The sequence below is a fragment of the Prionailurus viverrinus genome, chromosome D3, assembly GCF_022837055.1.
Source record: "Prionailurus viverrinus isolate Anna chromosome D3, UM_Priviv_1.0, whole genome shotgun sequence".
Taxonomy (NCBI): domain Eukaryota; kingdom Metazoa; phylum Chordata; class Mammalia; order Carnivora; family Felidae; genus Prionailurus; species Prionailurus viverrinus.
The window spans coordinates 7,346,807-7,581,526 of record NC_062572.1 but is presented as its reverse complement, the minus strand read 5'-3'; the positions used below and the strand labels follow the sequence as shown (position 1 = coordinate 7,581,526).

At 44.4% G+C, this 234,720-nt stretch overlaps 6 protein-coding genes, 1 long non-coding RNA gene and 3 other non-coding genes across 31 annotated transcripts; 5 read left to right on the top strand and 5 right to left on the bottom strand.

The window, feature by feature from the left end:
• Positions 1-11,176: 11,176 nt before the first annotated feature.
• Positions 11,177-13,211, bottom strand: IL31 (interleukin 31). Its single transcript, XM_047826819.1, has 3 exons — positions 13,196-13,211; positions 12,876-13,024; positions 11,177-11,491 (listed from the first exon to the last, which is right to left on the bottom strand). Exons 1-3 carry the CDS (start codon positions 13,209-13,211, stop codon positions 11,177-11,179), a joined length of 480 nt encoding a protein of 159 aa, XP_047682775.1.
• Positions 13,212-19,714: 6,503 nt separating this feature from the next.
• LRRC43 (leucine rich repeat containing 43) lies at positions 19,715-38,864 on the top strand. The gene is made up of 12 exons (XM_047828070.1): positions 19,715-19,816; positions 21,138-21,398; positions 22,386-22,496; positions 24,622-24,761; positions 26,882-27,120; positions 27,734-27,921; positions 28,527-28,765; positions 30,871-31,012; positions 31,143-31,298; positions 31,407-31,592; positions 31,923-31,956; positions 38,724-38,864. The coding sequence occupies exons 1-12, from the start codon at positions 19,724-19,726 to the stop codon at positions 38,849-38,851; spliced, it is 1,917 nt and encodes a 638-aa protein (XP_047684026.1). The 5' UTR covers positions 19,715-19,723; the 3' UTR covers positions 38,852-38,864.
• Positions 38,865-39,540: 676 nt separating this feature from the next.
• Positions 39,541-43,558, top strand: B3GNT4 (UDP-GlcNAc:betaGal beta-1,3-N-acetylglucosaminyltransferase 4). The gene is made up of 2 exons (XM_047827538.1): positions 39,541-40,162; positions 42,334-43,558. Exon 2 carries the CDS (start codon positions 42,342-42,344, stop codon positions 43,401-43,403), a length of 1,062 nt encoding a protein of 353 aa, XP_047683494.1. The 5' UTR covers positions 39,541-40,162; positions 42,334-42,341; the 3' UTR covers positions 43,404-43,558.
• Positions 43,559-43,796: 238 nt separating this feature from the next.
• Positions 43,797-60,504, bottom strand: DIABLO (diablo IAP-binding mitochondrial protein). Its single transcript, XM_047827539.1, has 6 exons — positions 60,160-60,504; positions 59,168-59,294; positions 55,303-55,434; positions 54,439-54,549; positions 54,167-54,263; positions 43,797-44,564 (listed from the first exon to the last, which is right to left on the bottom strand). Exons 1-6 carry the CDS (start codon positions 60,207-60,209, stop codon positions 44,368-44,370), a joined length of 714 nt encoding a protein of 237 aa, XP_047683495.1. The 5' UTR covers positions 60,210-60,504; the 3' UTR covers positions 43,797-44,367.
• A 2,753-nt stretch (positions 60,505-63,257) lies between these two features.
• Positions 63,258-88,419, bottom strand: VPS33A (VPS33A core subunit of CORVET and HOPS complexes). 4 transcript variants are annotated; one of them, XM_047827535.1, is made up of 13 exons: positions 88,307-88,419; positions 86,467-86,532; positions 85,891-86,018; positions 84,829-85,015; positions 77,710-77,826; positions 76,696-76,870; positions 75,784-75,977; positions 73,741-73,867; positions 72,548-72,615; positions 71,828-71,965; positions 69,045-69,182; positions 66,606-66,774; positions 63,258-66,232 (listed from the first exon to the last, which is right to left on the bottom strand). In XM_047827535.1, the coding sequence occupies exons 1-13, from the start codon at positions 88,406-88,408 to the stop codon at positions 66,051-66,053; spliced, it is 1,791 nt and encodes a 596-aa protein (XP_047683491.1). In that variant the 5' UTR covers positions 88,409-88,419; the 3' UTR covers positions 63,258-66,050. The 4 variants fall into 4 exon arrangements, 3 of the variants coding, with proteins under 3 accessions (XP_047683491.1, XP_047683493.1, XP_047683492.1); XR_007145780.1 differs by lacking the exon at positions 63,258-66,232 and adding an exon at positions 68,202-68,316 and having other exon boundaries at positions 66,683-66,774; XM_047827537.1 differs by lacking the exon at positions 63,258-66,232 and having other exon boundaries at positions 66,632-66,800.
• A 1,880-nt stretch (positions 88,420-90,299) lies between these two features.
• Positions 90,300-215,921, bottom strand: CLIP1 (CAP-Gly domain containing linker protein 1). 18 transcript variants are annotated; one of them, XM_047827517.1, is made up of 28 exons: positions 215,764-215,919; positions 179,565-179,759; positions 174,708-175,279; positions 157,393-157,517; positions 156,487-156,709; positions 152,084-152,281; positions 151,363-151,466; positions 148,764-148,824; positions 147,452-147,484; positions 144,285-144,389; positions 139,540-140,484; positions 137,631-137,747; positions 135,232-135,289; positions 134,385-134,468; positions 133,291-133,447; positions 131,771-131,936; positions 131,458-131,673; positions 126,048-128,315; positions 124,781-124,897; positions 122,622-122,728; positions 117,394-117,514; positions 102,564-102,616; positions 96,358-96,475; positions 96,123-96,273; positions 95,497-95,546; positions 93,587-93,592; positions 92,308-92,432; positions 90,300-91,991 (listed from the first exon to the last, which is right to left on the bottom strand). In XM_047827517.1, exons 2-28 carry the CDS (start codon positions 179,647-179,649, stop codon positions 91,766-91,768), a joined length of 6,591 nt encoding a protein of 2,196 aa, XP_047683473.1. In that variant the 5' UTR covers positions 179,650-179,759; positions 215,764-215,919; the 3' UTR covers positions 90,300-91,765. The 18 variants fall into 18 exon arrangements, 17 of the variants coding, with proteins under 17 accessions (XP_047683473.1, XP_047683482.1, XP_047683475.1 ...); XM_047827526.1 differs by having other exon boundaries at positions 139,768-140,484; XM_047827519.1 differs by lacking the exon at positions 215,764-215,919 and adding an exon at positions 200,502-200,750.
• Positions 188,209-188,294, top strand: TRNAQ-UUG (transfer RNA glutamine (anticodon UUG)). Its single transcript has one exon. It is a non-coding gene; the product is annotated as a tRNA-Gln (tRNA).
• On the top strand, positions 205,857-205,929 carry TRNAK-CUU (transfer RNA lysine (anticodon CUU)). The gene has a single exon. It is a non-coding gene; the product is annotated as a tRNA-Lys (tRNA).
• Positions 215,922-219,439: 3,518 nt separating the features above from the next.
• LOC125149020 (uncharacterized) lies at positions 219,440-222,860 on the bottom strand. 2 transcript variants are annotated; one of them, XR_007145781.1, is made up of 3 exons: positions 222,434-222,860; positions 222,039-222,115; positions 219,440-219,643 (listed from the first exon to the last, which is right to left on the bottom strand). It is a non-coding gene; the product is annotated as an uncharacterized LOC125149020 (long non-coding RNA). The 2 variants fall into 2 exon arrangements; XR_007145782.1 differs by lacking the exon at positions 219,440-219,643 and adding an exon at positions 221,783-221,937.
• Positions 222,861-232,532: 9,672 nt separating this feature from the next.
• On the top strand, positions 232,533-232,720 carry LOC125149759 (U2 spliceosomal RNA). Its single transcript, XR_007146053.1, has one exon. It is a non-coding gene; the product is annotated as a U2 spliceosomal RNA (small nuclear RNA).
• The last annotated feature ends 2,000 nt before the right edge of the window (positions 232,721-234,720 follow it).

Genomic DNA, 234,720 nt, shown 5'->3' with positions numbered 1-234,720 from the left:
TGAACGTACCATGTTCCGTTGCATGTTGTTTCACTGTTAAGGTTTTTCCAAGGCTTCTTTCCTCTGCCCAAGCCTCCCCCCATCTCCATGCCTTCTCCTGGCTCATTCCCATTCTTTCTTCCAGTCCGATTTCTGAGACCTCAGGTCTTCTGAAGCACGTGCAGGGAGTCAGGCCTCAGAGCACCCTGTGTCTGCTCAGGACACCTGTTGAGTTTGTCATTATCATTTATCTTCCCTAACAGGCCCTGAGGCCCAGTGGGGACAGGGACCCGGTGCTGATGGTCACTGCTGTGCCTAGCACTGAACTGTCGCACAGCAGGTGCACAGGTAACCTGCTGAATGAGCCCTCCAGCATTCCAGCAACCCAGCTGCCCTTTCCTCACATTTGCATCAGAGAGGTGGGGGTATGCGGGCGTGGTGAGAATTCAGGAGAGGGGGAGGGGGACCATCAGCAGGTGCAGATGTAAAGCTGATGTAGATGTTGAGGTTAAGTGGTTGACCTTAACATGTTTAACTTTTTCCTTTTTTTTAGTGTTTATTTACTTATTTTTGACAGAGAAAGAGAGAGAGCTCGCGTGAGTGGGGAAAGGCAGAGAGAGGATCCCAAGCAGGCTCTGTGCTGTCAGCACAGAGCCCGCTCAGGGCTTGAACTCACAAACCGTGAGATCATGACCTGAGCTGACGTCCAGAGTCGGATGCTTAACTGACTAAATCACCCAGGTACCCCTTACATGTTTAATGTAGAACATCAGCTTTAGTAATTTAGATTGCAAATAGAACAATCTCTAACTGACATTTGAAAGCATTTCACTAGGGCACCTACCTGGGTGGCTCAGTCGGTTAAGCATCTGGCTTCGGCTCAGGTCATGATCTCCCAGTTTGTGGGTTCAAGCCCCGCATCGGGCTCTGTGCTGACAGCTCGGAACCTGGAGCCTGCTTCGGATTCTGTGTCTCCCGCTCTCTCTGACCCTCCCCCACTCATGCTCTGTCTCTGTCTCAGAAATAAACATTAAACAAAAATTTAAAAATAGTAAATGTGCTTTTTAGTACTATTTACAGAATTGCATACCTGCAATAGTGTTGGTCATTTAAAGGCTCCTAAAGGCTTTGTCAAAAGCTACAAAGTCACAGTTAATACGAAACCTGGGGACTGGGGAGTTCTTATTGATCAGATTTTCTGTTTCACAGAATCATTAGCTAGAAAACCCTTATTGTTTAAAGAGGGAAAAGCTTTCTAAGATAAGAGCCTACTTTCCTGCCTTAATGGGTATGGTGCAGCAAACAATCTAATCTCTTGATCTAGTCTGACTGATTTTCTTTCCTGGGGGACGACCAAACAGCGCTGGCTGGTTCCATTACAAACGTCGTCGTGGGAGTGGGGCCTGTGTGAGCGGCAGGGTAGCAGCCCCTCCCACCTGCCCCTCACCCATCCGGCAGCCCAGATTCTAGCCTGTTGGTGTCTCCTGGTGTCCCCAGCCCGCCCATCAGTGTCACTGAATGACCGACCTTTCCCTGGGATACACATAAGCTGCTCCAGTTCTGTGCCTCTCGTCCAACACCGGCCAGGGGTTTGCCCCACTGTGCCCCTTTCCTTCCAGTCTTCGATCAAGAAGCATGCGCTAAAGGCCAGATCTCAGCTCAGCTCAGGGAACAGCACAGTGACTTTACTGGAGACACCGCCAACTCTGTCCTGATACTGAGTGATGGGGGTCAGCACAGGGTGCCCTTGAGGTCCCGAAGGAGCCCCGGCAGCCCATCTTGGGGGGGGCCGGGAATGTCCCCGTGGCAGGTGCCTGAGCCGAGCCAGCAGCCAGCAGGACAGGCAGAGTTAGCCGGGCAGAGGGGGCAGATCCCTCAGGGAAGAAGCGCACGTCCTCACTGACACCGATCCCCTGAGGCCGAGGCCCAGCGACACCTGCATTGACGAGCCTCCCCCTCTCCCCGCCGGGGCTTTTTCTCATCCTTATCTCTTCTGTCTGCTGTGTTCTCCTTTTCCAATTGACTCACGCCTCTCCACATACCCGTTTCTCTTTCTCAAGTCTCTCTGCCTCTAACCACCCGTTAACTTTCTGTCTCTCCTGCCCCTTCGAAGCCTGATCATCCCCAAATATTCTGCGTCTCGCTCCATAGTGTTGCCAGCCGCCCGATTGCTCAAGCCGAAACTGCAGACGGTCCCCTCCCGGTTCTTCTCCCTTCACGCCCCACCTTCAATCTGTCGGTAAATCCTGTCAAGTGATCCCTCCAGAATCATCACAAGTCCACTCTTCCCACTCCCGCTGCCACCACCTCGAGGGGCCACCGTGATATCTTCCACGCTCCGCGTCACCCATTCCCCACAGAGCTAGAGGGACCTTGTGTTTTTAAAAATGTCTATTTGTTTTGAGAGCGAGAGAGGGAGGGAGCACGAGGGGGAGGGGGGAGGGGCAGAGAGAGGGAGAGAGAATCCCAAGCAGTCTCCATGCTCAGCGCAGAGCCCGAAGCGGGGCTCGAACTCAAGAATCGCGGGACTGTGACCTGAGCCGAAGTCAAGGTCACACATTTAACCGACTGAGCCCCCCCCCCCCCGGCACCCCTGGAGTGACCTTATTAAAGACACTGCGTCGTCTCCCCCACTCAAACTTCCAGTGGTTTCCTGCTGCGTTTCGAATAAAGTCCAAACTCTTCGCCATCTGGCTTCCGACTGCCTCGGGCTAGTGACACCCTTTCTGGGCCTGAGCGTCCCTGTCTAGAAAATGCGGATAAAATCGTGCCGGCCCCACTTCGCGCTGAAGGATTGAAGCGAGCCCCGTTTACAGTCAGCTCCTCCCCACCTTCCCCGGGCCCAACATCGCACCCTCACCCGACTCTCTTGCGTGTCATTAACGCTACCGCAAAAGACCATCCCCCCTCTTTGATACCCTGGCGGCATCCCGATTCCCCCTGCCCCGCGGCCTCCTGCCTGGCTCTCTCTCAGGCACCAGATCGTGTGCTGTGAATTCTTACTGGGAAATGTCGCTGCCTGGGGCGCCGTCCCGTGCCAGGGAACAGCTGCTTCAGAGCTGAGAAGTATCAGAACTGTCAGAGTTGAGAAGGAGCCTAACTTCCCAGCTTAGGTCTAAAAAAGTCAGGAAATAGCTAGCGTTCGGCTTGCTAATATTCATCCTTGTTTAAAAAATGTGCCTTCCTCCCAGCACTTCAGAACTTCCTGTTCTTCTAGAATAAAGTCCCCCAGTCCTTAGCGTGGCGTTCAGTAGAGCACTAACTCCAAGTGTCCTCCCTGCCAGTGACACCGCCCAGGTTCCAGGCTAAGCGGACTCCCTGTGACCGTTAGCTACGCCCCGTGCTTCCCCCCTCTGTGCCCTGCCCCCCGGGAGGCCCTGCGCTCTGTCCCTCTCTGCAGGCCGCCACCCCACGCCGGGCTTCGAACTACCACCGGTGCTCCATTTCTGTCACTTACGTCATGTGGCACCTTCTGCTTGGTCATGTCACTCTCGGTACTGCCCTCGCGTCATTGCCCCCACCGAAGGACAGGGACCACGTCTCGTTTTATCAGCCATCTACCGTAGCACGTAGTTTCGGTGTCCCTGGTGCCTAGCCAGCTCGTGGGTTAGGTCGTATCTACCACTGCGTGCCACAGGTGATGCAACACCCTATGAAGCAGGTACTATTATCATCCCCACTTTAGAGATAAGGAAGTTGAGGCTTAGAGAAGCACACCACTTGCCCAGCAGCGCTATCACCAAGTGCAAATCTGAGCTCTAGACCTGGGTGTGTCTGGTAGCAATAACATGTGCCAGCAGCCAGCCTGGAGGCTTCTACCGTGGTGCCATTTGTATCCTCAAAAGACCCTGGGTGGTAAGAATTGTTATCCTTATTTTCCACAGGCGTGAACTCAGGCTTACCGTTCATGATAAGAACACTCGACAAAGCAGGAGAGGAAGGGAACGTCCTCAACCCGATAAAGGCGTCTGAGGAGACCCCACAGCTAATGTATTTACTGGTGAAGGCCGCATGCTTTCCATCTAGGACGGGCACAGATTCAACACTGTCCTGGAGGTTCTAGTCAGCACAGTTAGGCGACACATAGAAATACGAGACGTTCCAACCGGAGGAAAAAAAAAAAAAAGACACTAAAACTCTCTGTGTGCAGATGACATCATGCTATATATAGAAAACCCTGAAGGATATACACGCGCACATAAACCTAGTAGAGCCAGCAAATGAGTTCAGCAAGGTCACAGGACACAAGAGCATCACACAAAAATCAGCTGCATTTCTGGGCGTTAGCAATACACAGCCCAAAAGAGAAATTAAGAAAACAACTCCACGTACGATGGCGTCAAAAAGAAGAAAATTCTTGGGAATAAATCAAGCAAGTGCAAGACTTTTACCCTGAAAACTACCGAACAGAGTTGAGGAGTATTATTCTGCCCTCAAAGGGGATGAAGCCCTGACCCCATGCTGCCATGTGGATGGACCTCAAAGACACCGTGCCACCTTGAAGGAGCCAGACACAAAAGGCCACACAGTGTAAGATTCCGTGTATGGAACACCCAGAAGAGGTAAATCCACGGAGACAGAGAGCAGATTGGCGTTGCCAGGGCCAGCGGGGGAGGGAGAGTAGCAGTGACTGCTTAATGGGTGGGTATGCGGGGGGCGGGGCGGGGAGTACCAGGGTGGCTCAGTCTGTTGAGCGTCGACTGCAGCTCAGGTCATGATCTCGCGGTCTGTGGGTTCGAGCCCCGCGTCGGGCTCTGTGCTGACAGCTCAGAGCCTGGAGCCTGTTTCGGAGTCTGTGTCTCCCTCTCTCTCTGCCCCTTACCCACTCACGCTCTCTCTCTCCTTCGAAAACAAATAAACATTGAAAAAAACAAGGCCAGGGGCGCCTGGGTGGCTCAGTCGGTTGGGCGTCTGACTTCAGCTCAGGTCACGATCTCGCGTTCCGCGAGTTCGAGCCCCGCATCGGGCTCTGGGCTGATGGCTCCAGAGCCTGGAGCCTGCTTCCGATTCTGTGTCTCCCTCTCTCTCTGCCCCTCCCCCATTCATGCTGTGTCTCTCTCTGTCTCAAAAATAAATAAATGTTAAAAAAAAAAAAAAAGAAAAAAGAAAAAAACAAGGCCACATATTGTAGGATTCCATTTATATTAAGTGCCCAGAATAGGCAAATCCATAGACAAAAAGTAGATTAGTGGTGGGGCGCCTGGCTGGCTCAGTTGGTAGAGCGTGCGACTCTTGCCTGATGTCAAGGTTGTGAGTTTGAGCCCCACATTGGGTATAGAGATTACTAAAAATAATAAATAAACTTAGAAAGAAAAAGAAAAAAAAGAGTAGATTAGTGGTTTCCAGGAGCTGGAGGAGGAATAGGGGAATAGGGAATGACTGCTAAGGAGTATAGGGCTTCTTTTGGGGGTGCTGAGAATGTTCTGGAATCAGATTTCTGTGATGGTTGAACATATATACACACACGCACATACACATATACATATACACACACACTACCAGGTTGCATACTTTAGAGAGATGACATAATTTGTCTAAGGTTACATCACATACAGAAAGTACAGGACCAGAACCTAGAACCAGAACCTAAACCAGAACCTGGTACCCGAGAACATCTGCTCTTATTAACACCAATGCTGTTGGAGGCAGAATGTTTCCGGGGCCGTTGAATAAGTAAATTAAGAAAGTTGGGATCTGGGGGCAGCTGGGTGGCTCAGTCGGTTAAGCGTCCGACTTCGGCTCAGGTCGCGATCTCATGGTTTGAGTTCGAGCCGCGTGTTGGGCTCTGTGCTGACAGCTCAGAGCCCGGAGCCTGCCTAGGATTCTGTGTCTCCTTCTCTCTCTCTGCCCCTCCCAAGCTTGCACTCTGTCTTTCTCTCTCTTTCAGAAATAAACATTAAAAAATAAAAAGATAAAAAAAGTTGGGGTCTGAAAGAGCCTTAGAAGTGTCATACTGAGTATTCCTTCTCATTATAAACTACTATAGTTTGGGATCATTCACAAAAGGGCAGGGGGAAGTCTCACCACGTGGGTTACGCTAGAGGTCGCTTGTGCCCCTGCCCAGCTGCTTCGGTTGTGCCTGTCAGCTGGGAGTCTGAGACGCAGATTCAGGGCTGTGAAGAGCGGACCCCAGGCTGCTTTCAGCGATCGGGGAGAAGAGACAAACCCCCTGCTCCAGTGAACAGCCTTGGGCCAAAGACTGTTACCTTCCCTGGTCCTTGTAAAACCCCTCAAACGCTCCATGTTTCAACCTCTTTTTCTCACACGGCTATTTTTTTCAAAATGGGAGACTGTGTTTATCTTCCTGATTCCTAAAATAATACATTCCTAATTTTAGAATATTTGGAAACTACATAAAAATAGAAAGAAAATTATCCTGGCCTTATCCCAGTCTTGCTTTCTGTCCATATAGGCTCTCTCTCTAGAACTCAGGGGGAGCTCACACGATGGACTCAGAAATCCACTGCCCATCATGCGGGGGCACTGTGTCCCCCACAGGCCTCTCCCAGCCAGGGACCGCGTCAGGGACGCTGACATTTCTGCTCGTTTCTGAGGGACACGAGGTTCCTCTGACAAGCGACTCGGCACATATCCCCACAGCGTCGCCAATCTGTCTTAGAAAAGTGCTTCAGGGGGCACCTGGGTGGCTCAGTCGGTTGAGCCTCCAACTTTGGCTCAGGTCATGATCTTGCGGTTCCTGAGTTCAAGCCCCGTGTCTGGCTCTGTGCTGACAGCTCAGAGCCTGGAACCTGCTTTGGATTCTGTCTCCCTCTCTCCCTTCTGCCCCTCCCCCTCTCCCCCACCCTCTCAAAAATAAATAAACATTAAAAGAAAAGAAAAGCACTTCAGTCTAACATGCTGCCACCAGCCTTCTGTTCCACGGGGGCCCGGGGCCTGGCCTCGGTCCCCCCTGCGCCTCCGCCGCCCTCACAGTTTTGCTACTGCTGAGCCTTTGGTATGGAGATTCCCACCTTGGCACCTGCTCCTCAGATGACCTTCCCTGACGCAGGTTTCCTCGTGTGTTTCTGATATTGTCACGAATGCTGTTAGCCCCCGCCCCCCTTCCCCCCCTCCCCACCCCCCCCCGTGGGTGTCTGTCTGTGTCCAGTCTGTGATCAGCTCCTTAGGAAATTCCACCAGGAGAGAATAGCAGGAGAGGGTCAGCAGGATGGAATCCTCTGCGAGACAGACACCTACTTCCGGAAGCGGCTGAGTAGGCCTTTCGCACCATCAGGCCTTATCGTGTGTAAAGCCTCTGCTGATATGACCTCCTATTCATTTGCTTTTCTTGGTTACTAGTAAGGTTCAGCCTGGTTTCACATTTACTGGTTATTTGATTTCTTAGTTTACATTTAACCACTTCTTTGCCTTCTCTTCTCTCTCCTCCTCCTCATTCGTTATCTGATTACCCCTTCTATTTCCTTTTTAGTTTTCCTCTCACCTCTTAATTCTCCAGAAGAAGATGACCTTACTTAAAAATGTTTTTCTTAAAGCTTGATATTGCCTGTTCTTCCTTTATAAATCGGGCGACTTTAAGCTTCTACTCAGCTTCAGAGAGTGTCGTATCAATCATATCGTATTGGATCCTAGTAGTTTTTGCTTCCCTGTGACTCTGGAACATTTGTTTTCCTTTCCTCTGTGGGTCAGTGATATTGGGTTTTTTTTTTTTTTTTTAAGTCATTACTTTGGAGTGTCTTGAGCACAGGACATACCGTGGAAATGAGTAGGTGGAGGAGATACTAAATTTCTGACAAAATGCCAGAATCTGATGGTCTTTTTGCCTCTTTCCGGGTTTTGGCAGATTATCACCGAAAGAAATTCTAACTACGTGTGGGTCCTTGTTAGCTGAATTCCAGGTAACTTAGGTGCCAAAGTTTTATTTACCTCATCAGTGAAGGAATCAGTCAGCACAGCACAACTGGCTCAAAGGATAATACGTGAAGGTGACATCTCCTTTTCTCTGTGTCTCCATCGTCATTGAGAGAAACAAGTGCTGGAACGAAATGGGAAGGAAGGGGTTTGACTACCTCACCCTCACCGCCACTAAAACCCTCTTCACCTCTGGGGTTACTTCTCTACCAGAGAGGAATGATCTGCACCTTATCAATTGTCTATGAATTTCTACAAATTCTACACATTTTCTGCAATTTCCACAAGTTCACAGACTCTGGGACCTACTCAGGGATAAATCATGCCAAACAAATCATGCCCCATCCCCTGAGAGCAGTGCTGTCTGATAGAACTTTCCATGGCGATGGAGATGTTCTACGTTCGTGTGGTCAGTATAGGAACCACTCACCACATGTGGCTCTGGAGCACTTCAAATGTGGCTCGTGGGACTGAAGAAGTGGACTTTTACAAGTGTTTTATTTATTTATTTTTTTAATATTTATTTTTGAGAGAAAGGGAGGGTGAGAGAGAGCACCTGCTCGCATTTGCTGGCCAGAGAGAAAGAGAGAGAGAGAGAGAGAGCAGGGGAGGGGCAGAGAGAGAGGGACACACAGAATCTGAAGCAGGTTCCGGGCTCCGAGCTGTCAGCACAGAGCCCGACGCGGGGCTCGAACTCATGAGCCGTAAGATCATGTCCTGAGCCGAAGTCGGACACTTAACCGACTGAGCCATCCAGGTGTCCCTTTACAAGTGTTTTATTTTAAAATAAATGTAGTTATACAGAAAAGTTCTAGATAGTACAGAGTTGTCATATTCCCTTCTCCCAGCTTCTCCTAAATGGGAACGTCTTACATAACTGTGCTACATTGATCAAAACTAAGAAATTCACAGAAGTGCAGGCTTAATTTGAATTTTTCACCAGTTTTTCCACTAAGGTCCTTTATCAGGATCCCCTCCAAGACTGCACCCAACCCTCGTGTCTCCTTGGTCCCCAGGTGGAGGTTTCTCTGTCTCCCCTTGATTTTCCTGACGCTGACAGCTTTGAAGGGTTGTGGTCAGGGGTTTTGTAGAATGTCCCTTGACTCGGGTTTGCCTGGTGTTTTCTCACGAAGGGGTGGATGTGGATCTGGGGGAAGAGTCCCACAGAGAGGACGAGCCACCCTCCCCACCACGGTAGATCAGGGGTGCCTGACATGCACTGGCTGCTCTGTTTGCCTCACGCAGGGGTGCTGTCTATTGCTTTCTCCCTCGTGTGTGGCTGTCTTGCCCTCCTGTGCTCAGTGCTTTAGAAGCAAATCACAGATCCAGCCTACATCAGAAGGAGGGAAGTTCCCCCTCCACCTCCTGGAAGGGAAATATCAAAGAATTTGCAGACCTATGTTAAAACTGCCAAATGACTAGTAAATATTTGTGGGAAGATACTTTGTCGTGAAGCAAATTTCCTGTTTCTTCGCAGTTCACCCATTAATTTTAGCCTTCATCTGTAGATCTTGCCCACAGCAATTATGACTGAGGTGTTCTTTTTTTTTTTTTTTTTAAGATTTTACTTTTAAGTAATCTCTACACTCAATGTGAGGCTCAAACCTACAATCCCGAGATCAAGAGCTGCGTGCCCTACTGACTGAGCCAGCCCGGCGCCCCACGACTGAGGTGTTCTAATGGTGATTTTCTATTTCCCTCATTCCTTCTATGTTTATTAATTAGAATTCTGTAAGGAACATTTGTCCCTTTTCCTCCATTTATTTATATCACTGCAGACTAGTGGATATTTATTTTACTCTTTGGAAGGACACGTGGTCATCTTTTTTGCCTGATTTCCCAGCTTGGGGGTAATTTTTCTAACAATAGTAAATGTGTTCTGATATAGGACAGTCAAAAAGAATGACAGACGAGCACCACGGTGGATATTTTGGGAAAGGCTGACCAAAACACTGTCATTGGAGGCTAAGATTGTGTAGCCTCAGAGCCCCGGGGAGGTGCTGAAGTAGAAATACCCACAAGAGTAAGAAAGAGAATTCCCGGGTGAGTTGCAGCTCTCAGAGCCCCATAACATCACCACCACCAACCCCCCCCCCCCCCCCCGATATGAGAACGTGGGCAAATCAGAGGATCTCTTTGGGCCTCATCTTCCCCCAAATAAGATGAATATGAAGGTGTTGTTCAACTCAGGATCTGTGGTTCTCAGGCTCCAGCGTGTATATGAATCACGGGGAGGTTTTGTTAAAACCCGGATCACTGACTACCCCTCCAAAGCGTCTGATTCAGTAGGTGTGAGGTGGGGCCCACGCATGCGCATTTCCAACACGCCCTCAGGTGATGCCCATGCTGCTGGCCCGGAGGCCGTGCTTTGAGAGCCATTAGTCCAAATGATCTCGAAGAACCATTAACGACTTTGGACTCAACATTCATTCAAATGAAAAAATCTTTGGCCCTGGCTACGTAGAAGTCATGGAGGCAATGATGGAACAGGACTTTACAGGAGCAGAGGCACTGGAAATCCAGTTTGGAACCGTGCAGGAGACACTTGAATGATTGCTCTGTACCGGGCACGCCATTAAGTGCTCCTAAGACCCAGTCACTGCCCAGAGAGGGACAAAGGTTGGGCAGAGTGGTGAAGAGCAAGCGTGAGTCTGCCTTAACAGCTAGCGTGGCCTTGGGCAAGTCACTAAATGACTCCTTGCCTCAGTTTCCCCCACCTATAAAAAGAGGACAGTAACGGTACTTACATGGCCTGGCATAAAGAAAATCCTCAATAAATGGTTGTCGCTGCTAGAACTACTCTTATTTGCTACTGAGCCTGTCCCATGGGGAGAAATGGTATCTGTTTCCACAGCATGCCCCACGCTCCCTCAGCCACAACACCACCCAGCCTGGATTCCCAGCCACTGATTTTAACCCCCTCACAAAATCCAAAGCAGATCATGAGAAAAACTCAATATAATTTATTAAATAGTTCCTGAGGAGCACTAACACTCTCAATACAATAAAAACCAATAAATTAACACAGGTATCGCCTTCTGCCTTCGCAAAGGCATGATGAAGATAAGATTTAAGTCTGCAGAGGAAAAACATTCTATAAATGCCAAGACGGAGAACAATGTCATAACCTGACATCTCTTCAAGTTAACTCACACATTTATACCTCAGTCCTCCCGGGACTAGCCCATCTGGGGACTCACTGAAATTATTCATTGGAATAATTTACAGCAGAGCAGTCACCCTTAGCCTGCCAGTTATGTTTTCTCAAGGCTTCAGACATTTCCACCATTCCAAAAGGAATAGGTTCAGCCAGATGGCCTTGAATGGCTTACTGGGATCCAGAATTCAATGATTGAAGCACATGTTCCAGGCACGCTGAGAACTGTTGTAAAACGGCCAAGATGAAGTTTTTACGTTCAAAGTTGTCTGCAGGCATAGAAACTTCTGCTTCTGGTTCACGTTGAAATTTGAGTTTGTCCAGCTGTTCTATGATTTTATCGATAGTATTCTTATCTGACAATGGTCTGATCGCCCTGAAATAAGGCAGGATGGCAGAGCCATTGATGTGCGGCAGTTGGGAGTCAGAGCTGAGACACGGTAACGAGGAATGTTTAGATTCTGGCAACCCCATCTCCTTCTTCAGCTGTGGGACGAGGAAGAGACATGGGTGAACATTACATCCTCAGTAATGGCTAGAAGTCAAAGTGCTTACATCCGAATGCTCCCTCTGTGATGGGCTGGGTGGGCCCGTCCCCCTTGCCATCCCATGTAATCGGTGCCACCATCGTGTGAGGCTGTGGTCACCAGTATTGCCTTTCCCAGAAGAAACTAAAGGTCAGTTGGTTTGCAGAGCTGGCCCAAGATCAAGGGGCGGACCCGGGATTCTAACCCATGTCAGCAGCAATTCTGAGGCCTCTACCAATAACCACTGCTCCATACTGCCTCCCCTGCTCCATGCGACCAAGGCCTCCACACACCTCCCCAGGAATCCTCTCTTAGCTGCTCTGGGGCTCAGAGAGGGGGAATAGGAAAGCATCTGGGTTTCCGTCCTGCTTCTTGCTCTTTGTGACTCTGTATTAAAGCCAGTGTATCCCCAGCTCATCAGGGCGATGTGTGCACATCTGGAAAGGCCTCCAAGATGCCAGGGAGAGTTTTTCCAAACATACTGAGGACTCCAGACCACACCCTCTCCTGTCCCTCTTCCCAAGGACTAAGAGATTTGGGGTTCAACTGAAATGCTAACAGCATCTCACCAGCCTGAACTGCAGAGTCACCTTGGCTGTAACAACCTCTGTTTCTGTGCCCGTTAAAGCCAAGGCTAAGGCTTAAATGTCAGGGGGTGGAAGGGAAGGGCTAGGCCAATTTTGTGAGCTGTTTCCAGGTTTTGGTTTTTGTTTGTTCGTTTAATCAAAGCTTCCCAAGAGGTTCTATCTTGAAGACAACTCTGAGAAAATGGGAGAGTATTTACATTTATTCAACCTCATACTTTCCTCCCAATGGGGTCGGAGTCAGCACAGCCTCTGGCAGAAGCAGACTGGGTCCTAATTAAACGATAAAGTAGCATGCAAACAGACCCCCAATTTGTTCACTGCCCTTCTCTGCGGTAAGAGAGACTCTCTGTGCCCACAAGAGGATTTTAATATCCTGAATTCACTGAGACATCATTTACAGCTGAGGTTGACGTTTGCAGGCAACTAAATGGTCAGGCAAGATGGCCCGTCCCTAGGGTTGTGCTACAGGCAGGAAAACCCATGTAACATTACCGTGAACTAGATATGTTAAGAATGAACAGACCTACTAAAGCAGATCCTATAGTATGTGAGAAGTCATTGAACTTCAGACTGTCTGGGCTAATCTCTGCCTCCAACCCTCATGAAAATTCCACTGTATCCTGTCTAGTTGTTCCCATCTCTTCCTGGTGTATCCGCAGCCCTAGCTTGGGGTCTAAAATAGTAGGCCTCTTCTAGGGGCAAATGGAAGGCATTTTAAAGAAATGGCCTGGAGAAGAAATCTGTAAGGGCACTTACGTAGTCTTGCAAAAGTCCCTTAGACATGGGCCGTAATTCCAAGATTATTTTTCGGACGTCGCTTGGTCGTAGTCGATGGGTGGGTGCCATATGGGAGGGCAGCAAGGTTTCCATGCAGCAGAGCAGAAACAGGGCAAACCTGGCGGGTCCTGGAGAAAGAAAACGATGCTGTGGGCCACGTGGCCAGACGCCCCCTGCCCACCCCAGTTGCAGCCACTGAAGCCGTTGTTGAGCAACCACTGGCCAAGCCCCTCCAGAGTCTTCTCTATCCAACGGGACAAGACCACGCTCATGAAACAGGCATCAGGGCACAGTAGTACCTGCGTGGGAAAGCATGGCGAGAGAGCACACGGGGCCTGCTCCGGCAACAGCTTCTGGAGCTAGATGTGCTCGCCATGGACTCTGGGAGATATATAAAGGGCCAGTTGTGAGGGAAAAGAGCGATCAACGTCCCGCCCATGGCAAAATCATTGCTCAGCTTTTCTCCAGAAAACACTTTCAATATTCTGCCCCACGAGGCTGGGTGAAAGCGGGACTGGAAGGAAACGCTGAGGTTACCCTCAAGGTGGGCAGATGCCTGACTCAGTACAGACACACACAGGAAAGCACACACATCTTTGCCATTTCTTCTGGGAAAAAGCTTGTCGATTTGACTAGAAGAAATTTTGAAGCCCAGATTTGACAGGCCTAACTCCCCAGGAACAGGTGATTTACAGGAGCTGAGGGTCAGTGCCCCACAGGGAATTTCTGGGGAGGGTCACAGTGAGTATGCGTGGGCGTCAGGCTGGCATGAGGTTTCTCAAAACGTATTACCTTTGGAAATTTCTGAAGTATGCCCATGCCAGTGTGCGGGGATGGCCCCGATAACCACAGTGAATATGGTGAGTCAAAGGCCTCATCTCCGTTCTGCTTGGCCTTGAACATCATTGGATTCTCAACTGTGTCTTTGCAACGACAAGGCCTAGAACTGGAGTCTGTGCTCCAGAGTTATTTGTTGAAGGTGCTAATTCATATTTTGAATAATAGACTCTTCTAGGGTCTTAGGAATGGTGGCAAAGAAGCTAAACAAGGTCCCTGCCCTGATAGCTGGTGTTCTGATGGGCAACGGGCAGACAGTAGACACATTATCAAACAAGAGAGTGTAAGGTAATAAGAACTATAAAAGTAAAACAAGGTGATGGGAGAAGGAGAGAGTGGTAGGTGAGATACTCTAAGTGACGAGGAATAGTTTCTCTGAGGAGGTGTCCCTGTGGGAAGATCTGGGGAAAGGGTGTTCCACGTGTAGAGGACACTAGTGTAAAAATCCTCAGGCAAAAGTGAGCTTGGTGTGGCCAAGAATGGGAAATGGGTCATGGGAGCTGGAGTGAAGCAAAAGAAGGGGAGGGTAGTAGGGTAGAGAGGTGGACAGAGGCCAGGACACAGAGGGCCTTCTGAGGCCATGATAAAGAACTTGGATTTTATCCCAAGTGTGACAAGATACTGCTGGACAGCTGTCCAGGGAGGCGAGTAGGGAGGCGAGTATAGGCTCTGGTGTACTTTTAGAAGGAAGAATAGAGCACCTGGGTGGCTCAGTCAGTTAAGAAGGAAGAATGAGAGAGGCCCCTGAGTAGAGAATGGATTGTGTAAATCCAAGATGGAATAGAGGGGCCAGTTAGGAGGCTATGTGGCTGTCTAGATAGAGGTAATGGTGGCTTGGACCAGGGTAGAGAGGACAGAGATGGAGTCCACAGAACCGACTGATGGCCTTAGGTAGAGGTAAATCCGAGAGAGGAATCAGGGATGAATCCTGGGATTTTGGTAAAGCAACTGAGTAGTTGATCTGCAGTGAGGGAAAAGGAGCCTGGAGAGGAGAAATCAAGAGTCTCATCGGGAATGAGTTAAGTTCAAGATGCCCACTGGGCATTCGATGTCAAGTTAGCAACTGGATAGGAGTCAAGAGCACAGGAAGGAAGCCAGACCAGAGCCATCCACAGAATCCAACATGCACAACAGAAAAGAGTCAGAAACCCCCTTCCTCCACCCTTAATCCCTAGTTCCCCTCCAGTCCCTGTTTTCTCTTTCCTCTTATCCAAGTTTCTTAACAGAATGGTCTACATGCACATTTACCTCACTTCCCCAAACGCCACAGTATGGTTTTTACCCTAACAATTTATTCAAAATCCTCTAGCAAAGTCCATGGTAGGCAGAATTTTGCCCATGTGACTTTCACCCTCTGGTATTTACTCCCATAATTATATTACATTACAGGGACTTTGCAGATGGAATTAATTACTCATGGTTACTAATCCGCTGACCTGAAGAAAGGTTGATTACCAGGTGGGTCCAATGTAGTTCCACGAACCCTTAAAAATAAAGAAGGCAGAGAGACTCAAAGCATGAGAAAGACTCAACCACTATTGGCTGGCTTGAAGAGGGAGGGCGCTAGGTGGAAAGCATGAGGAGAAAACGAATTTGGCCAACAATCAGTGAGTTTGGAGGAGGACCCTGGGCCCCAGTTGAGAACCACAGCCCCAGCTGCTACTCTGACTTTGGCCTGGGAACACCCTGAGCAGAGAATCCAGTTTCTCCATGCTGGACCTCTGACCTACAGAAACTGTAGGAAGTAACTTCATAGATTTATATTGCTGGCTTTATGGCATTTGTTATGGCAGCAACTGAGGACCAATATAGTCTTCAGTGGCCTCATGTTGCCAACCTTACTGGCTTCCTCTCAGCCTTCATTTTACTTGACCCCTCCATGACACGCTGTAATGCCAACCACTTCCTCTTTCTTGAAAACCTCTTTTTCCTCTTTACTCTATAATAATATGATCCTGATACCTTGTGGCCCTCTGACCATGCCTTCTTAGGCCAAATCATCTTCCTTCTTGATCTCTTAATGGGCATGTCTCCAAGGGCCGCATCATCGATCCATGTTCCTCAAACCTTAATGTCTCTCTCTTTCAAACTCCAGATCTAAATGTTCGGTTGCCTAATGGGCATCTCCAGTGGAATGTCCTGCCCTCGATATGTCCAAAACCAAGCATATGAGTCAAGGTAACAGTAATTGTGGAGACGAATGGGTGTGGATAGGGTGGAGAAATTTGTAGGAGGCAAAGTTCTCAGGAGATGGTGGTTGAGTGGACATGGGGATAGTGGAGAAGGAGGAGTTGAGAACTGCATCTGGGTTGGTGGTTTGGGTAACTGGACAGATTGTGGTGCTGCAAGCAGAGGGGATCACAGGGCTCAGGTGAGTGAAGAATTCAGTTTTGACACGGTGAGTTGGAAGTGTCATGGAACTCTCAGGTAAAGATGGACAGTGAGCCTTTGGACATTCGGATTTGGAGCTTGAAGGAAGGAACTGGAGTCATGGGTGCCATGTCTGTATATTGGGCCATCTTTGGGTGCCATCTGTACATTGTAATTGAGAAAACTGTAATCCTACAAGAGATGACCAACAAGAGACATGTAAGGTAAGTGTGGAGTCCAGGGGTCCACGTCTAATAACAGAAGAGGGAGAGGGAGATGACAGTCTACAACACTGAGAAGACACTCTTGGGAGGGAGAGAAATGTACTAGGAAAACACACCATGGAACAAGATGAAAAGTGGTTTTCAAGGAGGAGGATACAATTAACACCATCATAAGCCATGGAGAGGTCAAATAAGATAAAGACTGAAGGGATTCACTAGGTGTGGCAACACAAGGTCACTGGGAACTTTGCTTGGGGAGTTTGAATAAGTTGTTAGGGCAGGAGCCATACTGTGACAGTTTGGGAAGTGAGGTAAAAGGGCCCTCTGACCAGTCTGTCCAGAAGACTGGATCAGAGGAGGAAAGAGACAGCAGGGGCTGGAGGGGGACTTGGGGTAGACGAGGGTTCCCAACTGTTTTTTCTGTTGTGCATTGGGCTCTATGGGCCACCCAGAGCTGATCTCGTCCCTGTGCTCTCGACTCCTATCCAGCTGCTGACTTGACATGGGATAGATGTCAATGGGCATCTTGAACTTAACTCATTCGAGACGGGACTCTTGATTACTCCTCTAGAGACTTCTTTTCCCTCACTGCAGATCAACCACCTAATTGCCTCATTAAAATCCCAGGAGTCGGGGCTCCTGGGTGGCTCAGTCGGTTGGGCGACGGACTTTGGCTCAGGTCATGATCTCACACTCCGTGAGTTCGAGCCCCGCATCAGGCTCTGTGCTGACAGCTTGGAGCCTGGAGCCTGTTTCAGATTCTGTGTCTCCCTCTCTCTCTGGCCCTCCCCCGTTCATGTTCTGTCTCTCTATGTCTCAAAAATAAATAAACGTCAAATTAAAAAAAAAATTTTTTTTTAAATCCCAGGAGTCATCCCCAATTCATCTTTCTGATTTGCTTATATCACTCATGGATATTTATCTTATTCTTTAAAAGGACATGTGGCTCTTATTTTGTCTTATAGCGCAGTTTTGGAGAATTTTTCTAATAAAAGTAAAGGTGTGGGCGCCTGGGTGGCTCAGTTGGTTGAGCATCTGACTCTTGATTTCAGGTCAGGTCATGATCTCATCATGGTGAGATCTAGCCCCAAGCCAGGCTCCACACTGAGTGTGGGTTAAAATTCTCTCTCTCTCTCTCTCCCCCCCTCACCCCTCCCCCGCTTGTACATGCTCTCTCTCTCTCTCTAATAATAATAATAGTAAAGGTGTCCTGATACAGTAAAGGTGTTTGACACACAGTCAAAAAGGATGAATGATGTCTACCACAGTGGGTGTTTTCAGAAGGATCCCATCAATAAATTGGACTTCGTCAAAATTAAAAATGTTTGGTCTTCTAAAGACACTGTTTAGAAAAGACAAGTCTAGACTGGGAGAAATATATCTGCAAACCACAAATCTGACAAAATATATAAAGAACACTCAAACTCAATTTTATTAGGATTAGGCAATAGTTTCTTTAAAATTACGCCAAAAGCACAAGCAACATAAGACAAAATAGATAAATGACACTTCACTGAAATTAAAGACTTTTGTGGATCAAAGGACACTATCAAGAAATTGAAAAGACAACCATGGAATGGGAGAAAATATTTGGAAATGGTATGTAAAACAAGGAGCTAATATCCAGAATATATTAAAAAAAAAACTTTTAAAAATCAACAATAAAAAGACAAAAAATCGTTTTAAATGACTAAAGAATTTGAAAGACATTTCTCCAAAGAGGATACACAAATGGCCAAAAAGCACATGAAAAGATGCTCCATATCACTAGCCAGGCATTAGGGACATGCAAATAAAAACCACAACGAGGGGCGCCTGGGTGGCGCAGTCGGTTGAGCGTCCGACTTCAGCCAGGTCACGATCTCGCGGTCCGTGAGTTCGAGCCCCGCGTCGGGCTCTGGGCTGATGGCTCAGAGCCTGGAGCCTGTTTCAGATTCTGTGTCTCCCTCTCTCTCTGCCCCTCCCCCGTTCATGCTCTGTCTCTCTCTGTCCCAAAAATAAATAAACGTTGAAAAAAAATTAAAAAAAAAAAACCACAACGAGATACATCACATCAACTAAGATGTCTATTATAAAAACAAAACAAAGCAGTAAAATAATAGGTGTTAGTGAAGATATTAAAAAACCAGAATCTTCATATATTGCTGATGGGGAGGTGACATAGAGCTTCTGTGTAAAACGGTTTCCTCAAACTGTTAAACATACAGTGACCGTATGATTCAGCAATTTCATTCCTAGGTATCGACCCGAGAGGAATGAAAACATATGTTGCCATAAAAAGATGTACAGGAACGTTTCAGAATTTTTCATAAGAGCTAAAAAGTGAAAACAAATGTCCCTCAGTGGGTGAATGGATACGCAAAATGTAGTCCATTCATACAATGCAAGATTATTCAGCCATAGAAAGGAATAAGGCACGGACACCTGCTACAACATGGGTGAACCTTGAAAACATGATGCTGAGCCAAAGAAGCCAGACACAAAATATTGTATGATTCCATTTAATATGAAATATTTAGGAGAAGCAAATCCATAGAGACAGAAGCCTATTAGTGGTTGCTAGGGGATGGACGGAAGGGGGAATGGGGATTGACTGCCTAGTGGGTATGCGGTTTCCTTTTGGGGTGAGAAAAAAGTTGAAAATTAGATAACAGTGATAGTTGCACTATGAATATCGTTGCATTGGGACTATACTAAAAATCACACAAAGTTGCACACTTTAAACAGGTGGATTTGGGGGTTCGCAAATTATAGCTCAGTAAAGATGTTGCATTTCCAAATTATAGGAACCAAATCATCCCATTTGTTTCTCAAACGTGTGCCCGGGAGCCCTTACTGTTTGGGTAGCAGGCTAGATGCTGGATACTTAGGATGGAGAGATGATGTGCGAGCTTGCTTCGGTCTATAATGGGGTCTCGGTGCTAAAACGGTTATACATGTAGACAGTGATTTAAAACCCCGGACTCAGGGGCTAAAGCGATCCACATTGGAATCCACTGGTTTATCTTGAGACTGTTTGACCTTGGGCTCATTTCTCTTTCCTAGATCTGTCAAATGGGAACGATAATCAGCACTTTTCTCAGGTGGGAAGCGCCTGCTAGGAGCTACAGCAGTTACGGCCCCTGGTGGTGGTGGGAAGTGTACTATTGTCCCATTTTGCAGCTGCGGGCGCAAAAGGGTCAGAATCAAAAACCCAGGTCGTCCCCGCCTGAGTCAGGGTCTCGGTTTCCCGGCCGGCCGGGAAAAGTCCGCAGACCCCGGCTGGTCTTGGGTTCACCTGGAGCGCCTGCGTGCCGCGCGCCCCCGCCGGGAGGATCGCGCGCCCGGCCCCGGTGAGCGCGCACGTGTGTCCCGGCGGTTGCCTAGCAACCGGCCAGGCGAGGCGGCCGCGCGGGCATGGAGACGCCCGGCGGGACCGTGAGCGCCGCGGTCCGGGAGCACCTGAGGCAGTTGTGTCTTCGCGAGTTCCCGTGCGGCACCGGCAGCTGGGTGCGGGCGCCGGCGGGGGCGGCCGGAGGAGGGACGCGGGGATCTGCGGCGCCGAGGGGCCCGGGCCGCCGGCACAGGCTTTGGCGGATCCGGAGGAGCCTGAGGGGAGGCTTGGATCTAGGAGTTTAGGAGCGTCCTGAGCTGGGGTGGGGGCTGGGACGCCGCAGGGGCCGACGGGAGAGCTCCCACCCCCCCCTCCCCACCCTCCCACACCCCCCCCCACCCTCCCACACCCCCCCGCGGGCCTGACCCGCAGAGGAGGGCGGGACCCCGCCTAGACCTGAGCCCGGCGGGCTGACCGGGGGTAGGGCTTCTCCGTTAGAAACACCAGGCTCCCTTTGAGGTGGAAAGTTTTTGCCTGGGCCGAGAGCGTCTCAACCCTCAGGTGCCCCAGAGCGCAGAAGGCGTGGTCCTGAGCAGGCCCGGTTCTGCTGCCTCCAGAGGCCGGTGGGTCTGGGGGAGAAGCGGCTCCCTCCCTCCTCTCCTGGCTCCTTGTCTCGGAGGCCGGAAACTCTTCCCTTCTAAAGTTTCTCCCTGGGGTGCAAGTCGTGGCTCTTGCGGGCTGGAGCAGGTGCGTCTGCCCGCACCCCACCCCCATCAGCTAGTGCTCCTGGTGGGGATGAGGAGCAGGCCATTGAGAACCTGCAGCCCCCAGGATGTGCCCTGGAATATCTTGAGGGTCTGGAATGTTCCCCTCCTGCTTGCTGGGAAGCTGAGGCCCCCCCCACACTGGTAGGGGCTAAGGGGAGGCCTGTGTGCCCATTTTCATAGAGGAGAAAAACCAAGGCACCAATCAAGGAACTAATGGATTTGTTTGTCTCCTCAACAAACACTGTTGAGTGTCTACTGTACAAGGTGCTGTGGGGTTTCACCGATGTCTCCAGTTCTCCTGGGGGAAGGGCTGGGAGAAAGTCAGCTCTGGGACCCAACCTTTCCCCATCCGCTGTGGCCTCTAAATTCTGAATTCACCTTTTCAGCCACGGTACTTCTTCCTCGAAAGCCATTCCTTGGTTAATACATCCCCCAGATTGCCTTTTGCGCCTCTAGCTTTTAGTACATAAATCCTTCTTAACTGTTAGGTTGCTTTCACCTGCTTCTTCAGGGTTCCCAGCTTGGGTAAATTCCTAAAGGCAGGAATGCAGTTCTTTGTAGTTCTATTCATGGCTGATGATCAGTCGGAAGTATTGATTACTCACTGCTTAAACTTCTAAACTCTTGATCCCCGATGGTCCTATCTTACCATCTACTCTTTTTGGGGAGTCTCGAATCCTTGAGAGGGCTGAGTCACGAGTAGCGAACTTCTCCACCTCCACCGCTGCAGAATAGGTCACGTTTTCTTCCTCGAACTTGGCGAACATGGAGGGAGCTGATCCCCAGAGACGAGGAGGCCGTGAGCCCCGGGGAGGAGACGGTGGAGGCCCTGTTGGGCCTGGTCCGCAGCCCCCACTCCCCCTGGGCTCTGCTGGAGGGCTCCAGTGCAGAGGACCATTTTCTGAGAGAACTGGCCATCCAGAATCCCCTGATGCTCAAGGACACCTTCTTCTACTCCTACTTCAGGTCCCTACGAGTGGTGGACAAGCAGGTGAGTGCCAGAGGTTGATGTCAAGGAGGCCATGCCCCTTAAAGAGCTTAGTGGTGAGACCTAGGTGGTGAGTAGAAAGAAGGGTGGGGAGGTGGCTCGGACCTAAATAACTTCACCAGCGCCTCCACCTGCCAGGGCCAGCTGCTCATTTGTTCCGTGTCTTCTTCCTTCACCCCCGGGGAATCCAGGTGTGTTTTCTACAGCTGACTTCTGACTTGGGCTCCTGGGTCCTCGGAGAGACCTTTGAAGTGTCTGTGTCGGTTTTACTTACACTGTGGGGGCCCGGGGTTGGGGAGGGTTGGCATGGTACTGTATTAATTTCTGTTACTGAGAAGCCTTCTTTGCCTCTACCGATAACAGAGCCCCAATCTGCAAACTCAGCCTCCCTACATTGGCTTCCCCTTTCCCAGAGAAACTGGGGATCTACACAGTACCAGGTGGGAGGGGCGGGAACAACTCCTGTCAGTTTTCCTGGGACTTTCGGGCATCAGCGCTGAAAGTGTCCCGGGAACGCCTCAATCCTGGGCACGCTGGCACAGTCGCCAGGAAGGGCCCTGATGTCTTTGAGGGCACAGAGAACTGAAGGTTCACAGATAGGCCTCTGAACTTCCGGTCTGATCCTGCTGTATGTAAACTAGTGATTCCTTAAGGCCTCAGGGGTAGACAGCACAGAACATGGGATCCCTGCCCTTGGGAGCACACAGTCCAGCTGGGGACACGGGACACTGGGCTGGTAGCTGTACAGCGCCTCCGGGGAGTGAGGCGGGGGCTGAGAGGTCACTGCGGAGGCGGAGCCCTGGGATCCTGGTGGAATGTGCAGGAGAGGCTGTAAGAGGGTCGGTAGGGGAGACGAAAGGGGTTGGTGTGTTCGAGGTGACTCCCTCAGGAGGCAAGTGGCCTCCTGTCGGTGGCCTCCCGTGGACCCTGTTTCTGCTCCAAAGCTGCCTCACCCGCAAGAGCTCTCAGCTTCCTTTCCTTCCCTTCCAGGTGAGCCTGGTGGATAAAGACCTCCTGAAATTTCTAAATCTTGAAGAGTTGGTACTGAGTGCTAATCAAATCCAGGAGATCGATGCTGTCAACCTGCCCCCAACTCTCAAGGTAAAAGAGCTCAGACTCCATTTAGGGTCTTCGAGTTGGCTCTGCCCAGAAGCCCTGCCCCTGCCCTCCCCACAGAAGGTTTGGCCAGTGTGGCTGGATGCCAAGGACCAGCCCCAGGCTTTGGAGAGGGAGGCCAGGTGCCGAAAAAGTAGAATCTCCATAAGACCCTGCAGTTCCGTGTCTGGGTATATGCCCCAGAGAAGTGAAGGCAGGGACTGAGATTCTTGCTGGCCCGTGTTCACGGCAGCACTCCTCACGACAGCTGAAAGGTGGAGACAACCCAGATGTCCACCAGCCGAGAAAGGGCAAACAAAATGTGGTCCCTCCATGTGGTGGGATATTCTTCAGTCATAAACAGGAACGTGCTGGGACATGGACGAACCTTGAACACGTGATGCTGAGTACAAGAGTCCCGACAGGAGAGGTCACATGTTAGCTGATTCCGCTTGCATGAAATATCTAGAAGAGGCAATTCCACAGAGACAGGGAGTAGATTAGAGGTTACTGGGGCAGGGGTGAGGGCGATGTGGAGTTGTTGCTTAATGGGGTACAGTCTGTCTGGGGTGATGAAAAATTTCAGAAGTAGGTAGCAGTGACAGCTGCACTACAGTGTGAGTGAACTTAATGCCACTGAATTGTACACTTAAAAGTAGGTAAAATGGGGGCGCCTGGGTGGCTCAGTCGTTTGAGCCTCCTGACTCTTGATTTCAGCTCAGGTCATGATCCCAGGGTGAGGGATCTAGCCCCGTGTTGGGCTCCATGCTGAACTTGGAGCCTGCTGAAGATTCTCTCTCTCTCTCTCTCTCTCTCTCTCTCTCTCTCTCTCCCTCCCTCCCTCCTTCCCTCCCTCTCCCCCTCTCTCCTCTCTCTCTATCCCTCCCCCCACCCCCTCCCCCGCTCATGTGCACAGTCTCTAAAATAAAAAAATAAAGAAAAAAGAAAAATAGGTAACATGACAAATTATATATATTTTGCCACCATAAAAATAATCATTTAAAAAGAAACTAGGAGCACCAGAATGGCTCAGTCAGTTAAACGTCCAACTCTTGATTTTGTCTCAGGTCATGATCTCACGGTCGTGAGATCAAGCCCCCCATCAAGCTGTGCGCTAAGCGTGGAGCCCACTCGAGATTCTCTCTCCCTGCCCCTCCCGAGGTCACACACAGGTCATGCTCTCTCTCAAAATAAATAAGTAAATAAATAAATAAAAGCTATTCCAGGCTTAAGTTTTTATTTTTATTTATTTTGAGATAGAGAATGAGCAGGGGAGGGGCAGAGAGAGAGGGAAACAGAATCCCAAGTGGGGTCTGTGCTGTCAGTGCAGAGCCCGATGCGGGGCTTGAACTCACAAACTGTGAGATCATGACCTGAGCTGAAACCGAGTTGGATGCTTAGCTGACTGAGCCACCCAGGTTCCCCCAAATGCTCTCCATTTTAAATTAAATGTGGAAATTAGTAGATGTAATGGCAAAAGGGACTCAGAAATATGGCTCAGTGCCAGGCTTCGGAAGAACCCAGATGAGACCTTGGAGCAGAAGTGCAAGAATGCTCTGTTCTCCTCAAGTCCATCCCTTACTCCAGCCAGGGGCCCTTTAGCTTTCTCAGTGACATGTTGCTGTGGGTTGAGCAATTGCCAAAATGCTATGTTACCCCCCGTCCCGTGCCAAATTTTAAAGTTTTCTTCACAAAAGGAAAAGAAAGTTTCCAACACCTGCTATAGAAATACTATTCCATATTAAAAAAAAATTAATGTTTATTTATTTTTGAGAGAGACAGCACAAGAGGGGGAGGGGCAGAGAGAGAGGGAGACACAGAATCCAAAGCAGGCTCCAGGCTCCGAGCTGTCAGCACAGAGCCCCACGCGGGGCTGGAACTCAGTAACCGTGAGATCATGACCTGAGCTGAAGTCAGACGCTCAACGGACTCAGCCACCAGGTGCCCCTTTTTTCCCCTATTTTAAAGTGAGTCCGGATGGACACCGGGTGGCCTGGCTTGAATGCTTCACAGTCCTCCCCGTTTCTCAGGGAGGAGGGAGGGAGGAGGAGGGACAGCGGGAGGGAGGGAGAAGGAAAGGCAGGATGGAGGGACTGGGGCTCACAGGCACCATTCTTTCTGCCTCTCTCAGGTGCTGGAGCTCTATGGCAACGATATCCGCAGCATGGAGTGTCTGTGCGCTGCCCCGCCCCCGCGACTCCAGCACTTGGGGTTGGGTCACAACAAGCTTCTGGGCCCCCTGGAAAGTCTCTATGTCACCTCCAACCACTGGTAACTCCAGAGTCCCAGACAGAGAGAGAGAGAGAGAGAGAGAGAGAAGGGCTTAGTGTTAGGTTTGGATGATTGCACCCTGGTGCCTTGATGGACTCTGCTTTGCTCTCTTTTCTTTTTTTTTTTTTTCTCCCCTTCCCCTTCCCCTTCCCTTCCCTTTTTAGCTTTGCTCTTTTATTTTCTTTTTTAACTTTGCTCTTTTCTATAATAACTGCTGGTTGGCTGCCAGCTCCAGTCCTAGGATTTATTTCTAACTAAATAAGCAAACATTTCCACCGAAGCCCAGGGAAGGATTACAAATAGCAGGAAGCAAAAGCAAACCTTTTGCTATGATGCTTTTAGAGCAGGGTTTCTTGACTTGGGCACTGCCGGCACTGGAGTGGGAACCTGTCGGTGGTGGGGCTGTCTTCCGCACACAGGAAGTTGAGCGGCACCCCTGGCCTCCACCCACTAGATGCCAGTAGCACCCCTGCCCCAGTTGTAACCACCAAAGTGTTTGTAGATAGTGCCCAGTGCGTGCCGTGCAAAATCGCCCCCAGCTGCCCTACAGACCACTCCTGCTGTGACTTGTCTCCTTGGGGAGTGAGCAGTGGGAGACAAAACCCTGGGTCTGAGGACTATGCGGGGACCTGAGGCGACCTGTGAAAGGCCGTCAGAGGAAGCTTTCGGGGTGTGCTGTGAGGATTCCCAGGGTTTCAGTGTCCTGGGCAGCCATGGGCTTAGGTTCACAGCCCGGAAGGGGCAGAGGACATAGGCCAGCATCACTTCCCTGCTTTTCTAGGTAACCTGGAGAAGGATCTCAGGTGGCCCAACTGTACGTGCTCTTGGAACGTGCCCGACTCTGGCCATAGTTTCCTTCTTCCTCCTCTTTCTCCCACTCTTGCCAAGCTCTCTCTACACAGTCTTGGCCGCGTGCACTTCTGCACCTCTTTCTTCCACTGACGGCGGCTGCCAGGAGGGAGGCGTACATGTTAGACTTCTGTGATGGCTGATTTCAGACCGTGGACAGGGTACTGGGTGTTCTGATTTTTTTAATTTGGAAAACATACTTATTCTAAACGTAGGTAACCTGCTTAATGCCAAGTGTGGCTTTCATAAAAACATGTATGTGAAACCTTTGATTTTCACTGCTTTGAAATTAAAAGGAGGGCCCCCTTTCCGTGGACCGATTTTGCTGATGTGTTCTCAGTCTTCTTGAAGAAGCCTGACACGGGATACGGTCCGTGTGCTGGTCCCCATGAAATGTTCTTGGGTATTTCCCGTTGACTGGCTAGCCAACATCACGGGCGGGACAGGCTGCAAAGGGACAGCAGAAGGGGAGGGGACATGGCTGAGCTCGGTCAGCTGGAGGCCCGGGCTACAACAAAGTGCTGATGAAGCGGCCCTCGCGTCTCTCTCGCGGCTGCTCTCAGAGCTGAAACCAGTTCGCTTTCTAGTGTGCGCATTGGGGAACCACCCCTGGCCCCTGTGTGGCCCTCTTCTCCAGAGTGGCATGGAGGGTGCCTCCTTTGTCCTCACTGGCATGTTCTTCACTCTTGTGCCCCACGAAAGGAATCACGTGGCTTCCTATGACCGTGAGCCAGCCGGGCTTTGGAAGGCATCCTCCAGCTTCTAAACCCCTCAAGTTTCAGGCACCCTCATCCCAGATCCCCAGATCCGCCTCCCCCTCTTACCCCAACTCACCGCCCCTCCCCGTGAGGCTTCCATCCGGCTTCCTTGCCAGTCTGTACGTCTTTGTGGAGAACCTTGTAGTGGCACAACACTGTGTCAGGATCTATGGGAGGGACCAAGAAGAAAAGACCGGTGTAAATGGAAGTCAGTGGAGGCAGGATGTGACGAGGGCCATCTCTGTGTCGCAGCGAGGATGGCAGTGTCGTGGAGGGGGGGGGGGGCAGTAGGACCAAGAAGCGCTTCCCAACAGGGCGGCTAACTTGAGTCAAGGGCGCCTGACTTGGGAGTCGAGGGTGGGCTGAAATTCCTAACCTGCCCTCAGCACAGGCCTTCTGTCTGTTCTGGACGTGGGGTGCCGGCGGGTGTTGAGCAGGGCAGGCCGGGCACGCGTCCCCATCCCTTTGCTCACCCTGCCTCTGGACCCCCGGATGGTCCTGCTTCCCTTCTAGGCCCAACCTCGTCTCTCTGGACCTGAGCTTCAACGACCTGACGGACCTGCAGGGCATGATGGCCAGCCTCAGCACCCTCCGCCGCCTGAGGCTGCTGGTGCTGCAGGGGAACCCGCTGGCCCTGCTGCCCTACTACCGAGGCTTCACCATCGACAGCCTGTCCCAGCTCTGCGTGCTGGACGACATCACCGTGTCTCCCAGCGAGAAGCATCAGTTCCGGGGGCTCGGCCGCAGTGGGGGTGAGGGAGCTGATGTGCCCAGTGGGGAGGGGCCGGCATCTGACACCTCGAGCCTCTGCTGCCTGTCCACCATCGAACTAGCGGTCTGTCCCTGCAGCTCCCCAGTTGACCCACACCCTAATCAGGCGTAGCTCACCTTCTCGGTCAGAGTTCTGTCCCAGACTTTTGATGCCTGTGATTGGGATTTGGGGACAGAAGCAGTAAGGAGGCAAACAGGAAACATTCTTTAAATCAACTTCTTTACTTTTGTGGCGGTTTGAGATCACCCCCTTGTGGCCCATGCCGCAAGCTGCATCAGAGGTTGTTCAAGGTCAAGATGGTGATAATAGCTATGCCTACTGTGAGCCAGGCTCGTGCTAAGATAACATGTACTCTTCATCTGTAACCATCCTGTAAAGCAGCTACTACCGTTCCCATTATACAGACCCAGAAAACAAGGCTTAAGAGGGGTGTCTTACCAAAAAGGGACTTACCCCCAAACAGCTGTTGGAACTTGGCAGAACTGGGATTTGAACCCAAGTCTGCAAACTCTGAGGCTCCCCACCGAGTGGAGAGAACGCAAGAATCCGGCTCCCCTCCTGTCCCCCTCACTCCTACCCATTCTCCCTTGCAGACCTCTTGGCACGTCAGGCACAGCTCGTGGTGACCATTGGAAATGTCAAGGGGGTTCAGGACACCTCAGTCTTAGACCCGGAACCAGGGCCCCAAGGCCCTTTTATCACTTACAGCTATTATGTGACCTACGATTTTGTAGAAGAGGAAGAAGGAGAAGGAAGTGAATATGGTGGTGTCCTGGTGGAGGTGTGTGATCCGGGGGCTCTTGCCCCCCCCCCCGGAACTGGGGGGGGGGGGAGGGAGGGCTGGGCTGCACTGGGGTCCACAGGGTGTCCTGCGCAGGCAGAACAGCTTCTCAGCTTCTTGGGGCCCAGGAAACCCCTTCACAGGGAGCTTTCTGATTCACACCCTCCTCTGAGAAGGGAAGAGGCTCGTTCAGCCCCTTTCTTGAACCTCCTCCTTTCTTTCACCTCCTTCCTTTGCCCTTGAATATGAGCCAACGGCCTCACAAGGAAACAGCATTTACAACCAGGTTGGTTGCTCCCCGCGGCATGTTTCTCCCCTACTCCATCACCCTTCCCTTCGGAAGCAGACCTCAGGGTGTCATTCGGCCAGGAGCAACGGAGGACACCCCAGCTTCTGCAGAAATTGTTACTGTTCTTACCCCTACGGCAGTTCTCTGAGAAGGGGCATTAGGAAAACCCTTCCTGCCCCAGTTTGTGTGTTTGCTGGCTCCGCAAGTTCACCGTGGCACGGACACCTGTTCATGCGGACACCTGTTCACGCGCGCTGCGCGCCCTGAGAACCTTGAACAACACCGCGGCCGGGCGGGTGTGTGGTCTCTCCCACAGATCGTCATGCCCTCGCCCAGCACCGAACAGCTGGCCGAGGACATTCCGGAGGACGTTCCCGAAGAGGTCTTCGAAGAGCACGAGGACTCTGCAGAGTCCGGGCTGTCCGCCCAGTCGGGAGAGCGCGAGGATTCGCTCGCGTCGGGCGGGTCGGCGCCCTTGCCCGGGGTGGCCGACTCCACGGAAGAGCTGGCCAAGCTGCGGCCGCGAAGAGACCCCCGGCTCTGCCCCTCCCCAGGGTAAGGACGGAGACCCTGCCCTGCGGGAGCCCCTTCGTCGTCCAAGAGCAGGGCACCCCCCCCTGCCCCCTGCCCCTGGGCCGCGCGGGACGGGCCGAGGCTGCGCTCCCGGCTGTGCAGGTGCGGCCGCGTCGGTGTCCGGCACTCCGAGCCCTACACCCCCCCCCCCCCCCCCCGCGCTTCCTTCCCTCCGCCCGGCAGGGCTGCATCGCCTTTCCGCCGCCAGGTGTCCCGCCGCCAGGTGTCGCGCACGCGGGCATTTCTTAGTCACCCGAGAGGACAGCACTTTCCGTTTTAGCCCTCAGAGTTGAGAGTCTTTTCAGTTTAACTTCTTGGTACGTGGAACATATCCTGGCATCCGACCCCTGGTGTGGATCTTGCAGCCTGAGCAGCAGGCTCTTCCTTACCCTCCTAAGGCCCCTCTGGCCTCACAGCCCCCACAGGTGTTGTCTTATCTGATGAAGAACCTTTTTTTTTTTTTTTCAACGTTTATTTATTTTTGGGACAGAGAGAGACAGAGCATGAACGGGGGAGGGGCAGAGAGAGGGAGACACAGAATCGGAAACAGGCTCCAGGCTCCGAGCCATCAGCCCAGAGCCTGACGCGGGGCTCGAACTCCCGGACCGCGAGATCGTGACCTGGCTGAGGTCGGACGCTTAACCGACTGCGCCACCCAGGCGCCCCTGATGAAGAACCTGTTGATGAAGAATTTTTAGGGTCACTTCTCATTAGGTATTGAAGCTCTATTAACTGATTTTTGTAACTAATTTCAAAACATTGAGCCTGGTTTGGGTTTATTTAATAATAATAATAATTACTATTGTTATTATGCCAACATGGGCTTGAACTAAGACCTGAGCTGAGATCAAGAGTGAGACGCTTAACCGAATGAGCCACCCAGACGCCCCTGGGTTTATTTTTTACAAAATTCAACTGAGGGTAAATGATAAGGTTTGTGGAGAATATGGAAAAGCTGCAGTGGCCCATCCACTTGTGCTGTGTTCCCTCAGGTGACAGAACCAGGCAAGCGGCCATCCCCGCTGCCAGAGAGAAGGTGGGGGACAACCAGCCACCCCCTGTGCCAGGCTCCCCAGTCAACCACAGCCGACGACTTTGTGGTTCTTGGTGGTGTTGAGTTTTTGAAAACATAAAGTCGCAAATAATTCTGCTTTAAAAATATGTAAATTAGAAAAATATGTACATGAGAAAATAAGTTTGTTCTTCTGCATCCATCTAACCTATCCTATAGAATGAATTACTCTTTTTTTTCTTCTTCTTTTTTAAAGTAGGCTCTATGCCCATCATGGGGCTTGAAGTCAGGAACCCAAGATCAAGAGTCACAGGCCTTACTGACTGAGCCAGCCAGGCCCCGGAGTGAATTACTCTTTATTATTATTTGAGAGAGAGAGCAGGAGAGGGACAGAGGGAGACAGAGAGAGAAAGAGACTCTTAAGCGGGCTCCACACTCAACATGGAGCCCAATGTGGGGCTCGATCCCATGACCCTGGGATCATGACCTGAGCCAAAATCAAAAGTTGGACACTCAACCCACTGAGCCACCCAGGTGCCCCCAGAATGAGTTATTCTTAATAGTTTTGTGCACGTAGTTCCCTATTTTTTTCTTATACAGTCATATATATAAACATATATAGTCATCTCTTTTTTATTTAAAAAAAATAGACTTCTGTATATCAATTTGAAATTTGCTGATTTTCCATGTGGCTGTGGACATACAGATCTGTTCTACCATTAAAAAAAAATAAAACGATTGAGGTGTAACACACACATAGAGAAATATCCACTTTACAGCCAAATGATGAGGGCACCCAGGTAGCCACTGCCCTTGACAAGTAACAACATACCAGGACCTCGGAAGACTCCTTAGGCCCCTGCCTCCTCCCCAAGGGTCACGGTCAACTCAACTAACACCATTAACTAGTTTGCCTCTCTTTGACCTTGATCTAAATGCATCGGGCAGTAATCCTTTGTGTCTGGCCTCATCTCCCGCTGTGCACGTGTGTGCACGTCTTCTCAAAGGCCTGGTCCTGGTCCCCGGCCACAGCCTCCCGGGTGATGGGACCCCTGTCTTCATCCCCCTCCCCAAGGACCGTTCTCTTCAGCACTGTCCGCAAGCCCTGGACTGATGTCATCCCCTGCAGCTATGAGATGCAGCACACACTCAAGGACCTGGTGCCACTCAAGGCTTTCCTGCTGGCGGGAACCACCGTGACCATCGTGGAGGAGAAGGTGGGTGGCCGGGATCCCCCTTTTCCTGTCTCCCAGTCTTCTGTCGTGGGGCCCCGCTCCCTTGTCGGCAAGGTCCCAGCCAGCCACACGCTGGCCTGTGTTCACTCGTGGCCGCCTCGCCGTCCCCTAGATTCTCTCTTGGCCTGCGGTGCTGCCTCCTGTTGACGTCCCATTGCCTGCCAAGAAAGGAAAAGGGGAGAAGGACAAGAAGGGGAAGAAGGAGAAAGACAAGAAGGGAAAAGCCGGGATGGACACGGCAGGGAAAAGGGAGAAAGAGGTGGCAAAGGTACTGGCCGGGCTGCCAGGTGCCCCGAGGTGGTGGTGGCGGCGGCCGTGGGCACTCTGGGCACTGTCCCTGCTGGGCCCCGTCCACTCTCCTGACCTCTCTCCACAGGAACAGAAGGGATCCAAGAAGAAAGAGCTTCCTAAGGAGCTCCGCCAGGACCCGCCCATCCTGCGGGTGCTGGGCAGTGGCTTGGTGGTCCTGGAGCCCCTGCTGGCGGGGGAGCCACTTGTGTCCGAAGTGTGCAACTTTGGGGTGATCCGCACTTTGGAAACGGACAGGCTGACATCCCTCAGGGTACAGTAGGGCCCCTGTCACACCCCTCCCCATCAAACCAGTGCTGGGCAGGGAAGGGTTATGGGGGGGGGGGGCATCTCTGAGCCTCCCAACCTCCTCCGGAAGCCCCCGTGCTGGCAGGGCCCTGGGACGCCTGGGGAGGAGGAAGGCCTCTCCTTAGGCCATGCGGCGGTGCCCAGCTCCCAGCCCTCTGGGTTACTGGCTCCTCGGGCAGCCTTCTCAGGTGTGGGGAGCCAGGTTAGAGCTGCCCTGCCTTCCTATAGGACAGCACCCCTTCCCCGGTGCCCACCAAGTCCAGTAAGCATCTCTTGTTGTGGTTCTTCCTCTCAGGATTCAAAGAACAAGAACAAGAGAGCTAAAAAAGGTAAGAATTAACGGTGGTAACTGAGAGCTGGGAGTGTTTATTGAGGACCTCAGTCTATTCAGGTTGCTATAACAGAACACCACAGCCCAGGAGACTTATAGACAGCACACATTTCTTTCCTGCAGTCGTGGAGACTGCAAACTCTAAGACCAAGGTGCCAGCATCGTTAGGTGAGGGCCCTCTTCCTGGGTCTTAGCCAGCACCTTCTTGCCATGTCTTCACGTGGTAGAAAGGGTGAGCGAGCTCCCTGGAGCTTCCTTTGTAAGGACGCTAATCCCATTCCTGAGGCTCTACCCTCATGAGCTCCCAAGGCCCCGTCTCCTAATACCATCACTTTGGGGGCTAGAATTTCAACATGTGAATTTTGCAGGGACACAAACATTCAGACTGTAGCAGGACCTGGGGAAGGATCAGCCTGATTTGGGACCAAAGAAATGGAAGAATGGAGAACTGTATCTTCTGGCCAGTGGGAAGGCCATGCCCGCTCTGAGGACCGAACCCTACATCTTTCTTGCATCTCTGAGAAGAGAGCAGCCTGCTGTGGGTTATGTGAAGGGCAGGAGAGGCAATTTGGGGTAGGAGCCAGGATGAGGTGGGATAGGGGACTGAAGTTGGGACTGGCCCAGCATCCTTCTGGCTCAGCAGTCGTCCGGCCCTCTTTGCCCAACGAGGAGCCTGGACTTGCTCTATGAGCAAGGGGCAGTCACTGAAGTGTCTGAAATAGGTAAGCTTTACATTTGAGTTTTAGAAAGAACCGGCTGGCTTGGGAGGAGCGCTAGGAGGCAGGGGACCAGCTGGGAGGCTACTGCGAGGTGCAAGGAGATGTAGGATGAGGTCAGAGCAGCACTAGTCCCAACAGCTAAAAAGTGGAAACAGCCCAGTGTCCATCCGCGGAGGAGTTCCTGAAGAGGACACGGGTATCCATGCATCGGATCACCCAGCAAAAAAGAATGAAGCGCCACGCGTGCACAACGTGGAGGAACCTTGAAAACGGGATGCAGAGTGAAAGAAGCCAGATGCCAAAGGCCACGTACTGTATAATTCCACTTGTGTGAAATGCCCAGAACAGGTGAATCCATAGAGACAGAAAATAGATCAGTGGTTGTGGGGGTTGGGGGTGGGGAGTGACTGCTAATGGGTACTGGGTTTCCGTTTGGGGGGATGAGATGTTCTGGAATTAGATAATGGTGATGATTCTACAACATTGTGAATATACTAAAAGCGACAGAAGAAGCGTACATTTAAAAATAGTTAAAATGTTGAATATTAAGAGAAGTTTATCTCAATGAAAAAAAATTCACCTAAAAACAAAACAAAACCAAACCGTGTAAAAGGCAAGAAGTGCTAAGTCATTTCCTGACTTGGAAATGGGCAGCAGAGATGGTGTGGAGAAGACAGGTGTGAGAGTTACCGTGGGGCCGGAGGTGGACAGGAGAGACTCGGGCCCAGGGCCTGTGAAGCTGAAGTGTGTGGAGCATCTAAGAAGCGTTTCCCTCACCTGCCCATTGTCACCCGGGGCACTCTCCATCCCCTTTGCCACCACGCTAGACAATCACAGTTGCCACCTTGCTGCACCTCCTTCCTCCCACTCTGTGGCCGGTCTGTCGGCACCCCCACAGCAGCCGGGACGATTTTGTTTGCAGATCTGGTTGTGTCACTCTACTGCTGGAAATTCTTCCATGACTTCCTGCTGGCTCATCACAAAATCCGAATGTCCATGTTCTATAAGCAATTCCCCCCCACCCCCAAGAGTTCTGCCTAGAATACTCCATTTGCACTTGCCACTCTTTTTACTCAGCTACTTGTTTTGCCAGATCTCAGCCTCAGTTGCCTTCTTCAGGGGAGTTGATCCCTGGATTAGTGTGGGCTTCCTTGTTTTCTTCAGGGTATCCTGTTTTCATCCTTGGTACTCAGCGCCATGCTAACTATAGAGATATGAATATGTGTCCTGGTTTCCCTTTTATCTTGTCCACTACACTGAAACTACAAGAGAGTGGGGGCTATGCCTGCATTCTTTAAAGTCAGACAGTCCCCAGCCTCCAGCATAGTAGGCCATTGACATTGAATGAATGACTGAATCAGCTTATAGGTGGTATTTAAAGTCATGAAAATATGTGTGCTTATGTTGACAGAGAAGAGGATTGAGCACAGTGCCCTGGGGAACACTACAAATTTTGAGCAGGAAGGGACAGCAAGAGTTGAACGATCAAATTTAAACATGTACTAAAGCAAAACTCAAAGATATTGAAAGGAACACAAAAATAGCACCCAAGGTAAAATTTATGTCTTCCACCCAATAGAAAAACTACCAGGCATTAAAAGAAAGAGCAAGAGGGGCGCCTGGGTGGCGCAGTCGGTTAAGCGTCCGACTTCAGCCAGGTCACGATCTCGCGGTCCGTGAGTTTGAGCCCCGCGTCGGGCTCTGGGCTGATGGCTCAGAGCCTGGAGCCTGTTTCCGATTCTGTGTCTCCCTCTCTCTCCGCCCCTCCCCCGTTCATCCTCTGTTTCTCTCTGTCCCAAAAATAAATAAACGTTGAAAAAAAAATTTAAAAAAAAAAAAGAAAGAGCAAGAAAATTTAATATATAATGAGAATTTATTGTTCATAATTGACTCAGAAGTGACATATGTTAGAATTAGTAGACAAGGACATTAAAGAAGTTATAATTATATTCCATATATCTAAGAAGCTAAAGGAAAGATTGGTGGTGGTATGTAGCAATATGGAAGATAAACTAAACTTTTAGAGATGAACACTACCATGTTACATTAAAAATACATTCAGTGGGATTAGTGGCATATTAGACAATTCAGAAAAAAAAAAGATTAGTAAACTGGAAGCAGTAGAAACTATCCACAATTAAACTCAGAAAAATGGTTGGAAAAAAATGAATAGAGCATCAGTGAATTTTCAGACAAATTCAAAGGAACTGATGTCCATGTAGTTGGAGTCCCCAAAGGAGAGTGAGGAGGGCAGAAAGACTATCTAAAGAAATAACTGCTGAAACACTTCGTCCAAATTAGATGGAAAATATCAATATACCAATCCAAAAAGTTAAGTGAACTCTAAACACAAGAAGCATGAAGAAAACAAAACCAAGCTAGATAATAATAAAACTGCTAAAAGTTGGTGATAAAGACACATTATGTACAGAAGAACAAAGATAAAGATGACATCAGATTTGTCATCAGGAAAATGTCAAATAGAAGACAGTGGAGGAAGTCTCAAAGAAAAACATCAACTTAAAATTTTTTACCCAACAAAACTATCTTCCAAAAGGCGAAGTGAACACTTCTCTAGACAAATGCTGAAAGAATGCATCACCAGCATACATGTACTACAAGAAAAGTTAAAAGTAGTTCTTTAAGGAGAAGAAAATACTAGATGGATCTGGATCTGTACAAAGAAATCGAGAGCATTGAAAATGGTAATTGTAAGTAAATATAGACTCCTTTCTTATTTAAGTATGTTTAAATTATAGTCAATTGTTTAATGAAAAATGTATATATATGTATGTGTGTGTGTATATATATATATATATATATATATATAACCAATAGAATGTACAATAATAGCAAAAAGGCTAGAAGTGGGAGTAAGGAAAGAAATGGGAGTGTATCATTGTAAGGTTCCTATTTCTATGTGAAGTGGTATAATATCACTTGAAGCCAACAAAGGAGTAAAAAGAGGGATCATAAAGATAGTTATTCTTTTTTTTTTTTTTTTTTTTAATTTTTTTTTTTAACGTTTATTTATTTTGGGGACAGAGAGAGACAGAGCATGAACGGGGGAGGGGCAGAGAGAGAGGGAGACACAGAATTGGAAGCAGGCTCCAGGCTCTGAGCCATCAGCCCAGAGCCCGACGCGGGGCTCGAACTCACGGACCGCAAGATCGTGACCTGGCTGAAGTCGGATGCTTAACCGACTGCGCCACCCAGGCGCCCCAAAGATAGTTATTCTTAAAGAATGAAACAAAAAGAAACAGAGGACTTGTGAGTTAATAGAAAACAAATAAGATGGTAGACTTAAATGTAATCATATCAATAATCGCATTAAATGTAAATGGTCTAAACACCCAATTAAAAGGCAGAGATGATCAAATTGGATAAAAAAGATGCAACCATATGCTACCTACCCGAAACCCACTTTAAATATAAAGATACAAAAATATTAAAAGGATGGAGAAAGATATTCTTGCTAACGCTAATAAAAAAACAGGAGCAACTATTAATATCAGACATAATGGACTTCAGAGAAAGACTATTACCAGGGGTAAAGAGGGTTATTTTGTAATAATAAAGGAGTCAGGAGGATGTAACAATCCTAAGTATGCAGCTAATAATTGAGCTTGAAAATATATGAAACAAAAACTGAGAGAACTACAAGGAGCAATAGACAAATCCAAAATTATATTCAGAGATTTCAATACACCTCCCTAAGTAATTGATAGAACAAATAGAAAATCATTAAGGATGTAGGAGACCTGAATCACACTGCCAATCAACTTGACGTAACTGACATCTGTAGAGTACCCCACCGAACAACGTGAGAATACACTTTCTTTAAGTGCACACAGAACTGAGATATTCCATAATCTGGGCTATTAATAAAGTCTCAATAAGTTTAAAACAATTCAAGACATACAAAGTATCCTATCCTCTATGACTACAGGGGAATTAAATTAGAAATCAGTAAAAGAAGTATGTAAGATCTCTCTATTGTTTGAAACTAAATTACACACTTTTAAAAAATCTTTTTTAAATGTTTATTTTTTTGAGAGACAGAGTGCGAGTGGGGTAGGGGCAGAGAAAGAGAGAGGGGGAAAGACAGACACAGAATTTGAAGTAGTCTCCAAGCTCTGAGCTGTCAGCACAGAAGTCGGATGCTCAACCAACTGAGCCATCCAGGCGCCCCTAAATAACGCACTTCTAAATAACCTATCAAAGAAGAAATCAAAAAGGAAATTAGAAAATATTTTGAACGGAATGAAAATGAAAAGATAAAATATCAAAATTAATAGAATATAACTAAAACAGTATTTATAGAGAAATCTATAGCACTGCATACCTATAATTAGAAAAGCTTCTAAAACTATTAAGTGAGTTTAACAGGGTTGCATGATACAGGATCAGTATTAAAAAATTAATTGTATTTCCATATACTAGCAATAAACAATTAGATACTGAAATTTAAAAATACCATTTACAATGCCATTGAAAAATATGAAATAGGGATAAATCTGACTAAGGATGTGGAAGTTCTATACACTGAAAACTACAAAATGTTGCTGAGAGAAATCAAAGACTTAAATGGATAAATATGTACATGGATAGGGAGATTCAGGATTGTTAGGATGTTGGTTTTCCTCAGATTGATCTATGATTCAACCTGATAGCAATCATAATTCTGAGGGGATTTTTTTTTTTTTGGTAGAAATCAGCAAGCTGATTCTAAAATTAATATGGAAATTCAAAGGATGTAGAATAGCCAAAACAGCTTTGAAAAAGAACAAAGAGGGACACCGGGGTGGCTCAGTTGGTTAGCGTTAGACTCCGGACTCAGGTCATGATCTCAGTCTGTAGGTTCCAGCCCTGCATAGGGCTCTGTGCTGACAGCTGGGAGCCAGGAGCCTGCTTTGGATTCTGTGTCTCCCTCACTCTGCTCTTGCCCGCTTGTGCTGTCTCTCAAAAATAAACATTGAAAAAAAAAAAGTTTTTTAAAGAAAAAGAACAAAGGATGTACACTGCCAGACTTCAGGGCCCATACAAATATGGACAATGGGCATGATTTATAATCAAGTTACGGGGTCAAGATGGTCTTAATTTTCTTTTACTCTTTTGCAAATTTCTTTATTGTCTGGCTTAATTGAGGATAGTTGCATTTGAATAGCTGCTCCTGCAGCCCCTAATCTCTTGTGATGTGTTGCTGTGATTGTAGTGTATGAAGAAAATCCAGTCTCACATGGGCATGAAACTGGAAAAGAAAGGGCTATTTTCATAGGCTTTCAAATAACTGATATCTTTCTTAGATATTATGTCAAAATTTGACAACTAGTAGGTTTTTAAAGTCTGTTACAGTGTGAATACTGAATCTATCGTTTTTGCATAGTTACCTTAAAATCCATTAGTCTACACTTTTTTTTCACATTGCATTTTGAAGGGCTATCTTGCCCCTGCACAATCTGTGACGTCAGACATCGGTTATTTGTGAAATACTGGTTCACAGAGTTATGCAGATCTTCCAACCGTTGACACGTTTCATTATACATTATCCAAAAATCATATTCTTCATCAGCACCCATATGATTAGAAAAGTCTTGGATTGTTGGGAAACTGTTAAGTTCACGGTGGCAGATGCGATGTTCCAAAATTCTAATTTCTACTCGAAAGCTCAAATGTCATAAATGTATCAAAATGCTTTCTGTTGTTTTCCCCGCAATGCCAGGCTTCCTTCGTTTGCTTTTTAGCAAACATCTACCAAATATCCGCGTCCGAATAACCATGGTTTGTCGGTGTTCTTTCAAGAGAGACCGGTGTTCCCAGACACGTGGCTAGTTCATCTCGCAGCTCCAACAGCTGAGCCTGGTTAAACGATCTGATGAGGGGTGACTGAAGTGTGTTCCTTACTACGCTGACAACGAAGCCGCGCTCCCCCTGGCTCGGAGGGCAGCTCTGCGTTTCGGGGATGCGGAACGAGCCCGTCCAGGACGGCCGAGAAGCAGCCCGCACGCCCCTCGGGACTCACAGACCCGCGTTTTTATTTCCTCAGAAAAGACCAAACCTGCGGCTGCAGTGTTCGACGGCGACTACCAGCCCCAGCCCTTGACCGTGGAGGTGCAGATCCAGCTGAACCAGTGCCGCACGGCCGAGGAGGCGCTCCGGGAGTTCGCCCTGTAGGGCGCGGGATTAAAGGCTGTTCTGACCACCGCAGCTCCGCGTCCGTGTGGCCGCCGCGCCCGGGAGCGGGGGGTGGGCCGGGGCGGCGGGGCGGCCTCCGCGTCCGCAGGTGTGCGGCGGGAGCGCGGAGCCCGGAGGGGGCGGGGCCCCGCGGCGGCCCCGAAGCCCCGCCTCTCCCGCTGCCCAAGCGGGCCCCGCCCACCGGCCGAGCGGAGCGGAGCGGGAGGTGCGAGGCTGGAGCTCGCGCCCGCGCTCGGCCGCTCGAGCTCCACGCCCGTGCCTGGTCCGGCGTCCCGGCTCAGGTAGGTCCGCGGGGGGCGGGTTGTGCGGGACCGGGGGCGCCTGGGGCCGCGCTGCGGGCTCAGGGGTGTCTCACTGTGCCGGAGAGGGCCGGGGCTGCCCGTGCCTCTGCACCCCGGCGCGTCCGCGAGGACGCCGGGTCTGGCGGCGGGGTCGTCTCCGCTGTGGACCGTCGGGGCCAGGCGGCCTCCTGCTGCCCCGGAGCCCCTCGGCTGCTGTTGGCCCGCCGGGGCTCGGACGGCCGGAACCGGGCGCTGTGGAGCGGGCCAGCCTCCGCGGGCAGCGCCACCGAGGGTCCTCAGGCCCGGGAGGGGCGTCCGCCGCGGGGCCCCCCCGCTCCTTGCTCTGGCGACCCCGCCGGCCGACGGCCCCCACAACAGCCCGTTAGAGACCGCGGCGTGGAAAGAATGAACTGGTCGCTGGCGCTTTCCCTCGTCGTAGCGTGTTGGGTCGCCGAGCCCCAAGGACCCCAGGCGGCTGTCACCCCAGAAACAACTGCAGACCCTTAGGACTCAGCACGACACTTGCGGGGGTGGGGGTTGTGCCCGCGCTGAAGCCCACGCCGGGTTAAGAACCAGGCTCTTGGGGGCTCTCAGTTTGGAAAGAGACCTACATTCGCAGGTACTGAATCAGGATTCCCAGTAGCGTGTAGGGTGGGGAGCAGAGGAGTGGCCCGAGAGGGGGACCGTGCTCCAGGCCACGGGCGGGAGTTGCCCGTGGGCCGGCGTGCGGGGGAGCCCGGGTGTGTGCGCGCGCAGTGGGAGCGCTGTGGGCCGAGGCGAGCGGGGCCGCGGCGCACCGGCCTCCGGAACCAAACCGCTGGCCCTGCGCCCTGAGTTCTCAGCCGACGGGGCCGGCGCGTCCCCGGGCTCATCGCCAACACCTGAGAGTCATTTTCCCCGCCTGAAAGCCGCGTAGCTCACCTGGCGGTGCAACAGTTTCCTTGCCGGTTTCCTGTCTCCTTACAAAACCCATCATCTAAGCCGCAGCAGGAGGAATCTTTCACACGAGGTAAATTCTGTCACCACCTCTGCTAAATCTTCCAGTGGATCTCTACCGAGGATAACAATAAACCCAAGCTTCCCCCCTTGCCTCACGATGGCCCTTTTATGTATGCCTTCCCGTGCTCTGGCTTCACCTTCTTCCACTTTCCTCCTTGCTTTTAATACTCCAGCCACAGGACACTCCCGTCCTCAGAGAAGTCTCACTGCTCCTACTCCCGGAGCTCGGTTTAACTCTGCCTGGCACACTCTCCCACCAGATCTCTGTGGTTCGCTGCATTCAGTTCTTGTTCAGATGTCCTTTGTCTTGGTGCCTGGGGGGGCTCGGTCTGTTAAGCGCCTGACTTTTGGTTTCAGTTCAGGTCCTGATCCCACCCTGGTGAGATCTAGCCGGGAGTCAGGTCCTGTCTGCGTTGGCAGCGGGGAGCCTGCTTGAGAGTCTCTCTCCCCCTTTCCGCCCCTCCCCCATCCGCCTGTGTGCATGCGCTCTCTCAAAATAAGTACCCTTGAAGTCAAACGTCCTTTATCAAGGAGAGCTTTCTCAGCTACTGCAGTTTGAAATAATCTTCCCCAGTCACTGTGTTCCGTTACGCTGGTTTAATTTCTTCTCGGCACCGTCTCAAGTTGGTATTGGTTTTGGTTTTTGGTCTGTCTCTTCTCTGTGGCCCTGCCTGTCTTGCCGGCCTCTGCGTCCCTAGCGGCTGGAAAAGATGCGTTTGTGGCAGCCGCGGCGGCAGGACGACGGGGATGAGGCCAATGCCGGCAGACTGGATAGAGGTGTAGGCCTGTAGGACCAGGATCGCGAGGCAGTGGAAGTGAAGACGAGGGGCCCCAGGCCTGGCTGTGCTACTCTTGACTTGATCTTGGTCAGGTTACTCTGCTAGTTCCCGTTTCTGGGCCTTCTCTTTGGATCGCTGGGATACTCGCTGGGAGAAGAGCAGAGCTTAAAGGGATGGGAGAGGGGCCCCACGGGGGAGGCAGAGCTCCAGCTCTCCTTTCATGCTCTGCTGTGCAAGTGGTTTTTTCTTAAAACCCCATTTTAAGTAACTCCCCCCAAAAACCTGGGGGAAAGAAGAAACTTCCAAGAAACTGGGGAAAGAAGCTTCAGACAGACCTGAAGGGTGTATTCTGGGGTCCCTGTGGCTCCCTTTCTCTGGAGGAGCAAAGGCCCTGGGGCAGCACCTCGGAGGTCATCTCTGCGACATCCTGCACAGGGCCTGCCGCCAGCAGATCACAGTGCACACTATTTCAGGGGAAATGGTTTGACTTTAGATTCAAGGGCCCTAAATGCCTAGTATGTATTTCACTGGAAACTAAACTAGCTCCGTGCCATTTTTATAAGATACTTGAGTTTCCTGGGACATGATGAAAGTGCTCATGGTTTCTCAGTTTTTAAAATTTTATTATTTTTTAAGTAATCTTGACACCTAACTCGGGGCTCAAACTCGAGTCGCATGCTGTGGGGTGTCTGGACGGATCAGTCGGTTGAGTGTCTGACTTCAGCCAGGTTATGATCTCGTGGTCCGTAGGTTCGAGCCCCGCATAGGACTCTGTGCTGACCGCTCAGAGCCTGGAGCTGCTTGGGATTCTGTTTCCCTCTCTCTCTGCCCCTCCCCCACTCATGCTCTGTCTCTGTCTCAAAAAAATGAATAAACGTTAAAAAAAAAAAAAAAAAGTCGCACGCTCTTCGGACTCAGCCCAGCCAGCCAGGCCACCCCATGGTGCCTCAGTTTTAAGGTGGCTGCAAGTCGGGGGCGCCCGGGTGGCTCAGTGGGCTCAGCGTCCAGCTCCTGATTTCGGCTCAGGTCATGATCCCAGGGTGGAGCCCCATGTCGGGCTCTGAGCTGAGCATGATGTCTGCTTAAGATTCTCTCTCCCTCTGCCCCTCCCCTGCTCTGTCTTGCTCTCAAAAAAAAAAAAAAAAAAAAAAAACACCCAAAAACAAACAAAAACAAAAACACAAGTCCTTTTGGGAAAAAGTTGACCCAAGAGCCCTCTGATGACAGCAGAAGGCAAAGGCTGGCACAGCAGGTGTGCCTACCTGTCCCCTGGGAGAGGGACTCTGGAAGGAGGCACAGGACACACTGCGAAGAGCTAATGGAAGGGAGGCCGGCAGGGACTCGGCTGCTGGGTGGCCGGCCGGGGACGTGGCCGGCGGCTCACACGGCTCTCTCTTTGCAGGACCTGCCATGTTTCGCAGGCTGGGTTGGCTGGTCCTGTACAGCCTGGCTGTGCTGCTGCTCAGCTGCCTGCTCTTCCTGAAGAAGGAGGCCAAGCCAGTGGGGGGCCCCACGGCCCGCCAGCCCTTCTGGGCTCCCCCGGGGCCCCGCCGCAGCCAGTGTCTCCCCAACCGCACAGTGGCTAACGTCTCCCTGTCTCTGCCCAGCCGCCACCGCCTCTTCTTGACCTATCGCCACTGCCGCAACTTTTCCGTCTTGCTGGAGCCTTCCGGCTGCTCGGATGACACCTTTCTGCTCCTGGCCATCAAGTCGCAGCCCGGCCACGTGGAGCGGCGAGCGGCGATCCGCAGCACGTGGGGCCGGGTGGGGGGCTGGGCGAGGGGTCGGCAGCTGAAACTGGTGTTCCTCCTGGGGGTGGCGGGGCCTGCGCCCCCAGCCCAGCTGCTGGCCTACGAGAGCCGGGAGTTCGATGACATCCTGCAGTGGGACTTTGCCGAGGACTTCTTCAACCTGACGCTCAAGGAGCTGCACCTACAGCGCTGGGTGGCAGTTGCCTGCCCCCAGGCCCACTTCATGCTAAAGGGAGATGATGACGTTTTCGTCCACATCCCCAATGTGCTGGAGTTCCTGGAGGGCCGGGACCCAGCCCGGGACCTCCTGGTGGGAGATGTTATCCGCCAGGCCCTGCCCAACAGGAACACCAAGGTCAAATATTTCATCCCCCCCTCCATGTACAGGGCCCGCCACTACCCACCCTACGCTGGGGGTGGGGGCTATGTCATGTCCCGAGCCACCGTGCGGCGCCTCCAAGCAGCCGTGGAGGAGGCTGAACTCTTCCCCATCGACGATGTCTTCGTGGGCATGTGCTTGAGGAAGCTGGGGGTGAGTCCCGTGCACCACGCTGGCTTCAAGACATTTGGAATACGGCGTCCCCTGGACCCCCTAGACCCCTGCCTGTACAGGGGGCTCCTGCTCGTGCACCGCCTCAGCCCCCTGGAGATGTGGACCATGTGGGCGCTGGTGACGGATGAGGGGCTCAGGTGTGCAGCAGCCCCTTTGCCCCAACTCTGAGGGGTGGGTTGAGTGAGTGGACCCAGTGTTGATTTTCCTATCATGATGACACGTGAGAACCTTGAATCTTGACCTGAGGGTCTATGGGAAATGCTGACTTCATTTCTTCATTTTTGTAACCCCCACCCAGACCTTGAGAACTGATTAAAAACACTGACCCCTGGCTAACCTGTACCAGCATGTGTTGAATGGGAGCAAAGTTCGGCATAGCAGAGGCTGCCAGAATTCTCGTGGCAGGGTGGGGGTGCGGTGGGTCCCAGACCCCCTAGGGGCTCTGCCAAGCTGGGAGGCAAAGGAGGCTGCACAGGGCCCCAGAATACAGACTTTTTTGAAGTGCAAAAAACAAAACTATTCTCCTTCAGATACAATAGAGGAAGAAGGAAACAAGAGGCGTGTGTTGGAATATGTCCTGTTGAGCACCAGGTAAACACTCTGCATTCAGTTCCTTAAGAAAAATGGACTTTTGGCTCCTGGGCCTCAGGTGTCCTTACAGGCAGAGGGGCCAGATCACAGAAAGGATTAGAAACACTTAAAAAAAAATCTTAACAGGCTCCCCATTCCCCCCAAAACTCCCATCCCTATGGAGGGAGCAAAGACTAAATCAGATTTGAAAATGCGAATACGACTGGAAACAGGTTAAACTGCTACTGAACTTGTGGGCAGGACGGAAGAAGGACCCTCTCTCTGGCCAGGCTGCTGAGATGCTCTGGGTGGGAGGTAAAAAGATTGTGGTGGGTGGAAAGCTGGGGGTGGGGGTGGGGTCAAATGTTAAACAGGGCGCGCAGTGCCTCAGGGCTAAGAACCAGGTCCGTGGGGAAATGGGTCAGGCACTCACAGCTATGGCCTCTGGCCCGATGGGCCAGGGCAGGACCTGCTGACTCCTCTCTGTGCGGAGAGAGCCAAGCGGATCGTGGCCCCGGGGCGGAGCCGGCAGACTCGGACGAAGGCTGGGCAGATCAGGCACTCAATCCTCCCGCAGGTAGGCTTCCTGCTCCGGTTCCGCCCTCTCGTCCCCTTCCTCCTGAGTTTTCTGACGGAGTTCCTCTGTCTGTGCTTCTGCCAACTTGGTTTCTGCTTTCTGGGAAAGCTGGCGCACCTCCTGCACCTGGGACTTCACCAGCTGAATGTGATTCCTGGCAGTTATAGAGGCCTGATCCGCTCCTGCCAAGAGATGGCACGGTTAGGCTGAATGGCGGAAGGGTAGAGGGCACGGTGGCAAAAAGGAAAGCCTGTGGCTCCCTGTCGTCTGAGCCCCTCTTGGAGACTCGCCCTGCCCTCCCTCTCTGCACCACAGAGAACTGTCTCCACGTTCAGGTCTGCATATTTCTCCAGCTATCCGCTCTCGTTATTAATAATTACTAAATGTTGATTCCCACAACCATCTCTACAGCTACACAGCTCTTAGTATAGACATCTTATGAATTTACACAAGTAATACATTTCTTTTTGACAAATTAATAGCTCATTAAATTGTCAAAGATCTCTTTCGTCGCCTACCTAATCTTCAGAGATAACCTCTGCTGGAAGTTTAATGAGCATCTTTCTCATCTTTTGTACATATGGGATGCATAGAGAAATATTTTGCTACTTTATATAATGGCACAAAAGGTATTTATTGAACATATTTTGCAATTTTGCTTTTTCTTTAAACATGTTTTCAGGCTCTATCATTCTGTTTACCTGCTACTAGTATATTTCATCATACAGATATGCACACTTATCAATTCATCTATAGATGATCTGGGTGGTTCTTTTCTACCTTACTGTATCAATAAGAACCTTCAGCACAATGTTAAAAGTTAGTGGAGAATAGCAAGCATCTTATTTTGACCTTGATGGGAATGCCTCTCATAGTTCATTAAGTAGGAGTACTTAACCTTGATTATCATGTTAATAAAACTGTATTCATAACTGTACTGGGATTGAAATCATAAATGGGTATTACATTTTACTGAAGGCTTTTGGGGCCTATATTGATATTACACCGCTGGCTTTTCTCCTTTAATCTACTGTAGATAATCTCAAGTAGTAAATTATATTGATAGTTTTTTTTTTTTCCAGTGTTGAAGTATTTTGTATTTTGCAGTAAAAGGCTATATCTTACTTTTATGTATATTCTTAAGTGATACTGACCATAGTTCTTTTTTTGTTTTGGTACTGGCCTAGTGCAGTTTGGGATCAGCCCTAGGCCAGCTTTATACAACAGTTGGGAGGCTTGCCATCATTTTCTGTGTACTGATACACTTTCTGTAATGTAGGATATGTTCCTGAAAGATTTGATAAAGCTATCCCACAAAACAGCTGGGTTTAGTGTCCACTTTTGGGACACAGAGTCTTTGAATACTGTTTCAACCTTTATGGTTATTGGCTCTATTTTGATTCTTTACTTCTTTGGCCAATGTGGGGTTTCCATAAAGACTATAATATTGATATAATTAAAAACCCTCCGTATCTGTAACAGCTCTTTCTTTTTTTTTATTTTTTATTTAAAAAAAAATTTTTTTTTTCAACATTTATTTATTTTTGGGACAGAGAGAGACAGAGCATGAACAGGGGAGGGGCAGAGAGAGAGGGAGACACAGAATCGGAAACAGGCTCCAGGCTCTGAGCCATCAGCCCAGAGCCTGACGCAGGGCTCGAACTCACGGACCGCGAGATCGTGACCTGGCTGAAGTCGGACGCTTAACCGACTGCACCACCCAGGCGCCCCTGTAACAGCCCTTTCTAATGTTACTTTTGCCTTCTAAAAAGTCCTACTTGCCAAAAAATTTTTTTTTCTTTTTAAGAACCAGATTTTGCCCTTTTTCTTTGTATTTTGAAAGCGAGAGCACATGAGCGGGGGAAGGCAGAAAGAGAGGGAGAGACAGACAGAAATCCCAAGCAAGTTCCTGACACTGTCTGCCAGGAGTCTGAGGGGCTTGAACCCATAAACGGTGAGATCATGACCTGAGTTAAGAGTTGGATGCTTAACCAGCTGAGCCACCTAGGCACCCTGATTTTGCCTTTCTGATTATTTTTATCTTCTTACACCTTTTATTTCATTTGTTCTACACTGGGTGTACAGTCCCCTATTTCTAAATGGGTTACAAGTTTAGTTTCTTCATTTTCAGTACTCAGTACACTGAATATTCCTTGTCATTCATGGCTGTTCTTTGAATTTATGACATACCTCTTTAAAGGTGCCCCAGGTCTCTTTAGCAGCTACTTTATCTGCAACTCTGTCTGCTGCATACTGCACTTGTCATCACCGTTTCAAATATTTTTCCATTTCTATTTTGATTTTTGGTCAGAGAAGGGGGTAAGAGGGAATTGGCTGAGGCTTTGTCACCTGGCATAAAATCAGTTTTTGTATGTGCTCTATTTGTTTGAGAAGATTGTATTTGGAAGGGGGGCAAAGTTTTATATCTACTATGTATACTTGATGAAGCTTTTAAAAATCATTGTTCTGACCCTTCACAGCTTTACTTTTTTTTAGTCTTGATCTGTGAGTCTCTGAGATGTGTATAAAACGTAACTTTTCCTTGTAAATCTCAATTTTGCTTTATTACATTTTCATGATATATTTTTGTTAGTGTTGAATATTTACTGATTATAAAATAATTTAAAAATCACCCATTATTCCAACATCCAAACTATATTAGCATTTTGGTTCATTTCCTTCCAATATTTGTGTCTTCAGTTTGTTCCATCAATGCCTTATAGTTTTCAGAATATGCATCTTTTGCCTCCTCAGATGAATTTATTCCTAGGTATTTTATTCTTTTGGGTGCAATTGTAAATTTTCTTAAATCTTTTTTTTTAAACAACTGAGGATGAAGTTAGCTGTGGACTTTTCAGGTATGGCCTTTAATGTATTTGGGGATATTCCCACTAAGCCCACTTTGCTGAGAGTTTTTATCATCAATGGATGTCATATTTTGTCAAATGCTTTTCTTTGCATCTATTGAGTTGATCATATGGTTTTTATCCTTCTTCTTGTTAATGTGAAGTATCACACCGATTTGCAAATATCAAACAACCCTCTCGTCCCTGGAATAAAGCTCACTTGACCTTGATGAATGATTTTTGTAATGTTGTTATTGAGGATCTATGTTCCTCTATGTTTTGCATCTATGTTCCTCAGAAGTACTGCTGGCTTCTGGTTTTCTTTTTGCAGTCTTTCGTTTTGGTATCAGGGAGGGCTGAATTTGGAAATTTTTGTCTATTTTTTGGAATAGTTTGAGAAGAACAGGTATTCTCTCTTCCTTAAAAGCTTAGTATGATTCAATTTGGTGAAGCCATCTGGCCCTCGACTTTTGTTGGGAGTTTTTTTTTTTTTTAATATTAATTTTGAGGGAGAGGGAGAATCCCAAGCAGGGTCTCCACTATTGTGGGGCTCAATCTCATGAACTGCGGGATCATGCCCTGAGTCGAAATCCAGAGTCCGACGCTTAACCCACTGAGCCACCCTGGTGCCCCAGGAGTTTTTATTACTGATTCCATTTCATTACTAGTAATTGTTCTGTTCAAATTTTCTATCTTTTATTGGTTCACTTTTGGAAGATGTAGGTTTCTAGGAATTTATTATTTCTTCCACATTGTCCAATTTGTTGGTATATGATTTTTCATAATCTTTTATAATCCTTTGTATTTCTGTGGTATCGGTATGTGGTATTTCTGTGGTATTCTCCATTTCTGATTTTTTGAATGTTTATTTTTGAGAAAGGGAGACAGAGCACGAGCAGGGGGAGGGGCAGAGAGAGGGAGACACAGAATCTGAAGCAGGTTCCAGGCTCTGAGTTGTCAGCTCAGGGCCTGGCGCAGGGCTCAACCCATAAACTGTGAGATCTCAAACCCATAAACCCATGACCTGAGCCACCCAGGTGCCCGAGTCCTTTTTTCTTTTTTTTTTAGGAGTCTGACTAAGGTTTATCAATTTTGTCTGTCTTTTGAAAGAACCAGCTCTTGGGTTCATTGACCTTTCCTTTTTTTTAAATTTCCTATTTCAGGGGCGCCTGGGTGGCTCAGTTGGTTAAGCGGCCGACTTCGGCTCAGGTCATGATCTTACGGTCCGTGAGTTCGAGCCCCGCGTTGGGCTCTGTGCTGACAGCTCAGAGCCTGGAGCCTGTTTCAGATTCTGTGTCTCCCTCTCTCTGACCCTCCCCCATTCATGCTTTGTCTCTCTCTGTCTCAAAAATAAACATTAAAAAAAAAAATTTCCTATTTCTGCTCCAATCTTTATTATTTTGTTCCCTTCTACTAGGCTTTAAGTTTTATTTGTTCTTCTTTTTCTAGCTCCTTTAGGTGTAAGGTTAGGTTTTTTTGAGTTTTTCTTTTTCTTTTTTTTTTAATTTCTTAAGTGAGGCCTATATTACTGTAAACTTAGAACTGCTTTGGCTCAGTCCCAAAGATTTTGGACCAGTGTGTTTTCTTTTCTCTCCATGTATTTTATTTCCTCTATGATTTCTTGGTTGACCCACTTGTTCAGTAGCATGTTGTTTAGCCTCCATGTGTTTGTGTATTTTTCCAGATTTTCTTCTTGAAATTGATTTCTAGTCTCAATTCATTGGGGTCAGAAAAGATATTTGATAAGATCTCAATCTTCTTAAACTTACTGAGACTAGTTTTGTGGCCTCACATGTGATCTTTCCTGGAGAATGTTCTATGTGCACTTGAAAAGACTGTATACTCTGTTTTGTGATGGAATGTTTTGTGTGTTTAGCTGTTAGGTTCATGTGGTCTAATGTGTTGTTCAAAGCCACTGTTTTCTGTCTGGATCATCTATCCTTTTTTTTTTTTTTTTAAAATATTTATTTGGGGGTGGGGGGGGGAGGAGAGCGAGAATCTCAAGGAGGCCCCGTGCTGTCAGCATAGGGCTGGACATGGGGCTTAATCTCATCAACTGTGAGATCATGATCTGAGCCAAAATCAAGAGATGCTTAACTGAGTCACCTAGGCGCCCCTGAATTATCTAAGTGGGGTGTTAAAATCCCTTACCATTATTATATTACTGTCAATTTCTCCCTTTTCTGTTAATATCTGATGTATGTATTTAGGTGCTATGTTGCGTGCATATTTGTTAACTGTTATGTCTTGTTGGATTGATTCCTTTATGTAATATCCTTCTTTGTCTCTTGCTACAGGCTTTGTTTTAAAGTCTATTTGTCTGGGGGCGCCTGGCTGGCTTGGTCAGTTAAGTGTCTGACTTCAGCTCAGGTCATGAGTTTGACCCCCACATCAGGTTCTGTGCTGACCATGTGGAGCTTGCTTGGGATTCTCTCTGCCTCTCCCCAACTCATGCTTTCTCTCTCAAAAATAAACACACTTAAAAAAAATTAACAAGGTCGATTTCTGATAGAAGTATTGCTACCCTGGCTTCCCCCCCACCCCCCCACTTCATTTGCATGGCATATGTTTTTCCATCCCTTCACCTTCAGTCTGTACGTGTGTTTAGGTCAGAAGCGAATCTCTCGTAGGCAGCATAAGTGGGTCTTCTGTGTCTTTTGGAGCACTTAGTCCCCTTACATTTAAAGTAATTATTGATAGGTGTATACTTACTGCCATCTTGTAAACTGTTTTCTGGTTGTTTTTATAGTTCTTCTCTTGCTCTTTTCCCTTGTGAATTTGATGGCTTTTTTAAAATTTTTATTTTTGAGAGACAGAGTGGAAGAGGCTGAGGGGCAGAAAGAAGTGGAGAACAGAGGATCCAAAGCGGGCTCAGCGCTGACAGCAATGAGCCTGAGGTGAGCCTTGAACCCACGAACTGCAAGATCATCACCTGAGCTGAAGTTGGACGCTCAACTGAGCCACCCAGGTGCCCCTGATGGCTTTCTTTAGTGGTGGTTTTTGTGTGTATCTATTATAGGTTTTTGATTTGTGGTCACCATTTGGTTCATATATAACATGTTATATGCATCAGAGTCTATATTAAGTTGGTTTCTTAAGTTTGTAAGCATTAAATTTTTACTTTCTCCACATTTTATGTATATGATGTCATTTCACATCTTTTTGTGTATCCCTTGACTCATTTTTGTATCAATTTTTACTACTTATGTGGTTTAACTTCTATACTGGCTTTGTAAGTGAATAATCTAATACTTTTACTATATATTGGCTTTTACGTGTGACATTTTTTCCTTTCATAATTTTCTTCTAGTTATGGCCTCCCCCCCACCCCCATTTAAAGAATTTCCTTTAACATTTCCCATAGGCTGGTTTAGTGGTGATGAACTCCTTTAACTTTTGTTTGGGAAACTCTCTCTCCTTATATTTTGAATGATAACCTTGCTGGGTATTCTTGGTCATAGATTTTCTCCTTTTAGCACTTGCAACACATGCCACTTCCTTCTGGCCTGCAAAGTTTGTGCTGAAAAAATCAACTAGTAGCCTTATGGGGTATCTCTTGCATGTAACTATTTTGCTGATTTATTATTTTTTTGATGTTTGTTTATTTTTGAGAGTGAGCAAGCAAGCACGGGGGAGGAGCAGAGAGAGGAAGACACAGAATCCGAAGCAGACTCCAGGCTCTGAGCTGTCAGCACAGAGCCCTCCACGGGGCTTGAAATCATGAACCGCAAGATCATGACCTGAGCCAAAGTCAGATACACTTAAGTGACTGAGCCACCCAGGCTCCCCGTACTTTCTGCCATTTTAATTGTATATCTTGGTGTGGATCTCTTTTGGTTCATCTTGTTAGGGGCTATTTGTGCTTCCTGGACCTGAATGTCTGTTTCCTTTTTCAGATTAGGAAGGTTTTCTGCCGTCTTCTCTCTTCTCCTTCTAGGATCCCTATCATGTGGATGTCATTATGCTTGATAAAGTCACCGAGTACCCTTAACCTATTTTTACGTTTTGCTGTTCAGCTTGTTTTCCATCACCCTGTCCTCCAGATCATTGATCTATTCCTCTCCCTCCTCTCATCTTCTGTTGATTCCCTCTAGTGTATTTTTTATTTCCATCGCTGAATTCTTCATCTCTGGTTCTTTTTAGATTTTCTCTTTGTTGAAATTCTGAGTTCATCCCCTTTTTCTCAAGTCCAGTGAGTACGTTTATGACAATCACTTTGAATTCCTTATCAGGCAATTGCTTAATGACTGATATCTTCTGGATTGTTTTAATGCCTTTAGTCTTGAATCCTTTTTCGGATTCTGACATCGCTCTGCTAGAGCTTTTTGGGATAGCTTTCTTTTTCTTAATAATGGCTCAGTTTAGCTTTTTATAACTTTCAACCTTCCTATACATTTTGTTTTAGGTATCTCTGTAAATCATTTTTGCTGTGATTATTTTTTTGAACATGTTCTTAGCTATTGCAATTATTGATGTTGGTACTTGTTCCTTTATTTACTTCGCATTTTCTTTCTTTTAAATCTTTATCAAGTTTTCATTTAACAAGGTCTAATGTTAAGCCAATGTCTATCTCTTCTTAGCATGCTTTCACTTCTTCCCTGAACTGATTTAAAAATTTAACACTCAGGGGGCACCTGCGTGGCTCAGTTGGTTAAGCGTCCAACTTCAGCTCAGGTTACGTTCTCACAGTTCATAAGTTCAACCCCGTGTCAGGCTCTGCACTGACAGCTCAGAGCCTGGAGCCTGCTTTGGATTTAGTGTCTCCCTCTCTCTTTGCCCCTCCTCTGCTTGTGTTCTCTCACTCTCAAACATTAAAAAAAAAAACCTCAAATGTTGACAAGTTTTATTAAATTTTTTTCACTATTTTTATCTCAGTTGCTCCTTTTTAAACTAATTTCTTTTTTTTTTTTTTTTTCCAACGTTTATTTATTTTTGGGACAGAGAGAGACAGAGCATGAACGGGGGAGGGGCAGAGAGAGAGGGAGACACAGAATCGGAAACAGGCTCCAGGCTCTGAGCCATCAGCCCAGAGCCTGACGTGGGGCTCGAACTCACAGACCTCGAGATCGTGACCTGGTTGAAGTCGGATGCTTAACCGACTGCGCCACCCAGGCGCCCCTAAACTAATTTCTTTATTCACAAAGCAGTTTTTCCAGAAAGCATATGTGGTTGGTAAACTTTTGAGTCTTTTTATATCTGAAATAATATTTGGCTGGATATAAAATTCTAGGTTATTGATTTGTCACCTTGCATCCAGGATTGCTGATAAGACTGATTCTTATAGTTTTTTTTTAGGATTCTTTGTATATTTCATATTGAGCTTTTTGCCATGATTTTAAGTTGTAAGCCTTTTTAATCAGTTTTACGAAAAGGTCTTTTTCCAGATAATGCTTACTTTCCCTTTTCTCCAGCTCAATCTAAGCCTGCCCGGATGATGAAGGTTGCCTGGGAATGTTTGTGCTGTAACACCTCAGCAAATCTCCCTGTTCACTGCACATCTCCCACCTCTGCCGTGGCACTGCTATGGTGCTACTTTCATATATTTGCTGTTTCACTCTTCATTCCAATTCTGCTTTTAGTTCACTAACAATTCTTTTTTGTTTTACTTTAAAAAATACATACATATGTTGTGGGGCACCTGGGTGGTTCAGTCAGTTAAGCAGGTGACTCTTGATTTCGGTGCAGGTCTTGATCTCATGATTGAGCCCCACATCGGGCTCTGTGCTGACAGTGAGGGGCCTGCTTGGGATTCTTTCTGCCCTTCCTCTGCTCATGCACTCTCTCAAATCAACATAAAAAAACCAAACATATTATATGCTTTTTTTTAAGATGTGGCACCAGAGCCCCTAGTTTGTTATCCCGAAGTCAGAAAACAAAAGAGCTGACCCTAGGCTTCTGGTTTGAAACGAATTCAGGTAAGATTAAACTAGTTTTATTTAAAATATTTTAAATTCAAAAACATTCAGCTCAAGCCCACTGGATGGATAGTGAGGTTCAAAAAACATCCTGGTGAATGACTGGGATACAAAAGTGGAGGCATTAGAATCGGGCTGAATCCCAGTCTGGCTGCTTACTTACCATACCACATCATCTCCACGGGTTTCTTAACCCTCTCTCCCCATTTTCTTCATTTGTAAAGTGGGAAAGATCATCCTCAAGTTCCTTAAATTGAAAGTGCCTATAAAATACTTACAACATATACTCAATAAATAGTAGCTATTATTTGCCTGGGATCCGCCACTGACTAGGATTCCAGGTTTCAGTAAGGTTCACACGGATTGATGATCTCAAGTCTCCTCCAACTGTGTCCCTCAATGACTAGTTATTCATAAATATCGGTGTTACGAAACGAATAAAACGCTTGGGGTGCCTGAGTGGCTCAGCTGCTTAAGCGTCCAACTCTTGATCTGCACTCAGGTCGTGATCTCGCGGTTTGTGGGATCAAGCCTTGCATCTGGTCTGCACAGACAGCATGAAGCCTACTTGGGATTCCCTGCCTCTATCTCTCTCAAATAAACTTAAAAAAAAAACCCCACAAAAAACACAAATGCTTAAAAATCTGGGGTACCTGGGTGGCTCAGTCAGTTAAGCATCCTGACTTTTGGTCTGGGCTCAGGTCATGATCTCAAGGTTTGAGCCACGCATCCGGCTCTGCACTGACAGTGCGGAGCCTGCTTGGGATTCTTCCTCCCTCTGTCCCTCCCCTGTGCTCTCTCTCAAAATAAACATTTAAAAAAAAGCCTAAAAACCATTTGGACACAATTATTTTCTAATGGGCAGCAGTTGCACCATTTTCTAGACACAGACTACCTGGCGATTGGATATGGAGACATTTTTTCAGTCAGAGCCACAGGCCTTAGACTGTCTAATCTAAATCCCTCATTTTACAGCTAGATGAAAACTCAACTGGCACACTGGTAGTGAAAACTGGAACCTACCAGTCTGGTATGCGGCTTCTGCCGCCATCTCTGAAAGACCAAGGGCAGTCATCCAAGTGGTTTCCAACTTCAAGTACTCTTGTTGCTTTGAAGTCATCTGTAAGTTAAACACAGCACTTCAGACAACAACGAGAGGTTCATAAGCACATTAAAATGGACTTAGAGTAGTAGATTCAGAGAACAGTTACTGGTCAGACACCTTAATTTACTAATTTAGATACCAGAATGAGGTAGGGGCACTAATACAGAAATGTCCAATAACTTTTTCTTACCTCAACTCTGGCTCCTATGATCACCTGCCACACTTCATCTTCCTCCTGTGAATTCATTTTCCCAAGTAAACTTGTATATTGTCGGTACAAAGAAATTAAGGTGTAAACGGCCTACAAATATAGAATAAATAAGCGTGAGTAAAATAGGCGAGACATACTAGGATTAGTGAGAATTACACCTCAAGGAAATCAAGTCCTGTTATAGCCAACCAGCTCTTCAGTCCTTCCACCTCACTGAAATCGCACTACTGTATGAGGTAAAGGCATTATTCTAGGACACGAGTGTCCCCACTAGTCCACTTTTGTGTTTTTAAAAGATTGTTAGCAGTTCACACAGAGAATACAACGTAGAAGAAAAGCCCAGAAGGCTGAGGGGGAAAGCTGCCAAAAAATAAAGGTATAATAAACCTATAAATGATACCTATTAGCTCAGATTAGTGGTTTTGAAACTATTCCCACAGAGAAGCCCCTGGTGCTGCAAGTGTTAGACTCTGCACCCCTTTACCCCTAACTGAACCCAATCAGCTTTGTTCTCTGGTCTTATACTGCGATGCTGTATTTAAAGACTTTTTTTTTTTAAAAAAAGAAGGAGTTCCTGGAAAAAGTCTAAACCCCACTGACTTAGGTCGAAGCCTCGGCCAACTTTTGTAAAGGACCAGAGTGTGAATATTTTAGGCTTTGTGGGCCCTATAGTCTCTGTTGAAACTATTCAATTCACAAAAACAGTCACAGACAACATAAAAACAAATGAGTCTGGCTACGTTTCAGTAGAACTACGAAAACAGGCATCAGGCTAGACTTGGGCTATGAGCAATAATTTGCTAACCCCTGGTTTAGACAATCAAAACTTAAGAGGACACTTACCTTAGTATATTCAGTGATTGCTTCAATCAAAGCATACGTGGTCTGAGAGAGAAAGGTGGAGGTGCTATCTGTTACCAAAGACACAGCTCTCCTCATTAATGCATCATTGCTAAGAGAATGAGGCTCCAATTTCTGAAAAACACAAACATTTTCACTCAACTTCTAACCTAAAGCTCCAACCGAGAATTTCATCATAGATAGCCAAGTGAAAAACACTTGTCACACTGCAGCTGCTTCTTTGTTTTCTCATTAGGCTCTATTTGGGCTAATAAAGACAATATACGGAAGTAACCCCAGAGTATGCTTTCCGTCCACTTTTATTCTTTATGCTCTGCTCCAAAAAGCCAAGCACTTCTTTACATGAAATAGGTCTAGTAATTATAACCAACAAATTTCAGAAAGTTGTGATTCATTCATGAACACAGTGTTAGATACCTGGGATATGAAGATATATAGGATATAGTCTCTGTCCTCAAAGATTTCAGATGGGGAAGGGGAGGAGCTGGGGCTAACAGAGAACTTGAGAAATTAACGCAGTCAAGTACCACGGAGTTGTGGCAGAAGTCCATACAGGCTACAGTGGGGGCACACACATGAAAACAATCTCTTCTATGTTGAATGAAAAGAGCTTAGAAAAGGCTTCACAGAGCTGATGACAATTAAGCAGAGTCTAAGTAGATGGGTGGATGGGGGAGAGCAATTCTGGGCAGAATGAACAGTAGTGTCTTGGGTTTGGGGACTCTTTACTCTGACCTCAGTTATTTAAAAAAAGCGAATATAACTTCTCAAGAGTTAAGGTAATGTAGCCACCTTAACTAAAAACAGGTCTCCCCTGCTTTCGCAAAGTTTGTGTTAAGCCACTTTTCTTTTAAGAAAGATTTACAGAGGCGCCTGGGTGGCTTGGTTGAGCGTCTGACTTCGGCTCAGGTCATGATCTCTCGCAGTTTGTGGGTTCGAGCCCCACACTGGACTCGCTGCCGTCAGCGCAGAGCCTACTTTGGATCCTCTGTCCCTCTTTCTCTCTGCCCCTCCCCCGCTTGAGCTCTCTCTCTCTCAAAAATAAATAAACGTTAATAAAAAAGAAAAAGAAAAAAAGACCTACATTAGTACCTGATCTCAATAACCAAAATATGTCTGGAGAAGATTTTCAAGTTTACGAAGAAAAAAAAGCTGTTACTGTACTAATGTCTTTCCTGAAAAGCCAAGTGGCATAATGTGAACTTTTGGAAAGATGCTCTTTGTTTTACGCTGAATTACCAAAGGCTTCACAGGAATGCTTTACTTTCGGGTCATCCCGGACTCTGCCTTTTCCTTCCTCAACAGAGCACTGATCGTATCAGAACAAAGAAACCAATTCCTTCAATCCTATGTTGTCTTGTTTTTGCTATTTAGAGTGTAAGCCCAGAGAACCGCTGCCCATTGAAAGTAGCCGTCAAGAATTATCTCTGACACATGAACAAATCCAGAATTTCATTTACCATATTTATCTTTCATTCAATCAAATAAGTATTCCTTATGTACCTTCCATTCAGGGGCTAGAAAGACTGGGAAGAATATATACTGTTCACTGGAAGCTAACTTTTACATATTCTAACTGACGTCTTCACGGTTTACTTTACAATGCATTTCATTTGCTCCTTACAACGGTCCACGTATTATCACTTCTTTTTTACAGATGAGGAAATGAAAACTCAGAATAGTTTTATAAACTTTCCCCAAAAGCCACATATCTAGACTTCAAACCACATCTGCACCCAAGTCTGTACCCTTTCCACTATGCTCTGCTGACTCAGGAGAGTGCCAGATAGCTTATCACCAAATATCAAAATGTACAACACAAGGGATAAGAGGGAGATCACTGTTGGCCAGAAACTCTGAAAGGCTTTAAAGTGAGGTGGTACTTGGGACCGAGACAGCTAGGATGAGAACTGTCAGGCAGCCCAGGGAAGAAGAGATAATGAGGAAAGAATACATCTGTTGCATGCGGGGGATGGTTAGGGATCTAGCCTGGTTACAACAGATGGCACAAGGAAGGGGAGACCAGCGAGGACACTCGAGTGCGGGGGCACACAATGGAGAGCCACTGCAGGTTCTGAAGAACAGAAAAGGAACTATACCATTCCTACAGGATAAGGACCAGAGGCTCCTGCCATGTGGCCTGGGACTGAGGTAACTGGGGCTTAAGAAAGGTGTATGAACTGAGAAAGGACAGACCCAAAATATTCTTGTGAAGGAAGGAAGGCTGTCTTAATTATGGCAGAAAAGGGCCAGTGTTCAAGTCAGGGTTTTAGGATTAACAATGCTTCACAAACAGAGATGAGGTTTGGCGTGAGGAACAAAAAGGTGCGGTCTCAGGAGTAAGCCTCAGAAGATGCTGAAAGGACTTGTGGGAAGTGAAGTCAATCTTCTTGTTGTGATAAACACACACGTCAGTATCAGAAATATTTTGCCAAAATGGGGTTTGCTCTTTCCCCAAAAGCACACAACCAGTGATCGTTTTAATAAGGTGCCACTTTCATATCACCTGTCTGCTTGAGAGCACCTAGATGTCTACCAGACATCTTAGACTGTCACTTCCAAAACTCTCGATTTCATCCTCCCAAAACCCACTCCCCTCCACTCCAATAAATGGCAACTCCATTCTTTCAGTGGCTTAGGCTTTTTCATTTTTTACTGTTTATTTTTGAGAGAGAGAAAGAGAACGTGAGCACAGGAGGGGTCAGGGGGAGGGCAGACGATCCAAAGATGTCTCTGCACAAACTGCAGAGAGCCTGACGGGGGGCTCGAACTCAGGAACTGTGAGATCATGACCTGAGCAGAAGTCATGCTTAACCGACTGAGCCACCCAGGTGCCCCTGCTTAGGCTTTTTAAAAAACCTTGGCATATGCTCCACATTCAATCCATCGGCAACTCATGCTGACCGCATCTGGTCCAACTTCTCCCCACCTAAACTGTTGCCAGCCTGCTCCAATCCTGGACTAGAACAACAGTCTCCCATTGGTCTTCCTAGTTCCACACAGCAGCCTTTAAAAACTTACATGAGATCGTAACAGCCTTGTGTTAAAATCCTCTGTGCCTTCCTTTTTGGAATACAATTTAAAGCCTTACCATGCCAAAAAGGACAAAAAGCTGAGTTTGATCCTCAGCTAATGTTCTGGCCCCATCTATTATGCTCTCTTTCTCACTCCACTCCAGCCACATTAACCTGTTTGCTGTTCATCAGACATATCAGACATACACCTGCTTCTACCCCTTTGTACTCAAGAATTCCTTCTGCCTGGCAAACTCTTCTCCAAGACATTACCATGGCTCATTTTCTCATTCTGATCCCTATTTAGACATCACCTTATGAGAATAGCCCTCCTGGGCTACCCTTTCCTACCTAAAAACAAAACAACTCCCTCCAAGCACTCCCTGTTCTCTTATTCTATTTGTTTCCTGCACAGCACTGATCACCTGGCATTTATATTTATTTTCTCCCCTTTTCCCTAGAGTGTAAATTTCATGAAAGCAGGAACTTTGTTTTGTTCTTACATTTCTAGCAATGGCACATTAAAGCTGCCCAATAAATTTTTGTTGAAAGACTACTCTGTTGATAGACTGTAATACCCTCGTCTTATTCCTCTCCCCTCTGTATACAATTTGACATACTGTTCCTACCAAGTGGGACCATTAAAACGGGAGTATTAATATATTTGTCCAGTTATGAAGAAATAACGCTGGTATGGTAGAAAGTAAACTGTCGCATGGGGGTAGGAGCACTGGGTGAAACTAAGAGCTTGTCTGATGGGTCAGTGCGCCCCACCCCCGAGACTTCAAGAGGGCACAGTACACTAAGAAACAGTGACACTACAGTATTTTTACCTGTGCGATGGGAACTGCACACAGGGTCACACCAAATCCAACTGCCACAGTTTTGTGCCAGGGTCTTATCACTTCTGAGAAGCAGCGCTTCTTAAAGTTAGCCACGACAGGAACACACCGTCTGTACCTAGAAGTCAAATTTAATAAGGCGTAACTACCAATCTGTAAGTCTCTTCAGTTCGTTTGCAGGGGTTGAAAACTCACACCGGGCCGAGCAGGAGCCTAAATGAGGCGCTGGGTCGGCCCGCCAGATGACAGGGCTCATGAGGAAGCGCGTCGGACTGGACAGCCCAGGACTCGATCGAAAGGGCAACCGCTACCCAACTCCCGTGAACCGCTGCCGCGCGGGGAGGCGAGCCCGGTGGTTTCGGACTTTAACCGGTAGCGGGTATGGAAGTTTAAAAGGCGGTCTCAAAGCTTTTTAAAAACCTCAGGCCAAAATAAACGCTTCTGCAGGCAGCATTCCGCTCCGGAACTCGGGTTGAGGTTTCCAGGTGTCCCCGAGAGTCCCCGCTGGGCAACACCTGGAGTCCGCAGGTGCCGCGAAGGGCTCCCCGGTGTGCAGAGGACGCACCCGGCAGTGCCCGCGCGGGGACTGACCAACTCCCCTCCTGCCCTCAGGGAACACTTCCTTGACAATCGGCCCCCCGCCAGGGCCTCTCCCCTTATCTCCCTCCAGTGGTTCCGATGGGCTAACGGGAACTCGCTGGCAGGCCGAGGCACTCCAGGAAGCCAGCCCGAGCTTGTGGGGCTTGGCACTCGGCCAGTGGAATAACGGGAAAGCCGTCAGTGAGAAACAGACCCCGGGCTTGGCCTCCAGCCCGGGACACAGTCAGGAGGTCCTCGGATCTGAGAGGGGCGGGACGCCGGGACCCGCTCTGCCGAGAAGCCAAAAGCGTGCCACCTAGGCGGCCGCTGCCATCCCGGCCATGGCGCCCCCTGCGGTGCCTCCCACCCTGCCGCACCGCCCTGGCACCCGACCACAGAAGTACCTGAAGAGGGAGGCTACGCTCCGCGACACCCAGCTCCTCAGAGCCGCCATCCTGCGGCGGCCGAACGCTAGACGCACACGCCGGAAGTGACGCCACTTCGTGAGCGGGGGACGGGGCGCGGCCTCTTCTTGAGTGGGTCTGGCCCCATGACCGCACCCCCGCCCGAGAGAACAGTTGGGACTGGACAGTCTGGAGGGAAGGGGCGGGGCTTAGGGTAACGGCGGTAACGGCCGCGACGAGCGCCCAACCGCCGCAGCTTCCGCGTGGGACTGGGCGGGCCCCGGGCCTGAGGGCGCTGAGCGGGCGGAGCGGAGTCGGCCGTCGTGAGAGGAAGTTGGATACCTACCCGGGCGAGGCCCTGCCTCGAGAGGCAGCCCTGGCCCGAGCGCGAGGCGTAGAGTTCTTCCGTCGGGCGGTGGAAGGTGTCCGGCAGGAGGCGGAGCAGCGCGCGGTGGCTCCGGCCGCTGGGGGCTGGCACGAGGCGGGCGGGGCGGGGGGCGGGGCTGCGGGCGCTGTCACTTCAGCACCAGGAAGTAGGTGGTCCAGCCGGCCAGCAGCAGCGCTCCGATGAGCACCGTGTAGCTGAGGAGCACGAAGGCCAGCAGCTCCCGCAGCAGCTGCAGCACGTGGATGGTGGACGAGGCCGGCATCGCAGGGAGCGGGAGGCCCGAGGACCTGCGGGGCGGGGGCACTCTGGAGTCCCTGGGCGCGCAAAGAAGACGGTCCCCCCTCCCCCCACCCTCCAATGGCCACTCCGCAAGCGCTGCTGAGCCAGGCGGTGTTATAGACAATGTGGATACAGGGGGGCTAGGCTAGCTCCTGGCCCTCAAAAGAGTAAACATGCTGCCCTAAGGCTGAGAAAGCCCCAAGTGCTGACTTTCTCCCTAACAACCATCTGGACGCCCTCTTTGCATTTACACTAATAGAAGTCTTTTAAACCAAAAGTTCTCCTTGTTCTAGGACTCCTAATCTGGATCTGGGTTGTGAGGAGAGAGAAGCCTGTCTGTTCCCAGTCTCCGCTGCTGCATTAGTCTTCATCCCTGGCTCTCTCTTCCCATCCACCTCCTGCATTTTTAATGCTGTGAGTGCTGCTAATGGCCTAATGAAGTAAAGCTTTCTTTTCCCATCACTCAAGCTGCGGCCCCAGCTGCCCGTGCTGCCTGGGAGGGGAAAAGGAGAGGGACCCCTTTGGGTGGGAGAAGGCAGCAGGTCCTCATTGAAGCCCCTCAGCAATTCCCTGGACCCCAAGGCTTGATAACATGCAGTCTGAGAGTCTTTTGTGTTATAGCCTGGCACGCTTGCCCTTCTGGCCAGCCAGTGTTGCAGAAGTGCCAAGAAGTGGGCATCAATTTGATTCCGGGCTTATCTCCTTCCCATTGTCCCCTTGTGCATCTGCTCCAGTCCTGTTATCTTCCACCGCTGATGGGATCAATGGCAACAATCTCTTTATCTCCACTGCTGTCCGGCCCAGCAATCTCCCCTCAGGCTCAGCCACTAGCTTCCTTCTCTCCCCGTTTTACTCACTCAGCAAAGTTTGCACAACTCCTCCGCTGCAGCAGCTCCACGGTTCCTCTCCCGGTCTGGTGTCTAAAGGCAGGCGTGTGTGTACTCCAGTGGCCTCGGCAGAGCTGTGGGATATTCAGGCAGCAGCTGCGCTCACCAACTAGGTGTGGTCTAGAGACCAATCAGAGTCTGCCCGTGGTCCCTGAGCAATCAGGGAGCTGCGCACGGCCCGTCTCAGGCCAGGCGGGGCACTGGCAACCCTGCCTGCCCTCCGCCCATTTCACTGCCACAGCCCACAGGGCTCTAACGATGCCTGCAAAGCTCCCCAATCGGATGGGCTGAGCAAGTGGTACACGAGGGGATTTTTCATGTCCCTTCTTGTCTTGCTTTTCTAAACACCGCGGGTGGGATACAGTGCAAATCCTTTTCTAACCTACATCGAGAGGAACCCCGTCCTACTCTGTGTCTCAGAGTAGAAGAACCGATATACAACTTTCACTTGCAACTTTCCACCTAAAGCAAAAGCTGTTGTCTGAAAAAACATGTAAGTGCGAGGATGCATGTATGTGAGAAACGGGAGCTTAGAGAACCAAGAGCTCCTGAGTGCTTGATTGTAATTTACAGAGTTTAGCAGTTTGGAGATGAGATAGAGTCACCTTCCCAACGAGCCTACTTCTAATTTCAACTCCAAATGTGATGCAAAAACAGCCAGTAAGGATGTCAGCAAATAACAGACCCTTTCCCAGATGGACAACGAAGGGAAAGCACAAACTTTATACTGTTTCGGATTATTTTGCTTTTTGCTGTAGTTTGTGATTAGAGACTGTTTTTTGACCTTTAAAAATAGATGAGAGTGTGGACATCAACCCTTTTATCAACATCATCATCCACAAGCAAATGGCTCCTTAATTCAATCAGGGTCTGTTATTATCAAATCACTGCCCCGGCCGCAGCCTGGCTGAAAACAGGAGCAGAACATTATCAAGCTGCCCAGGAAGCCAGTGAGTAGTAATTGCTCCCCCAGAGAATTGGTCATCTGAAGGGCTTCTGTGTCCTGCCTAGTGACAGGAAAGAAAGTATGGCTAAGATTTATGCCCTCACCCCACACCACAGCAACAGATGAAAAAGAGAGGCTAGGAGAGCAGGCTCAGCTCTGTCTCCTTACACTCTCCTGTCCTTCAAATGGACGTCTCAGAGCAGTTAAGTATTCTAGCCTCTGCAGACTCTGGTCACCACGAAGTAACGGAAGCGAAGAAACATTATGTGGCTTGAAATTCCCATCATCATTTAGAAATAAGACCAACCGAGAAAGTGGACATACCGCCTTTTTGTTTTAGATCACTGGTTGACAGAAAGGCATCCTCTATTTTCTATAGGAGGTCCTCAAACTATACGAGTATAATACATCTGGCTGTAGAGTATAATTCAGTCTCTCCGTGATTCAGTTCACGTGATGCTGCATTTCTATGCCTTGCCATCTTGACCACAGCCTCTCTTTCAGTCTGCTTTAGACACTCAGTGCGTTTGGTATTTTTTTTTAAAGTATTTCTTCTTGAATTTCTGCTGAATACAAATACTTCCTCGTGGCGATATGCCAATCTTCAAAACAATTTTATTTTTTGAGAGCGCAAGAGCGAGCAGGGAGGGTCGGAGAGAGAGACAGAGAGAGCGAGAACCCCAAGCGGTCTCTGCAGTGCTAGCGCAGAGCCTCAGGCGCGGCTCAGACTCACAGACTGTGAGATCACGACCCGAGCCGAGATCAAGAGTCAGATGCTTAACCGACTGAGCCACCCAGGTGCCCAGACACACCTCATTTCGATGTGCTTTGGAGACACGGTGGGCTTTTTTCTTTTTTTTTAAACAGCTGAAGGTTTGTGGCGGCCTTGCGTTGCGCAGGTCTGCCAGCGCCATTTTTCCAATAGCATTTGCTTCCTCTACGTCTCCGTGTCATCGCTTCTCGGCCTTTTGGCTAAGATCAAATGTGTCTCCGTGTCGCATTTTGGTAATTCTCGTGATATCGCAAACTTTTCCACCATTATTATATTTGTTATGGTGATCTGTGGTCATAACCCACTGAAAGCTCAAATGATGGCTAGCATTTTTTAGTAATATTTTTAAATTGAGAATTATGTATCTTTTTAGACACAATGCTACGGCGCACTGGAGAGACTACAGTACGGTGTAAACATAACTTTTATATGCACCAAGAAACCAAAAGATCCGTCCCCAGTCTCTCTCAGCATGCCTGGATTCTCTTGCTCTACAGTTCAACTACAAATGCTTCCCTGTTGGCTAAAATTCAAAAGTGTACAGTAAGACACAGAACAGTGCTTATGTATACTTATCTATGCAGGCTTCTTTTTTATGGAGTTGCTGGTGTAGCAGAACTGTCTGCCTAACTAGACAAAAGTCCAGACATGATGTAAACAATCCGCCCTCTCCAGGAATAAATGTACCATTCACCTACCCTTTCTCAGTAAGGGCATACTCCTTGGAGACAAAGGCTGCTTCAAGTATTAAGTGAACTTACACAAAGGCGGATAATATACAATTATCCCCCACTTTCTATTTGCATACAAATGAAGCAATTGATGTTTTTAAGTCTTCTGCTAGATGCATTTTGGGAGCTGACCTAACTATGCTCTGAGCAAGCCAAGTACAGAGTCACGAGTGAATGCAGACACAGGAGACACAACTGAGTATCTGTTCATAGGACAAAAACCCCAGCCAAGGAGACCTGACCAGACTTGAATTGAATCCCATGAGCCAAAAACATTGAGAGGCAAGGTGGATTTCATTCTCTAAGGCAGCTGAAGCTGACAACAGCTGGGGCTGGAAGGTATAAAGTAGTCTCCCTGGGATAACAAGTATTTGAAAAAGGACCTTCTAAACCAGGGATAGTTTTCTTTTTTAAGACCATTTTCCAAACACTGAAGGTCAAGGCCAAGTTGAATGCGTGAGAAGGAAATCTCTTAACTATGACCTCTTCTACACCTCACTCTGAAAGAGATTTATTATAGAATTTCTCTTTCACTCATAACATGCAATGTGCTGACAGAATTTCATTAATGAAACAAAGTGAGGAAAAAACATGTATGGTTACTAATGAACAACAGAAACCACACCCCGCCTCAGAAGGGATGCTGACCGTGGTCCCCCGGCAGAGGGGAGACTTGTGCAAGGGCCACGAAGCCATCCATTTGGTCCCCTTCTTGGATTTAACTCTTCCAGGCACTGGGACGGAGCAGGAGGGAGGCAGGGGACGCACGCCGATTTCCAGCCTCTCCACCAACACCGCACTCCTCCGCCTCCGCCCCACGGCTAACTAACCGCCTCCTGCAGGAGCGGCTGGTCTCCAAGACCATCGACGAGCCGCACCAGAAGAGGCTGAGGTACCGGACCGGGGACTGAAGCGGAGCCGTGTTTTGCCAGAGGCCGAGTGTGGAGCGGCCGCACAGAAGTACGCGGGGGCAGTTACCGTGGAGATGGCGTCGGCAAATGCTGATGCCACGACTGCTCCGGGTGGGACCAGCTGGAGGCTGGGGCCCGTGATGGCCGGGGAAGAAAACTGAAGCCCCGGGTGGAGGCATCGGCCACGGAAACGTCTTGGAGTTTATAAGACGTGTGCTAAGCAAGTGTCTCGGAAAAGTGTCTAAGAAAATTCCCAGGAAGCTGCTCCCCAATCCTCGTGCCCCTCAACGTAACAAGCCCTTGAGAAGTGCGGGAGCCACAGGAGTTCAGCTGGTCAGACAGATGATACATAAGCATTGATCTGGAGAAAGAAGTCCCTCCAGGCCTCTTGCTTTATCGAAGCGGAGGAAGTGAAAGCAGAAAGCACAAGGAATCAACACTTGCCTTCACGATCAGATATGACGGAGGGGGTGACACCAAATACAACGTGCCAGGCCCTGCAGGAGAAGGAAATCTCAACTCTGAGACGAGACGAGCTCTTGCCTCCACACTCAGCCACTGCCCTGGGCATGACGGGAAAGACGGTACTATTCAATCAGGGGTGAGCCTTTCTAGTTCTCGTTTTTACTTCCTCAGTCCCTGCCTTCTTATTTTAAGCACTGGCCCCCCGTGTGCAGCTGCAGAAGACGATCCATCCCCACTGTCCTTTGCACGCTTCCAGAAGTCTCTAAGGAGGATCCTGAGCTTAGGACGTTAACAACTGGTGTTTCTTTTACCCAGGTTGATTCTCTTCTGGTCTTCTTTCTTCCGGAAATTAGAAACACAAAAGAGAAGCAGAGAGGAGGAAACCGTGTAATTTAAGAAGCTGACCCCGAAGTAAATTCTGTGTTCTTCCGTTTTTCTTCAGTGAGGTCTCCCTTCCTTGTGGCGGCCTCCCCAAACGAGCTTCCTCCGCAGTTCACTCGACTCTGGGCACCCTAGAAAGGTTTTTCCATTAGGGACTCGATCCAGCTGGCCCCATTCATTAGTTTGGTGGTGGCGATGACATATTCTGTGCCTCCATCTTCCAACTGGGAGAGAAATCGCAGGGCAGCAATTTCAGCAAAGGTTACGCCCCCGAGGAAGAATATCAGAGTCACTCGGTTTTCTCCCGGTTGACCTAAAATGGAAACATTTCAGAATGAAGAATTATTTATTATGGGTGTTTCTCATCCCGCCTCTTAAAAAAACGGCATCGTGTGTAAGGAGCAAAAAAAATGGTAACTGTAACTGGGTCTCGGTGCAGACAATTCCTCGGACACTCAGGAACTCGATCTGGATCTCACCGTTTTCTCTAACTACAGAGATCCTCAACTCAGAGGTTAAGAGCTGTCACTCCTGCGGGGAGGGCGGGTTCCGGTGCCCACACCCTCCACCAGCAACCAACGAGAGGTGCGCCGGACTCTGACTCCCGGGTACTTTACGGGGCAACCGCATAATCCACGAAAACCACACCGGCGGTGCGCGGTCGCAGATGCTGGCCACCGACTTACGTTTCTTTTGCAGTCCCGTGGGCAACGGCTGCCGCTCTTCGAAGTGGGGCCCTGGGAGTATGCGCAGAACTTCCTCGATACTTCGCCAGCCCGGCCGGGACAGCAGCTGGGCCAGCCGCACGCTGAGAGGGGCATAGCCGCTGTACACGTAGGATATGTCCGTGGGATTCTGTTAAATAATTAAAGGAAAAAAGCCTATAGACATAGAGACACAGAGTCACTGAACAGTGGCTTTACGGGGAACCACAAAATACGCGATTTGCCTGTGAGGGCAGAAACACAAATCAAGGCCGGCCACGCCCTGCTCCAGTCCACCCCGGCTGGGCCCGATTCTTAGCTGCCAGAGGTTCGCTTCCCACTCAAATCTTGAAAACGCCACTCAAAGCATCTCTAGGTACTGGCCACGAAACGAAGTTACCTGGTCTGGCAAGAAACTCCTTGGAGGGTAAGCCGGCACTCTCTAGCTGAGTAACAACGAGCCCACCCCTTGAACCCGGCTGTCCCACTTTTAGGTATTTACCCTACAGAGGGGGCTTGTACCAGCACAGGCCAAAGCGCAAACCGGTAAACTAACACCGTGGGTGCTAGCAACAGATTGGAAACACCCTGAATTTCTAGCAGGAGAAATCTGGCAAGTCGTAAATTAAGGTTTATCTGCAAGACTGCTCTGCAACCATTAAAAAAAAAAAAAAAACTTACAAAAAAGAATGAAGTAGATCACAGGATCTTCAAGACACAGTGGTAAGTGGTGGTTGGGGTGGGGAGGGGCAGATCAGAACAGTGAGGGAGGGGCGCCCGGGTAGCTCAGTCGGTTGAGCATCGACCTCAGCTCAGGTCGTGATCTTACAGTTCGTGACTTCGAGTCCCGCGGAGCCCGCTTCAGATCCTCTGTCTCCCTGTCTCTCTGCTCCTCCCTCACTCATGTGCTCTCTCTCTCTCTCCCAAAAACAAACGTTAAAGGGGCACCTGGGTGGCGCAGTCGGTTAAGCGTCCGACTTCAGCCAGGTCACGATCTCGCGGTCCGAGAGTTTGAGCCCCGCGTCAGGCTCTGGGCTGATGGCTCAGAGCCTGGAGCCTGTTTCCGTTTCTGTGTCTCCCTCTCTCTCTGCCCCTCCCCCGTTCATGCTCTGTCTCTCTCTGTCGCAAAAATAAACAAAAAAAACAAAAAAAACCCAAACGTTAAAAAAAAAAAAAAAGAACAGTGAGAGAGTGGAACTAGCATAGTGTTTACACTGTACAACGTAGAAATCAAGAGTATCTATACTCCCGCTGGGGAAAGATAATCCAATTTTGCCACTGGAAGAGGAGGCTTTTTAATTATTAGCTTTTGTTGCAGGAGGCAGCCTGATAAAGTGCCTATGAAAGTCCAAAAACAGAAAATAAGAAAAAGAAATTTAGAAAGACTGGCATCAATAGTAAATGTAAAGCAAAGTGCACTCTGCTTTGAGGGTCAGTGGTAGAAAATACTATCTTATCTTATCTTATTTTTGAGACAGAGAACAAGCAGGGAAGGGGCAGAGACAGAGACACGGAATCTGAAGCGGGCTCCGGGCTCTAAGCTGCCAGCACAGAGCCCAATGCGGGGCTTGAACTCACAAACTGCGAGATCATGACGTGAGCCGAGTCGGACGCTTAACCGACGGAGTCACCCAGGCGCTCTGAAAATACTCATCATTTATGTTAAAATGTCAGTAGATACAGAAGACTCTTCCTGGAAGGATAGATTTAAAAAAAATGGTTACAGTGGTTCCTTCTGAGGGAAAACCTGGGTTAGGTGTGGAGGGAACCTGACTCCTCACTGTTCGTCTTACTTTTGTATTGGCCAACATTTTTACCACACGTGCTGAATGTTTTCGATCCCTCCGCCCTCCTCGGTGCTCTGTGTCCAGGAGGCGAACCCGCAGGCTCTATACCAACGTGCTCCCGTGCCCGATTCGGGTTCGGCCAATGGGAGGCACCGGATGGAAACCTGGGGAGTGGGCAGCAGCATGGCATCAGGGTTATTGCCCTGGCTTCCTCTGGCGACGCTGCTGGAGGCTGGCCGTGTCCCTCGACCACAGGCCTCTCTCATCCCTCATCTTGTCAGGCGGCCTCTCCACACAGCTCTTTTCTCCAGGTTGGGGAACGGGTTTCTGCGACAGCTCCTTCTCCTTGCCCTCGGGCCCAGGCTGGCAAGGAATCGCCACTGACTCCTTTCACCGGTTCCCACCCTGCCCACATCTCCCGAAACTCTCCTCAAACCACCCAGTGTGAGAGCACCCTCTCCGCTCCCCGCTGGGATTCTGGGAGATGGAACACGCGAATGCATTACTTTCTCAAACACACTAGAAAACTGTTTCTAGAAAATGCATGGTGGATGTGTAAATCAAGTACCACATGTGGTCACAATAAACTGTTAACAATAGGTAAACTGAGTTGAAGTGGAGGGGTGTGCCTTACCTGTTCGTTTACATCATCCATCCAGAGGCGTAACGTTTTCCGGATCGTTGGGTAATTGTTTCTGCCCCCCGTCTGTGGTTTCAGCAGGCCAGCCTTCTCTAGGTTGTATAAGGTCAGTATGTGCTCATAGCCGTATGTCTGCAAGAGAAGTCGTTTGGCATTGATGTCAGATCAGGAAAAGGGTTTCTGCCACTTTCTAAAAAGAGCACTTCCCACAAATCAATTCGGTTCGTACTCGAGGTCACGTTACCAAAGTCCGCGGGGGATGAGACCTGCCTACCCATTAAAATGAACCCAGCTCACCGTTTCGAACAGGAATTTAAAGTTTTTCCTTTATTTTTATTTTTTTTTCAATGTTTATTTTGAGGGGGGGGGGGAGAGAGAGCACGAGCGGGAGAGGAGTGGGACAGAGAGAGGGAGACACAGAATCCGAAGCAGGCTCCAGGTTCTGAGCTGTCAGCACAGAGCCCAACGCGGGGCTTGAACCCACAAACTGTGAGATCATGACCTGAGCTGAAGTCAGACGCTTAAGCGACTGAGCCACCGGGAGCCCCTAAAGATTTTACTTTAAAGTCAGAATTTATAGACGCAACTTAAGTGAGCATCAAATAAATAAATAAATAAATGTGTTATGTACTTTGCAATACACATCTTCCAATTTACAAATAAATTATGTATTTATATGAGATATAATTAGATATTAAAAAACAAGAACGAGGGACATCTACACATCCCGACAAGAAAGATCTGGATATATTAAGGACAAAAACTATCACGACAGAACACTATGTACCGTAGGATTTTACTTCTGTTTTAAAAAAGATACAGTAGGTAACAGTAACAATGGTCAGTACTTACATACTTTCTGTGAGCAGGGGCGGCAGTAATCTGTTCTCAGAGCTTTGCATACATTAAATAAGCCAGTGAGGTAGGTGGTAGTATCGTCTCCATTTGATGGAGGAGTTTAAAGAACCGGCCCAAGGTTACACGGCTAATGAGCAGCAGAGCTGAGACATGGATCCAGCCAGTCTCGCCCCAAGTCTGTGTACGTGAATATTCTTTGTACAAAAGTGCAAAGAAGAGTCTGGAAGCACGCAAACAAACTCTTGGTCCTATCTGGGGAGGCAGGTGGTGTGAGCGAGGGGCAGAAGGATCCCATTTGGCTCCAGGTACACCTTACCAGACTCTTATGTGATAAGAACGCGTGTATTATCTGTGTAATTTTTTTAAAAACAAAACAAGAGGGGCGCCTGGGTGGCTCCACTGGTTACCAGGCGTCCGACTTCGGCTCAGGTCATGATCTCATAGTTTGTGGGTTCGAGCCTCGTGTTGGGCTCTGCACGGACAGCTGGGAGCCTGGAGCCTGTTTCGGATTCCGTGTCTCCTCTCTCTGCCCCTCCCCTGCTCACGCTCTGTCTCCCTTTGTCTCAAAAATAAATAAATATTAAAAAAATAAAAACGAACAATAAAAGACAAAACGAGAGAGTAACAAAAAAAACTGAACGAGCGTTTAGTTTTAACAACAATGTATTTAACAGTGGATGGTAATAGCAAATAAACATTCCCCGAGACGTTTTCAAACAGAGGGCAGAATTTTTTAAAATAAAGGTGGCTTCTTCCTAATTATGAAGTAAAACAGGCTTACTCTAAATAAGTCTGCGAAGGAATTATTATCAGAATATTTGCAAAAAGGTCCCTTCCTGAATCAAATGCAATCTAGTTAAGAGCATGGGCACCTGACCCCAGTTCCCTGGGTTTTGGCACTGGCTCTGCCACTTACTGGCTGGGTGACCTTGGGCAAGCTATGTAACTACTCTGTGCCTGAGTGTTTTCATCCATAAAAGGGGGATGATAACAGCATCTAACACACAGGGCTGCAGTGAAGGTCAAACGAATGAATACAATAAAGCTCTTTGTTTTTTTTAATTTAAAAAATTTTTAATGTTTATTTATTCTTGAGACAGAGAGAGACAGAGTACAAGCAGGGGAGGGGCAGAGAGAGAGGGAGACACAGAATCTGAAGGAGGCTCCACCTTCCGAGCTGTCAGCGCAGAGTCCGACACGGGGCTCAAACCCACGAACTGCGAGATCATGACCTGAGCCGAAGTCGGACGCTTAACCGGCTCGACTGAGCCACCCAGGAGCCCCAGTAAAGCTCTTTCAGTAGAGCCTGGCACACAGTAAATGCTCGATAAACATCAGGTGTCATTATGCGAACACAGTAAACAGTGATCAATACCAAGGACAACCCCTCTACTTGTTAGAAAATTTAAAGGCTGTGGAAACAATGTATCAAAATAGGAGCTTTAATTAAAAAGGCTTTTGTTTTTGTTTTAGTGGGCCTCACACCCAGCATAGAGCCCCACACAGGGCCCAAACTCACCACCCTGAGAATCAAGACCCGAACTGAGATCGAGAGTTGGGACGCTTAACCGACTGAGCCACCCAGGCGCTCGGAAGTATTTTTGGTATTCAAAATACCAAGAAGTGTTTTTTAAAATTTTTTTTTTTTTTTTTCAGCGTTTATTTATTTTTGGGACAGAGAGAGACAGAGCATGAACGGGGGAGGGGCAGAGAGAGAGGGAGACACAGAATCGGAAACAGGCTCCAGGCTCTGAGCCATCAGCCCAGAGCCTGACGCGGGGCTCAAACTCACGGACCGCGAGATCGTGACCTGGCTGAAGTCGGACGCTGAACCGACTGCGCCACCCAGGCGCCCCCAGAAGTGTTTTTTAAAAAGATGTTTCCTCCCTTGGTAAATGAGTAACTTAAAGCATACTGACCTGGAGAATTTCTCTTTTGTAATAATCCAAAACTTTTTGTTTGAGTCCACTGTTGCACACAGACTGGAGGCAAACCAGTCTTAACACCTTGATCAGTGGGTGCTTTTGGGCAATACAATCTTCGATGTAACTGTTGACCTGGAAACAAATATATACGTATGCATACCACCGTCCGCTTTGGGGACCTAAAGAACTTAATATTTACTATTGTTTTTCAAAGTGGAGGATGCACTTAGTGATGCAAACGCCCATCCACACACTGCAGACCACTTCCTGAGAGGCTGCGGGGAGGCTGGGGCATGTGTGACTGCATCTACTTCAATTATAACGGCGAATTATGGACCATACGGTCCGGAACTTTTCTAGAGAAAAGAGGAATTTCTGTGAATGAAATAATTTTAAATACATGAACAGAAGTGGATATTTAAAGGAATTAAGTGACCCAATTCCCTCAGAAAGCAAATCTCTTAATTTATCTACTACAGGCCTTAAACACTGCTGATTTCAAGGGCTGGGTCTCCATCACTCCATGCGCTGCAGAAAACACCTTGCACAGAGCAAAGTTAAGGAACTGCTACTTGGTGAAACCCAGATTTTCACATTCTGCACTCGCTCTCAAAAATACCTAGGCTAGGCATGGGAATCAAAGCAGCTGCTCTTCTAGCTATAATCTTACGTCCGACAAATCATCAATTATTTGCTAGGTGATTGTTCACATACCTTATCAGTGTCTATTCCAGACATAAACTCCTGCTCCACTGTTAGTTTATCAAAGAAGTCTTCAGAGGCTAAAATGTAATTAGCAAATTTGCAACTTAGATATTAAGTAAATGTTAATTTACTGGAACACTGTGTTTTTCTACACAGAAGATGATGAAGAAACGAGACGTGCAAAAAAAGCAAGCAAGCAAAAGGTTCAAATTGTCATCGGAGGGGCGCCTGAGGGGCACAACTGCTTAAGCGTCCGACTTCAGCTCAGGTCATGATCTCATGGCTCGGGAGTTCGAGCCCCGCGGCGAGCTCTGTGCTGACAGCTCGGAGCCTGGAGCCTGCTTGGGATTCTGTGTCTCCCTCTCTCTCTGCCCCTTTGTGTCTCTCTCTTTCTCTCTCTCTCTCAAAAATGAATGAACATCAAAAAAAAATTTTTTTTAATCGAATAAATTGTCATCTGAAAACAATCTTCTAAAAACATGGAAAATCCTACACCACTATCCTCCTAAATTCCATCAAGACGTAGTTGACCGCTGTACCCCTTGGCGATCCTCAGGACTCAACACAGATCTCAAGAACTGTGCCCTAACAGGGAAAGCTAATCTCCCCAGCATTTCACTACCATCAGCAAATCCCACCAGTTTTAACTGATTTCAACGGACATGAAAACAAAAGACTGATTTTCTAATACCATGTTCTACTTCAGGTTCAAAGTACACTTCATAATACGGGGCACCCATGTTTTAGGAATAAACTCGTCTTTGGTTTAATAGATCTCTTCTGAGTTCTTTCAAAATACTCAGCGTGTGAGCTCGCTACCCATTCTGCAGGAGGTTTTCAAGGGAAAAACAAAAACAAATGTGGAAATGTCACATTGCTCTGATTAAATAACCCTCAGCAAGAGGGAAAACACTAGACTGAAAAAATAGAGCCTCATTATGGCGCCAAACTCGCAGTAGAGTTTTTTTCTCTTATCACTCTTCCAAGTATTTTGCCTTAGGATTACAGTGTTTTAGTAACAGGAAAAAATGAGTTAACTACGAACGGAACACTTTTAACTATGAACGTGCACACACTTAATTAATGCTGCAAGTAACATGTTAAAACGGAGCTGCCTTTCCCAAGGAGGCGTCACAGTGCCAATGACCCCGGTGTGCGCAGGTCGGCCCCAGATGAAAACCTTCCCTCCGCGGGATACTCACTGGTAACATCTTTGATTAACTCTGCGATCGACGTGTGGTTTGCGAGCGAGCCTCTCGCTGCCTGCATGTGGGGCAGCTGGGACACGAACTGCTTGATCTCCCCGACCGTCTTGGCGTTGTGCCTTTCCTGAAATGGGTGGAACAGCAGACCCATCGGGCAGGGAAGGTATTTTTTTTTTTAATTTTTTTTTTTTTTAACGTTTATTTATTTTTGAGACAGAGAGAGACAGAGCGAGACAGAGCATGAACGGGGAAGGGGCAGAGAGAGAGGGAGGCACAGAATCGGAAGCAGGCTCCAGGCTCCAAGCCATCAGCCCAGAGCCCGACGCGGGGCTCGAACTCGCAGACCACGAGATCGTGACCTGAGCCGAAGTCGGACGCTTAACCGACTAAGCCACCCAGGCGCCCCAGGGAAGGTATTTTTAAAGCGCTCCGTTCTGCGCGTTGCTCAGAGGATGTTTCATTTATTATCGATGTGAAAGAAAGAAAGGGATACAAATAAAGCAGGTCAAACCCAGCTCCCACGTTACGAATGAAACAAAAAAGAGGAGTTCGTGGTGCCTGATGACCGTGTCGGCAGTTCAGAGAGCAAACATGTGAGGGTTTCTCCTCCTCTGCCCGGGCTCAGATAGTGAGTGGTATCTGCAGACACTGGAGTAACACTGGAGTATTCGTGGGGGACCCTATTAGGTTACCCACAAGCGCTTCGAGTAAAACAGAAACGCTGTCAAGAGGGGAACGTAAAAAAATAAATAAATAAATAAATAAATAAATAAAAAATAAAAAAATAAAAATAAAAAAAAAAAAAAAGAGGGGAACATATGCAGCAAGAAGTGTCCTCTATAATAATAATAAAAAAACTCATTCTCACTGCTGCATCTCAACCTTGAATATCGTCCATGGAAAAGTGAACCTCGTTTAGTGATTTTTTTTTTTTTCAAAATGTAATCATTTAAACCAAAAGGAACTTCAGAAATATGAATATCAGGGGCGCTTGGGTGGCTGAGGTCATGATCTTGCAGTTTGTGAGTTCGAGCTCTGTGCTGGCAGCTCAGCCTCCTTCAGATTCTGTCTCCCTCTCTTTCTGCCCCTCCCCTGCTCGCACTCTCCCTCTCAAAATTAAAACGTAAAAAATATATATATATGACAATCAATTAATAAATATAATCCCTAAGAAAGATGAAATCTAATATATACTCGGTGGGAAATTCGTTTTCAAAAATTCTCCCAGTTTATGTTTCTAAAGTCTAAATATTCAGGGTTTAACATCTTCCTGAATTTCCATGTTTCCAAAACGAGCTCCCCCAAGAATAACTCAGTGGCCGGGCAAGAGGAGGCAGGAAGGTGATAATGAAACTGCCTCTCTCATTATCACCTCCCACATCTGCGGGGCTCTCCCGTCACCTACCCGCTGGCTTAAACTTCGAGCTTCCACCCCAAGCTGCAAGTTCTATTATAGGGGATCTTTTCAAAGTTTATTTATTTTTGGGACAGAGAGAGACAGAGCATGAACGGGGGAGGGGCAGAGAGAGAGGGAGACACAGAATCGGAAACAGGCTCCAGGCTCTGAGCCATCAGCCCAGAGCCTGACGCGGGGCTCAAACTCGCAGACCGCGAGATCGTGACCTGGCTGAAGTCGGACGCTTAACCGACTGCGCCACCCAGGCGCCCCTAGGGGATCTTTTATCTATGGCCCAGCTGGCTCCATCTTGTGTGAGGTAGGAATCACGAAAAAGAAGAGGGTAAAGCAAATATTTACGACACAAGTCTGTGAACTGCACACCCAGCTCCTGCCACCCTGCAAAAAAGGAGCGGGCTCAAAACCTTCTGTTGTGGGTCTGGGAACGAGTTCTAAAAGAAGGCCTGTGGGGCCCCCAGGACCAAACGCACAGCTCCTTAGGAGAGAAATGTGCAATGACGCTGTCGCCCTGCTTCAAGGTGGGGGGGGGGGGGTGGGTGTCTCTCTGGGGCTCTGCTCCTCTTCCTGGGAGGGGCAGTCTAGCCCGTGACCTTGGGCGCAGCAAGACAGCCAGACCGCCTCACCTCAAACGCTGCGGAGATCACCTTTGCTTTCTTGCTAAGTACTGAGCCCACCGCGTTGAAGTTTTTGTCTCGGATCTCAGCGTATAGCTCCTCTGCAGAATTCAGCTGAAGCTTCTTGGCTTCCGTGGGAAGGTCCTTCCCGCCATCGCCCTGTTTCTTAGGTACAAATTTCTCTGGAGGTAACTTCACATAACCTGAGCCACAATGGAAGGAGACAAGCGCCTGGGTGAATTTACCGGCAGAACCGATCAAGTGCCCAGGCGCAAAACAGAAGTCTCCAGCTCGGGAGAGAAGGAAGCCCTTGGCTTTAGGGAAAACGGCGTATGGCACAGAGGTTTCAGTTTTTCCCATATCAAGGTACACTTTGGTCACAAATAAATCAATCAGGATTATTACTAAACGTTTCTAAAATTTTAAATGCTGATAGAAACAAGCATCACATGGGCCAAAGTGACCTCTGACCTAATAATCTGTCGCATCCAACTGCTAGCCGGCCTCCCCAGTCTTCCATCTGGTGTCCCCAACCTCGACTACCTGCCTTTCCCTGGATATACCCCACAGCAGTCTCCCCTCTAGCGTCCCTGCATTTATGACATGGTGCGCCCCACGCTGTGCCCTCTCCGCAAACCCAGGGCAAATGCCGCCTCTCCGACAAGCTTTCCTGAATCTAACCCATGGCCACAGCGCACGGGGATAAGTACAGTCCTGCACACAAAGCACCTGGCCAGCCCTTGTGGCACCGACGACAGCAGTTTTTGCTTGGACTTTGTCTGAAAGCCGAAAGTCAGTATTTTTATTTTCTCAAATATCCTCTGATTTACATGCAAAGACAGCATCTCAAAAAAAAGGAGAAACCTTCTGGATGTCTATATCCAGTGACCTGTTAGCAAACACAGACGTCGCTTTACTTACTGTTCTGAATGCCATAAATTTCATCAATGAGTCCCTCATACGTAAGCTGCGTGGCAAGAGGTGTTAATAAATCCACGTTTCGATCAAGCAGCAAGAGATTATCAAAAACAGGGAATATTGAATTTTGGCTTCCTGTAAACTCTCTCTTCATCCTGATCATCATATTGGCCACTTGCTGGAAATCAAACATTAGATCAGATGGGACTTTCCTGGGAATTAGCTGATTTTCAAATTTAGCTCAAGACAGAGAAGAGCGTCTGCTGTTGGCCACCCACTCGAACACGTACATGTACCCCAACACCGGCCACTACTCAACGAGGCATGAGCTCAGACACAGTCTGTTCTCGTTATTCATGGTACTTTTGGAGAGTCACCGTGACCACTGACTTAGCGAACACGGAGCCACTGCTCTGAGGGGAAATACGGGGTTAAGTTCCCGTGAGCCTCTGGTGACAACATTTTTATCAACTAATCAATGTGTGTTTCTATTTAAAGACACCTTATTTTGTATCTACTGTTGATTCACCAACAATGAACTCATAGCCAACAGCACTGTAACTCATGCCCGAAGGAAGCTTAGCCAACATAGGTATTTTCTACGTACGGCACACCAGAACTTTCCCGAGCTTGGGAACACTGGACTGTGCTTTAGGACTACCTGTGGGGCCATGTCAAACAGTGAGATCACCGATAAAAAGCACAAAAGTGCAAGAAATATGGCGTTAAGTAGCACACGGCACTCTATAGTGCCCGTTTATAGTCCAAGAGATGAAACAAGAAGGCAGAGATGTCAGCTGGGAACAGGCACATTGGACAACTCAAATTTTTTGCTGCCCTGGATCTGTCCACAAAACACCGTGACTATCGGTCTGGGGGGTTACGAGTACATTTCAGCAACTAGGTGAATTCACAAACAGGACTGGCTGTACTTATTTGTAAACAGCTTGCTATCACTCCCCTTTTGGGTAGCAGGGCACCCCTTCCTTCACCCCAGAAACACATGCCACTTCTTACCCTGGCACACTCTCCTTTCCCAAAGATCTGGGGGATTGTCCCGTACAGAGCCTGCAGGGTCATCAGCCCCTTGGCTGCATGGTAGAGGCTGGTCTGGTCACTCTCCAGGTAGCATTCCTGTGGGGGGGGGGGGGGGGGAGAAGGGTGGTTACTGCCAGGCCACAGTCATAGGGTGCTTGCCAGCACCTGCCTCTGTCTGGTACTGGGGTTTTCCACTCATTTCCCGCTTTGCCTGGAAAGAGGGGGACGCAAGACCGTTTTGTCAAGCTGCTCTTTGGGAGCCTAGAGCACAAGGCCAACAGCGGTGCTATGGAGACGCAGCTGTGGAAGCAACGGGCAGAGCCTTCTGGAAGAAAAGTGTTCGTCAAGCACACCAGGTGTACTTTACGAGCTCATCAGTAAACTGATTAACAAAGACTTACAAGGGGAATGGGTTCTCCCACTCAGCGTGCGGAGTGTAGACCCTGGCAGGACATTCTGGGAAGGCCCTATGCTAATACCCATAAAGGCACATACTCTTTGACCCCTGGAGCCCCAGAGGACCACACGACAGGGTGCTTAGCCGTTCTGACAAACACGAGGTTTTCACATATGCTGCCAACAAACAAAGGTCCTAACGTCTTGAGAAGTGAAAAGGGGTGGCTGAAGAATCTTTAGATTATGATCTCGTTTTTAGAAAATACATTTTATGACATAAAATATACAAGGTCTATTTTGTAAAGGCCAATAAAATGCACACAAGACCAGCTGGGAAGTAAGAGGGGAAACACTCAGATCTGATCCTCGTCGGGGGGGGGGGGGGGGGGGGGGGGGGGGCGGCACAGTTCTAGACTCAGGCAGCCTTGATCTGGGCCCCAGCCGGGCCACTTCCCAGCTGCTCCCTGGGCCGGTGAGAAAACCTCTGCGTGCCTCAGCTTACCCATCAGTAGAAGGGAATATCGTCCACAAAGCATAAGGAGTGAGAAGAAAATGCATGTAAAACATTTAACCCCAGCACTTAAAGTCTACAGTAAGTGCTTAATAAATGTTAGTTTTTATCATTTGGAATTGTTTGGACTTTCCCCCCCCACAAATATCACCCATTCAGAAGTCAAAATGGTACACAGCACCAGACACCTGCCCTCCACCCACCCACCCAACGTGTCTCCAGCCTCCAAAGCCAGGAGGGAAAGGACACCAGAGGAATCAGGGAAGACAGAGTAGAGCACTAGTGCACTCCCCCCCGGGGAGGGAGGAGGGCTGTCCCCCAAAGACACTGATGAGTGTGTGGTCACTACTGGAAGCAGTGAAGGATGATGGCTCTTCCAGGTCTGGGGTATTTTAACACTGCAGTGAACGGGCCAGGCCAAGATCAAGAATGTCTGGAGACACTTTCTGGCAAAATTGCTTAGAACTCCTGATTGGAGCAGAAGTGAGATCAAAATTCAAGGAAGAAAAAATTAGGGAACATCTTCCAAATAGCATTTGTGTTTTTAACTTAAAAAGTTTTACCACTACAGGTATTTCTTTTATGAGTCTCTTTTCTTTTTAATATTCATTTATTTTGAGAGAGAGAGAGAGAGAGAGAGAGAGCGCGCGCACACGCGCACATGCACACGAGTGCATCAGCAGGGGGAGGCGAAGAGGGAGGGAGAAGAATCCTAAATAGGCTCCACACTGCTAGCATGGAGACTGATGCAGGGCTCAAACCCACAAACCACAAGATCAAGACCTGCGCTGAAATCAAGAGTTGGATGCTTAACCGGCTGAGTCACCCAGGTGCCCCCACAAGTCTATCTTTAAAAAAAGATTTAAACGTTAACAACGTTTAAAGTGCCTGAGTGGCTCGGCCGGTTAAGCGTCTGACTCTTGATTTCAGGTCAGGTCACGATCTCAGGGTCGTGAGACCGAGCTCCACATCGGGCTCTGAGCTGGGCATGGAGCCTCTCTCCCCACCTCTCTCTGTCTCCTGGGGTGTGCATGCGCACACTCGCTCTCTCTCAAAAATAAGTACATAAATAAATAAATAAGTAAATAAATAAATAAATAAATAAAAGAAAAGTTAACAGATATTAATCTTGAAATTTTTGCTCTAAAATAATTGGTGATGGGGTGATTATTTGTGTTAAATGTCCTAACTCTACTGTGAGTTTGTGGAATTTCAAGCCAGGAGGACATCTGGAGAGGGACACATGTTAGTATCATTAACATTTCAATACACATATTCTTTGACCTCCAAGTCCCACATACCTACAGTGTTCACAAAGGAGACAGATTTATAGACACTGATTTGTATGTGTATATACGAAGGCCACAATACGTTAAGCACTGTTCTTGAGTGCTGTGAACGGGCCAGGCCCAGTCAACGGGCTGACCTCTGATTCCCACATTTCACACAGCACAATGATGGAGAAGGTTACAATCACATCCCCAAAGCACAGAAAGATCTCCATGTGCCTTTTGATGCCAAAAACCATTAAATTATGCTCACTACTTAAAATCACATAAATACGTAAAAATTACATCAACTCCATCCGAAATCAGGGTTGAGGGGCACCTGAGTGGCTCAGTGAAGTATCAGACTTCGGCTCAGGTCATGATCTCACAGTTTGTGAGTTCGAGCCCTGCATCAGTCTCTGTACTGACGGTTCAGAGCCTGGAGCCCGCTTCGGATTCTGTGTCTCCCTCTCTCTCTCTCTCTGATCCTCCCCCGCTCATGCTCTGTCTCTCTTTCTCTCAAAAATAAATAAACATTAAAAAAAAAAAAAAAAGAAATCGGGGTTGCATTTAGCATCAGGTGGAACTTGGGGCTTTACCATCCAGGCAAAATCGTTGATTTCTAAACAGAATCTGAGGTGAACGTACAAAACCAAGAGCTTGAAATTTGCAGCAGAAAATAATTGTCCTTTTTTTTGCAAATCACCAGAAACACAGAGAGGAAATCTCTCCTCTGGGCAGGTTTCCTCATGCCAGGACGAGTCTTCCTCAGCTGCTACCAACTCCCATTAATTACACAGATGTGAATTAATTACATGTGGGCACAGCATTACAGATACATGAGGGTGCAGATACAGCCAAATGGCAGGGCTGGAATCCAAGTGATGGGTATGTGGGGGTTTCCTGTAGAACGCTTTCAACTTTTCTGTATGTCTGAGGTTCTTCACACAAAATGTTGGGGGGAGGGGGAATGTGTACGGTCCTTGGATGAGATTCAGTATATAAGCAAAACATCAGGGAATGTGGCAAAAAAGGAGCCAAGAAGGTCTCTTCGTTATTCAAATTAATCAGTGCGGCCAAATGAAATCTACTGCCCCAAGTAAACTCTTTTTAGGCGATGATCACTGTAACAACGCACTGGGGGAGAAAAGTTTCCAAATAATTTTTTGTACAACACCAGAGGTTCTCAAAAGTTCTAGTGTCCAGACCAGCAGCATCACAAGCCCATGAATCTAGGAAGGAAATATGGACCAATGTGACTCCGCTGAAAAACACACACGGCAGAAACTACCACAAGCAAAATTAAAAGACAAATGTCAAAGGAGAGTAAAGCACAGTTAAAGCCGACAGCTTCGGGGCAGACGTGTACAGGACTATTCACTATAGCACCACCTCCAACAGCACAAGGTCAGAAACACCGAAATGTCCTTCAGAAGGAGACTGGTTTGGTAAATCATGATACCTCCAAACAATGGAACACTATGCAACTTCAAATAAAAATACAGAAGCAAACGGGGCGTCTGGGTGGCTCAGTTAAGTGGCCGACTTTGGCTCAGGTCATGATCTCGCGGTTTGAGTTCGAGCCCTGCATCGGGCTCTGTGCTGACAGCTCAGAACCTGGATCCTGCTTTGGATTTGTGTCTCCCTCTCTCTCTGCCCCTCCCCTGCTCACACTTTGTCTCTCTCTCTCAAAAAAATAAATGAACATTAAAAAAAAATTAAAAATACAGAAGCATTTTTATGTATGGTATAAATTAACCTTGAGATATATTACTAAGAGAATAAAGCAAGATACCAAACTTACATAGGATATGACACCATTTGTATCAAAGTGAGGAGGGTATTTTATATATACTATGAGCTATAGTTATGTAAAGCATCTCTGAAAAAAGAAAAGAATTAGTAATAGTGATTGCTTCTGGGAGGGATTTGGCAGCTTGAGAACAGGGAGGCTTATTTTTCACTCTGTACTGTTTCTTACTCAAAGAAATGTATCGCTGTGCAAGGATAATATTTTCAAACACTTTCAAATCATTTTATTAAATGTAAAGTAATACTCCTTTTTTTTAAAGTTTGAGAGAGAGAGAGAAAAAGAGAGAGAGAGAGAACGCACACGGGAGGGACAGAGAGAGAGAATCCCAAGCAGCGCCCACACCATCAGCATGGAGCTCGATGCAGGGTTTGAACCCACAAACTGTGAGATCATGACCTGAGGCGAAACCAAGAGTCGGGCCTTACCCACTGAGCCACCCAGGCGCCCCAGATAAGGTAACATTCTTATGAGAGAAAATGTTCTTTGAAATACAGATGGTAAATAAAACAAATACATAAAATTACATTTGCAAGAAAACTCTCAGAACTGGAGAAGGCGTGCACATTCACTATAAACACATGCTGAAAATACTCAGTGGAGAAGACCACTGCTGGAACAACGGGCTGCCCGTTCGGAAAAAGTTAAACAAGACCCTACCTCACACCACACACTCCGTAAAACACACAATTCAAACTAGCTTAAAAACCTGCATATAAAAAGCAAAACTTCAAGACTTTCCAAGGAAAATATACGATTTTCTATATCTTCAGGGTGGAAAAGGATTTATTAACACTCAAGAGCACAAGCCAATGGGGCGCCTGGGTGGCTCAGTCAGTTGAGCGTCCGATTTCGGCTCAGGTCACGATCTCATCACTCTGTGAGTCAGAGCCCCGTGTCGGGCTCTGTGCTGACAGCTCAGAGCCTGGAGCCCGCTTTGGATTCTGTGTCTCCCTCTCTCTCGACCCCTCCCCCACTCACATTCTATCTCTCCTTCTCTCTCAAAAATAATAAACAAACATTAAAAAAAAAAGCACAAGCTAAAAGAAAAGTGATATATTTAACTACTTTAACTTGGAAGACTCACATCTCTCACTTCCAAAGCTTACTACAAAGCCACAGTAATCAAGACAGTATGGCACTGACATAAGGACAGACATATTGATTAAGGCAAAGAACTGAGACACCAGAAATGAACACTTACACTTATGGACAACCGATTTTCAACAAGGGTACCAAGACAATTCAATGAGGAAAATACCATCACCTTCCAGCAAACGGTGCGGGAACACATGCACAGCCACACGCAAATGAATGACGTTGGATCCCTACTTCACATCAGAAAAAAAATGAACTCAAAATAGGTCAAAGCCCTAAATGTAAGACTAAAACCATAAAATTCTCTGAAGAAAACCCGTTACCCCGGGTTAGGCAATGACTTCTTAGATGGGACATCAAAGGCATAAGCAACAAGAAGGAAAAAACAGATAAACTGAACTTCAAAATTAAAAATTGTCAGGAAGGGCGCCTGGGTGGCTCACTCGACTCTTGATCGCGGCTCAGGTCTTGATCTCAGGGTTGTGAGTTCAAGCCCCATAATGGGCTCCATGCTGGGCGTGAAGCTTACTTAGAAACATTTTTTGTGGTGGGAAAAAAAAAATAGTGTGTGTGTTTTGAAGGACCCCACTTTTACCAAGTGAAAAAAAACCTCACAGAATGGGAGAAAATGTTTGCAAATCTGGTATCTGATAAAAAAGGACTTGCATCCAGAACATACTAAGAATTCTTACAACTCTTCTAATGAAAAGATACAATATCCCAATTTTTAAAATGTGTCAGGGAGCGGAATAGACATTTCTTTAAAGGAAGACATACCGATGGCCAATCAGCACATGAAAAGGTGATCAGCATCACTGGTTGCTATGGAAATGTACATCAAAACCACAATGAGATAATGTTTCACACTCACCAGGATGGCAAGCCAAAAAGACAGACGACGGTAGGTTGGTGAGGATATAAAACTGGAACCCTCATCTACCTCTGGCTGGAGCAGAAAATGGTGCAGTCACTGTGGATCCCCCAAACGTTAAACACAGAGTTTTATCATATGACCCGGCAATTCTACTTCTAGGTATATCTAACAGAAATGAAAACACATACACATACAAAACCTTATATTAACGTTTGCAGCATCGTGATGGCCGACAAGTGAAAAATCATGATCCGTCCACTCTAGATGAATGGTAAACACAAAGGAATACTATTTGGCAATCAAAAGGAAGGGGGCTGACACCTGTTACAACGTGGATGAGCCTGGAGAACATGAGGCTAAGAAAGAGGCCAGACACAAAGGACCACATGTATATGACTTCATTAATAAGAAATCTCCAGAACAGGCAAATCCATACAGATGGCACAAGACTAGGGACTGCCAGTAGCTTGGGGGAGAGAGACTGACTGCTAATGGGCAGAGGGTTTCTTTACGGGATGATAAAAATGTTCCAAAATTAGACAGTGGTGATGGTTGCACAACTCTGTGAACATACTGAAAACTGATGAACTGCACACTTTATTTTTGAGAGAAAGAGAGTGCATGAGCAGGGAAGAGGGGTCGAGAGAGAGAGAGAGAGAGAGAGAGAGAGAGAATTCCAAGCAGGCTCCTCACTGTCAGCACAGAGCCCGATTTATGGCTCAGTCTCACCAACCATGAGATCATGACCTGAGCTGAAACCAAGAGTCAGACACTCAACCGACTGAGCCACCCCGACGCCCCTGAACTGCACCTTTAAAAGGGTAAATTTTATGGTACGTGAATTTTGTCTCAATAAAGCTGTTATAAAAAAATTAAGCACAGGGGCACCTGAGTGTCTCAACTGGTTAAGCATCTGACTCTTGACATCGGCTCAGGTCACGATCTCACGGTTCATGGGATCGAGCCCCATATCGGGCTCTGCACTGACAGCTCGGAGTCTGCTTGGGATTCTCCCCCTCCCTCTCTCTCTGCCCCTCCCCTGTACATGCAGGCATGTGCGTGCCTCTCTTTCAAAGTAAACTTAAAAAAAATAATAAAAATAAAAAAAATAATAAAGTCTGAAATTAAATGTCAAACTTACTTTGAATGCACCCTCTGATTCCATGGATAAGAGATCCCCATCAAATGGAATGAGGTCTAGGCTGTACTCCTCCCTATGAATAAAGGATCCCAAAACACCCAGGTCTTTCAACCTCTGTTCACACAGTAAACTTCGTCGTGGAACAAACAAGATGTGGAAATCCCTTGCTGGGCCACGTTTATCTTCACTGCAAGAGAAGTAACACTTGTTAGCTTGCATGCGCCTTTGAGTCGCAGACTATTTCATCTATTTTATTCCTGGAGCCTGGCCTGTTGCTTGGCACACAGCAGGCGCTAAATAAATGGGCATCGGATAAACGCACTCAAACTGCTGCATAGTTGGCTCTCTCTCTCTCTCTTTTTTTTCCCTGAGAGGAAAGAGGCGTTGATTCACAGCCAGTGTTTTGTGAAGCATTTTCTAGCTTTCTCTTAAACCATTTATGGGGCATTAAGCTCTCAGGTTTATTGAAACAGGATGTCCGTGTCTTACTGAAAACAGATGGTTCTTTAACCAAACCAACACGGTGACACAGTCTTACGGAAAAATGAAAGATCACTCTTGACTTCCACCTCTAGTCTCCTTGACAGTGGGCCTCCCAAAATAGCCCATATGCTTTTAAGATTTTAAGGGCCTTTTCAATCAACTGTACCACAGAGTGCAAACTGGGCTAAGAACTTCCTCTATAGATTGGATGCTACGTTAAATTTTAATTGGCTCATACTTATTTTGCTTATGAAATTCGAGCACACTTTATACAGTGTATCGAAAGATGACCATTAGAGATTTTGTGGTTTTAATCAGGGTCCTTCCCACCGATAATAGGTCCAAATTTTTAGCTGTTCTGAAAACGGGGTTATATGATGGCTCCCTTCTCCAACTGTCTGAACAAGTTCATGGGAGCTTCCCATTCCCCTCTTACATTCTTTCACGCCTGCCCAGTTTTCTAAAAGACCACCTTCCGATTCACTGCCAAGACAAGGAGGCTGCAAGGAAGAGTTCGGTATGTTAAAACCCTGAGAAGGATCAACCTCTTTTGGTCCAAACAGAAGCTCTGGGAGATACCTGAGCACATTTTCAGCAATTATATCCATCAACTCTAGCCTGGGTCTGACAAAAAAAATAATATTCTTGACATCAGCTGCTGGCAAACGACTTCCTTTAAGTGTGAACATTTTCTCCACTTCATGTTCCTAAGAAAACACATACACAAAAGGTTAACAAAAACCCTGTACTTTACCTATCATATCCAGATTCAGTCATCATAAACACTCCCAGCCAAAAGTGCATAATGCTTCATCAGCAAAATTTAGATTCCCCAAAGCCAGATGTATAAAGGACAAAGTTTCAGGATTAAGTCACTGCTATTGCATCTGAATTCAAATGACTCACGTGATGACCTGTCAATGACACCAGGTGGTGGTCACATAGCACAATGCTAGTAATTTCTCTAGAATTAGGATCAGTATAAAATCACTGGCCAGTGGCCACTGTATAAAAAATGTTAGACATGCATCAGCATCAGTGTCTATAAAGACCAAAGAACTCTGCAAGTCAATTACTCAGGAAAAATGTAAAATCCTATTACTACTAAAGTACAGAATTATTAATCCCCAAACAAAACCCAAAGAGCTCATTTACCTTCAGTAGTGAATACTGTGCAATCAGGCCAAATGGTCCTGTGAGGTACTCATCCCAAACTATTGCCTATAGGAGGGGAGAAACTTTCTCGTTAGGGTTAATACCAGGAATTTCAACAATATCAACAGAAAACAGCAGTCAGAAGACGTAGTAGGAATATTTGCTTCCAACTGAATTAGCAAAAATTTTAACTGGCTCTAATCATATTCGTATCTTACAGGTCTAAAGAAAAACAGGATCTGGACAAGGATGTTACTGTTGTCACGGGAAAGTTAAGACATAACCACCATCCTCAAACAGGAAGAAGGAACTGTAGTTTGTTGTGTATTTGTGTCATGGTATTAACGAGTAGATTGAACCAGATGGAAACTGCCAATGGCAATAGTTCAGTCTAGCATTTTACATGGAAGTGTCACATAATCCAATTATATAAAATTAAAACCTTGGATGTAGGTATGACGAATCTTATTTTGACAGAAGAGGAAAGTTTTAAAGGGTTTGGGAAGTTTAAGTAACATGTCCAGGGCCACGTAGGGACTTTGGACCTTACGTATAGTATAAGGGGACTAGAACCCCAGTCTAGAACTCAGCTGACAACTCACGGGTCATTGTTCTGGGCTCCCATGAACATTATTACTGCTAATCTCCAGTGTCATTTCTTCTTCTTCCCTTATTTATTTATTTTGAGGGACAGAGACAGAGCATAAGTGGGGGAGGGGCAGACAGAGAGGGAGACACAGAATCCAAAGCAGGCTCCAAGCTGTCAGCACAGACCCCTGTTAGCAGGGCTCGAACCCACAAACTGTGAGATCATGACCTGAGCTGAAGTGGGAGGCTTAACCGACTGAGCCACCCAGGCACCCCTCTTCTTCCCTTTTTTAACTGAAATTTTTACTGAGATAAGTGTAGATTAACTTTTATTTGTAAGAAATATTACAGAGAGAGCCCTTGCATGCTCTTCCCAGTTTCCCCCAATGGTAACAGTTTGCAAAACCACAGCACAATATTACACCCACAATATTGCCATTGATCCAATCCGTGATGTTATTCAGATTTCAGTATCATTTCTTGAGCCTGAACTGGGCACCTAGGGCTTAGCCTGCCTTTTTCTCTCAATGGCTGCTAGCACCCACTCCATCTCTTGAAGTTCTGTTCTTCCTAATACCGATTCCTGAGATTCCCCAGTTTTCCTTTCCTTTCCGGAGTTGTATTGCCAGTTACTTAGGGGGACAAATAAACCCTAAGGAGAGAGGAGAAAGATGACACCACTTAGACGAAATCCTATTAAGTCCTTGATCTACAATTTCTCAGTCGTGAGCTGGGTGGTAGTAAACGTCTAACAGGAGAAACAAACCCTAGAAAAGTCACGTTAAAACCGCAAATAACTACAACCTCTTTCATAATACGTGTGAGCAGCAGGTTCTAAGATGCTAGTGCTACACAGGCTTTTAAAGGTACGACATGCATGATCGCTGTAAGGCATGTTCACTGGCCCATCGACATCCTTGGGCCGGGCCCGCCCCATTCGTCCTGTTCCCAGGGGGCACCAGAACTGCCCCTCTGGATCTGAGGGCCACCTGACATAAATAAGGTTCACGATGGCCTGGGATACCACAGTGGCTTACTCTGCTGCAACAAAGCAATCGCGATACCACGCCGACTCCTGCCGTGTGCCCCAGCCCCACCGGCAGACCCCTCTCCCCCGCGCATCGGTCCTGCCCGCTCCCCTCCTCGGAAGCCCCAGGGACCTCGTGCACCAGGAGCTCAGGCTATCGGGCACCGGATTGGGCCAGGAGGGACGGGGGGCTGGAAAGCAGTGTCGCCGCCTCCCATCGCTCACCTTGCTTCCCGCGCACTTGTCCAGGAACTCTCGCAGCTCGCGACGCACCGCCTCGCGCAGCACGTTCAGGTTCACTCGTCCGTAGGACAGGTGCGCCGCCATCTTGCTTCCCCCTAGGCGTAGCCCACGAACGCAGTCACGTGACGGCGCGTTCACGTGACCAGGACGGCTGACCGCCCCCCTCCCCCCACCTCCCCAGCCAACCCGGAAGCTGAGGTGGGCCGGCGCCTACCGTCTTTGCTGAATCAGGCGCCCGCTGCTCTCCCTCTGCTGCATCGGTGCCGAAGCTCCCCAAGATCCCCGGCCCCATCGAGACCCTGCCTCAGTCCAGGAGTCGTTGGACGCTGAGAATTGAGTTGAGAGACGGGGACTGGGTCCTACTTCTTCCGCTTAAAAATCGCGACTTGCTTCGTAGCAGCAAGCGTACCCGCTATCATGGAAATCTTTTAAATTATAGCAGTCAGAAAGCCCTCCGCTTTGCTCTTCTAGTTTGTAGGCTAAATTTTACCCAAGAAAAGACAACGGCTGCGACAAACTTGTCTGTTTAGCTCTTGCCAGTAGATTCACTGCATTGTATTTCACACAGATAATATCCCATGTGGAATCCAGTTCCCACTCCGTTAGTAAAATTCGTATGTTACCTTTTGAGTTGAGAATCAAGAGGGTGGAATTTACGTCGTGTTTCATTTTAAAAACTTAGCAGGGTGCCTGGAATTTAATTGCTTAATAACTATTGTTTTAGAATGATTCATTCGTTTTAATACTTAGAGGGTGGAAATTGTCTGGGATGTGAAAGAGGCTTGAAAACATTTGCTCTTCGAGTGGATGGCTCTATTCAATCCTTTACATACACTTTGTTATGAAGAAAGGACTCACCCATGAGTCTGAGTAAACAAAGAGCAGAATTTGGGGATGATGCTGAAAAGCAACCAATCATACATACACACTGGCACTCTCAATTCCATGATTTCATCAAAACCCTTTAAATTTTAAAATAACGTGTTTCTACTCAATGCTGTTTCATGCCCTAATTCTCAACCCGGTTTTCACAGTGATTCTCAATCTATATCACAAATCCTTACCACAGGTACAGACTTTTTTGCCCAACTGAAAAGGTGTATTATTTTAGCACCGTGAAAATAAATGGTCTCAGCAGGCCTTGTCACAAACTCTTATATTAGGGCAAAACTTACGGTGAAGAGGTGAGATGCCCAAGGCTAGTGAAATCCCAAGCATGCATGCATGTAAATGAGCAAGAGCAGGATGATAAACTATCCTTCTCCCAAAGGATCGCAATGCTAGGTAATGATCAACATGGGTGTTTAACTTGTATAGGGATCCGATGTTTGGAAACGTTGCTATACTGCGGTAGTTGCCCTATAAATATTGCAGACCTTAGTGTTTTCTTCTGTAGTTTTTATTGATATCATTGACATATAACATCGTATTAGTTTCAGGTGTATACAACAGGATTTGACTGTAAGTATATACTGCGAAACGATTACCACAATAAGTTAAAACAGTTTGAGTCTTTTAATTCCCTATGGTTAGTAGTGAAGTCAAGGACTAGTGTCAAGGTATCATTTAAGGAGGTAAAAGTATTGTTCTTGTTCAACTAATAACTCTGCTTTGGAAATATCGACCTGTTGGGGAGTCTGTGCTCATAAAACAAATGTTTGGTTCAGTAATCATTTTGCTAAATATCACAGCAATTTTCAGGGTTTCTTTCCAAAACATCACGGATTATTAGGTAGTTGGTGCTACGTGGTGCCGTTCATGTTTTTGTCAGGTAATACAGTGTGATATAGCAATGGATAACAACCTTAGGTATTTATTTTAAGTGGGTCATAGGATGCTTTGAGATGAGGATATATCAATTTCTTAAAAGCTGTTTATCAACAAGACTGCAGTAGAAATTACTATTTGGATCTATAGTGCTCACTCATTTAAAGAAAAAGAAAACATTATGACAAATAAACCTGGGAAGAATATGTTTACTACCACTGGCAAAAAAGAATAACCATTTATTAAAGTAGATACAGAACACTCGTTTGCTCAAATTTTAATACTGCTTTACATTTTGTTTGTGAAACACTTCCTATGTTTATAACCAAAAATTTTAACTAATTACAGATTTTTCACTTGTCAGACACACATTTGATAATCTTGAGGGAAAAAAATACATCAAAGGCATATATACAATTATAGAAGTTCTTATTATACATGTAGCACGGAAGATACATTACTTTTTACATATTGTAGAAGACATTCAAGTGAGATAAATAGATTCAAACTGGTTGATAAACTTCTGATGGTTGAGGTCCTTCATTTTATTTTTTTGTGATAAGAAAATCCAAAATTATCAATGTTGAATTTCTCATCGTACATTCATCTAAAAACAGTTTTTAAAAAAACTTGTAAAGGTTGTAGATTGCTTAATTTAGGTGTTTTAATAGTGGCTTATTATCTAATTAACTGACTGCTGGGGATATCTGCTGAAGAAAGAAAAAGATTTAGAGAAAATTCTCCCAGGTATTTATATCTGATAAAGAAACAAAATGAAAACGGAAAAAAAAACTAGTTGCAAAGCCACGTGATATCACTTCGGGCCTAGTCCATTATGTCCTGATGTGTTTTCTTTTTCATAAAGGTAAAAATCTGAAAAGAAAGACATTGTATTTTGTCCCAAAATATAGATTTTTAAAAAATATATACATATAATATATAGAAGCTGAAATTATGCAAAAACCAATAAACAAACCACCACAGTAGAGTAAGTAGGTGCAGCATATAGATTATAAAATGTCCCCACAGCAGTTTGGGGGCTTCCCCCTCCTGTTACCTGTTTCATGATTTTATAATCACACCTAAGTATTATCAAGCCTGAAATAAAGGCACTACTGACATCAGGTAGTGCAAAGAGCTCAGATACTTCTTTAAGAATAAAATACTTTAAATGAGTAGATGAAAATGCAAAATGGCACATTTTTCCAACTCATTCCAGTGTCAAAGCTTAACCAAAACATCTAAATATACAAATGCAGCCTGGAAAAATTTTAGTGCAAATATGAAAAGTAACAGCATAATTTAAAGTTACTTAAATAAGGTATTGTAAGGGTAGGAATTGTTCTATGAGGCTTCCCTAGGGACAGTGAGTGTAATGGCATCTGGTGCAACGTCTTGTTAGAACTTTTAAAAATCAAGAAGACAAAATTAGAGGTGAAATCTCACCTACTAAGTATTTATTAACTTCTGGGAGGGGGGGGGACTAAAAGGGTGATGTACTGAAGATCAAAATATTCTCTTCGATTTGTTGACGGGGGTCAAAAATAACGTGAGTTCCGCTGAAGGCCGCCGCACAATGCTGGTGTCCAGCTGCCTCCGCGCCGCCGGTGCGGGAGGAGCCGGTGCGGTGCGGGGGAGGCGCCGGGCGCGGGGGAGGGGCCGGGCGGGGCTTCATCAGAAAGTCTCGTCGTCGTTGCAGTTGGTGGCCCAGTGCCCAAACACCTCGCAGATTTCACAGTACGGGCGTTCCTCGCTCCGACTGCCGTGGTGTGTGGAATGGGGGGGGTCCTCTGACACCTGCGCCTGCGTGGGACAATCCTCTGTGTCGTGGAGGTCAAAGCAGTCACATATGTCACAGAAGAGGCGAGGTTTCTTCTTGGACTGTTTCTCCTGGTCATCGCTACAAATGTTAACGTGCATAATCAGAAACTCCTCTCTGTAAGAAGAAACTCAGGAGACAGTATCACTCACAACAAAAAATAGGAACGAATTATGGCCACGTCTGGGAGACTTGAGTGTTAAGTTCTACAGTCCACATTTAGAATTTTCACATCAAACCATTCGCAGTGTATCATTCTCTTGCCAGATTTGTGGAACTCCATTTGTGGACAAGTAACCACAAGGCAATGATTTCTCCAATCCCCTGGAACCTACTTTTAAAAACCTTTATTTAGATGGAGCTAAGGTTCTGGTTAGTATTGCTTAATATAAAATACCTGTCATAATTGTTTAGGTCATCGCCGTTCCCATTCAGGGCTGCCTCTGACATCATCTCCACCTTCATCTTGAGGTCTTGATTCTTCCTCTGAAGGTCCACTATTACTGAATTTAGGAAATCAATCTGATTTGTCCCGGGGGGGGGGGGGGGAGAGAAACAGATGTGTAAAATGTCTAAAGTGTGTATGCTGGAGGATGGATGTGGTATGAAAGTATACTCTCACGCTGTGGCTACAGGGTGTGCTGGACTCACAGGAGGGGGAGATAGTGGCCATTCCTGAGCCCACGTTTAAACGCTTTATACATACACATGGACATCAGCAAGACCCTACAAAAAGTGGAACCAATTAGCTGTCCCATTGAACTGTAGAACAGATGCAGAACTTTGATGTTCTGTAGACTGGACAAAGTTCACGGAAATTCTCCTCAGACCACCGTTTAACATTTACTCATTGGTCATGGTGGCACAGTAAACAAACGTCATCTTCAGAGCAAAACGAAGGTGTTTTCAAGAGAGGGCTCCGGCTCCCTTCAGCTGAGGAGACACTCTGGCACACAGTGACAGGGCAGAGCCCAGGTAGCACACGTGTGGCCAGCACCTGTACCAAGATTCACTGAGCAGTGGGGTAACAAGGTGACCATCAGGAGGAGACACTCTGGTCCTAACATCTCCTTTCAAATCAAGGGCACTCTAAAAACAAAATGTTTTTTCCCTTCTTCTACTGATAATAAAAAGGTCCAATCACTCTAAATACCTAAGTCCTACTTTACAATATTAAAAATTATGTATTTCATGTTTTAAAGACATATTTGGCCTTGGGGCGCCTGGGTGGCTCAGTCGGCTAAGCGTCTGACTTCAGCTCAGGTCATGATCTCACGGTTTGTGAGTTCAACCCCGTGTCAGGCTCTGTGCTGACAGCTTGGAGCCTGGAGCCTGTTCTGGATTCTTTCTCCCTTTCTCTCTGCCCCGCCCCTGCTCACACTCTGTCTTTGTCTCTCTCAAAAATAAAAAAACATTAAAAAAAAAAAAGAAATATTTGGCCTTATTCCTCTGCCGGGGCAAGTTACGAAACAAAGCTAGCAATCACTGGCTTTGTGATTCTCTGCAGAATACCCCTTCCAATACTGACAGGAGGCTTACATTTTCTAAGACTTTATCCTGTTAGGAGCTACAATTCAGGAAGAAGAAAAAGCCACAAAATGGATATAGGTATAGTGGGGAACCACACACACACACACACACACACACGCTCACAAATTAGGAAACATAAAACAAACCATTTGCTGATTGGAAGAAAAGTGTTGGCAGCGGCAGATGAAACAAATGGAAGCAGAAAGGAGAGGGAAAAGAAAACACTGTTAATGGAGTCTATGCTTCTTGGACACACAGACTAAGCAGACAACACTATCCAGGGGGAGTCAGTGCATCTGTTGAATCCTTTCATATCTTTCAAAGGAGATAGATAGCAGATGACTGAAGCAAATCACAAACTCACTGAACTTTGCTTTTATTTAAAGATGATGGGGGCACCTGGGTGGTTCAGTCGGTTAAGTGTCCGACTTCGGCTCAGGTCATAACCTCATGATTCTTGAGTTCGAGCCCCGTGTCGGGCTCTTTACTAACAGCTCAGAGCCTGGAGCTTGCTTCAGATTCTGTGTGTGTGTGTCTCTCTCTCTCTGCCCCTCCCCTACTCATGCTCTCTCTCTCTCAAAAAAAAAAAAAAAAAAAGAATGGTAAAATAAATATGAACATGCTGGCTTTTGTACTTTTGAATTTTGAACAGGATAAATATATCCAACATATAGTGCTAAAATTGAAGGTGGAAGTTAGTTGCTATGTGCAATTATATTTCCAAATACAAAACAGTTTGCCTCCTTATAATCCCATTTTTAAGGCTAAGTCTGTTTTGGTAATTTTGGCTTTAGGGAAACAGCTTTCAAGATCTCTGTCTTTTTGGGGCACCTGGGTGGCTCAGTTGGTTAGGCACCTGACTTTGGCTCAGGTCACGATCTTGCGATTCTTGAGTCTGAGCCCCACATCGGGCTCTGTGCTGACAGCTCAGAGCCGGAAGCTTGCTTCTGATTCTGTCTCCCTCTCTCTGCCCCCTGCTCACGCTCTGTGTTCCTCTCTCTCAAAAATTAACAAACATTAAAAAAATTAACAAAAAAGAACTCTGTCTTTTTAAGGTCAAGAGGAGCAAGGAATCTTTTGACCGAGTAATTCTACTTTTACGAATCTATCCTAGAAAAATACTAGTATATCTGCAAAATGACAGATATTCAAGATAATTCATTATAGCATTGTTCATAATACACCTAACAAGATTTAAAAAAATCCCAAATGTCCTGTCAGCTGACAAGGAACTGATTATAGTACATCCACATAATGCATACTATACAGCAATAAAAAAAGACCAGATTATGTAATATGCCACCATTTGTGTTTAAAAAAAAAAAAAAAAAAGGATAGGACATGTTCTTAAATCTCTGAAAAGATTTGTTGAAGATACTAATAAGAGTGATTCCCTGTTTGGAGGTCTGGGAACTGAGAAGAGAGATGGTGTTTGGAGTGAGACTTTCTACCATATACACTTTTACTATTATTTATTGTTTACACCATATGAATGTATTATGTATGCAAAAGGCTAAGTGGTTTTTAACAACAGTGCGTAGGGACCCCTGGGTGGCTCAGTCAGTTAAGCAACTGACTTTGGCTCAGGTCATGACCTCATGGTTTCATGAGTTCAAGCCCCTCGTCAGAATCCGTGCTGACAGTGTGGAGCCTGCTTTGGCTCCTCTGTCTTCCTCTCTCTCTCTGTCCCTCCACCACTCGTGCTGTCTCTCTCTCAAAAATAAACAAACTTAAAACAAATTAAAAAACAAAACCAAACAAAACAGTAAGTAAGGGGCACCTGGATGGCTCAGTCGGTTGAGTGATTTCCGCTCGGGTCATGGTCTCATAGTTCGTGAGTTTGAGCCCCCCCCCCGCCCCATGTTGGGCTCTGGACGGACAGTGCGAAGCCTGCTTGGGATTCTCTCTCTCTCTCTCTCCCTCCCTCCGTCCCTCCCTCTCCCTCTCCCTCTCTCTCTGCTCCTCCCCAACTTGTGCTTTCTCTCTCAAAATGAACTTTAAAAAATAAAAACTAAAAAAAATGTCAAGCAAGCCACGCAAAGGAAAGAAATATTACCTGACTCTCCTGGGCTCTTTCATCCTCTTCTGCCTGAGTATCAGTATTACCTTGTATCAAAGAAAGGGGGGAGGGGGGTGTGGATTTTACAAAAATTGCAATCTTGTTTTCCTGAGTTACTGTAACAAACGGGCCAGTGATAGACACGTATTTTCAAGTGAAATTCCCAAATGTGCCTCTCTGAGAACAGTTCATGGGTTCCTGTCCCACATCTGGAGCCCTAAGGGATCTAGCCAGATGCTGGCCCTACCCCCTCGGTGTTCTCCGCCCGGCTGGCCCACGGCTGGTGAGGGCGCCCATCACACCCACCGGAAGTTAAAGTAGCAAGCAAGTAGCACGTGCTCACGAAGGGGCCACCTCTGTTCCCCTTTACCGCAGCGCATTTCAGAGCCCACGGCTGCGACCGCGAGGGCAGCCGTCACTCACGTCCTCTATTGCTGCCCGCATTTCAGAGGTGGGGATGGCGGGCACGTCCCTGGGCGGAGGACCTGTGTCATGACCCTTATCTGCGTCAATGGGAGGAGAGCCAAAGGCAGACGGGCCGAGGCAGGGGGCGGTGCAACAGCTGCCATCCCAGGGCACCTCACTAGGAACGGCTCAGCTGCAGGAGGCGGCCGGCACTTTACCTGAGGAGCTGCCGAGCTGCCTCCTGTTTTCTTTGAGTTGAAGCTCCAGGTTCTTTACCTGGAGTTCAAGCTTCGCCTTGTCGGACTCCAGAGACTGGACGACTGAGTGCAAGGACTTGGCGGAGGCGCTCTCTCCCCTGAGCACCGTGACCTGAAACACAGCAGGTGAGCTGAGGCTCGCACGGGAACAGAAAGAGGCGGCGGGAACAGAAAGAGGCCGCAGGCGGTACTCTACCTCATTTCTCAGTTTTTCCAGCTCTGCATCCTTTTCGGTGAGTAAGGCACTAGTAATGCTGATGGATTTCTGCAAGGAAGCTTTTTCTTCATCGGTTTCTTTTATTAACTTGGATTCTCTAAAAGACCAAAGAGTTAAAAATTCCACAAATCAACCGAGGGAGTGGTCAGCGTCCAACTGCCCTATGACAAACACGCAATTAACTTGAGTTAACGTAAAGAAAAAAGTATCATGGGGAAGTTTAAAAGGGGGTTAAGGCTATTATGCTTGCAAAATTTTACTTGAAATTTTACTCACTGTGAGGGAGAACAAGTTTACCTATGCATAGACATGCCAGAATCTGCATATCATTGTATCCATTTGAATTTAAAGAAACATGTTAATAACTTTGGAAGAGGTAGAATTTAAAAAACAAAACAAAACAAAAAAACCAGAACAAGACTGTTGTACCCCCAAAGAATTCTTTTAAAAATCTAACCCCCACCCCAGCTGAATTCTGTTACTTTTTGAATAAATTATCACCAAGCAATAACAACAATTAAAATACACACATGCAAAGCGATTATACACGGATGTCATGCAGAGCAGTTTTATGCTGGAGGTATCAATTGGTTCTCACTAATTTGTTACTTTTAGCAACTTCCAAGAATGTATTTTTGAGATCTCATGGGCCAAAACAGTAGCAAAGATTATTACTGCTATTCATGCTGAAGGATTATTACTTTTCATCCCCAGAATCTGAAAAGGACATTAAGTTGCTCATAGAAATGACAGGTAATTACATAAAGGCTGGAACAGAAATGTTAAAATGGATTTCCGGGTGTAGAATGAAAGCACAGGGGGAGTCTGGAGGGCGACGGGCAGAGCACTTGGTTCAAGTTCTCAGCCTGACTCCGAATTTGTCTGTCAGCAGAGGGAGGGGGACCAGGTCTTCAGGAGAGAGAAACATTTATCCTGGAGTCAAGGGGTGGGAAAAAGAAGGGGAAGATGAAGGAAAGACAGGGAAGGAGGGCAAGACACAATAGATATAACCCAGAAGGGCAGGCTACTCTGTGTTTACGTGTGTGTATCTAAATTCTTGTTGCAAACATTATATGCATTCAAAAAGTGCCACGAAAGACCAGCAAAGACTGAGGAACTGTCACAGACTGCAGGAAGCTGAGGAGGCATGACCACTGAATGCAGTGTGGTTTCCTAGACTGAATCCCAGAAGAGGAACAAGACATTCGTGGAAAAACTGGGGACATCTGAACAGAGTCTGGAGTCTAGCTAAGCATACTGAACTAACATTACTTTCTCAGTCTGGACCAATGTGCCAGGGAGTGTGCAATGTGTGTGTGTCAGGGGATGTGGGGTGATGGGTATGTGGGAACTCTCTGTACTGCCTCTGCAACTCTTCTGTAAATCTAAAATTTTTAAATAAAAAAAGTTTTAAAAAATTACATGCAGTGTGAAACAAGAGGGGAAAAAAAAGTCCTTGTTTCACAAAAATTTTTAGGAAAAACATGACTGGAAGAAATTCCCAGCTAGTCCGCAGACCCTCCAACCTACAACACTGCATTAATGTAGATGACCACCCGTGAGTCCAAAACTTCAAGAACAAGAAGTCAAATCCCTCCCGGTTCTACAAGGAGGGACTGGGTAAACACGAGCATGTCACATGGTTCAGTCTGTTTGAGAACTGACTGGAAAAGTCGGAAACTGAGGCCCAGGTTAGAAATGGCAGAATGTATGTCTGGTTAGTGAGACCCAAGATATCCGGCACACGAATTACAGAATTCTCATGATTTATGGTAAATTGAAATTCTACACAAAGATGAAAATATAAGTGTTGCATTTATCTCATTGTGTGGCTTACACTTATAGTCCAGAGTAAGTAGTAAGAAAAGAATCTGAGACTTACAGAAATTTCTTGAATTCAACACCCAAGCATGATATGAACACTGGAGAGGGGGTGGGTATTGGTGCTGTTAAATTACTAAGTGAGGAATACCTCGCTAGGAAATAGGGTCTTGCTTAGGTTAAAACAAAGCAAAGATTTCAATGGGAGGAATATATACGTGTTCTTCCACCTGGAAAGTAAATATCTGATGTTATCCACAGTTATCCACAAAATCCTGGGCTCCTTAAGTTTCAATTAAACTTATTTGGTAGTTTCTTCCATTGTAGAAACTATTTCAAGAGCTTCACTTGGTGAGAAATCCAACTCCAATTTGAAAAATGTAGTTTTACTGTTTTTACTGAAAAACACCAGGATATGGGGGTTGGTGAACAGATTTAAGTTCTTCTATAATCAGAACTCTAGGCAACCAGAATCTCACAGAGTCTTTGTGGCAGGGAGGGACAAAGACACCAGCAGATGACAGAAGGTAAAAGGTACGGGAATCTTTGCTTCTCACGTACACACGACCCCTAAGTGAGGCCGCCTTCGAAGAAGATGGCAGGCTGAACGTGTCTTGGACAAGTTGTCAAGAGACACATGGTTAGGAGAGGGATCTGCCTTGTGATTTATACATCAAATGACAGGACAAATAGCCTTTGGCAGCTTGTCTTCATGGCCGGTCTTCACTGCTGGCTTCTCGGGCTATTTCCAAGCCCTAATCCCACTGTGCAAACCAAGAGGGACGAAGTTAAACCATAAATGCCAACGTTACTGACATGTGAGTCACAAACCACACTGACAGGAGCGCCTGTGCTACACTCTGAAGCCATGCTGGCTAGAAGGACTTGGTGCTGCTGAAGGTATCGAGAAGGGCAGATAAACACGGTGTGAAAGAACGGCTCTAAGGGCCAGATACCTTTCCCTTCCAGGGAACATATTACCCAGATTCTTTCCTTACTACTTATTTAAGAAATAAATTCTAGTAATGAAGCAAATACCTTAAAGTGTAACTGGGCAAGCTTAAAAAATGCAAGATAGCAAGAACCAAACATTAGAAACATGAAAAAAAATGCAGGTAATGTAAGGAGAACTAAATTTTCACTGAAGCTCTTTGCTGTATATAGATCTAAAACCGGTGTGTGTGTGTGTGTGTGTGTGTGTGTGTGTGTGTGTGTGTGTGTGTGGTGTGTATGCTGCTAGGAATATTTTACAAAACAAAAGCAAGACACAGAGGGACAAAGGCAGCCAAAAAATATATACAACAAGTTGTTTTACTAAAAATATATGAAATTTATTTATTATAACGTGGATAGACTTTCTTTAGTCTTACCATTAAAGACACACAGATAGAGCAAAGGAAGCAGGAGTAGGGAAGGGAAAAGAGAGGGTGAAATGAGCATTGATAAGTGGCGCAAGCTCGAGACAGTCAGACAGTCAGCAACCCACACTGAGCTTCACGAGCTGGAGTAGCACAGGACCGCTCTAGACCGGGTCTCTCAGACGGGGTCGCCAACCAGTTTCCATTCCTGACATTTATCCCGCATTTACTCTAACAGAATTAATTCTGACTCCAAGAAGTCCACATCTAACATTTGAGCTCCAGAGTCCCCGCTTTGACATCAAAAAGCCTAGAGAAGGGAGGGAGGCCAAACATGTTCCCAAATCTGCTGTAGGCTTTAGTGGACAGGGGAGCACACTTGTCCACTTCGGTCAGTTAGAGCAATTCGAGGTTGGCTCTGCTGGGTCAGGTATCTTGGAGCCCGGTTTGAAAGAGGTCCACCCGACTTGGAAACCAGCTTCCGAAACAACGATTGTATTTTTAAGTGAAGAGAAAAACCTGAACTACACATTGCTTGCAATTTAATGTTTAGGTACCCAAAAACCATAGCAAATACAGGAAGACCCTACTACTGAACGAGAAGCAGCCTGTGCCTCAGGGTCAGAAGTTAAGTTCTGCACTTCAATACAATGACCATTTCAATGCCACACTTACAGACTATCTGGACTATGTATGTTCAATGATCACTTCTGAATTAAGCCCTTGACTAAGATCTCAGTTCTTGCGTCAACAACTACATTGCAAAAATCTTTATGATTTAAGTACTGTCCAGACTTAAATTAAGAGCGTTATCAAATTCTTTCCAGTACTCCATGCTAAATTTACTTAACTATTACACACATAGATCTACATAGGAATCCATTATCACACTGGCTTTTAGAGGACACTTAAGTTATCAAGAAGGGCAGATAAACACGGTGTGAAAGAAGGCTCTAAGGGCCTTTCCCTTCCAGGGAACATATTACCCAGATTCTTTCCTTACTACTTACCTAAGAAATAAATTCTAGCAATGAAGCAAAGACCTTACAGTCTTACTGGGCAAGCTTTAAAAATGCAACATAACAAGAACCCTACTACTTAATGAGAAGTAGAGGACACTTACGGGCCCAAATTATTAGCTAAAATAGATCTGCATTCAGATTTCAGAAATAGACACAACTTTCCATGAGGATTAATTTGACCAAAAAACAGCGCTAAATAGGGTAAGTTAGGTTTTCAAAATTTTCACTTTCAGAAACAATTACCATGTTTATCAGCATTTATTGATATAAAGAGTGATTTTCAGGAGACATTCTCCTAAACTTATCCAGGAATTAAAATGGGAGCAAAGATGGTGAATTAAGAAGTGGCCTTAACAAGCCCCCAAACTTGTTCTACCTTTTTAAGCCAAGAAAAAAGTCACAGGCCTGCTCACATTTTGAAAGGCATGTAAATTAAAGTCACATGGAAAAGACTAACGAAGCATAGCAGCTTTATTCTTTAAAGGAAAAAAAAAAGATTTAAAATTAACAATAAATAAATGTACAGTGAGAAAAGAGCCAGCATGAACATCTGACACCCTCTGTCTTACACTTGCATCTGGGTTCTTGGCTAAGTCGCCTAACATTCTGGGCTCTACTTTCACCCTTTATAAATGCAGGCCCCGCCATATATTTTGCGGGGTTGTCCTGAGATTAAGTTTGTGAATTGTGAACACAAAGGGATAATGTCAGTACTTGCTTCCTTACACCAGCCCATTTTTCCCATGCTCTCCTGGCAGAATGTGACAGGAACGAGCCCTATCAATTTTTTTTCACATATCCTTGATAACTGCATAAGGAGGTTCTCTTTAAAGAAATGGAGCCTTATTTATGTAAAATGGAAATATCCTGAGGCCCACCCTCGCAGAGCTGCCTGCCTACACAAGGACGGGGTGGGGGCAGTGATGCATTCTGTGTGCATTCTGGTAGGAAACTTTAAGTAAGAATGAATCTAAGTATTTCTTAATTAAACAAGAAAGGAGGAAAGGCAGTCCTGGACTTGAAGCCTGATGTCCTTTGGAATGTTTCTTGTGGATCCCAATATCTCTGTGGGCTAAAGAAAGCCCTCAATTCCTAAGCCACCGCCATGCTGGCAGGAGCAGACTGCCAGAGTAAAACACGTGTGTCAGTGGTCAGGGAGAGAAACTTCCTCTTCCCGACCAGAAAGAATAATAAAATACTTTGCAGGAGCGTGGATGAATTCTTGATTAAGCTCTTCTTAAAGAATTATGTTTAGTTCTGTTTTCAATAAGAGAAAAGTACGTCACTGTCGTGACGCACATCTACTCAGCAAACCACCATCAGGGCTGTGGTTCTCGGCAACAGTACCCACCCATCTGCCCGGCACGCAGCGTAAAGCACAGAATTTCTCTAGACACAAACTGCACATTTTACAAGAGCAGACAGAGACTGTCAAGATACGTAAGCATCCGGCTTCTAAACAGTTATTTCTGTGGCCCCATTTATCCTTACTCCAAAGGCTGGAAGGTTTCCATTTAAATATCATTTGATTATCATCAAAGAGTAACAGAGAAGAAAGCTCTTTCTTAGAAAACAGAAACATTCAAATTGATGCTAACACATTATTATTGAAAAGTTCAAATTTTTATATAATGCAACCAGTATTTATATGCAGATCAATTACTCTACATAAGATTACAGCATTTTCAGTTACTGAAAAGAAGAGGTAACAGCGGTATAATGAGACAATCTGATTTTAGAACATTTCTGAATAAATTCAACAGAAAACTTAAAAATTAACCTGTCCTTTGTCTTTGTAATTAAGACTGTAACTTTTGCAAATAAATTTTCATCATTTACCGGTTATGAGCACCAAACCATCACAATCCAATCTTCTGAACAATAAGGAGGTGACGTGTTTTCTACAGTCACCATACACGTCATGTTCTGACATTTTCCTCATTAAACACACACACACAACAATAAACACAAAAAGAAAGCCTACCTCTTTTTCATTTCTAACAACTGATTATTGAGCACAGATCTCTCTTCTTCTAGCTGGAAAAAAACACACACAAAAAAGTTCAGTTCGTCACCAAAGTCCACAGAGAGGCCTATTTCTCATTCCACATGTCACATTCCCAGGCTCCAGGGCAGCTAAAGCAATTGGCCTTCCTCACTGGCAATGAAAAAAGAACAAATGGTTACTACATCATGTACAGTCGTTAATTTACAAGTCATTTAGGACCTGAATGACTCCCCTTCTTCGGTACATGCCCTATCTTCAACATTCAATAAATGTTTCGCTCATTTGTTAAATGAACGAGTGAAAGCTTCGCTGTTAACATGCTGGCTCCTTCACTGAAATCACACAGATCAAGTGTCACTAACTCCTGGATGGCTGGGAACAGGCTGTTTATGCCGTATGGGCCTCATTTCACGTCTACCACATTCCAGGCATTAGTTTTTCACCCATAAAGTTAAGGAAGTTAGAAGAGATGTTCTAAGGGGTGTTTACTTCTATAATTCTATTATTCTATGACAGATAAATGCAAAAGGTTCAGTTAGTTAATCCTGTGAGAGATGACTCACCCCTCCCCCCCCAATCTGTACCATGCAGAGTTTATTATGTGACATATCAATTTCAGCTCACACTTGTGAAAGCTGTGTTCCACACAGGTGAACACATTCCTGCGTGCTTTCTTTTCCAAATCAAAGGATAACACCAAAGACTATGGAACGGTTTCCAACAGCCCAGAATTTAAGCTATTAGCTCACTGCATGTAGTTTATGGTCTTATTTCTGATTATGTATTAATTATATCTATGCTTTGCTATGAGATCTTCAGAATTTTAAAGTTCTTAAATAGACATAAACGTGTGTGTTGAACCTAAAATTACACTTATCACAAAATCTATTGAGGTTAACATAGTTTTTCCACTGCAAACTCTGTTTTCCTAGTCTATTAAAGATGTATGCTTTTGTTCCATGAGTAATTCACAAAAAATATTTAGAAATTTTTAAAGAGTGCAAGGAAGGAGAATAAGGGTGGGAGACAAGCTTTAAAAACTAAAATAAGAGGGAGAACATCTGGAGAGTGGGAAGCGGAGATGAAAGGGCCTTTTTTCCTTTATGCCCATTTATACAGTTTATTTTTTATTTTATTAAAAAAATTTTTTTATGTTTATTCATTTTTGAAAGACAGAGAGAGAGCACAAGCAGGGGCGAAGAGAGAGGGGGACACAGAATCTGAAGCAGGCTCCAGGCTCTGAGCTGTCAGCACAGAGCCTGACGTGGGGCTCGAACTCACGAACCAAGAGATCATGACCTGACCGAAGTCGGAGGCTCAACTGACTGAGCCACCCAGGTGCCCCTATACAATTTATTTTTTAAACAAGCTGTTTTATAATTTAAAAATTAGAAGAAAAAAAAATCAATGAGACTTCAGACTGAGAAATACCTACAGTGAGGATAAATGGATAAAAACAGGTAATTCACAAGAGAGAAAATACAAATGATTAATAAACATCTGAAAAATCATTCAACACTTTTTTTTTTTTTTTTAACGTTTATTTATTTTTGGGACAGAGAGAGACAGAGCATGAACGGGGGAGGGGCAGAGAGAGAGGGAGACACAGAATCGGAAACAGGCTCCAGGCTCTGAGCCATCAGCCCAGAGCCTGACGCGGGGCTCGAACTCCCGGACCGCGAGATCGTGACCTGGCTGAAGTCGGACGCTTCACCGACTGCGCCACCCAGGCACCCCTCATTCAACACTTTCAAGAACAAGTTATGGAGAGAGTCCCCCTCTTTCTTGGAGGGAGTAATTGTGCCTGAATTTCCACAGAAGTTTGGAATACTTATGGTACTGATTTTTTTTAAAGGAAATGTTTTTTTCTTCTTCTGGTCCAGTATCCAATCTAGGATAATAAGTTCATTTAGTAGGTCAGATTTAACCTAACTCATTCCTCATTCTTCCCTTTTGTGGCTTTGACATTTTTGAATTAAAAAAAAATTTTTTTTAAATATTTTTGAGAGAGACAGAGTGCAAACAGGGGAGGGGTAGAGAGAGAGAGAGAGAGGGAGACACAGAATCCGAAGCAGGCTCCAGGCTCTGAGCTGTCAGCACAGAGCCCGACACAGGGCTTGAACCCACAGACCGTGAGATCATGACCTGAGCCAAAGTCACATGTTTAACGGACTGAGCCACCCAGGGGCTCCTTTTGAATTTTTTTTAACGTTTATTTTTGAAAGAGAGAGAGTGTGTAAGCTGGAAAGGGGCAGAGAGAGGGATAGACACTGAATGTGAAGTAGGCTCCAGGCTCCAGAGACTGATGTAGTGCTCAAACTCACAAACCATGAGATCATGACCTGAGCAGAAGTTGGGTGCTTAACCGGCTGAGCCACCCAGGTGCCCTGGCCTTGACATTTTTGAATTGCACAAGCCAAAACCTACTTCACATGATTTCAATCCTTTTAAATTCACTGAGACTTATTTTATGGTCTCTCCTGGAGAATGTTCCATGTGTGCCTGAGAAGAATGTGTATTCTGTTCCTCTCGGGTGGAGTAGTCTATAGATGACTATTAGGTTTAGCTGATTCATAGTGTTGTTCAAGCTTTTATTTCCTTGTTGATCTTCTCTCAACAAGTTGCTATTGTTCCATCTATTACCAAAATAAGGTATTGGAGTCTCTAACTTTTATTGCTGAATTGTCTTTCCTCCTCTAATTCTATCAAGTTTTGCTTTGCATATTTTGGGGCTTTATTATTAGGTGCATATATATTTATAATTGTTACATTTTGATTTTTTTATTATAAAATATCTTTCTCTGTCTTCGGTAAAAAGTTTTGTCTCAAAAGCCTATTTTGTCTGATATTAGTATAGCCACTCCAACTTGTTTTTGGTTACTGTTGGCATGTAATATCTTGTTCCGTCCTTTTATTTTGAACCCATTTCTGTCTTTGAATCTATGCTGTGTCTCTTATAAACATTATATAGTTTATATAATCTTAAATAGTTAGATCATGTTTTTAAAAAATTTATCCTGACAATCTCTGCCAACCCTCTTTTAATCAGTGTTTAATCCATTTACATTTAATGTTATTACGGGTAGGGGCGCCTGGGTGGCACAGTCGGTTAAGCGTCCGACTTCAGCCAGGTCACGATCTCGCGGTCCGTGAGTTCGAGCCCCGCGTCAGGCTCTGGGCTGATGGCTCAGAGCCTGGAGCCTGCTTCCGATTCTGTGTCTCCCTCTCTCTCTGCCCCTCCCCCGTTCATGCTCTGTCTCTCTCTGTCCCAAAAATAAATAAACGTTGAAAAAAAAAATTTAATGTTATTACGGGTAAATTACATACTTTTCTTCAATTAATAAATTTTCTATTTTAGAGAGTTTTAGGTTCACAGCAAAATTGAACAGAAAGTATCAACATTTCCCATACATTCCCTGCCCCCACACACGCACAACCTCCCACATTATCAACATCCCACACCACAGTGGTACATTTGTTATAGGCACTGAACATACATTGACACATCATTAATACCCAAAGTTCATTGTTTTCATTAGGCTCACTCTTGGTGCTGTACATTCTCTGAGTTCTGATGAATATATGAAGACACGTATCCACCCTTGTAGTATGACCAAAGTAGTGCCACTGCCCCAACAATCTTTAGTATTCTCCCTATTCATAACTCCCTCCCCCCTCCCTTATTCCCTAACAACCACTATCTTTTTAATGTCTCCATAGTTTTGCTTTTGATAGAATGTCATATCTTTGGAACCACACAATATGTAGCCTTTTCCAATCGGCTTCTTTCACTTAGTAATATGCATTTAACATTCCTCCATGTGGTTCCATGGCTTAACAGGCCATTTCTTTTGGGTGCTGAGTAATATTCCATCATCTGGATGACCATAGTTTTTATTTATCCACTCACCTACTGAGGGACATCTTGGTTGCTTCCAAGTTTTGATAACTGTGAATAAATCTGTTATAAACACTTATGCACAGGATATTGTGTGGATTATATTTTTAGTTCATTTGGGTAAATACCAAAGAGCACCATTTCTGGATCTTATGGTAACAGTATGTCTAGTTTCGTAAGAAACTGTTGAACTGTCTTCCCAAAGCAGCTTTACCATTTTGCACTCCTACCAGCAACGAATCAGAGCTCCTGTTACTCTACAGTTTCACCAGCATTTGGTGTTGCCAAATGTTTTCGATTTGGGCCATCCTGATAGTTGTATCATATCATCTCATTGTTAATTCACAATTCCTTAATGGCGTATGATGTTCAGCAACTTATCAAATGCTATTTGCCATCTATGTATCTTCTTTGGTGGTGTGTCTATTCAGGACTTTTGTCCATTTTGTAATTGAGTTATTCATTTTCTTATTGTTGAGTTTTAAGAGTTCTTTGTATATTTTGAGTAACGGTCCTTCATCAGGAGTGTCTTTTGTAAATATTTTTCCCAAATCTGTGACTTACCTTCTCATTCTCTTTTCACATTGTCTTTAACAAAGCAAAGTTTTTAATTTCATTAAAGTCCAGCTTATCAATCCTTTTTTGTGGATCATGCTTTTGGTGGTCTTGTACCTAAAAAGTCACCAGTGTACCCAAGGTCATTTAGGTTTTCCCTGATTTTATTTTCTAGGAGTTTTATAGCTGTGCATTTTACATTTAGGTCTATGATCCATTTCAACTTAATTTTCACAAAAGAGGTAGTACCTGTGTCTAGATTCACCTTTTTGCATGTGGACATCCACTTGTTCCAGCACTATCTGTTGAACAATCTTTGTTCCATTGTATTGCCTTTCCTCCTTTGTCAAAGATCAGTTGCCTATATTTATGTGAGTCTATTTCTGAGCTCTGTATTCCATTGACCTATTTGTCTATACTAAGTCTTGAAATCAGGTAGTGTCAATCCTTCAACTTTGTTGTTCTTCAATACTGAGTTGGTTATTTGGGGTCTTTAACCTCTTCATATAAACTACAGAATCAGTTTGTCAATATCCACAAAAGAACTTGTTGGGATTTTGACTGGAATTGTGTTAAATCTATAGATCATGTTGGGAAGCGTCAATATCTTGACAGTATTGAGTATCTATCCATGAACAAAGGATATCTCCATTTATTTCATTCTTTTTTGATTTTGCTCATCACAGTTTTGTAGTTTTTCCTCAGATGCTGTCCATACATTATTAAACTTACCTAGGTATTTCATTTTGGGGAGTGCTTATGTAAATGGTATTAAGTTTTCAATTTCAAACTCCACTTGTTCATTGCTGATACATAATGACTGACTTTTGTCTATTAAACCTTGTATCCTGAAAACCTGTTGTAACCACATATATATATATGTATATATAAATATATATGTATATGAATATATTTGTATCTTCTAATACACACACACATGGATAGGATGGTTCTTCGTCAAGAATGCTGTTGATTGTGTGGCCATAGGGCAGGGGACTGTGACTGAGCGAGGCCAATACGTATGAAGTAATTCTTTTTACACAGTGCCCACACATGTCAATTAGTCTCTAATTTTTATTCGTGGTTGCTTTCTTCCATTTTCTTTCCACTCTACCACCTCAAATTTTGTTAGGCATCTTCTCTCTTTATATTTGTCTATTTTTTTTCTTTTTCTTTCCTTTTTTTCTTTTTACCTTGCAAATGTTTTAAACTTACACTCAATGATCAAAATTAACACCACCAATAAATGGGATAAAGCAACATCACATGACTCTTGGAAGGATACAACATCAATTATCTTCCTGCTAAAAAGGTATAACCATCGTGATGAAACATCACAAACCCAAAATGAAGGATTTTATACCTCATCATTGGCCTGTTCTTTAAAAGAAAAAAGAGTCAAGTCATAAAATTTTGACTGAAAAAAGGCAGAAGCAGCATTCCAGATAAAGAAAATGAGAAGAGACTGAAGTCAGTGAATGAAATATATGATCCTGGGGGCACCTGGGTGGCTCAGTCGGTTAAGTGTCTGACTCTTGATTTTGGCTCAGGTCATGCATGATCTCACAGTTCTGTTCCTGAGTTCAAGCCCCATGTCGGGCTCCACGCTGGGTGTGGAGCCTGCTTGGGATTCTTTCTGTCTCCTGCTCTCTGCCCCTACCCGACCTGTGCTCTCTCTTGCTTTAAAAATAAATATAGTTTTAAAAAAGAAAAGAAGGGGAAGGGAGGGGAAGGGAGAAAGAAATGCATGATCCTGGACTGGATACTGAACCAGAGATGGGGAAAAACTATAAAGGTCATTTACTGGGACAACTGCCTGAACAGGAAAATGGCCTGTACATTGAATACTAGTGTTAAAACTTCCTGAATTTGGTAACTGCACTTTGGTTAAGGTAAAAACAAGTCCTTAGAGAATTTGAGTGTTCTGTGTTCTATTTTTATAATTTTTTTGCAAAGTTTGAAATAATTTCCAAATAAAGTTAAAACACAATTCTATTCTATACCTGTAGCTCCCTGAGCCGTTAGCTTAGTTGTCTACTTACTTGCATTTAGTGCTCACACCAGTACTAGTCCTTTTGCCACAATTTCTCTTTAGATAAGTCCTGTACTTTGATTCGTGGCCAGATTTTATCAGCAAGCAGCTACTTTTCAGAAGGATTCATAGATGCCATAGCTTCTGAGTTCTTTCATGATATTTTTTCAGATGTTTTTTGAAAACATCTACCTGTCCTTTCATCTGTGAATAACTGCCAGGATAGGACACTCCTGATCCTATTTTCTATCCCTCAGAACTCTGGGAACACTGTGGCACAGTTTTCTCGCATTCAATGTGGCTGCACTGAATTGTGGGTTGGGTTTGTTTTTTGTTTTTTGTTTTTTTTTTTACCTTTTCATTTTATTGTTAGTATATTTTTTAAAAATACCTCCGTTTTCAGGAAAGGAGACCATTTCACTTTTTTAAATGTTTATTTATTTTTGAGAAAGAGACAGCACAAGCAGGGGAGGGAGAGAAACACACAGAATCCAAAGCAGGCTCCAGGCTCTGAGCTGTCAGCACAGAGCCAGATGAGGGGCTCAAACCCACAAACCGTGAGATCATGACCTAAGCTGAAGTCGAATGCTTAAGCAACTGAGCCACCTGGGTGCCACCGCCCTCTTTTTTTTTTTTTTTTTTTTTAAACCTTTTTATAAGGAATATGCCTTTCCTGCCTGGGCATCTCAAGAATTATCTCTATATTCTCCAACTTCATTAATAACCAGTGTTATTTTTTTATGTCAATTGCTTTGGACCAATATCCTCCTCCACCACTACCACCCCCCTCACCCAAGATTCTCTAATTGAGTTTCCCTACATCCTACTATGTCCTTTTTTTTTTTTTTTTTTTAAGTTTATAAAGAGAAAGGGAGATAGAAACCCAAGCAGCCTGTGCATTGTCAGCACAGAGCCCGACACAGGGCTCAAACCCACAAACTGTGAGCTGAAACCAAGAGTCGGTCATTTAACCAACTGCGCCACCCAGGCGCCCCCCTACTGTCCTTCCTATATGTAGACTCAGTTCTTCACGCGGGGGAAATGTCCCTATTTTACCTCATAACACTTTCTTTCTGAATTCTGTTGAATTCCCTCTTTCAGAGTTTTCAGAGTTGTTAATTATATTCATTCAGATGATCTCTGTCCTCCAAAGCTATCACCTTTCCTCTTATTCTTTAGTATCTCTGTTTCCCTCTTTGTTATAACCACCTCAAGCCTTCCCTCCAGATGTTTAGAAATGTTCATTAGGCTCTTCTCTGTTTCTGACTTCAGTCCCGACACGGTGCTGTTTTGGTCCTCACTTGTTTCCTTGACTTGTCACGTTCTCTGTTCCACTTGTGTCATCTCGTCTTTGAACACCCGCTTTATTTAAGTCACTGGCGTTTTTATAGAACACAAAGCAATATTCCACTCTGGGTAATGCTTTCTCGCGGCCTGAATTCCTCATCTCTTTGGATTCCTGTGTTCCTTTCTTTTCTTTTTTCTTCTTTCAGTACGATAGGCATTCCAGTGTTCATCTTACTGTGGGCAGCTCTACTGAGACCGTCTGTTTGCTCATATGTGATGCAAATTAATTTTCCCTGACACCCTTCCTATTTTATCTGAGACCTTTAATCTTCATCTCCAAGCTACCACGGAAAAATTTGGGCACTGCAGTCTATACATGTCTATAGCTGGAGGGCAAGGAGGGAGGGAGCACAGCGAAGGGGATATACAGCATCTGGGCTGGAGGTCTCTTTCATGGACTTTTCTTTTAGTGCCCCCTCTGAACAAAGGTAATCCTATTCCCACAGCAGTGTGTCCTCAGGCTTCAGTCTCAGGCAGACACAAAATTGTCTTTTTAACATGTAGTCTCATCTCTGTTGCCTTCCCTTCCCAAAGATGGGAAGGCAGCCTCATTTATGGCTGGAGGTGATTATGTGACACTATTACAGGGATAGGAGTTTTCCTCTCCAAGCTGAAAGACAAAATCATGTAAAGAGAAGGCCTTTCTGCCCTTCCCCACTTTGGATTTCCCCTACTTCCTCCAGCAAAGTTTCACCAATGCCCTGTGACCATCTATGTACAGTAAGGGTAGCAGAAAGAAGAGCAGAAAGGAAGAACAGGGTTCCCTGAGGACATTCCTGAGTAGAGGACTCACCTGGACTCCCCTCCTGTGGACTTATTATCATTTGAGAGGAACCCCCTCCTCCTTATCTTTTTACTTAAGCCACTCTGTTGACTAGACTCACTATGGAAAATGACGCCCAGCAATTCTTCCTGCCTCTGGTAAAATTCTGAGATGGTCAAAGAGAACTTCTAGCCTCAAAGATTGTTCTGTGACTGTTCGGACTATTCGCCTCTTCCATCTAATTTTCCCTAAACTGGACTGGGCACAAGGATGGAGAGAAGCAGAATAAAAATGCTCAGGATTTTGCTACACATTTTCTTTTCTCTTACCACTGGGAACAGTGTCAACAGAGTCAAACCACCATCTTGTTTCTTTTCTCGGTTGCCAAATTTTAATGTTTACTGAAAGCATGAAGCCGATTGGCTTTGCTGGAGAGATTTTCCTGGAGACATTTTTTAATAGAAGAGTGTGTTCACTTCATTAGGTATCGAAGGAGAAAGATTCTGTGATCAGCTTCCTTCAGCCCTACTTGCCCAGAAGTATCCGGAGCCCAGATTAAAATTACGATGGCTAATAACCACTGTTTTCCAAAATAAAACAGGACAAGCTAAAAATGGTGTTGCCTTGGGGCACCTGGCTGGCTCAGTCGGTAGAACATGTGACTCTTAGTCTTGGGTTGTGAGTTAGAGCCCCACATTGGGCAGGAGAGTTAAAAAAAAAAAGAAAGAAAGAAAGAAAGAAATTAGAAAGAAAGAAAGAAAGAAAGAAAGAAAGAAAGAAAGAAAGAAAGAAAGAAAGAAAAGAAAAGAAAAAGAATGCATTCCTTTTCTATACATTCATGTCTGCAAGTTCAGGCCTATTTAACATTTGCAGGCTATTAGTCATAAATCAATCTCAACAGTAACCTCAAATTTTGGAGACTGCATTTGTTGTAACCTTTGTCAGAAGTGTTGATAAAATACAGTTATTGAGGCATCTAATCCCTGTCCTGTATCAACAAACTGTAATCTCATTTTGCAAATAACTGGGAAGGGGAGTGGGGAGAGAAATCAGCACTGTTCCCATAGTGACAGCTCAGTGTATCTGCAGTCCTTACAAGGGGGAATACGTGTGAGGTTTGGAAATGATAAATCAGACATTCCAAAAGTTACTACTTAAGGTGACTATTTCTATACAAGAGCTCACATCACTGTAATTATTTTTAGTATTCTCTATGAAAGGAAATAATGCTCTGTATAGTTTCCATTAATCTTGAATCTCCCAGACCCTGCCTGATTTTGCGCTGTGTGCTTCCTCTATCCACACAGGGCAAATGCCCCACTCATCACATTTCCGGCAACCACAACTCTCTATAACAAAGCTATGAAACTCGAAGTAAATGAAATAATGTAAAAAAAAAAAAAAAAAAAAAAAAAAAGGCAGTCAAGGTTTCTGCATCCTGAGGCCCCGCTAAAAGCGAGGTATGCATTTAATCACTCATTTGTTCATTCAAACCTATACAGCATGCCCTGTGATTCCCACCATCTCACAGCCTGTGTGGAGACACAACATGGCATTCTCAGCATGACAGAGTCCTGGACAGCAGCCGCCCCCGAGGCTAGAGGATGGGCCTAACAATGAGGAGACGTTTACCACATGGGGACAGAAAAAATGTAAATGCAGACCTGCATATGGCAACTGACCAGGGGTGGCAGGACAAACATGAGCCAAGAGGGTGGAAGATGTCAAAGGAGGAAAGTCAAGAATGTAGGTGGAGACGCCAAATGTTCAGAAAGGATGGAAAGGAAGCCACGCACTTGTGCTGTCACTAGGTAAATGATGACTCACGTGAGAGTCACTTCAGTGGTGCACTGGCGGTGGCGAAAAGCAGACAGCAGGGGATTGCGAAGAAAATGGGGGGTGAAATTGAAGGCAGAAAATATTACTCTTTTTAAAAGTCTGGAAGTAAAGAAAAGAAGACAGGACTGTAAGTATGACCAGTGTGGCAAGATTTAGAAGAGCTTTTAAGGAAGTGAGAAGGATTTCCCCACCCACTAAAGATACCAAGTGGCAATAAGACACAGTGGCCATAGGCAGGGAGGCAGACAGACATCAGCAGGGACAGGCGACCACTTGGGATGGAGAAAGGAGACCCGAAACACCTGAAGCAGAGGCAGAAACAACATGAGGGGTACGCATTCAATAAAATTCCATTCAGCCAAGAGGCAAGCAAGCGCTCACGCCTGCTACAACACGGATGGGCCCCGACGGCACGACACTGAGTGAGAGAAGTCATGTGTTTTATCATTCCTCTTGTATGAAACATCCAGAACAAGCTAATCCATAGAGACAGAAAATAGATGAGTGGTCGCCAGGGGCTGGGAGGCAGGAAGAAATGGGAAGCGAGCGCTTAAACAAGTATGGGGTTTCCTTTCAGGGTGATGAAAATGTTCTGGAACTGGACAGAGGTAATGACCACACTGCACTGTGAATGTCCCAAATACCATTGAATTGTACACTGTAAGATGGTTCCAACAGTAGATTTTATGTTACGTGTATTTTCACTCACGCGCGCGCACACACACACACACACACACACACACACACACACACACACACACACACCCCTGAAGCAGCATGAAACTAGTCAGCCCTCAGGCGTCAAAGCGAAGGTGGAAGCAGTCACGGCAGTTATATAATTACAACAATCTTCATAATCGTCAGTTATCAAGAAGTAGGTTATGTTAACTACTAGAGCGAACACTAGGAAATTGCAAAATGAAAGCAATTGCATATGTTTCAATCTAATATACTCTCTTTTCAAAGACAAGGCACTCTGTGACAGTCTCTAAAGATTTCTGTCACTGTTGATGCCAGATAAATCACACCTCTTACAATCCCAGCTGACCCTGGTTTTTGCTCCCCTCCCCCAACAAAAGTAGTCTCCCACTTGGGAAAGGCGGCTTCCACAATTTTCCTTTGGAAAGGAGAATGTCTGGTAGGGAGAGCAGACAAAAAAGAATGCACACGTGTGGGTCTGTTTCTGGATTTGCCAGCTCTGTTCCAGAGGACTATCAACAAATAGATGAGTCCTTCCAATTACTGAAATACTTCTTCACGGGGGCACACAATACCCACTCGTCAATCAAGTCCAATGAGAATTTCTACCTAAGAGTGGAAACTGACATCACTGCCCAACTTTGACCAACCAGTGCTGCTCATGACTAACCCTCTTAATTTCACAAATTTTCTACATCTTTTTAATTGATAAAAAGAATATTCTACAATACCACTGCCACGGGAGGCAGGGATTCTTTTATTTTGATAAATCACCTCACATCCAATTGACAAACAGGAAATCAAATAGTCCCCATAGTAAAGGGGGCTTCTCAAGGAAGTAAAAATCCTTAGCAAATAATCCCAGTGAGATGCCTAAGATGGAGAACAGATTCTGGGGTATCTTGGGCTTTTAAGCAAAATAAATACTTGAGGCAGGAAACAAAAATACCAACACATCGAGAGGGCATTTCTATAGCATTGTTTGACCCCATCCACCCACACCAATCCTAGCTCACAAGTTTTTCTTTCTTTTTTTTTTAATCTTAATTATCAAGTAGAAATAAACTTTATGCTCAGTATAGAAGTACAGAAATAGGCCTCCAAATTAGTCTGACAGCAGTACAGGTCTCAGCTCCACTGCCTAGCTGTGTGTCCTTAGCAAGTTGGTCCACTTTTGAGTGTCAGCTGGTCTACAAAATAATAGCCTTCCTGTCTCAGAGGCATGTTGTGATGATTCTGTGAAACATGCAAGACCATCAGCTTGGTACATGTTTGGTGAATTACGATGCTACTTAATAAAGGACTCAGGAAGAACCCAGGTCCTAGGTCAGTGTTTACCCATCCCCTGTCAACTTCACCTCCACTGTCTTAATCCTAGAATGAAACACTCAATGTTTCTGTAGTATGACAATGAAAATTCTTTCTAAGAATTCCTTTTTTTTCCTAAAACCAAGGTTTCTGCCAAACAAGGTGGCTCTGGAGTATATTTCTAAACATAGTTGATCAATAGTTTGGCTTGACGACAGTAAGTAATAATGTGAAATGTGTGATTTTACAGAAGTAAGCAGTACTCCAGATTCGTGGAGATTATACAGTAAGAATAGAGCTGATGAATTAATCAGTCTTCTGTAGACTAAGGTTGTTTCTAAATCATTTTAAATGGGTGGTTCTCTCCAGTCTTTTGAAATAAACACACATAGACACTACATATATACTTTTATTTATTTCAAGGGAAGAATTACCCATAATCTTCCTTGATAATCATTATCATGGTCAACGAGCTCTACCATTGAAGCCTATTATTTAGTTCATACCCACTTATCTCTCTCTTCTGAGTAAAGCACAGAACTATGAAGGGCCTAACAATCTGTCCTTTAAAGGGAAGTCACTTTTCTTAGTTGTTTCTTGCACGTGCTGCTCTGTAACACCCTTCAAAGTCACTGACTTTCAAATTTCTAGTGGCAAAACCTTTTCAAAAGGAAGGCAATTCAAATGCCAACATGCAGAAGAGAAGAACACGGGTGAGGGAGCCCGGCAGAGCCCTGGCCAAGGTAGCAAGATGCCTCTTCTCACTGTTTTCCTACAGAGACACACAAGCAAGAAACGCAGTCAACAGTCCAGTCAAGGGCACAACATGAGACGCGAGGAGGATCTCTCTGTGCTCCTCCCATGTATGGAATCCACTCTCTCTACCGGAGATGTTCCATGAGGTCAAACGAGATGCACCTCTCAGAGACCCTGCTCTTGCAAGAACTTACAGACACAGTGATGACAGAGCAGCTGCCCAATGTTTTAGACGCTCTAGTTTGTGCCAGGAAAAAGAGGACCTCATCTGGTCAAAGGGCTTCTATTTTTCATGAACTCCAGTTTCTCACATACTGACTAAAGGAGAGGGCACTGACCCTATTTAAGTCAATCCACTTTGATCCTTCTCCTGACCCAAATCAGAAGATGGCAAACATTTCTTGACTATAAGCTGAATGAGGATGAGCAAATTACTATCTTCACATCCTTGTTTCCTCTTTGACAAGCGGAAATAATGGCAGTGCCATCGCCTAGAGTTATTGTAAAGACTGAGATGACAGTTATCATTCATTTGTGCTTGTCGCATAGTAAGAGCCAATAAACATGAACTAGTATCACCAAAAGCATCATCATCATCATCCTGGAGTTTGGAGAGATGTGGCATTCCTTTTGCGAAGTAAGAAAACTGTGGAAAGCTGTAACAAAGACTTTAAAGTCTGAAATCAACTCTCCAAAAAGTGCTTTGGCCACAAACTGGCACGTCAATGGGTACTCAATACAATTACCCCAGATTACTCCATCCCAAGTGAGAAGGAATCTTTGCCAAGTATTCCTGGGGGAAAAAATTCTCTTGAAGTGTAAACCATGAATTGATGACCACATGGTAAAATTCTCTTAAAAATATCATTTGAAGCTTCTGCTGAGGCCAGATAGGACTACCATTTAGCACTTTGATTCAACTACTAAAGAATAAAAAGCAGGATATGTCATTCTTTAAAATCAGTTTTGTTTCAGTGCTTAATAAACTTATCAGAAATCTCTCTGATTTAAGTACGGAAGCAAATGGGTTATGGTTGGCTTACGGCTCATTCCGGGTGTAACACAAATCACATTCAACGCACACAAGTGCACACACATACACAGTTCCATTAGGAAATGCTTTAAAAAAATTTTTTTTAAAGAAAAGCAGAGTTCTATTTAAAAACAGCTGCCAACCCCCACACCAAATCCATATTCTGAGAATTTGCTTCCTTCAAACAAATTCTGATGAAAGAAAAAAAGAACCTTAAGAGGAAAGTAATTTTGAAATCCAGGCAATAGTAGGGAGAAGATATTGTTCCTTTCCATTGAAATGCATTGCCATGAGGTTGTCTAATAAAGGTCTTATTTTCTAGTTGCTCAAGTTCCCAGTGTTGCTACTTTTTTTTTTTTTTTCCATAAGCATCTGTCAACTCCTCCCCTAAGTCCTACAGCAGCACACTTGAAAAGCAAGGAGACCTACCACACAGACAAGTTGAAATCCCATTTGGAAGGACCCGACCACATCGAGCACCTCTCTGAGGGGCCTCCAAGCGCCCTGCCAACAGCAGCAGACAGGAGCACGGAGAGTAAGGTACGCACCCCCGCACCCCCCTCCAGGCCCACTGACCTTCTGATGACCCGTGACTTCGTCCCTGCTTCTCCCCAGCTCCTCAGCAAGTTTCACGTTCTCTTCTTGCAATGCTGAAAGCTGCTGGGACTTCTGAGCTGCTGCCTGCTTGAGGGTTTCTCTGCAAGGACAGTGAGTGCAGGGTTACCATAGAAACAAGACAGGCAAGGAAACTGTGGGAGACGACCGGCTTCACAGCACTGAGGAAAATATATCTGGGTCACGTGCCTGATAGGATCTATAATAACAGGAGGCAGTGGTATCTACGTGCAGGAGAGGCTAAATGGCTTTAACCTCTCAGGAGGCGGACTGCCACCCACAATTATTACATTATTTTTTAAAACCTAATAAACACGATATCCACCCTCTCTCCACCCACACTTACCCACTTCTGAACACTCCCCATCCAAAAATCCATGCTACCATAAAATGACAAATGAAATGGTCAGTCCTCTGGTCTTTCGGGCTATTTCCATTAGAAAATTATGCTCAAACCCAGTATGTTGATAAAGTGATTTACTTTGCTGCCAAGGCACTCTGTACTGATTGCACAAATCGGTAATGTGTTTTTTTCTGGCAGAAATAAAAATCTAATGGTCCCATTTGCCGGTGTGCCAGTATCTGTCAGAGTCAAGTACTGTCGTGAATCTGAGTATATTTTTAGGACAACTCGAGGTGAAATGTCTAAAGGAAATGCGGTTTTCCAATTACATAATAGGTGGTTCACTTTGATTGTATTCTTTCCACAATGCTAATTTGTAATTAAAAGAATCAAATAAAAATATAGCCTGTTAACCTCTATCATGAATATCAGCATATGAAATGTGAACAAGGTAAGTGTATTAAACATCTTCCCAATATTAAAATTATCCAAAATACACAAATTATTATCCTTTATATGTGGGTATTAAAAATCTTTTATTTGATCACTGGATTTTAGTTTTCTGTCATAGAGGGTTTTGATGCCACTGTGAATTTTAAGTCTGTGCTGGCTAAACTCCATTTAGGGAGCTGTCATACGTGGCTGAATCCTGAACCAAGTCATCTGGGTATGAATCCATCTGCTGATAGAGGAACACATCTATTTTTAACTTCAATTGTCTAATGTGTGGCAATGCTAGCATCTCCAGTTTTTTGAGTTTTAGTTCTCCATCCACCTATAATACACATATTGGGGTAAGATTTAGGGGAATAAACCTACACAAAAATTTTCCTAGCACATTAAATTAAATGAGGTGTTTCCTGAGATGTCTATTTAGCAAGTGAGGAAAAAATGGAGAAGGCATTTTAGCCTCAGGTCATACAAAAGCTAAGAGGGTTGATTCTAATTATGGATCAACACACACACACACACACACACACACACACACACACACACACACACTACAGCTCAAGTTCATCTTCTGGCAAAAGTCCATCAATTCCTGACAAATCTGAAGTTTTTACTTAGGATGAAATCATCTGAGGTCAAATCTTTTATTCCTAGGAGGTCACTGCCTTCCTCAGGGGCTGTTTGGTCTCAGCATCTTGATGGCCTGTCAATGAGAAGTATGTAATCCTACTCTGTGTCTTAAAGATGTGCATCTTGTAATGGCTTTTGGAATCCCTGGTTGCTATTAAGAGCCCACAGTAAAGAAAATTAAAATAAGGAATCAAAGAAATTTCAAAATGTCTTAAAGCAGTGATCTGTAAAAGCAACATTCAATGTGTTAAGATCTATAAAAATGTTTTCACAAATATTTATTTTCTCATTTAATCCTCAAAAGCCAAGGAAGCTAATGTTATTATTTATATTTTAAAGATGAGAAAACTGAAGCTCAGGGAAGTGAGAGATTTTTCTCCAAATCATAAAGCCAGGAAGTTGTAGAAGCAAGAGAACCGGAGTTAAAACTGGCAGACAGACCTCCGCTCTAATTCCAACATAGAAATACCTTCCCGTTTTTCTTTAAAGCATAGTGGGTACAGAAAGGAGGCTCTAATAGCCCAACTTCCGGAAGTACTCCAGGGAATAAGTCCAAAAATACCTCCAAGTATTTCTAACAATTTTTTTAAGCTGCTTTTCTTTCTTTTTTTTTTTTTAAATTTTTTTTTTATTTTTGCGACAGAGAGAGACAGAGCATGAACGGGGGAGGGGCAGACAGAGAGGGAGACACAGAATCGGAAACAGGCTCCAGGCTCTGAGCCATCAGCCCAGAGCCCGACGCGGCGCTCGAACTCCCGGACCGCGAGATCGTGACCTGGCTGAAGTCGGACGCTTAACCAACTGCGCCACCCAGGCGCCCCAAGCTGCTTTTTTTCTACATGACAGAAGACTATCCCAGTATTAATCTGAGAGGCAAGATACATATTGTTAACACTGACTGCATTGCAAACAACAGACTTGTAAGTAGAATATCAATCAATTAACTGCCATGCTAAGTATATTCTATATTCTAGATTTATTACTGTGCCATGGGAGTAAAGACAAAAATTAAGCCGCTTATATCATTTTCCCTAACATCCAAAATTACACTCTGAGAAACCATTTTATTCTCTCTGTCCACCTGAAAATAGGAGCTGGCTAACCAAGAGTTTTCCTAAAACCAGTCTAGTAAATGGCACAGAGGAAAAGGAGTATTTAGCTACAAGCGCTGGGTTTCCAGAGCCAGGGGCAATATTCCACAGGAGGTAGTTCTAATGAGAACTGCAGTGCCTACATTGGTGTCCATTTTCCTCCAGGAATCAAAGTCCTATCTAAGGTGCGGGGAAATACCAGGAAAGTTCTAAAGAACACAAAGCATCCCAGATACATGCTGGGAAATAATCAGCTGCTCATTCTCTAGCTTTGACCGCTGAGGAACAGTAAAATAACTGCTTTTTTTTTTTTTTTTTTTTTTTGAGAAGCACCATTCCCATTACATGGTACATTTATTTTAGTGGTCCTTGAAATGTGGCCACGTCTACAGCAGGGAACAATGAGTCACTGGGGTCAGGGGCTCTTTCAACCTACTCCTCCTACTCCCTCTACCAGCTTCTGATGCCTGTCACTGCTGTGTCCTACTGGTCCTTCCTCCTGCTAAGAACCCCAGCCACCGTGTGCCAGGTTACTGACAAAAGATGCAATCCCCTCAGTCCTGGTAGGCCAGATAAAAAGGCGGAGAATCAAAAGCAGCCCAGGCTGTCTGCTGGGTGGTCCTGGTTCCTCCTCACCCCACCCCAACTACACCCTCAGGGATCAGGGATCTGGGAAAAATGGTTCTAGGGAAGAGGACAGGCCATGGTTAGAGGAGCAGCAGCAGAAGCCTCAGTCTTTTGCTCATGATCCTTCGTGTCCAGAGTTAGGAGGCTAAGATTTTATTATTCCATGGAATCATTTGAAGAAGGGCAAAAAATGATCTCTTAACGGACATAAAACCACCCCATACTAACTGGAGGTGGGTGACATGACACAGACTCAGTGAGGATGGTGAACACTTCAATACTAGACCAATGCAATGACCATCACGAGAGACTCCAAGTAGGCTGCAGGAAAGAGAAGTTTTATCTAAATCCCAAGAGCTGTTTTGGCTCGGTCCACACCGGCCCTGCCCCTCCATTACCTAGTACAGCCCAGAGAGCTCAGAGGTGGGATTATGGCAGGGGGAGGTTGGTTAGGGAATCTTCTCCTGCTGCTCAGATCCTCCCTCACCAGCTGTGACACAAATGAACTGAAGTCAACAGTGCTCCCAAAGCGCCAGGGCAGCATAATGACGTGTGTCACAGGGGAATGTCCCAAACCAGATCTGCAGCCACCCTCTTGGAACACGATGACTTTGTTTCCCATCACAGGGACCTTTATCTGTGTGATTTGGCTTGCGAAGGCCAAGAAGCTCAAGCCCATCCTGATGGCCACAATCACAACTGTTGACTGATCAATCTGTGCAGGTGAACAGAATTTTGGGGAACAGCTGAATCACTGTCTAGAGAAGTATCATTAAAACTAAGACTGAATATGGAAGTTCTGAATCACTATATTGTACACCTGAAACTAATCTTACACTGTATGTTTACTAACTGGAATATAAACAAAAACTTTAAAAAAACACACAAAAAACTAAGACTGAGGAAGGGATTAATCATGCACTGCCTAAGTTGCTCAGATGAGATTCCTTCTGGAGGATTTTACCAATTCTCAGAAGAACCCGACCATGTACCAGTTTAGTCCCAAGCTTGATCAACAAATCGTACTGAGGATGGAGACTTGGAACTGATGCTTTTGTTTCTGTTTGAAGCTAATCTCTTTGTTCGATCAGAAGGGGGGGATAAATAATACAAACCCTTAAAGGGCAGGGACCATATAAATCCATCTTCTTATCCTTCCTAGCACAGAAGACACACTCCAATATTCACTGGATTAACTGCCTCTACATTTCCAGGTTCACACAGTTGATATAGAGTGTAGCTCTCAGAACCGAAGAGCAACATGGAATCTACACCGAAACGATCATTGAAAAAGCCAGATCAACACCAACAATTAACAGACCTGAAAACAGACCCGAAAGGCAAGGATTTGGAGGTGTTGTTGACAAAGGAAACATGGCCAGCCTGTCTGGCCAGGTGGCAGACAGGTGGCAGTCTAGGTGGCAGACTGATGGATAAACCTGGATTAGAAAGATTCTTCCAGGGGCGCCTGGGTGGCTCAGTCAGTTAAGTGTCGGACTTTGACTCAGGTCAATCTCACTGTTCGTGAGTTGGGAGCCCGCATCGGGCTCTGTGCTGACAGCTCAGAACCTGGAACCTGCTTCTGCCCCTCCCCTGCTCATATTCATTCTCATTCTCTCTCTCTCTCTCTCTCAAAAATGAATACAATATGAAAAAGAAAAGATTCTTCCAGAATCCTTTCACCTGACTTCCATGCCAGAGGTTCAATTACTCTTAAAATCAAGATTAACAATCTCAAAAGTGACATGCTTTTTATTTCCCTATAGAAAGGATCTTGAGAGATTTATTTATAAAGGGTCCTAACTTCTCAGGCAGCAAGCACACTTTTCGTTTTGCTTCTTTAACTCAGCTACTATCTTGACTTCGCTTCCTCACAGCTAAGCGGTTATAGGGGCTCCCAGGTATGCTAAAGCATTCGGGGGACAGAGAGGGTGGTGATTACTTTTTACTTCAAGCAAGTGTTTGTCAAGTTATTTTTTAAATCATTAGTATCGTTTTCACTTTTGTGACATTTAAGTCCCAGTTTCTCTCAAAGGACATGAACTTACATTTCTTTCCTGAATTCTTCCATTTTTTGATTCTCTACCGTCAGAAGCTCTTTCGATTTGTTCAGCTCTTCCACATTTTTCAGGTTGTTTTCTTTAAGTGTATCCAACTTAAAGACCAAGAAAAAAAAAACTCGATGAAATTATTTCATTTTCCAGTGGCAGGACTGGACAGACATATTCATGCAAACGTGCACTGAATAGATAGGTGAAATTAGTCAGGTACAAAAAAGGTGGGGGGGGGGGGATTACCAGGTGAGGAGACGGCAAATGACCACATCTATTATAAACGGCAAACCTCCCTCTTAGATTTAGTCAGACATTTTCCGTACACCTGGCCAAAGTGTCAAACTAAATTGCTACATGAATTACAACAAAGGTTTGCTTCCACTTTGTATATAATTCTCAGTATTCATCATTGAACTTGCTATTCAAGTACGACCCCTCTTAACAAACACGAGAAATAAATTGCAAAGGCATGACATCAGCAAGAATTATTCTTTGCAATAAAAATTAAAACCCCTGTCCTTCCCCATAGATTAGTAGTTTCGGATGTATTTGTCAACATTAGAACTAAATGTACTGAGTCCCCATTACAAAAAACATTTGAATTAAAGTATTTTGTGGGTGGGAAAAGATCTGGTTATCCATCTGAACTCTGATCTGAAGAGGAGAAAGCCCGGCAGGGAGGCTGAAAAGCACTCATACATTCAGCCCCATCACCTGCCCATGGGGGATGCAGCCAGCTTAGGGCCTGGCCCTGATAGAAGAGCCAGACACATCACTAGAATGACGGAAACGTGACCAACTACGGGCTCTGGCAGGTGACTGGGGCTCTAGGTGCAGAGCCCCTAGCACAGGGGCTCCCAAGCACAGGGAGCTCGCTCGGGCTGTCCATGACCCAAGGCGTGCTCCTGGCCCCAGAGTGGCTTCCTGGGACTTGGTCATCTTGTACAGAGATACCTCTGCCACGTCACATGCCACAGTCAGGAGGCCTAGACAAGTGTCTCAATGGTTTTAACGCCACAATGTTCCTTTTAATGCCTCTACAATTAATAGAGGAATCTGGAATTCCAGATTCACAGAACAAGAAAAACCAAGTATCACAAAGGGTCCAAAAAAATGATTTAGCCAGTCTCACATTCTGGTTATAACAAGGACACCAAGGGCTATATCATGAAAGTGCACAATTCTCCCTGATTCTACCCTCAAAAATGAGATACATTCCCTAAAATCTTCTTATTCATTTTAACTTCTGTGATTACCATCTGACTTTTTAGTGCTTTTTCTTCTTCTATTAGGACCATCAGTTCTGTAAATGTACCCCCGGGTGTGTAGTTTTATTTACCCTGTAAGTATCTTAAAACGTGCATGCCTTGACAGATTTCCATCTTTGAACCTGCATAGTGAGAAGGCCTATGCTTTACAGAGCAGCTATTCAATGTGGCCAGCCCTTCCCCTGCTTAATTCCTTCACGTCTCACCTGACTATCCCTTTTAAAAACATCTGAGGCCAGGCAGAACTTCACCTAACTATTTTGGAGAATCAATCTGTTTAGGACCGAGAGGTAACTGCTTCCCAAAGAAAGAAGGGGCTGATATGAACTGGGAATGGGGAGGAAGGGAATCAAAAATAGGTCCAAGAATGAGAAATGCTACTTTCAACAGAATAAAAGTGATCTTGAAACCACAAATCTGAGATGCAGAAGTGGCTGCCTGGAGATGACACAAAAGGGAATCAGGACGGAATGACACCGAGAAAAGGCCTACGCCAAACTTGGGGCCGAGGAATGGAATTTGGTGGCTCAAGTTGGGAGAGAGTGAAAATAAAAAAAAAAATGTATGTGATTTAAGATAAAAGACACAAAACTAGAGAATATTATGAGTACCTCTCTCTTCAGTTCCGTCATTGAAGTTATCATAAAAAAGCCACACTATTCAGGTTTTCCCCTCATTATTTCAAAGGCTGATCCTACTAAATAAGTAATGAAGGATTACACTTTATTTAATATTATCATGGCTCTGGTGTACATTCGACTCCGCTAACAGATCAAACCTGTGTGAGGCCACACTTCAAAAAATAAACAATCCTGAGTTAGTGATCAAATATTCCATGAAGTCGGTAAGCTGTCCTTTGTACAAAAGCCATTTAAATCTGATTACTTCATTCTGTAGTTTTTCGTTTGTTTGCTTGGTATCCTCCAAGGAGGCCAGAGTTTCACTCTTCTCTTTGGTCATCTGTTCCATTATCTGCATGGCATCTTCTGCTGTTTGAGCAGCCTAAATACAAGAAAATACTGTGAGAAATGAGGTCACCCCCCACCCCGTCAGGGATGCTCAGGCAGCCCTCGCTGTCTCGTGTGGTTAAGGCCCAGTCACCAATCCAATGCCGAAACAAACAGACCGAGACACGAAAGGTCTTTACTCCAAAGGGGAACAAAGCCACAGACCCTTTTCATGCCATTCTTCAAACAAGCCAATTGCGATATGCAACTGGCAGATTTTCAGACCATTCCAACCTACATCTTCCAAGCTCCCAAGTTACGCTGACAGTCACACTCATCATTCTGACCAATGTCGGAGAGAAACATTCAGGGAGAGTAAAGACCAACATCCTCACGTAGCTGAATTTTCTCTTAATCATATTTACTGCTGCGTGTTTGAAACACTATTCTTGCTATTTCAGATGTGGGGCTTTTGAAATCACTTGTGATTCAGGTGGGGAATTTCTCAAGGAAAAATAAAAATTATTTGGGCAGTTATTAACATAAGGCTCAAGTGTTTAATGAGAAGGGTTAAATGGAAAGGTCTCTGAGAGAAGCTGTGGGTAATGAATAAACATGGCTGTGAATAAAAAAGATAATAGGCATACGGAGACAAATCCTTAGCTAAGATATGAAAACAATCATTAAAAACAATGTTTTTGTTCGTTTATTTTTTGTTTTTCATAAAAAATAAATTAAAAGATGTTTAAGGCACTTGCTTACAATTTCACGTGGTCTAATAAAGCTTCCAGGAATTCTGCAGTGTATCTTCCCGACCGCCAGCCATGGAGATTTCACTGGCGGGTTCCAAGTCCAGAAGGACAGACACAACAAAACAGTTAAAAGCCAAACAGAAGATACTATGTTTCAATATGTGCCCATTTTTCTACTGTTCTTAATCCTTTCAGAACCACAGTTGACTTTTTCTGGTAAATTTCTCCTTAAATTAAAAAAGATATCCTTTTTATTCACAGTTCACACCTCTTTCTAACGGAAACAACTGCAATTAGAGATTTAGTAATGAGTGGCCCCTTCAGGTGGTAACAAACAGCTTGAGACATAAGAGCAGTGGATTCAGTGGGGTGCCTATCCTCTCCAGGAGGCCGCTAGAAGTTAGTGCACAGTGTTAGTAGTCCAGGTGCTGGTCCCTGACCCTCCCACTTTACCGTAAAGGACTGAAGAGTCTCGAGCTCTCTAACTTTAAGGGTGAGCTTGCTCTTGTCTTTCCTTAAAATACGGTTTTCATTTTGAGATTCCAGGAGGTTGGCTGAGATATGGCTGTTGGTTTTGGCCAACTGGCTAATCTCTTTCTGAAGGATGAAGTAGCTTTCCGCCAGCTTTTCCTTCTCCTTTAGGAGCTCCTCCTTGGTCAGTATCATGTCTCTCTTCTCGGCCAGGAGGTTCTTGTTGTCCTGCACCACCTTGGCGCGATCGGCCAGGGTTGTCTCGTGCTTCAGCTGGAGGTCATCCAGGATCTTGGTGAGGTAGCTGTGCAGTTCCTGCAGCTCTAACTTGGATTTGGACAAGGTGGCGAAATCTTTCTTCAGAGTCTCTATGTTGGCAGCGAGTCGAGCCGTTTCTGCGCTCAAGAGTTCCTTTTCCTTAATTATCTCCACCACTCTCTGCTCTGACTTGGTCTTCTCTTGGAGGAGCACAAAATTTTCAGACTGAAGCTGCTTAGTGCGTGCTCTTAACTCTTCCAGCTCCTGCTCCAGGAGGACCAACCTGCCATGAAGTTTATTGTTTTCATACAGGGATGACTCAGTTTCCTGGGCTCTGGCTTCTTTTTCCAGGAGGAAGGACTGCTGAATTGTTTGGATCTCCTTGTTTAATCTCTGACACTCTTCTTGCAGATTCAACCCATCCCGCAGCAAGATGCTCTTTTCAGAACAGCAAGTCTGAAGTTCAGCATTCAGACTCTCCTTTGCTTGCAGGGTGCTCGTGTGCTCTTCCTCTAAACTCTGTCTGGCATCCTGAGCCTCTTTCAGCATCAGAGAGAGATCACACTTGGTGGCTGCTAGCAATTGGTTTTCCCTTTTCCTCTCCTGAAGCTCCTTCTTCAGAGTGTCGAGATTACCAAGGAGTTTCATCTTCTCGTGCACTACGATTCTTCTGTTTTCAGACTCTTGATCGTATTTCTTTTTGAGGTCTCCTATGGTTTTCATGGAGTTCTCTCTTTCTGCAAGCAAATCTCCATTTTGCATTTCCAGGACAGACTTTTCCTTCAAGAGACTGACATGCTGCTTTTTGAGCTTAGCAATTTTCTGACATACCACCTCCTTCTCAGAAGTTAGGTAAGTGATCTTCTCGTTCAGGCTCATCTCCATATGGGTGGCCTCTTCCGAGCACTTCTTCAGTTTTTCGGCAATGAGCCTGTTCTCACTTAGAAGTTCTTCTTTTTCAGCCAAGAGTTTTCTCTCAGAGGCGGCCAAGGCTCCTTTTTCTTGCAGAAGCTGGATGCACTCGGAGTCTGTGACCTTCCGACTGGTCTTGATTTCTTCCAGGAGCTTTGTGAGGCTGCTATTTGTAGCCTGCAGTTGCCTCACGTCCAGCTCAGCCTTCCTCAGAGCCCTCTTGGCATCGTCTAGCTGTGTGTGGAGCCCACTGGTTTCCGTGCTGAGCAGCTGCTTGATCTGGAGGGCGGCCTCCAGGCTGGCACTCAGCTTCTCCCGATCTTGAAGAAGCATGTCCTTCTCAAACTGCAGCTCTTTGTTGTTCTGGAGAAGATTTTCTCTTTCCATCTTTAAGGCTATGCACGCGCTATCAAGATCTGACTGCTTCTCCGAAGCTGACTTTTTCTCAGCCATGAGATCTTCAATCTCCTGCACCAAGGTTTTCTGATCTTTGACTAGCTCTTCGTAAGAGCTCTGCAGCTTTTGAATAACTTCATCTTTATCTTTAGCCAAGGCAAGGTTTTCAGTAGTGAGCTTCTTGATATGATCCTCTAGGTGACCTTTTTCTTCTTGATCCTTCTTAGACTCAGCAATCAAAGTATCTTTGCTGAGCTGGAGCTCTTCTGTGAGTGCCCGCAGGCTTGCTCTGGAAGCCTGCAAAGCGTCATTTTCCATACTGATCTTCAAAAGCTCTTCCTGCGCAATATTGATTTCTTGTAGTAATTTCTCTCTCTCAACAGCTAAAGATTCTTTATGGAGCTGCTCCTGTTGATAAAGCTTTTCAGCATCTTGTTTTTCTTCTAAGACTTTCTCCTTTTCTAAATTAAGAGTTTCGTTTACCGACCACAGTTTCTGTTGATCTTCCTGAAGTAAAGTTATTTTGGCCTCCACCTCTACCAATTTTGATAAAAGTGAACCTTTTTCTAACTTTAAAGTATTTCCCTCCTGTGCAAGAAGCTGCTTCTCTGATTTCAGACCCCTCAGCTCTTCTGACATTAGTTCAATTTCTTTTTTGGCTGATGTTAACAAATAAGTTAGCGACTACAGAAATAAAAGGTGGAAAGAATGGAAACAAAATGAAATCAAGCAGACAAATGCGAGCCCAAATAGCTTAATGCAACCTAAATTGCCCAAGCTTAAAATGTTTTACAATAAATGTCCTAGAAACTACCTGGATAACAAGAGGATGGGGGGAAGTGGGGAACTAGATGAAAAGAGCCCATTAAAGGATAACACAAGGCAGGTTTAGCTTTGCAAAGTGCTGATCTACCTACTGGTTTATTTTATCTCTGAAACACTTTTGAAATCATCCCTGAGTGGTACCTACGAGATAAAAATGGTTAGTTTGACTTTGACATCAGGGCATGAAATTCTTTCCTGCCCTTCTAACTTCCCAATTATTTCTCTTGTAGGAAGAATTCAGAGAAGAATTTTTAAAAATACAATCTAGAGAATTACAAAAAGTGAATATATTTTAACCAAAAGCGGGGGAGGGGAAGGGCGGGGAAAGTAAATTGTTGCTTTTCAAACTAACTATAAGACATCAGCTTACCAAAGGACAGTCACTGGCCTGGCTGATTTAATCCCAATATTACAACTTATTAAAAGTACAGACCAATTTGCTAGGGTTGGGTGACTGAAATAAATGATTAAAAATTTTTTTTTTCATGTTTTATGTATTTTTAAAAGAGAGAGACAGAACATGAGCAGGGCAGGGGCAGAGAGAGAGGGAGACACAGAATCCAAAGCAGGCTCCAGGCTCTGATCTGTCAGCAAAGAGCCCAACGTGGGGCTTGAACTCACAAACCGCAAGATCATGACCTGAGCCAAAGTCAGACACTTAACCGACTTAGCCACCCATGCGGCCCAATAAAATGAGTTTAAAAAAATATACTGGTTTAGGGGTGCCTGGGTGGCCCAGTCAGCTAGGCATCCGACTTCGGCTCAGGTCATGATCTCGCAGCTCGTGGGTTTGGGCCCTGTGTCGGGCTCTGTGCTGACAGCTCAGAGCCTGGAGCCTGCTTCGGATTCTGTGTCTCTGTCTCTGTCCCTCCCCTGCTCATGCTCTGTCTCTCTCAAAAATAAACAAACGTAAAAAAAATTTTTTTTAATATACTGGTTTATAAAATGACTTGACCACATTATCTATACCAGCACTGTCCAGAACTTTCTGCAATGGTCTAAATGTTATCTGCACAAATATAGTAGCATACTGGTCATGTGCATAGTTGGTGATCACGTGACGTGTGGGGAGTGCAAATAAGGAGCTAAACTTGTAATTTATTAAAACTGAACAACTATGGGGCGCCTGGGTGGCGCAGTCGGTTAAGCGTCCGACTTCAGCCAGGTCACGATCTCGCAGTCCGGGAGTTCGAGCCCCGCGTCAGGCTCTGGGCTGATGGCTCAGAGCCTGGAGCCTGTTTCCGATTCTGTGTCTCCCTCTCTCTCTGCCCCTCCCCCATTCAAGCTCTGTCTCTCTCTGTCTCAAAAATAAATAAACATTGAAAAACAAAAATTAAAAAAAATAATAAAATTGAACAACTAAAATTCAAATTAATGTGGCTGGTAGTTAGTGTATTGGACAGCATGACTACAAATCACTGAGTCTTAAACTAGGAAACAGAGAAGTTCTGTGGGCTCCATGAACCTCCTGAAATCTTATATAAAGTGTGTTGAGCATATAAATTTTCTAGGAAGGGAATACTTTAAGGGCTCATCAGATTCATAAAATAGTCTGTGAGCCACTGTTGCTGACCAATACTGAAATCCACAGAAACTGGATATCAAGACAACTTTGGAGGGGGAGCAATCTTAACCAAATGACCCTTGTAAAAAATAAAAAACAAAACACCAGTAAGCAAAATTAATGAGACTTAACAGAAACTTCTAGAATGTCATGGTTTCGTCAAACTGCAACATTTTTTTAAGGGAAACACTAAAAAAGTGGAGTCTGGGGGTGCCTGGGGGGCTCAGGCAGTTAAGCATCCAATTCTGGATTTTGGCTCAGGTCATGATCTCACGGTTCCTGAGTTCAAGCCCAGCATCAGGCTCTGCACTCACAGTGCAGAGTTTGCTTGGGGTTCTCTCTCTGCCTCTCCCCCACTGTCACCCACAGGAGCTCTCTAAATAAATAAACAAACAAACATGAAAAAAAAAAAAAAAAACCTGGAGTCTGTCCAGATAAAGGGATCCATAAAGATAAAAAATCTGGAAATTATATCCGGTGTTAAATGACCCGTAAAACTGGAGCTGTTTAACAGGGAGAACACAAATCCTTGACGGCCAGCATGAAGGAGAGAGAAAATGGAGGCATCTTATATATAACATCAATTATGTCATGGTCCAATTTAATTAACAAGTTTTAGGTGGGAATTGTTTGAAGTCCTATGTATGCTCTCTTACATTTCCTTTTCGCTAAACTCCTGTATAAACACTAAAAGTAATTGAAGACAAGTATTTACTTTTCTTTGAGCAAGTTGAATAGTAGGAGGGAAAAGTTAAACAGTAGAAGGATGGCTGAACTTCATTAAGCTACCAGAGTCCAAAAATATACTGGGTTGCAGATATGATCCTGACACCATAAAATGAAATTCAACGTATCACATTCGACTCTATTTAATAACAGAATGTTTCCTCCCAGCCCCTGCATCCAGCTTCCTTATCAGTTAAGCTCAGAGTGCCTTCCAGGGACATATAAAAGCCCTTTCTAGACTCCTCACTTCTAATCTGCCGTTTAGGAGCTCTGTTTCTCCAATGCTCACTTGTTTCACGCGGCCTCTGCTTCTCGCTTTGCTGCAAGATGTCCCTCCTAACCCCAGTGCAAGGCAGCAGCAAGATGGCCAAGATTAGAGGCCATGACACAAAGTCTATTGCCAGCAGGCAAACACAGCTCAGGCAACAGGAGACTCTCTGTGACAGCTAGGGAGCAAGCAGCATGGGGTGGGGGGCTGATGGCTACACAGGACACTCAGGGGAAAGCCCTGTACTGTGGCCACCACCCCGAGAAGGACCAGCAGCTGGCAGAAAACACGTGAAGCCAGGAAAACGTAATTCGCCATCCCGCCAAGCCCTCAGAGGTCAGCATTTGTAAAGGCCAGCGTACCCCGTCCCATCCGCTGACGCTCTCTAAGCCCCACTGCAGCCTCGACGCAACACAGCGACTGAACTGTCTCCCAGAACATACTTTGGCCTTGTCAGCTTGCTTTTTCAGTTCCACCATCTCCTGCAACAAGCCACTGTTCTCCTCCTGTGCGGCCTTCAGCCTCTCCTCTGTGTCCAGCAGCATCTTCTGTAGGCTCTTCAGGGTTTCTTCGTGCTTCGCCTTCGTCTCTGAACTGGCTGCTTCGTACCTAGCTTTCAGATCCTGGCACTGGTTGTGGCTCGTTTCCACCTTCTTCTCCTGCAGAGAGCCCGAATGAGGGAGAGAGTCATCTAGCCGCATCTGCACTGCCCCTCACCTTCCTGCCAACACACAGTCCCATTTATTGCCTCCTTACCAGGTCCGACAATTTCCTCAGCAGTTCTTGCTTTTCTTCCTCATGCTTTTTAGCTGCTTCCTGCTGGCACTGTTCCGCTTTGAGAGTTACTTCCCCAATATTCTTCTGCAGAAAGCTTGCATTTTCATTAGCCTTTGTGAGCTTTAGCTCTAATTCTTCTACGGTTCTAGAACAAGTTTCAATACAAGGGGTCAGAGCTTTCAAAAGAATGCTTTGAATTCCAAAGATATGCTTAGAAAGATAGTATTAATAATTGTATTAATGATTATAAGTTGTGAATAACCTAATGACGTCTGAAACAACAAAAAATTAACCTGACTTGCCCTGAAGAATAATTTTAACAATTGTGACAGTTATAAATACATTATTTGGAGTGACAACTACTGTAATTGTGAAGGTTTATCATTTTATGTCAATAGATCAGTAAGGGAAAAATGAGTGAAAAGTACACATATATGAGGAAGTGAGTTATTTTAGTTAAGTTTCAAAATTTTAGCAGACTAGATTATCAAAAACTCATTCTAGTGCCACTTGAGTACAGAAGATACAAAATGACACTTCAGAACTTGAAGAACTAGCTTCGAGATCCTAATGTGGTCCAACAAAGATGTACACAAAGACGTGAGACACAAACCTGGAGAACAGGCTATCAGACGACTCCGAGAACGGAGGAGGGAAACTCGGGCGGTCCCTCTGGGTTTTACACCTGTCCGACACCTGCAGAGATGGAGCTCCTCGAGGGCACCGTGCCACAACCGCCTGTGCAACTGCACCCACCTCACAGCGGGTCTGACCCGAGGCGGCCAACCAAGGCCCAGTCGCCACCTGCCCCGCCACCCCACGCCGGCCTGTGGATGCAAACCTAACTGCCAACTAGTCACGCTTTCAGACTCATTGGCCCTAAAATGTCCTCTGAAGGCTTTTTGCCTTATGAGACATTTGCTTTTTGTATGGAAGCTATTAAAAGAAAAAAAAAAATCAAAGCAACAAGAACCTCAGAATAAAGACAACAGCAGAGGTGAAGATAAAAGAAGCTAGCGCTGAGGACGAACAGCCCAGCGACGAGAGCCGCGAGCTCTCTGGGGCCAGAACACAAGCGAGTGACTTCACCTTCTTGAGCCTCAATTCCTTTCTCTTCAAAATGGGAGTAAGACACTCACCTCACAGGATTGTTACAAGAATTAGAAAATACACCCAGCACAGTGCAGGGCACATACCTACTAAGCCTGTAATAAGGGCTACCCTTCGTTGACACTGAAACAGGTTAAAAAATTGTTAAGCGCCTGTAAAAGATGTCACTGCCCTTGGTAAAATTCTTTGCAAGTCATTAAAAAGTCCACAATACTGTATTACTTAGAAGGTCCAGTAGTTGACTGAAGGGTACACCGGGGTAATGACAGGAAGGAAGAGAGACAAGAAACTTTAAAACAGAACCACCCTGAATTCTGGCTCCGCTCCCTCCGAGACCTTACTTCAGAGGCCAACCTAAATTGGGCGCCCCTATAACCATTCGTACATACCTTTCTTTCAGACGTAGCTCATCATTCATTTTTGTCAGCTGAGAAGAATTATCTCCAGACATTTTCATAATTTCTGCAATGTCGTTTTCCAACTTTTCCTTTGCCTTTATCAACTGCTCTTCTCTGTCATCTCTCTCTCTGAATTTTGCCTCCATATCTGAATATACATAGGAAAAACAAATTACAGGCAACAAAAATTTATTGACTACATCCTGTATTCCGAGGCTTGTTCTGGGAATATTTGCATACAGCAATCCCTGCCCTCATGAAAATTATATTCTAGCCAAGAAAACGGACAATAAACAAGATCAAGAAAGAAACTAAATAGTATAAAAATAGGGTTAATTGCCAAGAGGGAAAAAAATGTTAAGTAGAGAAAGAAACCACGAAGGAGTCGGGAAGGTTAAAATCTCAGGCAGGGCCTCTCTGAATGGTAACATTTAAGTAAAGAGAAGGAGCTGAGGGACACCAAGTGCAAAGGCCCTGAGGCACAAAAATGCTTGCCATGCAGAGGACAATATGGCTGAAGTAGAATCAACAAGGGGAAGGGTACTACGGGCCTTCTGATGTAATTGGAGAGACTACAGATTACGGGATGTAATCAGAGAGACTACAGATTACGGGATGTAATCAGAGAGGTAACAGGGCCTGGCATTGGTAAGGACTGCAGTTTTTACTCTGCATGTGAGGGGAGCTACCGAGTGATCTCAAGCAGAAAAGTGACACGACCTGACTTGATGGTGGAAGGACCGCTCTGGTTGGGGTGCTACAAATGGACCAAAGTGGGCAGGGCAGAAGCAGGCTGAGCAGGCAGTGAGCTGTTAGAGCAGCTAAAGTGAAAAATGACGGGTGGCTTGAGTCAAGGACAGCGGTAGGAACGGTGACACGTGGTGGATTCTGACATTTGAAAACAGGGCAGAGAGCATGTGCGGAATTTATAGACCTCAAACAAGTATTCAAGTATTTGATCTCATTATATCACACTATTGAGTGAAGAAGTTACCCCTGAGTAAATGTTATTGTAATGTACTATGGTTCCCACAAATCCTAGGAAACCTACTATATCCAGTGCTTAGTAACCAGAGCTACCTTACCTGTTAAATTTTCTCTCAACTTCTCCAATTCGGTAGACAGCGCGTTAAACTGTTCCTCTTTTTGACGTAACTGATTTACTGTTTCTATGGAGGATAAAGTTAAAAGTTTAATATATTTCATACTTAAGAAGCCATCTAGAGGCTGGCTGTCTTAAACCAAATCAAATAATATGCTTGGGATTTGAGAGGACAGAAATGCTAGAAAGTCCCACCACACATCAAACCACTGCATAATGGACCTACAGGAGTAAGCACGCGTCTCTTTCTGCCTCCCCACATCTGTGAATTAAACAGACACCAGGCGGGGCACCTGGGTGGCTCAGTCGGTTAAGTGTCTGACTTCAGCTCAGGTCACGATCTCGTGGTTCATGAGTTCAAGCCCCGTGTCTGGCTCTGTGCTGACAGCTCAGAGCCTGGAGCCTGCTTCGGATTCTGTGTCTCCCTCTCTGTCCCTACCCAACTCGTGCTCTCTCTCAAAAAATTAAATAAATAAATAAATAAATAAATAAATAAATAAATAAATAAATAAAGCAGACACCACGCATCCCTTTCTAGGCTTCTCTTTCCTACTTCCAGCTAAAACTCAATAGTTATCAATGCCTGAGGATTAAGATAATACTTTTCCCAAGTATATTTAATTTTAATATAGAATAAGCTTCAAGTCAAAAGAAGAAAGAATTAATGGGAGTTTGAGGCTTCAGGAAGCTAATGCAATCCGGCTGCAGGAGCTTCCAGAAGAGGGACATCAGACTACAGGAGCATCTATTCTGTGTATTCCAGACGCCATCTTCAGGGTGAGAGTGTGACATTCTCTAAAGCCATCTGCTCATACTTTAGTAAGACATACCTTGCATGCTTCTCTGAACAGAGACCGCCTCCTCTGAAGCATCAGCAAACTTTTCTTTCTAAAAAAAAAAAAAAAAAGAATTGGATATTCAGATGAGAAAGATTTCAAATTATAGAAATAGAAAGCTTCAGTCAGTGATAACTACAACACTATCTACTTTTTGTGGCTGATTTTGTTTCATCAAAACGAGCTTACACTCAAAACGTGTAGACACCAAGTGCTACCATATGTATACTGTGCATGTACACACACAAGTGAATGAGGTTTCTATGTGTGTGCATACCTAGGTGTGCACATACATCTGTACAGATGTGTGAATGTGCACACGTAAGTACATGTGGCACATGTGAATGCTTTTTTCATGTTGCCATCCTCAATTAGCAGAACTTCTCTTCAGATATCTGGCTAAGACAGTGATCAGAATTCTGAAATGTTTTATATCTGAGAGTAATGAGAACCTAACATCTTGAAACCATATCAACTAATTCTGGGGGCACCTGGGTGGCTCAGTCGGTTAAGCATCTGACTTCAGCTCTGGTCAAATCTTGCAGTTCGTGAGTTTGAGCCCCGCGTCGGGCTCTGTGCTGACAGCTCAGAACCTGGAGCCTGCTTTGGGTTCTGTCTCCCTCTCTCTCTGCCTCTCCCCTACTTACGATCAGCCTCTCTCTCTGTCTCAAAAATAAATAAAACATTAAACAACATTTTTTAATAAAATAAAATGTACTTAAAAAAAAAAACTATTTCTAAAACCAAAAAGGGCCATTGCTCACCCACTCTTTTCTAAACATGACAGTAGATAAAAACACTCTCCTGGTTTCCCTGAGATGAGTTTTGAGCTAGATACACCAACATTTCTAAATGAGTGTTTCTAACTATTTAGAATTATTTTAAAAACGGGTACATGAACCACACAAGTCCACCAAAGCCCACACATTGTCCACCTGTGTTATTCCCAAAGCCAGATTTAGACGGCAAGTTTTCTCTACAGGGTACCTAGAGGGATATGCTAACTTACAAAAAAAAGTAAAGCTTGGGGAAGAGGGCAGAGAAATGGTATGAAACTCAAAACACATTTTCTTAAAGGATACCATATTAGAAAATTGTCATTCCCAGGCCAACTTATTCTCAAAAAAGTAGCTAAAATACTGTACATCAAAACTGTCCAACAGAATTATCCTCCATGATGGAAATATTCTATACTGCACTGTTCAGTATGGTAGCCACTAGCCGCATGTGGGTATTAAGCACTTCCTATGTGGCTGGTACAAGCGAAGAACTTAATTTTAATTCATTTAAATAGCCGTATGTGAACAGTAGCTACCAAAATGAACAGTGCAGCTATATATTTAACATTTGAAGAAGTAGTTTGTAATATTGGCATTGGAAAAAAAAAAAAAAAAGCAAATACTCCTTCACCCCTGGTATTAGCAAAGAAGTGTAGGAAGTGGGGAAGAGGATGGTATATGGAGGATCTAAGACAACTGTCCCCTCCTGACTCATGTGTCTCTTACCCAGTTTCTCCATAACCTTCAACTCTCCATGATGTGTGCTTATGGTCGCTGGCCCTGACTAAATTCAGGGTTGTTGGGTTTTTTTTTAATGTTTATTTATTTATTTAGAGAGAGGGAGACAGAGTGAGAGCAGGGGAGGGGCAAAGAGAGAGGGAGACAGAGAATCCCAAGCAGAATCCACACTGTCAGTGCAGGGCCCGATGCAGGGCCCGAAATCACGAACTGCAAGATCATGACCCGAGCCAAAATCAAAAGTCTGACGCCCAAGCAACTGAGCCACCCAGGTGCCTTGTAAGTTCAGTTTCTGATGCAGGAAGTAAGGAGAACAGTTGAGAAAAGATAAGAAAAAGTTAAGAAAAAAAATGTCTTACAACTTGGGATTAAGGCAAGAGGATATATGTGAAAAGAAATGTAATTTCCTGGGGTGGAATGAACAGAGTTTTAAGAGACGATTCTTTGAATTCGTAGACTTAGCACCCTGCCTTGCTAACAGAGGATGCCAATGGTCCGGGACAACTCTCTGGAAAGTACGAGAAAGCAGTCAAGACCTCATTATAAATGAAAGTTAACGTGTTGGGTGTGTAACTTGGAAGGTCCCTGTGTTTAGCAAAACTAAGCAGTCAATAATATGCCAAAGCGACCCATTTATCAGAAGCAAAGGCTAGATTTTAAAAAGGAAAAAGTAATACCTACCTTTATTGCGAGTGTCGATTTGATCCCATTCCCTTCAAGGTCATCAGCCAATGACTAATACACTCAATTTCAATCAATACTTTGAAAGAGGAAGGAAACAGGTACAATACTTCCTTACAGAGATTTTTGTTTTTAAAACAGGAGCCATTCAAATGGCCAGAAACCCTGAGAGTCAGATTCCCAACAGGTACTTACCAAAATCTGAAGTTCTTTCTCCAAAGCCTCTTTCACTTGACTGACTTCACTCAAGTTTTTCTGAAGGTTATTTAGTGTTAGCTCTTTCCCCTGAAGCTCCCTGGAAATGTTACTAGCCTACCGTACACAGTGACGTGGCACAGGAGTAAACGAACAGAAGGAAACAAAAAAGAATGAATGAGAAAGAAAAAATAAAAGAAACCTAAAAAACATACGAGAAACAAACACAACCAAACAAAACCGAAAGGAATAAAGGCATGGGTAAAAAAATTACTGCTTTTCTTTTTTTGTGGTTGTTAACTCTAAGAAGCCAATGACTTTTCACACAATCCGTTTCTAGGTAGCACAATCTAATGGCTATTTAAAACAGTCAAAACAAAGTATTTTTCTATACCAAAATTTGGAGTATCAGCATGATCTAAAGCAGAAAGCGCAGACACTTACTTTCTAAGTGGGTAAGTTAAGCAATTTCATTTTCTGGACCTTAAAATCCATAAAGTAGGAATAACGGATACATGCGACCTATGTTATTTTCTATCCTTGTATATGCTTAAAGTATTTCAACACTTAAAAAAATAAAGAATTTTAAAATCCACTGGACAACAGTCATCAGAAATTGGTTTTCATTAAATTTGGATGTCAAAAAAGCTGACCAACCCTTAGTTAGCTTCATACTGCTCTACTAATTCATTTTTGTGTTTTGATTGGTATTTTGGATCCAAGTGAGGAGATTTGAGAAAAACTTCCTGTAATTAGCTTGTTATCTTCAACTAACGTTAGTTACTTAGTGACTTTTCCTTCTGTCTTCACATCTCCCCGTTTAACTTTACAACCCTTTGGTAACAAAGCAGTTTCTCCTGCAAAAAGCTCTTAACATTCCTCATCAGTACCAGTACTCCCGCTAGTGGCAAGAGGGCTGGGAAAGCATCCATCCCTCAAACGGTTCTTAAAAATGAAGGGAATATTTGAAAAGGCTAATTAGAAAGGAATGTAGCTGACAAACGTTCCATATAATTTCCTGCACCTTGACCAAAAGCATACTTGTCAGATCTTTCCTCAAAACGGTAGGGAACAGGGGCACCTGGGCGGCTGGGTTAGGCCTGCAACTATTGGTTTCGGCGGCTCAGGTCATGATCTCATGGTTCGTAGGTTTGAGCCCCACATCGGGCTTTGCACTGACAGTGGGAGCCTACTTGGAATTTTCTGTCTCCTCTCTCTGCCCCTCCCCCACTCATCCTGTCTCCCTCTCAAAATAAATAAACTTCTAAAAATTAAAAAAATAAATAAATAAAAAGGTGGGGAATAGAACATGATCTCACTGTGGCATAGGAAAAGCTCCAAGGAGAAAGAAGTAGCGATGCCAAGGGCTCCAGGCTCTTAACCTTATTTTGCTGTGAGTATTACTTATCATAGAGTGTTAATTTCCATTAGTCAAACTCAAGCCTGAAGGTCCACAGTCTGTTTTTATATATTACCTTATGGACAAGACAATTACGTAAATGGCAAGGGAGGAGGTAATCTTTTAAATTTCTTTCCTCTCCATTTATTTATCTTAACACCATCACCTTAGGGAATTCTCTGTTTTAAAAAGATGACAGACCAGAACCAAGCTTCAACAGGAAAGCGTACAGCCTGGCCCAGAGACAAAGTCTAAAGTTTCCAGATAACAGGAAACCAAAATAAACTCACATAGTTGAGCCAGTGTTTTCTCTAATCTCCTCAGAAGAAACCACACTCAAGATACTCAGAGGATGCTACACGCAGCTGGGAAATTTGCCGGCACAAAGCAATGTGCTATATAGTAGAATCGGGAATTTGGAAGGTGAACGAGCTCCACTCAAAAGTAACACACAGTGCAAAGCGGGACGGACAGATGGAAACTTAAAGGATGGAGGACGCCAATACGAACCTTGCCACTTTCAGTATTCTTTTCAATCTCTAAATTTGTAATCTGTTTCTCAGCTGCCTCAAGCTGCTGTCTAAGTTTCTCGATTTCCGATTTACCTTCGGAACTGGCTTTCCGAAGCGCATCAAGATCCGAGAGCTTTTCTTCGGCAGCCTTGAGCTGTGATGTAAAATTACCAATAACCTTGGTTTGTTCACTGCATTTGGCTTGTAGGACCTCTAGCTCCTTTACCTTTATTTCAGCTTCCTGCAATTTGTTGAAGGTGTCCTCCATTTCTACTAGATGCTGGTCTTCTGCTTCGTCCAGTTTCGCCTTGATGGCTTCTAGGCTGCTCTCCTTCTCTTTAATGACCGCCATCAGCTTAGCCCTTAGGGCTTCTATCTCTTTGGCGTGAACAGACCTTTCAGAGTCTTGTTTATTCTGCAGATTTTCTATTTCGTGCTGGTAATCTAGTCGCATCTTCTCCACCTGTGTTTTTAACTCCGCCAACTCTGCTGTCTCCGTTCCGACCCCTTTGCTGAAGGACACCTTTAGCTCCTCCATCGCCTGCTGGTGCGACGCGATGGCCGTCTCCAGCTTGGACTTCCACAGGACTATCACGTCGGAATTCTCCTTGTTGGCATGATCGAGCTTACTTTTCAGGGACTCGTTCTCCTTGGAAAGCTTCTCTGTGGCAGCCTGAAGAGCCTTCATCTCCTTCTGATGTGTCTCTTCACGGGCTCCAAAACGCTCCTTCAGGGAAGTGATTTCTCTCTGGTGGTCAGCATGGGCAGCTTCTGATTTTTCTTGCAAAGAGCTTATCTCTTGCAAAAGGGAGAGCGACATGTCAACGTCCCCAGTGGGCTTCTGGGACTCCAGTCTCCTCCGCAGCTCAGCCACCTCCTGCACTTTCAGTGCTAGCTCTTTTTCTAGCTCCATTATACGGGACTTTTCTGACACTGTAGCCACCTAGTAACCGCAGCCCAAAGAGAAACAAAGCATGTCAATAACCCATCACTGGTAACTTCCTTTAACCTTGAAGATCTTTAATAACTCCCCACCTCAGGCAGCGGTGAGCTACGGCGAGCCCTCGTGCTCACCCACCTCTAGCTGCCATCACAGAGGAAGCCCAGGTCTGAGAGCTCCAAAGTAAGTCATCATCTTGGGCAAACTTCCACCACCTTGAGATGCTCAAGCAACTGAAAACTGATATGGAATTTAACTTGCTCCAAGCGGTTTCTTTTTCCTCTAAAGGAACTTTAGAGAAGTGCCCATCATCTGACAGGTAAGTTGAGGGAAACAGTAGCTTTCCAATTTCTCGTTTTATCTGCCTGCTGGAAGAAAGAATCCTCCTCATTTTACCTGTTTTTTCCCTACTCTGCTTCACCCAGGATGTGTAAATGCTCATCTACCTGAGGCGGCTGATTTTAAAGCTCTGTGCTGTCCGGTATAGTAGCACACGGGGCTACTGAGCACTTGAAATGTGACAGGTGCCGGCAGTGTGAAATACACAGATTTTGAAGACTCGGGGGAAAAAAAAGAACAGAAGACACCTTGTTAATAATTCGTAGACTGATTACATAATGAGACGATATTACTTTGGATATACCAGTTTAAATAAAATATATTACTCATTTTCTTTTTCTTTTTATCTACTAAAAAAGTATGTTCGTGTGGGAAGCACAGAATTTTCAATTACATATATATGGTTAGTATTATACTTCTGTCGGCTATGATTGGTATAAAAATGTGTGAAATTACCTATCAGATGTTTCAATTAATACCACATCAACTTTAGAATAAAAGCTTCACCCGGATAATGAAGAAATAATTCATTAACCTGTTTTTTAGGAAGACAAAATGAGAACTACTACTTACCTGCAATTATACACAAGAATCTTTAGAGATTACACTTTTTAGATTTTATAATTCTATTGGCATTTTAATGTACATATCTTGTTCCCCTAACCCAGTGGTTCTTAGATTTTAGTATGCAAATCAATCTCCTGGGATATATGTCTAAAAGGCATATATATGTATGTCCCAGTGCTTTCCCATGTTTTGATTCTATTTGAGCTCTGGGATAGCACCCAAGAATCTGTTTTTAAACAAACTCCCCAGGACTATGAAAAACACTTTCTTAAACTGTGTCCTTTTACTCTTAGGAAATGAATTCTCTCTGATACCTGTTAGCCAGTCAGAGTAACACACAAAATATGTGGGAAATGATACCTTTGGGCATAAAAACGAATTATTGGACTAACCTGGGAAAAAGAAGGGAACATGAATGATTTAAAAACCAATTTTAAGGATTACAACTCCTCCAGGTGGAAGGCTCTTCTCCCTCACTGCCTTCTAGTGGGACAGAAAGTCACCGTTGTTTCCTTCACTTTCTCGGCACACCTACAGGCTGTGATATGGAGAGACACTAAGACGTCCACCCAAGACTAGGAAAAGCAGCCAACTGGGTCTCCAAAACAACTGCATAAGGAAGTCCGTAACTCTTCCAAAGCTGATTGTAAGTGTTATGCTTCAGGGTTATAGATGCTCCAGCTTCAAGAGGTTAATTTATTTATATACTTTTTTCTGGGGCAGAAACTCTCTGGTGCCCGAGAGTTTGTTGCCACAAAATAAGGTACAAAACATTGATAAACCCCAGTGCTTCAAGGTCAGGAACATAAATTAAATCCAATAGGATAAGAATCTGTAATTAGTCACTATAAAGCAAACTGAGGAAATATCAAGTAAAAAAATAAGTCAAAATAATAGTGATTATCTTGTAGCATTTTCACAGCACTTCTGTTTTTCATTTTATTTCCCCAAGTCTGCCCTCGGGCGAAACCACATGTCTGCCTCTTCCACCAGGGTCAGGCCATAAAAGTCAGGTATCGTTTCTTAGTCTTGCTTCTGTCTCCAGAAGCTTGCTTACAAACTGGCCTTACTGGCTTTTAGGAATTCTAAAGCACTTCCTAAAAGGAAGGTAGGTGATAAGAAATTCAAGAGGCTCACTGGTTGGCTTCACACTTGGCCAAGCAAGAGTGAGGATCAATAGAAGACATGACTTGTTACAGAAAGAAAATAGGTTAAACCTGAGATAATTGGATAAACCATGTCGTAATGGATACCTTCTTACCGACAGCAAAAACAAAAACAAAACAAAAATCCACCCAAGTTGTTTACTAACTTATCTACATGGGAAGAATTCATGGGCTAAAAAATATATATATATATATGATATATATATATATATATATATCATATATATATATATACGCACACACATATATACATATGTATATACATGTGCATATACATATATATCCTTCCTTCAACAGCCATTCTCACTAAAGGAGCCCAATGTTATCATCAGTCCCTTGTATTTCCCAGATCAAATCTTTGGCTCTCAGGTAACAAAGAAACAACACCAAACTACCAGGACTTTTTTCTTACCAAATACACAGGCAGTACCTTTACTCTTGAGGCCAACTGAGAACCTTTTCTTTCTTCTTAAGAAACAAAAACTTATGATTTAGAGAAGAAAAATCATTCAATTATCTAGATTTTTAGATCAATGATTTCTCAGCAAAGGAAATTTCCTCAAGTGCTAATAATTCAAAAGAAAAAATCATGCCAAATTTGATCAGAGACAGTGATTTTTGAAATTTTAAAGTTAACAATCTGGACAATTTAGCCATTGACAGTCAAATTCGTGATTTAAAAGGTGTGTGTGTGTGTGTGTGTGTGTGTGTGTGTGTGGACACATGTCCTCTTATATGTAAAGGTATTGGATTATTTCTTAAATATTTCAGCACAAAACTGCCTCCATAATAGACTCCATCCTATGGTGGTCAAGAGCACAGACTTTGGGGACCATTGCTCTAGATACAAATCCTGGCTCCACTATTACCGTTAGCTGTGTAACCTTGGGCAAATTATTTAACCTCTCCATCTCTCGGTATCCTCATCTGTAAAATGGTGACAATACTACCACTTCCCCTGGGATTGAGGTGAGACCAAGTAAGTGAATACTGGTGCAGCGTTCAGAATAGCGCCCAGCCCCGAGTAAGCACTATATAAGTGCTTTAATACGTAAATAAATGAAAACATGACTAACGCATTGGCTCGGAGGGCCAAAGACAGTGAGCTGGGGTTGTAGGAAGCCATGCTGGTCCCAGCACACTTTTCCCTCCTGCTTGCTGAGATTTTCACCTACTGGTGACAGAAAGGAGGGAAATACAAGACATACCAGCTATCAAGAAAAAAAGGCCAATGGGATCAAAGTCCTTAACTCTCATTCAAAAGAGCCAGCGTTTCAATTCCCCCAAAAGGTCAGGGAAGAAGGCAGGAAAAGAGAGGGAAAGTAAAACAACAATAGCAAAAAATTATTCAGAAAACCCTGTCACTGGGCATATGAGAACAAGAGGACAATTGACTGCTCGTGGCAAACTGGAGAAACGTATTTCAAGGTAGTAATACAAAAAGCCTCAAATGTGGTTGTGGACGTCCATGCAGTCTATACAGTTGTATTGTTTCTGATCTTGATTTTGGCTGAGTTAACCAAAGGTATGAGTCTTTACCTTTGACGTAGGATTCGACATGAAACACCTGTGTCTAACCATCAGCCTAAGCTCACAAACACCTGAACGGCACCAAGACCAAACTCAGGTGGAACCACTGGGTCAAGGCTTAGGCCAACTGCAAGGCACGTCCCCCGAGGCATCACCATTCACATATATGGATCTGCTTCATTAAACAGTGAAAACCATTACCCTAGTGTCTTCTAACTCCCTCTGCAGTTTGTCAGCTTTGGTCTTTTCAAAGAGCAGGCTCTGTTCAAGCTCCTTAATGCGGGCATGCTCCAGTTTGGTCTGCGTCTGTTAGTAAAAAGGAAGAGGAAGAGAACACAACAGTGCCACCATGACATGCCAGCACAAGAGGAGAGAGAGCGGCATGCAGGCTGAGCCACCAGTACCTTCCGCCGAAGGATGAACAAAAAGGGGAATGGAGAAGGGCAGAGGATGGACCGAGATGGGGAGGCTGGGGGTGAGGATGAACGCTACGGACAAAAGGATGAGGTGGGCAGGGGACACAAGCTAGTCTACTGAGAAAGAAAACAAATGAAAACATATGAGGCAAGATGAAAAGTGTCAGATGCATGCAGCCAAATATAAGTTATATTGATAAGTGAAGTTTATCAGCACAAATTAGAATAGTTAATATTCCTCTAAACTATCGTTTTCCCTCCTCCCCACAACAGCTATTTGACATCAATGTGTATGTAACTGACTCGGTGACTTTGAAAAGTGAATTGACCCTCACAATGATCACTTGTTAATCCCCTAAATATGCAAAACAGGTCATAAATCTTAGAAGAGTTCGGTAAGTCCCTAGAGCAGATCCTAGCACTCTGGCATGCACTTTGATGTGAACAAGTGTGGAGAGTTAAACCTAATGAAGGGAATCTAGAAACCAGAGCTGAGAAAATCACACCGGTGGCCTTTGTGGAGATGAGCGAAACGGGACTGACGTTTTTAGCAACATTTCCTAATTCCCTAGTTTCCTTCCAACAGTGGGTTTTCCAAAAACTATTTTGTCACCAGGGAAAAAAGGAGGAGATCATATTTATGAGGGGAAAATTCAGTAATAATTATGCTACATCCCTGAGACTCAGATCAGGAGAGAAGTTCAGAGCTGATAAAGGGCTCATTTTCTTGATCCTAGGATGAAGTAGTTACCAGCTCAGAAGTGAGAAACAGTGGTTCAGCACAAAGGTATTCATTTGAGCTCCATGCAAAAGGAGCTGGTCAGATCCTAATGTGTTTCGAAACTCCAGAGACTCCCCATCATCACTGACTTGGACATTACCTGATGGAGAACCCAGAAAGCAATCTCTTTCTAACAGCAGACAGAGACTTAATCAATTTGAAATAATCTAGGTATCAGTCTGAATGTACCTCTTTCCCCACTCACCTGTCCACTCAACAGGTTACCAGCATAATCAACTGATTGATAAAACCTACTGATAGAGCTGCTCCCAGCAGCTTCTAACTACTTATATTAATTGTAGTATTTTGTGGTTCTAACTGGTCAGATCTATGTCTGGACAATTACAGGCAATGAGAAAATGACAACACACTCTAAATAAAGTAACAGAAAGTAACGCAGAGCTTAAGTATAAGGTAGGATATTTTACATTGAAAACATCCTTACTAACTCCAGTGGTTCTCTAGGGATTTCAACACATTCCAAAGGTCACGTTGCTTGTGAACCATGTATAAACCATCATGGAATATTCAAAAGGTGAACAAAAAAAACCTTTTTTTAATTTCTCCATCTGCTTCAGCTCTTTACACTCAACAAAAATAATGGAAAAAAAAAAAAATCCAAAACCTAACTGTCTGGATAGTCCCCTTGGTCCACATGTGCCTCAGACAGAAGTTGTTCAATTTACCTGCTTTTACAAGATCTAATCCAGATCTATGTAATTGGGGTCACAGCCTCAAGAACTGAACAGTAAAACAGTAAAAAGCAAAAGGCAACAGAACCTTTCTTCACCTCTTGACTCCAAGTTCAGTGTCCTCTGGGTGAAAGGTCACTACTTCCAGATAAAAAAGCAAGCATCTACTGCAGCGTGACCTCCTTCCCACTCTGAGATCTTCCAGATGACTGCTGTACCTCCTTGCTGGCCAGTATGCACACAAACCAGCTGGACTCTCTACAGCTGTGTGTGAGCAATCAGCAGCAGGGGAACGAGAGATCCACGTCCGTGCCACGGTGTGCGGTAAAAACGTTACACTGGACAGGACAGCCCTCCTTTTAAAAGTATTCCTTTCTCCCAGGAAGACAGAGCATCCCAAGAGGAAAGTCCTGGGACGGGGACTGAGAGGGAAAGCAAAGGCTCTGCGAGAAGCACACAAGAAAGGCAGGAGGGAGGTCCCATGCAGACTGACACCGGATGCAGCGGGAGCCTGTTTTGGGAGGACAGAAGAGACCCAGATCACTGAAGTAGCTTCACAAAAAGGAAACCTTCAGAACGCAGGCTTTTTTTTACAAGCTCGGTCTTGAATTGTCTATTTCAGCTGCCAGGTGGTGGTAGGAAGAAAAAGCTTCGGTTTGATTTTATTCCCTTATGGTGGTAAAACAAAGCCAAAAGCGTTTAGGTTCTTTCAACTGGCCTCCCAGCTGGCAGATGCACAGCTCACAGGGTGCTTTCGAGGCCATTTAGGTGAGATCTGTGTCGGGTGTTTGATTTTAATCAGAGGGAGGAAGAAAAAAACACCTTCAAGCCCGGTAGCACAGCTACTAGAAAAATCTCATTTCAATAATAATAAATTTAAAGCACATAGCATCTTCACTGAAGAATGCTCCTCTCTAGTGTCACCAATTAGGGAAAACACTGCAGCAACAAGCAGACACTTGAATTTCTTGTCACCTGCACTGACAGGCATTGGCCGACAGTGGGAGCTCACAAAAAGGCAATCCGTTCTGGCGCTCAGAATGCCCTTCTGCTCTCATTGGAATAAAATCAGACCACTGGGGCAAACTTTCCGAAGAAATTTCTGTAATCCCTCCAGCTAATATGTTTTATGTTTCTGTTAGCTATCATATTTTGGAATAATTCTATTAAAATTAGAAGACGTTATGAATTAAGAGAAGGCCAAGTACCCAGATAAAATCCTTTTTTTTTTTTTGGCAAAATTTATCAACAAACACTTGCTTATGCATTAAATACGTAGATTTATAGAGCTTAGTCATTACATACAATTTCTTCTGGATACAAACGTAATTGCTGTGAAAGCCACATGCACAGAAATATTAAGATCAATGTTTCAGGTCAGATTACGCAGTTAGTATTTGAGTATATCAATAAGCATTTTAATCTGTCATCAATCTGTGTTAACAAGGGAAATCTCCACACAGTTAAGTGCCCTCTTACATTCTCAGGATCTTCAGAAATCTGGCTCTTTTGCTATCAGTAAAAAAATAAAAAAATTAAGCAACAACAAAAGCAGAGACTCCACTGAAGTTTCTATACGTGTTAGGGTTTCAATATAACTCTGATTAATTTCAAGTGAGTTTATCAGACAGACTATACTAACTCAGTGCTGATGGAAAGGTTTTAACTTGCACCTCCCCAACAAACCCTGGGCTGTGTTCCCCATGAATAAGATGATGATATGAGACTTTGGGGTGTTTTTAAATGGATGGAAACAACACGAAAGTCAACTAAAGGAATGTGACTATATATGAAATGAGTAAAGAAGGTGACTATTGAATTATTAATAATCCATTAAATTCTGGGCCTACAACTCAGAAAATGTTTTCCTTGCTCTCTGTTGTCAACTGTAAAGACAACTGCCAAAGAAATCAGTTCCTATTTGGAAGGGCCCCTGAAACGTAAGCATGGTGTGGCCATCAACAGACTCTTAACTTGTAATGTATATTCTTAACAAAATGTAATGTATACCCTTAATAAAAATGTATATTCTGAGAACTGCACAGGCAAGTGCAATTTTTACTAAAATATTAATTCAATGCCAGAAATCTGCAGAATTTGAACAATTTGATAATTTGTATCTGTCACATATCTAGCAGTGGTTTTTAAAGAGCATCAAAATCATTTAGTTCTGGCATCTAATTAAAAAAAACTGATATGAATAATTGTTAAAAGACGAGAAGCTTGATGCTAAAGGAAATCTCTGCGAATTTAAAATATGCCATGGAAGTCAAAGAGGCTGAAATACAATTTGATCTTGTTTTATCCTCTTGTAATTACTTCACAAAAACAACTAAAACATGCATTTATTCCTTTTACAGGGTTATGAAAAATTTATTCTGCCCAGTTGAAAAGCAAAGCTGAGATAAAGCAAAAAACTTTGTTTTGCTCTATTATGATGAGGTTAAACATGCTTTTTAAAATGCCATTTCTGACCGTGAGAGGAATATCTAGAATCTCACTTGGACACACTGCCAGATTTATGACTTGATAGACTCCAATTCAAGATTTTGGATTTTGAAGCACGAGGAAAGAGTAGTAAAAATCTGACTGGGCCACTGGAGTTGGGACAGCACCGTCACAGGACAAGGACGGGTGCTGGCACCTGAGCCGTAAGCTAGGCCCAGAGCCCAGCCGGCCAGAGACCTGGGCTCCTTCCCTTCCCTCTGCCGCCTGTTCTGGCAGGATCATCCCATCCGTACTTGTCAATACTGGTACCCATAAGAGCTGTAGAGAGCTGGAGGGGTTTTACCTCAAGATCGCCTTTTGTGATGGATTCTTCCTCAACACGGAACTGAAGGTCCTCAACCTTCCTGTGGAACAAAATCAAGACAAAGCACTTCAGGTAACCAAGGAATATATTTGCCTTACCAAAACAAGAATCTATAATCAATACCCTGGTACCCTGGTGAATGTAACAGATGATAGTGGAAGAAAAGAAAATACATTTTTAGGCACCTAGTTTATAAATCTAACAGCTCTTTGCTATTTAGAAAACTTCAAAGTTTTAGCCAGATACTGATTCCAGGAGACATGAGTTAAGAGTTGAGAAAAATCCACTGGTTTTCTTCTGTCGCAACCACCAGAATGAACCTAATCAAGACAAGATCAGCCTAAAGGGAAAAGGTCGGATTACCACAGGAATAGGTTTGAGATTCCAAGTCTGTAATTTCTACTTTACAGTAACAGAACACAGGGAAAAGTGGCATAGAAAACAAATCTCTCTTGGGGCTCCTGGGTCGTTAAGCACCTGACTTTGGCTTAGGTCATGATCTCACAGTCCGTGAGCCCTGCTTTGGGTGAGCATGAGCCCCAGCCCTCACTTTGGGCGAGCACCAGCCCCACTTCGGGTGAACGCGAGCCCCACTTTGGCTAAAACACGAGTCCCAAGCGAACCCCACTTCTCTCTCTCTCCCTAACCCTGTGGGATTCTATCTGCCCCTCGCTCACTTGCACCCTCTCTCTCTTTCAGAAAAAAAAAGAAAACAAATCTCTCTTTATACCACTCTACATCTGATATTTTATGGTGAGGTTAGCAGGCTACCCACACAGAAAGCCCCAGGACAATACCAGTACCTGTTCTAAGACTGGGAGAATGAGATTATCAACAATTTGAGTCACATCCCCCCCTCCCCCCCCCATTTTAAAATCTCTAATTTGGGTGTGGGTCTCAACCAATGCTATCACCAAGTCAATAGGATACCCTGAAGATTGACAAAATCCAGGTAACATCCATATTACAAATCTTCACAAAAGTGAGTGTGAGGAAGAAAAGGGGACAAAGTTCATAACCTATGTGCAAAAACCAAAACTGTCAAACTCACTAGCCTTTCTGGCAAAATTAAGAATAAAAAAATCAGGGCGCCTAGGTGGCTCAGTCAGTTAAGCATCCGACCCTTCATTTTGGCTCAGGTCACGATTTCATGGTTTGTGAGTTCAAGCCCCATGTCGGGTTCTGCGCTAACAGTACAGAGCCTGCTTAGGATGCCCCCCCCCCCCCTCTCTCTCTCTGCTCTGCCCCTGCTCACATATGCACTCTCCTTCTCAAATAAACATTAAAAAAATTTTTTTTAATAAAAATTCTATTCTTAAATCAGAAATATAATCGTAAATAATTTATACCCCTCAAGCTCACTGGAAGTGTGGGAGGACATTTGCCCTGCCCAGCAGTCAGCAGATCAAGAGCTGGTTTAAGAACCAAAGCAAATGGTACTCTTGCCTTGGTATTCAGAAGGGCCTAGAAAGGCCTATTACTATATCTCATTTATTCGTAGCCATTTTTAGGATGTGAAGAAAATTTCCTACATATAGCACTTCTCCTTCTAGTAAGAAGATAATTTCCTTGATAAGAGACTCTATTATACCTCCACTGTATCCCGTACCTCAGTGGTGCCTCTCACGGTCCTAAACATACAGACCAGATGGCTACTGAATTCAGTTGCTACCATCAGAAATGACAAGATGGCGGCATTAAATGCAAGACAGGACAAACGTCCTGTTGTCCAGAAATGTTCCAATGGTTTCCATGCAGACACCTTGTTCAGAGACTGTGTTAGTTCACAGCCTCAAGAAGCCTCTAAGAACCAAACTTGCTCTGTCTCACACCATTTAGCACCTGATTCCATCCTGACCTGGATAATCCTCTAATTGCTTCACATGAAAGTTATGTTTTCCTAACAAGGTACTGAGTTTCTCAAGGACAGGGCCCTCGTATCACTTACCAGACAGAAGAGTTTTATTTAGATACACAGGTGTTTCATAAATACTTGGTCACTTTGGGGATGCCTGGGTGGCTCAGTCGGTCATTGAGAGTCTGACTTCAGCTCAGGTTATGATCTTGTTCGTGGGTTCAACACCCGCATTGTGCTCACTGTTGTCAGTGTGGAGCCCACTTCAGATCCTCTATCCCCACCTCTCTCTATCCCTCCCCCACTCATGCTCGCTCACACGCTCTCTCTCTCTCTCTCTCTCAAAAATAAACAAACATTTAAAATACATACATACTAGGTAACATGGACCCAAAATGTCTTCTCACCAAAAACGGTTCCAGGTGGAAGCAGAGTTTGAATCGACTCCACGACACTAAGGCCAACCTGAAGAGGATGTTTGGCACACAGCAGGTGCTCAATAAGCAGCTGTTAAATTTAGCAGGCCATATCTAGATAATTCCAAACTTCTCAAAAAAGAGTCAAATCAAAGCAAACCCTCCCGGCACAAGATGAAGAGTTGAATTTCTACCGAACACACAGTCACTCCTTTGGTTCTACGGCTTGCCACCTTATAAGAATGTTTTCCTAAGGTCATTTAGAAGGAAAAGGCCACACTTGCACTAAGGAACAGTTTGAGGTCACCTTTTCTCCTCTTCAAGTTGGTTGAGAAGCTCCACCTTCTCCCTGTCAGCAGCCTCCACCATCGTTCGCAGCTGGTCCATCTTGGCCTCCAATTCCAGGACATGCTGAGAAAGACAAGGGTGTCAGTGAGTGGCCTCCCTCGGACCCAGACACAGGCCCAGGGATGCCTCCAAAGAGCTACCGCTAAGTGGTACCATTGTGGGCGGGTATGACTCTAAAACCTTTTCACAGTGAAATGCTTTCTATAATCTTAAATAGGTTACTTCTCGGCCGCATTCCTGGAAACTAGATGATGAAAAACCACACCATTAAAGCAAAAGAGGGCAATGGTACAACAACGCTCATCTTTTTTACGGCTGAAACGCATACAGAAGGTCATCTACAAAACAGGAGTTGCAATCGTTGGTAAGGTCCCAGTAAACAAGTTCCCCTGACACAGGCCAAGAGGCCTGGATGTAAAGACCGAAGGACTACGGTAGACTCAAGAAGAACAAAACTGCATCTTTATGAAGATACAAAGTGGGACCCCAGGTCACAGCTTCAAACAAGCCCAGCAAAGACATTTCTACTCATTTCCAGTGCTCCCAAGACTAGCTCCCTGGCTCCAAGCACGAGGTACGCTGCTCAGCCTCCTCCCTCAACTTAGAAAGCTCCACCATCTCCACAAGATCAGCTTAGAACCCATCACCATCTCCGAAACAAGGTCAGCACCAGACTTCACCTGGTCGTGTCCGTCCCGGGCCAGAGCTAGCTCCTGCTCTATTTCCCCCACGTGGCTCGTGGCCTTGGCCACCTCCGCCCTCTCTAGATCCCGTTCAGCCAGCAGCTGCTCAATGTGCTGCTGCTTCTCCTTCAGGGCCTCCTGGAGGGCAGTGGTGCCGGAGATCTTCCTGGCGTAACGGGAGGAGGTTTCAGTCAACTGCAAAGGAAAGTTAAAGAAGTGAAGGGCGATGATGCTATCGGGGATGCAAGGAGGGCACGAGGCATGCATGGCAGGCGTCTCCTCAGCAAAGCGAAGGTGCTGCCCCTGCTCCCAAGCTTGCCAATTATTAGGAGAAGCTTTTCATCAAGGAAGCAAGACAGCGTGCGCCTCCTGACTGTAAATTTCACAAACAACACATCAATGTGAGAAGTCATGGAACAATCAGAAAGATGTTTAGAAGGAGAATAAGTGGCTCACGTCAAAGGTACCCTGAGCTCAGCTGACAGGGCCTTGTGGGAATCTAGAACAATTCCACAAACCCATTTAACAAGCTTCTGTTACCACCTGAGCTTCATTAGTAGTTTTCTTCTTCTTGTGACGTTTTGGTCAGTCTTTTGCTCCTCAGACTTGAGGTCGAGACTTTCCAACTTTCTCTAACTACCATTAAGTAACCAAGAGGTCACCCTTGGAGCCAAAAACCGTCCTCTTATTGATTAAACAGTTGGATTTTGTCAGGATTTTCTTCATCTTTCTTTCAAAATGAAAGGCACAGATAAAAAAGAATGAAATCTTGCCATTTGCAACAATGTGGATGGATCTAGAGAGTATAATGCTAAGAGAAATAAGTCAGAGAAAGACAAATACCATATGATTTCACTCATATGTGGAATTTAAGAAACAAAACAAACGAGCAAAGGGAAGAAAACGAGAGAGACAAACCAAGAAACAGACTCTTAAGAGAACAAACTGATGGTTACCAGGGGGGAGGGGGGAATGGGGGAAATAGGTGATGTGATGGGGATTAAGGAGGGCACTTGTGATGAGCACCAGGTGTTGGATGGAAGTGTTGAATCACTAAATTGTATACTTGAAATTAATTAATTTAATTTTTAATTAAATTTCATTTATTAATTTAAATAAAAACTTTTTTAAACAAATGAAAGGCACAGTAGATCTCACCCAGGAATCCAGAACTTGAAGACCTGAATCCCAATCACCAGAGGGATTTATGAATATCAGACGAAGAGGAAAACTCTATCTGCCTTAAAAAGTGCATGTGTATGGGGTGAGTGTGCATGTGTGTGGGCAAGTCCACGCGTAAGAGAAAGGGAGACAGAGGACATGCAGAGGGAGGAAAAAGAGGGAAAGAGAATCTGTGGAGAAAGAGGAGGAGGGGATGGGAGGAGCGGTAAGGGGATTGGAGAGGGAAGGGGAGGAGACAGAAAATAAGGCAGAGCAGAAATGCGGAGGGGGGAGGGGTGGAGAAAGAAAGCCGCCCGGGGCCTCTGTTACTCTGTGCTGTTCCTCCACACTGAGGCTAATCGTTCAGATAAAAACAGAGAAAACAACCTCCCATTATGGCAAGGGATAATGTGTGCAAGTTGAACAGCATTCTTCCAAGTGAGGCTCCAGGGGCTGGGAGGGAGTTCAGGAAAGGCCTCATCCCTTGGCAAGCATTTGTCCAAGGCCGTGGACTTAGAGATCAGATCGCTGGATCTGGATCAAGTCAGCCCTGACTTCATCTCCTGCAATCAAAGCCTTGTTTGCCACTCGAATGCTCTTCATGCATCTATCTGAGCCCTCGTCCAGGAGGCAGACAGAATGAGCATCTGTCATTAATAGTTAGACAGTTTGGGGCTTGACTGGATTCCTTTACTCTTAGAGTTTCTATTTCTGCTTATTTCTATTTTGTGAAATTTCTTGAATTACATAAACATACTGGGGCAGGGGGGGAGTGTTCTTTTAACCATCTGACCTTGACTTTCCAATTTCATTATATGGTTAAAATTATACTTTCTCGGTACTAACTTTTCTTCCTGGGTAAAGTAGATCTGAGGTTCCCTGCACAGAGATAACCCAGGGTGCTGCAGCCAAGTCACTGGGCGCTGTGGAAGATTTTCAAATTTCAAGGGAAACACAGCACCACCGGTTGGACACCATGCAAACTACCAGCTTGGGGCAATGGAGTTTGAGGCAACTGGACTATATTCCTTTCGATAACATTGTGCCTTCCCAAAGCTAGGCCTTGGTTGCTGCCATGACAAAAAGCCAATACTGTGCAAATCAGTGACACAATGTGTCAGAGGAAACGAAGGTGGCAGTTTTCAGTAAGACTCCAAGGTTTGACAAGCATGTACAGTGCCCAAGAGGACCATACAACCTAACACTAAGCTTCATTATTTACGAATTAACTAAAAATCCTTTTTTCTCGGGGCGCCTGGGTGGCTTGGCCGGTTAAGCGTCGGACTTCGGCTCAGGTCATGATCTCACGGTCCGTGAGTTCAAGCCCCACATCGGGCTCTGTGCTGACAGCTCAGAGCCCGGAGCCTGTTCATGCTCTGTCTCTCTCTGTCTCAAAAATAAATAAACGTTAAAAAAAAAAAAATTTTTTTTTAAATCCTTTTTTCTCTCAGTTAATGTGTATCATTCTTTTTGAACAACTACTAACTTGCTAGAACATAAATATTAACTTGTTTGTCCTTAGCTGCTTCATAAACAGAATTGCTATTTCTTTCCGCCTGGGGACCCTATGAAAAAATAATTCTTAAGGGGCTGGGAAATCAGAGCATTTGGGCACCTCTGTGCTCAGTACTTCGGAGGATTCTACATTCAAGAATCATTAGACCTTTCCATACATATGCATGGGATTATTCTGGGGAGATATATTTCTAGGAAGTCACTTTTTCTGTATTTTTGGCATATTCTTTTATGGTGATTTTTGGTTTAGAAACTACAGCCACCCTCCATAAAGATATACAAAAACAAGCTGTTTTACAAGACAAGACGACTCCTTTCTCTCTTGTCACTTTTCTTCACTGAGTGAGGTGAACTAAGAACGATCAGGACTGGTCTGAAAAGAGGAGAGGTTGGGAGGGAGCAGGGAGAGCTCGGCTGTCTTCCAAAGAAATGGACACTTACAAATACAACGTAATAAAAGTGACTCAAGAAAGAATTCCTAATCCAGAGAAGACACTTGCATGGACTTGTTCCTGGATTAGCAAAGTAGACTACATGTCCATGTGAGTTTGCTGAACGATGCTCTGTCCAAAGAGGGGTGGCTTCACCTCTATGTCATTGTTCTTATCAAGCTTTTCTTGTAAAAGTCCATTTGTAATTTTTCTCTTGAAGATGTAGACTTTCTTTTCATATGTGAAATGAAATAGTCCAAGCAGGTATTTATTTTACCTAAATTTAAGAGAAAGTCCAGCTGGCTGGCAGAGGAGCACTCCTCCCCCACCCCACACTAGAAGGAAAGAATCCTCCCCCGTTCTCTTCCCAAGGACTGTGGACAGTGGAAGAGAAGGCAAAACGAGACCGCAGGCCAGCAGCCTTACTTCCGATCACACCATTTAACATTCTCCCTTCTGTCTGTAGTTTACGGTCATTAACACAGAGATCCAGAATTCAGTCTGCAGCGCAGTCTTATGCTGCCATTACAAATCTAAACAGTGTTTGCCTCACTTCAAGTAAATAAATTTACTGGCAGGAGACAAGACAAGAAGTCATTGTTCTGACCCTAATAAAACACTGTATTAACAAACAGAATGAGCCGCCACTGCCCATTTTAATTCTCATCATTCTATTTTTACTGACCTAATGGGAAAAAGGTGGAGAGAGGAAGCGGAAGGGAGAGGAAGAGATGGAGAGAGGAGACACAGCGTGGCACTTCCTAGCATCCTTGCAAGTTCTGCTCGTTCTGCCGTGTGTCCTCTGGCGCAAGACAGGAACATCCCACACACTAACCGCTCTCGGTGGGTTAGACTGTATTAACACGCTACCTAAATTCTAAGAACACGCCTTTTCTCAGAATACTTTAGTTCCTTCAAATTGTTTCAAGTCAGAGAGACCTAAGTTGTTGAGGAAAACAATCCCTCCCTTTTTCCTGTCATTCTTGTGCCCAAAATAATTTCAGAGAAAATCACCCCATATGTTAGACTCAACAGTAGTTACTACAGACTCACCAAGAACTAGATACATCTTAGAGCCTCAAGAACCTGGAAGCAGAGTTCAAACCCCTATTTCAAAATCTGTCTTCCTGCTAAAGCTTTGTTTTATGACATCTGGAACGGACCTCCAACAAGCTACAACTAACACTCAGTACAAGGCAAGTTAATAGCTCCTAAAGCAAAGCAGGTCCACCAGCAGCAGGCATTTATCGTGCCTGGAAGGGAGAGACATGCAGTGAGGACGGGGAGGCTTACTAATCCAGTACGGCTGGGTTTGCTGCTCACGGAGGAGGCCACTGAGCTCATGGAGCTGAGAGACGAGGCGGAAGGGCTGCGCTTCAGGCTGGCGGGCGTGGTCGCCATCACTCGCCTCACGGCGGCAGCCTTGGCTTTGGCCGGTGTCGTGGAAGGGAAACCAATCTTGGTTACTTTGTGGACAGGAGCAAACAGGCCATATTTGGGTTGGCACTGAAAATACCTTTAGGGAATAACAATAAAAGCAGTGACCAAAAAGACTTAATTGCAAGAAATAACAACTATAAGCAAAAGCATAGTTTTCTGGTCATAACTCATGACTGGTTTGCTGTGAATTCTACCAGAAAGCTGGGGTGATCAACCAGCATGTAGCATTCACATGTATGTAGGCTGATAACCTCCAGGATGTTTTAGAAAACACACTAAAAAATAACAATATGATACACAGAGACAGAATTACTGATCTGTTACTAAAGATCTACTAAAGTACAAGGGAATAAATAGATCTGCTATCTGATAAACCTGTAACAGAGGGGTTCAAACTATGATGTGTCAATCTAGGTTCATTAGTTGTAACAAACGTACCATCGGGTGGCAGGACGTTGATAGCTGGGGAGGCTGTGCACGTTGGGAGCAGGGGACATATGGGAACTCTGTACCTTCCTCTCAATTTTGCTATGAAACTAAAACTACTCTAAAAAAAATAAATAAATTGAATGCTTGTTCAGAATTTACTCAGATGCATTACATACTACTAAAAGAAACAGTTAAAAGAATGTCTCCAATTCTGGTGGGGGGAAAAAAATCAGTAAATGAGCCTTAAGAAATAAAAGTGCAGCTCTTGGTGAGATCTGCTTGAGCGTTTCTATGTGCAAGAGGGAGGCAAGATTCCAACTCCAAACAAACCTGGTTCCAGCAACAGCCCCATCGTTCTTCCCAAGAGGCTCATCCAACTCCACACCACACCATTCCCCCTTGGCAAAGTCTGTCTCCCCAAGAAACCGGACTACGCCAGCCTTGGTGCCACCAACCTGGAAAAAGAGAATGTAAAAATAAAGAGGTGAACACAATTCTACAGCTTAATCCTTTGCAGCTGCAACTGACAATTAAGTACAGAACTCTCCACCATTACCCTTGATGGCTTCTTCTCTCTGCCTTCTCTTCAGCTTTTAAAGAGCTTTCTCCAAACACTGGTAAAGTTTACCTGAATGATTTATATTACGAGAGTGATCTGATATGTCCCAGTAATGAAATAGCCTAAATAATATATAGTCATTGGGCTCTCCACCAAATTAATTTGTCCCTTCATTAAAAATACTTTATTATTCCAGAGGGATTTTCCAGCTTCAAAATAAGTATTTGGGAGGAACCTGGGTGGCCGAGTTCATTGAGCAACTGACTTCGACTCAGGTCATGATATCACGGTTCGTGGGTTTGAGCCCCACCACAGGATCTCTGCTGTCAGCACACAGCCCGTTTTGGATTTGTCCCCCTCTCTCTGCCCCTCCCCCACTCGCACGGTCTTGAAAATAAACATTAAAAAAATAAGCATTTGCTACAAAAATAAAATTGGCACATCATTAAGGGAAAACAAAATTCATCTATACTCCTACACTGTGACAGCTGCTGTGTCTGTATTCTCATCCTTCCTTTACATCTTTATCCACGGAAAACAAGACACATCCATATTAAGGACGGATACACATCTACACGCATTTGCTTTTGGCCTAAGTATATGCTGCATGAAAATGTGAATTCTTTAAAATAATTTAACTCTACAGATATTTTCTACTGTAAGGCTGTTTCCTCATGACTATTAAGATTACTATTCTTCACATTTTGTTTGACATGAACTGCTCAAAGCTGTCAGTCTTCTTTAATGTGTAACTCTGTCCCAGCCGTTTGATGTACTATGCGAACATTATTTCCAAAATTACCAACCACCATTTATGAATTATTCCTTCCTTTTCCATTACTTTTCTACTTCAAATACTCATTTTGCCACAATCTCTCAGGGGCACACAAGCACGCACTGATGCGCGTGAGTCTTTCTACAGCTTTGAAAGTTCAGGATTTGTGCTGCTGCCACAGCATCACAATTACTGCTGCTTTATAATCTGTGTCACATCTGCTAGCGCTGTTTTCCCTTGCTACTCTTCAGATTGACTTTCCTTTTTTTAATTTTCTTACTTTGTTCTAGGCTTCCTTTATCTTAATTGCTTCTTTAGAAATTGCCTCTGTTACAGAGAGGAGTCACTGCAGGAACTTAAGAACATTACAAGAAAGAAAATAAATGTTTTGCCTGTATTCTCAACACCCCGAGACAGACCCTGCTGTTCTGGTTCACTCCCCCCACCACACTGCAGCGGGCTAGGATCCCACAACACGGAGGCACCGCGATAGGCACTTTCCTCACTTTTTGTTTGAGCTGTTCACCTTTTTCCTATTGATTGGGGGAAAAAAAAAAAAAAAACCTTTATACATAACAAACTGAAATTAATTCTCGAATAAGCAATGCATTCTCATGGTTCCAAAAATTCTAAAAGAAATATGCATGGGAACGTCGGGGTGGCTCAGTGGGTTCAATGTCCGACTTCAGCTTGGGTCATGATCTCACAGCTCGTGAGCTTGAGCCCTGCATCGAACTTTTTTTTGTTTCTTTTTTAGAGCAGTTTTATAAGTGAAGAGCCTCCTTTGGAGTCTCCATCACCCTCACTCTCTACCCCTCCCCCGCTCACACTCTCTCTCTCAAAAATAAACAAACATTAAAAATACACATGGAGGGGGAGTCTCCCTTACTGAACTCTTGTCCACAGCTGCCCCACTCCTACTACATGGGAAGCATGGTTACTGACGAGCAATGCCTCCTTCCTCCTGGCATCTGTACTTGCAGATGAAAGCACATGTTGACGTATGTTCTTTTTCCTCCCTTTTATTTTTACACAAAAGCTAGCATTCTACATGCACTGCGCTGCACCATGCAGAATGCAGAGCACTTCCTTCTGTTTGCAACTGCGGTCACTCCACTGTGTGGATGTGTTCCAGTTTATTCAATCAGCCCCTACTGATAGTTAAGTAGGTTTAGTCAATTTAATACATTTAAAAATAAAGAATTTTGACTAATTCTAAAACAAGTTATATTAACTTGGGACAGTAATTTATTACCGATCTGAAAAAGGAACCAGCTTTGGGGCGCCTGGGTGGCTCAGTCAGTTAAGTGTCAGACTTCGGCTCGGGTCACGATCTCATGGTTTGTGGGTTCGAGCCCCGCTTCGGGCTCTGTGCTGACAGTTCAGAGCCTGGAGCCTGCTTCGGATTCTGTGTCTCCTTCTCTCTCTGCCCCTCCCCAACATGTGCTCTGTCTCTCTATGTCTCTCAATAAATAAATGTAAAAAAAAATAAATAAATAAAATTAAAAAAGGAACCAGCTTTTAGGGTTTTTTTTTTTCCTTTTCTTTCTTGATGTTCTCTGTTTTCTTGAATTCACATTTTATCTTTACTATTTCCTTTTTCCTACTTCCTTTTTGTTTATTGTTCTTTCCTTCCTAGTTTCTTTTTTTTAGTGTTATTTTTATTTACTTTTATTATTTTTCTAATGTATATTTTTGAAAGAGAGAGAGACAGAGTGTGAACAGGTGAGGGGCAGAGAGAGAGGGAGACACAGAATCTGAAGCAGGCTCCAGGCTCTGAGCTGTCAGTACAGAGCCTGAGAAGGAGCTCGAACCCACAAACTGTGAGATCATGACCTGAGCTAAAGTCAGATGTTTAACCGACTGAGCCACCCAGGTGCCCCTGTTATTTTTTTTAAGTAAGCTCTAGGCCCAACATGGGGCTTCAACTCACAACCCAGAGATCAAAAGTCACATGCTCTATGGACTGAGCCAGTCAGGCGCCCCGCCTTCCTAGTTTCTTAAGACCAATACTACATTTATTTTTTGTCTTGCTTTTTAATACTAAAGGCATTTGTTTCTAATTTTCTCTGCATATAGCTTTCTAGGAGTTTGGGATGGCAGATTTTTTTTCAGCTTTAACCCTTTGTTGAAGATGGAAAAAACATTAAAGCCTCAAGCCTATGTAGTTTTTAAAGTTTATTTATTGAGAGAGAGAGAGAGAGAGAGAGAGAGAGAGAGAGAGCGCGCACACGTGCAACGGGGGAAAAGGCAGAGAGAGACAGAGACTTCCAAGCAGGCTTTGTGCTGTCAGCCCAGAGCCCAATGTGGGGCTTGATCCCACAACTGTGAGACCATGACCTGAGCCAAAATCAAGAGTCAGACGCTCAACTGACTAAGCCACCCAGGTGCCCCTCGAGACTATGTACTTTTCCTCTGAAAGAAAAACTTTCAGAGACACTGAAACTGATTTAAAGAACTAAGGGAGACGGTTTAAGGCACTTCAGGCAGGAAGGGCATGTGAAGGGTGACAGAGGGCAGGCAGCGCCAGGACATTACAGAAGCATCCTGGTGTCATGACAGGTATCAACGAGGCAAGACAGAGATGGAGAAAACTCCACACAGGAGCCCTGTTGTATCTGGCCCTGCAACCCGCAATGCCCAGCACAGCACGGCGGACCCTCAGAAAAACATTTGCAGAATAAATGGAAGGTGACCGTCTCCACTGGAGCCTACACAGAAAACGCCACTTTTCCACATAAACTGACCAAAGGAACAAGATCTCCTGTGGCTGAGGTTGAATGTGACATCTCAGAAGTGAGTAAAGAAAGAAATATGCTGACACACGGCAAGGGCTCTGAAGTTGGACAGATTCAAATGCCAGCTCTATTAACTGGTCAGGTTGCTTAATTTCTAAATCTCAGTTTCCTCATAAGTAAAGTGGTGATGACTTTAGGGCTGTTGTGAGGGTCAAGTAAACCAACTCACATAAAATTGCTCAGAGCGGTGTCTGACCGTGTAAGGCTCCAAGAGATGCTAACAGCGAGTCTCTGCCCGTGCGAACCGGAATACTAGTTCTCCATCTGGCACTTTGACTTTATGATACTCTTACTGGTATTCGCGGAACCTACAAATAGTCACCTACATAAAGCTGACCTCAGTGTTCTCCACCCTCCTAGATCACATCACTCCGAGCTGCCATCTACCCAGCATCACATGAACAGGACACAGGTCATGAAAGATGATACAATCTCATCAGATAATCTGTTGAATTCTTTGGGGGTGAGTCTAAATTTACTGTCATGACAATCATTTTTCTAAGAGGCGTCAAGCAGGCTGTGGTCAGTAAATAACCCAAGCAAACCACAGGCTTCATTTGGAAGATTAAAAAAAAAAAAAAAAAAAAAAGCCACAGGGGTACCTAGGTGACTCAATCCGTTAAGTGTCTAACTTCAGCTCAGGTCATGATCGTGAGTTTGAGCCCCATGTCGGGCTCTGTGCTGACAGCTCAGAGCCTGGAGCCTGCTTCGGATTCTGGGTCTCCCTCTCTCTCTCTGCTCCTTCCCCCCACTCGTGCTCTCTCAAGAATAAATAAACATTATAAAATATATATACCACAAACAGGCAGGCGCTGCTGTGGACTCGGCACCAGGCTTTGTCTGTCTGCTGGTGTAGGCCACTGTGGTGTTTAAGGACAGCCCATGGAAGAATCACATGAACAGGTGGTGATTAAGGACACTGAGCAGGCACGGACATGTTTGCATTTCCAACAGCTACCCTGCTGGACTGTCATGGAAGATGTATCCAGAATGTAGCACTTTTTAATGTGATGATAGAAGCCCCAACCACAAATATGATCACTCTGATGCCACAGGATCCTCAAGCTACGATTTCCAGAATTTTTTAAGAGAGAAGCTAGAACAAAATGCCCAGATTCTAAGACACTACAGGAAAGATTCGCCAGGAGTAAGACAGATGGTCTATGAAGGTCAGGAATGTGGAGAATCCTTCAGGCACAAAGGAGTTAGTCTAACCTTGCACGAGAGAATCCACACTGGTCAAAGCCCCTTTGAGTGTACCCACTGTGGAAAAAGTTTCACGGCCAACAGTAATCACAGGAGAGAAGCCCTATCAGTGCAAGGAGTGTGAGAAAAGCTTTAGTCAACGAGGTAGTCTGGCCGTTCATGAAAGACTCTACACCGGACAGAAACCCTATGAGTGTGCTATTTGTCAGAGAAGCTTCAGGAATCAAAATCACCTTGCTGTTCATAGAAAAAAGTTCACAGTGGTGAAAAGCCTTCAATCAGAAAGGAAGCTTATGGGCACCTGGGTGGCTCAGTCAGTGAAGCGTCTGACTTCAGTTGAAGTCATGATCTCACGGTTCTTGAGTTCAAGTCCCGCATCGGGCTCCCTGCTGTCAGCACAGAGCCTGCTTCAAATCCTCTGTCCCTCCTCTCTCTCTGCCCCGCCCCTGCTGGCGTGCTCGCTCGTTCTCTCTCTCTCTCTTTCTCCCTCCCTCTTTCTTAAAAATAAATAAACATTTTTAAAAAATTAAAGGCTCTGTTCTTTAAAAAATAAAAAAGTAAGGAAGCTGAATTAAGCTTAACTGACCACCTCAAAGTCTGCACAAGCCTGAAACCCTATGCCTGTACACAGTGCAGAAGTTTCCACACCAGGAAGAATTGTATCCCACATGGCAAAATCCACACAGGACAGACACCCTACTGTGTGGCCAGTGTGGGAAAAGCTTCACTCAGAGAGGCACTCTGGCTGTGCACCAGCAAAGCTGCTCATGAAGACTCACCCTCTGACCACTCTCTTCAAAGAGGAAGTTCTCTTTATGAGTGAAAAGTCCAAAATCCTCAGATCAAGCAACCTATCCAATTCTATGGAATGAATGGACACTCTTTCAGAAAGATCATCATTGGATAAGGCAAACTGGCTTTTTTCCTTTCCCCCAAATGAGTATGAAAAATAAATGTCTTATTTATTATTAAAAAAAAAAGAAAATTAAATTTAAAAAAATTTAAACACCACAAATAGCACATAAGCAACTATTTCTCTAAAGGCAGGTAGTAAAATATACATTTACCCTGAAGAAAAAAATACCATACCACAAACTTTGTTTGAAATGGATGACTACTGGTTCCTACAATGAGCGGTTTTTTATTTTTTTCTCCCACCAAACCTCAAACTCTTGACTCCTATGACAGACCATATACTTTCCCTCTTCTTGTAAAAGATCATCAGTAGTTGCTCAAAATATCTTCAACAGAGACCGGAAGTCATTCATTCATTCAAATCCTTTTCTACTTAATCATTCTATAGTCAGATTTTTTTTAAGTATTTAAATATGATTTTATAGGGGTGCCTGGGTGGCTCAGTCAGTTGAACATCTGCCTCTTGATTTCAGCTCAGGTCATGATGCCAAGGTCATGGGATCAAGCCCCATGTCAGGCTCTGAGCTAACAGCACAGGGCCTACTTGGGATTCTCTCTCTCTCCTTCTGCCCCTTCCCCCTGCTCATGCCTTCTCTCTTGAAAATAAAAAAGCAAAACAAAACAAACACATGACTTTATGAAGTTAGTTTTACTTCTCAAGTGTTCCAGAGAATCCACAGTATTTTAGTATATGCGGTTACATTAGATATAAGACACAATTTTCAAATCTATGTTTTAGAGACAGATATCAGGATTTTTAGAGAAAACAAATTTTTAATATAAATACAAAAACCTAGATTTCCACGACAGACACAAATAACTACCATTCACTCCCTTTACTTTCAGACAACGAGCATATTAACTCCTAAACTGTGGTCAATCTAAGTGAAAATCAGAAGTCACTGCTAGAGGGGCACCTGGGTGGCTCAGTCAGTTAGGTGTCTCACTTCAGCTTAGTTAGTGATCTCGTGGTTCCTGAGTTCGAGCCCCATGTCGGGCTCTGTGCTGACAGCTCAGAGCCTGGAGCCTGGAGCCTGCTTCGGATTCTGTGTCTCCCCCTCTCTCTCTGCCCCTCCCCTGCTCACATGCTCTTGCTCTCTTTCTCTCTCTCTCTCTCTCTGAAAGATAAACATTGGAAAAAAAAAAAAAAAGAACTCACTACTAGAGACAAAATTAACTTAAACTAGGACCTCAAAGAAAAACAAAGCCACTGTTTTCATGCTTCAGAAAATCTCAGATTTGTAAGTTCTTATTCACTCATACAATATATATTTGAGTGCTTAGGTCCTTGGGATACAAATATAAACAGAACACAGTGTTGGTCACTGATGGAGAGAGAAAATGAGACCACCAATTCCGGTGAAAAGCAGTACGTAGTTTTAAGAGGCTTCTACAAAATGCTGTGCGAACATACAAATACTCTTCTTGCAAACTCCGGTGCTCCTGTGACAAAGAAGAACACTGACGAATTCGGCCAGCTAATGAGCAAGTCCACGAACAGGAAAGAGGAAACACTTAATGCTCTCTGAACTCTCCCATCTATTTATCACCAATCCCAAACGTGCCCCGTAATCTGTGTCCTCGTTTCCAAAGCTAGCAAACGTTCAATGAGTGGTAACGACGGACTGTTTCACAGGAATATTATGATCAACGAAACTTCACGAGGTGGCCTCTTGTTTGCCATATTCTGAGTTAAGCAGTTTATTTATAAAAAGTTTATAAGTAAATATGGCTAATTGGTATTTACCAAGTACAAATTTAGCCCTGACTTAAAACTTAATCAGCTGTGAAATGAAGGTGCCAGCACGGGTATTCTGTATTACCTCAACTAGAGAGCCAACCCCACTTGGGATGGTTTTTTGGAGCAAGCCTCCCACAGAGAAGGGTTAAACCTTCCTACCTCATTTTTACCCCGGCTCCTAACTGCACCTCTTGTGGTCATCCTTTACAATTCTACTCCCCCTCTTTGAGGGTACGTGACAGCTATACTAAAAACCCTCTGGTTCTTTAACAATATTTATGAGCACCTACTATGTGTCAGGCACTATCATAAGTGCTGGGGATATGATCGTGAACGACATACAAAGTCTCTAGACTTTCACGGAGCCTAAATTTTGGTCAGGGGAAAATGGACTATCAACAAGTAAATAAGCAAAATGAACGTTTTGAGTAGCGTAGAGGGCTAGGAAACAAAACAAAATAGGGTGATGTGATAGTGCCTGTGAAGGATCTTTAGCCGGGGCAGCAGGAAAAGGATCCTCAAGGAGGTGACCTTTGAGCCAAGGCTCAAATGACTACTAGGCACGAACAATGTGAAGATCCAGGGGCAGAAGAAAGAGCAAATGCCAAGGTGCGAATGAGTCTGGGGGTCGGAAACAGCAAGGAGGCCAGCGTGGCTGAACGGAGTGGGGAAGGGAGACATGTTGAGGGAAAGGAGGTCAGAAGGGTGGGCAGGATCCAGAGCACGTGGGCCCTGCAGGGACGGAATTCAGATTTTATTTTAATGTAATGGGAAGCCCTGTTAGACAGCAGTGTGTCGGTCAGTGCCAAATCTACAGCACCAAGAAGAAGGTGTGGCACAGAGTAGACACTCAGCATATTTACTGAATGACGGAAGGTGTTCAGTACAGCTATTACCGGTTCCCTGGGCTAAGTAAACGTCATCGTTTCTTCACTCCATGTCATCATTTCAGTCTCTCCATCTGTAATGTATGATAGTGAGTGAACCCCCTTAGAAAAATACTACGACAAGCGCAGATGATGTGGAACAGGTATCCTCTCATAAACTCTATGACTCTCCTGAAAACAAACAGGTAAAATAAAAAGACGGCATAATTATAAGGACGAGGGTTAAAAGAAGAAAAAGCTGTTTGACTTGCATGTTAACCCGTAAAGCCTATGAGAATACCAAGAAACAGAAAGAAAAAGGGAGTGGGGTGGGGAGAGGGTTAGCCTGTTACATCAGAGCATGGGCACAGAACTATTGACTTTTTCACAGAGGCTTATAAGTAAGTACCAAAATCAGGACATTTTGAAGTAGGAGCAGGAATTCCTTTAACAAAAATTTAAGAAAATATATAGGCAAATGGATAATGAAATGTGATATATCCATAAAACGGAATGTATTTAGCCATGAAAAACAAAGAGCCACAACACGATGAACCTTCAAACATTATGTTATGGAAGAGGCCAGACACACAAAAAACTGTATGTTATATAATGGCATTTACAGAAACTGACCAGGAAAGGAATAAGACAGAAAGCAGATCAGTGATTGCCTGGGGCGGGAGTTGGGAGTGGAAAATGACTTGCCAACTGGTAAAAGAGAACTTTTTAGGGTGCTAGAAATATTCTAAAACTGGACTGCAGAGATTTTATAACTCTATACATTTATTAAATACCACTGAATTATACACTCACAATGGATGCATATACTATACCTCCATAGAGTGGTTTAAAAACAATAGAGAGGGGAGCCTGGGTGATTCAGTCGGTTGACCATCAGACTTTTTGGTTTTGACTCAGGTCACGGTCTCACAGTTCGTGAGATTGAGCCCCGTGTCAGGCTCTGCCCTGAAAGCACCTGAGATTCTCTATGTCTCTCTCTGCCCCTCCCCACTCACGCTTGCACTCTCTCTCAAAATAAATTTAAAAAAAAGAAAGAACAAGATTAAAAATATATATACCAGCTATTTTTTATACCCACATAAAAGATAGGTTTAGCTTTAAAAAAAGATGATAAATGGGGTAATGGATGTATGTCATAGCAGCAAGAATAGGATTCCCTTAAGGGGCTGGCAAGGCAGAAAACTGAAATGCCACCTGGGTATCAGACAGCATCTTACTTTTAAAAATAAAAGACACATAAAAATGTATATAGATGCTAGTATGCTCACCAACCAGATTAACTTGTAACTATTTCACTCCATCATTCATAGTATTTCTAGAATACTACCACAAGAAATGAGCCAACATGTAACAGCTAACCATACCGTGTATGTATATTAAACAAGTGTTCCCTGGAAAGGATTACCTGGGAACTAGGAAGAAGTCAAACAAACCCATTACCAATCCCTGAGAAGCTGCAAGGAAGACTTCTACATTTTTCCTTCTCTAAAAACCCCTATTCAAAATATTCTTTGCCCAAAGTCTCTAGTCTCAGGTTCAAGATATTTTGATTAATTCTGCTTAACGATTTCATGAAAGCAATACTAAGAGTTAGAAGATGTGCTCTAGTAACACGCTTTCCAACATTAGACTCAGGCCTGGGCAGTAGTTGACCTTTCCTCTCTCCCAGTCCCACAGTAGGACAGAGGGATCTGTGTTCTCAACCAGAACTTCCGGAGCCCCAAGGGCCTACACAAAGTTCTCAAGGCTAAAGAGATACCAGCTTTGATCTCTGTAAAATATCTTATGTTTGCAAAAAGAACCTAATCTCATATTAATTAGCCAGGCTCAGGGACTAAGCCCTGGAGAAAACTCTCCCAACGCTGCAAAACCAAAACCAAAACCACCGGTGTAGACAGACAGGGCACCACAAAGGGTTTTATGCAGGAATAGCATGATCAGGTCTACATTTTAGATGCCCCACTCTGTAACTGTGTGGAGAACAGAACTGGGGAGAGACAGGTAGTGGCTGGACAGTGGTCTGGAAGTCCAGGTGAAAGTGACGTCAGCCCACTTCAGACAGTGCAGGACAACAGGGCTAGAGAGGGGGAGGGGGAGGATGAAACCCAAGACATGAAATCTAACATGCCATCTAGCATGATGGCTTTATGCACCCTCAAGCCCTGCAAGTAAAAGTGGGAAAAGCACACTTATTCTACCCTCTCACAAGTAAAAGCAGGGAGGAGGAGGAAGGGCACCTGCACCCACCATGAACTGCTAGGATGTGATTCCACTGGCCCTGGCTCTGACCAAGAGGAGGCAGCTGCTGGAGCCAGCTTCTCACCAATACTGTGAGGCTCTCTGCAGGTCCCCAAGTAAAATCTATTATGCTGGAAAAGATCCCCATAGTCAGCCGGGGTCTCCAAAAAGAGGTTTGTTGTTTTTTCTTAAGCATTTACTTATTAATTTTGAGGGAGAGAGTGAGCAGGAGAGGGGCAGAGAGTGAGGGAGAGGGAGAGGGGAAGAGGGGGAGAGGGAGAGGGGAAGAGGGGGAGAGGGAGAAGGAGGGAGGGAGGGAGGGAGGGAGGGAGAGAGAGAGAGACAGAGAGAATCCCAAGCAGGCTCTGCGTTATCAAAGCAGAGTCCCATGTGGGGCACGAACTCACAAACCTGAGCCGAAACCAAGAATTAGATGCTTAACCAACTGAGCTACGCAGATGCCTCTCCAAAACGTTTTTAACACAATGTGAACATCTAGAGTCTGCTCAACTTTGCGGCATACAAAATAACAGATCTTTCTGTATTTCAAAATAACAAACTATCCAGCAATCAAGGTACAGAGAGGCCACAGTAAAGAACAACTTCCACAAGAACCTGCCCAGGTAGGTGATGAACAAATGCCCAATATAAGCGCAATGTGACAACCAGACTCGAAGATTTGGGGGTTCTAAGTCACTGGTAAGAGGACTGAGGAAACCAGAAGAAATAAAATTATTAGAAAGGGCATTTAGTGGGGTCATATTTATGTAAACATAAAATGGCAATGGTGCTCTGGACCATAATTTGGCAACATATTATAATTTTAAATGTTTATATATTCCTTTACACAGAAACTTCATTTCTAGGGAAAACAATGGAAGCAATCTAATGCCTATGATTAAATTAGGTGCAATAGGGGCGCCTGGGTGGCGCAGTCGGTTAAGCGTCCGACTTCAGCCAGGTCACGATCTCGCGGTCCGTGAGTTCGAGCCCTGCATCAGGCTCTGGGCTGATGGCTCAGAGCCTGGAGCCTGTTTCCGATTCTGTGTCTCCCTCTCTCTCTGCCCCTCCCCCGTTCATGCTCTGTCTCTCTCTGTCCCAAAAATAAATAAACGTTGAAAAAAAAAAATTTTTTTTAAATTAGGTGCAATAGCTTCCAAAGAGTGTGATACCAAAGAGAACTTATTTTTTTTTTTAAGTTTATTTGTTTTGAGAGAGAGAGAGATAGCACACAAGCAAGGGAAGGGCACAGAGAGAAAATGAATCTCAAGCAGGCTCCGCAACCATCAGCATGGAGCCAGATGTGGCGCTTGAACTCATGAACCACGAGATCATGACCTGAGCCGAAATCAAGAGTCAGGTACTTAACCTACTGAGCCACCCAGGTACCCCTTCTTATTTTAAATAAGAATTGTATTTACTAGCATAGAAATGCCTCCAGTCAACAGAAGTATATTGTGAAGTGGTGTTTACACAATATGACCCTGCTATATGTGTGTTTTAAATTAATAAGTTACAGATAGATGTCACAAACATAACATTGAACTAATCAAGAGAGACACACAAAGTATATACTAGATGAACTATAGTTATTTAAGGTTCAAGCACACACAAAATAAATCTTATGAATAAAGGTATTTTTTAATTCTCAGGAAGACTTTTTTCTTCTTTCACAGTATCCAAAAGACCTACAGATCTATACCGTAGGACTGTTAGTGTAAGAGCTCTGGGAGCAGCTTATAAGAACATTAAACTTGTCATTTTAAAAAATAAAGTGCTTAGAAGTCTCCTTCTCATATATGGTCATAGGCTAAGAATTTGGCACAGAACATACAGTCCCAGATATGGAGACAACCATGTTGAAACACAACAGCTGGAAGTCAGTCATGTTTCTCAAGAATCTGACATCACCTCCTTGAAATATCAAATATACCCAAAAATGCAGCAAGGCCATCTCAAAAACATTCAGGGCAATTAGTTACCCTAGAGATTCCCAGTCTGCAATGAGGCAGGTCTCTGAGAGTCCAGTGAGCCCCAGTATGAAGCCAAAGCAGCTCATCACACCGGATGGGCTAAAGCAATCTTCAGGGAGATCCATGCAATATTCACGAGGACACATGGGAGCACAGAGACCAGAGAGAGACGGGAAGGACACACATGGGTTTGTTACAAGCAGCTCTGACAGACCCTCCTCGGGCTTCCAGATATTACCAAAATCAGCACAACTTACTCCATGGCTAACTGATCCTGCTGGCGACTATGAGCGTACGGTGCAGGGGAGAGGTGACAAGGGGAGCTTCGGCAAGCCCTAACTGCCTTCCTAAGAAACACGTGCCTGATACAGTCATAGCTCCGGAGCTCCTACTGGGATCTTACACAGGTCTTTTGGCTAAACACCACACCCAATGCAGAAATCCACTTTCTTGCTCTTCGTGCAATGGGCTGAAGAAGTGAAGTTACAGAGGGTGGGGGGATGAAGGCAAGCTCAACTGCCGGCTTCTCTGTACCAGTTCAACATGGCAGAAGTCATGAGGGCCCTGTGGGTGGGACTGGGAACATTCTAGAACAAGCCTCACATAACAGTGATCTGATGATCTTAGTTTTGTGGGATTTTGGTAACCAACTTTAATTAGGAAAATTCTGTATCAAATATTTCAGATTTTCATATCTAGTTTCCTTAATAAATTCATCTTGAAGCAAAAATGTTTCATATTTCTAAATCAAAGATTTCTATTAAACAAAGCGGCGTGTTACACAGAAACTGGGACATTGGCACACACATCTATCACAAACCTATACAACCTGAGGCAAGTCCTGCTTCTTCTCTGGGCTACAGTATTATAAGCAAAGTGAGGCATTTGGTGATTTCAAAAGATCCCATCCAGGCTCTAAAATGCTGTGGCTCTAAGGTACTCTTGTAATTTCTCCTAGAAATACTAACCAAAGGCAGTAAATAATTTTATTGGTTCCAGTAATACACTCATAAGACTTAAAATTCTCATAGATTCGAGTTAAATTTTGTTCCAAGTATGCTAGTTCTGACCATGTCATTAAAATTTTCCTAGCAGTACACCATTCAAACCTCTACACTCCAACCTGTGTCTGCAGATTCACCTTCTTCCTTCCTATAAAAATGGAGGAAGTCTCCCTCTCTTAATCACAAGCCAGTTAATTCTTCCTGTGTATGAGCTTAGGGTGACATCTCCTTCCAGGAACTTCTGTCCACCACTGATCCCCTCTCTACTGTGTCTGTAACCTGTTCCTTGGGTCCAGATCATTTTAGTCAGGATATAAATACTCCAGATGTTGACATCTTTAAAAAAAGAAAATAAAATCTTCCCGAGACCCAGCATTCCTCCAGCATCAGCCTGACCATCAGCCGGACCTCTGTACTCTCCTTCAACGTCCAACCTCTTCAAAGAAAGGTCACCTCCAACCCGTTCTTACCCACCTCGAGTCCATTCTGTACAAAGCAGTCGGAGTGATCTTCCCAAGCTACAAATCCAATACCACTCTCATTGTTCCTAACGAGAACAGAGCCTGTCCTCATAGGCTCCATGTCACCTGTCCCTGCAGACCCCACATAGTTAACTAGCCTCACCTCCTACCACACACTGCACCTGGGGAAGGACACTGGTCTCTTCCTCAAACATGCCAACGCCTTCCCATCTCAGGGAGTCTGCCCCTCTCTCAGCCAGAAGGCTCCTTCTGCCCACCACCACTGCCTTTGGGCAGCCCAATTCCTATCCTTCAGGTCCACTTTAATCACAGCATCCTCGTGAGAGCCTTTTGTTGTGAGTTAAACCATGCTGACCATGTATTTCAGCTGTTTTAGCAGTCAAGCGGTTTACCACTGGACCAGGATTTCAATCAACTCACTTTGCTTGGTGGAAAGGGAGAGTTTCTTGTTTTGAAAGTGTGCCATGTGCTTTCTCCAATGGGAAAGAAAGAAGTTGTTGACAAAAAGCACTTAGTCTGGCATTGCGTATAACCTGCAATCTAATCTACAGAGCAGTCCTGTGCTAAGGTAACAGGTTTCTGATTTAACCAAAGCTTACTATGTATGTACCATAAGCCTTAAAAATGTTTATACCCTTTAAACTAGTAATTCCACCTCTATGAATTTACCCTGTGAAAGTAAGATATATACACACAGCAAAAAATTTTAAAGGCATTCATGGCAGCAGTTATCTACAGAGTAAAAAAAAAAAAAGAAAAAGAAAAAGAAAAAAAGTATCAAAAAACCTTTATTGCCACAAAAGAGCAGTTGTACCAAACCCAAAACTGGTACAGCAAGGGAACAGCAGCTAAACAAATGAGATATAGGTTGAGTTGCATCGCATGGAAAAGCTGTCTTAACATGCTCTAAGTTCTGACACATCTGCCTTTGAAATTCATGACTAACCGAAGAGGGAACACACTGACCTTGAAACAAAGGGATCCAGAAGGAACCCCTTGAAGGTAAGAGGTATTAGAAGGCCCCCACAGGTATGTGAGGTCTCCTGGATTCATGGTGCTACAGGACTGGGGGCCAGAAGTCCTGGGTCCTAACTCTAAAATCTGCTGGGAACCCACTGTGTGACCTGTAGGTAGTCACTTCATTTCCCTGGGTGTAAGTTTCCTATCTGTAACACAACAAAACCACAAAGAACACTTTCAATTTTACAATTATACTGTTGGGCGCCTGGGTGGCTCAATCGGTTAAGTGTCCGACTCTTGATTTCAGCTTAGGTCAAGATCTCACAGTTTGTGAGTTCGAGCCCTGCATTGGGCTCTGCGTGCATGGGATTCTTGAAACATTCCCCCTCTCTCTGCCCCTTTCCTGTGTGCATGTGTGCTCTCTCTCTCAAAAATAAACATAAAAAAAAAGTATCCTGTCAATCATCACCTCTCCACAACAGGCACCTGAGTAAAAAGACCAAAATTTAAATTGCACGTCTACCCCTCTTCGGGTTGGAAGCCCTTGAACTAGTGAGCACCCTTTTCCGAGCCTCCTTCTCAGTTCCACGGGGCTCCTCCAGAGCACTGTGGAAACACCACCTGAGGCACACTGAGGGCTAACAGCTCTCCCCGTCTTCCCATTGCATCGCTGGAAGCTGCCACCTCCGGCGACTTCTACCGCTGCTCAACAGACACGAGAAAAGGAAGAGCAAAGGGTTAGAGACTGCTGACCAACTTCATGCCTTAACCGAACTAACTGAAGTGTTCACGGAGTGAAATAGGAAAGCTTTAAATTTTCATCAGTGAAAAAAAGAGTTACCATCTCGAGTGTTTGCTGTCTACCAGGCGCTGCTAAGAAATTTAAATGCGTTGGGGTGCATGGGTGGCTCAGCCGGTTAAGTGTCCAACTTCGGCTCAGGTCATGATCTCGCAGTTTGTGGGTTTGAGCCCCGCATCAGGCTCTGTGCTGACAGCTCAGAGCCTGGAGCCTGCTTCGGATTCTGTGTCTCCCTCTCTTTCTGCCCTTCCACTTTTCATGCTCCCTCGCTCTCTCTCGCTCGCTCTCTCTCAAAAATAAGTAAAAATTTTAAAAAATTTTTTAAAAAAGTTTAAATGTGTTATCTAATTTAATCCTTCCAATGATGCTAGGAGGTTAGTTAGTACTATTATTATGTTCTTACGGATGAGGAAACTGGGAAGTTAAATAACTTGCTGAGGTCACAAAGGCAAAGCTGGTGTTTTTAGCTTCTTGTTTAAAACAAAGAACACATCAATCACTGTCATAAATTCAGGGGTTCTAGAATTACATACAGCATACACCTTACATGTTGTGTTTCTTGCCTATTAGTAAACAGAAACTACTGCACATTTCCTTCCTTTTCCTAGATCTGAACCTGGTAATTTCAGAGGCACAGAAATTCTGAAATGACATCCTGTTTTGTCTGAGTTTTTCAAGACACCTAAAAAAGCAGGATCTTGGGGCGCCTGGGTGGCGCAGTCGGTTAAGCATCCGACTTCAGCCAGGTCACGATCTCGCGGTCCGTGAGTTCGAGCCCCGCGTCGGGCTCTGGGCTGATGGCTCAGAGCCTGGAGCCTGTTTCCGATTCTGTGTCTCCCTCTCTCTCTGCCCCTCCCCCGTTCATGCTCTGTCTCTCTCTGTCCCAAAAATAAATAAAAAACGTTGAAAAAAAAATTAAAAAAAAAAAAAAAAAGCAGGATCTTATATACACCTACACACCATCCTTAAAGCAAAAATTAAGAACCAGGGGGAAAAAACTTTCCAAGTCCACTTCTGAGCTTGTTTTGTCAAGTAATAGTTACAAATAATAAATTCAACATTCTTTTGGCTAAACTGGTAGATAAAACTTCAACTAACCATTGCAAACTTATGTTCATACTACATAGCCAGTTACCAATTTGCTGCATTTTCACACATAAACCCAACAATTAGAAAAGTTGACGAATTTCTCTATAAATGAGCGGTCCCTCTAGAACAGATGCCAAGCCTGTCTGCGTGCATTTCAACCATTCATCGGTAACTAGTCTCAGTTCAACACAATGACCTCGGAAAGGTCTACGGACTCACCAATACTCTGTCTCCAATTTTGAGCTCTCTTTCTCCTTTCTTGATTGAACCGGCCTCTGAGAGGTTGGAGATAGATTCACTGGCAGTTTTTGTAAGGTTGCTGATCTGAGACGTAGCTGAAGGTTCCTTTGCTGTTGGCTGGGACGATTTATGGGGGATATTTGAAGGGACTGCTGGGGACGAGGTCATCATGCCGGCCGTTGAGGTGGACAGAGGCGAAGTCGCTCTGGAAGCAGGAGTCGTCTGCAGGCCGTTAGCTTCATCTTCTGCCTGCACCTTCCTTGTCAACTTCGAAGGGCGGGTGAATATGCCCTTTAGAGGCTCACACTGGAAGTACCGAACTCCTGCCACTGAACCGTCATTTTTGCCTATGGGTTCGTCTAAAACAATCCCGGCCCACTGGCCTGGTGCGAACTGGGTTTCTCCCAGAAACTGGATGAATCCAGGTTTATTCCCATTCACCCAAACTCTCTCCCCGACTCGAAAGTCATCCACAAATTCCTCTTGTGCCTCAGAGGATGGCGCACTTGATGCTTTTTCACTGGATGTTGTTCTTTCCACTGGAGCTACAACTGCAAACAGAAGAAAGGATCAGAGAAGATTCACTTTCATATTCGAGCGGACCACTCCTTTCTACCTTAAAGGAAAATAAACTGGAGAAAGCCCAAAGCAACAGGAGTCACAGCATTTCTAAGGTGTGTGTGGTCCTTTTTTTTTTTTTTTTTTTAACAAGGAGGCAAAGAGTACTTAACCCATTAGAGCACCTGGCTGGCTGAGTGAAGCGTACGACTCTTGATCTCGGGGTTGTGAGGTCGCACTCCACATTGGGTATAGAGATTACTTAAATCAATTAAACAACAACAAAAAAAGATAAAAGTACTTGACCCACCACTACCATTTTCAATGCTGTCGAAACTCAGTGAGCTGGTGGGATTAATCCTTACCGGCAATTATGACTGGAAAAAGTCCAAGGAGGGGGGAAAAGTCCCTTTCCCATAGATCATAATACAGGTTTGATTTCATCTTTTCCTTTCCCTTCCTCCCTGCACATCAGGAGCAAACACCCATTCAGATCCCCGGAGACGGGCGCTATTCCCACGTGGGTGCAGTCAGGGAAGGCTGACAAGTCCGGGACCTCGGAAGCAGAGATTCGCAGTCATGCCTGAAGAAGGAGGGGACTCGGAGCTGCAGCCCTGCCACCTCACTCCAAGACACCAGATAAACCCCATTCCTTTGCTGGCAGAGATGTGGAAATCACAAGGGGAAAAAAAGGTAGCACTTGGCCAAACTTGCTGCTAAGGCAAGATGACTTTATGTAATCTCTACCCTGTGGCAAAAACAGAAGTTAAATTTTGCCAGAAATGTGATATTTACACTGGAAATTCCAGCATTCATCCAGCAAGTGCTCATTAAATATTTGGTATGAACTGGCCAAGTCCACAATCTTAACCACTCTATCATTTTTTTTTTTTTTTTTTTTTTTGGTTATTTTGAGAGAGACAGAGACAGCAGGCGCAGGGAAGGGGCAGAGAGAGAGGAAGACAGAGAATCCCAAGAGGGCTCCACACTGTTAGCACAGAGCCCAACATGGGGCTGGAACTCATAAAGCCATGAGCTCATGACCTGAGCAGAAACCAAGAGTCAGACGCTTAACTGAATGAGCCACCAGGTGCCCCTTAAGCACACTACCATTTACTAGGCATATTGCAGTCTTAGGATGTTACATGATCTCTGAGTTCAATTTCTTCATCTGTAAGAGGAAAGTAGTATCTAAAGAGTTTTCGGGGCGCCTGAGTGGCTCAGTCGGTTAGGCATCCGACTTCGGCTCAGGTCATGATCTCACGATTTATGAGTTCAGGCCCTGCGTCGGGCTCTGTGCTGAGGGCACAGAGCCTGGAGCCTGCTTCAGATTCTGCCTCCTTCTCTCTCTGCCCCTCCCCACTTGTGCTCCGTCTCTCTGTCTCTCAAAAATAAATAAATGTAAAGAGTTTTACGGGTGCCTGCGTGGCTCAATTAAGTGTCCAACTCTTGATTTCAGCTCAGGTCATGATCTCACGGTTCATGGGATCCAACCCCGTCTCAGGTTCTGTGACAGTGTGGAAACGGCTTGGGATTCTGTCTCTCTCTACCCCCTCTCCCGCTCACATGCACACGCTGGCTCTCTCTCAAAATAAATAAGCTTTAAAAAAGTAATAAAATAAGGGATACCTGGGTGGCTCAGTCGGTTAGGCGTCCACTTTTGGCTCAGGTCATGGTCTTGCAGTTCGTGAGTCCAAGCCCCACACTGGGCTCTGCACTGACCTTGCAGAGCCTACTTGGGATTCTTTTTCTCTGCCCTTCCCCCCACCCAAAATAAATAAACTTCAAAAAAATAAAAACAAAGATTAAATGAAATAATGTATTTATTCATGCTCCTCTTTTCTTTGAGTTTCTACCACTCCAGCACCTAGTCACAGGCACTGTTCTTCACGAGGGGACAAAGCACGACAGCACAGCCCATGCCATTACAGAGCCCAGAGTAGAGACGTGGGGTCAGTCAAAAGACACACCAGGTGATTTCAGGTGATGGAAGTGCAGTGGAGGAGACAGTGGCTTTAGGCAGAGCAGTCAGGAAAGGCCTCCTGGAGGAAGTAACATCTGGCCTGAGGCCTGATCAACAGAAAGAGTGAACCATGCACAGATCAAAGAACAGAATTGTCTGGACGGCCTAAGGAGGAGGAACATCCCTTTACCCTACACAGGAGACTGTGGAGTTTTGATTTATGAAGAGTTTGTGTTGTTGTTGTTTTTAGAAGACGGTAGACGCTCTCAGATCAAACAGATAATCATCTGCCAAAGACAGGCCAGCCCAGTTTTTTAGAATCTATTCCAGCTTTGTACATGAACAATTCTTCCTGACAGAGTGCTGAAACCATGAGTTTCTGAAAAACAATCCTCATAAAAGTGCTCAAACTGGTAATTATTTCCTTTTAAGCATATTAAATTTTAATGTTTATAGGCTGCTTGACTCTAAAAAAAAAAAAAACAACAACAAACCAACTAGTGTGTGTGGAATACTGTTGAGGAAACCAAGTGAATTTCTCCTGATCTCCTGCACCCAAGGACTTTATATGCTAAAGGGTGTGCATAAAAAATGCTAAAAGTGAAAAAAACAATTCTAAAACAGGGGTGAGAGGGCACCTGGGTGGCTCAGTCAGTTAAACATTTGACTTTAGCTCAGGCCATGATCTCATCGTTCATGAGTTTGAGCCCCAAGTCGGGCTCTGTGCTGACAGCTCAGAGCCTGGAGGCTGCTTCGGATTCTGTGTCTCCTTCTCAGTCTGCCCCTCCCCCACTCATGCTCTGTCTCGGTCTCAAAAATAAATAAACATTAAAACAATTTTTTTTTTTAATTTGTCTAAATCAAGGGTGAGTATAACTGTGGAAGGGCTCAAGGCAGCATTTGAAGGGGTCCTAAAGAGAGAAAGGATTTTGAGGGGAAGGAGAATAAGAGATGCCAAAGCAAAGCTTGCCTCTCATCTAAGATGTTTTATGGCTTCTCTGATAAAAACACAGGAAAACATGGGTTTATCCTCATTACACAAAATGTAAATAATTTGGGACCTTTATTCGGTCAACAAATATTTAATGAGCTCCTGTTATGAGCTAGGCAGTGTTCCACGTATATGGGTGGATTTGGGTAGTGGGGAAAAAAAAAACCACCACGAAGATCCCTGCCCTCATGAAAGATCAATGAGGTTTTATGGAAAAACTTAAAGAAACAAGGTTGGACTAATATTTTACGGTGGACATCTGTCTGGGATGGCTGATAACCTATCTAATAGTGTATAAATCACATTAAAAGACCATAAAAGCAAGCATCAGATACCCTCTCCTGTCTCTCTTATTAAAGACCTTAGGTGGCCATTATGGGATATAAATTGAAATGGTGGAGGAGGAGATGGAGAACAGAGGAGGAAGAGGCTGAAGATGGTCAAGGGCATGGGTTCATCTATGAAATGGGGATGATTTCCTGCATAAGCCAGATTTGGGCCACTGTACTGCCTGCTCCCTTGAAACCAATGGCCAACTTCAGATCGGTTAGTGCCATCAAATCTCTTAAACCAGACTCGTCTTTGTTTTCTCCACACATCCCTAAACCCCAAGGAGAAAGGCCCAGATGAGTTCAAAATGACACAGGGAGAAAAACAAAGTAGTGTATCTTAACACTTAACACTTCATAAATTAAGTTTATTTTCTTTTTAATTTATTCATTTTGAGCAAGAGAGAGAGCAAACAGGGGAGGGGCAGAGAGAGAGGGAGAGAGAGAATCCCAAGCAGACTCCGTGCTGCCAGCACAGAGCCTGATGTGGGGCTTGAACTCACGAACCACAAGATCATGACCTGAGCCAAAACCAACAGTCACTTAACCAACTGAGCCACCCAAGTACCCCTAAATAAACTAAGTTACAAAAAAAAAAAAAAAAAAAAAAAAGACAACCTACAAGAAAAGTAAACTCTTTATTAAGATTTTTAGATATACAGGCACTTGGGTGGTTCAGTTAAGCATCCAACTTTGGCTCAGGTCATGATCTCACGGTTTATGAGTTTGAGCCCCTCATCGGGTTCTGCCTGGAGCCTGTTTCAGATTCTGTCTCCCTCTTTCTCTGCTCCTCCCCCACTCGCATTCTGTCTCTCTCTCAAAAATAAACATTAAAAAAAAATTTTTTTTAAGATTTTTGGATATAAAATTCCAGGTCTTTTAATTAAACCTTTTTCAAATATTTTCAAGAATATGAAGTTTTATAAGGCTGTCTTTTTAAAGTTTTCAAATAGGATTCTAATTGACTTCTACTAAGGGAAAACAGAAAGCCTTACCAGCAGCAGGTGTCTTCAAAGCTGTGCTTCCAGGTTTAAGGATCTTGGTAGGGGCCTTAAGCCCACTTGGTTTTAGCATACTCATTGTCCTTAGGATGTCAAAGCTATTTTTCCTTTGCCTGTTGCCACTATCTTGCCCCAACCATTGATATAACTATGGGTGTTTCTATGGTGAAGTCAGTCTCTGGGTTAAACCTGCAAAAAGAAAAATATAAACAGAATTTAGAATCTATAGGAGGAAGAAAGTAGAAATAACATCTACCATTTTTTTTTTAATGTTTATTTATTTTTGAGAGAGAGAGAGAGAGACAGAATGCAAGCGGGTTAGGGGCAGAGAGAGGGAGACACAGAATCCGAAGCAGGCTCCAGGCTCCGAGCTGTCAGCACAGAACCAGATGCGGGGCTCAAACTAACTGTGAGATCATGACCTGAGCCGAAGTCAGACGCTCAACCGACTGAGCCACCCAGGCGCCCCGAAATAACATCTATTATTAAAGCAGTTTCACAAGCTAAACTTTTCTTTATACATGATGATACACTATCTCCACACATAACCTAGAAAACTCTAGATAAAGACATGAAGATGCGGCTGAAATGGATTTAGAAGCAGTTTACCACCCTACAAACAAGTAGTCGAGCCTAGCAATACATTCATTTTTCTTTACCTAATATTACCAGCTCAGTACAGTGCCTAAAATCCACACATCCACATAACAGGATTTAGAAAAATGTGAAAAAGGAAAAGAAGGGGGCTTTCAAATTTTTATTGCATTCATTTGTATATTGCTCAAGTTTTATGACCACAAGCTGGTATTAATGTACCTTTTTAAGTTCACAGAATTATGCAAAGCTCAATACAAAAGCATATACATGTCAAACTAGAGAGAGGTTCCAACTCTGTAAGAAAAAGCCGTATCTGGGAAGTGAAAGAAAATTGTTTCTGTCCTATCTACAGAGAAACACAATACACTTTTGATTTACTCAAGACCAGGTATGAAACTGCAATTTTTGGGCCCAGGCAAAATAGGATCTTGTCTTATTCTAAGAGAGGAGAAAAACGTAGGAATTTAGGAATATGAGAAAGATTTCTAGACATAACACCTAAAAACAGAATATGAGAAAAATGTTACTGACTCTCTTGTCAAATGATTGTTTTGCACTTTTCTCTGCTAGTAGAGCTGGGATGAGGAAGCACAGATGGATGTCACTCTGCCATTCTTTTTGTTTTGTTTTAATGTTTATTTATTTGAGAGACAGAGAGCAAGTGGGGGAGGGGCGGAGAGAGAGGGAGACACAGAATCTGAAGCAGGCTCCGGGCTCTGAGCTGTCAGCACAGTGCCTGATATGGGGCCCAAACTCGTGAACTCTGAGATCATAACCTGAGAAGAAGTAGGCCGCTCAACTGACTAAGCTACCCAGGCGCCCCTGCCAGTCTGTCTCTCTTACAAGCAATGACGAGCAGCAGCAAAAAATCTGGCCGGGGATGTCAGAAGAGCCTGCTATGCCCCCTAGAGTGGACTGAACAGTGCCCACCCCTCCCCCACCCAGATATATCCATCTAGAACCTGTGAATGTGACCTTATTTGGAATAAGAGTCTTTGCAGATGTAATTCAGTTAAAGATCTTGAGATCATCCTGGGGATTACCTGGCTGGGCCCTAAACCCAATGACAAGTGTCCTTATTAGAGCAAGAGAGCACACCAAGAAGGCTACAAGAAGATGGAGGCAGAGATTGCAGTGATGTGTCCAAAGCCAAGGAGAGCCGACAGCCACCAAAATCTCAGGGACGGGCACTGAAAGGAATGCTCCCTCAGAGCCTCCAGAAGGACCCAACACTATTGGCACATTCATTTCTGACTTCTGGCCTCCAGAACTGTGAGAGAACACATTTCTGTTGTTTTAAGCCACCCAGTTTGTGGTAATTTGTTACGGCAGCCCTAGGAAACGAATACAGCCATGTCAGCTTTTCTGTTCAAAGACAATCAGACTGGACAGAAATCAAACCAAGACAGTTGCCTCATTAGGCTCCATCTGCAGATTCCCCATGAATCTTGAAAGGGTCCAAAATGGTACAAGGTGTTTTTAATAATGTGAAGGGTAAATTGTGTGGCTTGAAGATTCTGATTAACAGAGTAAGAACCACTGTTTACTGGAAGACAATGATTGCCAATCTTGACTATTAATACAAAATTCCAGGACTCCTTTCTATAACCACCATCATCATCATCCCTGCCATCATGGTGGCAATGGGTGTGGGAGTCCATGTGCCAGGGTGGGGAGCTGATTCAGAGTCAGGTTTGAAGCCACCTGCTTTACTGTCAGACCCTCACCATACACAGCCTGTAAGTTTCAAGCAGATGTACTTGTTCTTGCTACTGCCTTAGGTGGAAGGGAATGGCTGAGTCCCCTCTAAGCTGAAAAAGACTACTGACGTGTGCAGAGAATCTGAAGAGGGTGGGGACAGGCTAAGGTCAGAAACTGCCTGGTCCAACATTATAAGGTGAAAGGGTCAGGTAGGTGAGAACAGAACAGACAGAGCACAATGGTCCTGGGGAAGTTATTACGATGGTAAGAAGAGAGCATGACGTGCTCCTTAAAATACTCCACTCAGGCAGAACAGTGAGTTCTTGGGCTCTGGTCAAGCGCTCCTCCCTCAAGAGAGATTGTGAAAAACACCATAATCAGCAACTAGGAAGCTTCGGCCAATTTCAAACTTTGCAGCTCAACACCCTGAGCTCACAAAAATCTGAGCATCTACAAGCCACAGTCAAAAGAACAGAGCATGTGGTTATTAGGAACCTACATTTAGCTAGCTATAAACCCGAAGTCTAGACTTTGTGGCCTAACTGAATGCCTCTGCCTCTTGGTCCATACGAGTCATTTGAATCCCGAAGCAGGGAACTGTGACCAAGATATAACAAAGGAGAAAAGTCTAGTCTGTCTCGATAAAAGAATTAGTAACACCACCCCAATGCTGGGTTTTTTAATCTCCCAATTCAAGTTTCTTCTTCATGTATTATTAATGAATGGCAGGTCAGGCTTACTTCAAAAAAATCAATTCACTGAGAAACAAAAGATCAAAGTCTTGGTCATGGTACCTACAAATCGTAATGACCAAGAAGCAACATCTCCATATAATGTTTCAAGGTCAGTGAATGTCACCTTAAAACTAATCACTTCCAGGGGCACCTGGGTGGGGTAGTCGGTTAAGCGTCCGACTTCAGCCAGGTCACGATCTCGTGGTCCGTGGGTTCGAGCCCCGCGTCGGGCTCTGGGCTGATGGCTCAGAGCCTGGAGCCTGTTTCCGATTCTGTGTCTCCTTCTCTCTCTGCCCCTCCCCCGTTCATGCTCTGTCTCTCTCTGTCCCAAAAATAAATAAATAAATAGATAGATAGATAGATAGATAAATAAAACAAAACTAATCACTTCCAAAATACATGCAAAAGAGAAAAAAAAAAAGACATTCTTGACTCTCTAATATGCTGATGGTAGTTGAATTTCTGATGTTCGTGCTTACCGAATCTCAAGAGTTTTGGACCTCAAATAAGACAAACCACCCTTCTCCTCTGTACAAACCCTCCCAAAATGTACAAACCATAATACACACAGTATTATAATCTAGAAATAGTTTGTATGCATATTATTATCCCACTTGAGGCTTACAATTCTATGGATCAACAATTACTGTCCTTTCGTAACAAATGAATCAACACCTCAGATTAACAGATGTATTTCCTCACTTGTTAATGACTGGCCACCTGAGGTCACTTGGCTGAGCAGCAGAGATATGAACAGCAAGTAGGCCCGATTCCAGAATCCCAAGTTCTTTCCACTGAACCTAACATTCAAAGTTAGGAAGGACCGCACACCACAATGAAAAACATTAGGACTCGGTCTTACTAAGATGACAGACACGTGCAGAGGAGCAAGAGTGCCAAAAGCACAAAGATAACACTGAGTTACTTGCATCTCAAAATAACCTGGAAGGTAGGTGACCGGTTATCAATGGTTGTCCGTTCATGGACAAAGAGAACGAAGGTCTGAGCAGTTAAGTGGCTTTCTCAAGGTCAAAGAAGTGGTGGTGGCACTTTTGAGACCCTGTGCTTTGTGTAATAGATCAGCTCTCTGAAGGCAATCTTCCTCCAAGATAGTAATCCATTCATTCAACAAACATTTCCTGAGAAACTACTATGAAAAAGGCACTCTTCCATTTTCTCATGGGCCCATGCAAAAAGCAGGAAGACCTCTGGGAGGCTCAGAATGAAAGCTGAACACAAAAAATATTTGTCTTTGAGCAAGAAATGGGAGCTTACTGGGGAAATATAGCAGGAACGCCAAGCAGCAGAGTGAACATGAGATTTGCGGTCACAAACTTAAAGCGAAACCAGCCTCCCTTTTCCTCTACTAACCTTTCCTTCCACTAACAAGCTTCTGCTCAGGCACAGGTACCAGGAAGGTGGGGAGCTAAGTTCACTCATAATCAAAATTTTGCCAGTTAAATTAAAATGGAAGGGAAAAACAAGGAGCGATTAAAAAGGGACAGGGAGGGATGCCTGGCTGGTTCAGTCAGCAGAGGATGTAACTCTTTTTTTTTTTTAATTTTTTTTTCAACGTTTATTTATTTTTGGGACAGAGAGAGACAGAGCATGGACGGGGGAGGGGCAGAGAGAGAGGGAGACACAGAATCGGAACCAGGCTCCAGGCTCTGAGCCATCAGCCCAGAGCCTGACGCGGGGCTCGAACTCACGGACCGCGAGATCGTGACCTGGCTGAAGTCGGACGCTTAACCGACTGCGCCACCCAGGCGCCCCAGAGGATGTAACTCTTGACCTCAGGGTTGTGAGTTCAAGCCATATGTTGGGTGTAGAGATTACTTTTAAAAAATAAAATCTTTAGGGGCACGGGGGTGGCTCAGTCAGTTAAGCTTCTGACTTCAGCTCAGGTCATGATCTCATGGTTCATGGGTTCGAGCCCCGTGTCAGGCTCTGTGCTGACAGCTCAGAGCCTGGAGCCTGCTTCACATTCTGTGTCTCCCCTCTCTCTATGCCCGTTCCCCGCTCGTACTCTGTCTCTGTCAAAAACGAATAAACGTTTAAAAAAAAAGAAAGTATTTTTTAATTTAAAATAAATAAATCTTAAAAAAAAAATGAGACAGGGAATCTGAGATGGGTGAAGGAAAGTGAAGATAGGGTAGTTCTGACGGCGAAAAGTAGTGAGGGATGAGACACCTCAACAGGATGGAGGGTGGTAATCATGAGGGTACCAGGTGCTTTAACGACATCCTGTTAAACTACAGATTCTGACTCAGCAGGTCTGGGATGGGGCCTCGGGGGTCTGCTAACACTCCCAAGGGATACTAATGCTCCCTCCCCTTTGAGTCGAGAGATAAGAGGTGACGGTGAGAGTGAGAAGCTTCAAGGTTTTGACCAGGGAGATGGAACACAGTGGCCTGAGTGTGGAAGCGATTTTACAAAGGACGAGAGAGTCCACAGATAAAGGGAGTGGAGAAGTTAAAACGAATCAGAGAGAGAGACTGAGGTCAGGGCAAGTCAGCTGCAGGGGTACACCAGGTGGTAGAAGAGCTGGGGCTTCTGAAGGCCTGAGAAGCAGTTTAGGCCAACAATCACACCAGCCTGGCCCTGAGTTACCTCCCTGAGGGCTACAGGGGAGGTGGGAGGCAGTCTTCAGAGGCAAGTGTCAGATAAGGCAAGGAGGGAAGGAGGCTGTTCACAGAAGAGGATGGGGACATAGGAGACTGATCCTTACAACCTGAATTACAGAAGGTGAGTTCGAGTTTGGGAAGAAAAGAAGGAGTGAAGGATTGGGCTAAATGAGGTGAACCCAGAAGCACAGGAAGGGATAGTATGAAATTATCCGTCCTCCGCTGTAATGAAGAGGTAGTATGCTCTTGTGCACTCTCTCTCTCAAAATAAACAAACTAAAATTTTAAAAAATTTAAAAGAAATCCAACCCTTAAATACATGCCTTTTTAATACTCTGCAGGAACATGGCAAGGAGACAGGAAGCACCTCAGCTGTGCCCCACTGCGTCTCAAAGAAGAACTTGTACAACAGAGAAACGCGCTCAATTAGCCACTTCTTTAGGGAACACCTATTGTACCTGAAAAAAATGACTGGTCAACTATGGCTACTGAGGCTTGGGTAATCTGGCAGACATTCTCTTGAAAATGAACTATGTGACCCTGTCCCTTCAAGGAAGGGTTATCTTTGTTAACAAAGATAAATTTTACAGACTTCAAGCTGTATAAGAAGCTTGAAGTCATACTTCAAGACAGTATGGTACTGGCACAAAAACAGACAATCAACAGAACAGATCAATGGAACAGAATAGAGAACCCAAAAATGGACCTACAAGTGTATGGCCAACTAATCTTTGACAAAGCAGGAAATCTTGCCATTTGCAACTACACGGATGGAACTAGACGGTATTACACTAAACGAAATTAGAAAGACAAATATCATGACTTCACTCATATGAGTACTTTGAGATAAAAAACAAATGAACATAAGGGAAGGGAAGCAAAAATAATATAAAAACAGGGAGGGGGACAAAACCTAAGAGACTCTTAAATATGGAGAACAAACAGGATTACTGGAGGGGATGTGGAGGGGGGATCGGCTAAATGGGTAGGGGCATTAAGGAATCTACTTCTAAAATCATTGTTGGACTATATGCTAACTAACATGGATGTAAAATTACAAAAATAAATTAAATATAAGCACAGATTTAAAAAAAAAACAAAGGTAAATTCTAGGTATTCAAGAGAAACTTCAAATTTTGGAAAACATATCCTCCACTGTGAGCTTGACAGTTTCCCAATACTGAAGAATTCTCTGATGAAATCAACAGGATTAACAAATGTAATTTTTTGATATTATAATGAAATGTGCCAGAATATGGAAATGTGCCGTAACTCAGTGAATCAATCTTTTTCAACGGACAATGCATAATGTTACAAAATCACTCATGGGTAAAATATTCATTCAAAGCACAAATTAAACCAATGGACTGTTATGTAACAATAGAAGTTCATTCATATGGTTTCAGATTCCACTTTTAATAAACTACAACCTATCAAATTTTGGTAGAAGAAAATCCATAACTATCTGAAAATGCTCTTAAAAATACTCCTTTCCCTTCCTCTTCATCCGTTGAGGCCAATTTCCTTCATGTGCATCAACCAAAACGATTCACTACAGATCGAATGAGGAAGCAGCTGTCTCCTATTAAGCCGTCTTCTATTAAAGAGATTTGCAAAAATGTAAAAACAATGCCATCTTCGTTCAAGTTTTTATTTTAGAGAAAGTTACTCATTAAAAATTTATGTAACGTGTAATGGATTTCTAATTTCTGATGAAGTAATATTTCCAGCTTTAATTTCTAAATGGTATAAACATCAATAGATAAAACCTAAATAAAGAAAAGCTCTCTGGACACCTCAATAATTTTTAAGAATGTAAAAGGGTCCTAAGGAAAAAAGTGTTGAGAACTGCTGTTCTATCCATTTGTGCTTTGTATTTAGAGTTGCAAAGGTTGAAAACCCCCATTCCCTAAGGGCTTCCAGAAGCATGTGCTTCTGGCTCAGAGAGTCACAGATGCGGACGCCAAGTTAGCAAGTACAGTATTTACTACTGTATTACCACTGGCACAGCGCTGTGCTGGCGGGTGAGTGATATAACTGAACTTAAAATTTGTGGGAAGACTTTACGTACATAATGCAAAAAGAACACAATTATCCATTAATATTGGGGTATTTATATATGTAAACCAGGCATTTCTCTAAGTTGGTTATCAGATGGAATGGTACTCCAAATTAGTTCTCAAAATGTGCAGCATCATCAGCATCACCTAGAAACTTATCAGGGCCCTCCCCCACCCCAGACTTACTGAAACAAACTCTGGGTGGGGGACCAGCTGCTTGTATTTTTAGCCCTTCTGGTGATTCTGATGCTTACATTCAAGAACCACTCACTGCCGAACAATCGATAAAAGTCACCTGAGGTTCATTTTCTCAATTACATGCACATGAACCATCCACGTGTCCGATTCCCCAAATACCACTACAGAAGCCTCAGCGTTTCACTCCTCTGTGCTTTCGTTTCAGGTGGTTCACTCAGCCTTGAATGCCCTCTCCAAGTCTAGTTACCTCCATCTGCTGAAACCTTACACAAGGGCAGATTCAGGCACTCATCTGACCCACAAACCCTTCTCCAATGCTCACCAATGAAAATGTGTAACTTCCTGTAGTACTGAATCTGTACATCTTCCTAGCACCTGGCACACTAAGTTGTGTGTGTCGTCTATGCGCTCCACCAGACTGTCTTTTAGTCATTGTTATATTCCCCACAGTACTTTATAAACAATGCTCACTAAAGAAAATGAATGAGGGGGGTGCCTGGGTGGCTCAGTCGGTTGAGCATCCAACTTTGGCTCAGGTCATGATCTCACAGTCCGTGAGTTCGAGCCCCGCGTCAGGCTCTGTGCTGACAGCTCAGAGCCTGGAGCCTGCTTCAGGTTCGGTGTCTCCTCTCTCTGCCCCTCCCCCACTTGTGCTCTGTCTCCCTCTGTCTCTCAAAAATAAATAAATGTAAAAAAAAAAAAAAAAAGAAAATGAATGAGGGGCGCCTGGGTGGCTCAGTCGGTTGAGCGCCTGACTTTGGCTCAGGTCGTGATCTCACAGCTCTGTGGGTTCAAGCCCCACATCGGGCTCTGTGCTGACGGCTCAGAGCCTGGAGCCTGCTTCAGATTCTGTGTCTCCCTCTCTCTGCCCCTGACCCACTTGCATTCTGTCTCTGTCTCTCTCAAAAATAAATAAACATTAAAAATTTTTTTTAAAAAGAAAAAAAAGAAAATGAATGAGGAAAATAGTCTTAATTGTTTCAATAATTCTACACGCACGCCAGTCAGAGTGTATCAGTATTTTAAAAGATTATACTTGGTGCTTGCTACAGGTGACAGAAAAATACATGCATAGACCTAAACTCAAGGAGTTTATAATGTAGTTGGGAAGAAAAGACCCACATATATGAAAAATAACTAAGATTACAATGTAACTTACAAGAAATACCAAACCATGCAATGATCCTGGAAGTGTTTTTAGAAGATGGAAGGATGGAGTGGATTAAGGCAGAAAGAAAACGCTTCATGGCAAGGAAGGATTTCAGCAAGGGCTCAAAGGAAAGTAACAGCCTTGTACAGGTGTCAGCAGTCAGGATATTAAGAAGTCCCAGAGAAAAGACTTCAGAGGAGGAGAGGAAGGAGGAGGAAAGGTATAAAGCATGTGGGTAAAACACTGAGCAGCTTGGTTTGGCTAACATCAGAAGATTCTTGCAATAAATCAAGTTAGACAAGAGCTTTAGAATTCAATCAAAAAAATTTACTATGATCAGCTTTTACTTCAAGATTCTAGTGGTAGGAAATGAAAGATGTCTGGAGTTTCCTCTTAAACCCTAAATTTATTTCAGTTGTTCATTTCAGTGATCTTAACCTGGCTATCATTGTCAAGCAAAGATTTAAACCAAGGGTTGGCAGGCTTTTTCTCGTGGCATGCCAAGTCTTCACTCACTCAAACCGTGGGTACAAGTAACAGATGGGGGCTGCCGGGGGCAGGTCTTAAATTTCAGGAAGAGGAGCCATGAGCATCTGAAGTCAGTGATCAAAATGGAAATACAGAGGAAGGTTCTCATCTCAAATCCTTCACATACATAACACCTTAGCAAGGATAAATTTGCAGGGGCTATAAAAATTAGATACCACTGAACATACATGACAACTCTGGCCTCTCTACTACTCTGCACGTAGTAGGGCAGACCAGAAATCCCACGAACTACTTTGCCTTGATAATGTGAACATGAATAAAGGGAAACCTCACTAACATGGAGTCAGGAGGCCAGGAGGGGGAGTTCTCAAGCAGTATCAGTCACGAATTGTCAATGACCAATCCCAACACAATTGTCAACAGGAAAGAATCCTCAATTACAGGCCCCAACAGCATAAGATGTATACAGCATCTCCTCCAAGAAATTGACTACCTCACTCAGCCAATGAGGAACAGTCATGACCCTGAACTCTTGTCTTTCTCCGATGGACTCTTCTCAAAAACTTACCCTTCCCAACTTCCACCTTCTCCATAGAATAACGTGCTTACTTTGTTGGACTGGCCTATGGTTTTTGCTACCACCTGCTTATCTTGAATTGCAATTCTCTGCTATTCCAGAGTCAACTCATTTTTGCTGGTAAAATAACTGTTTTAAGATTTTTAGAGTGTCTTACCATCAACTGTTCATGTTGGTCTGTAAGGCACACTGAAAGCTAAATGTTCTAGATCTGCACTACCCAGGATGGTAGTCACTAGCCACATGTGCTGTTTAAACTTTAAACTCTTACAAAATGAAATAAAAATTCAGCTCCTCAGTCGCATCAGCCACATTTCAAGTGCTCAATAAGCACAGCGCAACATATACAACAATTTCTACCATGCCAGAAAGTTCTATTGAATAGCACTGTTCTAGAACCTCCTCCATCCAGGGAGGATCTCCATGTCAAATGTAATCACTTGAGTAAATTTTAAGGTTATCTCAATAATACTGCTTTGGTCAAAAGTATCCTTGACTCCTCTTTTAGAATTAACTTCAGAGACAGTTTGTTAAGTTGTACTTTATTGGTGACCCAAAGTGGTAATGACTACTCAATCTCTCAAAGCTCTTCATTGGACTTGACTCTAAAACACTACTGGCTGTTTCCAAAATTTGAATTAAAAAAAAAAAAAAAAAACTTTAAAATATGATGTGCAAAAAAATAATAAAATAAGATGTGCAACTACTTAACATAGCAAAAATGTATCCAAGGCACACAGACAATTCCAAGAATTCCCAGAATTATTAATGGCTCTATCACTGTAATAAATGAACAACACTTCCCTAGATGACAAAACCTAAGTTCTGGTGTACTTTTTTCATTTATTTATTTATTTAAGTAATCTCTACACTCAACATGGGGCTCAAACTCATGACCCTGAGATCAAGAGCCACATTCTCCACCGACTGAACCAGACAGGAGCCCCTTTTTTCATTTTTTAAAATATTTATTTACTTACAGAGAGAGAGGGAGAGGGAGAACCCCAGGCAGGCTCCACACTGTTGGTATAGGGCCCAAAACAGGGCTCAATCCCACAAACCGTGAGATCATGACCTGAGCCAAAAACAAGAGTTGGATGCTCACCCAGAAATGGACCCACAAACATATGGCCAACTAATCTTTGACAAAGCAGGAAAGAATATGCAATGGAATAAAGACAGTCTCTTCAGCAAATGGTGTTGGGAAAACTGGACAGCGACATGCAGAAAAATGAACCTGGACCACTTTCTTACACCTTACACAAAAATAAACTCAAAATGGATGAAAGACCTAAACATAAGACAGGAAGCCATCAAAATCCTCAAGGAGAAAGCAGGCAAAAAGCTGTTTAACCTCAGCCGCAGCAACTTCTTACTCAACATGTCTCCAGAGGCAAGGGAAACAAAAGCAAAACTGAACTATGGGACCTCATCAAAATAAAAAGCTTCTTCACAGGAAGGAAACAATCAGCAAAACTAAAAGGCAACCGGCAGAATGGGAGAAGATATTTGCAAATGACTAATAAAGGATTAGTAACCAAACTCTATACAGAACTTCTCAAACTCAACACCCAAAAAACAAATAATCAATCCAGTGAAGAAATGGGCAAAAGTCATGAATAGACATTCCTCCAAGGAAGACATCCAGATGGCCAACTGACACATGAAAAAATGCTCAACATCCATCATCAGAGAAACATGCACCAAAACCACAATGAGATACCACCTCACACCTGTCAGAATGGCTAACATTAACAACTCAGGCAACAACAGATGTTGGTGAGGATGCAGAGAAAGAGGAACTCTTTTGCACTGCTGGTAGGAAGGCAAACTGGTGCAGCCACTCTGGTCAGTTGGAGGTTCCTCAAAACTGTTCACACAAACAGTGTGGAGGTTCCTCAAAAAACTAAAAATAGAACTGCCCTATGACCCAGCAAGTGCACTACTAGGTATTTACCCAAGGGATACAAGTATGCTGTTTCGAAGGGGCGCATGCACCTCAATGTTTATAGCAGCGCTATCAACAATAGTCCAAGTATGGAAAGAGCCCAAATGTCCATCGATGGATGAATGGATAAAGATAAATACACAACACATAATATATATAATGGAGTATTACTAGGCAATCAAAAAGAATGAAATCTTGCCATTTGCAACTATGTGGATGGAACTGGAGGGTATTATGCTAAGTGAAATTAGTCAGAGAAAGACAAATATCAAATGACTTCACTCATATGAGGACTTTAAGGTAAAAAAACAAATGAACATAAGGGAAGAGAAGCAAAAATAATATAAAAACAGGGAGGGGGACAAAACATAAGACACTCTTAAATATAGAGAACAAACAGAGGGTTACTGGGGGGGGGGGGTTATGGGGGGGGGTGGGCTAAATGGGTAAGGGGCATTAAGGAATCTACTCCTAAAAACATTGTTGCACTATATGCTAACTTGGATATAAATTTAAAACTAAATTAGTTTTTTTTTTTTTTAAAGTAGGGATGGGAGACCTAAAACTGATCCAAATCACCTAAATGTATAAATAAAAAAAGAGAGTTGGATGTTCAACTGAGGCACCCAGGTGCCCCATTTTTAAAGCCAGTCACATTACTTATAATCTCAATTTCCAAACCGTAATACTGCAACAGACTATACACTAACCCCCAGAATCCTATATTTACATCATTGACTAATGCCATAGTTCCAGTATTTTTTCAAGCGAAGAACCATTTGTAAAATACTTATCGCTAAAACTCACTTCTGAACAAAGATAGCTACTATTTTGCTAGTACATTCTCAAATGGGAGATGCAGGGAGGGATCCAGGACACATAGATGGTTCAGGGGCACCAACTCTTCTGGTTCTCTTCTCATTAAAAGGTTTACATTTCACTTAACTGGAAGCTTTGTTGCTAAACATCAACACGAGAGGAACAGGGCTTTGTTCTTTTCCCTGTGTAACCTACAGGTTTATTTTGAGAGACAAAAAAAAAAAAAAAAAAAAAAAGGTCAGGCCTCAAGCAACAATTTTGAAGTAGATTAATATCCTAGTTTGTGATTTAACTCTGAGATCTGACCTAAATAACAAATTTTAAAAGGACAAGATATTTATTTCAGGGAAACAAATAACCTTAGAAGACTTATCCTCTTTCGTATTTCCCAAAAAGAAGTGTGTTTTGCATGTTTTGAGAATGTCAGCTTTACTCCAAGTTAGTATTCCAGAAAGTAGAAATACTCTCCTCCACCCAACAAAAAAATGTGTTCTACCCTCTGGGAAATCAAGATTTAGTACACATTTGTTTAGTGTGTTAGATGTTAGATACTGGAAAAGATCAGCACCTAGGGAAGTTCCAAGTGATTAGGATAATGCCAGTACATAATAAGCACTGAAACAGCTATTATTTCTAAGAATCCAAACACCCCACTTTCCTATCAGATAGAATTTCTCTTGCTACAACACAGTATTTTAACAGGAAATTACATAAATGTCAGTCTTTCATTCTGAACAGATTTCCAGAAATGGTGGTTACAGTTCAAGACAACACCCTTCTCAAAATATAGAATAAGCTTACTGTACTTTTTTTTAAACAGAGAGCATTTTTTTAATGTTTATTTATTTTTGAGAGAGACAATGCACATGCTACTGGGGGAGGGCCAGAGAGAAAGGGGGACAGAAGATTCCAAGTAGGCTCTGCGCTGACAGCAATGAGCTGGATTCGGGGCTAGAATTCACAAACCATGAGATCATGACCTGAAGAAATCAGACGCTCAGCTGACTGAGCCACCCAGGTGCCCCTGCAGTTACTCCTTTTAATAAGCTATCTCTGCCTCATAAAAACATCCAGATAAAGATAAAAATTGCTTTTAGGAAAAAAACCAATGGGTTAATTACCAAGACCTTGGAAAGAAGAAAAATCAAAATAAAAACATGACTCATCAATTCCAAGGTTGGAAGTGAAGCCAGAGCCATCTAACACTATGCAAAGCACAATGAGCAAGTACTGTTTCAAGTGCCCCAGGAAACTACCAAACTGCCATTGTAAGATACCTCGGGGATCACTCCCCCTCTGCTATGACTGACCCACTACCATTCAGACCCCACCTGGATAACCCTTCCATGAAAGAGATCTTGCAGAGGGAATAGGAATTCGAAAAAGATTCAGGGTGCCGGGTGGCTTGGTCAGTTAAGCATCTGACTTCAGCTCAGGTCATGATCTCATGGTTCTTGGGTTTGAGCGCCATGTCAGGGTCTCTGCTCTCAGTGCAGAACCTGCTTTGGATCCTATGTCTCCCTCTCTCTCTGCCCCTCCCCCATTCGTTCTCTCTCTCTCTCTCTCAAAAATAAATTCTAAAAAAGTTTTTTAATCAAATATTCAGTTCCATTCTCCTTGCATAAGAATATATCTTGAAAACACAGAAATATTTGTAATAACGAAAACTAATTTAAAGCAGTTAAATGTCCCTGTAGCTAAAATTCACTTCAAATTTGCAGTTTCAAGTTTCTATAACCTATGTTTACAGGATGGCTCATTTCTAAGAAGCTGTCTCAAAGACGTCCCAGTTAAAGAGAGACATTTGAAAGGGAACACACCTAGAGGACCCATAAAGGGCTCCTAGTCTCAAAGAAAGTCAATGTTTTAAGACTGTAAGTCCTACATATTTAGGAAAATTGGGACATATGGCTGTTACAGAGGGAAATACATAGGACAATACTTTAAAGAGAAATCTACTTCAAAAAATGCGATGTTGAGTCTAATACCGACATGCTTTGCAAGAGGACAAAGCAGTAACAAAAATTTTTTTGATTGCCTAATAATCTCTCAACATGGCTAACAGAATCAAAGTTAGAAGAGTCCCAATACCTACTTTAAAAAAGATGGGAGGGTTAATTTATCAAGTGCTTGCACCTACTATATAGGAAGAACGGGTTTTTGAAGTTTTTGTTTAAAGGAGGACAATCCTTAAGAAAATTCTATGTATGTGTTGGGAAAGCAAGCTGGTGCAGCCACTCTAGAAAACAGTATGGAGATTCCTCAAAAAAACAAAAATAGAACTGCCCTATGACCCAGCAATTGCACTACTAGGTATTTATCCAAGGGATACAGGTGTGCTGTTTCGAAGGGACACATGCACCCCCATGTTTATAGCAGCACTATCGACAATAGCCAAAGTATGGAAAGAGCCCAAATGTCCATCGATGGATGAATGGATAAAGAAGATGTGGTGTATATATACAACGGAATACTATTCGGCAATCAAAAAGAATGAAATCTTGCCATTTGCAACTATGTGGATGGAACTGGAGGGTAATATGCTAAGTGAAATTAGTCAGTCAGAGAAAGACAAATATCATATGACTTCACTCATATCAGGACTTTAAGATAAAAAACAAATGAACATAAGGGAAGGGAAGCAAAAATAATATAAAAACGGAGGGGGACAAAACATAAGAGACTCATAAATATGGAGAACAGAGGGTTACTGGAGGGAGTATGGGACAGGGGATGGGCTAAATGGGTAAGTGGCATTAAGGAACCTACTCCTGAAATCATTATTGCACTATATGCTAACTAATTTGAATGTAAATGTTTAAAAATTAAAAAAAAAAAAAGAAAATTCTATGTATTAACCATCAGAAACTATACTTCTGGGCATTTGTGTGAAGCAACGCTTTCTCTTCCAACTCCAACTAAAACCAGTACAAAGAGCAAAACAATATATTCAAAAACAAATGATGACAACTTCTCTGTTGTGATGCGTCTGAATTCAAGCAAACCTCTGGGTCATAATTTATACAAAGTCTGATCACCAAGTCTAATCATTTCAAATTGTTTCTATCTTCAGCATCAGGGCAAGTTTTCAAACAACAAAAATGTCAGGACTATTGGCAGGAAACAGAAAAACTGACAAATTACATAGCAAATAGAGCCACTGATTAACCACATACCCATTCACAGTAAAATCCTTCCACTCTACTACTGAGTTTTCTGTTTTTAAATGTCCTGCCAGAGGATATTTTAAACAGTGATTTTCTTGCCATTATATAGCTTCAGTAAAATATAGAGGGCCTACCACTAATGTCTTTATTTTTTTAATCTACAGAAGTCGCAGGAAAGTCAGTACCATCTACCAATATGAGACAATCTGGTACCTCATGGTGTCTGTAGAGTCGGGCCAGGTCTCAGCTCATATCCTGCCAAAAGTTGCACAAACATTTTGAGCAACCCTGCCTGTGAGGTCATGAGGATGATATCACAAAGAGGAATTCTGATGTAGGTGTACCTCTAGGATGCAACCTCACCACCTTAAAGGAAACCCTGAAGGTTCTAGATCCCTGAATCTGGAGCTGATGACAAGAAATGCAGAGGGCTCTCCCACCTCAGATGAGTAACACCTTTCTGCACTGCTGACCAGGATAAACAGTGCAGGTACGTAGAGAAAAGCACATCCACCCAAGTTCTCAGCTCAGCACCAGAAACACATTCATATATACTTCAAGCTGGTAAGTTTTAATTTTGGCTCATTTTCAAACACCTTTTCTTAGTATTCTCTCCTGCAAAATTAAGCAGTTCTTAAGAATTCTAAAAACTGAGTAGGAAGCAAATCATAAACTTAAAATGTTATTTCTGCCTTGACAATCTAACTTCACCAGCCCCAATTTTTACTCTATTCACTAAGAGGAGATTATGATGTGCAAACTAGAAGTTCATTTTGGGTTTTTTTTTTTTTTTACGTTTATTTATTTTTGAGAGACACAGACAGAGCATGAGAGGGGGAGGGGCAGAGAGAGAGGGAGTCAGAATCCGAAGCAGGCTCCAGGCTCTGAGCTGTCAGCACAGAGCACAATGCGGGGCTCGAACTAACTATCCATGAGATCATGACCTGAGCCGAAGTTGGACACTCAACTGACTGAGCCACTCAGGCGCCCCTAGAAGTTCATTTCGAAAATGCCAAAAGCGTAAATAAAGCCTCACCACAGCTCTGCAATGGTGTATTTTTTAAGTTTATTTTAATGGTGTATTTGCCATTTTAAGGCAAAATTGCCAGGCCGTTGGTAACTGTTGTAGCTTCGCCCTCTGATGAATTTTAGAGTTCACAAGTCAGCACAAAGTAAGAATTAGTATTTAAAAAAAAAAAAAAAAAAAGCCTGGGTGACCCAGTCGGTTAAGCGTCCGACTTCAGCTCAGGTCATGATCTCACCACTTGTGTGTTCCAGCCCTGCATCGGGCTCTGTGCTGACAGCTCAGAGCCTGGAGCCTGCTTCAGATTCTGTGTCTCTGTCTCTCTCTCCCCCCACCCTAGCTTGCACTTTGTCTTTCTCAAAAATAAATAAAACATTAGAAAAAAAGAATAAAAATTTAGGGGTGCCTGGGTGGCTCAGTTGGTAGAGTATCTGACTTCAGCTTCGGTCATGATCTCACGTTTCAGGAGTTTGAGCCTGAGTGCTGACAGCTCAGAGCCTAGAGTTTGCTTCAGATTCTGTGTCTCCCTCGCTCTCTGCCCCTCCCCCGCTCATGCTCGCGCTCTCTCTCTCTCTCTCTCTCTCTCTCAAAAATAAACGTTAAAGGGGGGGCGCCTGGGTGGCTCAGTCGGTTGAGCGTCCGACTTCGGCTCAGGTCATGATCTCGCGGTCCGTGGGTTCGAGCCCCGCGTCAGGCTCTGTGCTGACAGCTCGGAGCCTGGAGCCTGTTTCGGATTCTGTGTCTCCCTCTCTCTCTGACCCTCCCCTGTTCATGCTCTCTCTCTGTCTCAAAAATAAATAAATGTTAAAAAAAAAAAAATTAGAAAAAAGAAAAAAATAAACTTATTTCTAAGCAGCTAAAAACTCTTGAATTGGGGGCACCTGGGTGCCTGAGTCAGTAAAGCATTAGACTCTTGATTTCAGCTCAGGTCATGATCTCACAGTTCATGAGATAAAGCCCCACACTGGGCTCTGTGCTGAGAGCATGAAGCCTGCTTGGGATTCCCTCCCTCCCTCCCTCCCTCTCTCAAAATAAATAAACTTAAAAAAAAAAAAAAACTCTTGAATTGGAAGGAAATGTAACAAAGAATTAATAATCATCTCCAGGTGATGGGATTATTGGTAGTTTTTGTATCTTTTCTGTGTTTCCTTGGGTTTCTCAAATTTTATTTAATGAATAGATATAATTTCTTGAGAAGGAAAAAACACTAATGATTTTTAAGGCCACAGTAAAATGGCTTGAACCACAAAGAAAACACTCTGCTGTGCTGCTTCCACACAGGAATATAAATGCAGCACACAGGGCCAGCATGAGAGGTGCATATGCACACCCACATGGTGGCTAGGTGTTCACCAAGCTGATTTGTCTTCCTGGAGTCACAGACCACATTTCCCAGCTCCCTTTGCAGCTAGCATGGTCACGTGACTGAGTTCTAGCCAATGGGCTGTGAAGACACGTGGCCCACCGGTCACTCCTAGGCCTAGCCCCTACTATCTTCCCCTATGCAGTCCCCCATCCTGGCCCTCTGATGGCCTGATGGAGGCAAACTGGGCAACCACAAAAGCATGGCCCGAGGATCGTGGGATCACAACACAGAAGCCTGGATCTCTGAATCACTTCTCCCGTTCGCCCATCAGTAAAAACCCACCCTGGACTTGCCCATAACTGAAAATGAACTTCTACCTGTTTCGGAGCACCTGTGTGGCTCAGTAGGTTGAGTGTGCAACTTCAGGTCATGATCTTGTGGTTTTTGAGTTCAAGCCCCACCTCAGGCCCTCTGGCCATTAGCAGAGCTCGCTTCAGATCCTCTGTCCCTCTCTCTCTCTGCCCTTCCCCCACTCATATTTTTTCTCTCTCTCTTTCTCTCTCTCCCCCTTACTCCCCCCTTCCCTCTCTCTCTTTCTCAAAAATAAACATTGGGGCGCCCAGATGGCTCGGTCAGTTGGGCATCTGACGCTTGGTTTTGACTTTGGTCATGATCTCACAGTTCATGAGTTCAAGCCCCACACTGGGCTGATGGCGTGGAGCCTGCTTGGGATTCTCTTTCTGCACTCCCCTGCTCACACTCACTCTCTCTCTCTCTTTCTCTCTCTCTCTCTCTCAAAATAAATGGATAAACTTAACCAGTCTTTAAAATAAATATTTTTTTTTCAACGTTTATTTATTTTTTGGATCAGAGAGAGACAGAGCATGAATGGGGGAGGGGCAGAGAGAAAGGGAGACACAGAATCGGAAACAGGCTCCAGGCTCCGAGCCATCAGCCCAGAGCCCGACGCGGGGCTCGAACTCACGGACCGCGAGATCGTGACCTGGCTGAAGTCGGACGCTTAACCGACTGCGCCACCCAGGCGCCCCTAAAATAAATATTTTTTAAAAAAATCTTCTACCTAATTACTAAAATTAATGGGATCTGTCAAAGAAGTTAGCTCTTCTTAATGTGGTAACAAAGATTAAAACTCTGCTTTAGAATCATCTCGACCAAGTCAACTCAAAGAAATTTTTAGGATACGGTGCCTGGGTGGCTCAGTCTATTGAGCAAATGACTTCAGCTCAGGTCATGATCTCACAGTTTGTGGGCTTGAGCCCCATGTTGGGGTCTGTGCTGACAGCATGGAGCCTGCTTTGGATTCTCTGTCTCCCCCTCTCTCTGCCCCCTCCCCATTGGCAAGCATGCTCTCTCTCAACATTTTTAGGATAAGCACTTGAGATAGAAATACTTCACACCATAAGAGCATAATTCTATGAATAATAAATAAAAGTACCATATTTTCTTAAAAGCAAAAAGACATTTTACTGGCAAGGGCAAAATAGGTGTAAAAAATACACAAGTCTGACTACAGCACGCTTAAAGTTATGTGAGCTACGACTGATGAGTTGACAACTTGTTCGGTTAGAGGACAGCAGTATTCTACTTCTGTGCACATTTGAAATTCTCCATTATATAAAGTTTTTATTATAGGAGGTATTTTAGTAATGTCTAAACTCCGCCTTCTCCCTTATAACCTAAAAAAAGCTTAAGCAATTTACAGAAACAAGAGACTCCTTAAAATAAGCAATTCCCAAAAATAAGCATGGTATAAACCATGTTCAAATGAAAGCAATAATGTTCTTCATAATTCTCTCATTCTTTTAAGGCTTAGTTTACTCATTTTTGTTTTATTGTTGTTTTTATTTACTGCTATAAAAAATGTTATGACTTAAAAAAATAAATATCAACAGAGAGACTGGGAAATTAACACGTGGATTCCGTCCCAGCTGGATGACCTTGCACTAGCATTTAACCCCTTTCCAGACCTCAGTATCCTCAGTTAGAACTGGAGGTTACTAAGTAAAACCCATTTCCAACCCCACCCTTTTGTGGTTTGACTATTTTGGATTTCAAATCCAAACTCCCTAAGTGAAAGGGCAAGGATCCAAAGTGAAAGGAAAGCCACAGTGGCTGTAACTTTGCCAAAGTAAGAGTACCCTGCCACCTGTGAAGAGAAGCCTCCTCTGATAAGATCGGCTCCCGCAAGCTCGGCACGCCTGGCACCCTCCAGGAGGGCATCGTGTCTTCCCCGGCAAATCACATCCCATGCTGCACCTGGTCCCCTCGAGGTGCACTTCGCCCCACGAGCCAAACAAAAATCCTCCTTTATCTACTAACTCTGGAAATTCCGTCAGGAGGCAACGGAGAGCTGAAGAGCCTGCAATGAGGTTAATCTGCCAGGAGAGGGAGTCGGACACTGAGCCTCTGGAAACCGGCTGCGTGCTAAGGACAGAGGCATCTGGAGACCCAGGTTTCAACTCTGCTCTGCTGGGGACGGGGAGGAAACCCAGCACCAGACAAGTTACATGACTTACCTAGAGACAGCTGCACTCAGAGATTTCCGCGCTGCCTTTTAATTCTAAAATGATCAAAGTTCACAAACTTAATAACAGAAGGGAAGGGGAAAGAAGGTCCGAGAGTAATGGAAAGTCTAGTTTGATAGGTTTCTGAAGCTCACTTTCAAGTCAAGCTTGAGAGAAAAATTCAAAGGCTGTGTTCTAATATCATATTCCGGAGTTTGGGAGGTCCATTCACAGCTTAATCCTGTCCCCTGGAGTCATGGTTATGTAAGTGTCCGTTGTATGCTGTGTCACTCGCTGTCCCCACCCCCAACACGGGAGATGCAGTGTAACCTGAGCTGGTCTGCTTCAGCCACTGAACACGCTTACACAACACTCTGGTAGCTTTCCAAACTGTTCTTATTTCCACCAAAGAAAGGCAAGTCATTCGATTTTCCCCCATTTCAGTTTCATTCACCTTCACATCTATGTACAGAAAAAAACTGGAGAAGATGAAACTGAAGAACATTTACACATTTTCTTCAATTCTTGAGTAAAACAGGAAAGGTCAGGTATTTCAACTGCGAAGACGACCATCAAAACCCCATCAATAAGCTGATGGGCCTGTGTGGGGCCAATTCAACACATCTCCTTTCCTGGCTGACCTGAGCTTACACTCTTGGGGTGGGAACTGCACAGTCACGCCTCGCACCCCGAGGATGGTCTGTGTTTGCACCACCCTGAGCATTCCCCTGGGGCAGGGCTTCTGGGACGTTCTCTAAAAGAATTCAAGCAGATGCATCACCTCCTCGTGGGGTCCTTCCTGACCACTGTCCCTGCCCTACCTCCTCCTCCTCTGCACTACACCAGCCACTGGGAGCTCTTCTATTACTGAACGATGCATCACACTCCTGTCTCGTCCTCATAGTATGCGATGACTAAGTTCCTCGTGGTCAGGGGTAAGATCTGTCTTTGCATCCAAAGGACCTAAGAAGGTACCCGGTACGCAGTAAGAGTACAAAAAAGTTCTGAACTGACTCAACATCCAAACAAGAACCCGTAAAATGACGCAATACTGCAGTTTTCAAACTAAAGCATCAAGTAATTCTGTCTCACTTTCTCTAAGCCTTTGACAAAGATGACAGGAATAGAGAATTTCCCAGCCCAGGGGCTTCTTTTAAAAGTAGCCCAACAACGCTACGGGCAAACTATTCGATTACTACCTCCAGTGAGTGGGACATCACAGTTGTAAGTATCAAGTTAGATCATTACCTATGTTGACAGTACCATACTTTCTAGACCAGCACTGTGTGATAAAAGTATAATGTGAGACAAATGTCTAATTTTCAATTTTCTAGTAACAGAATTTGGAAAACTAAAAACAGCTGAAATAATATATTTAACCAAATATATCCAAAATAATTTTTCAAAATGTCATCAGTATTAGCATTATTAATAGGCTGTGTCACATTACTTTTTTTCCTACTAGGTCTCTGAAACCCACTGTGTATTTTCATATTTAGAGCACATCTCAGCTTGGACTTAGCACATTTCAAGTGCCCAACCGCCATATGTGGCTTGTGGCTACTGGACTGTACAGGTCTAGAAAACGTGCTTAAGGCAAAATACAAAGTAAGTGGCCTTCCTCTTGGCACTAATAAAGTTGCCAGGTGCCCCAAATCTCCCCGTGTGTGCAATATTCACCTTCCTAACTCCTAACATATGTGAGGAAAAGGAAAAATGTAAAATCTTGAATATAAAACTGAGTAATTTTATCGTTAAGAGGAGGGGTAAGCACCTGCAGTAACAGGATCTTTAAAATATGTTTGACCGGGGATACGTAATGTAGAAAGAGGTCTTGCTTATAGCGCGGGGCACTGGCCAGCAAACCTGATAGCTCAATACTTCGAGTTTGAAAATAACCCACACAAAACTCAAAGCAAAGCACAGACACTACAGACAGTACTGAGTTACATGTGAAAATTTAATAAGCGTGTCTCGAGATACACGAGAGGAACCCGAGAATCACTGACTGGCAGGTTTAAGGCCAACGTGGCCGGAGCAGCATTTCAAGTACAAAGAAGGGAGTGAGAGCATTTTTCTACTGAAGCAGCACAGCACCGTGCTTGCTGCCCTCTGGACGGCAGGAAACCAAGGCAGAGGCGAGGAACGGCCGGTAGGAACACACGGAAAGGGAGGCTTGGGGACTGGAGGGCAAAACTGCAGGGCAGTAAGAGAGGGTAAGGGTGCACCTGCAGCGTCAGCTACTCATTTCTTACTAATCTGGTATTTTTTTCCCCCTCAACTTTAGTAAACTGTCTTTGAAACAGTCTAGCAGCTATAGTTTAAGATTTAAGATCCAGAGGTGCCTGGGTGGCTCAGTCAGTTAGGCGTCTGACTCCGGCTCAGGTCATGATTTAACAGTCCATGAGTTTGAGCCCCGTGTCGGGCTCTGTGCTGACAGCTCAGAGCCTGGAGCCCACTTCGGATTCTGTGTCTCCCTCTCTCTCTGCCCCTCCCCTGCTCATGCTCTGTCTCTCTCGGTCTCAAAAATAAATAAAAACATTAAAAAAAAATTTTTTTTAAGGTTTAAAAAATCTCTCACATTTTCACTTTTGAGAAACTCTGTTAATCTTCTGAATGAAGACACGAAACGCTGGTCAGGGGACGGAGAGCATCTCCTCCAGAGCAGAATGTCACGAGCAAGCGCGTGAGAGTCAGTCAGTATGAACTGATGATGAGTGACACGAAGCTGCTGAAGGTCCTCATTGGTTCCGGCCTCCCAGAAGCCTGCCCCTTGAGCAGGGAAAATGTGCAAGGTGTCACCAAACACAGTGGAGGGCACAGGCCACAGAAGACCCACTGCTTCAAATCAGTGCAGTAACAAGTGAGGTAAACTAGAGAGAAGAGCAAGCAGGGTTCTGGAGCCACTTGGTTTCAGCAGCAACCAGCTGGTTGGCCTAACGGCCAACAGGATCTTAAACATGAGACGAAAGTCTATGGAGGCCGGTGCCTGCGATGACAGGGACGCTCCAAACCGCCCCTCTGTTGAGCCCGCCATCTCCAGCAGAGGATTAAAAGACTCGGGAATAATGAAAACACCAGCCAGGAGAAAAGGCCATGCAGCCCTGTCAGAAATTAATACACGCGAGAAGAGAACAATTTTCCAAAGCGGAAAGAAAGAAAGAGAATCCATCTTCCTGAGAGCTGACTCTGTCTTTCCAAGGCATATGCCTAAAAGGGTGGAGCAAGGTCTCAAATTTGTTCAGGAGGCCAGAGCCTCTGAAAACAGTGGTGTTCTTCACAGAATATCATGAAATACTGAGACACAGTATTAAAAAATGCTTAATATATAGTAGCATGAGCCTAAGACTTAGAGAAAACAAAATACACAACACATAACTTTTTAAATAAGCCAGAGTCAAACAGCTTTAAAATTAGCATAAAGATTCAAAACACAAAGTGCCTATCTCTAGCAAGGATAGAGTACAAGAGATAAAAGATAAGTAAATAGCATAGTCACTGTTTGTTGATCAATGTGAAAAGCACATTTAGACACTAAAGGACACAGGGTCCTTTAGGAAGGGTCAGAAGATTCATTGATGCCTTAATTCAAAAGGTGCCATAAGGAAGTTGTACTTCCAATCTCTAACTGGTAGAGGCCTTACAAAGCAATTTATGAAATCAGTCTACCAATCTCAGGTGTTGGTTTGAGAGTATCATACAATAAGATACTAATGCAGAAACTTTTACCACATCTCTCTATCAAAGTCAAAAGTAGAACATAAGTGATTCAAGACTCAGCTCAGGATGTCTGCTGAATGAAGTCAGAACAGGGTATCGATAGACAGACATGACCATTTCAAAAATTATTCTGTGCTTAAAAAGTGTGTATTTTTAAGACTCAATGTATGAAATAGGGCACAATACAGTTGCGCCCAGAACTTCACAGTCTATAGCAGTTTTAAAAAGGAGAAGGAGGGGTATGAAATCCAACCAAGGCAAAGAGATCTGGAACATTAGGTGATTTTTCTAGAAGATGAAACTCTGTGCCATGATGCAACCGCCTGTAATTACGAATGCCTTTACACAGCTCAGTTTGAGTGAAGATTTACGTTCTTGCTACTTACACAGAAAATAAGCAGCCTCCCAAAGTTCTTCCATCTGCAAAAGAATTTTTTTTTTAAAGGGAACATGGAAAGCTGAATAAATTAAGCTATTTTCATTTACACAAGTTTCTACAAAATTCCTATGACTCTGTAACTCTAATACCACCAGCTTAGAGGCAGATCTTCAAAGGGACAAAAATTACTAGGCCTGGTTGGTATCTCCCAGAATAACTTACTTAATAGGTCGAGAGCAGTCAATTATACTAATGTGTCAAAAGGAGCAAATGTGCTTAATATAGCACCATAAAATTTTAGCATCAGAAGAGACCTTAGCAATCTAGTTCAACTTCCTCATTTTACCACTGAGGAAATGGATTCTAAAAAGTAAAATCACTTTTTTTTTTTTGAACATTTACTTATTTTTGAGAAAAACAGAGACAGAGTGTGAGTGGGGGAGGGGCAGAAAGAGAGGGAGACACAGAAGCCAAAGCGGGCTCCAGGCTCCGAGCTGGTAGCACAGAGCCTGATGCGGGGCTCAAACCCATGAACCGTGAGATCATGACCTGAGCTGAAGTCGGACGCTCAACGGACAGAATCACCCAGGTGCCCTGTGAAATCACTTGTTAAGGTCACTTAACAGTTTGGAACATAAAACCTCAATCTCCATATTAAAGACTCCTGCCCCTCAAGTGTACTGATGAATAAAATCTCTGATCTGTTATATACAGTAATGAGATGAGTCAATCCCCAGCCAAGTTAAAACTGGTGTCCCTTTCCAATTTTCACAAAGGAATAAATACTGTTGCTTGCCCTTAAATAGTCTAACATTGCCCATACTAAAAGCAAACACATACCAGCTGTTTGTTCTGAACAAGAAAACGGCACAAAGGTTAACTCACAAAACAATGACTTGCTTACTTGGGTTTTTTTCTCTCTTTATAAAAATCTCTCTTGTTTTTACTCTGCAAATAAGCAAGTTTAACATTTGCTATAGGTCTTTGGATTCAATGGAAAAAAAAAATCACATTCCTATTTTCAGAGTACTGAGGTATACCTGGCTATTTCAAGAGAAGATACAACTCTACTAATTTTCCTCCCGAATCCCTAAGATGCTTTTCTGTACAACCATCCTAGATGCTGTAAACAGAGACTAAGACATGGTTTCATTTGGATCTGAACACCAGCTTCATTGTTGGTTATTTTTCCATGCTTAGGCAATCTTCCACAGAGACACACAGCAGGTTCTATCAGACCTGAGAAGGAAAAATCCCACCTTTGGGGGGCCCGGCTGGCTCAGTCAGCAGAGCATGAGACTCTTGATCTCAGGGTTGTGGGTTCGAGCCCCATGTTGGGTACAGAGATTACTTAAAAATAAAATCTTAAAAAAAACACACACACCTTTAATTAAACTCTGGGAAATAAAACTGACAAATATACAAATATACAAATATAAAACTGACAAACATCACAAATATACAAATATACAAATTTGCCTGAAACTTGGCAAAAGGCACAAGTTCTGACATGAGGAAGAGATGCTTTTCCATGCTGAATATTTAACTCCTCATAAATTACAAGTTCTTCAGTAACAACTGTTCGTTAAAAATGTGCCCTTTAATAATGGCAAGACACTCCTACTCAAATTAACTTCTGAAAACACGGCCAGGAACAAAGGTTTTAATTTTCCATACTGGGAGGTGTGGGTCTTTCCCCCCTTCTGTACAACGAGCAGCCAGGAAGACACAACGGACCGAAGGGAAGGGGAAGAAGACTTCTACCATTCAGTGAGTTTTACACACATTAATTCATTGAATCTGCACGGCAACTACTACACGAAGTGGCTATTATCCCCCATTTACAGATGAGAACACTGAGCTCCAGAAGGTTAAGCACTTTGTAGAAGGTCTTCCATAAAGTAACAGAGCCAGGATCTCTTGTCAGGCAAAAGGACTGAATTCTTGTTCGTGACCCGACTTCCATTACCACTTCTGGGTTCCCCCAGAGCAGACGGTATGCCTGTTTCACTCAACTTTGTATCTCCAAAATCTGGGTAGTGCCTCACCACAGCAGGTACTCAGTAAGTGACTGACGGGTACGTAAATTTAAAGATAACTGGCAAACTCCACAACAATAAAAACCCAATTCCAAACCGGGCAAAGGACTTGAATACACATTTCTTCAAAGACACACAGATGGCCTATAGGCATATGAAGAGATGCTCAACATCACGAATCTTTAGGGAAATGCCAATCAGAATTACAGGGAGACCCACCTCATATCCATTACGATGACTACCACCAAAATATTAGAAAATAGAAAGTGTTGGTAATGATGTGGAAAAATTGGAACCCTGCGCACTGCTGGTGGGAATACAAAATTGTGCAGCCTCTGTGGAAAACAGTACAGTGGTTCCTCAAAAAATTGAAAACAATTACCATACGACCCAGCAATTCTACTTCTGGGTATTTATCCAAAAGAACTGAAAGCAAGGCCTCAAAGAAGTGTTTGTACACCCCCATTCAGAGCAATAAGCTTAACAGCTGAAACACAGAAGCAATCCAAGCACCTATTGACACATGAATGGATTAGCAAAATATGGTCTATACATATAACGGATATTATTCAGACTTAAAAAGGAAAGAGATTCTGACATCTGCTATAACATGGATGAACCCTGAGGACATTAGGCTAAGTGAAACAAGTCACTCACAAAAAGACAAATATTTTGTGATTCCACTTATATAAGGTACTTAAAGTCATAGAGGGGTGACTGGGTGGCTCAATCAGTTACGTGTCCAACTCTTGACATCAGCTCAGGTTATGATCTCACAGTTCGTGGGTTCCAGCCCCACGTCAGGCTCTGCACTGACAGCGTGTGGACCCTACTTTGGACTCCCTCCCTCTCTCTCTCTCTCTCTCTCACACACACACACACACACACAATAAACTTTAAAAAAAAATTTATTAAAAATAAAGTCATATAGACAGAAGGTAGAATGACGGTTGCCAGGGAGAAGGGGAATGGAGATTTAGTGTTTAATGGAGTTTCACTTTTGCAAGATGACCAGAGTTCTGGAAAAGGATGGTGGCTAATGGCTGCACAACAACACTAATGTACTTCATGTACACAAACTGTAAACTTAAAAATGGCTAAGATGGTAAAGTTTACATTACAGGTATTTTACCACAATAAAAACAATTGGAGCAAAAAAAGATACTTGGCATTCTTCTGTATACTTTTATGCTAAACAGTAACATACTATTGTTCTGCACTTTACTTTTACACTTAAATTCTGAAAGCCAAAATAAAAGATAATTGGTATATTCTCCAAACAACTGCCCAAATGCCCAATAAGCACATGCAAAGGTGTTCAACATCACTATCCATGAGGCAAATGCAAATCAAAATAACAATGAGATACCACATTTCACCCTCACGAGAATGACTGTAATCAAAACAAAACAAAACAAAAAACCATGAGCTGGCAAGGATGTGGAAAAAATGGAACCTCATTCATTGATGATGCTACTTTAGAGAACAGTTCGTGGTTCCTCAAAAGGTAGAGCTCCTATATGAACCAGCAATTCCACTCCTAGGTATATACCCAAGATAAATGGAAACATATGTCCACTCACAAACTTATACACTGATGTTCAGAACGGCATTATTCGTAATAGGCAAAAAGTGGAAACCGACGTGTTCATGAGCTGACGAACAACAAAATGTGGTATATCCACGCAATGGAATATAATTTAACCCGAAAAAGGATAAAGTATTGATACAGGTACAACACAGATGAACTCTGAAAACATTCTGCTAAGTGGAATGAGTCAGTCACATTGTAGGATTCCATTTACGTGAAATGTCCAGAACAGGCAAGTCTATAGAAAGAGAGTAGGGCTGGTGGTACAGGGTTCCTTCTTGGTAGAAAGAAAATATACTAAAATTGATCGTGGTGATGGTTGCATGATCTGCACGAAGAAGATCGTTTACCCAGCAGATTTTCCTGTTTATCACCTACAACCGGGTATTTTTGACCAAACAACAGAAAAAAGACTCACAGACAACTCAGTGATTAGAAAATGCTAAAGACCAATAGGATGAACTCCTCATCAGGGCAGGGAGGCCTTTCCTTGATATAAACTCAAACTCCTTAGTTTTATTTTCTGTTACTTGCCCTCAAAATAGAGAGCAACAGGCTATCTGTTCCTATCTCAACATGCTACCTTTATGCCAATCTGGCCTAGAATGTCTTACCTAAACTACCTCTGCCTCGAAACCCCAGATTTCCATCAATGCCAAGCACAAGTGCTAATTCCTACTTGGGAAGCCTTCCTGGATTCCCTCCCATACACACACCCTCAAGCCAAATGAACTGATCATCTTCCAGGGTCCGGTCCCACCTCACCCATAGTAGCGGTCTCACCTTGCAAGACACAGAGCTGCTTGTACCCAGCAGGGCCTTCAGAGCACTCAACACATGTTTGATGAACGGGCATTTCTGGGGCTCTCTGCCACCCCACAGGACACTTTCTATTAGTCACATCTACCTGAAAAGCTTTTTTATAAACCTAACCATGCACAAAACAAAACAAAACAAAACAAAACAGACAAGCAGCAATACAGGACTGGCCTTTTTGATGTTCCCTGGCCAGTTTGGTATTTGAAAGCACGAACTCCCTCTGCACTACTGTTACCGCCTGACAAGGTTATCTAGAGCTCTCCAGTTCAACAAAGCCAAATCCCTTGCATCAATACAGCAAACCCCTAGGGTGGCCAGGACAAGTGTCACCCCCTTTTTACAGAGCAACAAGCATATAGAGAAAGGCTAAGCAACTTGCCCAAGCTGGGGCTAAAGCAAATCCAGGACCTCAAACTTTTTCACTGTAGTTCTGATTCCCCATGCTGGTTTGTTGAGAGTGCTTCCAGTGAAAATATTACACTTCTAATTACTTAAAAATAGTAATATAAATCCAGACATACTTTTTTAAGTATTAAAAAAAAGCGGGGGGAGGGTGTGTATGTGGCTCTTGATCTCGGGGTTTTGAGTTTGAGCTCCATCTTGAGTGCAATTACTCAAAAATAAGATCTTTAAATAAAAAAAATTTTAAGATAAAAGATGGAAGGACAGACTCTAAAATACTGAAATGATTTTCTCTGGGCAGTAGGATTATAGGTAATTTGCTTTTTTCTGTGTTTTTGTATTATGTGTTTGTTTTACACGTTATGCATTGAATCCACATATTAGAAGACAACTAATATGTATTATTAAAATGTTAAGGACCATTTTAAAACCGGTATATACGGAAAATAACACCTGAGAATATCCGAAAAATAATCACTTCACTTAATTATAAATGTTTAGAAAACTTTTTTCTAAAATCTAAAGTTGACTCTGATAATAGCTTCTCAATGTAACAGCCTAGGTAAGCCATATATGCCCTACAACAGAAATCAGCAATATGGTTTCATGATACACACACGTTTTTTCTAGTCACCCATGTGTGAAAGATACTTAGTGATAATACTTTTCTTTCACTCAGGCCATAAAAAAATTACCAAGCCTATAAAGTTTATTTATTCTACAGTCTGGAAAAGTCTCAATAGGATCCTTCCTGCCTTAAGGTATTAGAACATAACGTCTCCAATAAGAAATCATTCTTAGAGGAGTAAATCAGTTAAGGCAGAGAAGGCGGGAGGTCAAAAGACTTGGTTAAAAGATTTTTAGGGAAATATTCCAATATCTCTTACCTTTCCTGAGAGGAGAGGGGGAAATATATGCCAAATATTTCAGCGTACTACATGACAAGGGATTTGTAGAATCCGGGGGAAAAAAAACTCATTAAAGTTGCCATCCCTTTATGTATCGAACCCAAACTTTAAATGATTTGCACACCGAACATCTGGATCTTCAGGTCTTTAACTTCAGAGACTAAATCAAGGACTCGGCAATTTTAATTGTAAAAAATGGGCAGTTAAAACTGGGCTCTTATCCAAGCTATACTCAGATATAAGTAAGCAAAAGAGAATACAAATATCAAACCACTTAATTCAAATCACTAGTATATTAGACCTTAGGCTTACATAAAACATTAGGGCAGCAAAATATCTATACTTTCATTATGATTCTGGAGAAGAGGCAGAGAATACATTTCCCCAGGGAAAGAGATACCCAAGAGAGTTCCAACTATGGATCTGTAATGGGGCTACTTCCTCTTTTCAAAGATTTTACGAAGAATACTTTTAAGATTTTGTTGCTGAACCACTTAAGATAGACAATTAAAAACCAGACCCACCCATTGAGTTAGTGCTAGTGGAATGTGTCCTTCTGGAAGTGCCAGATGGAGATTTAAAAAAAAAAAAAAGCTCTTTACTAATTGTGGCCAAGATTCCTTGGTACTTGGTGCCAGGACCAGGATATTAACCCAGATGTCCTAGCCAAATTCCAGGTTGGTTAATTACTATCTGCCAAACTTAAAAAAAAAAAAAAAAAAAAAAAAAAAAATCCTTTGTTCCCCTGATTGAAATCTGAAGAGGTCACTCTTACTTGAAATTCTTGTGCAGTACCATCAGTCAATATGTTTTCCCTTAAAAGAGCATTGTAACTCAAATGCTGATTTAAAGCATATGGATTCTCTGAGTTACATCTACATGGGAAACATACACTATGTATATTAAAAATATGTAAGATACTGTAATAGTTTAAAGCCCCCCTAAGTAGTTATCTAAAAAATTCATATCCAGAGAAATACTGACAATACTTTCCAATTAAGATTGAAGAGACTTACATGAAGGTTTGTATTAAACAGAGATTTTGAACATGAAACTTTTAAGACTAAAAAGGAAGGCTTTGCTGCCAGGAGCACAATTCCAGGAAAAAGCTATATATGCAATGCCAGTTACAAGGCCTCCCAGGGTTGAGCAAAGATCCTGCATACAAATAGCAAAGTATACACACTCACTAGCAAGGCTGAACATCAAGTACTGGTCTGGCCTGCCAGCCATTTAAGGTGCCACAGCCAACAAACTCTGCACATTGCTTAAAATACCATCAAGCAGGGTTCAATTTCTAGCTCTGTACTCACTGGCTGTGTGGCATTTTAGACAAATTAGTAAAATTCTTTGAGCCTCAGTTCCCTCATATTTAACTTTTGCTTCAACAAAACCAATAACATGTTGTTATTCTGTATCTTTCACTATTTTAAAGTATTTTAATAAACACGTATTTTAAGGACTATAACCTATATAGTCTTAAATTACCTGCCCCCTCCCAAACTCCCACCTCAGGACCTTTGCACTTACTACTCCTCTTCCTCCTGTGCCCTTCCCTCAAGGATCTACATTCCCTCACTTCCTCTAGATCTCTAAAGTTACATAGTCAGCCAGGTCTCCTCTTGCCATCCTATCTAAAATTTCCATTACCCTAACTCTTGTCCCCAAACTGCATATTTCCCCTTCCCTGACTTTTTTTTTTCTTACCATGTGTCACTGTCCAGCATACAATACATTTTATTAATATGGTTATCGTATGCCTCCCTTATTTGAAGGGGGGATTCCAAGAGAGCAAAGATTTCAGTTTTATTCACTGCTATATCATCAGCACCCAGGACGGCACACAGCAGTGATCAATAAATATCTGTTGAGTGAATACCAAATGAGACTTAATACAGCCCACAGATAGGTACTCCAGAGCCCCACCTGCTGCCTTTGGGAAGAATATCACAACACTTCAAAAACACTGTAAAGAACTATAGGCCCGTCACAACTAATCAACACCACTGTCCATTCTTTCTATCTGAAAAACACACTCAACCCCACACCTCATTTGTACAAGGAAAGTAAGAAACTGAAAACTGGGATAAAATAGAAAAATGGAAAGTAGTATGGTTAAAGTATAAAATTTCCTTTCAATGTTAAGAAATATTAAGCCATTTCCACGTAACTTTACCACACTACCCGCTGCTTTTTTCTTGAGCTTTGACTCCTATAAAACCAATCTTAACAACCTATGAACCTCATATTTGCTATCAACTAAGTAATATTTACCGAACACAGGATTCTGCAGAATCCTGCAGAGGATCCTATGAACTGAAATACAAGGGGGGCCCAACTGGCTCAGTCAGTAGAGTATGCAACTCTTACTTATTTAATAATTTAAGCAAGTTTTTTTAAATGTTTATTTTTGAGAGAGAGAGAGAGAGAGTACAAGCAGGCAGGGGGTGGGGGCGGTGGGCAGAGAGAGAGGGAGACAGAATCTGAAGCAGGCTCCAGGCTCTGAGCTGTTAGCACAGTGCCTGACGTGGGGCCCGAACCCAAGAACAGTGAGATCATGACCTGAGCCAAAGTCAGATGATGAAGTTGGACCGAGCTACCCAGGTGCCCCAGTAGAGCATGCAACCCTCGATCTCTGGGTTGTGGGTTTGAGCCCCACACTGAGTGTATAGATTACTTAAAAAAAAAAAAAAATCTTAAAAAATAAAATAGCCCCACATGGGGCTCTGCACTGACAACGGGGAGCCTGCTTGGATTCTCTCTCCCCCCCTCTTTGTCACTCTCCCATTCACTCTCTCTATATCAAAATAAATAAACTTTAAAAAAAATAAGAATAGGGATCCCTGGATGGCTCAGTCAGTCAAGCGTCTGATTTCGGCTCAGGTCATGATCTGACAGCTCAGAGCCTGGAGCCTGCTTTGGTTTCCGTGTATCCCTCTCTCTCTGCCTCTCTGCTCGCTCTCTTTGTGTGTGTGTGTGTGTCTCTCTCAAAAATAAACTTTAAAAAATTTTTAAATAAATAAAATATAAAGTGAAAAATAAAGTGGAAGGTCCTTACCACATACATTTCCAGAATGAAAAAAAAAAAAAAAAATATATATATATATATATAGCCAGAAATAAATCTACAAATAATAACACCAGGCAGCCAATAAGTGACAAATTCAAAGATGCCTGCCTCTGTATGGAGCACAAGAGGACCAGTTCATCTCTAATTAACCATTTATTGGACTTAGAATCCCAACAGAGACAGTACTTAAAAAGCAAGGGTCAAGGGGCGCCTGGGTGGCTCTGTCGGTTAAGCATTCAACTCTTGATTTTGGCTCAGGTCATGATCTCATGATTCATGGGATTGAGCCCCAAATTGGCTCCAAGCTAACAGCGGGGAGCCTGTTTAGGATTCTCTCTCTCCCTCCCTCTCTCTGCCTCTATTTCACTCGCACTAAGTGGGGAAACATATTTTAAAAAGGGGGGGGGGTCAAACATTACTGAGTTACGTTCACGTGAATTTATGCAGGGGTCACATGGGATGCAAGAGACTAAATGTTAGACACTGGGTAAAAAAAAAAAATGTTTTAAATATAAGAAGGACACCAAATTCTAAACTCCTAAAGAACAGAAGCCAGATCGGCTTATGTTGTGCTTAAGCACAAGCAGAAGCTTAAGCAATTCTTGGAAAGGTAGGGAAGGGCATGATCTGTATCTGCAGACAATACCTACTTGAGGGTCCCACCCAGTTTCGGTTTTCACTCCTTTGAATAAGGGGGCCGAAGATATACTTTACCACATTCTCTGAACCTCAAAAACCCAGCACCAGCCTTGTCCTAGCAATCACCTACTTCCTTTGCTTTAATAAAAGCCAGCCTTTTTCCTTGCCAGAGATTCACTATACGAATCTAATAACTAAGCACCTGGAGTCAATACCTGAGCTCAAATCCTGACACCACCACTGATTAGCTGTATGACCCTGGGCAAGGGACTTGACCTTTCCATGCCTCTTCTGTAAAATGGGGATAATGATAGCACCTTCATTGAGTTAGGATGATTAAGAAGATAAAACATAAAAGACTTGCCCAGAGCCCCACCAAACGAAGCCCTCAATAAATGTTAATTGTTATTATTTCCAGAGGGGAAAAAAAAATGCCCCAAGGCTGAGAAGAAACACAACTTGCAAAAGGTCATCATTAAACCCAAAAGTCAAACACATTTGTTCGCCTGACTTGTGGATACCACAGGTTATAGTAATAATGAAATAGTAACACGAACCAGAATCGTAACCACAACAGCAGCAACACTAATACTGAGCTCCTACTGGCCAGGCACTGTCCTAACCTAAAACAGGAAGAAGGCAAGGTTGCTTAAAAAAAAAAAAAAACAATTTTCTCCACCCTCCTTTTTAAATACGGTAATTGGCCGCCAAGTTTTTGCTAAAAACAGGCAGGTAGAAGATTACAGACTTGACGTGTAATTTCTTCATACCAAAGAGGTGGGGCTGTGAAGGGAGGAGGGGGTGGTGCTCGGCTCCTGCCAGATGGAAAAGCCACACGAAGTGGAGAAACAGCCGAGGTCAGGGTTTATCCCCAATTCAAAATCACATTTTTGAAGCACAGGACCTCCGAAGTAGGAGGCATCAGAAGGCTGTGCTTTTAAAATAACCTCGAAACAAGTGTCATCTGTCTTCCGAGCGAATCCCCTGCGGAGGGAGAAGGCTCCGGTTACGGGGCAGTGGTGTTATTTCAGAAATCCCGGTCACCTCTTGTCACCCACCTTCTCCGACAATCAGTCCCACCTGGGGGACGCGGGGTGGGGGGACAAAAGCCATAGCCAGCCAGGCCCGAGGCCAGCCGGGCCAGCCCGCCGGCCGGCGCACGCACGGAGGCCACGGCCAGGGTGCCCTCCATTCCGGCTCGCGGGCACCCGGTGGCAGGGCCCGAGGAACGCTCGGGAGACCGGCGGCAGCGCCCGGGGGCAACAGGTCCCCCCGGGGCTCGGCCTCCCGGGGGGGTCCGGGCCGCCCCAACGCCCACCCCCACCCCCAGGGCCGAGGGGAGCGGAGCGGGGTGCCCGGGAGGGAGCGGCGCCTGGGGCGGCGCAGGGGCAAGGACTCCAAGCTCCATCTTGAGGCGGACGGAGGAAGGGAAGGCCGGGCTCGGCGCTGACAGGGCCGGCCACTTTTCCGGCTCCGGTGGGGGGCACCCCGGGGCCCCCCCCCGCTGGCCTCCAGGGCCACCCGCTCGGGACTCCTCGGATCTCCCCTCGGGAGCGGCCCCGCGAGGGGCACTCGGGGCCCTCCCGGACGCCGGGCCCGGCCCCTCACTGCCCGGCCCGGAGGACGGGAGCGGGCCCGGCCCGGCGCGAGGGGAAGGGGAGGAGGGCACCGGGGAAGGGGAGAGGGCCCGCGCCTCGCCCCGCTCACCGCCGTCTCGGTCGCCGCCAGTCGTCGCCACCTGCCCCACTGCAGCAGCAGCAGCAGCAGCCGCGCGGCCGCCGCCTCCCGGCTCCTCGGCTCGGGGCGGGGGAGAGCGTGACGCGCCGCCGCCGCCGCCGCCGCGGGGCCGGGCAGGCGCGCGCCGCCAGGAGGAGACGCGGCCGCGGCTCCTCCCCGCGCGCTCGGCCGCCGCGCCCGCCCCCGGCCCGGCCCGGCCCCGCGCCGCGAGCCCCGCGCCCGCCCCCGCCCCCGACCCCGGCCTGAGCCCCGCACCGCCGCCCCTTTGTCTGCGCCCGCCGCTGCCGGGGAGCCGATCTCCAGCCGCCCGCCGTCCGGCCTTCAGACTCTATTGAGGACCGGAATGGGAGGAAGGTGTGAAGGAAGACCCAGAGGCCTGGGGCTTCTGGTCATTTCGGTTAGTTGCGCGTTTTCTGAAAAGTGTGCCCAGAATTGGCAAGTCACACCCGAGAGCTCTTTTCAGTGCTGACCGCAGCCTGCTAGCGTGGGGCTGATTGATTCTTTCTCTTTTTCTTTTTTATCTATCTCACCAGACCCAGGGTGAGAAATCCTTGGAAATAAGCTAGGAGGAGCTGCCCACAGCAGGTTAAGTTTAGGGGGTGTCTTCTCTGCCCTCCGCTCCCTCCGGGGAAGGCCCCAGGGTGTGCGGAATCCCTGGAAAAAAACTGAAAGGAGCTGCCTACAACAACTGAAGCTTGAGAAGGACCATCTCTGCACTCCCCTTTCCTCCAGGGAAAGACCGGGTGTTAAAAATCCCTTGAAACAAGCCCAGCACTTGCTCCATTCGTTTGAGAAAAGCCTCTTTTATTCGCCCCAGCCGCTTGGACGAAAGCCCTGGTTACTGTCCCGTCCTCCCTCCTCCCCGCAGGGATCTCCTTTAAAAGCTTTTGAAAGGGACTGGAGAGGAGGCAGCAACAGCCTGCTCAGGGCTGCTGCAGCAGAGGGCGGCCAGCATTTCACTCTCATGGACCATGGCAACCCCAGAAGCTTTGTGGCTCCTGGGAGGAATTTGCAGCTGTCAGGGAAGCCCAGGGTTTTGCAGCGACTCAGGGGTGGATAAGGGGCCCAGGGCCCCCTCCTCCCCGCGGTAGAAAAGAATAATCAGGAGGGCGACCTCTTGGCTGACCTTTATTCAAAGCACTGTTCAGCTGGACCAACAGGCTCGCCCAGAGCAAAGGGAGGGAACCACACTGGCATTGCTGGAAGTTCTGAACAAAGTGAATTTACCTGCTGCCCCTTCCCCTCGATTCACGTTTTGAATAACAAAATTTATATTTCTTTAAATTTTTTTTTTAACGTTTATTTATTTTTGAGACAGAGAGAGACGAAGCATGAACGGGGGAGGGTCAGAGAGAGGGAGACACAGAATCTGAAACAGGCTCCAGGCTCTGAGCTGTCAGCACAGAGCCCAATGCGGGGCTTGAACTCATGGACCGCGAGATCATGACCTGGGCCGAAGTCGGTGGCTTAACCGACTGAGCCACCCAGGCACCCCCAAAATTTATATTTCTTAATTCAACACTGCCCTCGTTTGCAAGGTTCGAGGTCAAAGTGGTGGGGGCACCCCTGAAATCCAGTATCCATATTCCCAATCTGAAAAGCTCACCTCACCCCCTCATCTGAAGGCTTTTCAGCTGTAATAAGCAACCTATATAATCATAGATGCCATAGAATGAGGTCATTGTTAATGGTGAGGTGCAACTATAATTACTTCTGTTTGTCTCTTTACTCATTCTACTGAGCCTGTCTTTATTTTAAAACACTGATATTTTGTTCCTTGTAGATATTTTTGCATTAATCTCTATTTTGTAATACTGCATTAAAATGTTATCTCTCTAAACTAGTGAGTTTAGTGCCCCTTAAATTTTGTGACCAAGGCCTACCCCCAGCCCTGCCACCTGAACACTGACTGCTCTGTCCCACAGAGTGACGGTGTTAAGACTAAAGAACATGCTCAGGCCTACCTCAAAATAAACATTTACGTTATTCCATTTTTAGATTTAGCCACTGACCCTTTTTAAATGCATATCTTTTGTAAAAGTTTTAGAACAGCTCAATAGACAAGACTTTGGAAGATGGTGGGAAGTAGCAGAAATAGAAAGCCTGGTAGGGTCTCCCAGATCTTCCTTTTACAAAGTGGGGAAGTTGGGGCACCTGGTAGGCTCACCTGGTGGAGGATGTGACTCTTGATCTCAGGGTTATGGGTTCAGGCCTCATGTTGGGTGTAAAGATTACTTAAAAATAAAAATTTTTTTTTGTAATATTTATTTTTGAAAGAGACAGAGTAGAGCAGGGGAAGGGCAGAGAGAGAGGGAGACAGAATCTGAAGCAGGCTCCAGGCAATGAGTGGTCAGCACAGAGCCCAATGCAGGGCTCGAATTCATGAACCACGAGATCATGACCTGAGCGGAAGTCGGATGCTTAACCCACTGAACCACCCAGGCGCCCCCTTAAAAATAAAATCTTAAAAAAAAAAAAATAATGTTTTCTGGGGAAGATGGGGTGGGAAGGTGGGCAGAACAATGTTGCTTTTCATTATAAACTCTCATATGCTTTATTTTTTAAAACCGTGTGCATGCATTTCTTTGATTCCCCCCACACACACAAAAATTTAAGATCCTCAACTAAAATGAGTAAGGAATATTCTCTATAAAGTGATAGATGTTTGTGGTTTGTTTCTACACAGCTCTTTAGCATTAATTCTTTTTGTGCTAGTTTTCCACAGTACTGCAGGTTTATTATTTTATTACCTGTCTTACTCAGCCTCTACTGGAATATAAGTTCCAAGAGAGCAAGGATTTGTTGACTCTTATGTATTGCTCTAGCTGCATCCCCAGAATAACACTTGCTTATTAAAAAAGTTGGAGTGTTAAGACTTCAGGTTCTAAATAACTGGGGAATTTTCTGCTGTATTTTCTCCTTTTTTTTAAAGGGGAGCCTGAGTGGCTCAGTCAGTTAAGCATCTGACTTCGGCTCAGGTCATGATCTCATAGTTCGTGGGTTCGAGCCGGTATCAGGCTCTGTGCTGACAGCTCAGAGCCCGGAGCCTGCTTCAGATTCTGTGTCTCCCTCTCTTTCTGCTCCTCCCTGACTCGTGCTCTCTCTCTCTCTCCTCTCTCTCTCTCAAAAATAAACATTTAAAGAAATTTAATAATTCATTGCTATTTAGAAATATTTTAAATCTCAAAAAAAAATTTTTTTAAGAAATAGTTTTTCCCACCATTCAAAAACAACACACACTATAAAATAGTGGTTGGAGAGTCCTTTGTAAATTGCTATAAAGATGTGAGGATTTATAGAGCTTCTGAAATAGAAAATGAAACAAAGTCCGTCAAAACAAAAACATCCCTTAAATTAAAAGTAAATTTTCTTTCTCTTTCTCTTTCTCTTTTTTCTTTTCTTTAAGTTCCTGAACCATGATAGATAATTAAATAATAACAATTAAATTATATACTTATATAATATTTTAAAATGTAACTCATAAGAGATAGTCCATGATGAAAATAATTTTTATTTTAATGATCTAAATAATCTTTATTTAAATGAAAATAATCATTTTCACTATGTTATTTTTTAAATTACATCTAGTTTTATTAGTGTTATTTCAGAAACCAGAGTCAAATTAGTTTCATTCATCCAAAAAATATTTACTGAACCCCTACTGTGTCCCAAGCACCGTTCCAGGTTTGGGAAGGGACAGCAGAGAAGTCCTGTCCTCCAGCCTTGACTTTTACTGCTATCTGGTTTGCTAAGTCAAGGTGTAGTAATCGCTGTTCCATGAATTCGCTGGCTTTATGCCCACAGTGGGTATAATGCACCAGTCCATGCCTTTTGTCAATTTCATTCAGCTCTGCCAAAAATTTAGAGAGAAAATTACAAAATGAGATACGAGAAAAACATTTAAGTTAACTTTAAGGAAATATTTACATTCCCTTGCAAAGGTAAGGACCTATGGCTGGTTTGTTTAATGAGAAAGTGACTATCCCATATATATATACTGAATCATTATGCTGTGCACCTGAAAAGAATATAATGTTATATTTCAACAACAGCTCAAAGGTGGCGGGGGGGGGGATACTAATCCGGAGCAAAACAGTCTTCAACATCAAAGAAAGGACACAGAAAATAAATCCCACAATATATGATGAAGCAGACACACACTATTTGGGGCCAAAAAGTAATTTTATCACTGAATCAATGAAGACTGTATGGGGGCATCTGGCTGGCTCAGTCCATAGAGCATATGACTCTTGATCTCAGGGTCATGAGCTTCTAGCCTCACATTGGGTGTGGAGATAAATTAAAAAAAAAAAAAAAAAAAGACTGCTATATCTACTTTATACAAAGAACACTGACAGGGGGCACCTAGCTGGCTCAGCTGGTAGAGCATGCAATTTTTGGATCTCAGGGTTGTAAGTTCAAACCCCACTTTGGGTGTAGAGATTACTTAAAAAGATCGAAAGAAAGAAAGAAAGAAAGAAAGAAAGAAAGAAAGAAAGAAAGAAAAGAAAGGAAGAAGAAAGCTGATGAGAAAGAAAGAAAGAAAGAAAGGAAAGAAAAGAAAGAAAGAAAAAAGGAAGAAAGCAAGCTGATGATAGTGGTTCCATGGAATTTTTCGAAAAGCGAAATGCAAGAATGACAAGCTAAATTTAAATTCCTGTCATCACTTCTCAAAGGGAGCCATCTTGTGACAACAAAAGCTGTATTGTACACGTCGAGTTAACAAAGAACAATATCAGTAGGGCGCCACACATCATGATGTAAACTGTATTTAAGGCCTTCTAAATAGACTGGTGCTTTGAGTGCATGTAGTTTCATGATGAGGGGGTTGAATAAGATGACGTATAAAGTTCCTACCACAAACATTTTTAAGATTCTGTGACTTTTCTCCAGTAAAGCAAAACATTTGCGAAATCGGCGGTTGATGCAGCCATTCAAACCTAATTCAATAAATATTTGTTGAGTGCATGAAAAGCTGCTCCTATCTCCAGCAAAAATCAAGCACACTCAAACAAATACATGTATACCCATGTTCACAGCAGCACTATTCACAGCAGCCAAAAGGTAGAAACAAGCCAAATGTCCATCAGCAGATGAATAGGTAAAGTATGGTACATAAATACAATGAAATATTGTCCAGCCAAAAGAAAAAATAATAAACTACTGACCCACGCTACAATCTGGATGAACCTTGAAAGTATGATGCTAAGGGAAAGAAGCCAGACAAAAAGGCACATATTGTGCCTCTGTTTATATGCAATATCGGGAATAGGTCAACACATAGAAATAGAAAGTAGGTAGTGGGTGCCAGAGGCCGAGGCACCAGCTTAATGGGTGCCGATCTCCTTTTGGAGTGATATAAATGTTTGAAACTAGACAGCTTGGGTGGTCGCACGACATTGTGAATGTACTAGATGCTACTGAGTTGTATGCTCTAAAATGGTTAATTTTACGGGGCACATGGTCGGTAAAAGCATCGTTGGTTAAGCGTCCGACTTCAGCTCAGGTCCTGATCTCACAGCTCATGGGTTCGAGCCCCATGTCAGGCTCTATGCTGACAGCTTGGAGCCTGGCGCCTGCTTGGGATTCTGTGTCTACCTCTCTTGCCCCTCCCCCACTCACACTCTGTCTCTCTCTCCCTCAAGAATGAACATTTAAAAGAATATTTAATAAAAACAAAATGGTTAATGTTAATACCAGATTAAAACTAGTTTATTTAACTCTGTAGTACTATATTAACCTCCCTGACTTCATGCCTCACGGGCTACATGAGGATAAGTGTGTGTGTTTTCTGGGTGTGTTTGTTTCTTGTGAATAGGTCAGTTGGATACACTTGGGATACTCTTAATGGTTGTCAATGGGACAGTTCTCAGGCTTTCCTGGAGGAAATAGTTTCAACAACAAAAAAGAAGAGGCATAACTGTGTATAATATGCCATTTTTAATTTTTTTTTTTTTTTTGAGAGAGAGAGACAGACCGTTAATGGGAAAAGAACAGAGAGAGAGGGAGACACAGAATCCAAAGTGGGCTGCAGGCTCTGAGCTGTCAGTGCAGAGCCCGACGCAGGCCTTGGACTCGGGACTGGCGAGATGGTGACTTAGGTCGAAGATGGATGCTTAACTGGCTAAGCCGCCCAGGCGCGCCCTTTTTTTAAATAAGAAAGGGAGAGGTGTCTACACAAATGTTTAGTGGAAGTATTTACGTAAAGCAAAATATTAATATGCTTTTCTTGTCTTTTGTCATACCTGAGCTTGAGCCTAGACAGCCTAAGGCATCCACTTGCAATGACTGAGATGGGAGTGAGTCTAAGTTGGGTTGTTACCTGAGAAGAGCAAAGAAAAAGAAGGAATTTAATATTCAGGTTTTGACCTTTATTGAGAGGTAATTCGTTTACCCTACAATTCACCCATTTAAAGCATACAATTCAATGGTTTTTAGTATATTACATTATTAATGTTTTAATTGTGGTAAAAAAAAACATAGAACAAGAATTTGCCATTTTAACCATTTTTAAGTGTATGACTCGGGGACATTAGTTGCAGTCACCATGTTGTGCAACCCAAAACAGAATTTTGCAGAGAAGAATGGCTTGATATTCCAGCATTGTCAAGTGAGAAAGGATTATCAAAAACTCCTTTACCTCCCATGTGTCATACCAAGGGCCTGGAAGACTTCCGACTTTCTGCAGTGTTGCACAGAAAAAACCCTGGTCTAGCATTAAGGTTTAGCCAGGAGGCTGGAGATGGGAAGAGAGGGGTTGTGGCAGAGAAGAACAAAGAGAGAAGGCTGTACTTCCGGGCCTGGGAGTTGATGAGGAAGAAATGAAGAAGAGAGTCAGGGGGGGACGGCAGATCCACAGGTTGACATCTAGGGCAAAGAAGAGAAGCCTTTGTCCCCTGTCTACATTTAAGAGTCTGGAAGAAACCCCTTAGGCAGCGTGGTAGCTCCACACCGACATTGTTAGGAAGATGGCCGCCAAGGTCAGGCACGAGGAAGATCCGGTTTGCGCTTCTGGGCCTCCCTTGGACGCTCGGTGGCATGAATGGCCGGTTGAGTGTGTGTGTGCCTGCTCTGGGAGCCACTGTGGCAGCATCGCAGCGTGGCAGAGGCTCAGAGGTGCCTGCTGTGTGGGTGGGAGGAGGGGAGGCTGAGTCAGCGGGAGGAGGCACGGAGTCCTAACTGAGCCAAGAAAGAGCATATGTGAGTTGCAGACTCCAAGCACACACTTGGACACAGAACCAGCACAGCCACCCGCCCAAGAACTCAGCTGTGGCTGACATTGCCGATTGCCTCCCCAACATCCCTTAGCCCCTTTTTTTTTTTTTTTTTTTTTTTTTTAACCTAATAAACCCTGATTATATTTGACATGGCAATGTGCCCAAGAATTTATGCTCACTTACTCAGACTTTCCCTAAGAAAGTCAGCTAGAGGCACTTCTGGGAAAGCTTTTCCTTCCCTGTTAAATGGAGACAAACACAGATGTGCTATCTGGAGCCAAAGCAGCTATGTTGTTACCCCGAGGTAATTAATGAGCATGAAGACAAAACCCAACAGGCCAAGGTGGCCAAACAGAAAGACTGAAAAATTCCTCTCCTGGGAAGACACCTATTCATCAGGGGCAAATATTTGATAAGAACCAAAACAGCTATTTAGAACAATAAAATAAATATTCAAGGGCTAACAGACTGGTTGAAAAGGAACTTTATGAAGAAACTAGAAATGGTTACTGAGGATTTTCATTGCTTTTCTGTATGTTGTGTGTAACTCTATCTTACTCCAAATTCTTCATAAAACGTACACCACTTGTTAATGCTTTGTGAATTTGAAATTTGCTTTTGGGGGGCACCTCGGTGGCTCAGTCAGTTAAGCGTCCGATTTCGGCTCAGGTCAGGACCTCGTGGTTAGTGAGTTCGAGCCCCACGTCCGGCTCTGTGCTGACAGCTCAGAACCTGGAGCCTGCTTCGGATTCTGTGTCTCCCTCTCTCTCTGCCTCTCCCCTACTCGCATTCTGTTTGTCTTTCTGTCTCAAAAATGAATAAACATTAAAAAAAAAATTTGCTTTTGGGAGATGCCACATAGTTCTGAGTCCTGCTCCAAGGTAAACATGGTTCGGGAGAGACAAAAAGCTGCTTCTAGGAGTTTTTCCTCAGTGGAGAGTCCTCGAGTGACTCTTGAAGTTTTGTAATGCACATAATCCATCTACAAGCACGTGTAGTATTTTCACATACAAATCATCTCATTGTTCTGAACTTTGCTAGAGAAGGTAGGTTATCATGTTCTTGTTGATATTTTTAATTGTTTTTAACATTTATTCATTTTTGAGAGATGGAGAGAGAACGTGAGTGGGGGAGGGGCAGAGAGAAATGGAGACACAAAATCCAAAGCAGGCTCCAGGCTCTGAGCTGTCAGCACAGAGCCCGATGAGGGGCTCGAACCCATGGACCACGAGATCATGACCTGAGCTGAAGTCAGGCGCTTAACCGACTAAGCCACCCAGGCACCCCTACCATATTCTTGTTTAACTTTTGGCATACCTGGGTAGGTCTCAGATTGAACATTAATGCCAACCATATGAATTATATACTTTTTCTCCAGTATCTTCAACCTATTTGTCTCTACCAACTCCTTGTTAACATGTAAATATATTCAAGCTCCTTTATCTTAAAAACAAAGTGAGGGGTGCCTGGGTGGCTCAGTCGGTTAAGCGTCTGATTTCAGCTCAGGTCATGATCTCACAGTTTGTGAGTTCAAGCCCCAAGATGGGCTCCATGCTGACAGCTCAGAGCCCGGAACCTGCTTCACATTGTGTGTCTCCCTCTCTCTCTCTCTCTCTGCCCCTCCTCCATGCATGATGTCTCTGTCTCTCTCTCTCTCAAAAATAAATAAACATTAAAAAAAATAAAAAAACAAAAAACCAAGTGAAACAGAACAAGACTCGCCTTCAACACATCTGCACTTTCCCAGCCAAGTTTCTTGAACAAGCTTTCTATGTCTGATGTCCCTGTTTCCCCATTGCAATCTGGCTTTTGCCCACATTGCTTAGAAGTTGTTACTGCCAATATCATCAATGACCACTGGGTCATTTAGTGAACCACGTGACGTGGCTATTACTGATCATTCCGGCAATAGGAGTGTCAGCTGAGCAGTGGAGGCAAGAATTTCACCTACTTGATCTATTAGCAGCATCTTCACTGTTGGCTATTCCCTCTGTGGTATATTGCAAAAAGCAGCGACAATTATTCATGCCAAAATCCATTGGAAGAGCTACCTAGATAACCTGTAACTGGCTGCAGTTAGGGACTCTCAGGGAGCCCAAGTGAGACCAGAAGAACTACCCAAATAAGCACCGTCTAAACTTCCAACCTACGGAATTATGAGCTAAATAAATAGTTGCAGTTTTAATCCCCTGTCTTGAGATGGATTGTTACTTAGCAATAGCTAACTGATACATCCTCCTTTCATATCTGCTTCTCATCCTGTGTCTTCTACAGTATCACACCCTTCTTGTTTTCTTCCTTCTTCACTGGCTATTCCTCCTCAATCTCTTTGTCAAGACTCTACCTACTCCTTAATATTGATGCACCTCAGGGATCTGTTCGGTTCCCTCTTCTCTTGCCACCCATTTTTTTCTCTGTATAATCCCACCAATCTACTTATTTTCAATTACTATCTCCGTACAAACAATTCCCAGATCCACATCTCCAGCCCTTAATTCTTGAATTTCTAATTGGTATGTACAAATGGATGTTGGAGGGGCGCCTGGGTGGCTCAATCGGTTAGGCCTCTCTGACTCTTGATTTCAGCTCAGGTCATGATCTCACAGCTCCTGACCTTGAGATTATTAAATATTAAAATATTTACAAAATATTAAAATATGAAATATTAAAAAATTTTTTTTAACATTTATTTTTGAGACAGAGAGAGAGCATGAACGGGGGAGGGTCAGAGAGAGGGAGACACAGAATCCGAAACAGGCTCCAGGCGCTGAGCTGTCAGCACAGAGCCCGACGCGGGGCTCGAACCCACTGACCGTGAGATCATGACCTGAGCTGAAGCCGGCCGGTTAACCGACTGAGCCACCCAGGTGCCCCAAAATATGAAATATTTTTAAAACAACCAAATGGATGTTGGATATCTCCACTTCAATTTATTCAGTAAATATTTATTATGTCATAGACACAAACTATACATATTCAGGACAGAACTCCTAACTCCTCCCGTACCTACTTAATTCCTTAATTCCTATCCATGTGCAAACAGGTCAAATTCTTGCAGTTAATCACCAAGTTCTGCCAGTTCTATCATATTTGTTGTAAATCCATCTATACCTCTCTCCCCTTCCTGCCACTGGAGTCTAGACCACCATTATTATGGGACAGTTGCAATGCAGAAAGTAATGTCCTTCCTTCTGGATAACAGCAACATTTGATTGTTGGTCTTCCTGACTCATGTTATTGACTTTCAATCCCTTATCTGCCTTGTTATCAGAGAGACCTTTTTATAAGGCAGGGGTGACAGGGGCATCTGGGTGGCTCAGTCAGTTAAGCGTCCGACTTCGGCTCAGGTCATGATCTTGCAATTCACAAGTTCAAGCCCTGTGTTGGGCTCTGTGCTGACAGCTCGGAGCTTGGATCCTGCTTCAGATTCTGTGTCTCCCTCTCTCTCTGCCCCTCCCCCACTTGCACTCTGTCTCTCTCTCTCTCAAAAATAAACATTAAAAAAATTGAAAAAATAAATAAAGGAGACTGTTCTGTACTAAATAACTACAAAATATTGATTAAGTAAATTAAAGAGTAAATAAATGAAAAGTCCCATATTCATGCATTGGGACACTTAGTATTAAAATGGTGAATCCCCTTGAAGCTTCCCAGATTTAACACAATTCCTATCAAAATCCCAACCAGACTTTTTCAGAAATGGAAAAGTTGATCCTAAAATTCTTAGGGAGCCGACGGGGGGCTCAAACTCACGAACTGAGAGATCATGACCTGAGGTGACGTCGGCCGCTCAATGGACTGAGCCACCCGGGTGCCCCTCTCGCCGCTGCCTTCTTAAATCTTAGGAGAATCATAGAAAAGAGATGAAAATAAGGACAAAGAGAACAGGAGTGGTGCCAACAGGGTACTTTTTTTTTTCCTTTCCCCATGGTGTATATTTGGAGGTTGGAAGGCAGATAGAACACCTGCCTTTATTAGAGAAAATAAACCTTAAAGTAACTTCAGAGGGGATACTGATAAGGTGCAGGACCCTGGGAAAGCTGATCACTGGAGACACCGGGTACTGCAAACAATGGGAATGAATTACGGCAGGGCCTCCTGTCACTGGACACTTGTGGCCACTTTAGGACTCTCTTCTTTCTTCCACAGGGTATCTTTTTTAGCCAGGTTTGGGCCTTTGTATTCCTTCCTGAAGTTTCTAAATCCCAACAGGATGATCCGATTGGCTCAGCCTAGGTCGCCAGGCTGTGTTGCAGACGCCGGGGATCCAGGAGAGGGCACAGCGCTGCCTCTTTGGTTCCCTATCGGGAAAAGGGGCTTAGGAATTAGCTCAAGATTCCCCAAGTTGGAATGGCGTTTGGATTCTAGGCAGCCAGAAAGGATAAACGTCTACGTCCCTTCTTAAGAGCAAAACATTGCAGTTCAAAGCAGTCATAAGGACAACTACTGTATTTGAATCAATATCTCATCAGTCAAAATGGTTAGAGTACAATGTCAACCTTCCCCAAATGTTAAGGATGACAGTTGCTTGCCAGGGATTTTCATGTTGTTCCCCTCGGGAAGACATTCCATCACTTAATGAGTTTAATGAGATTTTTTTTAATTTCTTAAATTATCGTTATTCTATCAAAAATCATAAACAGGGATTAGAACCCATCACATCAAATCTTCCATTTTACTGTTTGTCCACAGGGCCCTAGGACCCACAAGTCTTCTCGGCATCCTCAGTCAATTTTCTAAATGTGGTACCACGGTGCTTTTTCCTTTGTAACTATGTGGACACCATAAAAGCAAAAATTAGCACCTTTGGTGGGGAAGTTAATTTTAGTTCAGAATGTTCCTTTTGTCATTACAGAGCAAGGCTTCAGGCTGCTAAAGTTAATTCTCATTTCTGTGTTTATTTCAAGGAGCTTAAGTGCAAAAGAAAATTAGTTTGTATTTTTTTCCATTCTATAATCTTTATATAGTGCTTCTGGTTTGGCAGTACAAATACAAACAAATGATCAACGACCACACACACACACACACACACAGGCTTTAATGCTAAATGCATAAAGTCCTAAGACAAATTCTAAGTGATTGATTTACATATGACATCTCCTTCAGAAAACAGAGCAAATGAAGATGGTCAAATAGTATTGCTCAAGGGGAAGAAAAATACAACCTCTTCCGTGCAGAAAACTTGACTTTCCAGCTACTCATACCTGTAAAAATTTGCCTTAGAAAACTACCTGCCAGGCGGCACCTGAGTGGCTCAGTCGGTAGAGGGTTGAGTGTCTGCTTAGGCTCAGGTCATGATCTTGCGGTTAGTGAGTTAGAGCCCTGCACTGGGCTCCTTGCTGACATCTCAGAGCCTGGAGCCTGCTTCCAGATTCTGTGTCTCCCTCTCTCTCAGCGCTCTCTCTCAAAAATAAATAAACATGAAAAAAAGAAAAGAAAAGAGAAAAGGAGAGGACTGGAGAGAAGAGAAAACAAAAAAGAAAAGAGAAAAGAAAACCACCTGCCAGGAAAGCCAGCCACTTATATTTTCCATGTCTTCAAGCTAAAAATACACCCAGAGTGTTAACAAGCAATAAGGCACTGCTCCAGATCTTTGCATCTGAACAGCAACGGCTAATTACTTGTAATACTGTATCCTTCTGAGGACAGGAAGTAAAGTGTTATTATCCCCACTTCACAGATCAGGGAACTGAGACCAGGTAAATTAAAAGCTCAATGCTGCTGGAGTCAACCACAATCAAAACTTAAAGAATTCATAGGCCTTCCTACAAAACTGATGAGTGTGCTTTTCTGTAATCAGATTCTTGGCAACTGTTCGGTTGAACCACATGAAATTGCTAGCATTTGATTATTTGGGGGTACAAAAATGGCAACCTCAGGGGCACCTGGCTGGCTCAGTAGAGCACGCGACTCTTGATCTTGGGGTTGTAGGTTTGAGCCCCATGTTGGGTGTAGGGATAACTTAAAAAATAAAATCTTAGGAAAAAAAAAAGCACAACTTCATATGGTTTAACCTAATAATAATTTGCTCACACTTACTGTGGCATGGTAGCTGTGTGAAACCCAAAGCAATGTATCTCCTTTCTTTGTAGCATTATCCAAAACGTAAGGTCCTTCACAGTCCTTTGCTTGACTCTTAGATACGTTGAGATGGTACACATTATATGTTGAACCACTGCCCCTTGTCTGAACTGTCTATTGCTGTGTAAGAAATTGATCTGAAACTGCAGTGGCTTAAAACCATAAAGATGATCTCACACAGTTTCTGAGGGTCAAGGATCCAGGAAAGGCTTAACCAGATCTTTCGGGTCAAAGGCTCTCATGACATTGCAATCAAGACATCAGCTGGGGCTGATGGTGGGTGGGCTTGACTGGGGCTAGAACATACATTCTCGGGGCGGGGGGGGGTTACTTCCCCCAAGGGAGTGAGAATTTGTTCTTTTTTTTTTTTTTTAATTTTTTTTTCAACGTTTATTTATTTTTGGGACAGAGAGAGACAGAGCATGAACGGGGGAGGGGCAGAGAGAGAGGGAGACACAGAATCGGAGGCAGGCTCCAGGCTCCGAGCCATCAGCCCAGAGCCTGACGCGGGGCTCGAACTCACGGACCGCGAGATCGTGACCTGGCTGAAGTCGGACGCTTAACCGACTGCGCCACCCAGGCGCCCCGAGAATTTGTTCTTAAGGGTGGGGGCAAAACAAAACAATCTCAGATATTACAGTGATTCGTGGCCCTCTAAAGCTCAACCTTGTCTGACAAAATCTTATTCTTTAGTAATTACTTTCTCTTATTAGAGGGAAATTAAATAATTAATATGAGTATATTGAAAGTTTAATATAATTTAACATTTCTCTTTAAGGGAGCGTCTTAATCTGTTTGGGCTGCTATAATAAAAGACCACAGGCTGAGTGGCTTATAAAACACAGAAATGTATTTCTTACAGTTATGGAGGCTAGAAGTCCAAGATCCGATCACCTGTTGTAGATTCAGAATCCAGTGACGGCCTGTCTCCTGGCTCGTGGCTGCCATTCCCTCTCTTGTGTCCTCACATGGCAGGAGTGTGGGAGCTCTTCGGGGTCTCTTTTTTAAAGACCCTCATCCCATTCATAAGGACTCTACCCTCATGGCCTAATTACCAAAGGCCTCACCTCCTGATATCAACATCTTGGGACTTCAACATATGAATTCTGGGGGAACACAAACATTCCATCTATAGCAGGGGGTGATAATAAAAAAACAGGGGGTGCCTGGGTAGCTCAGTTGGTTGAGCATCTGACTCTTGGTTTTGGCTCAGGTCATAATCCCAGGGGTATAGGATCAAGCCCTGAGTCGGGCTCTGCATGAGTGTGGAAACCGCTTAAGATTCTCTCCCTCTCTCTCTCTCTCTCTCTCTCTCTCTTTCCCTCTCCCTTTCTTGAGTACACTCTCTCTCTTTCTAAAAAAAGAAAAAAACAAAAACAAAAAACAAGAAAAAAACAAAACCCAAACCTGGTAAGTTACACAAGGCTAGAGGATCCTTTCCTGATAGGGCTCGCTCCCATGGCTGCTGGTAGGGAGCCCAGACACTTGTCATGCAGGCCTCTCTTCCAGCTTCTTCTGTCCTCACAACCTAGAAGCTGACTTTCCCCAGGATGAGTGATCTAGGACAGTGAGCAAGGAGGGAGCTGCAATGTTTTCTATAATCTGGTCTAGAGTTCATCCCCTCACCTTTACAAAACCTATTCATTAGTAGTAAGTCACTCAACCCAGTTCACACTCAAGGAAAGAGGAAGTAAGCTCCCTCTTCTGAAGACAGGGGGTCAAAACACATATAGACTGCTTTAAAACTGCAACATACCCTAACACAAGACATTTTCAGATCTTTATAGGGCTCAGACATTCTACCTTTTTTTTTTTCAATGTTTTATTTATTTATTTTGAGAGACAGAGAGAGAGAGAGAGAGAGAGAGAGAGAGAATCCCAAGCAGGCTCTTTGCTGTCAGCACAGAGCCCAACTCGGGGCTCAATCTCATGAACTTCGAGATCATGACCTAAGCCAAAATCAAGAGTCGGGGCTCAACCAACTGAGCCACACAGGCGCCCCAGACATTCTACCTTGAGGGGGCAGCCCCACCCCAGCCCTCATATTCTCTGCATACTTGTCAACATTTGGTATGATCAGACGTTCAAGTATTTGACCATCTGAAAGATTTGAAATCATCTCTTGTGGTTTTAATTTGCATTTTCCTTATTGCTAATGAGCTTGAGAATCTTTCCATATGGCTACTTGATGTATCTGCTTATGTGGATTGCCTCTTTATATCTTTTGTACATTATTCTGTTGGATTGTCTTTCATTTTTTTTTTTTTTTTCAACGTTTAATCTATTTTTGGGAGAGAGCATGAACGGGGGAGGGGCAGAGAGAGAGAGGGAGACACAGAGTCGGAAACAGGTTCCAGGCTCTGAGCCATCAGCCCAGAGCCCGACGCGGGGCTCGAACTCACAGACCGCGAGATCGTGACCTGGCTGAAGTCGGACGCTTAACCGACTGCGCCACCCAGGCGCCCCGTCTTTCATTTTTTTAAAGTGATTGCAGAAGTTCTTGATATATTCTGGATATACGTATAAATTTTTTTCCCAGTCTATGGCCTATTTTTTCCACTCTTTAAGAAATAGTGCTGTTCAATGGACAGATTTAAAAAAATTTTTTTTTCATTTATTTGTTTTTGAGAGACAGAGAAAGCACAAGTGGAGAGGGGCAAAGAGAGAAGGAGACAGAATCTAAAGCAGGCCAGGCTCTGAGCTGTCAGCACAGAGCCCCACACGGGGCTCGAACTCACAAACTGTGAGGTTATGACTGGAGCCAAAGTCGGACGCTTAACTGACTGAGCCACCCAAGGGCCCCTCAATGAACAGATGTTTTTAAAACTCTAGGTCACAAAGTATTCCCTTATATTTTCTTTTAAGTTTATTTATTTTGAGACACAGAGAGAAAGAGAGAGCTCAGGTGGGGCAGAGAGGGAGAGAGAGAATGAGAGAGAGAGAGAGAGCCCAAGCAGGCTTCGCACTGTCAGAGCAAAGCCCAACAGAGTGCTGGAACTCACGGGTCATGAGATCATGACCTGAGCCGAAACCAAGAATCTGATGTTTAACCGACTGAGCCGCCCAGGTGCCCTTCCCCTATAGTTTCTTATAAAAGTTTTTAGGTTTTGCTTTTTACATTAAATTTTTTATTCTCCTCGGGTAGATTTTCATGCATGAAGTGAGGCAGAGAACCAAAAGTGTTTAAACTTGCGAGTGTATCGCAACTAACAATATATATATTTCCTCGATGATATAAAATTTAACATATATGCATATAACTTAACATGTATATTGTTACAATATGATAGTTAACATATATTATGTATACATGTTATATATATATTAATTTATATAGAAATACATACAGACCTTCCTCGACTTAGATGAGGTGACATCCGGATAAACCCATTATAAGTTGAAAATATCGTAAATCAAAGTTGCATTTAATATGCCTAACCTATCGCTTCTCGGCCTTTTGGCTAAGATCAAGTGTAGTATCTGTTCTTATCAGTTTAATATGTCTAACCTACCGAACACTGTAGCTCAGCCTGGTCCACACTAAACATGCTCAGAACACTGACACGAGCCTCCAGTTGGACACAATCATCTGCCACAAAGCCTATTTTATAAGGAAATTTTGACTGTCTCCTGTAATTGACTGAATCCTGTACTGAAAGTGACAAACGGGGCGTGTGTTGCAGGTGGCTGTCCGTGTACCACCGTTGACCCTCCCAACCGCGGGGCTGACTGGGAGCTGCGGCCTCTGCCCAGCATCGCGGGAGATGTCCCGCGCTAACCCGGGACGAAACCCAGATTGCAGATTCGAAGTATGGTGTCTACTGAACGTGTGTTCCTTTCCCACGACCGTAAAGTAAAAAAAACTGTAATTCAAACCATAATAAGTTGGGGACTGTAATATACGCTAACATACATATATTCATACGCATACTCTTCAGTCAACACATACGTTAGGGAGTTAGCTATATCTGTTTCCAAATCAGAAGATACAGAATGTTTCATTTCTTTTTCAGTTATTGCATTGCAGGGTCATGAGTGCAGTACAATTTACCCAGGCTCCTACTGATGGACATTTAGGTTACTTTTGGTGTTCGCTATTACATGTACTGTTCCAATCAATACAAGGTGTATGCACACATATTGTGCTAAACAACGAATTTCAGTAAAACTCCTATTGGCTTTATTCGACAATTCATGAATTAGGCAGCATCCAATCTAGAAGGAATGAGCTCTGAGGAGCTGTACAAAATGGAAAGCTTTTACAAGCAGAAGGGGTAGGAAGAAACTTTTAGCATAGAGTGCATCGTTTCTGGCAAGGTCACCTTCCTATGGTGGACTGCAGGGGTCTGTCCGTATTACCTCATTTAATATTCACCAGGTAATTCCAGCCTGAGGCGGTCAACGGTTACACCCCTGGGAGGGGCCGAAACTGCAATTAGATCAGGTATTAAGTTTTGGTTTGCTGACATGGATTTAGCACAAGTGACTCCTTTTTGGGGCCTGTTGTTTCTTTTTTAACAATTGCATTATACAAATATATCTGTAGGATTAATTCTTAGATTATAGATGCTAAATTGAAAGTATGCACATAGAAATTTCTTTTTTTAGTTGCCCTCCAAAAGAGATTGTACCAATTCACATCCCTCCCAACAATGTGTGAGAACGTCTGTCTCCCTCTGCCCACCCTCCCCCCGCCCCCTTGAATCTTTCCTAAATGCAGAACCAATATTCCTCCATCACAGACCAGGCCATCAGAGGCTACCTGGAAATAACAATGCATCTGTTCCTGCCAGATACAGCTATTGGAGTCCCAAATGAAATTTCTAAAGTGAAAAGAAGAGTCCTTAAATCTGCTGAGGCTGCTCCTATGTTAAGGTCCATACTCTGTTCAAAAATTCTCCTACATTTGAATAGCGTTTACATCAGTAAGCATGATTTCAGCACCTCCTCCAAATGAGCCTCGCTTAAAGAATCGGAAATTTTTTGGTCACAAAACAAGAAGTTTGGAGCGGGGTTGGGCTTCAAGGGTGGGTTGATGCAGTGACTCAACAATTTTCTCAAGCACCCAAAACACTTTCTTCACTTTCACTGCTACCTGCAGTCTGTTTCATCCTAAGACTGGTTGTAAGATGTTGCCAGAGCGATGGATATTATACGTTTCCTCATTCATGTTCTCAGGTGGCCTTCTTTTTTTATTTTTTATTTTTTTTTAACGTTTATTTATTTTTGAGACAGAGAGAGACAGAGCATGAACGGGGGAGGGGCAGAGAGACAGGGAGACACAGAATCGGAAACAGGCTCCAGGCTCTGAGCCATCAGCCCAGAGCCCCACGCGGGGCTCGAACTCACGGACCGCGAGATCGTGACCTGGCTGAAGCCGGACGCTTAACCGACTGTGCCACCCAGGTGCCCCTCAGGTGGCCTTCTAAACACACACACACACACACACACACACACACCACCCTCCAGCATGCCTCTCTTAGCCTCTGATTGGCCCAAATTGGCCCAGGTCTGCCCATTCTGAACATACCATAATCAGGGTAAAGTGAGTATTGCATTCTCTATATTCACTACACTGGTTTGATTTTCTTTTTCTTTCTTTTTTTTTCACCTTTATTTATTTATTTAT

Bases quoted from the DNA above. Each gene is read 5' to 3' on its own strand.
- IL31 (XM_047826819.1), bottom strand. The intron at 11,492-12,875 runs GTAAGTGCCCTT...CTCGTCCCACAG, and splicing joins AGGGACTTTTGCAAGACTAC to CTGAAGAAGGAGATGGGGTT.
- B3GNT4 (XM_047827538.1), top strand. From the start codon at position 42,342: ATGTTTCGCAGGCTGGGTTGGCTGGTCCTGTACAGCCTGGCTGTGCTG.
- LRRC43 (XM_047828070.1), top strand. From the start codon at position 19,724: ATGGAGACGCCCGGCGGGACCGTGAGCGCCGCGGTCCGGGAGCACCTG. The intron at 22,497-24,621 runs GTAAAAGAGCTC...TGCCTCTCTCAG, and splicing joins ACCTGCCCCCAACTCTCAAG to GTGCTGGAGCTCTATGGCAA. The intron at 27,922-28,526 runs GTGTGTGATCCG...TCTCTCCCACAG, and splicing joins ATGGTGGTGTCCTGGTGGAG to ATCGTCATGCCCTCGCCCAG.
- VPS33A (XM_047827535.1), bottom strand. From the start codon at position 88,408: ATGGCGGCGCACCTGTCCTACGGACGAGTGAACCTGAACGTGCTGCGC. The intron at 86,019-86,466 runs GTAAATGAGCTC...GTGTTTTCTTAG, and splicing joins CACAGTATTCACTACTGAAG to GAACATGAAGTGGAGAAAAT. The intron at 85,016-85,890 runs GTATCTCCCAGA...CTTCTCTTGCAG, and splicing joins ATTGCTGAAAATGTGCTCAG to TGAAGATAAACGTGGCCCAG.
- CLIP1 (XM_047827517.1), bottom strand. From the start codon at position 179,649: ATGAGTATGCTAAAACCAAGTGGGCTTAAGGCCCCTACCAAGATCCTT. The intron at 131,937-133,290 runs GTATGTACGAAT...AACTTGTTCTAG, and splicing joins GAGCTACGTCTGAAAGAAAG to AACCGTAGAAGAATTAGAGC. The intron at 131,674-131,770 runs GTAAGGAGGCAA...GGCTCTCTGCAG, and splicing joins TGAGGAAATTGTCGGACCTG to GAGAAGAAGGTGGAAACGAG.
- DIABLO (XM_047827539.1), bottom strand. From the start codon at position 60,209: ATGGCGGCTCTGAGGAGCTGGGTGTCGCGGAGCGTAGCCTCCCTCTTC. The intron at 55,435-59,167 runs GTAAAAATACTG...TGTGTTTTTCAG, and splicing joins GTGCAGTTCCCATCGCACAG to AAATTGGAGCCTCATTCTCT. The intron at 54,264-54,438 runs GTAAGAAAAAGT...TTTAACTTACAG, and splicing joins TCATAGGAGCCAGAGTTGAG to ATGACTTCAAAGCAACAAGA.